General features: G+C 48.5%; 1 protein-coding gene and 1 non-coding gene across 4 annotated transcripts; one reads left to right on the top strand and one right to left on the bottom strand.

Moving 5' to 3' along the window:
• Positions 1–56,860: 56,860 nt before the first annotated feature.
• On the bottom strand, positions 56,861–244,670 carry PTH1R (parathyroid hormone 1 receptor). Of its 3 annotated transcripts, none has more exons than XM_073334849.2 (14): positions 243,954–244,670; positions 242,510–242,908; positions 146,080–146,176; positions 120,496–120,606; positions 118,199–118,317; positions 102,086–102,180; positions 98,869–99,055; positions 91,459–91,612; positions 82,076–82,136; positions 77,879–77,945; positions 73,546–73,640; positions 71,335–71,476; positions 69,776–69,817; positions 56,861–66,807 (listed from the first exon to the last, which is right to left on the bottom strand). In XM_073334849.2, the coding sequence occupies exons 2-14, from the start codon at positions 242,582–242,584 to the stop codon at positions 66,445–66,447; spliced, it is 1,608 nt and encodes a 535-aa protein (XP_073190950.1). In that variant the 5' UTR covers positions 242,585–242,908; positions 243,954–244,670; the 3' UTR covers positions 56,861–66,444. The 3 variants fall into 3 exon arrangements, with proteins under 3 accessions (XP_073190950.1, XP_073190951.1, XP_073190952.1); XM_073334850.2 differs by having other exon boundaries at positions 242,510–242,805; XM_073334851.2 differs by lacking the exon at positions 242,510–242,908.
• On the top strand, positions 100,945–101,048 carry LOC140907984 (U6 spliceosomal RNA). The gene has a single exon (XR_012157695.1). It is a non-coding gene; the product is annotated as a U6 spliceosomal RNA (small nuclear RNA).
• Positions 244,671–288,358: the final 43,688 nt, after the last annotated feature.

The following is a 288,358-nucleotide window of genomic DNA, read 5'->3' as shown; positions in this document are numbered from 1 at the left end:
GGCCACGTCTACATTGCTATATGTAGCAGGGTTAGCTAGATTAAAGCGAGCGGAGGCATGCAGTCGCACCTCGCATTGCAGCGTACACATCCCCAGAAACGGGTGCAGCTTACTCCGGCTTCTAGCTACACAGGAGTTCCGCAGCTCCCCCATCACAAACTTCCCAAGGGGAGAAAGGATGAAGAGACTGGATGAGGTTACGCTTTTAAATAGTATTATCCTCCTATCCGAATATGGATTTTCCCCATTGGCCTTCCTTGCAGCTTTTCAGCACTGGAAGATCATAGCGAATATCTGTATTCTGGGTTACCTGAGCTTGCAGATCAGTCCTCAGGCTGTACTGGTCTGGCCTGTCTGTCAGCCAGGCCTCTCCGCGCGCTCTGAAAGCCGCTCGGGCGTCCGTGGCTTGTTGCTGTCTCTGGAAAACCAAAGGCAGTGACTTCAATACTTATAAAAGATCTGAAATGATATCCCGAGTGAGCGGCCTGGTTTACAATTAGAATGACTGGGGAGACTGAGTGGGGATGGTTCATTCATTATTTATCCCCACGAGGCCATTAATTGTATGCGCGCTGCCTGGGCCTTCGCAACGGGGGCTCTTTGCTGCTCTGAGGGAATGCTAAACTGCCGTCCCTGGGAGCCACTGAACTCCTTGGCCTTCTTTGATCGGGGTCTGATCCAGTTCTCACTGAAGACACTGAAAGGCTCCCAGGGGAGGCCTGTTGGATCAGGCGCATATGATGAACATAGGTTCACCCTCGGGTCTGGTGCTTACCCCTCCCCATTCAATTTCTCCTGTTCCAACCTGCAGCGGTTGCTCCAAACCTCTGTCGCGCATGCCCTAGGATTCGGTGCTGCCTTACCAGCTGAGCGGCAGGGTTAATAGTGCAAACAGGCCCTGCAGAGTAGGAGCGTGTAATAGATGTAGGCTTTGGTGCTCCACTACTTGGGCCTTGTGGTTTGCTCCACTTCCTTTCATGCTCCCTCTGTTTGGAAGGGTCTCCCTGACCCCATGTGCTATGCAAGCTATTTCTCCTCCTCCAAATCCCTCCTCAAAACCCACTTTGCTCTCATATTTTCTCCACAAATGATCCACACCAGCTGTATTCCATTCATCCTCATTTACACTAGAAAAGAAACCGGGACTAGCATGCTGCAAATGTCATGTGGATAAGCCATCTGAGAAGTTTTGTGGAAGCCTCCTTCTCTTTCCGCTGCCCTTATTACCACCTCCCCTTGCATCATGTATTATCCTAATTAATGAAAAGCAAAGAATTGGGAGCGTGGCAAGGTTCTGCCATCCACTCGGTCAGCCTGAGGCACTTGAAAATGTGGGGTACACCTGATAATGAAATTCTAGGCTTTAGAACAAGCCCTGCTCCATTGTGGGGGAGAAGGGCATGATCCAAAGTCCATTGAAGTCAATGAAAAGACTTTCACTGCTTTTCCCTCTCACCCTAAGAGTGTTCCCAGCTGACGGAGAAGTAGCAGCTACACACCAGAGCTCACCACAGAATTCAGCACTGGTGCTTCGTATCACAGCTTTCCAGCTATCTCTCATGTAGCACATCCTGTTCTGAAAGGTCCATATTTCAAGATGACTTTTAATCATGTGTTTGTTTTTACCCAAGTTCTTCACAGTCATGAGGCCCTCTTTAAATTAATCCAAAAGCTTATTCACAGTTACAGTGTTCCAGACCATGTAACTCCTGGTCAGACATTCATTTCAGTGTGGCTGGGGACATTTTCTTCAAATGTTAAGCCAATATTAGAGAAAGACTGACGTTTCTCATAGCAGCTCTTTTGACACTAGGCTCCCACCACAGGCAATGTTTCTTCACTAGCTGGATGGTTGATGCCAGAAGAAAGCTTAGAAATAATAAGAGCCTGATCATTTAACCACCATTTCCTTCTGAAAGGTCCTAAAAGCTCTTTGCAAAGCGGGGCATGCTGCAACCACTCCCGGGGTGAACTGTGGCATTCTTCTATACGACAATGGAGGAAAGGAACTGAAGATGCATCAAGCAGCCAATTGAAATGAAGGGAATATTTTAAGCAGGCCAGCCATAATGACCCACACTGGAATTTAGGCAGGGTGAGCACTCTTGCAATAGTGCCAGGAGAACTTTAATAGACATAGCTGGTCAGGACCTTTGTTTTGCATCTCAGCCCAAAGGAAGATCCATCCTGTGGCATATTCTCCTGACTCAGTGACCATCAGGGGTAACCCAGAAGGGGGAAGTATCACCTACTGACTTACCAGCAGCATCATCTTGCACCACCTAAAGCGGGGGCTCCATCAAACTGCACATGACGGGCCACCTGGCTGAGTTTGTAAGAGCTGGATCATGGCACAAGGTGGCATAGAATATCAGGGTTGGAAGGGTCCTCAGGAGGTCATCTAGTGCAACCTCCTCCCATCCCCAATTTTTGCCCCAGATTCCTAAATGGCCCCCTCAAGGATTGAACTCATAACCTTGGGTTTAGCAGGCCAATGCTCAAACCACTGAGCTATCCCTCCCCCTAAGCAGCTAATCTTTTAGGGAACTGAGCAGACTGTAAGACCTCTTGAGTAATGAAAACCTTTTGCCTGCCAGAGATTTATGCTGGCGTACAGGACGCAAGGCATGTTACAAGTGTATAGAATGGATACAGAAGAACCGATGGTTTCAAGTAGAAAAGGAGTATATTTGGCTGTATATTCAGTGCTAATCTTGTTCTCTGCAGGAAAGCTGGCAGGCTGGTGTATGTCCTTGTCATAATAATTACTCAGCAGCATGCATGAGGCACTGCCTTTTTGTCTTCATTTTTGAATGCTTCCTTGAGCACGAAAGAACAATTAACCTTTTGACTCCTGGTTTTGCATTTAACAACCTGCAGATCATGTCACTCTGAGTCTATTCCTGCAAATCTTTTCTGGAAGACATGTTGCAAATGGCTCTACTGCTTCAACAGATGCCGACAATGTGTCAGGTAGCAAGAACCGTCTGTTAAAGCAGAAAATCATCCACGGCCTTAGTGCATTACACATCAGCTTGAGCAGAGAGTCTGATTATAGTTGACGTTGTGATTAATTGAGGGAATGGGCCTCTGGCCCGTGTGTGGTTTGTTGCTGAAGGAGGAGCCTGGTGGGGAACAATTGGGTTAGGAGGGGAAATCTGGGATTTTCAAAGAACCAGGGACAGGAGTGCCCGAACAGGGTGGGCCAGGGAGCCTAGGAAGGAAAGAGCTGCGCAAGGGTGGGGTTTTGGGGAGACGGGGTGGCGTGGGACTGGGTCCTTGGGGGAAGAGGTGGGGTGGAGGTGGGGTCTTAGGGGAAGGGGCAGTGCAAGGGCGGGGCCTCAGAGGGAATGGGCGGTGTGAGGGTGGGGCCACAGGGGAATGGGTGGCACAAGTGCTTATATACAAATGCACAAAGCCTTGGAAACAAGCAGGGAGAACTGGAGGTCCTGGTGATGTCAAGGAACTATGACGTGATCGGAATAACAGAGACTTGGTGGGATAACTCATATGACTGGAGTACTGTCATGGATGGTTATAAACTGTTCAGGAAGGACAGGCAGGGCAGAAAAGGTGGGGGAGTAGCACTGTATGTAAGGGAGCAGTATGACTGCTCAGAGCTCCGGTACGAAACTGCAGAAAAACCTGAGTGTCTCTGGATTAAGTTTAGAAGTGTGTGCAACAAGAGTGATGTAGTGGTGGGAGTCTGCTATAGACCACCGGACCAGGGGGATGAGGTGGATGAGGCTTTCTTCCGGCAGCTCACGGAAGCTACTAGATCGCATGCCCTGATTCTCATGGGTGACTTTAATTTTCCTGATATCTGCTGGGAGAGCAATACAGCGGTGCATAGACAATCCAGGAAGTTTTTGGAAAGCGTAGGGGACAATTTCCTGGCGCAAGTGCTAGAGGAGCCAACTAGGGGGGGTGCTTTTCTTGACCTGCTGCTCACAAACCGGGTAGAATTAGTGGGGGAAGCAAAAGTGGATGGGAATCTGGGAGGCAGTGACCATGAGTTGGTTGAGTTCAGGATCCTGACGCAGGGAACAAAGGTAAGCAGCAGGATACGGACCCTGGACTTCAGGAAAGCAGACTTCGACTCCCTCAGGGAACGGATGGCCAGGATCCCCTGGGGGACTAACTTGAAGGGGAAAGGAGTCCAGGAGAGCTGGCTGTATTTCAAGGAATCCCTGTTGAGGTTACAGGGACAAACCATCCCGATGAGTCGAAAGAATAGTAAATATGGCAGGCGACCAACTTGACTTAATGGTGAAATCCTAGCGGATCTTAAACATAAAAAAGAAGCTTACAAGAAGTGGAAGGTTGGACATATGACCAGGGAAGAGTATAAAAATATTGCTCGGGCATGTAGGAATGTTATCAGGAGGGCCAAATCGCACCTGGAGCTGCAGCTAGCCAGAGATGTCAAGAGTAACAAGAAGGGTTTCTTCAGGTATGTTGGCAACAAGAAGAAAGCCAAGGAATGTGTGGGCCCCTTACTGAATGAGGGAGGCAACCTAGTGACAGAGGATGTGGAAAAAGCTAATGTACTCAATGCTTTTTTTGCCTCTGTTTTCACTAACAAGGTCAGCTCCCAGACTGCTGCGCTGGGCATCACAAAATGCGGAAGAGATGGCCAGCCCTCTGTGGAGATAGAGGCGGTTAGGGACTATTTAGAAAAGCTGGACGTGCACAAGTCCATGGGGCCGGACGAGTTGCATCCGAGAGTGCTGAAGGAATTGGCGGCTGTGATTGCAGAGCCACTGGCCATTATCTTTGAAAACTCGTGGCGAACCGGGGAAGTCCCGGATGACTGGAAAAAGGCTAATGTAGTGCCAATCTTTAAAAAAGGGAAGAAGGAAGATCCTGGGAACTACAGGCCAGTCAGCCTCACCTCAGTCCCTGGAAAAATCATGGAGCAGGTCCTCAAAGAATCAATCCTGAAGCACTTGCATGAGAGGAAAGTGATCAGGAACAGCCAGCATGGATTCACCAAGGGAAGGTCATGCCTGACTAATCTAATCGCCTTTTATGATGAGATTACTGGTTCTGTGGATGAAGGGAAAGCAGTGGATGTATTGTTTCTTGACTTTAGCAAAGCTTTTGACACGGTCTTCCATAGTATTCTTGTCAGCAAGTTAAGGAAGTATGGGCTGGATGAATGCACTATAAGGTGGGTAGAAAGCTGGCTAAATTGTCGGGCTCAACGGGTAGTGATCAATGGCTCCATGTCTAGTTGGCAGCCGGTATCAAGTGGAGTGCCCCAAGGGTCGGTCCTGGGGCCGGTTTTATTCAATATCTTCATAAATGATCTGGAGGATGGTGTGGATTGCACTCTCAGCAAATTTGCGGATGATACTAAACTGGGAGGAGTGGTAGATACGCTGGAGGGGAGGGATAGGATACAGAAGGACCTAGACCAATTGGAAGATTGGGCCAAAAGGAATCTGATGAGGTTCAATAAGGATAAGTGCAGGGTCCTGCACTTAGGACGGAAGAACCCAATGCACAGCTACAGACTAGGGACCAAATGGCTAGGCAGCAGTTCTGCAGAAAAGGACCTAGGGGTGACAGTGGACGAGAAGCTGGATATGAGTCAGCAGTGTGCCCTTGTTGCCAAGAAGGCCAATGGCATTTTGGGATGTATAAGTAGGGGCATAGCGAGCAGATCGAGGGACGTGATCGTTCCCCTCTATTCGACATTGGTGAGGCCTCATCTGGAGTACTGTGTCCAGTTTTGGGCCCCACACTTCAAGAAGGATGTGGATAAATTGGAGAGAGTCCAGCGAAGGGCAACAAAAATGATTAGGGGACTGGAACACATGAGTTATGAGGAGAGGCTGAGGGAGCTGGGATTGTTTAGCCTGCAGAAGAGAAGAATGAGGGGGGATTTGATAGCTGCTTTCAACTACCTGAAAGGGGGTTCCAAAGAGGATGGCTCTAGACTGTTCTCAATGGTAGCAGATGACAGAACGAGGAGTAATGGTCTCAAGTTGCAGTGGGGGAGGTTTAGATTGGATATTAGGAAAAACTTTTTCACTAAGAGGGTGGTGAAACACTGGAATGCGTTACCTAGGGAGGTGGTAGAATCTCCTTCCTTAGAGGTTTTTAAGGTCAGGCTTGACAAAGCCCTGGCTGGGATGATTTAACTGGGAATTGGTCCTGCTTTGAGCAGGGGGTTGGACTAGATGACCTTCTGGGGTCCCTTCCAACCCTGATATTCTATGATTCTATGATTCTAAGGGCATGGAATCAGGGGGCAGGGGTGACATGAGTTGTGGGAGTCAGCCCTTGCCCTGGAGAGCTTCCAGTGTATAGAGATGAGAAAGAACAAGGGTGTATTGTCATCTGTGTCACAGATGAAGTAAAGCCTTAATCACAAGGCCACCTCTTCCTCTGTTAGGCTGTGAGATAGACATCCAAGGAAGCAAGTGTAAGCCCTGTCCCTTTAAACAGGATGGAGCCCTGGAGAATGTACTGTAGGAAACTATCCTTTACTAGCAGGTGGATGGAAAAGACGGGACCTAGCCAGTGTTTTCCACCTCTTGTGCTAGATTCACCATCCCTTTATACCAGTTTTACACCACTAAAATCAGTGGAGTTACACTGGCAAAGACGTGTAACAGAACAGAGAATGGGAGCCCTAATCTATAGGGCTACGTCTACACTGGCAACTGGACCCAGGTACAGAGCCGTGTGTATGCCCCATACCCACACTGCACGCCCACATATGTTGTGCTGGAAGTGGGTAAACGCACTGTCACCGGGTATACCCATGTCCACGCTGCCTTTTTCTTTTTCTGGTATGTGAGGTTAACACTAGCGTTTCGGGGGCAGTATCCCGGAGTTCTGTGTGTGACAGGAGACAGCCTAGGATCCGTCTTGCTGTGTCTCGGGGGTACTGCATTTACTGAACCTAGAACACACAGTGTAACGTGGACCATTGTTAAAAAAGGAACTGTGAGTGAAAACAGAGCTGATCAGACACCCCAGAGACAGTTAAAACTTCACTGCCCAGGGCCCTGTCTTTTTCGCCTTGATTTCCCCTTCCCCTGCACAAGGGGGAACAGCTGCGGAAAACATTCCGGGGGACAAACAGGGGCTTTTCCTGCATGAGGCTTGGGGTCCATGCACATGCTGGCCTGCAGGCACAATCTCAGGCTCATTCCCCTCCTGCACAGTCACAGGGCTCCCCCTGGGAGGGGGTTTCAGGTGCCAATGCAGGGTGCAGTGCCCCAAATCTTGCAGCCTACCCCTACCATGGGGGGGGCCGGGGCTGGGTTCTCCACCTCAGCATTGTGGTGAGCTGCAGATCCAGGAAGAGGAGGAGCCAGAGGAGGAGATGATACTGGCAATGGCTACTGCAGCAGGCGGGACCCCAGTCTGTTCCACCACTCACATCCGGGACTGCAACAGGGTCCCTTTGGGCAAGCTCCCTGGTTTTCACACTTGCTATCTGGTCACGCTAGCTCAGGGATTCTTAAACTTCATTGCACTGCAACCCCCTTCTGATAACAAAAATTACTACATGACCTCAGGAGGGGGGCCCAAAGCCTGAGCCCGCCTGAGCCCCACTGCCCTGGTTGTGGGGGCCAAAGCCCGAGCCCCACTGCCCGAGGTGGGGGGCCAAAGCCGAAGCCCAAGGGCTACAGCCCGAGGTGGGAGGTGGGGGGCTGTAACCTGAGCCCTCTGTCTCTGGCTTTGGCCCCGGCTGGTGAGGCTCAGGCTTGGCTCCGAGCCCCAGCAATTCTAAGCCAGCCCTGGTGACCCCATTAAAATGGGGTCCTGACCCACTTTGGGATCCCGACCCACAGTTTGAGAATCACTGCCCTAGTTGCTCTGGGCAGAGGTGCAGGATAATGTGCTTCTCCAGCAGAGCCTTCTCCTCTGGATCTGCCATAGCCTCCTCTTCAGTGGTCCCCAGTGCCTCCATGCCCTGGCCTTTTCCGCCGGAGGATAAGGCAGGTGGGGATGAGGCTGGTGGGGATGCATCACCTCAGGCTCTGTCCTGGCGCCTGTGGAGAGCATCTGGTGCAGCTGCTTGAAGAACGGGCATGTTGGAGGACCATCCTGGAGTGACTGCTGCAGTCTTTTGTCCTTTGTTACCAGAGCCTCAGGTGCTTTGTCCGTTCCCAGCCCTGGGCCAGAGAGCGGTTATTGCCTGCCTGCGCCAGCCTCTCCAAAACTTCCCGGTCCAGAGGTAAGTTCCTGGTGCTGCAGGAGAAGTCATGGAGGACGATGAACTCCGACCACACTTTTGTCAGGACTGGGGTGGGCTCGGCTGATCGGGTGGCTGCTCTCAGAGCATGTTCCATGTTCACGTCTGCTGGTGAGAAGGGTGCAGCGGCAAACTGTGGTGACGTGGTGAGCGCCGCTCACTCCTGTGAATGAAAACGGGCGGACAGGGACCTTTAAAGATTTGGATAAGGGTCAGGCAGGAAAGGGTTTGGAGCATTGTGGAATGGGGGCTGGAGGGCTATTGAACTCGGAGCATGGTACATGTGTCTTAACCGTGTCCTCACATGGGGACCGTGCCAGCCCGAGGCAAGTTCATACCCACACCCTTCAGGCATGCTAGCATTCTCGTCCCATACAGACCTTGAAACCCATGTTCCTGGGGTTTAGATGTGGACGGTAGGGGAGTTCTGGCACAACCATGCATTTGGGCCTGTATCCAGTTGCCAGTGCAGATGTGGCCTGAAGTGTGGAATCTGCCCCGGGGCAGAGGGGCCAGCCCAAGGTCCAGGCATGACCTAAGTCCCACTGTTTTGAGGGCATAAGGTGTGGATTCCACCCAAGAAAGAAGCCGAGAAACAGAATGGGAGACTGGCAGGATTCCACATCCCAAAGCCTCTCACGCAGTCCTCCGCCAGCTAGAAGTCATTGGCCAGTCAAGGTGAAGGCATGGGCACCAGCTTTTCATAATCCCCCAGATGAATAATGCAAAATGCATGAAGATGAGATGAAGGGAGAGTTAATTTTGTTGCAGGAATGAAAAGTAGGCACAGCCATTCCTTGTAATAACATCCCTCAGGTGCTTGCTGTATGACACGGGAGAATTAATGATTCATCAGATTCTTTAAATGAAGTCTTCCCACAGTCATTTATCTGAGCACCTCAAACTGTGGTGTGGAATTCTATAATTTGACTCTTTTTTTTTTTTTTGGCAAAGGCACATTTTATAATTAAATAGAATAAAAAATGACCCCCTTGGAAAAATCATATCCCACCCCCTGTTTGGTGATTACAAATTAAACTGATCTCCCCTTATGAGTTATTAATACTAACACCTAGCTCTTCTAATGTTCTTGTCATCAGCAGATCTCAAAGTGCTTTAGAAAGTGTATTTTACAGATGGGGAAACTGAGGCACAGAGAGGGGAAGTGACTTGTCCAAGGTCACCCAGCAGGCCAGTGGCAGAGCTGGGAATAAAACCAAGTCTCCCAAGGCCATGCGTTGCTTTATCCACTAGATCGCATTGACCATTCGAAGTGGCTGGTTGTGCAGTTAACCACTGGGATGGTAATTTCCTCCACATTTGTAATAAAGGTCTTGTATTTGACAGGTGACTCCGAGGTCACAATAATGTAGGCATTTAATTGATCCATTATTCCTCAGCCAGGTACAGCTTCACTTGTTTGTATTAATTCTGTAAAATCCCATTCACCCGCTCACTCGAAGCAAGTAACTCAATTTTGGATGGCTGAGTGAGATATCGTTACTTTTTTCCCACTGTAGTTGTTACCATGGTAAGAGATTTATTTATTCATTTTTTTAACATCTGGCTCGGTAAATTGTCCATGCTTCATAGGATTTATTTATTCATATGATGGAGGTGTCCAATGTGTACTCAACATGGTACAAGCGCACGGGGTGGTGCCATGGGGCAGCAACTCAGCTTGTGTAAACGGTTGTTGCTCAGTTGACTTCAATGGCCATTACATTATCTGGCTCATGGTATGAGGTTTAGAAAGGGCAGTGATCTTGGCCAACGCACTGGGGCGTTGAACCAGGGACCTCCAGCACTAAAAGGCTTAAGCTAAAAGGCACTATACACGGGGGACTTGTAACACCCACTCCCCAGTGGGTGACACATGTATTATAAAGAATAGCGGGATTGATTCTCCTTTCACTGACACCGGTTTTACATTTAGAATCATAGAATCACAGAATATCAGGGTTGGAAGGGACCTCAGGAGGTCGTCTAGTCCAACCCCCTGCTCAAAGCAGGACCAATCCCCAACTAATGATAACATATGCATGATTCCAGGGATATGCATATATATATATATATATATATATATATATATATATATATATATGCATGATATGCATGATTCCAGGGATTTTCAAAGGAGTTACTCCAGATCTACCTGAGTGTAAACCAGTGGAGAACCCACCTTACCAAGTGTATTGTCATGAGTAATAGCACTGGTAATAGTTATCAGTGGTTCACCATCAAGCTAGAAGGGCCAGGGCTTAGGGGAGGGCGACAGGAGTGATTGCCCAGGGCGCTGTGGATGGGGGTGGGGGGGGCACAGTGTTTAATTTGTAATGAAAGCGGTGGAATTAAGCAGGGGCAGGGTGGCCGGAGACTGGCGGCTGCTGGCTGGGTGCCCAGCTCTAAAGGCCAGCAGCAGTGCAGAAGGAAGCATGGAATGACTGGTGTGGTACTAACCCCTTCCTTCTGCGCTGCTGCTGGTGGCCGCTGGGTGGCTGGAGAGCGGTGGCTGCTGGCCAGGAACCCAGAGGTGCTGGGGCTTCACAAATTAAGTACTGGGGCACCGTGGTCAAGAGGCGAGGAGTGGGGGCAGGCCTGGAGTGCAAAGCTGCAGAAGGGAGCTCAGGGCAATGGCAGGGGGAGGTAGCGGGGACTAGGGGGGATGGGTCGGGAGGCAGCAGGGACTGGGAGGAGTGGGTGGGGAGCCTTGGGAGGCAGTGAGGATCAGGAGTGATGGGTGGGGAGGCAGCAGGGGTCAGGGGAGCCAAAATACCAGTTCTCCCAGGGCACCCTTTTCCCTAAGGCTGGCCCTCGAAGGGCATATTAAGTGAGGTCTCACAAGGATCATCCTGCATCTGGTTCTCTTCAATACCTTCATCAATTATTTAGCTAATGGCACAGAGAATACACTTATAACATTTGAGGATGATACCAAGCTGAGAGGAGTTTCAAATGCTTTAGAGGTTAGGGTTAAATTTCAAAATGGTCTGGACAAACTGGAGGAAATAGGATGAAATTCAATAAGGACAAATGCAAAGTACTCCACTTCGGAAGGAACAACCAGTTGCACACATACAAATTGGGAAATGACTGCCTAGGAAGGAGTACTGCCGAAAGGAATCTGGGGGGTCATAGTGGATCACAAGCTAAATATGAGTCAACAGTGTAACACTGTTGCAAAAGAAGCGAACATCCTTCTGGGCTGTATTAGCAGGAGTGCTGTAAGCAAGACACGAGAAGTAATTCTTCCACTCTGCTCTGAGCCGATAAGACCTCAACTGGAGTATTGTGTCCAGTTCCGGGCGCCACATTTCAGGCAAGATGTGGACAAATTGGAGAGAGTCCAGAGGAGAGCAACAAAAATGATGAAAGGTCTAGAAAACATGACCTATGAGGGAAGATTGAAAAAATTGGGTTTGTTTAGTCTGGAGAAGAGAGGACCGAGCGGGGACATGATAGCACTCTTCAAGTACATAAAAGATTGTTACAAGGAGGAGAGTGAAAAATTGTTCTCCTTAACCTCTGAGGAGAGGACAAGAAGCAATGGGCTTAAATTGCAACAAGGGCGGTTTCGGTTGGACATTAGGAAAAACTTCCTAACTGTCAGGGTGGTTAAGCATTGGAACAAATTGCCAAGTGGGGGTTGTGGGATCTCTATCATTGGAGGTTTTTAAGAACAGGTTAGACAGTGGTCCAGTTATTACTTAGTCCTGCCTTGAGTGCAGGGGACTGGACTCGATGACCTTCCAGTCCTACACATCTGTGATTCTGTGATTGTAGGTCAGATCCTCACCTGGTGTCAGTCAAGGAAGCTCCACTGAACTCACTGGGTAAGTAAGGCCTGAGGATATATCCACACAGAAGAATCTGTGCTTGGCTAGCTGCTTGGGCTAGCTTGACCCCACCTAGCCCGAGGAACAGTGTAAGTCTGGCCTGGGCCCTGGACACACACTCCACTTGTCAGCCAGTGCAGAGTTGGCTTAACTACTATTGTTACCCGCACTCGCTGGATTCACACTAACCTGTGCGCAGCTTCGGCTATATAGACATACCCGGAGTCTCTTCGCACTTACGCTGATGTAAATCGGGAGGTACCTGTGTGGATTGGGCCCGTTGTGTTTTATAGCAGTAAAACAAGGGGCAATTCAGCCCCTTTGCAAAGGGCTCAGCACAAGGGTCTGAAGAGGTGCAGGGGAGGGGACGCTGGCTGTGGTTCGGGTGTTCGGCTGGGACTTGGGAGAGCTGAGTTCAATTCTCGGCTATGCCCTCTGCCCCTTCGGGCATGTTGCTTGGGCCTGAATGCCCAAAAGGAGGTGGGTGTTGTGATGCTTTCAGGCATCTGGGAGCATCCCTGTGATGCTCGAAGCCTGAGGCACGTGTCTAGGCTCCTCTACGCTGCATGGGGAGAGAGAGAGCAGGGCCTTAGGCTGCAGGCCACAAAAGCCAGCGTGCTAGGAGAGAGCCGCACGCGCCAGCCAAGGGGAGGTGCTCACCAGAGGGGGATGCGCTAAGCGCTATATGCCTGTATCTGCTTGGGAATCACAGCCAGGAGCCTTCTCTGGAATGAGGTGCCCAGTGGCGCTGTAATGAGCAGGCGAGAGACTCTGTAGTTGGGTGCTTAGAGCACTCACCCAGGATCCACTCCCCCCGGCTCCAGGGACTCTTTAGTTATCGAGCCACAGCATACCCGCTTCCATGGGAGAGACAGAGGGATTCCCCGCATCAAAGTATTCCCTAGCCCAAAGGTGCGAGCACTCAGCTGAGAGGTGGCACATCCCAGTTCAAATCCCTTCTTGCCCTCAGGTGGAGGCAGGGACTTGAACCAAGGGTCTCCGACATCCCCGGTGAGCACCCTAACCACAGGGCTAAAAGTTATGAGCGAGATCTACCCTCCCCCTTCTTGTGAGATCTTGCAGGAAGGGCCCAATTACATGGGCGGTCTCTGAGCACACCTACCGGATCCGGAGGTGGCCAAACACCCATCCTCCGCCGGTTTGTGATTCGCTCTGCGGCTCGGGCAGGAGACAGGCGGCCGGACACACACCCTGCGGCTGCTCAGAGGGGGGGGGGTGTGGGGAACTTTTACTGCGAAAACGTAGGCTGCATCCCTGCTCCTCCGCCTACCTCCCAGCGCTTCCCCCCGGCCGCTGCAAAACAGCTGTTTGGCGGCATGCTGGGAGGGAGGGGAAGGACCGGGAATGTGGTGTGCTCGGGGGGGGGAGGGAGGCGAGGAGAAGAAGGGGCAGGGAGTGAGGGGAGCTTGGCTACCAGTGGGTGCAGAGCACCCACTAATTTTTCCCCATGGGTGCTCCAGCCCCGGAGCACCCATGGAGTCGGCGCCTATGGCCAGCGTTATCTGACAGACGAGGCCCAGCGGGGAAGAGACAGAGCCAGGGTGGGGATTTGGGGAAGGGGTTGGAATAGGGGTGGGGCAGGGACGGGAAGAGGCAGGGCAGGGGCGGGGCTGCATGGATGGGGTGGGGTGGGGGTGGGGCCGGGGGCAGAGTGAGGGTTGAGCACCCAGGGGAAAGCGGGGAAGTCGGCGCCCATGGCGCAGGGCTTTGAGGAAGGATGTCCCAGTGGTTAGTGCACAAGCTGGGGACTTCCTGTGGTCCATTCCATGCCCAACTAACTTGGGCAAGTCTTTAGGGTTCATCTACACTGCAGTCGGGAGGTGTGAATGCAGTGTCAGGCGGTAGCCCTGAGCTAGCTGGCTAAAAATAGCAATGAAGCTGCAGTGGCCAGGGGCTGCAAGCCCACCGAAGACCCTCAGTACATACTTGTGTGGCTAGTCCTCGCTGCCACAGCTTCCCTGCTGTTTGGAGCTAGCTAGGTCAAAGCTAGCTGGGGTGTGCCTACCTGTGCAATCACACCTCCTGGTTGCAGTTCTCCAGAACATAATATGGGGATAGGAGCTTATCTTGGGAGTGGGGGAGAACACTGGGTGGGAATAAAGGTTTATTTCAGAGAGAACGCAGCACATCAAGGCTCCTGGGTCTGGCATCCACTAATTTTACTGGGCTATGGAGCAGTTCCCAACAGGGGTCTGTAGAATCACCTAAATCCTCAGTGCAGAAAATATTCCCTTACTTGCAATTGCCCCTGGAGATAAAGAGCTTCCGTTTTATTTTACAGTCAAGGCTGCAGGGTAAATATCCTGCCTCGGCCATCTGCGTATGCTGAGTCATCTTAAATTATAGGCCAAACGGGAACTCGGGGGCACCCAAAACGTAAAGTTACCATCGGTCCTTGTGGAATGTGACTGCTCTGCTGAGTCAGCAGATTCCTCTGGCTTCTGCGAGAGGTGAGGTCCGCAGAATTCGTTACTTTCCAAGCTGAAGTTGCTACATCCAGTGCGCTAAAAAAACTGTTGAATGAATCTGGAGCTCTGACAGCTCTGGCACCTATCGTCCTCTATCCAGGCCTGATCCCAAGCTTGTTGCAATCAACAGGAGACTTTCCACTTATACCACTGACAGACCCTGGTTGTTGGGGGGCAGGATTGAACTTGGGACCTCTGGAGCTTGGTGCATGAGCCTCTGCCGCATGAGCTAAAAACCAACTGGCTGTTAGCTAAGGCTGTAGAGCAAACTCATTTTATCTCTCTCTCGAAGTGGTCTTGGTGCCACTAGATGGGACAGAACCCCACACCCAGAAGGTGTGGGGGCTACACACTGACATCAGTGGGCTGTGGATCAGGCCCTTTATCCACACCCCTACCCTGCTCTGCCAACGTTCATCAGCTTGAATCCAGAGGGAGCCCATGAGCTCCCTGCCAGGAGAGCTGCCAACGCTGGTGCCAGTGTGTGAAATGGATGCCTGCCCGCTCAGCCACGGTCTTACTGTACATGACCCACCAAAAGACGTGCACGCTGGGGCTTTGCCGATCATGGCCAAATTCAAGCCAGCGTCCTGGAGAGGAATAATATTTGTATCCTTTCGGGCCATCAGGACTCTCACAGTGCACTGAGAGTGCCCGACCTAGATTAGGGCCCCGTGGCACCAGAGGGTGTACAAGTGCATGGTGGGAGACAGTCCCTGTCCTGAACAATCCCAGCATCCCATCTTCCACCAGGCCTAAATGGAAAAGTGGGGGGATGGGGAAAGATTTTTTTTTTTTTTTAAATCTTTCCCTGGTGCCTATTCAGGGCTCAGAGTAGGTGAGGAGCACAAGAATCCACCCATCTCCAGGCTGAATGGAGGAGGTGACAACTCTCCCATGGTGCCCCATCCTTCCCTCCTGTCTCTCGTCCTCAGGTGTGTGTGTGTGTACAGATACTGTCCATGCACACGCCACTTCCCCATCAGCCTGGGAACGTATGTGTGTGGGGGTGAAGTTCCCAGTGTCCCATCCACAGTCAGGCCTGGAACGGGGGGCTACATACATGTGCCAGTAACATAAGGAAGCAAGATAAGCCAATTATTTGCCCTTTGCAGGCTCTCTTGACTGCCCTGTTTCTCTTACAAGCCTCTCTTCAGTCAGCCTGCAGTGCAGAAACTCCAAAGGCACCAAAGGGAGTCAGGTGCCCAACTCCAAAGTCACTCTTTGTGGGAATTAGATTCCCTAACTGCCCTTTGTACCTTTGAATGGGATTGATTTGTGCATGGCAGGAAAACTGAAAGAAAAGAGGCATTAAGTGAAAGTATTTGCAAAATAGGGTGAGGAAATATCTATACATTTCTGCAAAGGGTGCTGTTTATAAATCTCTTTGGCCATGTAAGGTGTTAGATAAATCCTAAGAATTATTCTGACGCTGCTGCACTTTGCTCCGAGGGAACCAATCTCTTGGGATCTCGTTGAACAGATGGATAAATGACAGTCCCTTTGCTCTCAGCCAAGCTAATAAGGGAGATGAGGGATTGCGGGGGTTGTAACATGCATACATTAGTGTATACTGTTTACCAGGAAGGAGGAAATGAATAATTCCCGAGAATATAACTTAATCAGGTATGTTTGTAAAAGGAAGATGTCCATTTAATTGTGTTTGATTCAAAGGGTAATGCAATCAAATGCTAATGTGGACTGGTAGTTTGTCACCTGCTGTAAACTGGTTACCTGAACAGGGGTCAAAAAAGCCTTTCACACGAAATGGCGACTTTTCTATCAAACAAAGCACCTTTCCCTGGGAGTGTGTCTCCTGATGGGATGAGACCGGATTTGTTTAAGACAAGTTAATTTTTCACTTCTCAGGAAGGCTAGAATTTAGAGCTAGTCTAAAGAGACTAGGTCTGATTCTGATCTGAGTCACACTGGTGTCAATGAGGGGTAACCCTACTGAAGACTATGGGAACAGCACCAGCCTTAAATGGGTGGCAGATCAGAATGGGGTTTGCTGATCATCATCTTCCTTAGTTTTACAGTCCTTCTTTGAGGCTGCCTGTTGCCATGCCCTTGCCAGATGGAGATACTCTTTTCTCTCTTGCCTGTGATTTGCCAGAGAATGCCCCCCTTTGTTTGAAACTGATTGAGTTATTGGTGTTGCGGAGGCTACTACCTGTCAGTGCTTTCACAGGGTATGGGTCTGACCATTAAGGTGACTGATTGTCGAGTCAGCAGCCCGGAGCAGGCCAGGTCTCCTGCTGGAATGGTGCACCAACAATTCTAAGATCCCATCATGGGCACAAATGAGGGGTCAGATGTCCCAAGTGGGTACAAGCTGCCATTAGAAGTGACAGGAATATAAATTCTTGCTGCTGGAGGATGTTTATAGGACAATAGCACTGATTCCCCATTTTATGAAGCAGTAAACTTGTTCTTAAATAGATTAACAGTGAAACCAGTGTGACCCTAAGAACCCCTCAATGCCAACTGGCAAGGGGGGTTACAGGCATGTTCAGATCCTGGTGTGAACATTCTGGTTCATCAGAGAATACCTTACCGGGTCGTGAATGAAAGCCAGAGTCAGGCTGATCATTAGTATTGTTGGGAAATTTACGTACAGATCGGATGTACGGAATTATATGTGTATACTGAAAAAAAGGTTCCTAAAGTCTGTATCAAGGCAGAGTTGACAAACAGTTTTCCTGCCAGATAAAAGAGGTTTATCCATCCATCTTTCTCAGCCCATGTGCAAATGAAGCATTGGAAGCCAACATAATGGAAGCCATATTTACATATGAAGTCAACGGGAGGAGCGGGGTGGGGGGACGGTTGGGAGTCAGCAGGTAGGCACATACTGGAGAATAAGCTACATTGATCCTCTTGGCTCTAGGGACAAACAATGAATTTTAGGGGTATAAGGAGAAGGCAAGGAAAATACCCTTTTATCCTGCATCTAGGAAGTAAATGGACAGCGTGTTTATGTTAATGACAACAGGATCTCAGTGGATAAGGGGCTGGACACTACAGGGGAACGGACTGGGGTGCACCTGTTGTTAACCTGCAAGGCAAAGACAGGGCTGGCATTGCCCAGAGGCGTGCTCACAGGCTGAAGGCATCAGGGAACAGACATATAGTTAAGCACAAGCATCTCTCTCTTTTGCTGGAGGCAGGGGGACTCACAATCCCGAGTACCCCAAGAAATGTCAAAACCAGAGGACCAAATTATTGCTCAGAAAACAGGACACCTCTCTGTCTGTCTGTCTGTCTGTCTGTCTGTCTTCAGCAAGCTGAGGCTTCACACTGGGTGAAATGGTCCTCTTCATAGAAAGCAGCCCTTCTGTTTATCAGAGAAACATCAACCCAAACAATATTCCAGGGACATACAGGGTCATTTTGCAAAGTTTAATTAGAGCTCAATTTGAAAGAGCAAAAGCAAAATTACACCCCGTGTTCACTCTTCCCGAAAACAGGTCAGCATCCTTTTGATAAAGTTTGCATAAGGAGGGAATGAGTCATCTTAACAACTTGGTGCACTTCCCGGTGCAGGGCCAATGGACTAGAAGTTGTTTATTTTGGTTAGCAATTAGCATGAGAACAAGAGACTTCATACTGTAGGCGTAGCTCCTTAAGCATTTGATCCAGCTACCTTGTGCTATTTAAACCACCCAGACTTATTAGTATGTGGCAGAGAAGGATTTCAACTGACGATAGCTCAGGAAATAAAAGCCAAGATTTTCCAAAGTGACGATTGAGTTTGGTTGCCCAGCTCCAGACACCTTAAAGAGGCCTGTTTTTCAGGAAGTGCTTAGCACCCACCTGCCCTTTGAGAATCAGACCCCGCTGAGGTATCTCAGTCTAAGCAGCCAGAATCGAGGCACCCAAAATCACTGGTCGCTTTGGGAAAGCTCGGTCTTTCACAAATCACACTGGTGTCCTCATTGACTCTGGATGTATCCAATCATGTCACTCCCTTTCCCCAAAGGCCACTCCCCTATCTAGTCACGCCTGAGCTCTGCCCTTGAGCCCTGCTCCCAAGGTCATGTCAAGGGAAGATCCAAGCATGCACAGCATGGAATTTTCATCACCTTGAGGAGCAAGGGGTAATTTCCCTGGTTGTTGGTGGTTGCGGGGGTTTTTTGTGCTACAATTTGAGCTTTATAATCTTCTTTCAGAGTAGGAGAAATGTTCTTGGCATTTGGAGTCGTAAAATCACTTTTGCAACAATCCCCTACAAAACCTGTGCATTGCTTCTTTCATTCCTTTGCCGTCCATGTGATCCTTTTCTGAAGGAAAGTGCCATTCTGTACCCGGAGCCCACAGGAAATAAAACCAGAATTCAGCCCTCGTACTGGTATCCCAGCTCCGTGTTCTAGTCGCAGCTTGTCGTGAGGTGGTGTGGCCTCCCTCTGAGCCAGAGTGGGAGGAACCACGTTCAGCGCCTTAGTGGGTGGAGCCAGGCTGGGCTAGCCCCTCCCCCAGAAGTTGAGGGGCGGGACAGGAAGTACAAAAGGCAGAGTCTCCAGCTCAGTTGGAGCCGAGCTGGGGAAGGAGACAGACGTACCTTGCTCACTGCAGGCCTCTGACTTTGCTGCCGAACCTGGCAGCGCCCGAGTCCATGGAGGAGCTGCTGGGACTGCCACTGGCTGTATCCCCCGGCGGGAACAGAGGACACCTACGGAGCCGAGATACCGAACGAAGGGGTAGTAGGAAGTAGCCCAGGGACACTAGACGATAGTCTGGCTGTGTCGTTGCCTGAATCCAGGTCAGCGTGTTTCGGCCGGATCCCCGCTGACCCCATGGCAGAACACTCCACCACTATTAGGGCTGCAGAAGCTCACCGAACAGCCCAATCCTGAGAAGTGCTGAGTGCAACTGTGTGAAAATCAGATTTTGTTTTAGTTTGCTGGCAATTCAGAAAAATCAGGGGTGAGAAAATATTTTGGCTGGAACCAAAAATGAAACTTTTCGGTGAATTGAAAGTAAAAAAAAAACCCCTCAATTTGAACTGGGTCAAAGGAAATGGTTCCTTTGACCTGAAACAAAATGTTTAGTTTTCGTTTCAAGCATTTTTTTTGTTTTCTAATTGTTTATTCATAAAAAAAGAAGGAAAGTTCTAAAAAAAAAAAAAATCGTTGCCAGGCAAGAAACCAAAAAGTTTTGGTTTTGAAACTGTCAAAAGGAAACATTTTGATTTTTTCAGATTTTCTTTTTTTTAAAATTTTTTGGCTGAAACAATTCAGCGAAATGGCATACATTTGTGAAATGCTTTGCTGTCACGGCATCTGCAGTTTTTGCCCCAAAAGAGTTTCAGCCAGAAAATTTCCCCCAGGTTTAGTGTTGAGCACCTGCTTTGAGGTGGTGAGTGGCCTTGGCTGGCAAGATCGGGCCCTTACGGAGCACATGGGCATGTGAATTACAATGCCTGAGGTGAAGTTGGTCTTGTTAAACGAACAAGATAAAATCCATGTATCAGATCCACAGCTCAAATCCAGAGCTGCAGTGATTTACACCTGCTAAGGTTTTGGCCCAATACCTTAAAATAAATCCTTGCTTCTGTTATTTAGAATATGACATGAGATCACGACATCTGAACCAGTGTTAAAAAAATCAAATTTTCTTTTCACCACTGGTACTGCTTGCATATCACTCAGTGGGGATGATGGGAAAAAAGAGATCGCATTTCAGACACAATGAAGTCCTTTTTGCACAGAACTGTAAGCGTGCAATTGCTTGCACATTTTTCTTTCTTGCAAGAACTCCTCCATGGAACTGACCAGGTTTCTGGAACAGCCAAGACTTCAGAGTTTACATGAGACATATTTAATGGTACAACAGGAGGGCTGGAGTTTCGGTTGACTCTCGCCCTCAGGCACAACTGGATAAAGTCAATAAAGCTGTTAGTTCTCATTGAAAGCTCTGAGCAACCTGGACACACGGCAACCAATGGCATTTTCAGTGGGTCAGTGGTATATAGGGTGACCAGACAGCAAGTGTGAAAAATCGGGACAGGGGGTGGGGAGTAACAGGAGCCTATATAAGAAAAAACCCCAAATATCGGGACTGTCCCTATAAAATCAGGACATCTGGTCACCCTAGTGGTATAATAAAATGCACTCTTGGGCTGCAGCTCCACACATCTGAGTGACTTCCACATCCTTAACTCATTCATCGACAGGCTACGGATACACCTTCCTAATGACCAACACGTGCAGTTGCCTTAGCTGACCTTCCTGTGGCTGTCGGTTTGAATACCACCAGGACCAGCTCGTCCTTCAAGGAAAGGTTTTTTTTCTGTTTGGAGATCTTTTGGATGGGACGTTAACAATGGAGGGCTGCTGTGCTCTATACAGGCCACGTGTCACTGTCTATAAGCCATGGGGCTTGCCGACGTACCTTTGGGTAAAAAAGATTTTTCTCTTATTACAGCTGCACTCGAGGTCTCAGCCAGGACCAGAGCCCCATTGTGGTAGGTGCTGTACCAAAGTGTTGACTTTCTTCATCTGTCTCATTCACGTAGATTGTATCATTTATGCTCTTTGTACAACCGGAGAACTGAGGCACAGAGAAATTAAGTGACCTGCTCAAAGTTACACAGGAAATTTGTGGCAGAACCAAGAAGTGAATCCAGATCGTTGAAGGTCAGCTCATCATCTTAATCTCAAGATCATCTCCCAGTCTTGCACAGTGTATGATGCATCCGCTGACACAGTCTACCACAGAGGGGGCTGCGTTTCAGTGTTGGGGGTGAATTCAGTTTGTGGAGCACTTTAAAGTTATCCAGCTGAGTTTACCCCAGCAGCACTTCTCTCGATGAAAGTATCCTACCGATGACCGTATTCTGCAAAATCCCATATCCCCGGGGCTTGACTGACTCACCCTAAACATGCCATACATCCCAAATCTCAGTTGCGCCCCTGAAATGCAATAAAGCGGCTTTTCCTGTTCCGAAGCTCACTGTTTTTTTATAAAGGCCACAAAACAACAGCAGCAATAACAATACCGAATAAACACCCTCCAGTGTTACAATCTGACTCAGTTGACGTAGTTACTTATCCTAGCTGACAGAAAACCTTTCCAGAGGTTGGAAGTGCATGACAGATGCCCATAAGGTCTCCTAATGTATAAGCAAACCAGGCAGCCTCAGCCAGAAGTTGAGATGCCCGATAAAATGGGATTTTACTTGTCACTGGCCCATTGACCCTGAAGAGGAAAGATGGTCTCGTGGTTAAAGGCGTTAGCCTAGGAATTAGGATAACCAGGTTCAATCTCTGCTTCTCCACAGACTTCATGTCTGATCTGGGCATGTTCAAGGATATGTCTACACTGCAGATCTCAAGCTCACTCAACCCCACAGGCTTGAGAGCCCAAGCCGCAACCACCACTCTCCCAGCTGCAGTTTAGACATACCGTTAACTCTTTGTGCCTCAGTTCCATCTGTATAATGGGTATGGTGAGGATAAACACAGTCAAGCTTGTGAGGTGCTCATACGTGATGGCGGCCATATAAAAGTGGATAAATTGTGGATAAATTGGAGAGAGTCCAGCGAAGGGCAACAAAAATGATTAGGGGTCTAGAACACATGACTTATGAGGAGAGGCTGAGGGAGCTGGGATTGTTTAGCCTGCAGAAGAGAAGAATGAGGGGGGATTTGATAACTGCTTTCAACTACCTGAAAGGGGGTTCCAAAGAGGATGGCTCTAGACTGTTCTCAATGGTAGCAGATGACAGAACGAGGAGTAATGGTCTCAAGTTGCCGTGGGGGAGGTTTAGATTGGATATTAGGAAAAACTTTTTCACTAAGAGGGTGGTGAAACACTGGAATGCGTTACCTAGGGAGGTGGTAGAATCTCCTTCCTTAGAGGTTTTTAAGGTCAGGCTTGACAAAGCCCTGGCTGGGATGATTTAACTGGGAATTGGTCCTGCTTCAAGCAGGGGGTTGGACTAGATGACCTTCTGGGGTCCCTTCCAACCCTGATATTCTATGATTCTATGATTCTATGAAAAGTACCTCACATACATATAGAAAATACATTGATTTTCCTCTGTCTGTAGTCTACATTCTTTTAGCCAGATCCTCAGCTGGTGTAAACTGACATAGCTCAGTTGAAATCAGCCTGGTAGAACTGATTCAAACCAGCTCAGGATCCGTGGCCAACCCTATTTTTCTGTTGCTGCGAAGTTTAATTTTTCGTGTGTGCCTGATCCTGAGAATTGCTGCCTGGCAGCCCTCCCATTAGCTGGTCCTCCCGCTGCATTACATTTACAGTTGGGGCTTTTCTCTGGCTTGCTTTTATTTCTGTTGTCCCCCTGCAGGCTGGAGCAGAGAGGCAGGTGCCACGAAGACCAAACGCGAAGCGTAGTGCTCTGTAAGCAGCAGAAGCCACATCTGCATGACCCATCCCACCTGGCTTGCAACAATGCAGGGTCACAAAAGAGTAGGGCTGTGGTGGGGAATGGGCACATCTGAGCAGGCATGTTCTTGAGTAGCATGTTCCTGAGGTCCCTTTAGGCATGCACTCCGGCCTTATCTGTCCAGGAGGCCAGATCCTCAGAGTTATTGAGGGGCCTTGCTCCTATTGAAATCAATGGGTGATAGGCATTTAAATATCTTTGAGGGTGTGGGCCAAATAACTTTGTGGCTGCTCGGTAGCTCTGTCATTAATGCAGGTCCATACTGCACTTATAGTCCGCAAACCCGCACTCATGTATCTTGTCACCTTCTAACACCCACTTCTCTAGAAGATAACTGCCTAGTAACGCTGCCTGCTAATGGATTTACCCTGTTAGCTCTGGTGGTAGGGATCTGTGCTGCATTGCTGAAAGACTTGGATTCAAGCCGTGAATTAATTTTATTTTGTAATCTGCAAAAATGTTTGCAAACGTGTGTGTTTGAGTGTGTGTCTGTGTGAGTGAGAGTATGTGAGTGCATGAGTGTGCGAGTGAGTGTGCATGTGAGAGAGTGAGCGTGCACGTGAGTGTATGCCTGTGTGTGAGAGTGAATGTGTGTGAGAATGAGTGTATGCGTGTGTAAGTGTGAATGTATGAGCGTGTATAAGTGTGGATGTATGAGTGTGAAAGAGAGCATGTATGAGTGTGTGTGTGAGAGTGAATGTGTGTGTGTGAGTGTATATGTGAGAGTGAGTGCGTGAGTCAAATTTTTCTCTTCCTTCAGTATTTCCCAACCAGCTTTATTCTCTTCATCACACCCTGCCCTAAACAGTTTCTTTATGATTCCAAGAATTCCCACTGCCAGATCCTCACCTGGTTCAGATCAGTGCAGCTCCACTGACTTAGATGGAAATAAATCAGTTCATGCCAGCTGGGGCTCTAGTCCCCAATTCCTAAAGTTAAAACCACAGTTTCCAGCGGTGCAAGAGTTCAACTATCAATTAAATGATTTGAAACAAACGGGTTTTCCTTCTGGCTTTCCTGCCTGTGGGAAATGCAATGTGGCTAAGTGCTGATAAGTTTCAGCTCTGTGAGGAGGAGGAAGGCCAGTTGATGAGTTGCTGGCTGATCAACAAGCCCTTTTGCATGGCAGTTACTCTACAACTAGGAGCTGATGCGCCAGAGGCTCAGCTGGTGTAAACTGGGGACAGTGCAGCTGCTCCGTCCTGCACCAGCTGAGGATCAAACCCCAAATGAGACGTTGCTGGCGTACCATGACCGTATCTTGTTTTAAGGAGAGAACTGTCTACACCTCCTGTTTGTTTGGACATCACGCAGTGCAGTCTGAGCACCGGGTGAATGTCTCCCTTTTGCAGTCATCAGGCCTGAGCTGCCCTTCAGTCCAGCTAAGTGGGTCTTTAATCATGCATTATTCTTGTCCTGGCCCTCTACATGGGATGAACCCCACCTGGGGAAGTTTGAACCCAAGATGCAGCATGTGAACCCTGTAGCCAGCCTGAAAAGGAAATTGTCAGGAGTAAAAAGCCATGGTGAGGGGACGATTATGCTTCATTCCTTGACTGCCAGCTTAGACTAGGCTAGGGGCCGGATCCTGTGAAGAGGTGTAGCCCCACTGACTGTACTTGAGAAAGATTGACTTACAACAGCTGAGGACCTGGGCCTAAGTCTTAGGCAGACCCTGGGCCTGGTTCTCCTCTCACGTCACACCGGTGTGAATCAGGAGTAGCTCCCCTGCGGTCTGAGGAATTACCCCGGGGTAAAGCTGGCAGGGGTGAGAGACCATATTACGAAGCACAGATCTGGTTACATCCTGCCCCCAGCAATGCCCCTTAGTGCTTCTGGGGGCATGTGTGCACAGGAACCATAAAGCTCCTCTCAGTAGGCAGCTAAAGATTCTCCTGGCTTGGGGGAATCTCTGGGCGTTGCCACATAAGGAGCACCTCAGGAGCGATTAGGGCAGGGGTGGGCAACTTTTTGGCCCGAGGGCCACATCAGGGTTCCAAAACTGTATGGAGGGCCCGGTAGGGAAGGCTGTGTCTCCCCAAACAGCCTGGCCCCTGCCCCCTATCTGCCCCCTCCCACTTCCCGCCCCCTGACTGACCCCATAAAGAAACCCTCGACCCTGCTCCTTGTCCCCTGACTGCCCCCCCAGAACCCCACCCCCTATCCAACACCCCCTGCTCCCTGTCCCCTGACTGCCCCCCCGACCCAGAACCTTCGCGCCATCCAACCGCCTCCTGCTCCCTGTCCCCTGACTGCCCCCCCGGGACTCCCTGCCCCTTATCCAACCCCCCCGCTCCACACCCCCTTACCATGCCACTCAGAGAAGCGGGACTGGCAGCTGCGCCACCTGGCTGGAGCCAGCCACACCACTGCACTGCCCGGCAGGAGCTTGCAGCCCCGCTGCCCAGAGCGCTGGTGGCACGGTGAGCTGAGGCTGCGGGGGGCGACGGGGGATGGGGGGGGGGACGGGGGGGCAGCAGGGGAGGGGCTGGGGGTGAACCTCCTCGGCCGGGAGCTCAGGGGCTGGGCAGGACAGGTCCCGCAGGCCGGATGTGGCCCGCAGGCCGTAGTTTGCCCACCTCTGGATTAGGGTGTATGTGGGAGGAACATGACTGGACCACTACTGCAATCCTGCCATCCTCAAGCTCCTTTGGGAGTCATTACTGTCTGGAAGAAATTAGAACATCTCTCATGGCTTGGGCTCACTCAAACGGCCCTCTGCAGCCCTGGGAGAATGCGCACAGGGAGATCACTGGAGATCTTAGAGCCCTACCGGTCAATAAAGAATCTCCTCCACAGCCACTACAAACTCGTATAAGGTGCATAATAAACCAGCCACTGGGCAGGGGGAGTAGGCAGATCGTTCAACAAGGAAACGGGTGGCGGTTGCAGGATTCCATTGTGCGTCGTTGGCAACTGTGGGTCTGCGGAGCTATTCCCAAATCAGATGCGTGTCGCCAGAACAGGAAGACTGTTACTGCTCTAAGACTCTGGAGTACGTCTGGTTTACGCTACAGCATGTGGCGACGAGGTGGAGCTGAACTTGCCAGAACGGGAAAGAGAAAAGAAAGAAGGAAGGCTGGGAAATCATCGGTGCGTAAGGCCTACAAACCTGTACAAATACAGGGGGGAATGGCTGCAACACTTGGGACTATTTCACCATTTACTGTGTAACACCAAATTTGGGAAGAATACTGCAAAATATTATCTTATTTTCTCACTGCTAATGGTATTGCAGATGCCGGTCAGCAGAAAGCTATCATGCTCAGCAGTGTGGCGGGCAAGATTTACACTTTACTGAGAAGCCTGGTAACCCCTGAAAAGCCTGGAGATTAAACTTTTGATAAGCCAGTCAATCTTTTAAAAACCCATTTCAACCCACCACCCAGTGAAACAGCAGAATGATTTAAGTTTAACTCTAGGTCAAGGAAATCCAGGAAGACTATAGGGGAATTTGGGCATAATTGACTCAGCTCTCTCAAGATTGTAATTACCATGGGACTCTGACACAAATGCTTAGAGACAGATTAGTTTGTGGCATTAATGATGACAAAATGCGAAGGCGATTGCTGTCTGAACCACAATTAACATTTGCAACAGCTCTGAAATTGGCCCAGGCTGGGGAATCTGCAAATAGAAATGTACAGGAGTTACAAACACAACCAACAGGAGCCTGGATGTACGAGATGGAAGTAACACGCAGGAAACACAAGGTACTGTGCAAGGCAGCCTGGGAAACATTAGCTCACAGAGAATGTTGTCAAACACATGGTCGGCAGATTTTAGAATGAAAAATGTCCCATTTGCAGATTGACTGGGCACATTCAAAGAGTGTTTCGAACCAGAACCAGGAAAGCGGACACCCCCCCATCATTAAAAACAGCCTCATAGCCATGCTACCTTTCATGTACTCGAGGAGGAAAGTAGTGAAAAAGAGGAGGGGGAAGTAGCTTATAGCATAACAGAAACAAATATTCCTCAAGTAGGTCCCATTCATATTGGGCTGACTGTACATGGAAAAAATGTACGATTTGAGCTCGACACGGGATGGAGCGTGAGTGTTATGAGCCAAGAAGTGTACGACACCATGTGGAATGGTAGTGAACCACCTCCATTGCAGAAACGTAGGATAAAATTAAAACTATGCACTGGAGAAGTAGTAAAGATACTGAAAGCCACCAGTATGAAGGTTTGCCACTGGAGCCAAGCTGCAGGCACTGGCCCTAAACTGCTTAGTAGAGGGTGGTTGGCTTTCCCTGGATTGGAAAGGTCACCTGAAATCAGAAGATGATCTAGTTCTGGAAACTCTTTTAAGTACACAGAAGATGACCTGGGCCCTTTAAAAGATGCTACTACTAAAATTTATGCAAACCCAAATGTCACACCTTGTTATTTCAGACCCAGATCTGTATGCTGGGCCACGAAACAAATAGAGGGAATTGAGTTAAAAAAACCTACAGATAACTGGAATTATTGCACCTGTAAAGTTTTCTGAATGGGATGCACCAGTGTTGAAGTTGGATTGCTCCATGCACATACATGGGGACTATAAATGGACTGTAAATAGGGTTTCACAATTAGAACAGTGCCCAGTTCCAAAAACCTGAGGATCTGTCTGCAGTTTTAGCAGGGGGCCAATTGTTCACAAAGTTAGACACGAGCTCTGCCAACCAACAGACCATCCAGGAAGAAGATTCCATGCAGTATGTCACCATAAACAAAGGACTGTTAAAATATAATCGGTTGCCTTATGGTGTGTCCTCAGCACCTGCTGGTTTCCAAAGAACCATGGAGGGGGATTGAGTCCGTGAATTCTTCGTGTGGGATTATATCTGGATGCTGTAGTAATCACAGGTACAACAGATAGAGAACATCTACAACGTTTAGCAGAAGTGTGAAGTAGGGCAAAGGAAGCAGGTCTGGGCCTAAAATGGGATAAGTATTCCTTCCTGGCTCATAAAGTGATGTACGTGGGATATAAGCGGATTCCCAGGGATGACAATCAACGAGAGATAAAGTGAAAGCCATTCAGGATGCCCCGGCACCTAGGAACGTTTCAGAGCTGAGGACTTACTTCGGCTTGCTGAATCCTACCGTATGTTTGTACCAAATTTATCCACACTTCTACTGCCTCTGGGTATGTTACTTAACAAGGGGATTAAATGGTATTGGAGATCAGCTCAGGAACAAGCATTTCAGGAGTCTAAACTATTGCTGCAGTCCGCAGAAGTCCTCGTTCACTATCAAGCTGACAAAGAACTGACCTTGACTTGTGATGCATTCATTGCCTTATAGACCTGGAGCTGTTTTAACTCACCGGATGGAGGATGGGTCAGAGAAAACAACTGGATTTGTATCCCAGTCTGATGGGCAGTGACATTAAGACCCTATGACTATACCATTGTACACAAAGCGGGTAAGAATTTGGGATATGCAGATGCTAGATGCTTTAAGTCGTTTGCCTTTACTGGAGACATACGAAAGAGACAAAAGCGAAGAGACCGTATTACTAATGGACTATTTTGATAAACCTCCAGTGACAGCCTTACAGGTAAAATCACAAACGGGTAACTTGCAAAAGTTAGAGACTTAGTGCTAAGGAGATGCTGATCAGGAGCTCGCACCTTATTATATGCAACACCGTGAACTTAGTGTACAAGATGTGTATGTATTATGGGGAGTAGGGCTCATCTTTCCAAAGCAAGGACAGCAAGTAATCATGGATGACCACCTGGAGTTACATGTGCTGGCCAAAGATGGATACTGATATGGAAAGTAAGGTACAATCCTGTCCTATCTGCCAAGAGAGTCACAAATCTTCTACAATGGCTCCACTTCATACCTGGGAGTGGCCGGAGAAGCTCTGGAGGAGAGCAGGTACTGATTATGCTGGACCATTCCTGAAAAAATGTTTTTAGTGCTAATGGACGCACATTCCAAATGGGTAGACGTCGACCCCAGGAATACGTCCACTAGCGAAGCCACCATAAAAAAATTAAGGACCAATTTTAGTAGCCATGGCTTACCTAAAATGCTTGTGTCAGATAGTGGAAGTTCTTCTATTAGTGTGGAATTCCAAAGATTTATGAAGCAAAACAGCAACACGTTACATCCACACCTTACCATCAATCATCAAATGGGTGAGCTGAATGGGCAATTCAGTCATTTAAAGAGGGTACTAAAGAATATCTGGAGGTACCATAGATACTTTCATACCTTGTTACCTGCTTAATTGTTGGATAACACCACTGTCTGCCACAAGCTTGTCCCCTTCATTAATAGGAAGGAAACTAAGGACAAGGTTAGACCTTAAGCATCCATACTGAATGGGAGAAATGCAGCAAAACCAGCAGAAGCAATAGCAGGAACATGACCGACACGCAAAGGAACATAGTTTTACTTTTGGAGAAGCTGTTTATACGAAACCCTTTTTGGTCCAAATTGGATGCCAGCTACCTTTCAAGATATTACAGGAGCAGTCTCCTGCGTGGAAATTCTGGGAGATGACAGGGTAGTGCACCGACATGTGGATCAGCAGAGAAAAACGATTGGTGTTAACTCTGGAGATGTTAGTACAGCAATGGTGGAATTATCACCTGAGAATGCCAATTAGGGTCAGCACACCAGTTTCTGGAAGTCTGGAGGGGCAGCCACTGGATACAACATTAACTGTTACCAATGGACCTCACAGACAGACTGTTCAGATTACCACATGGTAGAATGACAGGTTTGAACCAATGGTCGGAATTACCTTCTGCAGCAGTTGAATTCAGGCTTTCTATACGGCAGAAATGTCCATCTACATATTTAAAAGCTTATACAGTGTAACAGGGACTGAATGCCTATTTATTCATTATTTTTATGTGCAATTTGCAATGCATTACTAATCATTATTGTTTGGTTTGTAGGTTGTGTAGTAAATCCTTAAAAAGTGGGAACCATTATAATGTCTATAATAAACCAGCCACTAGGGGGAGTAGGAGGGTAGTTAAATAAGGAAACGTGTGGCCGTTGTGCGTTGTTGGCAACTGTGGAAGATGTGGGTCTGTGGCACTATGACAAGTCATTTGCGTGTTGCCTGCATAAAAAGACTGTTAATACTCTAAGAAGTTGGAGTTCGTCTGGTTCACCCTACAACACAAAGGCATCCTGTGTTTTCTTTAACACAAGCAAATTTTCAGGGGCTTGGGCGTCTCCTCTCCGCCATGCCTGCATGTATAGTTTGACAGTTGCGCCTAATTATCCCACTATTACCACTGTAATGAGCTCTCTCCTGCCATCTAGTGATGAACTGGAGAAAAAGAACTCATGAGCAGACCTTATTTGCATAGACACCCCTACTTTGCCAAGTAGTGAATTTTGGCCATTTGGGGTTAAAATTCACCTAGGTCTAGGATTCAGGGTAACAAGATGTTGTTATCTTTATTGTGTGACTAAAGGGCATCAGAACTGTACTTCATCTTCATCATCATCATCATCATCATGTTCTGAGGCGGGTTGTATGGAATGAAGGCAGTTTGGACATGTCAGACTGTCTCATTCGCCAGCATTCTGCACTACAAAGTAGTGTTGAAAGTACACAGCTCTGATAAATCTTGAGTTTGGTTTTAGTGTTGTGTTTTGATGATTTCCAGACTGTATTTAAGCTCCTGAAGGTGTTCCTGGCTTTATTGATTTTGTTCCGGATGTCCTGGCTTGTTCCACCATCCTAGTTGATGGTTCTGCCCAAGTATGTGAATGTTTCTACACTGGTGAGAACATATTCCTCTATCTGTACTGGTGATGGTGAGGCAATATTAAAAGTCATGATCTCTGTCTTATTGCAGTGGATTTTCAGTCCAGTTTGCTGACTGAATGCATTGAGTCGAGTTATCCTAATGGAAGGGTCACCATAACTTAACTTACTTAGAAGGGGGCCAGGTACCATTCCAAAAATGTGCCTTCTTACTTGGGATTGAACCAGGATCTTCTGTGCTCAAAGCATGAGCTGCTGCAGTTTGAGCTAACTCACCTCAGCTGAGACGTGACACATTCAGATCTGCTGTGGATCAGGGACCTGTAATGCATACTGACCAGTGAGATACATAAACACCACTATGCTGTCTGTTATTCATTTAAATGTAACATTGCGTGCGGGGGGCCTCTCCCTGGATGTACTGGGGTGGAGACACTGCTCTACTCCGGAGCTGATGCTTGCAGTCTCAGAGCCTTGAACGGTCATTGTCAGGAAGGGAGAGGCATGTGCGTCTTTATTGAAGAAACTTGAAGGAATTCACTCACAAGCAGAAGTTTCAGGACAGTGGGATTAGTGGTTTCTCTGGAGGATTTTTAAATCTGCTTCTCAAGAAGGATGTTGATAAACTGGAGAGGGTGCAGAGCACAGCCATGGGAATGATTAAAGGAGTAGAAAGCCTGCCTTATAGTGATAGATTCAGAGAGCTCAACTTATTAAGTTTAACAAAGAGGAGGTTAAGGGGTGACGATCACAATCTATTGTCTCCACTTGGGGAACAAATACCTACTAATGGGCTCTTCAGTCTAGCCGAGAAAGGTCTAAAACCATCCATTGGTTGGAAGTTGAAGATAGAGAAATTCAGACTGGAAATAAGGTGTAAATTTTTAATGGTGAAAGTAATTAACCATTGGAATAATTTACCAATGGTTGTGGGGATTCTGCATGAATGACAATTTTTAACTCTAGATTGGATGTTTTTTCCTAAAAGCTCTGCTCTAGGAATTATTTTGGGGCAGTTCTCTGGCCTGCGTTATGCAGGAGACCGGACTCAATTATCACAATGGTCCCTTCTCTCCTTGGAATGGATGAACTCCTGTGTGCAGTAGGTGTTGTCAGATGGGGAAACTGAGGCACAGAGCACTGCTGTAACTTACCTCGAGCCACGCGGTGAGTGGGGGTCAGAGCAGGGACCAGAACCTGAGTGCCTTTGAGCTGTTCAGCTAACAGCTGAGGTATGGAGCGTTGCCAGAACTGCAGCCTTTCGGAACAAGCGCAGGTGGATTTCTGGGACATTCCGGCTCCTCCTGGGCTAGGAGGATTCTGGGAGGGGACAGAGCAGCGGTTAATTAACTGCAGTGTGAGCTGAGCTACAGGGCTGGGGGCTGCTTCCTGAACAGTTTGGGGGCAGCTAGTCTATCAGATTTCAAGTGCCGGAGATGTTTTATGCAGGACATGCTGGGACAGACACTTTCCTTGGGGTTAGTCTGTCAGCCCAGGGGGCTAGCAGAGAGGTGTGGGGGGAATTCCAGATCGGGAGAGGTGTAATAACAGAATAACTGGCTTTCACAATCTCTGAGCCTCATGACCCTGCCAATCAGGCCCTAACACTAGAGAAGGCTCACAAAATATTTAAAGGGAAACTACCCCAATTTCTGTTCACTACTCAGAGTTGTGCCTATCAGTCGAGGGGCCTGATTCTGGGACTAACTCCCCTGAAGCCAGTGTTCGACTGGTGTAAGTGCGAGCAAAATGGACCCCTTCACGCTCTACACGCCCATTGGGTGCAGAGAACTGCCTGCGACCTGTAGCTCACTATAACCTCTCTGCCCTCTGGGATGGCAATTTTTTCATGCTTGCTATCATTACCGGAGGTGGGAGCTGGCAATGGGAGGTGCTAGAAGGTGGGAATCATCCCGCTGCCTTTCGGAAGTGTGACAATGTGGGAATTTTCAGTAATATTTTTCTACGCCTAGGCCTGCCGCAGTTTTCCTTTGTACATTGCACTGCTATCCAGTGGGTGCAAAAGGGCTAACATGGCCCCTGGAAGAGTACAGGAGGCATGTGTGTGTCACCTTGCTGTCTGGGGGGAATGAACGCAGTCATTAAAGAACTCAAACTAACCCAAATCAACAGAGCGTCCAGCAGGACAAAGAGATGCTCCTAAGACTGAGCAATGAACACCGAACAGCAGGAAACCCTGGCGAGTGGAACTGGGAATGGAGCTGGAGAACAAGGTGTTGGGTGACTGGAGAAAGGGGATGTTTTTGGAGGAACTCAGGAGCCACAACTGAGGGAAACAAGAGAGGGAGCTGCAGATGGAATCATTCACACGTTGGTTGGTCATCATGGCACTAGTTTGACCAAGATGGACTATGGCTGCAGCCTCACTGTGCTAACCTAAGGACTTCTAGATTGCGTAGCCCGCTGCTTAATAGGTAGTTCCTTTGTTTGGAGAGGCTGCCTGGCGTTGCTATAAATACTTCCCGAGAGCGCCGAGCCCTGAAGGTGGACAGTACAAGCCCCCTGCAGGACTCTGGCTGGGCTGGATTCATGGCAGGGAGCCCTGGAGAGAGACAGGGATAGCTGGTGCGGGACGCCCAGTCTAGGAGTTGAGTCATGGAGGCCACGGGCCTGCCCCTGTGGAACTGTGTGGGTCCTTGGGGCCTGGCCCACTAAAGGGGTCCAGGGACTGGTGACAGGCTGGGGCCTAGACTGGGCCCTGGGAGTCCATGACAGGATTTACAAGGGCACTTTGCTCATTGTGGAATGATTGCGCTTGTCATACAGATATAAGCTAATGAAAGGTCCCAAATCCCGGGCAATGGGCAAACTCCTCATTGTTACAAGAAGGGTAAGATCAGGGCCACCTCACTGAGTGGGGATTTTCAAAGGCATAAACGCCAGTTAGGTGCCAATGGGAGTTGGGCACCAGATCCTCAAAGGTATTTAAACACCTAATTCCTAAGCATCCTAAATACCTTTGTGGACCTGGGCCTTAACTCCTAAATGCAGGGGCTCAGGGCCTGGCTATCTGCAATGTTTGCTCTAGAGGAGGTGAAAGGATGGTCTTATGGCTCACACACAAGATGGAGTGACTTTGGTGGACCTGCAGCTGTCTGCTAGGGAGCTGAACGTGGGCCACGTGACACAAAGGGGTGGAAAGCACCATGGGCCAGGGCCGATTTGGTTTGTTTTCATATTTTGTAACCCTACAATAATACTGCTATGTGCCTTCCATCTGAAGAGCTCAAATCACTGGCTAATTAAGCCCAACTAAGACTTCGATGGCATGCAGTAACGCAGGAACTGCTATTGTCTGTGTGTCTGTCGAGTGCTTAGCATGATTTAATTGACCGCTAGGTGCCCCTGCAATATAGATTTAAAATAACAGTAATCAGTGACTCGCTTCTTTACGGGAATCCCCGTCATCAGATGTTTTCCAGAACAGGAAAATGTCTGGCAGGGATGGTCTAGTTTATTTAACTGTGCCTAAGCACAGCGGGATGAACTACTTGAACTCTGGAGGTCCCTTCCAGCCCTACATAGGATGAGCAGAGGTGGGGCAGGCATCTGAATGTACATTGAGGGACATTTCAGTATGGGCTCTAGAATTTGGCTCGGTGGCTAGTCCCATGGAAGGAGATGGGCCCGTTTGCAGCGATGATGCCTCTGAGGTACTCAGCCTGGCACTCCACCTGCCAGTTTTCAGAGAGCAGGCTTTGGTCCACCTAGTGCCGAGACTGCAAACCTTCTGACTCTGGTCCTTCCCCATCCCATAGCTCCCTTTATCTGATGCATCTTGCTTTCTGAGCCAATGGCCTTACCTGTGCTGTGGCAGGCGGGAAATGAACATAGGATTTCACTGGAGTATCTTGTTTGATCAGTAACTAGCCATCGTTCTGGGCATCCTGGCAAACTCTCAGAGGGCAAACCAATTTATTTGCTAAATGCAGTGCCTTGCATAATGACAGGCGCAAAAAGAAAAGGAGTACTTGTGGCACCTTAGACTAACCAATTTATTTGCTAAATGCAGCGCCTTGCATAATGAGGGCACAGATTCATGGCTACATTTATAGGGGAAGACTCCAGCTTGCATAAAGCCACATAGCTCCATGGCAGTCAATGAAGCTATGCCAAATGGCACCAGCTGAGGACTGGGCCCGTGCCATGCCTTCCACCCAGGAGGACCACACCTGCTTTTCAAACTAGCCATGCTGTAAGCTGGCCCAGGCCATTTCTTTCCGGGAGCCCGGTGAACAGCAGGAGACTCTGTTAAATACCTGGGAGCTTACTAATTGTACCATGAGGTTGAAAGGAAGCACTCCAGGCCCTCAGACGTTAGACATATCCCCATGGCAAGTGCCCAGGAAACACTCCCAGCTCTATTGAACTGAAAAGAGCTCTTTGCAGGGGCTGGCAGGGAAACGAAAGTTTGCAAGTGTAACATGATGTCCCTGGTTGCGTTGTCAGCAGAGGGAACCAAAGCTGGTATCTCTGGCTCTAAAGGCATGACTATCTCTTATGCCTGAGCTAAATGCTATAGACCAAGATGTCGGTGGCCTGGCCTACTGAGCAGAGCAGGAGTCAGGGCTAGTAGGTGGAGCAGGCATTCAGGTTGGGGAATGAAGTCCAGGGTCAGCGCCAGAGTCAACTGCCAATTAATTACCAGAGCCAGGGGGTGAGCCAGAGTCAGAACGAGGAATCAAAGCTGAGGGTCAGAGCCGAGGTCATATCCCAAATGTCGGAGTCAGGGTCAGAAGTCGGAGGCTGGAGTGGGAGCCGGGACTGGTAACTGGTGATTGGTTAGGCTACCTTTTAATCACAGGTATTTTTAGTAAAAGTCCTGGACAGGTCACAGGCAGTAAACAAAAATTCATGGCCCATGACCTGTCCATGACTTGTACTGTATAGCCCTGACTAAATCTTGGGGGAGTCAGGGGCAGCTGCGGGGTGCCGTGAGTGCTCATGGCAGGGCGGCCCAGGGATGCTGCAGGTGCTAGGGGGGGCAGTCTGGGGGGCGTCACAGGTACTGGGGGGAGCAGCCTGGGTTTGCAGATGACACTAAGCTGGGGCGAGAGGTAGATACGCTGGAGGGTAGGGATAGGGTCCAGAGTGACCTAGACAAATTGGAGGATTGGGCCAAAAGAAATCTGAAGAGTCCAACAAGGACAAGTGCAGAGTCCTGCACTTAGGATAGAAGAATCCCATGCACCTCTACAGGCTGGGGACCGAATGGCTAAGCAGCAGTTCTGCAGAAAAGGACCTAGGGGTTACAGTGGACGAGAAGCTGGATATGAGTCAACAGTGTGCCCTTGTTGCCAAGAACGGCAACGGCATATTGGGCTGCATTAGTAGGAGCATTGCCAGCAGATGGAGGGACGTGATTATTCCCCTCTATTAGACACTGGTGAGGCCACACCTGGAGTATTGCGTCCAGTTTTGGGACCCCCACTACACAAATGATGTGGACAAATTGGAGAGAGTTCAGCGGAGGGTAACAAACATGATTGGGGGCTGGGGCACATGACTTATGAGGAGAGGTTGAGGGAACTGGGCTTATTTAGTCTGCAGAAGAGAAGAATGAGGGGGGATTTGGTAGCAGCCTTCAACTACCTGAAGGGGGGTTCCAAAGAGGATGGAGCTCGGCTGTTCTCAGGGGTGGCAGATGACAGAACAAGGAGCCATGGTCTCAAGTTGCAGTGTGGGAGGTCTAGGTTGGATATTAGGAAACACTATTTCACTAGGAGGGTGATGAAGCACTGGAATGGGTTACCTAGGAAGGTGGTGGAATCTCCATCCTTAAAGGTTTTTAAGGCCCGGCTTGACAAAGCCCTGGCTGCGATGATTTAGTTGGTGTTGGTCCTGCTTTGAACAGGGGGTTGGACTAGATGACCTCCTGAGGTCTCTTCCAACCCTAATCTTCTATGATTCTATGGGTTCATTATTTGTCTTACCTTAGTGCCTAAATGGATTTAGGCCTCACTGTGCAAGATGCTATACATACACACAACAACAGACTGTTTCTAACCCAAAGAACTTGCAATCTAAACAGTCAGGACAAACAAAGTATAGGAGGGGAAACCGAGGTACAGAGAAAGGATGTGACTAATGTTCTGATGACTTATCTAAGATTGTACAGCTGGTTATAGGAATAGAACCTAGCTGTCTTGAGTCCCAGTTCAGTACCTTATCCACTAGGTCGGGGGTGGCCAAACTTACTGACCCTCAGAACCACATATGATCATCTTCAGAAGTTCTAGAGCTGCAAAACACTCACAACCTGCCCTGTGGGGCGGCGCATGCCAGGGCTTGCGGGAAGCCTTCCGGAGGGGTGCACCTGGCTGAAGCCCCGAGCCCTGGCACCTCCCCGCCCCCTGTGGGGCTAAAGCCCCAAGAGCCCCTTCCTGCAGGGCAGAAGCCCCTAGCTTCACCACCTTGTTGGAGGGCAGAAGCCCCGAACTCCCTCACCCAGTCTGGTAGATGGAGAATGGGGGCAGAGTTCAGGGGGTTCCCCGAGCTTCACTTTAACCGTAAAAGAGCCATATGCAGCTTGTGAACCGCAGTTTGGCCATGCCTGCACTGGATCCTGCTGCCGAGAAAGAAGGGGCTACGAAAGTGGATAGCCAGGAGTAAAAACCCCAAACCATTTGGCTGCTGCCTGACATCCCTATAAAGTTACCGGTTTATTATCCCACTGGTGGAGTCCCTCTAATCTTATCACCAGCGTGTAAATCACGTTTCTAGCTGCATTGGCTTCATCTAGAGTGCCCAAGTGCAAAGGGCAGCCTGCTTGGCATTTGTGCCTCCCGTAACAGTCGGGCCTAGAGTTACAGAGGCACGTTCAGCTCTCAGGCAAGGGATTCCCAAAGTAAAGAGCAAGGGCTAAAAATAAGCTGAGCGGTAACATGATTGCAACATGCTGCCCACGACCAGGCTGGGGCCTTGCGCTACTGCTAATCCAGCAGCTTGGGAGAACTGGATGATCATTTTGTTATGCTTTTGACGTATAATATCGATGTTTATCGTTAAGCATATTTTTCTATTGAAACGTTCACAGTTTTGGAAAATTATGGGGGGGGGGTCATCAGACAATGGGGGTGGGTCAGACAATAATGATTTCAGGTAAGTAAATGTTGATTTTAAAAAGCGAAAGCTTTCTCACCATTAAACACACATGGGCAGCCTCGCCTGTCAAACCAGACAAAGTAAACCTCCTTCAGTCCAACGCTAATCAATTCTCGAGCCGCATTTTCTTTTCTTTGCCTATCTGCAAATTTCAGTTATCGTTGAGAGAAATGCTTTTTGGGCAGTCTGTGTGCGAATGGTGAAACTGACGTTCACTGACATTTACCAACAAAAAGCTAATCCCGCCAACCCTACTAATAAATTACTCACTGGGCTTGGATTGTTTGGCCCCTGTAGCTGGATTTAGTTTTCTGGCGGGAAGTTCATGCTTCTTATACTCTCCTCACTTTTTTCCAGTGCTTCCTGCAGTGGCCATTAACCACAACAGGGCAATTCATTAGTCTTCTGCTCAGATACCATGGTGATGGGGAACCCTCTCAATATCAAGCTCGCTGGCTAGATAGGCTCCTCCGACTCCACCTTTGTATTCATCTGGCATTTATTGACCCAAGGGAGTGACCCCTTTACACCACCATCGACCCCTTTTGGGGGAGCTGCCCTATAGTCCTGGTGCCCCCTCCTGATCCTCATCTGTGGGGTCTCAGGGATGGAACAGTCTGCCATGCCCCCATCCTTCTTTCAGCAGCAGCAATGTGTGTGTGTGTTCGTGACTTCATTCTCTGCTCCCACCTTCCTTGTACACAGCCATGATCAAGGGCCCGGATGTGCCACTGAGCTGCACCTTGCTCGATCGCTTACACCTGGGCACAGGGCCGGCCTTAGGGAAAATGGCAATCTGGGCAAATGGGGGGAGCTCCCTGTACAGAGGCCCCTTCCCCACAGCCTGGGAGCAATGGGGACAGGACATGGGGTGGGGGCGGAGTTTTCTGCAGCTGGGGGAGCTTCCCAGAGAAGGTCTCACTGGGCCCCAGGAGCGGCCCCTGCAGGGGAAGAGGAAGCCCCATCCCTCCCCAGCCCGGCTGGGACTAGCAGATGGAGCCTGGCTAGAATCCCTCAGGCTCAGCGCTCAGGAGTTAAAGGGGCCTTGGGCTGGCTGTATGTGTGTGTGGGTGGGGGGGAGTTGACCACGGTGCCCCGGGCAGTCGCCCACTCTTAAGGCAAGCACTGCCTGGGCAAGGCGAGTGCCAAGTGGCTGTAAAACACTCCCCTCAGTGCGACCGGACCGCTCTGATCTGGTAGCATTTTGCGCTCCTTTTGCAGTGGTGTGAATGACAGCACAAGGTGCCAGGTAGCCGGGGGTGGGGGGGAGGGGGAAGGGGTTAGGGGCGGGGGAATCAGGCCTGCTTTGTTCATGGGCTTTGCTGGCCGAACTCCCTTGACATCGATGGCCTGCACGTGCCAGGACCAGCGGCGCAACCGAGGCTCCCAGCCCCAACGTTTCCAAAAGCGGCTCCCGATTTGGCGTGCCTGACCCGAGACACCTTCGGCCACAGAGCTCCTGACCGGCCATCTCCCTCTAGTGCCGCCTTTCCCCCCCGTTCGGTGAGCACACAGCGGGTTTAAAGGCTTCCCCATCACATGGTACGGTTTTTTGCACCCGCTTTGCGCCAGGGAAAATCCACGACGCAAGGTGCGGCACGAGGAAGAATCAGTCCCTGCATGTGTACACCACTGTGTCTGACTGAGTGGCATGCGTGGGTGCCTGTGGGTCCAGCTCTGCCCGTGGGGATCCGTGCGCAGCACAGCGGAGGCATCGGTGAAGGCATATCGAGGCCTGCACTTGTGCAGCCGTGTGGCCCCGTGTTTCACGCTGCGTGCACAGGTCGGCATGCGCCTGGGATCGGGGGATGCTAGCAGGGCGTGTGAGTGGCACGGAGTGCCTGAGTACCTGCACGTAGCTGTACTGACCGAGCCCAGCGTTTCTTCGGCTCGGCTGGGACGTCCCTGAGCCACCGGGGAGGATTCAGTCCGGGAAACCACAGCTTGTAAAATAAACGTCTGCATTTTACAACACGGCCAGAGTCAACCGAGAAACCAAGTTGGGGGACCAGGGCGAGCAGAGCTTGTCCTCTGGGTTATTTTATTTCCTTGGGTTCCTGCAGGGAGGTGGGTTCTCCAGCCTCCGCTGCCTGTTTACAACACATAATTTGAATTCATCTGCTCTTCCCAAAGCCTCAAGCCTATCCTCAGCTTCAACCCTAACCAGCTGAAGGCCTCGCAGAGAAAGGAACTATTGAGAACGGAGACCTGCAAGTGGCATATGAGATCAATTTGGGTTTGTTTGGCCAAGCTGCAAACACATCACTGGCTCTCAATGGCACTATGGCCTGCTGCTGCATAGACACCCCCCGCCCCGATATCTAAGATAATGAGTGAGAGCTGCAGAAAACCCCCAGCACTGGCCCCTTATCCCCAGCAATCTGGGAGGAGGAGGGAGAAAGGGGCAGCTGGGCTCAGGGAAGATGGGGATGCACACTGTGAACCTCGGTGGGCTGGCTTTGTTTCAATTGTCACGACTGGCAATAAGATGCTGGCTGGGTCTTATTGTATTTGACGGCACTTTAAGGCGGGTTGTGGAGTGGGAGGAGTTAAAGCGGAGGCAGGTTTGCTTGCCCCATCTTCATGTCCAGATGCTGGGTGGTACCATTGAGAGAGAAGGGGCGGGAAGGGGAAGCGTGGGCAGGACCTAGCAGGGTTAGGAGCACTGCTTGGAGGGGACGTAGAATTCATCCTGTTTGGATCAGTCCGTCGAATCTGGCACCATGCTTCCATCAAGAGTGCCAGCACGCACGTGGCAATTCTCTACGGGACGCGGGCGGGTTCCCTCTAACCCTCAAGGCCATCAAGCTGACGTGACGGGCCACCGTCTTGGCCAGCACCAGAAACTGAGGTCCGTCTATTTCCTTTGCCCAAGGTCTGATTGTACCGACTTTGGGGCTCATTAAAGAACGAACCAGGGAGTGAGAAAAAAGCAAAGCTTTTCTAAAACAAACCGGAGAGCATCTCTGGTGACCTGCTGCCACGCAGCCATGCGGCCTGCCCAACCCCTGCCGCCAGGCCACATCTCCAAATTCCCACGCTCACCACACAGTCCCTGAGGAGGGAGTGTCTCCAAATCGCAATCTTTCATAAACAGGCCTTGACAATGATTAAGAGGTGATTTGATCACACTCAGCAAGGACTAGGGTGACCAGATGTCCTGATTTTATAAGGACAGTCCCGATATTTGGGGTTTTGTCTTATATAGGCGCCTATTACCCCCCACCCCCGTCCCGATTTTTCACACTTGCTGTCTGGTCACCCTAGCAAGGACCGACACGGGGAAGAGATTTCTGAGAGCCGGTGGCCCTATAGTCTAGCAGGGAAAGGCATGCCGAGATCCAAAGATTGGAAGCTGAAGCTAGACACATTCCTACGGAACTAATGTGTAGATTTTTAACAGGTAAAGTAACTAACCATGGGGGAAACCATACAGTATGAGGAATGCAGTGGAGTGTCCATTGCTTGCAGATTTTAAAGCAAGACAGGGTCTCTTTCGGACAGATATGCTCTAGCTCAGCAGCTCTCAGCCTTCACAGACGACTGTCCCCCTTTCAGGAATCTGATTTGTTTTGCGGACCCCCAAGATTCATCTCACTTAAAAACGACTTGCTTACAAAATCAGACACAAAAATACAACTGCCACAGCACACGATTATTGAAAAATTGCTGACTTATTTTTACCATATAACTATAAAATAAATCAGTTGGAATATAAACATTGTATTTACAGTTCAGTGATATCGGCTAACCCTTGATTTACATTTCAGTGTATAGTATATAGAGCAATATAAACAAGTCGTTGTCTGTATGAAATTTTAGTTTGTATTGACTTCACTAGTGCTTTTTATGTAGCCTGTTGTAAACTCGGCAACTATCTAGATGAGTTGATGTACCCCCTGGAAGACCTCTGCGTACCCCCAGGGGTACGTGTACCCCTGGCTGAGAACCACTGCACTAGCTCAGACAAAAGTTATGGGCTTGATGCAAGAATTACTGGGTGAGGTTCTATGGCCTGTGTGATGTAAGAGGCTGGAGAGGATGGTCATAAGGGTCCCTTCCGGCCTTAAAATCGATGCACTAAGGACCTCCAGAGTGAAGAACGTGAGTCTTTACAGCTAGGCCCTACAGCTGGGTGCTGTAACAGATCAGGCACACAGAGGGATGCATAACAAACTCTGACAAGTGGGTAACACTGAAAGTGTGAGGTTGGATCACCCTCATTTTATCTTGATTAGCAACGAAGGTGAATATTACTGGCTTACAGAGTAAAACAACGAGGAGTCCAGTGGCACCTTAAAGACTAACATTTATTTGTGCATAAGCTTTTGTAGGTAGAAACCCCACTTCTTCAAATGCATCTAAGAGTACTAAGTGATCAAGTGGGGAAGTCCAAAGGTGGCCCGGCCAAGCAACAAGGAATTAGGTGCTCAGGAAACTTTGTATCCATCTACTCTAGGAAAGGGACCCCTTGCTGACAGACATTGTGGTCTCCTTTGCTCGCCCTTGGCGGGTGTTGGAAAGGGTGTAGCTGCGAGCATGGATACCACAAAACTATTTTCAGCCCCACTGAAGCATGGTAGAGCCCTGATCTGTAATGGTGTAACAAAGCCATGTGATGGTGGCAAGAGCCACAGCTGATATGCAATCCTCTCATACACCACCCTGCTCCGATGACCCAGGGCCCTTGCCCCTAACGCTGTCACATGCTCCACTTGGTTTCCTTCCCCTGCTCAAATCAACAATTCCCCCCCATACCACTAATTCCCTCTCCCCACTCCTGGACTCTTTTCAAATAGCACCACCAAGGTAGCTAGAGAGGTGCCCTCTAGAGTCCAGAAGCCATCAGCTGTACAGTGAGGTAGACAGCATGTTGCTTTCATGCAGAGGATAACCAGAACTTGTCTTTGACAATTAATCTCTCTTTGCTCAAATATCACATGACCCAGTGTCCGGCGCCTGCTGCAGTCTGTATGTCCCTGATCTGCCTCTGCAGTCTAGAGCCCCAGCTACCTAAATAGAGGATGATGTGGGGCCCTGGAGACATACACAGGTAGTACCCTAGAAGCACAGGTTGATGAAACCTTGGAAGCCCGAAGAGACAAGAGAGCTCGTTTGGTGTTGACAGCCCCAAGTGTTCAAAAATCACAAGTCAGCCCCCACCTCCTAAAATCCTGAGGTTCAAATAATAATAATAATTAATAATAAATAAATACGTACATACATTTGGGGATCTTTATGTTTCCCATCAGTTTTGATGTGGACACCACATGCTGGGAGGAGCAAGCCACCAACTGACCCCAATGGCGCCACATCCTCCATCAGGCACTGGTCCACTTTGAGGAGAAGCGCCTTGCCCTCAAAGTGAAAAGAGAGAGAGAAGGAAGGGAAAAGAAAGAACTTTCTCTCAGCAGGCAGCTGACCCATCAGGAAATGTCTGTACCTACAGCGGGTGGATCTGTGGTTCCCGGATCGGACTTCTGAGACATCTCCAGACTCATATGTAAATCTGTGGGAGAGATCATCCTCGAATTGAGGGTCGCCGATGATGATGATGTAGGTCACTTTTTCCAGCTTTTCTCCGCAGCCATGAGGGTTAGAAATATACTATTGATTTTCAGCGACAGCTGGGATTTGCTCACGATCAAAACATTGCAGGAATTGAGGCCTTGGGGAAAAACGCCAAATATCATGAGGCTTGCACTAAATGTGTGAGAGGTGGGAACCCTGCATGTTTAAGGACAGCAAAGAGATACTCCAGGGAGCGCCCTCCGGTGAGAGAGATCTGAAGCCCAAGAACATCACCCCAGAACTAGTCCTGAGAGATGCAGCGAATCTAATGTCAATTTAGTTACTTTTTATTTATTTTGGTTTTTTTTGGTAAACTTCTATCTCGTGGCAGGAAGCCAGGCAACCCTAATCTGCATAGTTGGGAAAACATGGTTTCATTGCATTCTAAGTCTTTTCCCTTGACAAAAGAGTCCAGGATCTTCGGAAAAGAGGGCTCAGGTTTCTGCAAAAACTCCTCTAAACATCTGGAATGTTTCAAACGGATTTATGAACACAAAGTCTTCCCTGGGTCCCCCGCTCCCCTGGAACAATGGTTGGAGGTTTCACCTTCCTTTGGATTTGGTTCAGATGCGCCTGCATGCTCCTTTCCCCTCCTCCTGAGTCTCGCTCTGAGATTTTGGGTTCACATGAACCTCCACGGGTAGCAGAAGCCACCAAATTTCACCTGGACAGCCATGAATCATGCCGGGATCCCTTCAAGCTGGGCCCAAGTTTGCTCACACGTTGCTAGTGAGCAAGACTGACAACTGAGCAGTGGAGCACTGAGGTTTTGTGCCTCTGGAATCCTCCCACCTATCGTCAGCGATATCCCGTCATGCTTGATTTTACATTCTCTGGATTAGTGTCAAATAGCCCTGCCTGGGTAGCACTGACTCTCAGGGTCCTGTCCCAGGATGCACTGGGCTCAGTGTAAAACCAGTGCTTGGATTCTTCCATCATTCTGAAGTCCTGGAGCCTGATTCTCTGTAGCTCGAGTCATGATTCACTCCCCAACATGGGTCATCGGCAGGGTTTGAACATGGGACCTTCAACAGTGCCGCGCAAAGAAAGTAGGCTAAAAGAATAACTCCACTACCCCACAGCAGTAGTAGGTTGTTATCCCTCTGGTGCCAGACACACAAGCTGGGGTGGCAAGTTACCCTTGCACATTGCACTGTCATGTACCCCTGTGCAAGTGGGTGTAAAGGGCGACCAGCTCAGAATGGCACCAACTACTTCGCAGGAATGTAGTGACAACACAGGGCACAAGGCTGTGGAGGAGCAGGCCCTCAGGTAGGAATCTGGAGGCAAGTTTCCAGGACATCATAGTCTTGTTCCTTGGGAAGCACAGGGGCTTTCCCGTGAGGATGCTGCCCACTACAGCAGAACAGGAGGAAGATGCCAGACTGAGGGGGCCTCTAAGCTATCAGCATAGATGGATACAAAGTTAGCTGATCTGGCCCCTGTCATCCCGGTGTCTGAACACCTCCCATCCTTATCCTCACCGAGGCTGAGCAGTGCTATTGTCCCCATGGTACAGGTGGGGATCTGAGACATCGAGAGGCTAAGGGACTGGCCCAGGGTTACACAGGATGTTGGTGGCAGAGCAGGAATGGAAGCTGGGTCTCCCATAGCGCAGGCTAGTGCTCTAACCACTGGACCATCCTTCCTCTCAGCTGCAAGCCAGGAGATGGGTGGGCAGTGAACAGGATCTTCCCCGCTCTTTCACTTTATAACATTAAGGGCTATTGCCAGATGCCAGCAAAGCTTTAAACGCTGTCATGGACAGCTACGATGTTCTTTCTCTGCCTTCTCCCTCCCCGCATGATTGCTAATATCTATGGCACACCCCTATGAACCAGATCCTCAGGTAGTGTGAATGGGAGCAATTCCATTGAATCAGTGGAGCAGCACCCCTTTTATGCCAGCCAAAGATGTGTCCTTGCTCCTTAATAAATCAACCGTGTCCCCAGGCTTGATACACTTCGCTCTTTGGACCCAGCGCCCCAGCTGGTATAAATCAGCTGCATCGATTGCACTGGTGCGACGCTGATTTACGCTGCTGAGGATCTGGCCCACTGGCGTTTGATTTAAACCGTTGGTTGGCCGGTTGAGCCTTATGTTAACAGATGACGCTTGGCATTTCAGAGGGGCCCTCCTGTCTCGTGCTCCTGATGCCACATTTCGTAGGCTAATTTATTCCATCTTGTGCCCCGCCGGGGTGTTCTCTTCCTTCTCTGATCTCAGCTCCATTGTGGAAACATTTCCAGGCCTCCAGGAGATGTCCCGTGCGATGTAACGCCTGCTCTGCCTTATCCCCGTCCCCAGCTGTGCTTCCCACTGACCATTATTCCCTGAGCTCTTGCTGTGTTTATTGCCAGGTGGCTGCCAAAATGTCAGGAAGGGCTGGGCGGCGGGTTGGACCATATGCCCATACGAGCCTCCCCATACACATCGAAACTGGCTAAGCCTACCTTGTGGTGGGACTATTTGACCTCCAACGCGGAGGGAGAGCCTATGAAGGAGCCTGCCCATTGATCCGTGATTGGTCACTCCCTCAGGAGAGAGGCGGGGCCAGCTAAACAGAGAGGGCGAGGGGTGGGGTTAGGTTGTTGGGGGCCGGGTGCACAGGAATAAGTGAAGTGACTCAACCGCGTCCTTCCAGTACGGGTGGGCAGGGCATGGGCGGGACCTCGGCTTCACCTCCGCTCATTGGACAAAGTGTCTGAGCCTGTCCAGTGGGGTTATGTCATTTGTTGCTGATATCGTCTATTGGGAAATGACCCCCCACCCTGTGGGAGCCAGGAGGAAGCCGGAGAAGAATTGTGTGTCATGGGGTTAATGAGGCTCATGGCAGCTACCATGCCAATGCTTGCTCAGGGCCATGTCCAACGGCACAGTGTAGCCCTCAGTCAACATGTTTAATAGACCCTCTTGCACGACTAGTTTCCATCTTTTCCTTACCTTAGGTAAAGCCAGCGGTCTACTTAGAAGGCCATCTTTCCAGAAAAGCAGCTCATAACCTTATCCTCACAACGCCTAGCCAGGCAGTGAGTAAGGTTATGTCCATTTTCTAGATGGGGAAACTGAGGCACGGTGTGGGGAAGTGACAATCTCACCACTAGTAAGTCAAAAGCTTTGTCTTCTGTAGCTCTGGCTAGCTGAAAACTAGCCTTCCAGTATCCTGCTGGCTTCCTGCCTCTTTCCATAGCACAAAGAAGCCTCTCTCTCTCGCCGAGTGTAACTGTCCTTCTGCTGTTTACTTTTGTGAGTTTGTTTCTAAACTCTTCAGAGCTTTTTGTTCTGTGATTTGCATGAAAGAGACAGGTTGGACAAACACCTGTCAGGGATGGTCTAGGTTTAATTGGTCCTGCCTCAGTGCAGGATGACTTCTCAGCCTGACATTCACTGTACCAAGAAAATAAGTGTTTGTGTAACTTTTTTGTAATTATATGTTTACTTGCAGCACATTATTAAGCCACTAGGTGTCTCTGTGTAGTGCATGGAGTTCTGAGCGGGGCATGGTCCATGGTAAACAAGACAGATATAGTTGGCACACAAGCTGTGTGGAAACCTGTTTGTGGCTGCAGTTGCCTCCTATGTAAAGCGGTCACTGATTCTATGTTATGTGTCTAGATATTGCAGGTACTTATATGGCTCCCATGCCCATATTACCTGAACACCTCAGAAGATTTATTGTGTTTAGCCTCATAATCCCTCTGTGAGATGGGAAAGTACTATTATACCCATTTTGCAGAAGCACACAGAGGCCAAGCCAGGTCTACACGAGGAACACTTTGCTGGTTTACTATTCTGGCAAAGCACTCGCTGGGCTGTGTCAGTAAAGCTTTAGTCTAGCACCCCGGAGTGAAATAGGCACTAGTGGTATAACCGTGCCTACACCAGGACCTTTTGCCGTAATCAAACCCCAGACTGATGTAGCTTTATAGTGCAGACCTCGGCCATGCAGGCCGTCTGCGTCCAAACAGGAAATTGACGCATGTCCTAGCTGGCACCCTACCCTGGGATCCACTCTTCTCCCATCTATAATAAATGCTTTCTTTCTGCCGTTGGGTTGCATTTCATTGATGTGGTTATCCTGGAGTAATGACTGGTTCTTTTCCCGTGGCTCTGGACAGCTCTCTCCAGACAAGCTGTGAAATCCTGGCCGTCATTAAACTAGCCGGCCATACTCTGCCTCGCAAGCCAATATGTATTCATTTTTGGCATGTAGCAAAGGGTTTATGAACCAGTCCTTTCCTTGCTTTCTGCCTACGGCTACGTACGCCAGTTTAGTTGAAGAAGTTGGTTGCAGTTGCAGTGGGGAAGTCATTCGTCATGCTTTCTAAAATGATCCCTTAAAAGGAAGGATGGTTCAATGTTTGGGGCACTAGCATAGAACTTGTGAGAACTGGGTTTGACTCTGCTCTGCTACAGGTTTCTTGTGTGACCCAGGGCAAGTCACTTAAGGTATGTCTACACTTCAATTAAAGAAAGCTCCTATGATGCCGAGTCTCAGAGCCCACCTCAGTTGACTGGGGCTTGGGCTGTGGGGCTAAAAATTGCAGTGCAGACATTTGCGCTGGGGCAGGAGTCTGGGCTCTGAGGACTCCCCGCCCCCCCCCCGCCACAATTGCGAGGCCAATTGTAAACATCTCCACTTTAAGTTTTAGTCCTGCTGCCCGAGTCAGCTGACCCAGGCCAGCCATGGCCATGCTGTGGATCTTTTATATACCCACAGAGGTCCAGATCCTCAAAGGTATACTCCTATGGGAGTTAGGCACCTAAATATCTTTGGGGATCTATGCCTCAATTTCTCTGTGCCTCCGTTCCCCATATATAAACTGGGGAATGACAGCGCTTCCCTACCTCATATATACATTCATGAGTGTAAGATGCTCAGAGACAATGGTGATGGGGACATATAAATGCCTAAAATAGATGTGTTGAATAGCGTTATTGGTGGAGAATTACTGTAATGTTCCACTCCATAGGTAGCTGCATTTTAGAAGCTGATGAGTGATCCATTACATGCCATTCGTAAAATAATTTGGGATACACCTGCTGCTTCAGATAAATAACCCATCATGGCTCCATCCAGGGCTTCTCCTACAAAGAATTTATATGGTAGTAGATATAAAAGACAGCTGTTTGCACTTGGCAAGCATAAACCCATCTACTTTTCCAAGGGATAGCATTTCCAAACAGACATAGTTTGGGGTTTATTTTTTTGTATTTCACAAAGGTTGGCTGGCTACAGCAGAGCTCAATTTTCCACGACAGATGACGGTGCTTTGGGAGCTAATATTCCGTGTTAATCTCTTTGGTGTCCAGGCAAATGGAACGCACAGAAATGGAAAAACTCGCCACAGAGCATTTCTACGGAGAGTGAAAACACAAATGTTTTGGAACCTTCAGTCGCGAGGCAGGTGGTGAGCTGAGATTACCGTTTATTGTGCAAAAAAGAAAGGCTTGTTTTTACTGCTCCCCAATAACTTTCTTGTATGTCCATTTTGTACACCTATTGTGGTTTGACACAACCCAAGATTGTGAGCTCTATGGACCAGGAGTGTCTTGTTAATCACTGTTCTGTATAGCATCTAGCACAATGGGGCCCGGCACTGGATTTGGGCCACTATACACTATCCAAAAAAAAATAAGTCATCAGCAGGATGAAATGGGAATCATCACTTCAAAGGAATGTAAGGAATTGGCAAGTGTTTACATGTGCACTGCCCTCTATTGGATAGAATCAGAACTGTTCAATTGTGGGTCATAGGTCCTATACTGTGAATGGCTAAAGAAGAACAGAACGAGGAGTAATGGTCTCAAGTTGCAGTGGGGGAGGTTTAGATTGGATATTAGGAAAAACTTTTTCACTAAGAGGGTGGTGAAACACTGGAATGCGTTACCTAGGGAGGTGGTAGAATCTCCTTCCTTAGAGGTTTTTAAGGTCAGGCTTGACAAAGCCCTGGCTGGGATGATTTAACTGGGAATTGGTCCTGCTTTGAGCAGGGGGTTGGACTAGATGACCTTCTGGGGTCCCTTCCAACCCTGATATTCTATGATTCTATGATTCTATGAAGAGTCCCCTTGAACCCAAGAAGTAGAGGAGTGCTATACAAAAGTGATGTGTATATAGTATGTACACACACACACACACACACACACACACACAGAGTTAATATGATGCATGCCACCTATTGTCACATGATTACGTAGCATTGTTCACAAGTGAGCAGGCTCAGTAGAGTTATTGTGATACACAGCAACCGGCTTGCTGAGTCCAGCTCTTCTGCGAGGCCGGTGCATTTGGTGCAGGAGACCCTGGGTTCTAGCACTGCCTGTGTTTAAGGGGGAGGAGGTGGCTGCAGACCCAGTAAAAGGAATAAAATTAGCATAGAACCAGGTTGCTGAGGGGCACACTTTAAGCAAATAGATTTCTAGATTCCAAGGCCAGATGGGACCATTGTGAGCATCTAGTCTGACCTTCTGTACAACACAGGCCAGAGACCTGCCCCACAATAATTCCTAGGGCAGAACTTTCAGAAAAAACATCCAAGCATGGTTTAAAAATGGTCGGTGATGGAGAATCCACCGCCACCCTCAGTAACTTGTTCCAATAGTTAATTGCTCTCACTGTTAAAAATATGTGCATTATTTCCAGTCTGAAGGTATGTAGTTTAAACTTCCAGCCCTTGAACTGTTCCAGCTCCGTGTTATCAAAGCTGCTTCCCCCCACCCCCCTGCTCTTTTCAAACCACTTTGAGACCTACTGTGGTCATCGTGAAGGTCCAAGTGGCTGCAGTGAAGACAGAGGAGGCCACAGGCTTGCTGGAGCTGACCCTGGACATGACAGAATAGGTTGCAAGTCTGCTGCTATTTGGTGTTTTTCTTAAAGTCCCAGCTCCTGGAGTCATGCTGTTACGGAAGTACGAGTTCTCATTTAAAACAATAGTAAGCTGTCACAGTTGCACAGATACAGCCCTCCAAGGAGAGAAGTTGGGGGGGGGCGGGCAAAAAAACCTAACCTGTTTTAAGACTGAGCTTGATACGTTTATGAGGAGACACCCTACAATGCCCTGCAAATATTAGCCACTATCTCCAACAGCCAAAGACGGGGCGCTAGAAGGGGAGGGCTCTGAATAACTTCAGAGAATTCTTTCCCAAGTGTCTGGCTGATGGGTTTCACCCACAAGGTCAGGGTCTAATTGATCACCATATTTGGGGTCAGGAAGGAATTGTCCCCCACATCAGATTGGCAGAGATCTTGGGGGAGGGGGCAGCTTTCTCCTTCCTCTGCAGTATGGGGCACAGGGGCACTTTCTGGTTTGAACTAGAGGAACCGGTGGAGTCTCTGTAACTTGAAGACTTTAAACAATGACTCAGCCAGAGATTATGGGCCTGCTACAGGGTGGGTGAGGTTCTGTGGACATAAGATCATGAGGACCCCCTTCTGCCCTTAAATGTAGGCGTCTCTCAGAAAAGCTTGAAAATGTGACCCCTATAGGCTCAAAACCCAGATGCCGAAAAGCACCCAACGTTTCTTATTTTTAAAATCTGGTGATGGTTGAGGGCCTGCCTCCTGGCCTTTGAGCAAGCGGGGCTGGCAATACTAAATGACGTGACACCGTGGCGAGCTAGGCGGCCTGGTCGAACCAGCCCATTTTCATTAAGCCACCTCTTGTTTCTAAAAGAGACATTATCTGCGGTAGCCTTTGACTGGGCATGGAGTGGCACCTGGGTGCCTGTTTAAACCCCTTGCACTCATCCTATCTGACTAAGCAGAGAGCCAGGTTCAGGTAGGCTCAGTCTCCATCCCTCATTTGCTCAGGGGGTAGTACCACTTCCCACCCCTGTCCCAGAGTCCTCCCTGCTAGTTCCAAAGCACACCAGCTCCCCAGCGCCAGGGAGGGTGCGGGTTGCCTTCCTTGATGCTGTCGTGCCTCAGTTTCCTTCTGAGTGGGCTGGGGTTTCTTCAGCCTGTGAGGCCAGGTCGGGAGCTTTGGCCCTCTGGCAAAGGCAGAGTCTAACTAAAAGGGTCTCCCAGCCATCTATATTCCTCAGTCCTGTGACCCTTCCCAGGCTGCTTCCATCATGAAACCTGGGCACAGGGGACGCCTTGGCCCATGCTGCTCTTAAAGGCCCAGCTCATTTTGTAACACCCCCGCCCAGACACCAGCAGAGGGCTAATACACCCTCTTCACGCCTGCTGCCCGGGGCTCCTCACTCAGGTCCTATAGGCTCTGTGCCCTTCCCAGTGTCCATCGCCTGTTCCCAGCTTGAGGTATAGGGAATGGCCAGCTCCAGGGTTGCCACTGCCCAAACTCAAGGAAAAACCTGCCACTGCCCACCCCCAGCCTTACTCTCTTCTTTCAAGCATCCCCTCACCAGCCTGACCCCCACCCCGACCCATAAGCCCCTACACCCATTCCCTCCCAGGAGCTTCAGCCCTGGAGAGAGCCCCTACTGTCCCTGCCTCCCCCACTCCCCGTCTCTGCTCCCTACATGTCCCTGTTGGAGAGCCTCGGTCTGTCTGTCCTGCTTCCCCGACCTAGGTGCTGAGAGGAGCAGGAACCTCAGCCACTGTTGAGGGCCTGGCACGTGGTGCGGGATGACTTACGAGGAGAGGCTGAGGGCACTGAGCTTGTTTAGTCTGCAGAAAAGAAGAATGAGGGGGGATGTGATAGCAGCCTTCAACTACCTGAAGGGGGGTTCCAAAGAGGATGGAGCTCGGCTGTTCTCAGTGGTGGCAGATGACAGAACAAGGAGTTATGGTCTCAAGTTGCAGTCCGGGAGGTCTAGGTTGGATATTAGGAAACACTATTTCACTAGGAGGGTGATGAAGCACTGGAATGGGTTCCCTAGGGAGGTGGTGGAATCTCCACCCTTAGAGGTTTTTAAGGCCCGGCTTGACAAAGCCCTGGCTGGGATGATTTAGTTGGGGTTGGTCCTGCTTTGAGCAGGGGGTTGGCCTAGATGACCTCCTGAGTCTCTTCCAACTCTAATCTTCTATGATTCTATGATGCTTCCAGCAGCCATGTGACTTGCATGCCGCTTGCAAGTTTCTTGTAAGTTACACGTGGGGAGAAAAACCCCAACTGGGCACATGGCAACCAGCAACTGACAAGCCAGTAGAAAAACTGGCCAGCTGGCAAATGTAGCCAGATGTTAACAAGTTCAACAATTTAGAATTGGCTAGTAGCCTACGGATTAAAAAAAACACATATCTGTGGGGCTGACTAGCAGGCCACCCTCCTTTGCCAGCCCTGGTGTGGTCGTGGAGGCTGAATTTCTCCTCTATGCTGGGCATGGATTGAGCATCTCCCCTTCCTGCACTCCATGTTGAGGGATTAGAGGGTTCTCCTGTGGGCACAGAATCATAGAATCATAGAAGATTAGGGTTGGAAGAGAGCTCAGGAGGTATCTAGTCCAACCCCCTGCTCAAAGCAGGACCCATCCCCAACTAAACCATCCCAGCCACGGCTTTGTCAAGCCGGGCCTTAAAAACCTCTAAGGGTGGAGATTCCACCACCTCCCTAGGGAACCCATTCCAGTGCTTCCCCACCCTCCTAGTGAAATAGTGATTCGGAATATCCAACCTAGACCTCCCCCACTGCAACTTGAGACCACGGCTCCTTGTTCTGTCCACATGACGGGAACGGCAGGGATTGGACGGGGAACCCCTCGAGGCGAATGCATGCACGAGTACAGTTTGGGCTAATGCCCTGGGGGCGTACAGCATCATAACAGACGCTCAGTCTCTGTGGAGCAGACACACAGAGTCCCTGTAATACACACTGGGCAGTGGGTTTCAGTAGTTCCCGTCTGGGCTGGCACCTCCTAGTGTCCTGACTGTTTAAAGCCTGCTCAGCATGGCGTTTTGGCTGTTGTGTTTTTGTGTCAGCAGCAACGCCCTGTGGCCCTCAACACAGCTGCCTCTCCGGCCTCCTAGCCAATAGGCCACAGCAAAGCAGCTGAGTTAAGTGGCCAGAGCAATGCATCAGGCTGCTTTGAGCAGGGGGTTGGCCTAGATGATCTCCTGAGGTCCCTTCCAACCCTGATATTCTATGATTGTGGTGCAGGGTCAGGAATGGAGGTGAAAAAGACAAGAGGGAAAACACTCCACCTGTGCGATTTGCTGTTGCCTCGCTGTTCCCCGGTGCGCTTCCCACTCACAGATGTGGAAGGATCTGGAAGGTCTGCCCTATGCTTGTGCACAATCACTAGAGCACCAGAGCCTCACCGAACTCTCCTGGACACCAATGGGAGTAAGAAGACACTGACATCCCTTTGGGGCTCAGGGCCTAGGTGTCTCGCTGTGCTGGGTGAGTGAGCGTCAGGGAATATGCTTAGGGCCCAGCTATACAAGGGCTGTGTTTGTGGCTGGGCTCAGCTTGGGGGGTGCGCAAGGTGGCACGAGCTTCTCCCTTGCCTCTGTCCCCGGCACAATCCCACAGCAGGCCCTGAGCGGAATGAAGTCAGTTCCCATGGAACCAGCTGCAGGTTAGCAAGCCTTGTGCGGAATGGGCACAATCAGTCTGCTTAATTAGGACACCTGCGTGTGATTGACACGGCACTCAAAGAATGGTACCCAGTGTGAGCGTTAGAGGCAGATCTTGGTTCATCTCCGTGTGCCCCATACTGGCTCAGCATAACAAATTTGCGTTAGCAACCCTTTCAGACCCCTTTGGAATCTAGGGCTGTCAACTTGTAGTATTTAAAAACCGGACACTCCAACAGGAGTGCTGGAACCATCCCTTCCCCGCCCCTTCCTCTGAGACCCCGCCCTTGCCCCGCCCCTTCCCTGCAGGCCTCACCTGTGCCCCGCCTCTTCCCCCCCCCGAGACCCTGTCCTTGCCCCACCTCTTCCCCCGAGACCCTACCCTGGCCCCGCCCCTTCCCGGCAGGCCTCACCCCTGCCCCGCCTCTTCCCTCAAGGCCCTACTCCTGCCCTGCCCCTCCCCCTGAGGCCCTCCCCCCATTCATGCCTCTTTCCCCTGCCCCCATCCGTTGCTGCTCTTGCCCTCTCTCCCCGACCTCTGCCCAGGTTGGGAGGGATTCGCCTGCTGAGCCGGGGCAGGGAGCTGCAGCCACCCGACGCAGGTAGGAGGTGGCCCCGGCTAAGTAGGGGCTGGCGCGGTTGATGACTCGGCGCCTCTCCGCTTCCCCTGCCTGCAGTAACCGGACTTCAGGTGTCCAGTCAGTAGATACGATCGGACACTGTCAGATCCCCTTTTCGACCGGACTTTCCAGTCAAAAACCAGGCACCTGGCCACCCTGTGCCATTTGGAGGCGTGCCTCCGCTGGCTGATGCTGCAGGAGCACAAGCCGGCGCAGAATGCCATTGCCACTGGATTCCTCTGGTGCGATGTCATCTCAACGCAGTTCAGGGGGTGGGGGTGGTGGAAAGCCTCTTTATTTAGATTGTCAGGTCTCTGGGGTAGAGAGACTTTTACTGGGTTTGTACAGCACCTTGCACAACGGGAGCCTGATTACAGTTGGGGTCTCTGGGAATGTCCATAATATAAATATAAACATTTGAGGCCAGACTTGCATAACAGTGAACTCTAGATGGGCAGGAAGGAAGGCGCAACATTTTGAGTCCCTAACGGATGCCTCTTGTCGATCAGGAATTCCAGCGAACTGGGACAAAGGCCTGCGAAGCAGGGCACCCCCACCCATCAGTTGGATGCTACAGTGTTTGCGTGTGTTACTCACATAGACTAGCATTCGCTCATCTCGAGTTAGGTCTTTTACACTAAGCGTTTGGAGCGTTCCAGAGACGCCACTCTGCATTGTTCGCTCCCGGCTTACTGAAGGCATGGCATAATTCTGAATGGAAAGAGACGCCTACAGGATATTGAGAACGTGAGAATATCAGCTGGTATGAGTGCATCTTTCAAAATAGCCACTGCAGCCACACGAGGAGAATAATAGAAGCAAGAGGCACTGCTACATAGAAGGGCTCGCCGTGGGAAGGGAAGACAAGGCGGGATCTCCTTGTTTCAGCCTATTACTGCACCTGCACTTCTTCACCTTGGTTTTGTCCATTTCCACCAACCGTTGCCTTCGCCGGGGGAATTCAGGGCCTGGATCGTGAGAGATGCTGGGCATCCCCCAGCTCCAATTAAGTCAACAGAAATTGCTTGGGTGCAAATCCCCAAAGGCACTTAGGCTCCTAACTTCCATTCTGGACCCTGCTGCTCTAAGGGTAAGCATGGAGCAGGTTGCGAGGGTGTGTCGTGGATTGTTCTTCTGCTCAACATGCTGATTTGGGCAGTGTTGTGGATTCTTCCATTGAGCACTGTCAGGGTGGTTTTCTGGTGGAAATACAGACAAGCTAGGTCTTCCAGTGGGACTCCAAAGGTCCTTGCAAGCATGGAAGCCTACTGTCCAAAGGCAGCTCTCCTCTGTGGACCTCTGTAGTATGTTATCTCATTCTTATATTGAAGTTGCTATATTGAATCAGACGATTGGTCTATTTAGTATCCAGCCTCCATTTGGCAAGGACCAGAACCCAGCACTTCAGAAAATTCATTCCTCATGCACCTAACCAATTATGTGGGGTTCTGTCTCTGCTTGGTGTGGACACTGAAAAGTCTGGGGAGCTTTGCACAGAAGCAAGGATTTGTCCAAGTGTCCTTGGTCAAAACTGTCCCCATTTCTCACCGTTAGGAGCTGCAGGAACTCAGAAATTTTGAAAATCAAGCAAACGACTCCATGTATATCCACCTATATAAGTTGCCTGGTTTTCAGAAAAGCCAAGGGCCCAGAGCTCCCACTGAAGCCAACAGCAATTTAGCCTGACTAAAGACTTCCGGAGTTTTCTTGATACATTATCATACCAACTGTCATCCTGAAAGCATCACTGAAATACAGCCACTTCTGGGGTGGAGTGTCACAGCCAACCAGCGCACACAGCACACTGTTAAACAGAGGCGGAAGGGAACAGTTTTGCCCAACACTTGTTCCTACAAAACTCAATGGTGCATCATATGGAATGTCCTGGCACATGCAAGGACAGATTCTTAGCTGGTATAAACGGCATTGCCGTGTTGAAGTCAATAGAACAACACTGATTTGCACCAGCAGGAGAATCTGGACTGTAGTTTCTTGTTTTGCATGCACATTTAGGCAGATGGAATATGTAGCACTGGTCCACCCAACAGGGTTCAAAAAAGATCTAGATAAGTTCATGGAGGATAGGGCCATCAATGGCTATTAGCCAGGGTGGGCAGGGAGGATGTCCCTAGTTTCTGTTTTCCAGAAGCTGGGAATGGGTGACAGGGGATGGATCACTTGATGATGACCTGTTCTGTTCATTCCCTCTGGGGCACCTGGCATTGGCCACTGTCGGAAGACAGTATACTGGGCTAGGTGGACCTTTGCTCTGACCCAGTCTGGTCGCTCTTATGTTCGTATGGACTGGCAGGCTCGAATACACAAGTGTCTTCAGGGTTGAGGGAGAGAGAGGCACACAAACAAAGATCCTTAAATGTTCATAAAATCAATAAAGATTTCTTTTTATTTTAATTCCCTTTTTTTTTTACATACACCTGTGGTTTTTTTCATTTTCCTGTCATTATTTTGGTCCATACAGAAAAGTAAAGGTGGAGGAATGTAAACCATATGCATTATTGAAGACATCACAATGCAGTGTCTCAATAGTACATAGAAATAAATCACAGTTTTGTCCTTTATATTTCCCCTGCCCCTTTTATGTGAAATGTGATCTAAAAAACAACACACAATGCAAGAGCTCCTTGGTCAACGTCCGCCCCTTTCCCTCCTGCTCCAATCAGAAAAAGGAGCCAGCGTTTGGAGAGGAGGACATTGCAGGCTTATGGGAGTCAGGATCCTCTCTAGTGCCCATATCAGGTCGCCGATGGCCACCCTCCACTGTTGGCTTAGCATGGAGTTGCTGAGAAGTAGCAATGGGTTTTAGCAGCAGGTAAATAACCTCCTGTCCGTTTCGCTTAGCTCACCAGAAAGACAAGCAAATGGCCTGGTGCTTCTGTAGACTGGGGCCAGGGCAATCTGCCCTGGCATCTGCACTCCTGCTGTAGCTTCTTGTGTGTGCACATGTATATGGACCCAAATCCTCAACTGGCATAAACCGGCAAGCCCCAAGTCAGTGGGGCCAGGCTGATTTATCTCAGTTGCAGATTTGGCCTATGGTGCTATTCTTTCCCTTTATTAGGACCCTCACTGGGGGAACTAAGCCACCGAATGACTTGTATCTTACCACACACCCCTAGCTCCCCATTCCACACGCCCCGTGACCTGAAACATTGCTCGTTTGGTATGGATGGTCACTGTCTTGGTTTCAGCGGAGCTGGGTCCACTTCTACAGGAAACCAATGGACAGGAACAAAACCATGTATTCAACCCACTTTCTTCCCAAACACTCTCCCATCCAGATGGCCCCCTTTATCCAGAATCACCTGTCTACTAATTGCCCCTGATTGCCGCAACTAGAGATCCGACCTCTCCGAAGTTCTGTCTCTGAAACCCCATTTCAGACAAACGAGGCTGTACTATAGTTAACACTTCCCCTCCCGCTCTGCTTTCTGGGCTACTTCAAAGCTTGTGTTAATTATTTTTCCAAAGCAGGGGAGGTTAGGGGAGATTGTTCATTGGAATAATGATACTGAGCCTTTTACCTCTTCAAAAACAAAAGCGTGACATCACGCCTCACTGAAGTCAATGGGAGCCTCGCCATTGAATTCAGTGGGGCCAGGAGTTCATTTGAAATGGACTTCAATGGATCTATGCTGAGAGCTACAAGTTGAGAATCTGGCCTTATTGACCGTCACGCAGTCCCAGAGAGGTGGAGGGGTAAGCAGTCACCAGAGCTCAGAGGGGGGTTAAATAGGAGAACAAGAACTCCTAATTCCTGGATTTCTCTCTTTGTGCTCAGACCGCTGCAGGGGACATCTTTCTTATCTGTGCTGGAGGACAGAAAGGAAGGTTGAAAAAAGTGATCTCTGCCTTTGCGGGGGAAGGGAGAGAGAAAGAAGAACAGATATTGCCAAAGAAGCCATTTGATCTCGGAGTGAGGCCTCTGCTCAGAACAGAAGTCACTCATGTGCTCACGTCCATCTCTATTCAGAACAGCATTTAAACATGTGCGTAGAGTTAGGCACTTGCAGAAGTGTCGTGAAGGTATGTTCTCCAGAACTGGTGCCAGAATTATATTCCTCTCTGGTCCCTGATGCTATTCATTGAAGTGGACTCTTGTTTAAACTTTATTCACTGCAGCATTTTCACTTGCTCATGTTTCCTCAAGCTAGAGCCAGATTCGGAGCTGATGTCTAACCTCATGCGACCGCATTAAATGGGATTGCATGGTTAATCGGGGCTAAATTTGTTCCGCTATGTTCTTAGGAGCACAGGCTTTGGCTCCAATACAAATGCAAGAGCTTAACCTCCAGAGGCTAGCACTGTTTCTTCTTCTTAAAAAAAAACAACCCACCCCAAACATCAGCTGGTCCAGTTATCACAGAGCAAGGGGTCCCACCTGTAGCTGTAGTAAGTAGAAATCTTAAAGTGGCTAGGCCAATCCCTAATTATTTGCAGAGAATGTTCATAGGTAGGAATAAAGGCATTGGATTAGCAGCATGAAACAGAATTCTCTATGAGCCTCCAACAGAAGGCTTGACTCTGATCTCTTTTACATGGTGTAATTCAATGACTTCAGTGGAGTTACTCCTGGCGTACAGCAGTGGCTGAAAGATCAGAGACGCCCTTTCTCTAACTGGCCCTGGCGACCAATTATGAATGGCCAGTTGTCTCAATGTATTACTTCTATGCCATCCACTGTTGAGAACTCCCTTCTGCTCAAGAAAGATCGGACAGCCAGGCATCATGCAGAAATTAGTATAATAATGACACTGAAAGTAACCCGGTGAAATAAATACATAATTACTTATCAGCCTGGCTCAGTGAAAATAAATGTTTAATTACTATCTGTTCCTGAGAACAGTATTTGCCTAATAAATCCACCCTTCCAAAAGCAAGAGACCAGTTTGGCACTGCGGTACTTCAGTTTTTCACTGATGTAATGCCACAGAAATCATTGGGAAACTGGAATACTGCCATGCTGAATTAAGCCCATTATGGCTCCTTTCAGATACTCTGAATTGGCTTTGTATTAAAGCTGTAGAATGGGCTTCTAGCCAAAGCATGAATCTGAGTCCAGCTAAAAAGTATTATTGCATGAAAAACTAACCTCTAAAACTCTCTGCCAGATGAACCTTCATCCATCCATCCATCCATCCATCCATCCAGAGAAGGGATTTAGTTAGTTAGTGAAGGTATTTAGCAGTATTTTCTAAACAAGGCCACCTGATCGGGACACCCCTTTGATATCATTGGCTTTTAATAGATAGTTGTAAAGATAATTCATTTGGGGGTGAGGGTTCAATTGCAACCCATTACCAATGTCTGTGACTCAGACTTTTGTCTCGAGGTTGTTGTTTCTAATCAAATTGAGACAGAAATTCTTATGAGTTGCTTTGAGCCCAGAAGCCGTTCCTGTGAAATGGAGTTGGGTGGATCTTAGTCAAATTTTAATGGACAGGTGTCTCCATCCAAACTGGCCTTTTTGGCATTTCCAATGGAGACACCAAGGATCAAATGGGCCATAAAGACCAGACTTGCCTCTCAGAACTTTTAGGCAAACGTCCATTAAGGGAAAAGATAAGAAGGCAACCCTAAGCTACTTCTCTCTTGTCAAAGAAGCCCACGTCAAAGCCAGGCTTGTGTGTCTTTCACCAGGATTTTATGAATTGGTGCAGATGAGCTACGTTTTAGTCTCTCTTGTTCTGTCACATGGGTTTATAGCAACTCAGCCATGATTTCCTTTTCTGCTGCAGCCTTAACTAACAGCTCCGTCCACTAGCCAAAGCTCTAGTTTTGATGTTGAGGGAGGTCAGAAAATGGGTTTCACGGCATGGTGATAGGCCAGTGAACTTTTATAAAGATGGCAGGATTTGCTGTTTTGGAAACAGGGTGTTCTTTCAGGCCAACCATATTTGCTGTCCAATAGGGCCAACCTTTTAATTTCACAACAGTATAAAAGCTGCCACACAATCCAGATCACTGAATAGGGATAGACGTGTTCTTTCCTTTTATTCATGCAGTTTACGAATCGTCATGTTTTCCAGGCAAACCAAAAGGCCATGGCCATTCCTACAGGACATTATTTAGAGGGTCTTTTGCAGACTCAGCTCCTTGGCAATTTGCTACATTTCTCATTTCAAGACACCCTAGAAGAATAGGCTACAAACCGCACTCGGTGTGGAGAGATGTAGTAAAAGCTTTACAAACTCAGTAGCTTGATGCGGATTTTGTGTGGGTCCTTCACTCACTCGCTACAACATGGCAACCCCTCAGAAATAACAGCAAAATTAAAAAGTCAAATGGCAATACGGTTCCAGCACAGGTCTCATCTAGGAATATCTAATCTCCAAGACACACCACTGGGCGCAATACAATCTCTCACCCAGAGGGTGTAGTTAGATAGAGCTGGCATGGTGAAGACCTAAGCCAACATCCTACGAAATGTTTTACCCACCTGCCAGGCAATTACAAGTTGCAGATGGCAGCATGTTACCCCCACTTACAGAGGATTAGAAATCCAAGAGATGGACACTGAAGCTTTCTGGCTCCCCGCAGAGTGGTTTAAATTGGAAGAGACTGCTCCGATTGTCATTTGCTTCCATCAGAGCTCAGACAGGCCAAGACTCAGAAGAGGAGATGGGGAAGAGATGGATTTGGCTCTGTGTTTGCTTAGAGAATCGGCAGTTCAGTGAAGATTATAATTAATAATTTTAATTTTGCTTAACCCCTTTTGGCTTTATTCCCTTGCCTGAGGAGGACATCCCCCTCAGTTGTCAGAGTTATGTACTTCTGACGCCTTATTCTCATTTACCCTAACTGAGCACTGCCATCAAAGACGACACAAAGTACAGGACAATGGAGAATCAGGCTCCAAATAATTTATATCCTCTCCTTCCTAATGCTTCCTGGCATCTACTTTCAGTTCATCGGGCACCATCAGCCCACCCTGAAAGAGATGCCAGGTGAATGGAAACATGGTCTTCACATAATGCACTAGAGACAGCAACTTGATGGAGGGAGAAACCTTGATTTATCCAGATGGACAAAAAGAGGCAGCCCAGAGCTAAGCGCACTGAACTGTGCGAGAACCTCCAGACTCCATGACTGCAACACACATGAAACACCTAGGCCACGAGCTAAACTGTAGCACTGGGCATTCACCTCACACGCTTTCGTTCCAAAGCATGGGCTTCGGCTCAACGAGCTACAGGCGCAGCCAGATGTGAAACTCATGACCAGTCCAGCCAGTAGAGGGCAGAGCTGGGCACAGGGCAGCTTCACGTATTACTCCAACATACCCTCTAGGGGCTGACTCATACGGTGCTGCTTCTTTTTTCACACATTGCTTTCTCAGGAGAAACTTCCATTGTTCGGAACAGGAGTTTTGGCTGAGGAAGGGCCAGAACGACCCATTTACTCTCGTTGAGTAGTACTGGTTGAAGCCACGGACTCATTCTTGGTGTCACTGAGTAAAGGTATCAGAAGTTACAGCCGGTTAAAAGAACCCACAAAGACATTTTTTCCCCTTAATTTTTGAAATTTCCACATTTTAAATTATTTCCGTCATCTCTCGGCAAAAAACCAAGAGAATGCATTTTTACAAACATCTCATCACTTTTTTTCCCCCGATACTTTTTTAAATCGAAAACTGTTGCCAAAAATTTTGAAATTCTGATTTCCATCAACGCTATCAAAAACTGCCCCAAGAATGGACTGTGTAAGGACTACAAGATCTGGCTCTAAAAAAGTAAGAACTCCAGGAAGATGAGATGAGACAAAGTGGAGGAATAGGGAAAAAAGACACCATCTCTCAGGAACAAAGATGAAACAAGTTTATAGGGGGTCTACAAACACACGCATGCAGAGCAGAGATGATAGGAGACTACCCACATAGAACACACCTTCTGCCTTTCAAGAATCACAAGGAAGGGGAAGAGCAACATCTCTGTGTATTTCAGAGAGGAGGTAGATTAAACCGTGAAGAGCTCAGATTGCATGGCTGTTGATGGGAGGGAAGGGAGTAGGGAGCCAAGTGGAAACAAGAGCAAAGCTTTGAAGAGAACCCTGAAGGGGCTCAATGCTGCAGATCATTTTTCAACACGGTTAAGCCGACAAATAAGACATCACAGAACAGACATCAGGGAGGAGTGCAAGCTGGCTCAGATAAAAAGGAGGACAACTGTCCCCCCCTTGGAACCGTCCTAGAATTGAACTCTAGAAAAAGCTTATTTTTCTTTTCGTGGTTCTGAAGCCCTTAGGTATTTTCCCCCTTGCATCCACTATTTGACCCGAGCTAGAGATGGTGACGGCACAAGGAAGAATATTGTTGCAGAGCCTTTTCACCAGATTATCAACCCAGTTTGTATGGACTCAAATTCAGACCCTCACTGCAGATTAATTTGGCCAATAATCCAACCACGATATCTCCAAAGTGGATCACAATGCTTAATTTTGGAGGCTCCCTCCCCTCTTCCCCTTTGCAAGATGCTATAGGCTCCATCCAAAGCACACCTCCCACTGACTTCATTCATCATTGTATCAGGCCCTAAAGACTCCACCCTCAGTTCTCTGCAACTCTTGCTTTCAGCACAGGTAGGATTTGAATAGGATTCAACAACAATACAGTATGATTTGCTTTAAAACCAGAGAAATTCCATTTTTTATGTTCTTAATTCTTACATGCAATTCTGTTCATGCATATGAACACTCAAAGGAAAAAAATTACCTATCATTACATACAATTTGTGTTGGAAATGATTAAGAATAGATTTCCCTCCCCATCTCCATGTAATTTTTGGTCATGTTTAGCAACTGACAGCAGGTTCTGGTCATTAAATCCAGTGACAATTTTACGTTTATTTATTATACACGTTGTCTTTACAAATAAATTAATTTCATAGCTCTCGTTAATTACTTGAACTTTGCGAAATGATTTCCAAACACGTTATTAATCTCGAGCTATCTTCAGCAAACACGAGTAAATCATGAATCACCAGTAAGGAAACGTTGCTAAGTAATTTCTTTCTTTGAGTGATACAGTCACAAGGGTCAAGCGTCCACTTGGTAGGTTTTAAGCACAACACATGTCCATTGGGGATTGGAGGGGGGCAGATTGAAAGGGTCCATGCAAGGGTTGGCAAGCCAGAGCCAGCATACTTAATGCATCTCTCTCTTGAATTGGGATTACACGTTGGCAGCTCGACTCAATGGGATGCTAAATAACTCAAGTGTACACATGTTGACAGCTGACTGGCAATAACTTCCGCTTCCTCCAGAGGATATGCCAGCATATATGGCTAAGATGCAAGCAGTGAGTGCTTCAGACTGACCCAGATTTATGCAATGCTGGCTTGCTCTCAGTGCCAGACTTTCACTCAGTCCATCCGTTTTTCCTCGCAAGATTACTTAATTTCTGCATAGTATTATAAAAAAAACAAACCCCACAACCAAACCGATTCACCCTTTGGAGACCTGACATTTCAATAGCTGCCATTTGGTGGTAAATTGCTAAGAATATTTGGACTTATTCTAACCACACAAAACAAAAACAAACATCAAAAATAAATATTGTCACCTTCCAACATTTATACCTGAAATGGGGAGTACAGTTCCTTCAGAGCCCTACGGGGGGGCGCCCTCTTAATCACCACAGTCCACATCCCAGGTTCCGATCTGAAGCCCAGCAAAGGCAATGGGAGTCTTTCCATGGGCTTGGTTGGGCTTTGGATCATGTCTTAACCTGAGAGGTGGTACAAAGGCAGGTGCAGGACACTTGAGGTCGAGTCAAGGTACCAGCTGCTCTTCTCAGGGCCCCCAACAGACTCCATCAAGACAGGAGCTTTGGGAATGAAGGTCTTAAGCCCTGAGAGGAGCAGCGGATTCATTAGTCCACCTCCGGTGGCATGGATACGTCTCTGAGCCACCAGTCAGCAGGCTTCACCAGCTCAGCTCTGAAAGAGCGGGACAGAGAGTTGATTATCCGATAGGTGCACCCTTGGGTCCCCACAGGATCATTGCACCCAGCCATGACACCTCTTTCTGACTATGTTTAGACTGCAGCCAGATGATTCCTATATGGGGCCAACAGGATTCACGTACTGGAAGTACTTCCAAAATGTACTATTATGGGTTGGATCAAGGCTTGAGAAACCACAGCTCACCTGGGGGCACTGGGAGCCCAAGAAGGAATTTAGCCTGCCTCAGCCATATTTCCCCCTGAGAGACTCTGAGGATGCACACACTGGAATGGCAGCTGTCATTATCACCTCATGGCTCTAAATCATGGCATCTACAGAGACACAAGGCAATAAGCTCAGCTGGTGTGAAATGGCTTGAAGGAAGCTATGCCAATTTTCAGCAGCCAAAGGTCTAGCCCCTGGATTTTACCACTTGACTTCTGCTTGGCAGGTAAGTCAGATAAAAGTACCATGTGCGGTGGAACATGACCACCACCTACTTCCATGGTGACAGCAGGACATCAACAGAATCCACCAGCAAGGGAAACGGTAGATTGTGAAAATATTTCCCTGATCCCTTTTTCTGCCATTCATGCAGACTCTGTTTTACAGTTTTCCCTTTTTGGCCAATCACTGTGATGTCCGGACCCTCGGTCTCAATAGGTAGTTTCAATGACCTCAGTGGAGCTACAACTGTACAACCATTTCCACCAGCTGAGGATCTGGCCCACCGTATGTGTGTGTGTTCTAGATGGTCAAACCACAAAAACTCTGGCAAGTTCGGCAATGCATCCAGAAGTCTGGAATTCCAAAGTATCCAAATGCCTTAGCTCTGCAAAACTGGCCTGAGCATCTCATGAGAACAGGCGGACTTGTCCAACTCCAGCTCCTTCCTGCTCCTGGCTGAGATGGGAATACTGCTACAACAGACCCTCTCAGGATAGGTTGGCCTGTCCCGACCCAACAGGAAGTAGGAAATGCAGAGGTGAGAACAAAAAATAATTTAAAGATTTTTTTTAAAAAGTCAATTTTCCTGAAATTCCAAAAAGAAAAGAAAGAAAGAAAAGGTTTGAGTTGGCTTTACGCATGCACGCACACACACCAAGGCAGCCACAAACTTTCCTTTCCATCTCTACCCACTTAGAAGCCAACAGAATGGGCTTTTTTCTAAGATTGGACAAGCTAATACATTACATTCTGATACTTGCATTTTAATCCTAGGATTGTACTGGCTTCTCTCTTGTTACTTGGGCTCTGGGTAGGAGAACGGGAAGCCCGTTATGCACTCGCATCCAGTAGCTGTGAGTCATTTACCACAAAAGCATGCTGCATCATCAAGGAATCAGAAATAAGACCGCTCCAGGAGGGAACTTGCACACAATGACCCCAGGGGGGTTGGATTTTATAACGAAGGGACAAAACCATCGAACACCAGAGCTGTCCATGCTGTGTTCTTGAACTGTCAGACATGGCCAGTGGGACACGGCCAGTCTGGTGTGGGTGATTGGAGGGTGGCTAGATTTCTTTAAAATGAATGAGAAAACCAAACCCAACCAAGCAGTGATGGCAACACCCCGGGGCAGCTTGAACCACTGAAAGAAAATGGCATGTCACATTCCTCACCAGACCGTCTCATTTCACTTGGTTGAATTCCCTGGATCTTTGTGCTGTGGACACTCTCCGAGAGGCGAAACTACAGAGTACCATTTGTACATCCCCTTGTAAACTCTGAATATCCCCGTTGTTCAACAGGTCACAAGGACCACGGGTCTGGAGAAGACTGCCTTCATTCACACCTTGGAGACTAGACCACTACGTAAATGTGTGTGATCAACAGCTGGCCACATCTGTGGTCCACTTTTCCCATATAACTTGACCTCTTGTTCCACAGAACAGAGAAACTGTATGAAAACCCTTGGCATCTGATTTGTGGCCTGGCATTCTTTTGCCCTCTAAATGCTCTCTGGGAGATTTCTTCTTCTTCTTCTTCTTTCTTTACATCACTGTCTCTCTTTCTTCTTCAACAACTACCGTGGGTCTGTCTCCATCATAAAGTCCAGAGCCATTCAGGTACTCCTCTTCTTTGTTGTACTGCTCTGGCCCAGAAGAAGGCATGGAGTTTTCGGAAATTGAGCCATTTTTGACATAGCCTGGCAAATTTCGGTGTCCGTTGAGGGCACCCGGAACAAGTCTCGTATTGAGATGTAGGGCAAGTGCCCCTCTGGTGGTTACATTAGTTATGCTGGTATGGGAGACCATGGGTCCATAACTATATGTCGTGCTCCCACTTCGTGCTTTCCTTTTAAAGTCAAGGGCTAAAGTCCACCTGCTCCATGACTTCTTTATTTCGGCTTGAACCTGAAGAGGTGGAGAGAAAAGAGAGGGAAGATCATGAGTGAGGAATAAAGGGATGACGCTGGTGACTGGGCTGCAGAAGGAGGTAGTGTAGATAGAGATGATGGCTGGGGGATTACTAGTAGTAATGGGATGCAAATGGGGACAAAGGGATAGTTATGCTGGATATCATGAACCACCCCTTAGTGGCAGGATAAATGAGACTGTGGAATTGTCTGCTGAGGGAAATGGTGGAAGTCCCGCTGGTTGCACCATTTACCACTCGACTGGGCCAAGTGGCAGCCTGGGATGGACTGGAGGGCCTGTTAGGTCTTTCCCATCTCTTAGGTGGCACAGCTCCCCTGACTTCAATGGACTTTGGATTGACTTTGGTGGACATACACTCATTTACACCACCTAAGGATCTGGCCCCATTATGTGTCCCTAACTGATTGGTGCTCTCTCTCCTTCACTTTATCTCTTACTGCTGTGGAAGACGCGTGACCTTCCCCTCCAGATTTCCCTTCCCAGCTGTCTATCTGGAGTCCTCTCTGAGCTGTAAGCAACCAAACCACTGCCTGCTAGCTAAAATGCCGAAAGGCTCGGTCCCAAAAGAAGCTACCTTTCCTTACTGCAAACTCTTTTCAAATAGTATAGTAAACTTCTGATATATTAGGATCATTCAAATCGTTTGTTCTCCATATCCAAGCCTATCCCCCCCAAAAAACCTAGCCAATCAACCAACCAGCCAACAACACCCAGCCCTTAATTTAGAGCCAGCATCGGTAACACACAGTGCAGTAATCAGTGGTCCCATCTGACCTTGGAATCTCTTAATCTTGAGTGAATGTTTTTACCATGCCACATGGCAGTTGCTATCAGGCCATGATGAATGTTTCTCCATTAGGCTTTCTTAGCTAGGCCACTAGTTTTGTTCTTTGCCTCGGGTCCCATTGCAGCATTAGTATTTAAATCAAGCACTTGGTCTAGACTAATATGGAGATTTAGGATGGCAGAAAGTCATTATCCAGATTGGAACATGGCCAGGATGCCTGGGTTAACACCTCTACTCTCCAGAAACAAACGCCCTTGGATTTTGAATGGCTACAAGTTCGCAAGGCCTGGGGTTTGTACCCTCTCCAAAGAATGGCAATATCAACAGCAAAACTGGAGAGATGATCTACAAGAAGAACGAGCGATCTGCAAAATATGCCTTATCATGAGAGATTGCGGGAGCTCAGTCTATAGGTAGTTTATCAAAGAGAATGTGAAGAAGCAAGCTGATCATGGTCTGTTAAGTACGGACACAGGGAGAAGGTACTGGGTAGCAGAAGGCTCTTTAATCTAGCAAAACAAGATCTAATGCCTGGAAGGTGAAGTCAGCAACGTTCCAACTGGAAACAATATGGCCATTTTTGACACAGACAGTAATGAACCGTTGGAATAGCTCACTGAGGGATGGAGTGGATTCTTGTCATTTGGAGTTTTTCCATTGAAACTGGATGTCTTTCTAAATGATTACGCTCTATTTCCAACACAAGCTACTGGGCTTGATGTAAGAATCACCGGGTAAGGTTCACTGGCCTGTGTTATGCTGCAGATGATGACAGTGGTCCATTCTGGCCTTAATCCCTTTGCATTTTACCACAGGGTAAAATGGCAGCCTGGTGATTCAACTCCACCTGAGCGCTTCCTGCTGCTCCAAGAAGAACTACAAACAACAATCCCCCAGAGTGGGCATTGCTGACGATGCAGGACAAGAGTGTGAGTGACCAGAAGGATTAGAGGCTGGTGAAGTAACTCAACATTAACAAGTAGTGGGCTACATTTCAAGGTCAAGATCATAGTGGCACTTATATAGGCCTGTGTAGAGGGCAGCACAGCTTCTCCCAGAAGCCATGGGAAGACTGGGCCAAGGCAGACACAATCTCACCTTGTCCATGAAGGACAAGAAGCAATGGGCTTAAACTGCAGCAAGGGCGGTTTCGGTTGGACGTTAGGAAAAACTACCTGACTGTCAGGGTGGTTAAGCACTAGAACAAATTGCCTAGGGAGGTTGTGGGATGTTCGTCACTGCAGGGTTTTTAAGAGCAGGTTAGACAGACACCCGTCAGGGATGGTCTAGTTATTATGTAGCCCTGTCTTGAATGCAGTAAACTGGACTAGAAGACCTCTCACAAGGTCCCTTTCAGTCCTACACTTCTATGATTCTGAGGGTACGTCTTCACTACCTAGTGATCGATCCCCAATCGCTCTGCCATCGACTCCTGTACTCCACCATGGCGAGAGGTGGAAGTGGAGTCGACGGGGGAGCGGCAGCAGTCGACCCCGTGCTGTGAGGACGCGAGGTAAGTCAACCTAAGATACGTCTTAGATATTCTCGTAGCTGAAGTTGCGTATCTTAAGTTGATCCCCCCAACTAGTGTAGACCAGGCCTTAGAGTGCCTACTTTGCTCCAGTCATTTGGATGGACCCGACAGCTCACCCTAATGTACCGCCCCCCCTGTGCTGAAAGAGTGGGGCCCTGGCCTCCCTGCCTCCAAAAATCTGCAAGCGGGGAGGAAGCGAGCAGATCTGGAGTTCCCCATAGCACAGGGATTGCTGCTGTGGGAGGCTCTTCCATCTGGGCTGCCAATAATCTTCCCCTAAATGGCTCAGATAGTATAGGCCTGATTCTCCACCATCTTGTCCCTGGTGCTCTCATTTACCCTGGTGCAGAGGGGGTGCAAAACGTTACTGGATCAGAACAGTCATGATTTACACCCAGTTTGAATGAATTCTCGTTTGGCAGCATTTTAGATCCGCTTTGCCCAGGGGGAAATGACTATGAAAGGCACAAAGCAGTGGAGACGTTTCTATACCAAGGGTCTAAGTCTCTGCTTGCCTAACTCCATTGACCTCAGTAGAGTTAACCCCAGGAGGACTAGCTGAGTGTAGATATTTGGACTCTATTTCTAATGAAATAGGATCATTGAGAACCAAAGACACTCACCTCTCCATTGCAAAAACAGTATATGATGGCAACCAAGAATCCCTGGAAAGAAGATGAAACAACATATTAACATTTATCCTGCTGCATCTCAATGTCTATTCACTGACACCGTGGCCCAGATCCACATAGTTTCACTGATGGCAATGGAGCAACACCAGCTTACCCCAGCTAAAAACCAGTGCAAACCAGGAAAACTCCTATTGTCTAGCAGCCTACAAGAAACAGGTGACCATTAATGACTGTCCTCCAGGCTATCAGCTAACCCGCATTTAACGCATCCTATGTGCACTGGCTGGCTGGCACATCTGTTCTGGGCTGTGGCAGAAAATGAACATTTGTTTCCTGTTGCAGATGTCCTGTAAAGGCTTTGGAAGAGCAGTTGCTCACCACTGTCCCAGGTCATTTTCCTGCCCTGGGAAAATTTTTCAAGCTTTCAGAAATGTTCCTGTTTCGCATCAGGATGAACCCAAAACCTTTAGAAATTTTTTGCAGAAAAACCTAGAGCTCTAAGAAGATCCCCTAGCTCAAGTGATTAGGGCCCTTTGCGGGGAGGTAGAAGTCCCACGTTCAAATCCTTACTCTGAACCAGGCAGAGCAGGGACTTGCACCTCAGTCTGCTAGGTCCCAAGCGAGTGCGTCCTAATCTCAGTCTGCTAGGTCCTAATCGCTGCATCTATGCACTACTCTGGGGTGGAGCTTTCTCACACATGCTTGTTGGAGCTGTTCCACTTTGTATAAATAAATATTTGAGGGGAGGTGGGGAGAGACTGACTGCATAGCCCAGTGTTCGGACAGTCAGTTGGGATGTGGGAAATCCAGGATCAGATGAGATGAGAACCCAGTTTTGGGACCCAGTCATGCATTCCCTTTGCACTCAAATGGGAGTTCTGGGTGTGCAAAGAATGAAAGGCCAGGTCCTCCCATTTCAGGTCCCGTCTGAATCTGCACTTCCCTGCCCTTTGATCCAGAGTTTGTCTGAGCCCAGCTCTACCTTCCCAGCTTCATGTCAGCCATGCTAGTCAGTCACTTAAGATTTTAAACCATGGATCAGTAGGTTGTCCTTAAGGGAGGGCTGTGCAGTGGGCATGTAACATAATTTTCATCATATGGCTGCACTCATTTTGGCTAAAAGATCCCAATCCTGCACTCAGATCTGCATTATGCCCCTGCTTATCCTCGACTTCAGTGGGCTGCTGCAGTTCATGTTAGCGGATCTGTTTGTAGGACTACGATAAGCTACTTTGAGGCCAACGGGTTTAAATCCATGCAGCTCTCTTGACCTATCCCAGCTGAGGATCCAACCTGGATCTCAAGGGCTTTTGGTGGACAAATGATAAAATTATTTGCCTGACACGTTGTCCCAAAGTACCCTAACACGGTTTGCAAATACATACTACACCCAGCACCAAAGTAGAGCCATTAAGTCTTGGGAGTGTAACTTGGCACCTACTAAAAATCCTTTCCCCCAAAACAGAACACATCTGATGTCCATCTTCCGTCCCACCGAACACCACTACTTTGCTCTTAAAATGCCCAGAAAGTTTAACAGGGTACATTACCTGGAAAGAGTTGAACAGCATTTCATAGTGCATTTGAACTTGCCAAAGAATCCCTGACACCTCTGTATATGGCAAAGCCATGAAAACTATATAGTGAACTCCAAACAGAGGCATAAGGACAAGGGTAGATTTCAGCAGCTTCCTGTAGGAACAGGAGGAGAGAAACACATGGAGAAAGTCAAGAGTCTGAATTATCCTCTGGGCCTCCTTAGGGTCTGGATTGAGGTGAAGTGGTGAAATGGTGCTGGGGGGAGGGGGAAGCTTGCACAGCTGCTGCCCATGATGTGCCTGATTGTGAATATCCAGTCTCCAGGCCAGTCAAGCCGGTACCTTCCACCAGCAGTAAAAATCCCTGGAAAGGAAGGATGGTGCTGCTCCATATCTAGGGCCAGACTGCCTATGCTCAGATGGGACAAGAAGGGAGACTTCCAAGACTGTGCCATGCTTGCATCCCCTGGGGCACTAGCATCCTTGGTGGGGGATGGAATGGAGGAGATCAGCAGAGCTGTATGGATGCTGACCTCCCTGGTAGGGGCACAGGAGAGAGAATGCTATGCCATCCTATGGAATGGGGCAGCTTGTCTGCTATCACCATGTGTTTCCCTGGGGTGGAATGTGCGCTGGAGGTCCCCTAGCCTAGATGGAGGTGCAACTCCACCTCAGCAGGAGCCTGTGCACCTTAGTTACAACCCAGACCCTAACATTTGGCTGGGTTCATCCCTCGAATCCCACTGACTGGAAATGATGCCAATCCAGGGATTGAAACAACTGCCAATGGTTACGGCAATTGCCAAATGGAGGCAATTAGCGAGGGGGCAGCGTTGCCAGGAGGCCTGGTGCTTTCGCTGTCCAATGACTGACAATCTCTGTGAGGATTAAAAAATCAAAAGAGCTGAGCCTGTCCAAGCTATAATAAATAGCAAGCCTCTCCAAGTGAGAAATAAACAAACAGATAAGTCTCGGCTGTGACATGGCAACAGAACAAACCTTTGCATTTTGATGCCAAATTCCAGCCCCACTTTCCAATGAAACAGAATCGTAGGTCTGGAGGGACCTCGAGAGCTCATCAAGTCCAGTCCCCTGCACTCACGTTAGGACTAAGTATTATCTCACTTTTGGATACTCTTCTGGGAGCAAGCCGGTAGGGGCGACCTTGGAACCCTGCTTTTCAGTGATATCGCCCTGAATTATTTTGCTCTCTCTCCTCTGGATATTGTGTGCTGAATCATTTGAACTTGAGCCTACAAACACCCTGGGAGTTCTCTAGCTGTGGAGGTCTCTCAGCTATTTACTTTCACAGTCAAACTTTGACTACATTGCAAATATGCTTCATTGTCAAGGGGAAAGGAACAGAAAAAACCCAACCCCAAACAAACAAGAAAACCCAAGACGAAACTCCAAACTTCCTGTGAATAGTTGGGAATCTTTCTTCACTTGAGCAATCGCCAGTCAAGGTTTCGAAAACAAGGGAGGGAAAAAGTATAAAAAGGAAGGATGGGATTTTATGGTACAGTCTTTTGCTTTATGCCATTGGTTCAAAGTCAACCCAGGGCGGTAGTGATTGAAAATCATTATTATTAATTATTTGGGTCACAGTAAAGGACAGAGGCACTATGGTGGTGAGATAGGGACCCTATTGTGCTCGGCTCTGTGCAAACATAACATAAGAGACAGTCCCTGAACTCTAAATAGACAAGGCAGACAAAGAATGGAACTTCCCCAGCATCACACAGGAGAGCCAGGACTAGAACTGAGGTTTCCTGAGTAGTAGCCCAGAACCTTAGCCACTGGGCCAGCCACTTTTCCTACCCAGCGGTTGTTGGTGGTCTCCTCAATAGATGGTGCAGGTGTCCATATCACAAATACCACTGTCATCGTTAGCCCTTGATGGCCATGCCAGCAGAGAGGCCATGAGCCAAACTGACCTTGGAGGCTGAACTCCCCTCAGCCTATTAGCTGGTCCCTCCAGGCTAGGATCTACCCTCTTTAAGGGAGCACTGAGAGGAGGCTTGCAATGCCCCTGGTACGCCACGCGCTGCTGCTCCATGGGCACTCTGGCTGGCTCGTGGAAAGCAGAAGGAGAAGGGCAGTGACTGAGGCTGCATGTGCGCTGTCCCTGCTCTGCAGGTGATTATGAGACTTTGATCTCCCAGGCTATCAAGCCCATCCCTGTTTCTCGCTGTCTCATGCCGGAAGGGAAAGGAGACTCACCTGTACTGTTGTCTCGTATCACACCTCCCTGCGTTTGTCTCCCGTAGCTTGGTTGCTAGGACTCGGATAATATTGATAAAAAGAATAAAATTTACCTGGAAAAGAGAAAGATTTTTTTTTAATCACAAAACCAAAACCTGCAGCGCTACCAGATTGAGGTGGACACCCCAATCACAGGAGTGGAATCATAGAATCATAGAATCATAGAATCATAGAATCTCAGGGTTGGAAGGGACCCCAGAAGGTCGTCTAGTCCAACCCCCTGCTCGAAGCAGGACCCATTCCCAGTTAAATCATCCCAGCCAGGGCTTTGTCAAGCCTGACCTTAAAAACCTCTAAGGAAGGAGATTCTACCACCTCCCTAGGTAACGCATTCCAGTGTTTCACCACCCTCCTAGTGACAACATTTTTCCTAATATCCAACCTAAACCTCCCCCACGGCAACTTGAGAACTCGAGGGCCCTGTCTGCCCAGATGTTTCCAGAGAGCATCCTCAGCTCCTACTGGAGGAGGTGAAGGTACACAGCTCCTTCGCGAGCAGCTCAGCAATTTAGCAAGCTCAGGCCAACTGTGTCTGAGCTGAGTGCTCTCTGCTTGATCTTGTGCCATGGAGATAAGGAAGGGTCACCCCTTTTTTCTGGTCCCTAGCAGACCTCATCACGTCCAGCCTTGTTATTGTCTCATGGTGGTAACAGGCACGTGTGACAATATCTAGGCAGTTAAGGTGAAATTCACTCCTGAGCAAGGAGCCCACACAACGGCCACGGCGCTATTTAAAAACCATGTGACTAGAGGGAATTTTTCAACAGAAAATGCTGATTTGTCCAAACCAAAACTTTTCCTGGAAATGTATGGGTTTCAATGAAGCTTTCCCAGCTGCAGGATGGAACTTTTGATCAAAACTAGGGGCAGAACCAAAACCAGACCCCAGAATAGCCAATAGCTAGCCCCTCACCTGGGAGATGGAAGACCGAGGTTCAAGCTCCAACTCCACATTGGGACGAGCATGGAGGCAAAACCTGGTCTTCCCCATCCCACTCCAATGTCCTGTAGAGGCTATAGAGTCGATTACTTTCTTTGTCCCAATGAACATGTCGTTAGTTACATACAATAGAACAGCTCCAATAGGAGAGACTGAAAGAAAGCCTGACACCAGAGCCCAGTGGGGTAGGGCATTTGCCTGGGGTATGGAAGACCCACATTTAGGAAGTTCTCTTCTTCACCCCAATGCGAAACAACAACAGATTTCAAAACCTGGGAATTGTTCACAAAGTGGAATTTTTGTTTTCCGGCCAGCCCTACTTCAGTGAGATTTGATGGGGCACTGGGGTGAATTTTGTCTTTCCACCATGCTCATCACTAGGGCCCTACCAAATTCACAGTCCCTTTTGGTCAATTTCACGGTCATGGAATTTTAAAAATCGTAAATTTCATGATTTCAGCTATTTAAATCTAAAATTTCAGGGTGTTGTAATTGTAGGGGTCCTGACCCAAAAAGGAGTTGTGTGTGAGTGTGTGTGAGTGTGTGTGGGGGGGTTGTGGCACTGCTATCCTTACTTCTGCGCTGCTGCTGGCAGGGTGCTGCCTTCAGAGATGGGTGCCCAGCCAACATCTGCCGCCCTCCAGCCACCCAGCTCTGAAGGCAGCACAGAACTAAGAGTGGCAATACTGTGACACCCCTAAAATAACCTTGTGACCCCCCTGCAACTCCCTTTTGGGGCAGGACCCCCAATTTGAGAAATGCTGGTCTCCCCTGTGAAATCTGTATAGTACAGGGTAAAAACTCACAAAAGACCAGATTTCGTGGTGGGAGACCAGATTTCACGGTCCATGACGTGTTTTTCATGACTGGGAATTTCGTAGGGCCCTGCTCATCACTGAGCATGTGAGTGCCTCAAAATGGCTGAGAGAACAGAGCCTTCCAAACAGGTGACTGAAATTCATCCTGAAGTCTGAATGACTCTTTCCCTCCCCACACACCAGTCAGATGCCTCTATATCAGGACTGAGGCCTGCTGGCAGGACACAGTGGAATGGAAGCAGCTTGCACAGCCTCTGCCCTTGCTGGACCTACTCTGTGCATAGGGGTTTTAGTCTCTGTGGCTGTCAAGCCAGCATCTTTCAACAGCCTTTAAAGCAAGTTCAAAGATAGATCACGAGATATGTGGTGCGAAGGAAAAGCAATAGGGAAAGGGATAAAGTATCTCCATGGGCTAGGGCTCTGTGTGAAACTGGTCTACATTTTTCTGCAGAGTTTATTACTTGGGCATAGGGGCCCCAGCAGAGATCAGGGCCCCCTTGTGCTAGGGGCTGTGCAAAGGCACAGAATAAGAGGCAGTCTCTGCCCTGAAGAATGTGCAATCTAAATAGACAGGACAGACTACACAGGGAGGAACGGGAGTCTCATTACTGCCATTTTACAGATGGATACACAAGGCACAGAGAGGTAACTGGCAAATCTTGGCCCCATATAAATCAATGAGAGTTTTGCCATTGACTTCAACGGAGCCAGGATTTCACTCTTAAGTGACGGACCCAAGGTCACACAGAAAGTCTGGGCAGAGGCAGGAATTTCACTCAGAAATCTTGACTCCTAACTCAGCGGCTATGCCACAAGGCCATCCTTTCTCTCGAGCTAACAATGGCCAAACCATTAGACCATCTATGACTTGTGTTTGTTTCTTTGCAGTCCTTCACCAAACCTTGTATTTCCTGATTGCTACTGTATCGCCATAGAACCCGTGATCCCAATATGAAGGAAACAAGCAAGGTAATTCCTCTTGTTTTTCCTAAAACACCAGCAAAGCTTTGAAGGAAATGCAAACAACTGAATGACTTCTGAGTTACCAGTGCAGTGGAGCCCCTTAGAACCAGAACTGTCTGAGAGCTCATCCAGAAAATGCAAAACTTTGTCCAGAAACAGATGAAAAGCCAGTGTGGGGGCTGAAAAAGCAGACAAGTGTGCAATAGGAACTCACACAGACTAAATGGAAACAACCCACAGAATATGTTTGCACAATAAATAGTTGCATTTGTAAATAGCCCTGTAGAACCTCATGAAGAAGCATTCTCTTTACAAGGAGAAACATCTATTCAGCCCTTTGTCATCTACTAACTGGGCTTTAAATTAAATGAAATGGGGTTGCTGGCAATCAACCATTTGAACGATCTGAAGTGTGTCTTCCATCCTACAGTTTTATTTCAAATGATCATTGTGTGGTCTTGGCACTTTGCTCCTTCCAATGCACAGAAGGAACCACCAGAGCCAGTTGGAGAATTTCCGTCAATACAAAATTTTAATAAGGGAAGAAAATAAAAAATAATTTTCTCTATCAGCTCTGCTAATTACATTTACTTCAGAAGGTTCCATATGCAGAAGGCCTGAGTCTCCTCTCACCCACACTCCTCTGTCACGTGATCTGTAATTCAGAAGAATCAAGGCCATTCGGACTGATTCAAAGCTCTCTGAAGTCAGTGGAAAGACTCTTTAATGCAATATGCACAGAGAATTGTATGCATGCACAGAGGAGAACTAAAATGTGCGGGTAGAGAAAATCTCTCTCTTTATCATCTATCTGTCAGAAGACAGGGTGGAGGGGAAAAGTTGGGAAAGAAAGAGGAGATCATTTATACAATACAAATTGAGACAGATTTCCCAGGATAACTAAGGCCCTAATCTTGCAAACATGAAAGAACCAACATTACTTCCTTCAGGTGAGTAATCCCATCTGTATAATGCTGACCATACCTCATAAGAGGTCTGGGTCATTCCTAGACCTTGATGTTTTCCATTCTATAACTCTGTCTGCTGCCCTCTGTGTGGGAGGCTGAGCTGCTCTCCTACTGATGCTTGGTTAATGACACTTGGAACTGATCAGCAGTGATTGTTCCGAGACTTGCTATTCCCCTCCTTTAACAAGCTGGGTCAGGGAGTAAATCCAGCATAAGCACTAATGGCAGTCAAAATGCAAAGGTTCAGTTTGCACGAGGACCCTACATTGGAAGGTTTAACTGGATCTTCTTTGGTGCAGACGCTTGGCAAGATCATCTTCTTCCTCTCCTGGGCTTTCCGGTACCATGTGGGCTGGAAACACCTTGATTCTTAGAGGACAGGAGCTCAGCACTGTCTGAAAATCAGGCCCCTTTATGACTTGTCAAGTAAACCCCCACAGAGTTGAGCCCTTACCCCAAAATCACTAGTCACTTTTGCAAATCCTGACCTATGTGTTTATCTTATTAAAAAGTTTGGGATCACAGGCTGAGTTTCTTTCTTCCAGCTGCCTAGTTTGGGCTCCCATCCCCCTCGCCACCCCAAATAAAAATCCAGTACTCACCACAATAGCTACCAGGAGGGGCACCTGAAAAATCCATTGTAAATTGCTGGCACTCAAGTCCCAACACCTAGGAAGAGATTGGCACCACATCAGTAAATCCTCATCTGCCCAGGCAAATAGCCTCATTTTCCTGTTTGCAACTCAGTGCTGAAAACAGGAACCCTGCAATGTCCTATGCGTGTGTGGAACCAACCCAAGCCCAACCGAAGCCCAACCCAAGCCATCCCTTCCCCCTCCCATCAGCAATGATTGGCATCAAAACCAGCCTCCTTTTATCCCTACCGTCTGCTTTTAAAAGCCAATTTTAAATGTATTTAAAATCTTAGGCCCAGATCCTCAAAGGTATTTAATGCTTAAGATGCATTGAGATCTGTGGCAGTTGGGCATTACTCTCGGCAGATTTCAGGGACTTGCTCTTTTTGCATCGTCAAGGCTGGTGTCCGATCCTCTTTGAACTGGAATTCTCCACCCCAGTCTGTAATGGCCAGGGTTCAGCAAGCTACATTGAGATTCATTTCCTTAGGCCTGGGCCTACACACAGAAGCTGCACAGATCTAACTAAAGGTGGGATTTTAAACAAGTACAAAGCCCTGTGTGGACAGACTTAAACTGGTTTAAAACTGGTTCCATCTTGAGCTTGCAAATTTACCCACACTAGTTGTTAATTACACAGGTCTAAATTAAAGTTAAGAGTGTCCACAGAGGGCTTTAACTCAATTGGCTTTAAAAATCAGACCTACAGTTAACGCTTTGTGTGTAGACAAGGCCCACGTACATGCTGCGGTGGTAGAAGTTTCTGCCCTCGCTGCCCTGCAGGATGAAGCCCTCTGTTGAGAACAGCGGCATGTATCCCCTCCTTCTGCTCTGCCAACGAGCCTCAACCCTACCCTGCAGGAGGTTCATTCTCCTTGCCTAGCCAATCCTTGACCTCTCTACTTCGGCTGCCAATAGCGGGAGGGAGCACTGATTGAGGTGGTGGGTTTTCTGATGTGGTCACCTCCCCTCTGCTGGGAACTGGACGGAGGCCTCCAAAGATATTTGATATAGGCCACTGAGTGAGACTGTCCGATGGTAATCATGGCTTCACACGCTGCTGTGGACTGGATGTGCTCCAGCAATCAAGAAATGAAAGGGTCTGTAGCCCTCTGTTGGCACCACACCACAGCAGTGGTTTTCACGTCCGGGGCCAGCGTCTGCTCCGTGCGGATGTTTGAGGAGAGCAAATAAAAGGGGTGGCGAAAGCCCCGACAAGAACGGAAGGTTTTTACACGGCGTGTGTTCGCAAATGCCCCGCGTCAAGGTGACGAGGGATATGTTGTCCTCTAATGAGCTGAGTGGTGATCTAAGTCACAGGCACTCGGGAGTGCGGTTAGGTTACGCTGTGCTTGTCGGATAGGAACGTACTGGTAGCAGGGTTTCAGATATGGATGTATATCATGCATGTAAACTATGCTGCACAGCTACTGTATCTGGGGCTACCGCCATCCCCCACCCGGTGCCCAGAGAGCCACTGACTGAAAAGGTGGCAAATTTCAGAAGTCAGCACTAAGTATGTTCAGCTTGTGCTGAAATCGGCAGTGGGTTTGGGGGTGAGGGGGCTGAGTGTAGAGTAGCTGCCTTGTTCAACTGGCTAGTGTGTTAGACCAACACTGCGGTTCACCGTTCCGGCCAATGGGAGCTGCAGTCTACAGGTTGCCCACCACTGCTGTGGAGGAAGGAGAAAAAGTACTAAATACGATGAAGAATGGTAAAGCAACTGGTGAAGACGAAATAAGTGCTGATATGTTCAATGCAGCTGGAGATACCAGAATCAAGTGACTTCACAAGTTGCTACGTGTTTGCTGAGATCAACCTAGGATATCCGATGAGTGGAGAACAAGATTGACTGTGCCTCTTTGGAGGGGTAAGGGTGATAAAAATGATCCAAACACCTATCAGGGGCATCACCCTGTTAAGACAGCCTCTTAAAGTCCTTGAGAGAGTTTTGGGAGGCCAGGTGGAGGTGCAAGGTTGAGGAAAACATAGGAGAGGCGCAACATGGCTTTGGGAAGGGAAGGAGTACCATAGACATAGTATTTGCATTGAGACGTAAGTTTGACAGCATGGTAAATGGAGGGCATAACTGCTATGTAGCATTTATTGAGCTTGAGAAAGCATCCAGCAAACAAGAGGAAGTACTTTTTCACATGCTGCACAACTAATCTGTGGAACTCATTGCCATGGGATGTTGTGAGGGCCAAAAGTATATAACTGGGTTCAAAAAAGAACTGGATAAGTTCATGGAGGATAGGTCCATCAATGGCTATTAATCAAGATGGTCAGGGAAACAATCCCATGCTTGGAGTGATCCTAAACCTCTGATTACCAGAAGCTTGGAGGTGAAGATAGGGTGGATCACTCTATAATTGCTCTGTTCTGTACACTCCCCCTGAAGCTCTGATATGGGCCACTGTTGGAGACAGGATATTGGGCAAGGTGGACCATGGTGTGACCCGATATGGCAGCTCTTATGACTCGGTTCTTCAGGGGTTGGTGTTCGGAGTATTGAGATGGGTGGGAGGGGAACTTTGAGAAGTGGAGATGATAGAGGAACTGTATTGAGGGTTAGGAGCTAAGGGGGTAACAAACATGGAATTTCAGAGATTTTTGAGGTGACAGGGGGATTGAGACAAGGTAGTGTGCGGAATCCGCTTCTCTTCATCTTAATTATGGAGTTAATTAGTCAGAGAATGAAACCTGTGGAGACACAGAGAAAACTAATGTGTGCTGATGACCTCGCCCTTTTGGCTGACAGCAAAGAGGAAGTGGTAAATATGGTATCAGAGTGAGTTGAAGCCCCACTCACCCAAATCTGTGGTTGAAGACCATGGTTTGAAGGTAAACACATAGAGAACAGAAGTTATGCAAGTAGGGAAAATGGGAGTAGAGCTGTCGATTAAAGTTTCTGGAGAGAAGCTGAATCAGAAGAAAGAAGCTGTGTGCTTGGGAAATACACATACTGCTGCTGGGGAACTGAACAGAAGAACTCAGTGTGCATGGGTGGCACTGAAAAAGACGGCAGGAGTATTGTGGGACGGGCAATTAAGTAACAAATTGAAAGGAGAAGCGGGTGCTGCCTATGTTTGTCCCTGCCTGCTCTACGGTTTGGAAACTCTGGATCTTATGAAGCTGGAAGAAAGGATGATACAGGTAGTAGAAAGTAATATGCTGAAGAGAACAGCAAGCAAGCGGAGGGTAGCGAGTATTCATGGAAGAAATTAGGGAGAAAGTACTTGGGACTCTCAATGATAGATAGGCTGGAGAGCACACATTTGATGAGGGTTGGACAACTGATAAGAATGGGAGGCAAACAACTAGCATAGAAAGCATGGGAGGAATGAGACAGTCAGAAAGGACATGGAAGATCAAGGATACGATGGAAAGACTGTCAAGAGAAGTTTGAAGATGAAAAGATTGTAACTCCAAGACCTACGAACCCACACCATGGACCGGAATGAGTGGTGAAGAACCATGGGTGCCTCCGACCCCATGTAAATGGGAAAAGGAGTTGAGAAGTGAGTGAAGTGCAGTACTGACCTCTGGTGGATGGGATTGGAACTACTCAGATGTGTGTCATAAGCCGTGTAATGTACAAGCAAATGGATGATTCTCTTTTAGCTCAAGTGTTAGAGGTCTATGCTTGTGGAGTGCAATACCGATAGACCCCGGTCGTCATTGGAGGATCGAACCTGGGACCTCTGGAGCTAAACGCATGAGCGTCAAGCCACATGGCAATTAGCTAAGGTTGTAGCAAACATATTAATTTCTAAGTGGCCTTTATGCCACTAGAAGGGACAGATCACCACATCCAGGAGGTGTGTGGGTTACACAAGAATCACAGTTCTATCCCTAAGCTTGATGCAGACTTTCAAGCGGTCCCAATGTGCCAGCTGTGAAGTTGTAGGTGACCACAAATTGGTTAAATTATTTAAAACTAAAGACAAGCCAGGAGAGTTACAACAGAACTACAGAATTTCACCCCCTGCTTGGTGCATTGCCTGCCTTCATTTTAAGATTGCTTCAGATCTGCAGCCTTATCTAGTCCCCACCCTCCCCCGGGGTCCATAATTCATCCACAAACCTCTCGGTTCCAAAAATGCGGCAAAGACATAACACAAGAACAGGAGAAAAACAACACAGAATCCAACCAAGACTTACTCTGTGTCCGCTAGATTGGCCCTCACACTGGCCCACACTGTGACAATTACAGCAGGGAGTCCTGAAAACAAGAAAGTACTCATCAGTACATACAATGTATAGCAAACTCAGTCTATTGTAAGTCAACTGCAGAGAGCTAGAGCTGGCGTGAGGGACTTTATTTAGAGGATTCCCCCATGGTTCAGGTATAGTTTGGAGCCTAAGGGCTCAATGCTGGTTTCACCTCCAACCTCAGGGAACCACAGATCTGGAAACAGACATAGACCCATATTCCAAGGCTTGGTCCTATCCAGAACACCAAATACAAATACCTCGTAGTTCTGGGGAAGTTTGGATCCAGAGACACAAATGACTCAGGACGATTATTATTTATATTACAGTAGCAATGATCTTACTAGAGGCCTTAACTGAGATTGTGATTCCATTGTGTTGGGCGCTGTACATACCTATAAGAAGAGACAACCCCTGCCCCAGAGAACTCACTGTCTAACTTGGCAAGAAGGAAAAATGGCAGGAGACGAGTGACTTGCCAAGGGTCACGCAGCAGGACAGTGACGGGACCAGAACTCCTGATTTTCAACCCAATGTACCACACTACCTCTCGGGATAGAAAGCATCCTAACCTTTACATATCCATCGCACACCTACCCAAGATGGCTGCTGGCAATACTCTCAGACAGTGACAACCTCTCTACCTTCCACTGCTTCTAAGGCTCTGAGACCTTCTCAAAAGTTTGGGAAGTAGGGCAGATCAGTTTGGATATTCATTTGTGTTTACAGCCCTGTGGCACCCAGAGTCAGATAGGATTGCAGCCTGGAGTTGGGGAAAGTACGTGTGCTGCCATTTTGGGTTACAGGTCATCTGGAGGCACTAGGCTCTGTGTGGCTATATAGTGCACATAGCCCTCTCACTGCTTCCAGCTGAAACTGGATTCAGCAGAAATCCTATGGGAGAGAGCATCTTTGTGATAGTTCCAGGCTGATCTCCAAACCCAGGAGATAAATAGAGCTAGCTGAAAACTTTCCAGTAGAACCGTTTCAAGTTGGAACATGCTGATTCGACAAAAAATGAAACGCATTGCAGGAACATATTGAAGTGATCAAAACTTCTTTCCGCATTAGAGTTTTGACTTTTATGTTCATATAATACATAATCAAAATGATAAAGTCAAAACAAAATATTTTTGGAATATATAATTTTGCAAAAGTGCTGAGGTTTTGACTTTTTGTCCCGATTCAGGACAAAAATCTCAGCATTTCCTATGGGACATAAATTCCCAACTTTGACCAGTTCTGGAGATAAGTATTAACTACGGAAATTAGGGGGCTGGGAGATTTTGCTGGGCAAGTCATTCAGATCACCAGGGTTCCTTCCTCTAATTTGATGCATCTTGACATTTTACCCATCATGATTTGATCACTGGTTTGATCAAAGAAAGAGCTTTTTCTCAACTGGGATGGAGAAGAAGCTTCTTCCATCTGCCTCATGAATTAACGAAAGCTAAAACAACCCTGGGAAAATATGTTTAAAGCGTAACGGCCAAATTCATCTCTGGTGTAACCACACTTATTTCAGTGGGTTTACACCTGGCATTACACCCTGTAAGAGCTAAGACAATATTGAATAGAATATATTCTTTTTTTGAGTCCAATTCTAATTTTTTTTTGCACCCAAATCCCCCATGGACTTCCCTGAAAATGCAGGATTGGGCCTACAAGAGCTTCCACAAATGGTAGTAAAATAGCCCCTTTCAGAAAACAAAGAGGATGGTTATTAATAATATAAACTCTGTGTAGATTCTATGCTCTGTGGGGCCCAATTCAGGAAAGTCCTTCTGTCTGTGTTTAACTGTAAGTCCATTGCAGCTCCATTGAAGTCCATGGGACGTTAAACATGTGCTTAATTTGGTGCTAAGGACTTTCCTGAATGGGGCGTGGGGCAGAGACTAAGGGCTTGGCTACACTTGTGAGTTACAGCGCATTAAGGGAGCCCCGGGCGCACTAGCTCACTCCCCGTCCACACTGGCAAGGCACGCAGAGCACTCTGACTCCGTGGCTGGTCCGCTCCTGGTACTCCACCTCGGCGAGTGGAATAACGTTTTGTGCGCCCCCGCTGGAGCACTGTGGCTGCCAGTGTGGACGCCCTGGTCTGTTAGTGTGCTCTGATCGGCCTACGACCTTGTCTACATTTGCCTGTGCTTGCGGCAGCATGCAGGGCCCATGTAGCTACACGCCACAGGGAAAGGCAGGCTGTGTCCACACGCACTGGGGCATGTCGCTACAGGCACTGGGGAAAGGCTCTGGAAACGGGGAGGCGGCGGGGAAAGGCTCCGGCAGTGGGGAGGCAGCAGGACACTCCACGGCTAGTCCTAGCAATGCAGACAGGGGAGGCAGCGTTTGGGTTTGCAGAGAGCTGGTTGACATTTTTCAAACACAATATTTTTAAACAAAAAAGATGATCTTTTCTCAATATCAGCAATTTTCATCTATCTAATCTATCTATCTACCCCCATACACCCCTTCTATCTACCTATCTACCTACCCCCATACACTCCCTCTCTCTCTCTCTATCCCACACAATCTATCTATCTACCTACCCCCATACACCCCCTCTATCTATCTGTCTATCCCCATACACTCCCTCCCTCTATCTATCTACCCCCATACACTCCCCCCCCACCCCATACAATCTATATCTATCTATCTATCCCCATACACCCGCTCTATCTATCTATCTACCGACCCCCATACACTCCCTCTCTCTCTCTCTCTACCCCCATACACTCTATCTATCTATCTATCCCCATACACCCCCTCTATCTATCTATCTATCTACCCCCATACACTCCCTCTCTCTCTCTCTCTATCCCACACAATCTATCTATCTATCTATCCCCATACACCCCCTCTATCTATCTATCTACCTACTCCCATACACTCCCTCTCTCTCTCTCTCTACCCCCATACACTCTATCTACCTATCTATCTATCTATTTATCTATCTATCCCCATACACCCCCTCTATCTATCTACCCCCATACACTTCCTCTCTCTCTCTCTACCCATACAATCTATCTACCTACCCCCATACACCCCCTCTATCTATCTACCTACCCCCATACACTCCCTCCCTCTCTCTCTCTCTCTCTACCCCATACAATCTATCTATCTATCCCCATACACCCCCTCTATCCACCTATCTACCTACCCCCATACACTCCCTCTCTCTCTGTCTACCCCATACAATCTATATCTATCTATCTATCCCCATACACCCCCTCTATCTATCTATCTACCCCCATACACTCCCTCTCTCTCTCTCTCTACCCCCATACACCCCCTCTATCTATCTATCTATCTATCTATCTATCTATCTATCTATCTATCTATCTATCTTTAAATTTTCAATTTTTCAGAAAAAAAAAACCCTGGAAAACAAAAAAACTAGGGTTTTTAATTACTTTTCATTTTCTCCCCTTCTTCCCCATTCTTTCTGAATGGCAAAATGGAAAAAGGAAAAGGGGAGGGAGAGGAAAAGGGGGGAAAAAAGAGAAAATTGTGGGATTGGGGGAAAGAGAAAGTGAAAAATTTAAAAAGCAAATAAGTTTGAAAACAAACATTCAAAACAGAAAAATGTTGATTCAAAATCAGACACATTTTGAAATTAGTTCCCTTTTCAAATGTGTAAAATGAAAATTACTTTGACAACATTTTGTATAATCCCCCCCCCTTTTTTTTTGACCATCTCTATTTTACATTGGTGTAACGGGAACAGAATTTGGCCTTGCAGGTTCTTTCCAAAGGCCGCAGCTATTTGTTCAAATTATTTAAAAGAAAAAAAGAAATCTATGCTATAAAGAACTTGCTGGAGGATTCTCTGCTCCTTGAAGTCTTTAAACCACGATCTGAGGACTTCAATAGCACAGACATAGGTGAGAGGTTTTTTGCAGGAGTGGTGGGTGAAATTCTGTGGCCTGCATTGTACAGGAGGTCAGACTAGATGATCATAATGGTCCCTTCTGACCTAAATATCTATGAATCTATGAACCTATAAGAACCTCGACCCTTGGGTTCCCTACAGTATCTCTTTAACTCCACTTTCCTCTGGGTCTCTACTGGCCTCTCCAACCAGTAGCTATTATGGTCATCATGTGGATGGCCAATTTGAGATCCCTTGGGACTGATTTTAAGTGGAGCCAAGCTCCCACAGCTCCCAGGAACATCAATGGGAGCGGTGGGTGCTCAGCCTACTCTAAAAACCAGGCACAATGTCAGGACCCAGAATTAGAAGACACTCTCAAAAACTTGGCCGTATGTGTCAGCCTGCAGGTGGCGCTGGCAGTGAAAGTCACAACGGATGAACTGTTCTTGCATTTGGCAAACCAGCCAAGAAAGGGCAAGCCTCACAAAAGCAATTTGGTCTCCCTCATGCACTCGTGCACCCATCCACCCACACCCCAGCCCTGCATGTGAAGCCACAGGTTGAGTCCCCCAGGGTGGCGATGCTGTAATTGACTTCTACAGTATCCACATTGTATGCGCTGTGCATGTCCAATCAATACACACAGTGTGTACAATGCAGGTTCTATAAAGTCAGGTCTCTCCCCTTGAGCTGGAAAAAGTGCAAACATCTCAGGCTAGGCAAAAATCCTTCCCCTCAGCCCTATTCCAACACACACACACACACACACACACTCTCTCTCTCTCTCTTCTTCTAAAGCCCCTGAGTCCTGCATGACGAAGAGCTAAGAATCCTGACTCCACCTGCAGTTCAGAAAGGGAGACTTCATTGGAGGGCCGGGATGAACTGTATCTATTCATAGGCCTACAGGGGCATCTCTATTCCATGCTATTGTGCTATTTTCTGAGTGATCTGTAACACCAAACCATGCGTGGTCAGCAAAGGGCAGATTATGCGCCCCTCACTGAAGTCTGGCTTGTGTAATGCCAACAGATCCCAGCTGTTGGCAGGCAAGATCAAACCTGGGACCTCTGGAGCTAAATGCATGAGCCGCTACTGCATGAGCTAAAAGCCACCTGCCTTTTCGCTCAGGCTGTAGAGCAAACTCAGTCTCGCTCTCTAAGTGGTCTCGCTGCCACTACATGGGCCAGAACACCACACCCGGGAAGTGTGTGGGTTACACTTGCTCATGCAAGGAACCCATTAGGAGGAAGTGCCACTCAGTGTGAGTAAGGGTTGCCCTAAAGTTCTTGTGTCTCTACTAGTTGGAGTGTAAACTGTAGTGTTCTGGGCTATAATACAATAATTGCATTCAACCTGTGGAAAAGAGCCCCTCTTCCCTGTCCTCTGCTCCAGTGGCTGGAGTAGTTATTCTTCACTTCCCTGCCTACAAGCAGTTGAGTAACATCACTTGCACAGAAGAGATGCTCAAGGCTGCTCTAAGTTGTGGCAGACCTTTCTGCATTTAGCTTGCAATCACTTTGGGAGCAGGGATAGTCTCTCACTAGGTGTATGTACAGCACCTAGCACAATGGGATTCTGATGCCAGTTGGTGCCTCTCTGTACTCCCCTGACAGCAATAACTCTCTGTCTATTTTAGGTTTCCCTATCACACTCACCCCCATAGTGTCTAATTGCCATGAGGTCCAGCTACCAGGGACAATTAAAATGTGAATAAAATACAATTGAGATAGTCTGATTTTCTACAGTTATTGGTCATACTCCTCAGACTTCCTTCATATAGCAGCTGCAGAGAACCTGAAGCTTGTTGGTGAATTTATTGACACTAGTAAAATCTTTTCCAGCCCTAGATGTCTGCAAAAAACAAATTCCTTCTCTCACCTTTGTATCCTCTTCACTACAAGAAGGGCCAGATCCGTCTACTGACCAGAGGTGAGTGAAATTTTTTAGCAGAAACTTTTTTTCAGTGAAAAATGGGGATTTGGGTTAACAAAACTTTTTGCAAATTCATGTTGAATTCAGATGCAAATTGTTTCAGATGAAAAAACCCCAGACAAATTCCTCCACAAATCTATCCATTGTAATATTTTTTAACTTGACACGACTTTCCGTTTTGAAATTTCCTTCAGTTGAATTTTAAAACAGTACAAAATAAATTTTAAAAAGGAAGCTTAAAACCAAAAGAAAACATTTGGTTTCAGGCTGAATGAAACATTCTGTGCGACCCAAAAGGAATTTTTTTTTCATCTTTTTGATTTGCTGAAAATTTTCCAAAAAAATCTCATTTTCAGGTCAACCCCAAACAATTTTTTTTACTCTAGTTTTTGGAACTGCTAGTGAACTGAAAAACCAACTATTCCAGGTCCACTGTTGACAACAACTTACGCCAGCTGAGGCTCTGGACTGTAAAGTCTCCTCCAGATAAATCCTTGGATCTAACATCAGAGAGCAAATTGGTGTTTTGGTTCCTTCAGCATAAATTGATTTATGGTGAAAGGTTTGGGTTTTCCTAGAAATCTCCAGGGCATTACAAATCCTTAGATGTTTGTTGTTATATAAGCAAAGGATCTCAGCTCTTGGGGCAAACTTCTCCCTTCTGTACCTATGGGAACATGGTAGTTATTTATCACTGGTTCTACGTTGGTCTTCACTGTGGTATGGGCATGATCCAATGCCCGCTGTATTGAATTGGAGTCTATCCATTGACTTCAGAGGGCACTGGACTAGGGCCGCCTTCTGAATGCCCAAAAGTTATCAAAGCCATGTGTATATATATATTTTTTTTTTATCATGCTAATCCAAATAAAGCAAAACCAAATGCAACTGGAGGAAATCATCCGTTCTCATTTCAGAGGAATTTAATTAAACAGCCACAAATGTTTGGAGTCAAATGGATAATTGGTGTTGTGACAGGTGTGCCTTTAGCATTGTGAACTGCTCAATAAGCTGATTATACTTTGGCAGCGATCGGAAGCGTTAATGAAAGGATCCGATACCTGTTTGACTGGGGATTTTTTGGCTACTTGGGCATTATTAGCAATGTTGCTTTGTGCTAAACGTGTGGCATTATTTCTGCTGTATTGCCCCTATTTCTAGGATTTGCACTAGGAAATCATTTCTCAGGCCTGTTCTGTACCAAGCATTTCATTGTAATACTAAGCGGCAGCGCACACTCGATGCAATTCTCGCCGAAGTAAAACAGACACAAGACTCAACTGGTAAGGTCCCTCTGTTCGTCCCCCTCTATTCGACACTGGTGAGGCCTCATCTGGAGTACTGTGTCCAGTTTTGGGCCCCACACTACAAGAAGGATGTGGAAAAATTGGAGAGAGTCCAGCGAAGGGCAACAAAAATGATTAGGGGTCTAGAACACATGACTTATGAGGAGAGGCTGAGGGAGCTGGGATTGTTTAGCCTGCAGAAGAGAAGAATGAGGGGGGATTTGATAGCTGCTTTCAACTACCTGAAAGGGGGTTCCAAAGAGGATGGCTCTAGACTGTTCTCAATGGTAGCAGATGACAGAACGAGGAGTAATGGTCTCAAGTTGCAGTGGGGGAGGTTTAGATTGGATATTAGGAAAAACTTTTTCACTAAGAGGGTGGTGAAACACTGGAATGCATTGCCTAGGGAGGTGGTAGAATCTCCTTCCTTAGAGGTTTTTAAGGTCAGGCTTGACAAAGCCCTGGCTGGGATGATTTAACTGGGAATTGGTCCTGCTTCGAGAAGGGGGTTGGGCTAGATGACCTTCTGGGGTCCCTTCCAACCCTGATATTCTATGATTCTATGATTCTATGTTACTCCTGTACTCTGAAGAGTTTTTAAATATGTGAGTCCAAAAAATTCTGAGTCTAACTGCAGCTGGAAGAGGAACTGTCCTACAGCGGATGTTTGGAAATTCCACTAGTCAATGCATCATTTCTTCAGCTTTCACTAAGGAAAGCCAGGCTTTCATAGCCTCTGCAACGCTGCCACCTCTGGGACCCCTGGATCTTCAGACACAAACCGCTACCAGCCGAGCTCAAAGATCAAAGCTCAGCAGCAAAGCTGTAGCAGGCTCAACAACTGCTATGTGGCTTAGCCACCACTAGCGCGGGACAGAGTGCCACACCGCGTGGCTGTGACATACCCATTACACCTTAAATGTTGACTAGCTAGCTAGTTGGGAGATCCACTAGTATAGAAACCGTAGGTGGAAATGACCAATTACATACAGTGCCAAGGCAAGATTGAGGCCTGCAGTATATTCTCCAGGGCTTTGTCCAGTACATTTTTTTAAAACAAGGTCTCTGCTGTTTCGCTTGAGAAACTCGAATAGATACCACCTTCGAGAAGCTTTCCCTGCTGTGTGTTTCTTTGCTCATATACCGCACCCCATTAGGTCTCATTATACCTGTGAGCACCGTCTTAAACATCCCCTCTTCTCCCTCGGTGTTTCCACCGATCAGATGCTTGCAGGCAGTTATCATGCTGCCCTCAAACGATCTGCACCTCATTAATCCCTGCCTTGTCTCACCGAGCCAGTGCCAGAGGGGAACAAAAGCACATTCTCTTCTTAAACACTTGTGTGTAAACAGCCTTCCACTAATGGCTTGCCCCCACCTCTTCCCTCCCTCCCTGCTCCAAGAAAAGATCCAGGCATAAAAAAAAAATCGCTTCCCCACAAATTGCAGGTTTCCATTTGTGCGCTCAGACACTTGAGAAATCCGGTGGCAGGAGAGTCTGAGGCCAGAGGAAGGAAATCAGAGTGTAGGACTCCCCCATGAACCAACACCCTGAGCCCTGGCTGCACGTCTCGTTTATACAACCATTTCTCCAGATGCTGACAGTCTCAAGGGAACCTGGCCCAGCCGGTGTCACACTCATGCCGACTTACACTGGCTGAGGATCTGGTCCCTGTATCTCTAAGGGCAGAGAATTATTAAAAAGAGTGAAATCAGCTGCAGTGCTCCATTCCAGGAACACCCCTGGACTGGTCTGCACGGGATCAATCTAAATATTATCTTCAGGGACTCGGTCCTGCCACAGGGAAAGAAGGCACTGCCTGGGACAGGATCTGGGGACCCCATGTAGGAGGAGTGGAACCTTGTATGCTGCAGATTGCACTTTAGGGTGGTTCCCTGTGCATTGCTACACGGCGGGGATTAAGGGGATGGGGCGAGTCAGAGGAGGGATTGGTGGATCAGCTACTCTATGGATCCAGAGGCCCTCATGGAGGGAGGCAGACTGGAGGACTGTCCACGGAGCATCCCCACTGCAGCTTCATGTCCTGATGAGGACTCCTGTGCATGCTGGGGAGATAGTTTGTGGACAAGGGCAGATAATAAGGCCTTCAGGGGTGATGTTTCCAGCAACACCTCCCAGCCCTGTAACTCTGTCTCCATCTGCTCTTTGACCTGCACAGACACATAGACACACAAACACAGAGTCAGCTTAGAAAGCCCCGAGAGCAGCGGCGACTCACCCCAGCCAAACAGCGTGAAGCCCCAAAGATACTTCTTCTCAGAGAAAAAGGCCATGAAGATGAGGCTGTGGAGATAGAGCCCTTCCACCAGGATCCAGTAGTAATTGGTCGCCAGGAAGTAGAGGAAGAAGGTGACGACTACCTTACAGCCCATCTGGAGTGAGGGCAGAGGGAGAAAGGGAGGTTAAAAACGCGGTGTGAACCTGAAGCAGTGGTCGTTATGAGCTAGCGAGAGCTTGAAAACAAGCTGGAGAAGAAAAAGGCTACCGTGCAAATTGGAGAGGGCTCTCCAGGGGGCGTTTTACAGGCGGCAGCTTGCTTCTGTGGCTAAGGCCCTGGACTGGGACTGAGGGTTCTAGTCCCACCTCTACCGCTCATTTTGCCTCACTTTTAGACTGTAAGCTCTTCAGGGCAGACACCATTGCTACATGCTTGTACAGCACCTAGCTCAAGTGACTGCAGTTGAGACCTCTAGGCACTATTCTAATAAAAATAATGATAAGGAGGAACATCTTATAGGGCTTGATCCTCAGATGGTGTAACGGCATTAACCCGAGGGGAGCTATGCTGATTTACACCAGCTGAGGATCCGGCCCATAAGGTTTACTGTAGGAAGGAAGTCAGTTCATGAAATCTGGTATAAGATGAACTCTCTATGGAAGAGCCAAGGGGTATCTGACATGGTTGGGTAGTTAGTCCCATTGGGGTGCCCTGAGCAGGGTCTCATTTTGAGCTCATGGGTTGGATCTGGTGTCATTGGAGCTACTATGGATTTATCCCGGTGTAAGGGCAGGTATGACCTAGTGTTTAGCTCCTGACTGTTCAGGAGAATGTGGGCAAGAAGAGAAACATGTGCCCCCACTTCGGGCTGCAATACACTTGCTAGAGGAGAGAGGTCCTGAGATCTGCCCCATGGCATTTACCATTCGCCTTTGCGCCTCACCAAGAGCACTCAAAGCCCCGGGTTAGGGCTGCTCATTACTTTCGAGTGCCAACTCATTGCTCTTACGGACAATTCTTTCTTCTGTGCCAGTGACCCATCAAAATGGGATTCTAGACCCCAGCATCTGCTGCTGTTTGCACGTGCTGGTTCTGGGTGTCGGCATTCTGGGAGATCATTGACTCAGCCAGCGACTCAGGAACCCATTGATATATTCCTATGACAGGGGCACCTTGCACACACAGGGTGTGCGGGGCGGGGAGCATTGGGCAGACGTTAAACAAGCAGCAGGTGGGCACCAGCACCTCCGGCAAGTGAGCTGCAGGTCTGCAGCTGCTCTAGATGGTGCACAGAAGCAGCAGGTGTGCAGCAGAGAACAGCCAGTAGGTGCACTGCTGTCGGCACAGACTGCACGGGCAGCACGTGACACATTCGTTCACTGCACACGCGGTGAGCGTCCGCTCATTGCACACAGAGGGAGCAGACACACAGCCGGAGACTGCATATTTGCAGGAGCCAGCGGGAATCATAGAATCAGAGAATCTCAGGGTTGGAAGGGACCCCAGGAGGTCATCTAGTCCAACCCCCTGCTCGAAGCAGGACCCATTCCCAGTTAAATCATCCCAGCCAGGGCTTCATCAAGCCTGACCTTAAAAACCTCTAAGGAAGGAGATTCTACCACCTCCCTAGGTAATGCATTCCAGTGTTTCACCACCCTCTTAGTGAAAAAGTTTTTCCTAATATCCAACCTAAACCTCCCCCACTGCAACTTGAGACCATTACTCCTCGTTCTGTCATCTGCTACCATTGAGAACAGTCCAGAGCCATCCTCTTTGGAACCCCCTTTCAGGTAGTTGAAAGCAGCTCTCAAATCCCCCCTCATTCTTCTCTTCTGCAGGCTAAACAATCCCAGCTCCCTCAGCCTTTCCTCATAACTCATGTGTTCCAGTCCCCTAATAATTTTTGTTGCCCTTCGCTGGACTCTCTCCAATTTATCCACATCCTTCTTGAAGTGTGGGGCCCAAAACTGGACACAGTACTCCAGATGAGGCCTCACCAATGTCGAATAGAGGGGAACGATCACGTCCCTCGATCTGCTCGCTATGCCCCTACTTATACATCCCAAAATGCCATTGGCCTTCTTGGCAACAAGGGCACACTGCTGACTCATATCCAGCTTCTCGTCCACTGTCACCCCTAGGTCCTTTTCCGCAGAACTGCTGCCTAGCCATTCGGTCCCTAGTCTGTAGCTGTGCATTGGGTTCTTCCGTCCTAAGTGCAGGACCCTGCACTTATCCTTATTGAACCTCATCAGATTTCTTTTGGCCCAAAGAAATCTGATGGAGCCAGGAGCCAGTCCTGGTGCGAGCAGACGCAGCTCCACTGAAGTCAAAGGGAGCTGCGCCCACGTCCATCAAGGTTGCATTTAGCACAGGGTGAGCGGCAACGGACAGCCAGAGATCACACCTCCAGAACCGGCCGGTGCACAGCCACAGATTACACAGATAGACACAGGAGGGCTCGGCACCCCGGTGCAGGGCCAGATTCTCAAAAGAACTCCGGTTTTCCAAAGCGCTCAGCCACTCTCCTTAGAACAAGGGGAGCAGAGTGCTTTCGAAAACCCAGCCCCAGTTGTGGAAGCTGGGAACTTTGGAAAGTCTGAGACCCCCCGATTCAGTGCTTATTCCATCACTGTTCTGCAAAATGTTGAAGGCCATGAAGACAGTGGGACTTAGGCAGCTGCACTCTCAGACTTGCAGGCCAGAAGGGGCTATTGGGATGCTCAAATCTGACCTCCTGAATAACACAGGGAGAATTCCACCCAGAACTTGAGTGCTTTGCTGAATCAGTACTGACTGCTGCATCCACGCCTGGGAAAACCTAGCCCTAAACAGGCAAGTCAGCTGAGTCAGATTTAACCCTGGGATTACTATAATTAAATATATAACATTAACAAGAATCAGTGCTGTCCCAGCCTTACTCGTCGTCGCTATGGAGTGATGATTCCTCATCCCAAGCACAGGGGGACGACCACAGCAATTAGGGTTGCCAGGTGTCCGGTTTTCGACCGGAAAGTTCAGATGAAAAGGGAACCTGGCTGTGTCCGGTCAGCATTGCTGACTGGACACTAAACGTCCGGTTACCCGCAGTAACCGGCCTCCGCCACCGCAGGGCAGGAAGCGTAGCAGCTGGAGCCTGGAGGAGCTGCTTTCTGCTTAGCTGTGGCTGGCTGGCTGGCTCTTGGCTGGCTCCAGTCTTTCTGGCAAATAAGTTGGTGTGTGTGTGTGTGTGTGGGGTGAATCCTGTCGGCCCTCACCTGCCCTTCTGTGCCCCCAATTTCCCCACCCTGGCCCTCTGCTCCAGGGACCCCTCCCCACCCCTCCACGCACCGATTGGGCAGGTTCTGCGTCAACTCCTCCCAGCCCAGCTCTGCAGGCGGCAGGTGAGTCCTGGGGGTGAGCGAGCAGAGGGGTGGAGCCTGGGAAAGAGGCAGGACTGGGGGCGGAGTCTCGGGGAAGGGGCAGGGTGTCTAGTTTTCAGCAGTTAGAAAGTTGGCAATCCTAACAGGAATATAGATACCACATTGCAGTAACTGGTGCATGCAATGCTGACCCCTGTCCATTGCCCTGTCGTCCCCTCCCTGCTGATGCAGGATTGTTCCTGACAGTGGATTTTCTAGGGCTTCCTGCAGTCCCTTTTTAAATGGCTCCTGCAACTCACCTAGTGACTAGGGCTGGTCAAAAACTTACCGTCAAAACATTTTTCTATCAAAAAATGCTATTTCGGTTACATTGATTTTTTTTTAATGCAAAATTGAATCCATTACAATCAGATTTCACATTGAAAAAGTTTGGAAAAAAATCATCGTGAAAATGACAGAACACCTCGTTCAGACATTTTCAGCCCAGAAAGTTTCCGTTTCTCTTTTCAAAGTGACTTTTAGTTCAAAATTTACTCTATTTTATGGTTTTTAAAATTAAAAATGTTGGAAATTGAAACAAAACATTTTGACTGACCTACAATGAACCTTTCTGGGGACTTCTGTTTTGTGAAAATGTCCAAATTTTGGCTTTTTGTTCCAATTTGGGACGCTTCCCCCCTCCCCCAAAATCTCGAAATTTTTTGCAGGATGGACAATCCATTTTCTGACCTGCTCTACTTATATCCTGTCCTCCTGGGGCAGTGGATATAGGCACTGCCTCTTGCTCAGAGAATATTATAAAGTGAACAAAGTAGCCCCAGCATGGCTGGCACAGAATTGCATAGCTCATGCCCTCTTCTGTGGCTAAAAAGAGGAATTTTCAGTGTGCAGAGCTGTCAATCTGGCAAATTTCACCAGCCAGAAAAATAATTTTCTGTTAAAGAGAACAAGTGAAAAAAATATATAAAGAAGATAACTTAAAAAAAAAAATCCCATTCAAATGATACTGTCTATATTCTTCGAAAATTATCAGCGACCCACACTTTAACAGCCCAAGGCAATAATTATGGAGCTCCCACTTTGTTTGGAAAGAAAGTAATATATTAATAATTGCTAAACCCTTTAGGTACTTGTTTGCTTTTGCAGTTCACTAAGTAGAAAACATCTCTGACATAAAATTTCTTGACGAATGCAGCAAAGTGCATGTATTCTTTGCAGACTCGGAGGGTTTTGCTTTTAGTTGATGTGGGCTAGTGCAGAGCTAATGGGACAGTCGGCATCTTGAGTAATACAAGGAATCAAATTGAAGATTTTCTGAATTAAAACATGTATCACTAAAGCTTGAGGTAAAGAGGCATGGTCTGTAATAGACCCACATCCTCTGCAGATGGGGACACGTAACAAAAGCTACGAAAATAATGGATTTGTCAGTTCAGGGGCTGAACCGAAAAATCTGGAAAATAATCCAGTTTGATTTAAACCAAAACCTTTTTTTTTTTTTTTTTGGTCAAAACATTGAATGTTTCGGATGATTCAAAGCAATTTTTTGGGGTGAAAGGGTTTTGTTTTTTTTTTTTTTGATTCAGCCATTAGGTGCTTTAAACATCAGTGTTTTAACTGGCCAAATTTGAAACTGAAATGCGGTTTGGAATCAGAAAGTCAAGCTGAAATGTTTGGAATCTTCTAAAAAATTTTCTACAACCAAAATCATTTGTCAGATTCAACCAGATTTTAGCAAATAGTTTGCGGGCCGGAAAAAAAAGCATTTTTTTGGTGCAAAAGAAAATCAAAAAAATTTTTGGCCCAGCTCCTCGCATGGTGTTCACCAGGCTATGCTAACGTGTGAAGTGGCGTTACTGGTTCTGAAATAGCCCTCGGCCGTTTCAACACAACTGGGGGGCGGGGGAAGTGCTCTTCAAACTGGCAGATATGCGGCCACAGGAATAACCCAGTTTGCCATTTCAGGGCCAGTTCCTACATATAAATTGGCACAACTCCACCAACTTCCACTGGGCGAGGATCTAGCTCATAGAGTACAAAACCTTCAGGCCCAGGAACATCCCTTAGCACATTGTGGTTTCTACCAGAAACGTATCAATAAATAATAGGAATAAACTACAATGGGAACAGCCAATTACAGGAACGTCAACCTGTAGAGGTGACAATGAAATCATAGAATCATAGAATCATAGAATCATAGAATATCAGGGTTGGAAGGGACCTCAGGAGGTCATCTAGTCCAACCCCCTGCTCAAAGCAGGACCCATCCCCAAATAAATCATCCAAGCCAGGGCTTTGTCAAGCCTGACCTTAAAAACCTCTAAGGAAGGAGATTCTACCACCTCCCTAGGTAACACATTCCAGTGCTTCACCACCCTCCTAGTGAAAAAGTTTTTCCTAATATCCAACCTAAACCTCCCCCACTGCAACTTGAGACCATTACTCCTTGTCCTGTCCTCTTCTACCACTGAGAATAGTCTAGAACCATCCTCTCTGGAACTACCTCTCAGGTAGTTGAAAGCAGCTATCAAATCCCCCCTCATTCTTCTCTTCTGCAGACTAAACAATCCCAGTTCCCTCAGCCTCTCCTCATAACTCATGTGTTCCAGACCCCTAATCATTTTTGTTGCCCTTCGCTGGACTCTCTCCAATTTATCCACATCCTTCTTGTAGTGTGGGGCCCAAAACAGGACACAGTACTCCAGATGAAGCCTCACCAATGTCGAATAGAGGGGGATGATCACGTCCCTCAATCTGCTCGCTATGCCCCTACTTATATATCCCAAAATGCCATTGGCCTTCCTGGCAACAAGGGCACACTGCTGACTCATATCCAGCTTCTCATCCACTGTCACCCCTAGGTCCTTTTCCGCAGAACTGCTGCCTAGCCATTCGGTCCCTAGTCTGTAGCTTCCATCCTAAGTGCAGGACCCTGCACTTATCCTTATTGAACCTCATCAGATTTCTTTTGGCCCAATCCTCCAATTTGTCTAGGTCCCTCTTTATCCTATCCCTGCCCTCCAGCGTATCTACCACTCCTCCCAGTTTAGTATCATCCGCAAATTTGCTGAGAGTGCAATCCACACCATCCTCCAGATCATTTATGAAGATATTGAACAAAACCGGCCCCAGGACCGACCCCTGGGGCACTCCACTTGACACTGGCTGCCAACTAGACATGTTGGAATCCATCTCCAAGTCTCTGCCACAGGAGTGTCAGATGGCCTAGAAACGGCTGCTGAGTGATGTCTGCATGGTTTGTACCGAGAAGAGCTGCCGAGCGGGAAATCATTGAATGATGTACTCTGGGGGGAGTTGTACATGTTGGGAAACTGATGTACTGACATATCTGGTGGAACAGAGGCACGGAAATTGTTCAAAAAGGGAGTATCTCCACAGCCACTCGGGGTATATTTACACACCCAGTGGCAGCCCACGGCAGCAAGCCTCTAAGCCTAGGTTGACAGACCTGGGCACGTGGTTCAGGGCTAAAAGAGCTATGTAGACAGCACTTGGAAGTTGCAGCTCGGACTGGAGCTCAGCCTCTGAAACCCCGAGCACCAGCCAGAGCTGCCACATCTCTAGGGCTCAGTAAGGTGAGCCCCACAAGCCCAAGTCTGTCAATGTGGACTCGCAGGCTCGCTTCCGTGGGCTGTGCAAATGTTCCCTTTATACAACAGGGTCCTGACGTTGTTCTTTAAAGAGGAGGTGCCCATCTTTCCACATAACGGTGCTGGGAATGGCCCTAAACCCTAGCTCTGATGTTACCTGGGACGACTGCAGGTGAAGAACTTGCATTGGTCGGGCAGACCAGAAGGTTCTCTTGGGTCATTGCTTATAGACCGTGGGCTGGATTCAAGCCAGGTACTAGGGAAGAGGGGATGCGGAAGACGTTGTGGTTTACTAGGTGGGGAAGAGGAGTCAGATGTCTCAGTCTCCCATTGGGGAAGAGGCAGGAAGTGGATAAGGCCCCAGATCACCTGCGTTCCCAGGGTGAGCCACAAAAGAGGGAGAGGTAAGATGTAACCGGCCATACAGCAGTACTCACAAACTGCGACTTATCCGCTGGGGGGGCCTCGGTGATGGACATGAGATCTTCTTCAGACAGATGCTCCATCTCCTCCAGAGCTGACCTGGAGTACAGGACCGCGTCCTTCACAAAGATGCTGACTGCTCTCAGCATGAAGGAGACAAACAGGTGCATGTGGATGTAGTTCCTTGTGCAGTGTAAACGCCTGGAAGGGGAAAGGGGGAGACACAGGATTGGAACGGTTTAGATGTCCAACGGGGCCTAGTCAAGCTCAGCTGTGCTTCCTAATGGCACAGTGGGGTCGAACGATTCGGCACAGTGCTGATACCCCAGCACACCTCCTCTCAGGAATGCTGTGCCCCTGCAGTGACCCAAGGCTACAGCCACAGCCCCACTCCAGTGCAAATTCACCCCTGGCGTAACCCAGGGGATTGGCTGGAGGTTGAACAAAAGCCACAGAGGCAGCTGACCTAGCAGTTGGGTGGGATAGGGTGCCCCAGCAAGAATAAAATATGGGGGATGGGTTTAAAGGTCCCTGAGATGTCACACTCAATTATACACCCTGCAAGTAAGATGTAAAATTAAGGCCCAAGATCTTGCGGTCATTTGTGGCACGGGGCTGTTAGTCCCTGTGTTAATATTTATATCCTATCTGGTTAGATTCCCTCTTCAGCTTCAATTAGATATAATATTCTACTTCACTTCCTGTTGTGTAGTGTTTCTGGGCACTGTTAAACAGCTGCTGAGCTCCACACCAGAGGTGGCGGCATTGCAGTGACAGGTGAAGTGATACCTGAATACAGATTGTAAAGAACTTTGAGATCCATTATACTGTAGCAGTGTAAGATGTGATATTGTTTGTTTAGCTAGCACTCAGAGAGCCTCTGAGTTTGCATCCTTTGAAATCCCCAGGTCTAATGATATGAAGAAGACAAAGAATCTAGGTCTGTTGTTAAGATTATGGATTTTAATGGGGGCAAGGGTGTCTTAAGACAATCTCAATTACAGTTCCTTGGTATTTTCCTCTATTTAAAGCCTTTAGGCTCCCTATGATACAAAGAGTGCTCAATGGATTTGTACAGGTCTGAGTAAGAGCAGGATTTGTTCCTGTAACTGAAATTTAATTAATGAGTCTCTTGCTGACATGTGAGCCAGAATAGAATCCAGCTCACTCCTGTGTAGTTGTGTTGGCTCTCCAGGGCAAAGAGAGCTGGCTGGGAAATGGATTTGCCGTCCTGTGAAAAAAATTGAGATTTTGAAAACAAAAAGATCATCCCAAATCATCCCCAATTCGGACAAAATGCCAAAATTTCAACAACTAAAATTGCTAAATCACACTATAAAAAAAATTGTTCTGGGGCAAATCAACAATTTTATGTTCATCCTTTTGAAATGGTTGAAGAATACCAAGTTTAATACCAAACAGAGTAAATTTCAAACCCCCAAGTGGTGCTTTTTTCAACTGTTTGTTCTGAACATGTCGAAGGGGGAGATCTGATGTTTTCAAATGGTTCCCCCCCCCCCCAATCTTTTTTCCCAAAATGAAATGTCGAAGTAGATACAATTTTGCGAGAAAATTTGGCTTCATCAAAACAGCATTTTCCAGCAGAAACCTTGTTTCAGCCAAAACATTTTGACCAGCTCTAATAAATAAAGTGTATTTTTGCTCCCTATAGCAAGTCAATCTATCTCTGGGCGACTAGAGAGAACATTTCTCCTAAGCAAGAGGAAGCTGTTTTTATACAGTCACTTCTCTGAGCACAGCCGCTCTCTATCAATGATCAACAGAAGGAAGCATGAGACAGCGCAAGACCTGAGCTTAATCAGAATTTCCATTCAATGGGCCAGAGGTACAGCATTAAATGTTTTAACAAGCTATCCAGGTCTCCGAAAAGAAACAAAGCATCTATCCTGGAAAAGACCCAAAGGAATGGGAGATTCATGGCCATGTAGGGGCTGCACTATGGGTCTCAGAATAGCTCATGTAAATGTCATCACGGTCCCAAAGCAGTCTGAGCTTGTCGTGTTGCACTGGCCTGTGTGAGTGTCTGATCTATGCGTATGGGGCTCCCTTTGTTGTCTAGGTTAATAAAACTGCCTTCCTTCAGCACATATACTAAAATTGGAACGATACGGAGAAGATTGCATGGCCCCTGAGCAAGGATGACATGCAAATTCGTAAAGCGTTTCATTTCCCAGAGAGCGGCCTGTGTGTTTTTAGAGTCAAAGGTCCCATGTGCAATTCCCAGTACTGCACATCCATGGTTTAGCCCAGGCTAGTTCTGTGCTGTCTGGGAGACTGTCTGCAGCTGTACCATTGCTGTTAGCAGTGTGGAGAGGTTACTCCCACCGCTGCTGGCTGACACTGCCTGTCATGATCACAGCCCACTAAGTCGTCAGTGACAACCCAAGGGGTGGCCCAGAATCAGAACTCGGGATTTCTGGGTTCCCTGCCCAGAGCCAGCTCTGGGTGCAGGTTACAGCAGTCTGTTGGCTGCTCTAAATTACACCCGTTGGCTGTGGTCCTCAAAGGATGGGGATGGTACAGGTTCCTCACCCAGATGAGGTTGCAGGAAGATGGACCAATTTCAGGGGCAGGTAAAGGTAGCGGCCACTTCTAAGGAGCGCCAGACTGCTGTGTCACTCAGCTTGATTTCATTATTTGTTTTTGCTCTGCTGTGATTGGCCAGTTTTGCTCCAATAATTAGCCAGCCACTTTGTTTCGCTCCGCTCCATGAGCGCGGGAGTACCAAAAACATTTTTCATCCTGGCCAGCAAAACGGCCCAGGCCTCTCCTGGCAGGGACAAGGTGTAGGATCCAGCTCTGTTGGCTCTATGCCCCCCACGCTGGGAGAATTCCTACCTCGGTGCTTATAGTCTATTTCTGCTTCCTGTGCACCACAAGGGGACCAGAGAATCAGCGCCATTGCATGTGCTCCGTTCAGCTTGTAACCCTTTCTCCAAACAGAGGCATTAGGTTCTGAGCTCTGTCTGCCTGCTGTGATTACGTCAGCATTTGGAGGGGTTCTACCTAACCCCAAGAGGTGTGTTTGAGTGGCATCACACACAACCCAACCAGCAAATAGTAAAACAACCCCTGTGTCTGATAGATGAAACACACACAAAAAAGGAGGAGCTTTGTTATTGACAAAAACCTAAGTCTCCTCCAGTCTCCTCCAGGTGACCTGTGTGATTAAACTGATACCCCCACAAAAGGAAAAACAGAGCCGCCTACCTGAAGTATCCCAGGATAAGGACAGCAACTGTCAGGGATCCCAGAGAGATGGAGTATCCAACAGTATAAATCAAATAGAGGCGATAAAAGACCTCCTGCAGCACAAATAATGGGGGGGGGGGGAAACAGTGCCAAATTAGAATGAATTCTGCTTTATTGTAACCCAACAATGCTAGCAGCATAAAGAGTCAGGCTCTTGTATCTGCGGAGAACAGAAACCCAAAGGGCAAAGAAGCAGTGGCTGCTTATGGGAACGGGATATCATGTGGTCTTCTGAGTACATGGACAGCATGCGAAGTGCTACACCTATTTCCTAGTGAACGAAGGTTACCGTGAATTTTGCAGGAGAGTCATGATTTGTGTCAAATTGAACTTATGCAGCATCTTTCATCCCCAAAGATCCCAAAGCGCGTTGCAAACTGTTGGCCAAATCCTGACGTCCTTTGTTGGCTCTTGCTCAGGCAAAACTCCCATTGATTTCATTATGATATTTGCCTGACTAAGGATGTGTAGGATTTAGCCCACAGGATATGCAGCACCACTGATGTGCAGCTGTAATACCTACAGACCTGGTCGTCGGTGGGCGGGATTGAACCGGAGACCTCCGGAGCTTGGTGCGTGAGCCTCTAGCACATGAGCTAAAAGCCAACTCGCTGCTAGCTAAGGCTGTACAGCAGACTCATTTTCTCTCTCTCTCTAAGTGGACTTGGTGACACTAGATGGGACACAACACCCAGGAGGTGTGTGGGTTACGTACTTCCCCCAGCTGAGAGAGCGCATCCCGAGCTTCAGAGTCTTCTCAGCTGAAATCGCAGACAAGCCCCTACTTATAATGCCAACAGACCCTGGTCATCGGCAGGCAGGATTGAACTGGGGATATGGGGAGCTTAGTGCATGAGCCTCTGCAGCATGAGCTAAAAGCTGGCTGTTAGCTAAGGCTGTAGAACAGACTCATTTTATCTCTCTAAGTGGTCTCGGTACCACTAGATGGGACACACCACCACACCCAGAAGGTGTGTGGGTTACATAACCAGCTCTGGGGTGGAGGACATCAGCACATAACACATAGATGCGAGGAGGAGAAATTTGGCCCAGGGATGCAAAGAGAAATCACCTGTTCTTCCAGAAGTGCCTAAGGATCTTTATTGTTCATGCAAGACTTTGTTTTGAAAAGTCTCCTCAGAAAGGCCTCCTCACTTTAGACTGCATGGATCTCTAGAGATCAATCTTGCATTAAGGGTACAGACTAGACACGTAAGAGGTCTTTTTCACCTCCAATTTCTAAGTCACAGCTTCAAGGAACCTTCTATTGCAGGGAGTCTTCCCTTAAAAGCTGGGGGCTTATCTCCATTCTCCCAAGGAAGGAACATATCTGTTGCAGGTTTGAATCTCAGCTTTAGCAGGATTAAAACATCTACCAACATGGCAGATCATCATTTCGTCTTCTGAATGGAGAAATAAACTCAGGAAGAAATCAACCAATTCACCATCTTTCTTCCTCCTCCCTTCCCACCCCAGAGTTTCAGTAACATTAGTAACGCTGGGCTCAGAATGACAGTTCTGATTTTGATCTGGGGCTAGAAATGCCACACTAGAATGCTAACCTCAAGCCCTATTACATCAGAATACCCAGCTCTGGGAACATTTCCTTGTGGTTTCCTCTGGTGGAGTGCTGGGCTTGCCAATGTTCTTTTTTTGTTTTTCAAGCAGTGGTTGCAGCAGGCAAGCCGTACAAGCAGACTGCACAATTCGAAAGAGCAGGCTCCGTACGAGCCCTAACTTGCTTCTCCCCAATGAAGCTGGGTATCCTAGCTGTGCTGAAACATGTGCTTGCATCCACCGCAATGGCTTGTGCTCCAAGACGGGATCATGGTGGCGAAGAATTACTACGCCAAGCAAGCGGACCAAAATCCTTTCTCCTTCCCCATTCAGAATTTTAACCGGAAACACCCACATCCCTATCAAACAATGGCTACATTGTAGCAGCTCTGAGTGTGCTACCGAAAGGGATCTTCTGAGTGGCCAGTAGATGTTCTAAAGCGCATGGTTAATTTTTCTCTTTAACAACATGGGGGCCTCCTTTGAAATGATGGTGACCCAGAGGAGCCGAACACACACACATGCATTCGTGCGCACACACACACACACACCCCCCGCATGCTTGCACACACACACACACCCACCCCCACATGCTTGCACACACACATAAACATGTACACACACTTGCAAGCCTAGGAAACAAAATAAAGTTCAGGTAACACAGCGGCATCATGGGAAAACAGATTGCTAGGCTCACAGACATGTAGGAAGAGACCTGTTGGATCACGGGAGCCATTCCCTTGCTAGGCAAAATACAGTCCCCTGACTGAGTGCTGAACCGTGTGGGTGGGCAGGGATTTGTGTGTTGGTGAGGGGCGGGGATACACTGTCCCAGAGGCAGCTCCCAGAAGCACTCTCACTGATTTAAGACAGATGCTCCCAGGATGCTGCTCGGCATGGCCTATGAAAGAGTACAGTGCACTGTTCCCCTCCAGCTCTCCCGGCTGGGGGAGAGGATGGTATGTCCCCATCCTTTGCTCCTCCCCATCCGATCACTGGCTTGCAGCAGTCCTTGTGCTCGGGGAGTGCAAGGATTGGCATTCCTGTGTGGAAAAAAGGGGATAGGGAGAGATTTTGAGGCCCCCCCTCCTATTCACAGCGTAGCCCAAATCCCACTTCAGTTTGCTACCCACTAGGCCATCCTTCCCCTCTGTACAATACACCAGGCTCTTTCCCTGGTGCTCACTCTGTCCAACTGTGAACACACTGTTAATAGATCAGCTCAGCGTTGCTAACCCCAGCCGCCTGACACTCACGAGTCATGTTCCCCCAAATCACGAGACTGATTTAAAAAAAATCACAAGGGTTTTAAAAATAATAAACATGAGGTTCTGTTTAGTTGCCTCCTGGTTTGAGCCTTCGTGTTTTCAAGCTCTTCTCCACAACCATCACGGCTACAAACTTAGCCTTTTTCCAAAATAAAAGCCAAGATTCTCACCTAATCACCTGACTCCAGGAGCTGGAGCTTTCAGAAAAGCCCCAGATATTGTGATCAAACTGCAATGGTCTGGGAAAGGCCAGCTCTCGAGGACGGTAGATCACAGCCCAGAGCTCAAGCAGTGGCTTGCATTGTGGCATTTGTTCTGGCATTTATTTGGCCATGAAAGTGGTTTCACATCCATGGTTATGTTCCTGCACCCGGGCCATGCCATGTTTGTCTTCGCTTAGGCCACAAAACAGATGTTATTCTCCTCCCTCGCCTAACAGCTAGGTGATGATGGGAGGATGGAGATCGGGTGGGTGAGGGAACCATCATGTCCCTGCGGGCCACACTGGTGCGATTGTTTCAAATTAAACTCTGCCTTGGCCATGCCTAATTAGCATGCTGCTGTGGGCATTGCCAAAGCAAGCCTGCTTCGGCCAGTGCCCGCATGGAGAAAGGGTTGGGTACCTTGTCATCACCCAGACAACTGTCTTGCAAGGTGGCATAGCAAAGGCCGGAGGGCACTGGGTGTGTATTCAAACGGGGCGGACGGATCCCAGGCTGCTGGGTTTGATGGGCTCCTGTCCACTTCCCCCAGCAGCAATGCATCCTGCTGTGTGTTATCCCGGGAGGGGGAGATGTGGAATTGCGGCACGCCGTGGCCCCATCTCTACCTGCCCCCCTGCCACTGCCTCCACCGGCTCCTGCCAATGCCTGATCTTCTTTCCAGCAAACGAGCCCTAATGTAGCCCTGTACCTCGGCTCTGTCCTCTGGCAAGAGAGGAAGAGCATGGCTCTACCCATGAGATCTTCCCTCCACTGAGCTGTGCCAGGCAATGCTGTACCTTGGGGCCATCCCCCCAGGAGAAAGTCAGGGCTCTTTCCCTGGTGCCAGCTGACACTGCTCCTCCTTGAGCCAGCTGAACTGCTTGCAGTCGAGCCATGCAAAGTGCTTCCAGTCTGGGCCCTGCCTCTCCTGCCCGGTCTGGGAGCCATTCCTTCCGCAGCAGTCTCCTACCACCTAGTGCCAAGCCATGCCGGTGCAGCCCATGCCAAAGCCACAGTCATGTCTCTTCTCTTCCGGGAGGTAACCTACACAAGCTTGACTCCTGGGCAGTGCATGGGGAGAGGTGGGATCAAGGCTCTGCCCACTCGGAGTAACTGCTTTGCCGAGGCTGCTTTCCCCACCGCCCCGCAACCCGCCACGTGGGAGTCTGAGGATGTCTCACATTGCTTTATGCTCCTGGACCATGCATAACACTGGGCACAACGAAGAGACACCAAGCCACTAAAATCACCACCCACTGTGCCCTGTCTTCCAATGGAACACCAGGAGCAGGCATCTGGAGCATCTGGTGTGGGACAGACAGGGAAGGACATTTGCAGACCGGACTAGTGATCCAGGAGGCCTTATTTTTCGGATGCCCAACGGCAGTTGCCGTGAAGAGGCCTGATGCTCAAAGGGCAGGTGCTCAGTGCTTTCTGAAGCAGGCCCCTTCGAGGCGCCTCAGTCTAGGGCCCTACAATGACAAGTCGCTGGTGTGAATTTAGGCCAGGATCATCCTATATCCGCATGTGAGATATTCAGCTACAGGCTGAGACTGAGGAACGATTCCACCTGGCCACGCCCTTAGACAGCTCTCCAAGGGATCGGTCAAGAAGAGGAAATGGCTCCAACCGTCTTTAATGAGTTGTGTAAGATGGGATGGTTATTATAAAGGGCAAGCTCAAAAAGGGTTTACTGGCCCATATATCTGCAGACTCAGTTAAAGCTGTTGATTCAGACATTGTTAATTACATGCTTAAAACTAGTGAGGACTGCATTTGACTGCCACAAATGCCAACCCATGCCAGTGAAATGCTGTCACCATTCCTAGCCTTTGTTTTAACATTAAAAAAAAAGACACTTAATTGGCCCATGGGGCCCATTTTCAAAGAGCAGCTAATTGCCCAACTCCCACAGACAGTCCATGGGAGTCGGGAACTGCCTCTCTCCCCCCAGTCTTGAGACCCCTCAAGCTCCATGGATTTGGATAGGAGTTGTGCATACTTGGCACCTCCCAAATCAGACCATCTGCTACATAGGGATTTAGGAACCAGTCCATCAGTTTGGTATAAACTAGCATAACTCCACTGCTTTCCATGAAGCTACAGTGACTGACATTAGCTGGGGATCTGGCCCCCAAAGTGTCTGTTTTAGGAGCCCAAGTTTGAACATTTTGGCCCCTTGCGTGTCAGTCCCCTGATCCGTCAAATGGGGAGACAGTCCCTCTTCACAGGGGTAAGGCATAATTTGCTAGCACTCGTTAAGTACTTTGAGATGCTCAGAAGAAACTTTAGTATACAAATAACAGTGATTCAATTGTTCACATGGGCTATTGAGGTTCCATTTATACATGCTTAATAAATAATAACAGTACATAAGAACAGCCATACTGGGTTAGACCAATGGTCCACCTAGCCCAGTATCCTGTCTTCTGAAGGTGGCCAGTGTCAGATGCTTCAGAGGCAATTTATCAAGTGATCCCCTGTGGTCCAGTCCCAGCATCTGGCAGTCAGAGATTTAGGGACACCCAAAGCATGGGGCTCTGTCCCTGACCATCTTGGCTAATAGCCATAGATGGACCTATCCTCCGTGAACTTATCTAATTCTTTTTTGAACTCAGTTATACTTTTGGCCTTCACAACATCCCCTGGCAATGAGTTCCGCACACATCTCTTACACAGCACTTTCCCTCCATAAATCTCAAAGCACTTTGCAAACCTGGTCAGTATCATTATCCCCATTTTACAGATGAGCAAACTGAGGCCTGGAGCAGGGAAGTGACTTGCTCAGGGTCACCCAGCAGGCCAGTGACAGAACTGGGAATAGAACTCAGGTTTCCTGAGTCCAACTCTCTATCCACTGGGCCACACTGCCTCTCCCATGATCAACAGATGTTCCAGACACAAGCAGCTTGTGTTATAGACCATCAGCACATCAGTAGAAGGTGTTATAGTGGCCAAATGACATGTATAGAGCTGTTGGACTGAATTGATTAACCATTTATGAAAACATCTGTTCATCAGGTATTAACCGTGTACAACCAGCACTGGAATATAAAGTGTGGCCGTTAAATCTGTAACACCTATGTAGCTCCTTATTAGTCTGTATTCGCAAAAAGAAAAGGAGGACTTGTGGCACCTTAGAGACTAACCAATTTATTTGAGCATAAGCTTTCGTGAGCTACAGCCTCTACTTCAGCCACTTCATAGGCCATACAAATCACGCCATTGTTGAGATGATACCAAGGAGCTGGAAAGCTCTGGGCTGGAAAACAACTTTGCTTTAAACAATGAGGTTTAGATAAAGCAACCCTTGTATGCTCTCTGCTTTTCCCATCGGGCCTGGCATGGGACTCCGATTTCCTTGGGAGCAGAGAAGCCACCACGTTATAAACAAGCGGCAGTGGATGAAGACAAGATTGGCTGGGTTATGGTTATGCCCTCTGATGGGCCACGTGGCTGGGATGGTGTTTCCAGGCAGAACTGAACCCATGTTCCCAGCCCACACTGTTTCCCTTTCAATGGGTCTAAGTCACACTTCTCTCCAATCTCATCCCTGAAAACGGGAGGGTTTGTCCTTCCTAAACAAGCCATGCCTAGGATTAACAGCATTAGCGGAGAAGGGAATCTGGCAGGACACAAGGCCCGTTTGCTTTTGGTTACTGGGTGGAAGATCCCTGCATTGCTGTCAACGGGTCCCCATGTGAAAGTGACCATGTGCCAGGTGCCATTGCTCTCCACCCAGGCGAAACTGAAAGTGATCATGTGCTACCTACTGCTGCCATCCCCCTGAGCGATCCTGTCTCCAAGGTGATACTGACGTGCCCCAGGGCGAACACGCAAGTGCTGGAGTTGCTACCAATGCACGCTGGCGTGAAAGGGAAAGTGCCCACATCCAAGGCGCTACGGATGGGCACCAGCGTGAAAGTGAGAGTGCCCCAGGTAAGACCAGCACCCGGGGCCAAGAGAAAGGGGGGTTGGACTAGATGACCTTCTGGGGTCCCTTCCAACCCTGATATTCTATGATTCTATGAAAGCATCTGACGTGCTAGCCATGCACAGCCTGACATGAGGCCGCGGGACCTCAGAGATGGGTCTGTCTTGCCGTTAACAAAGAAACAAACAAATTGCACCAGAGCGAGCCCAGGTTCTCTGACCACACTGGGTGCCTTGAGGGACTAGTGCCCGCTGAGCTATGACCCTGACTCCCCAAGTTCCTTGAAACGCCAGATGGAAAGTAAACAAAATGGAGCCGGATGGCCAGGGTGCTCGGGCTGGAAGCCAGAGATCTCTCAGACCGTTGGGCTGGAGGCTGGCTGTCTTTCTGAGCAGGCTGCCTGTGACGAGAGACACACACATCCTGGTTTAGCTCCTCTGCGGCTCCTTTATGGCCACCAGCTGGACAAAGGGCAGGGTTATCTCAGCTCTTAAAGACAGAGCATTAGCATAAAGAGACACAAGCTCACTGAGCCTGGGAAGCTTTCAGCACAGCCACGGAGGGCACCCTGAAATCTCTTCGGACCTCCATGATCATGCCACTAGGACACCTCTTTAAGAAGCTCCCTCCTCTCACTTGCCAAACTCCTGGGACCCCTTCTTCCTATGGGCCTGTCAAAGAGTTCCTGTAGGTTTTTCTACCAGATGGCGGGAGTCCCTGGCCATGCCCAGTTATCTACATGGGGTGGCTTATAGTCAATTTCTAACTCCTTGCAAATGGGACCCCACCCTTTGCAGGCCCTCTTACATCTCTTCCGATGGAGGATTGAAAGGAAAATAAATGTTCCAATGCATCCGAAAACAACGTCTTCGCGGAGCCAACTCAAAGGGGGAAAGACAGCAATACCTTCTTACTTTGGGGCAGTCTGCCGTTTTCTAGGCGTCCTTCCAGCAGGGTAGCTGACTTGGGCTCACCGTGGAAGTTGGTTGCACTTCCCACAGGGTTGGAGATCTCCTGGATGGAGATCAGCGGCTACAGGAGTCGTTCCAGCCGTTTCCTGCTTGGGGTGATCGCTCTCCCCACAGCTCACTGCAGTTTCCTCCTTTTTAAATGCTTCCTCCCTACCATACAGGATTGACAGGGCCGGAGAGGTGGGGCAAGCCCAGCACATGGGGCCTCTCTGGCCCCTTCCTCAGCAGCATGGAGTCTACATGCTCCTTCACAGATCTGCCCTCTCCCAGGAGATCTGTCCTCATCCCAAATTGGCTGTTCCTGGCACATTAGTGAGACATGCGGGGAAACTTTATCTGCAGCCGGTGGCAGCCCACTCCCGATCTGCAGCTAAACAGAGGACATCAGTCTCAGGGCTGGTTTCAGAGTAACAGCCGTGTTAGTCTGTATTCGCAAAAAGAAAAGGAGTACTTGTGGCACCTTAGAGACTAACCAATTTAGTTGAGCATGAGCTTTCGTGAGCTACAGCTCACTTCATCGGATGCATACTGTGGAAACTGCAGAAGACATTATATACACAGAGACCGTGAAACAATACCTCCTCCCACCCCACTCTCCTGCTGGTAATAGCTTATCTAAAGTGATCACTCTCCTTACAATGTGTATGATAATCAAGTTGGGCCATTTCCAGCACAAATCCAGGTTTTCTCACCCTCCGCCCCCACACACACAAACTCACTCTCCTGCTGGTAATAGCCCATCCAAAGTGACCACTCTCTTTACAATGTGTATGATAATCAAGGTGGGCCATTTCCAACACAAATCCAGGTTTTCTCACCCCCCCTCCCCTTTTTCCAAAAACCACACACACAAACTCACTCTCCTGCTGGTAATAGCTTATCCAAAGTGACCACTCTCCTTACAGGGCTGTCAATCCAGCACCTTTCACCAGCACCAGCACTTCGATTCCCCTTGGAAACAGTGCTGAAGCAATTGCTTCGCTGGGTAGTTAGGAGCTGTTAATCCTCCCGGCATCGATTGCTTTAGCACACTTTGCTAATTAAAAAAAAAAAATCAGATCCTTCACAGCTCTAAGTGAGATAATCCTATTTGTATCATCCCGGGCAAGGGAAAGAGACACAAACGTTCTCCACCCCCCTCTGGATGCTGCTTTGGCCAGCCATATCATTACCCTGCGGTAGCTAAAATGAGAACACAGAGAACCTAAACAAATACCTATCTATAGAGAGAGAGAGACAGGGAGGTTTTTCCAACACTTTCTAGTGTTCGGTTTCCATTGGCTATGTTTGTCCATCTATCTCTCTCTAAATCTCCCAACAACCTCAGCGGACGATTGCTGGTTAAGTGCAGCTGTTACCGACGACACAAAAATGCTGTTCTCCCAGTGGGAAAAAAAATAATAATAGAAAACATGACTCTCTTTGTAGAAAGAAAAGGAGTACTTGTGGCACCTTAGAGACTAACCAATTTATTTGAGCATGAGCTTTCGTGAGCTACAGCTCACTTCATCGGATGCATACCGTGGAAACTGCAGCAGACTTTATATACACACAGAGAATATGAAACAATACCTCCTCCCACCCCACTGTCCTGCTGGTTTGTGTGTATATAAAGTCTGCTGCAGTTTCCACGGTATGCATCCGATGAAGTGAGCTGTAGCTCACGAAAGCTCATGCTCAAATAAATTGGTTAGTCTCTAAGGTGCCACAAGTACTCCTTTTCTTTTTGCGAATACAGACTAACACGGCTGTTACTCTGAAACCTCTCTTTGTAGAGGGGACGAATCTGTCTTGGCAGAATCCATCTGCCTGACCTCTATACTTACAGAACCAGTCGAAGCAGGCTTTACTGTTACCAGTTCTGCAGACTCAATGGAGGGCATGAAAGATGGGAGGGCTATATTGCCATTGTGACATTCTGTACCGTGGGGGAGCACCCTGTAACCCTCATGTTCCTCATTTATATACAATTGTGATCTTGCATATAAAGGAGGCTGTGTGAGGTATCAGGGGGAAGGTTATGATCTGCTGAAAGTCATTTTTTGACCCATATATGCATATCATTAATGCACATGAAGTTATGAGAATCGTGTTGTATGGTTGTCACTAAAACATGCTGTGAATTGGGGAATCAGACAGATATTAGCTCCCCAGAGGCAACAGCAAGGAAAGTAACCAACGCCCGGGTGAGGTGTCAGACAATGCATCAACAGCTATTGTCCAGCAAGGGAGCTACAATTCAATGACTCACCTGCATGAGGCCACACCAGAGGAATTGCTCAACCTTGCCTGGAGACTCAGCAATGCCCCCCAGATATGCCTGGATCTGTATTCCCCAAGCACATGGGACAGGGTATAAAACAGAACACAGGTCCCCATGCTTGGCTCTTCACCTGCCCCAACCATGCTGCAAGCAACAAGGATACTGAGAAGACTTAAGCAGAGGAGACTGGCCCAGATTTCAAGGGTGAAATCTGTGTACTATGAACTGCAATATCCAGTGGGGTGAGAAAAACTGCTTAGTCTAGTAGTTGCCCAGTCTAATTGGGTTGAGAGTTTAGATTGCATGCTTATATTTTCTTTTCTTTTGACAGGTTTCAGAGTAGCAGCCGTGTTAGTCTGTATTCGCAAAAAGAAAAGGAGTACTTGTGGCACCTTAGAGACTAACCTATTTATCTGAGCATAAGCTTGAAGTGAGCTGTAGCCTATGAAAGCTTATGCTCAAATAAATTGGTTAGTCTCTAAGGTGCCACAAGTACTCCTTTTCTCTTTTCTTTTGGTAACTAACTCTGACTTTTTGCCTATCACTTATAATTACTTAAAATCTATCTTTTGTAGTCAATACATTTAACTGTTTATCTTTACCAGTGAATTTGCCTGAAGTGTTTGGTAATCTGCTCAGGTCTGCAAAGGCTGGTGTATATCCACTTTCCATTGATGACGTGGTGAACCAATTAATACATTTGCATTGCCCATCTTGAACAGTTCAAGACTGTATATTCCTGAGGCACAGTGCTGGGAGATGGGGGGATTTGGCTGGTGCTTTTCCTTGTGCAATTCATGAGTCGCTCTGGGAGCATTTATGCAGTCTAGCTGGGCGTGCGGCTTCACATGCGGTTGTGCTGAGTGATAATAGCACCTGGAGGGGTTTGCTGCTGGTCACTATCAAGGCATTGTGAGAGACAGGCTAAAGAGAGTTCAGGGGGCACAGGGGTCCCACAGTCCCAGGCTGCACCCTGGGAATCCTGTCACAGCAGTCTTATAATCCCCACTCTCCGCCAGCAGAGAAAAAGAATAATAATAAATTTTGTTTGCAGTGTTATTGTAGGCATGCTGGTCCCAGGATATGAGAAAGACCATGTGGATGAGGTAATAGCTTCTATTGGACCAACTTCTATCAGTGAAAGAGACAAGCTTTCAAGCTTACCCAGAGAAGTGATCTGAAGAAGAGCTCTGTGTAAGCTTGAGAGACTGTCTTTACCACCCCACACTGGAACCCATACAGGGTATCATTAAACAGTTACAACCCATACTCAACGGGGACCACATCCTGAAAGAAATCTTTCCCAATCCCCCTCTTCTGGCCTTCAAACAGACTCCCAAACCTCATCATCAGAAGCAAGCTCCCCACAGACCAGAACCCACCAACTCAAAGCAGCGCCAGATCCTGCCAGAACAACGGACGCAAAATCTGCAGCCATACTTCCACTGCTACTATGATCAATATCCCCTAAACAGACCTTTCAAGATCCCTGGGTGCTACACATACCTATCACAACATGTGCTGTGCCTCAGCCAGTGGGCTGAATGCCCCAATAACAACTGTGCAGGTGAAAACAGACCATCATTATGCTCTCGAAGGAACTCACACAGGGAAAACGCTCCAAGACAAAAACTCCGCCTCAGCCGTGGGCAAACACTTTTCACAAAACAAGCCCTCCCCATTGAAACACTCTCAGGCCTCATCCTCAAAGGAAACCCTCACGGCACCTTCGGAAGATAAGCCTGGGAGCATCAATTCATGCCTTTGCTAGATGCAAAAAATCATGGTCTTGAAAAAGACACAGGATTTATGGCTTATTAGAACAGCCTGTAAACTGCTAGCCCTCCTTTTTTTGGTCCTCTGACTGCAGAGGGGTCTGAGCATGTTACCTACTTATGCTAAACAATCTGTTCCACCTTGTGTGGAACATACCTGCATACCTTTCCCAGCCCTGAAGATGAGCTCTGTGTAGCTCACAGGCTGGTCTCTTTCCACCAACAGAAGCTGGGCCAATAAAAGTTATTACCTCACCCACCTTGTTTCTCTGCAAGAGGCAGACTTTGAAATAATAGACCCAGCTAGCCAGGCAATCCTGACCGGTCCCTTTCTTCTGATCCGTGCAGAGTGACCTGTTTAACTCCTCATTAGGCAGAGCCACACTCCACCCTGGTCAATTCCACCTCCATAGGCCCAGGATGTGAAATCAATAGGAAAAAAAAAATGGGTTGTATGCATAAACTGGGCCATTTGGGTGCTAAAGTTTGCCTGAGGCCTTTCCCACAGTTCGCTGGTACTTTGGAATTAAACACTGCCAATGCAGTAACAGACAATTTACAAAATACACAGCTGGGCTTCACCCCAGGGAATTGCCACATGGCAGAGGCCGCTGCCTGGAAGCTGTAGCAACTTCACGCATATAGATGGTAAACGGTGTGATGACCCACTTCCCCATATCCACTCTCAGTGTGGCAGTTCTCAGCTGTGTACTCAAAGCTCTGACTCTGTGGGGAGGAAAGGGAAGTGGCTGTACTATTGCGAGGAATGAGGGCATGGCATCTACACCCTGGGCCTCTTCCCAAGAGAATGTTAATGGGGGACGGGGGGAAGGCTGGCCGAGTGGTTAGCACAGTCACCGAGGCGTTCACAGATGCAGGTTCAATTCCCTGCCCTGCTACTGTCTCGCGGTGTGATTTTGGACTGACTTCTTTGTGCCTCAGTTTCCCCTCTCTAAAACAGGGAGGACAGCACCTGCCTACCTCATAGGAGTAGCATTAAAGACTATGAGGTGTTCAGATACTATGGTAACCGGGGGTGGGCCCACAATACATACCTTAATTAGATTCTCCAGTTCTCTCTTTATTCTGGTGAGGTCATGCAGTCTATTTCCGTGCCAGCGCAGGATTGTTCCCTAAAATATAGTACATCCTCCTGCCTAGTTTTGAATGCATAGGTGAGGGGAGAAGCCACTCCTAATACCGGTGATAGCAAGCACCTCAGAGAGAAAAGGGAGGAGGCTACCTACATCTTGCAGATTTCTTCTGCATAACATCTCTAACATTTCGCTTGCACAAAGCCATCACTCCATATCTGACCTGTCAGTCCCCGTCCTCAAAGGAAACCTGCACAACACTTTCCAAAGACCCAGCTTAGGAGCTTAAATTCATTACTTTGCTAGACATTAAAAATCCTGAACTGAACAGAAACACTGGATTTATGGCTTATGACAAGCATCTGTAATCCACTACCCACCGCTTTTTGTCCTATGATAGAGGTGTAAATGGGCCACTCTACCTCGAATGGTCCCTTACAACACATGGTAACTACTAATGCCACCTTCCATTTTGCTGTGACTCTGGGAGCTCCTTTCCCAGACCTGCAGAGTGCTGTGGCTCAAAAGCTCAGAAGCTGACATCCTTCTCCTTGCAACATCCTTCTCCTTGATCATGACAAACACCCTGTTCAGATCCAGTCCGAATGCTGCTACAAAGATCATTCTCTTAGCCTGTCTCTTTGACCATGTCAGCCCTCTCTCTGCATCCCTCCCCGCCTTCCCCTTCTCGATCAATCAACTGCCTCTCTTCAGGCCTCTTGAACCCAGTCTGAACCAAGCTATGCAATTCCCCCCAGGGTGGAGTACTTCTCTGGAGTTGTTTACCTGTCCCGGGACCTGCAGTAACTACCCCGCATTGATTTTAATTTCTGGGAAAAGCTGGTAACCCTCCTCCCTCACAGAGCTAGGATACAGTCCCTAACTCACAAGGAGATGTATAACATGGAAGCACAGAATCACAGAAATGTAGAGCAGGAAGGGACCTCGAGAGGTCATCATGTCCACCCCCCGCGCTGAGGCAGGACCAAGTAAACCTAGACCATCCCTGACAGGTTTGTCCAACCTGTTTTAAAAAACCTCCAGTGACGGGGATTCCACAACCTCCCTTGAAAGCCTGTTCCAGAGTTTAACCACCGTTAGAGTTAGAAAGTTTTTCCTAATATCGAACCTAAATCTTCCTTCCTGCAGATTAAGCCATCACTTCTTGTCCTACCTTCAGTGAATATGAAAAATAACTGATCACCAGCCTCTCTATAACAGCCCTTAATATAATTTAAATCTGTTATCAGACCCTGTTTCAGTCTTCTTTTCTCACTAAACATGCCACGCTTTTTTAACCTTTCCTCAGAGGTCAGGTTTTCTAAACCGTTGATCATTTTTGTTGCTCTCCTCTGGACTTTCTCCTGTTTGTTCACATCTTTCCTAAAGTGTGGTGCCTGGAATTGGACACAGTTCTGCAGCTGAGGCTGCACCAGGCCTGAGCAGAGCGGGACAATCACCTCCCGTGTTTTACATACGACACTCCTGTTAATACAGCCCAGAATGATATCAGCCTTTTTCACAACTGCATCACATTGTTGGCTCATATTCCGTTTATGATCCACTATAAACCCCAGATTCTTTCCAGCTGTACCTCCGTCTACCCAGTTACTCCCCACTTTGTGTGATCCATTTGACTTTTCCTTCCTAAGGGTGATACTTTGCACTTGTCTTTATTGAATTTCATCTTGTTGATTTCAGCGCAATTCGCCAATTTGTCCAGGTCATTTTGACTTCTAATGTCCTCCCAAGTGCCTGCAACATGTCCCAGCCTAGTGTCACCTGCAAATTTTATAAGCGTACTCTCCACTCCATTATCCAAGTCATTAATGAAAACATTGAATAGTATCCAGGACTGACCCCTGAGGGGGCGTGGGGGGGGCAGATCCCTGCCCACAGGTGGTGATGGTCTCCACTAGAATGGAACGAGCCCCCCCAGAAGCGTTTCAGAGTATCAGCCGTGTTAGTCTGTATTCGCAAAAAGAAAAGGAGGACTTGTGGGGCCTTAGAGACTAACAAATTTATTTGAGCACAAGCTTTCGTGAGCTACAGCTCACTTCATTGGATGCATTCAGTGGAAAATACAGTGGGGAGATTTATATACACTGAGAACATGAAACAATGGGTGTTACCATACACACTGTAAGGAGAGTGATCTCTTAAGGTGAGATATTACCAGCGGAGAACGGCGGGGGGTGGGGGAGGGGGAAGAAACCTTTTGTAGTGATAATCAAGGTGGGCCATTTCCAGCAGTTGACAAGAACGTCTGAGGAACGGTGGGGGGTGGGAGGGAATAAATATGGGGAAATAGTTTTACTTTGTGTAATGACCCATCCACTCCCAGTCTCTATTCAAGCCTAAGTTAATGGTATCCAGTTTGCAAATTAATTCCAATTCAGCAGTCTCTCGTTGGAGTCTGTTTTTGAAGTTTTTTTGTTGAAGAATTGCAACTTTTAGGTCTGTAATCGAATGACCAGAGAGATTGAAGTGTTCTCCAACTGGTTTTTGAATGTTATAATTCTTGACATCTGATTTGTGTCCATTTATTCTTTTACGTAGAGACTGTCCAGTTTGACCAATGTACATGGCAGAGGGGCATTGCTGGCACATGATGGCGTATATCACATTGGTGGATGTGCAGGTGAACGAGCCTCTGATAGCGTGGCTGATGTGATCAGGTGTGGTTATCGGCTCTTAGCTTCTTAAGAAATTTCACATAGTGCCCTCCAGCTTCCTCCCGACCCCCGCAGACCCCAGTGAAAATGGATCAGGCCACTTTGAGGGGTGCATGACAAACATCTGACTGTCTTGAAGAACAGCCCACCCCCGCCCCCTTGATGTGAAGCAATTTCACACTGAAACAAATGGGAAAGGTTTAATTGGGACCTACAAACATTGAGAATCTTTCCAGAATCAGGGTATTGCCTGTTTAAGAACAGAAGGCTCTGTTGGCTAGTTCTGATCAGATCCCACCCTGTTCACAGTTTCCAGACAAGCATGGCATACCGTCTCCCTGGTTTCATTGGTGAGGAACTTGGCGCATTCACTGTAATTCGCCCAGGTGCGGTTGTTGCCTGGCACCAGCTCCCAGCTCCCATTCAGGTCACACCGCCGATAGGCGTGGCCTAACAAAAGGAACGAGAAAACAGACAACATGACGCTTAGCGGATTGCAGTCCTGCAGAACAGAAGAAGTATCTTTCCCAATGCTTCAACCACAGAATTTACCCACCTGTCCTTACAACTCAGCTACCCATAATCAGCCTGTCCTTATCTGCTCTCTCTGAGGCTTGTCATGGAGCCGCGGGGGAGCAGGGAGTTGTTTCAGATCAGCTTAGCCCAGAGGATCTCCCACCGTAGCTGACCTTTGAAACCCAGCCATTTGTTCTACACAGAAATGCTCAGATTTAAAGGGGCACCCATCAAACAGTGTAGGTCAAAATATGGGGTGTAAAAAAAGAAAGACAGAAAAATGGTTTTCAAAATCCAATAGCATGGAAACATGTGCATGGTTGTTAAAAAAAAAGTAATTGAAAAGCAATGGGCTTGTTCAAGTGGATCTTTCTATGTCTCTAGCCCTTATCACTTCTTATGTATGATCTTAGTGCCTTCCAATCAGAAACAGATTTTTTTTCCCTTTGTCACACCCCTGTTACCAAGAGGGAACTCAGATACAGCACAGAATAAGGTCAGCCAGAGTGCCTGTGGCAAATCCATGAATAAAACCCAGTGCTCCTTTGCCCCACTCCAGTGCTCCATCCACTTAGACCATCGTTCTTTCCCTTCTGTGTATCATAAAGGGGCCTTTAAGTGGTTCTGCAGAAAATCCTGCCTGACAGCTGCAGTTCTGGCATAAGGTTTCTACACTGGTCCAGCTCCCAGTCTCAGCCACAGTGGGCCTGTGGGAGGGTTGTGGATGTAGTCTACTACACGATGGCTAGTCTCTGCTTCCTGGGAGCTCTGGGAAGCATGCATAAGTTAGAGCAGCCTTGAGGCTGCTTTTATTTGCACCAGGGTCCAAGCAGACTCCTGCATAGCTCAGAATGGGGGGAGCATAAAAATGGTTTTACCCACCAACTCCAGTCCTGCGCGCAGCTCAGGTACAGAGCAACTGAGAAACAGGCACAAGGATTTTTTGTTTATTAAAAAAATTAGACACAGTATAGCCACATTGTGGTCTCGGCTCCACCTTTGTAATGTGGAATGAGAGCAGAGCAGCCAGACCAATGTCACAGGGTCACTGCTCTCAGGAGTCGGAGTGGAGCCGCCATTGGTGACAACAGTGGGAATTTTCTGTAATACTTTCATGCTCTGTCTGTAGGATCCCGCACCCATCCGCTTTGCATCACTACCTTTGGGGGTGGGGTGAGAATTAATTGTCCTTGCACCATCGACGATCAGGGCAAAGAGTTTGAGCTACTAAGGCTGACTGGGCTGGAATCGACACATTTGAGTGGCAGGCCCTACCATGTCAATGGGAACCTCAGTGACTGAAGATGAACTCCGAGAGCCAGTTGCTTTTCTCCCCTTCCCTGCATGGAAGCAGAACAAAAAGCCCCGAGCTGGAGAACCAGGGTTTGAAGGCGTCAGGTGCCTGTGATGAGAACAGGTTCTCTCAACACAGGGGCTCTCACTCGGGAGTCAGATACAAAGGGACACAGAGCCAAGACGCATTCTGCAGCAGTCTGGCTTGGTGGAGCTCTGGCTTCAGCCAATATGAACTCCACCTTCACCTCTGCTTCTCAATGCGAACCTAAGTGCTTCCAGATGCTGTAGTCCAGTGGGCTGTGAAAATCTGCAAATACTGACGTGCATTGATCCCTGAAAGGGGAAGAAAGTCCCTGACCGGGAGTCTGCCCTGATGCTCACACCAGGATTGCTAGACCCCAAAGACCCAGTCTAGGAGGTGTTGAGACCATCGGGGGAGGGACGGCTCAGTGGTTTGAGCATTGGCCTGCTAAACCCAGGGTTGTGAGCTCAATCCTTGAGGGGGCCATTTTGGGATCTGGGGCAAAAAAAATTGGGGATTGGTCCTGCTTTGAGCAGGGGGTTGGACTAGATGACCTCCTGAGGTCCCTTCCAACCCTGATATTCTATGATTCACCCTTATGGCAACATGAGAGCACCGGAGGCACTAACGGGTGACTCCCGGGATACTGTTTAAGGGCCAGGGTATAAACCTGGGACACCAGTCAAGAAGGGAAAGTCTCCCTAGGCCAACGACCGGCTGTCTAGTCCTCAGCTGCATCCCTCCCTGCTGCAGGCTGGAAGGTTCCCGTGGCATTTGGGAAGGAGCTTTATTACCTTTGTGATTGAAGTCATAGATGTACTCAGGACATGGCATGGCCACCACTTTGCCCGGCACGCCTTCGGGCCAGCAGCCAATGCCGTCCCACTCGGGCAGACAGAAACCATCTGCGGGAGAAAAGCGAAAACACGAGAAGTCACTGAGCCTGCACCGACATAGTCCCCTGGCACCCTCAGAACTGTAGTGTGCCGGCTGCCTCGCAGATGTACACGGCATGGAAAGGGCCTTCTCCCAGCTAGAATTAAGTTCAGGGCACTAATCAATGCTTTTGGCCCAACCAGCCATTCGGGGAGCCTGCTGTATGTGGGGTAGTTAATAGAAAGAGCGCCCTCTACTGGCAGATAAGAATAAGTGGCCTGGTCAAGAACAGCAGTTCTCAACCCACAGCCCAGCTGTGTGCTAAATAAATTCAAAATTTGCTGCTCTGGTCTGGCAGGGGACAGGGTTGGCTGAGGGGGAGACAGCATCTTGCAGCCTGCATGAGCAGCTCCTGCCGGCAGTGGGCTGGTGAGTGACACAGGGTGGTAGGGGGTGGGAGAGTGGGTCTGTGGGTAGGTTGGGGGGGGCTCTGGGCAGTGAGGGAGTGGGGGGCTCTGTGAACTGGAGTTTTGCCGGGGTGCTGCAGCACCCCCAGGTTTTAGGTAGGGCTCTGGAATTTTGTTAGTCTCTAAGGTGCCACAAGTACTCCTTTTCAGTTTACCCAGGCTTTCTAGAAACGGGTGGCTGGATATTAGGGTTCCTTTAGGCCAGCCCCATTCCCAGTTAAGTCAGCGGGAGTTTGGTCATCGCTTCCAATGAGGAAAGATCGGGTCCAGTTTTTGGAAAAAACTAAATTTTATACACCTCACACTCCATAATCTACAGTTAAAGTCTATCATCCTACAGCCATCGTAAAGGATTCAGAAGACATCTATATGGATGGAGGAGGGGTAGTTAAAAAAAAAGGGAGGGGGGGCACATCAAGACATTTCCCTCCCCCCCCCTTTTTTTTTGGAATTTATTTTGAAAACTCAATTCTGACCCTTCATCTCAATGTTCATCCTGTTTTATTTGTTTTGAAATTTATCAAACCTTGAAACAATCTGACCAGCTCTAATGGTGAGACTATCCAGAGCTACAGTAGCAAGGGTTGGAAAAGAACAAAACAACACAACTCCCTCCACAGTTCTGGAAGGGCTCTGGGCCCAGACCTTCAAAGGTATTTCAGTGCCTCAATCTGGATTTGGACCACAAATCCTCATGCTTCAGGCCAGAAGCCAAGCTATAGGCTAATGGGGGCCGGGAAAAAACTTTGCTTGGAGGTAGGTGATCACAGAACTGCTTACGGCTGGGTTCTTACACCTTCCTCCGAAGCAGCTGGAACTGACCACTGCCAGAGACAGGACACATGACGAGGAGGACAACTGGTCTGCTCTGGGTTCTTTTATTTCTTATCACCGGTTGGTACAAACAACACCTGATGAAGCCAAGTGCTGTCCATGCTCAGAACTGCTGAGCCTCTCCTCTGAGGAGCGTGACTGCCGTGGTAACTGACTACAGCACCTGCACTGATGCATGCTGTCGTGTAGCTACTGCAGATGCCCTAAGCGGATGGGAGAGAGCGAGCTCGTTGGCTTAATTATTCCAGCCCCCGTGAGTGGCGGTAACTATGTCGGCGGGAGAAGCTCTCCCGCTGACCTTGCACTGTCCACACCAGCGCTTAGGTCGGTGTAATTTACGTCACTCAGGGGGCTGACTTATTCTCACCCCTAAGGGACATAACTTGTGCTGCCTTAAGATGGAGTGTATACCTGGCCCTAGTTTTCAGCATTCCCTTGAAAGTAGGGAAGAAACCCCTTCAGACTCGCCTAGTCTATCCAAAACTGGCTTGCAGCAATATATGGTATGTAAGGACTCAAGCCCGCAAAGTGCTGAGCTCTCTGCGCCAGTCCAAGAAAGTGCTTAAACACATGCTTAATTTTAAGTACCTGAGTAGTCCCATTAACTTCCGTGGGATTATGTTCATGCTTATAATTAAGCACTTGCTTAAATACTTTGCTGGAAAGGACCAGCTGGGCCAGACCGCTCAGAACCTTTCAGGATCATGTCCCAAGAACCCATTTGAAAGGAAAACAAATGCAGACAGACACACAGACGGGCCCCACTCTGTTTTAATTTCAGAGTTGCAGCAGGCAGCTTTCCCTCTTTAGCAATTACCGCACTGAAGACTGATACTCCCAGCAGAGCTAGATTCTCAGCGCTACATACAGTGTCTGGTCTAAAGGCACTCTACAGGAATGAAAACAGAATGAAATAAAGCACCTTCTCCTCATCTGTGATAGCATTCCATTATGAAAGACACAACAAATGTTCCAAGATCACAGAGATGACGTTCTTCCATTAACATCAAAGCTAGGCCATCAACCGTCTTTCAGTCATTCAAGCAATTTATTCTTTGGAATGCATATGCTTTCATATGATTAAAGAAGAACTCAGGATTCCTTTAAAAAAATAGCTTCAATAATTTTCTCCCCTTTGGGTTTAGGGATGACAGAGCCTGATTCAATATGCCGGAAATTTAGGGCATACAATGACATACAATTTAACTATTGATTTCTTATATTTAATTTAGTGCTGATGAAAGATGGCAGAGTGGCAGCAATAGGAAACTGAAGTCGCAGTATAGAGTGAGCCGGTGTCATGGCATGACATGCAGAAAGCAGAGATCTACATCCCATTGGGCCAAGTTAAAGACAGAATAGGTATATATACCCAATTTCCATGAGCTGTACCTAGGCTTGGCAGAATTAGCTTTTTCATAGAATATCAGGCTTGGAAGGGACCACAGGAGGTCATCTAGTCCAACCCCCTGCTCAAAGAAGAACCAATCCCCAATTTTTTCCCCAGATCCCTAAATGGCCCCCTCAAGGATTGAACTCAAAACTCTGGGTTTAGCAGGCCGATGCTCAAACCACTGAGCTATCCCTCCCCCCCATCAGTAAATGTTGATTTCGCCATACACACAAAAAACAACTAAAAAAATGTTTCCATCATCAATAATCAAAATGTACAGATAGGCAGAATTTACAGAAAAACACTGCTCATTGATGTTTGGTTGAAGCATATTTACTTTGCATATTGTGACATGTGGTATTGACAATTTGTGCTGTACCGGTTATAAAGCTTTCACGGTTTTGGCTCTCAGTGTCTGCTGCCATTAAATAATGATTGTGTCTGCCCCCTTTAATGTCCCGGAACTGTGAAAACTGAAATTGATGGCAAGAGGAAAAAACAGCTGAACACCCCGACTGTGAAAACTGAAATTAAAAAAAGATTGAAAATGCTTTACAATAAACACAGAAATTATTCACTGAAATGATAAAAAATTAAAAATCAAATTCTGCCAAGCCTGGTTGTGCTACACTTTCTCTTCTAACATTTGTCTTCAGTGGTAGCCCCCCTCACTTTGTGCATGGAAAGGAAACTGGTGCTTCTGAACTAGCAAAGTGGGCAATTATTTCCCAGCAAGCGTGTTCAACAGAAATGCTGGAGACTGATGAGGCTAACGCACAGTAATCAGACTATTGAACTGGGAGTCAGGACTCCTGGGTTCTGTAGCCTCTGACTTGCTGCAATTTTGAATCAAGTAACTGAGACACCAAGGCCCAGATGCAACAAAAGGTATTTAGGCTCCTAAGGCCCATTGGTTTCAGTGGACATTAGGGATCTAAATACCTGTGTGGATCTGGGCCCAAACCAGCTGCCGTTGAAATCAGTGGAAAGATTCCTGCTGACTTTCATGGAAGCTGGATCACACCTTAACTATCTCTATGCCTCCGTTTGTCCATCTGTGACATGGATACAATAATACTTTGGTCCCGCACTGAGGTTTAGCGTTTAGGAAGCTGTGTTTATGAAGGGATTTGAGACTTTTGAACGAACAGTACTAAATAGTGCAAAGAATTGTCATCGTCTTTAAAATCATCTGTCAAAATTAATGGAAAGTTGAATTCAACGTATTGACTCAACTCTACACTTATCGACAACAGGAAGTGCATGAATACACTCAGGAAATATTGTTAAAACAGAAATATCAAACATGCCTGACCTGAGTAACTGGATGATGTTATTATTGGCACCTTTGCCTTACCTGTCCCCATTAGACCTTTTGTTCGTTGAATACCTAAGTCTGTCTCAGGTGACATTTAAGAGCAGTTTCTGACCCTCACTAAAGAACATAAGAATGGCCCTACTGGGTCAGACCAAAGCTCCATCTAGCCCAGGATCCTGTCTTCCAACAGTGGCCAGTGCCAGGTGCCCCAGAAGAAATGAACAGAACAGGTCATCATCAAGTAATCCATCTTCTGTCGCTCATTCCCAGCTTCTGGCAAACAGAGGCTAGGGAAACTTTTCCTTTATTGTGGCTTTGTGGTGCAGACGAAACATGCTATATAAGAGCTAGGTATTATTAATTATTATTGTTGTTGTTTTGTAAAGCAATTAACACAAGAGCTGGTTAAAAAAAATGGACGAAAAAAATTCACAAAATGTTTCAAAAGTTGTTTTCATTTTCCAGGGTTCAAAAGGAACCATTTTTGGGTCTGTTTTTGTTTTTTTCTACCACTTTCCGCCCCCTCCCCCGGCGTTTGTTTATCATTATAATAATTTCTTTGTTTTCCCTCCCCCTTCACCCGTCATTTAAAAATGATTTTCAAAAAAGATGGAAAAGGGAATAAACTGAAAAATGATAAACCACAGACACTGAAAAACATTAAAAAATCGTAAGCCGACAATTTTTCATGACAGGTTTTTTTTTTGTTTTGTTTTTTGTTTTTTTAAAGAGAGACCATTTCTCAGCCAGAGAATTTTTCATTAGAAAATTTCAACCGGCTGCTTTCGGGCATTGCAAAAAATACATGCTCGTTTCTCCTAAGACATCTCATTTTCCTGAGCCACTGTATAATACTGAATACAGATAACTGGAGGGGATCAGCTTTATTGTAACTGACCAGATAAAAGCTTATGAGGATTTTTCTTTTCAACAAAGAGAATGTAGGTTTAGGACTGCAACAAGCTGCTTGCATCACTCGGAATGGCAGTGTAGAGAGGGAGTAAGAATATATCTGAGTACCTACACGTGCATGCATGTTATGTTAGTTTCAGAGGGCCTAAAAGGAGCTTTTCCCGGAATAAACAGTAGGACACAATTAAAATGTAACTCACAACAAACTGTATAACCTCCAGAGACGACAGGAATAACTATACGGGGTATATATGTTAGACATATAAACCACACACCTCCTGGGTGTGGTGCTCTGTCCTATCTAGTGGCACCAAGACCACTTAGAGATTAATGAGTCTGCTACAGCCACGGCTAAGAGGCAGATGGTTTTTAGCTCATGTAGTAGAGACTCATGCACTGAGCTTCAGAAGTCCCCGGTTCGATCCTGCCTGCCCACAACCGGAGTCTGTTGATGTTACATATACATATATATATGGGCAGGTACCTAGACCCAGACACATATGTATATATGCGCACATATATACATACACTGAATGTGGGCCATGTCAGCTAGTGAAAAATCAGTGCAACTCCATTAACTCCAACAGATCTATGCCAATTTGCACCTGCTGCGGATTGTTTGAATGAGGGAGGCAGGGAATTTGGTTAAAGATTCATGTGGTAACATGGTGTCACAGAACATTTCTCTGCTGAAAAAAAAAAAAACCTTTCCCCCAGCCACCTGGAAGTAAGGCAGGAAGACAACTCCAGGGTACGTGCAGGAACTGCTGGCTTGGAGCTTTACACACCCTGTAAAAACGATAAACAAACAGCCTGAGTAAACACTGAGCCCCGATGCCTGCTTTTCCACAGGGTGTGTGTGGGCGGAGGGGTTCTGACAGCTTTGCCGACGCTTCCCATTCTGGGTGCTAGACCGGGGGTGGGAAGATGCGGATGCGTGAGGATGCTGTGCTATCTTTGGGGACCTTGGCTCCTTCTCATACCTGACCCTGGTTTCTGGCTCTTTCCCTGCCTCAGCTGAGCAAGGGCTAATAGCCTTATCTACTTACCTTATCTAGGGTATATGTGGATCAGCGATCTCTACTGGATCACATGGCAAACATGTTAGCACTAGGGGCTGCTCCAGCTAATTAGCTCGAAGGACAGGGACCCGAGGTTCAGGAGTAAGAAATCCCAGGCTCTGTCCTGCCTCAACTCTTGGGAGCTCATCAGTAACCTCTGTGGCCGATCCAGGTGTGTAGCTGATCCAGCCAGAACTCCCAGTGTGTCTTCCCTCCAAAGGAGGATACCAAATACATAGAATCAGGCCAGTGGTCCATAAGTGGCCAGGACCGAGGCTTCAAAGAAGGTGCAAAAGAACCCAACCATGAGCAGATGTGGGACAATCTGCCCCCCACGGCAGGTCCCATCCTTGTTTCTAACAGCCAGAGAGTGGCTGAAGGTCACTTAGGGAGACAAGAATTGAACCCGTCCAGTTCCTTAACCAAAGCCCTCACCACTACTCCTAGAATGAGGCTTTGTCAATGCGCAGGCCTCCTTCCAGCCGTGCCAGGGAAACAACAGCCCATTGGACAGGCTCACGAGCTGCCCTGCCAACGCACAGTGACCTGACAGAAGGGGACAAGGCAGCGATGGCCTCCGACAACTCAGACTGTTTTCCCCGAGGGAGTCGTGCAGCTTCTAAGATGCTGCCTTTTGCCTACAGAAAGGTTTCCGTGTCTCTCCCATTTCCCTCCTGTCCTATGAGCCCAGCTTTACGTTGTTTTCAGTCCTCTCTCTGCTCCAGAAGGCTCGTCCCAGCACTGCCAGGGTCAACGCCGCCCTCCTTCAGCTCTCCTGGCTTCCCAAATCACTCCTCCAGCCCACAGCAGCACCTTGTCCATTGCCCCTGCCGCAATAACAAGTCAAAGCAGGCACTCAATAAAGAGACACCCAGCAGGGAGAGGTAGATGTGGGGCTCCAGAGACTCTGCTTTTCGTCTGCCTGATCTGCGTTTGGGTGCGTTTTGGAGGTGCGTCAGCCCGGAACGTTTCCCTCAGAGTCACCTTAGAGCTTATTAATGGGAAGCCCTAAGAGAAGAGGCTGGGGACAGGCCTTGCATGAATTTTTATACCTCCCTGTTTGCCCCCGTGCGCTTAATTCTTGCCTGAGCAACTCTGCTTGAGCCCAGTTCCAGACCTCACCTTGCTGTGCCAGGGCACCTCAACCCCAGCCCACAGCCACCCTTGAGCCTTGCTCAACATGGGCAGTGCCCCTCAGTCCTAACCTGAAATACTCTCTGCTCTACCTGCCTTTGCAAGCCTTGGCCAGTGCACCCACAAACAGCCTTCCCTGAACCCTTCAGCAGAGCCGCTCCCCTCCCACTGGCCTGCCACAGTTTCCCTTCTGCTTCTCAGCAGTCTCCCTCTGGCTAAGATACTCTAACCCTCTGGCTAAGAAGTAAGCAGAAATCAACCAGACCCAAACTAGCCCTTCACTTCTTGGGTGCAGAGATCCATATACAGTCCTTGCCCTTCCCAAGCCACAGATCCTTCTCTAGGCCCAGGCAACCTTCACCCCTTGGTCACATGAATTCACAACAGTCCCTTCACCCCAGGGACATCAGCTCAACACCTCAAGGTAGCTCAGCAGAGGCACCAAGAAGCTCAGGCCCTCTCTCTACCACAAGCTCTAGTCCTGAACCCCTAAATAGTGAAGTAGCCACCTCCTCCAGCCTAACGTATTCCACTTGATATTCCCTGCTCTCCTTGGGCTGCTTCCTTCCATGGCTGCCCTGCCTTTCAGCCCTCCTTCCCCAGCCCTTCCTGGTTCTTTGTCCCTAGAAGCCCCCTTCCCATCAGATGCTATCCAGATCCCCTCCTCCCAAGAGCCCCTCCATCCCCAGCACCTACTCTCCCCAAACCTGCCTCTGCAGTGAGAAAAGCAGCTTCCTTTTATATCCCTCCCTCTCCCAGCAGGCCTTGCTCTCTGGCCTACAACACTGGACTACAAGTCCCAGAATTCCCTTGATCGGGGAAAAGGGAATGAGGTGCAGCTAGGATTTGAACTGCCTCTGAAAGGGCCAGCTCACCCTGTGGCCAATGCACAATGCATCTCTCCTCCCCGTCCCGGGCTCTGCCAACGGACGTCAGCGCTGCCCTGCCACTCGCCCTTCTCCTCCGCCGCCGGGGCTCCCGGTAGCAAGGCACCTCCGTCCAGGCGAGCCACATACTGCTCCAATCCCAATCCCTCCAAATCAACCCTGACCGCTGGGTACGAGGAAGGCCGGCACAGCACTCACCTGCCCTCTGCCTGGCTCTATCAGTCTCAATAAACAATGCGTTCCCACAGAGTCCGCTGTCCATTAGCGGTGCTCTTTTGCCTCTGAATTAGCCACAGCGCTTTCCTTCAATACTATCTCTGAGTCTGTGGCCATAAAAGGGTGCTTGATTCCACCTGGCAGCCAAAGGCTGGGAAAAAACTTGCCACTCCTTTACCGGACAAAGGCCCCGGCCTGGCCAAACTCACAGCATTCAGCTGAGCAGACTGCTGCCTTCTCTGCCCCTCGAGTCCCATGCTTGTCACGTCTGCCTCATAACATCGCATTGCTCTGTCCTGGGCGGGAGGAAGTGACATTGTGACAACGCGACGTCATCATGCCCTGAAGTGTGGATGTGGTGCTACGAAGACACAAAAGGGGCCTCCTCGGAGTCTAACGCACTCGTCATGCTTGATTGGCACTACGTGATCCTGAGATTTTATTTGTGCCAGACAGGAACTAGCTGGTGAGAGACTGCATGGTTCTGGGAATCGGGCAGGGGCTACAGAGCCTTTTACCAATTTTTGGCTGGTTCCCATCCTGCCCAAGTCAGTTGTTGCCCATATTGGTTACCATCCGCCTGTTTGGTGGCAATGAATTTGGTAGCTCTGAGAGATCAGCATACAGCATCTTGAACTTGCCACAAACCTCAGGAGAGAAAGGCAGAGAGCCTAAGGACAGAAAGGCAGAGGCCAGGAATTTTAATTTGGATGCTGAGAGTCAGGCACCCAAGAAGTGGTGTGATTTGCTGACCTGGATCTGAGCATCCCTCAGCTAAGGTCAATAGGAATTCTAGGTGCTCACCACTTCCGTAAACAAGGTCAGTTATTGAGGTCCCCTTCCAGGCACGTATGTCTGAAGATTTTTGAATTCCCCTTTCACCTGGCCCTCTAGCTCAGAGTCTCGGTAGATGGGGTGCAGTGGTGACACACAAGAGGTTCAGCTGTCCTAGGCCAGTGCCCTTAGACCACACCACACTCTCACCAGAGAGCACAGCCAATACTAAATACACACACGCACAATTTTGAAAAGAGAAGGCGCTCGGAGATTTGTAAATTCACAACCTAACTGCGAGAGGTTAGCAGGCCCTGACTAAATCATGCTGCATGAACAGTTGCGAGGCAGTGGAGGTGGTAACAAAGCAGAAGTCAGGACCTGCAGGTTCTATTCGAGCCTCTGCTATGTGACCTTGGTCAAGTCACTTCACCCTACTCACCCTTTGTCCGTTTTGGCTACTTAGACTGTTGGCTCTTTGGGGCAGGGCCTGTCTCTTACTATTTGTATGTATAGCACCTAGCACAATGGGGCCTCTAAGGATGACACTGGAATTGTGATTTATTACAACAATCTGTAACCACTGACTCCTCTTTTTGCACTATGACTGCAGAGGTGTTAATAGGCCATTCTACCTTGAATGGTCCCTTAAAAAATGGACTAACTACTTATTTTCAACAATAGGGTTGTCAACTTTCTAAATGCTGGTATCCAGACCCACCTCCCCCCCCCCCGAAGCCCCCCCCCCATGCTCCACTTCTTCCCCCCAAGGTCCCGCCCCGTTTCGCCTCTTCCCTTGAGGCCCCACCCCTTCTCTTCTTTTCCCTCCAGGCTCCGCCCCCTTCTCTGCCTCTTCCCCCAAGGCCTTGCCCCTGCTCCATCTCTTCCCTCAAGGCCCCGCCCCATCTCTCTCTCCTCTCCTCTTCTCTACCCCCCTGTTGGTCACTGGATCGTCTCCATCTCCCTCCCCACCCCCAGCTGGGCTCCCTCTGTGCCAGGGCTGGGACGGGACCTGCTGCCGCCTGACAAGGAGCTGGCCAGCAGGTAGGAGGCAGCTCCGGCAGAGCAGGGGCTGGCAAGGGTTAATGACCTGGTGCCTCTCTCTGTCCTGCTGTGACCTGGCTTTTGCATTTTGCTGTGATGCCCCGAGTACCTCTCCCAGCCCTGAAGAAGAGCTCTGTGTAGCTTGGAAGCTTGTCTCTCTCACCAACAGAAGGTGGTCCACTGTGGGACAGGGAGGCACCGCTGAAACCAGAACAGCCAGGGAGGAAGGGGGTCTTTGTGGAGAAGCCCTCAGGAAGCTGACCGCAGAGAGACAATTGCACACTGAAGTCTTCACGTTTCCACTGCTCATCCCGTATCATAAGGGGGCATCCACCGAGGAATGTGCTCACTTGCCTTCTAGATTTCCTACCCCACCCCCCTCCGTTCTTTGTGCAAGCATTGCATACATGTGGAGAACACATTAAAACCATCTGCGCGGCCGCTTGGCAGTGGGAAATATGCAAACAAGGGCTCGAGGTGTTTATCTGGGGTATGGAATATAAATCAGCCCAAGTTATTCTGGCACCGTGCTAGGCACCAGGGAGACCGCATCTGGAATACGGTGTCCAATTGTGGTCACTCTATTACGGGAAGGACATTCAGCGGATTGGAAACAGGCAGGGAGGAGCAACCCAAAAAAATGACCCAGGCCTTAGGGAGGGGGTCCGGGTGGGCTGTGCGTCTGTACGGGGGTGTTTGTCTGGGCCTGCAGCTGCACTGCCAGCTGTGTGTGTCTGGGAATAGGTGTCTGTTTGAAGGGGGGGATGAGTGTACTTGGGCACATGTCTGGGCTGGCTCTGTGTTTGCACTGAGTGCTAAGGGAGAGGGCGGTCTGCTTTGGTGAGCGTGTGTGACGGTATATCCGGGCGAGCGTACGTGTGAGCACGCTCACACCTGTGTCTCTGGACATGTGCCAGTCTTTGCCTGTATCGGCGTCTTTCTGCGCGCTGCACGCTGGGGAAAAAGCCTCACCCGTGTGGTTCAGTCTGGCAACTTTATGCTTTCTAGTGAATCACGTACATCACAGGGGAGCGCAGATCACATAAAACCTCCTAAACACGATGTCCCTTCCCGGCTCACCCTTCTCTTGGGAGCTCATCCGTGCTCAGGCAGGCAGGCTGGGTCCTCCCCCCATTGCCTACCTGCCCCTGCAGCAGCGTCCCTCATCTTAATCTGGTGCAAGATGGCTCATTTTTCCCAGTTCCCCAGGGGAGTCCTTTTCTAGACTCCTGCTGTGGTCATCTGCTTCCTTTGTTCTCCGCCTGGTAACCTTCCATTACTTCCAAGCCCTGCTCCCTTCAGACAAAAGGAGGAAGTGTCTTCTTTCAACTAGGGCAAATCCATTGTCCCAAGGTGTCTTACACTGAATAGGCGATGGCTGAATGCTGATCACCCACCCTTGCCACTGGGCTGGCAGACACCCGACATATCCCTCAGGGTGGAGCCACATACATGTCGGCTTCCCATGATAGAGTGATTTCATGAAACCATTTCATAAAATCATCCCCAGTTCGGAAGTGGGTCAGACAGAACCCCCAACTCGTCACAGCGCATCCCTCCATCGAGCTGTAATGGCGTTTGTGTCTCTCGGTCCATGCCGGTGTGCGGGAATACACGTCTGTGTCAGCGGGTATATCTGTGAGCACAGCTGTATGTGTGCCAGGGTGCCAGTGTGGGCCTGTGCCCACGTCTCCTGGGGCGTAACAGCGTGTGCGTTGCTATCTGGGGCTCTCCGTCAGCCTGGCGCGAGCATGTCGGCCTTTGCATGCATGTGTCCTGGCTGGTTGCCTCCACGGCTGGAGTACAAAGTGCCAGGCAGTGGGTGAATTGTGCTCAACGGGCCACGTATCTCTGCCCAAAAGGACCTGCAGGTCGCGGGCGAAAGTGAGCACAGCCTAACACAGAAGGCCGTGAAGAGAGCAGGTGACCACATGGTGCAAATCAGTTTGAGAGAGAACAGGAGGGTCAGTGGATTATGGGACTAAAAGTAGGATTATGGGCTCTGAGACCTGGCGAAGGGGGTGGGTCTCAGAGCCCGTGAGCAGGAGCATCCATGCTTGCTATTTTAGCCCTGAAGCGCAAGCCCCGCGAGCCCAAGCCTGCAGACCCAGGGTCTGATACTTGCTGCTGTGGGTTATTATTTTTTGGAATGCAGACACACCCTTAATGCCCCAGTTCATGCCGCCCCAGTCCTCTACACCTGGAATCCTGTTCATGCTCTCCCATGACTCTAGCCTCTCCTCCTTCCAGTGTCTCTTTAAAACAAAGTTCACCCAGGAGGCATAAACCTTGGAGAGCTGCTAGCCGATCAGCAAAACGATTGTTGTTAATAATCACAGCACGGGCTATGGTTAAATATCAGGGCTCACCCACGAGCTTTCACTGCGCCCGAACCTCTCGTCTATCTGGTGCCCATTTAGGGCTACTCTGGCGGCTAAGGATTTGCAGAATTGGGCTTCTAAGCCCTGATCCTGCAGCTTGCGGTGGGTGGGCAGACCTCGCCCCCGCCCATTACAGCCTGCATCATCGGGGCCTCAGGTGATAAATGCTTTTGAGAGGGGACCTTGTGGTCACATTTTCATTATGCCGCCATGTACACAGATGCCACTGTGCCGTAAATAAATAATAGTGTAATGTATATTGGTGAACATCACTGCTCATTCATCTGGCCCCAGCACCTCACACCCTTTAGTGCATTCATTCTCACAACATCCCTGTGAGGCAGGGCTGTGCTATGATCCCCATTTTAGAAGAGGGAAACTGAGGCACAGAGCGAGCAAGGGAGTCTGGGTAGGGAACTGACTCCACCGCGTATAAATCTCAGGTTAAAAACCTTACCCCCAGGCTATCCTTCCAGCTGCTCTCAACTCCTATCTACGGACCCCTGGTGTGTTCTGTTACTGGCCATTCCTTTTTCTTATGGCTTATTTTCACCTGAGTTTAATTTCTTTATTATTACTACAGTAGCACATAGGGCGAGTCCTGGATCAGGACCCTCTGGTGCTACGCACTGTACAAACACACAGCAAAGAGATGGCCCCGGCCACAAAGAGTTTGTGATCTGCGTGAATGCAACACCGGGTGAATGCAACAAATGGATCCTTAAATAAGCTGCCCCTACCTAGAATAACCTGGGTATGTCAATGTGCCTTTGTTGTTCTGCTGTGGGGGTTCTGTTGTGACGCTTCCCTTATTACTTATGAATGTCTTGATACAAAGGAGGGTCTTTGCATTGACTTCTAGAGGTCCTTGGATCAAGGCCCTCCCATGCTAAGATCATGGAGGACGCAAAGGCTGGTTGAGATAAACACAACCGAGAGGAGGGATAAATAAAAGCTGGCAGGACTTTTAATCTGTGATTCTGAGGCCTGATAGTGGGCAGTGCTGGGAGCCTACATCTCCCATTGACTTCAAGGGGAGTTGAGGGCTCTCAGCATCTCCTAGGAGATGCCCTGCACCCGGCAGGATGGAGCATGCTTGATAGGAAAGCCACAGCTCTGTGTTGTTTCAATACTAAGAAAGTGTGGGCATGGGGAGGGGGCCCCTAGGGACAATGGAGCCGTAATTCAGGCAGCCAACACACATACCTTGGATAAACAGTCATGGTTTCTTGACTAAAAATAACCTCATCTCCCTAGCAAATAAGAGGCTTATTTATTAAAAAAACAAGCCATTGCAAGGCAAACTGCAACACCTAGCACTCCGGGATCACCAGTGGCCTCGGCTAATTACAGGCTTGTGTAAAAATCTCTCTCCCTCTGCAAAATGTCCCTTCTGGTTTTCCAACGCAGGGCAAGACAGGCTTTTAATTCATGGGGGGGAAAAATGTTTGATGACTCGTAGCTGGGGATTTTGCTTCATCCTCTTCCAGATTTGCCTTTGGGGTGGCATCGGCTTAGCCACCGTTGCAGAAATATAATATTTATGTACATATAAAAGAAATTTTAAGGGTTTCCTGTTCCGACTGAATGGCTTTCATCTGGAGGCTAAATTAAAAAATAAATAAATAAAATTGAGACTGAAAAAGAAAGCAAGCTGCATACTTGTGGGTATGGTTGTACGGGTTTTTTTTCTTTCTGTTTGTTTGTTGGGTCTTCCTCCCGTGATGCCCAAGCCAAGAACTGCACATAAGAAACCTACACGCAGAGAAGAGCCGCATGGAAACACAGTGGGAATAATCCCACACGTCTGCTTAGACCCTGTCCATATTCAGCGTCATCCCAATTCAACGTGAAACTGGTTTATAAACCGATGCACCCATGAGCGGCAGGTGAACCCCACTTCAGGGAGGCTAGCCTGCTGGCCTCACCTCTTCTGCCTGAGGCCCTGTCCACTGCAGCCCTCCTCCCAGCCGCAGCCGGAGCCGTCACAGCTGTGCTAGCCTGAGCCACCCCGGCAGGCCCGACCCCTGCTGGCTGACCCGTGCTGTCGTGGCGGGCTGGATTCCTGGGCCAACTTGAGCCACCCCAGCTGGCCCAATCCCCGCTGGCCAGCCCGAGCCACCCCTGGCTGCCTCAGCCCCTGGCCACTGGCCGAGCCCTGAGCTCCAGGCCGCAGCTGGAACTGAGCCCCCACCGGCTTCAGGGTTGCGGGGCAGAGTGTGGATGTGGCCACAGCTTGGGGGAGGGAAGTCTTAGCCTTCCCTGGCCTATGATACCCATTGCCCCTGGATGCAACCCCCTACCCACAGTGGGGACACTCTGACTTTGATTTAAACCTGGTTTATATCAGTTTAGTTTATGTCACTTTCTTAGACTTGGGTAGAATTTTCAAAAGGTAGCGTCTCCACTCGAGAAAAGGTTTGTTCTTAACTCAAGCTAGCTGACACTGGTAATGAACACAAGGTAAAATCCTAGCGGAGGCAAGGCAGTCTGTAGGTTTCACACGAGTGAGCAGGTCAAGTCGAAGCGGGAGGCTAGGGATTACCTTGATCTGCTGACTTGTGTGAGAACGACAAACCGGCTTGTCTTCACTAGGATTCTGCTTTGCGTCAGTCACCAGGTGTTAACTAACTCGAGTTGAGACCACACTTTTTTTTCCTAGCAAAGACAAGGACGTAGCAATTTAGGAGCCTAAGGGTATGTGTATGCTGTGATGGCACGTGTGATTGCGGCATAGGCTTGCATATCTCCCTGCGCTGCAGCATCTTCACTGTTATATTAGCTAAATTAAAGCTAGTCCGTACGTACGCTGCAATCACATCTCCAACTGCAGGGTAGACCTGCCCTATGTCTCAAAAGTCATTTAGGCCCGGTCTACACCTAAAACTTCGATCAACCTACTTACATTGCTTGGGGTGTGAAAAATATACACCCCCAAGAGACATAGTAAAGTAGACCTAAGCCCTAGTTTACACACTGGTAGGTGGATGGAGAGGTTCTCCTGTCAGCGTAGGTACTCCACCTTCTCGAGAGGGGATAGCTAGGTCAGCAGCAGAATTCTTCCATCAACCTCCTGCTGTCTACACTAGGAGTTAAGTCGGCATAGCTCTGTCTCTCAGGGGTGTGGATTACTGCTGAGAGACGTCGCTATGCCAATGTAAATTCCCAGTGTGCACCAGCCCTTAGGCACTTATGCGAGTAAGGCCTGGTTTACCCTTGAAAATGAGATTGACCTAGCGATGTCACTCAGGGCTGTGAAAAATTTTGCCCGCTGTGACATATATAGGTCAACCTAACCTCCAGTGTAGACATGGCTAGGTCGATGGAATAGTGGGGCCAGATCTACACTAGGAACTTACATTGTAATACCTATGTTGCTCAAGGGTGTGAAAAGTGGACCCCCTGAGTGCTGCATGTAGACAGCCTATGGTGACAGAAGAGGTTTTTAACGCCCGGCTTGACAAAGCCCTGGGTGGGATGATTTAGTTGGGGATTGGTCCTGCTTTGAGCGGGGAGTTGGACTAGATGACCTCCTGAGGTTTCTTCCAACCCTAATCTTCTATGATTCCGTGATTCTAAGAGCTTCTCCTGTCGACATAGCTACTACTGCCTCTCTTGGAGACGGATTAACTACCGTCGGCATAGTAACATCTTCACTAATGAGCCACTGCAGCGCTGTGCATGTAGACAAGCCCCTAGCTACTGCCTCTCGGGGAGATGAATTAACTACATGAATGGAAAAATCGTTTCTGTCGATGTAGGCCGCGTCTACACTAGGTCGTTACACCAGCACAGTGCGGATGTAGCCACTAGAGTGTAGACACGGCCACAGTCTCATTGAAAGCCAATGGGACTTAGGCTCCCAAGTCATGTAGGTGTCTGAAAATGTTTCCCCTGATCTTCACAGAAAGGTGCACTAGTTTAATTGAGGCCTTGTCTACATAGGAAAGTTGCATCACTTTAAATTAAACTGAATTAAATAGATTTTGAACTGAATTAAGCTTGCCCAAAAGGCTGTGCAGATGCTTCTATACCAGTTCAAGAGTGATTGATCTTAAACCTGTTTCCAGCTGACATATGCTAACCTGAAATAAGCCACTTTAAAGCATCTCCACTGAGGCTGGCGCTGGTTTCACTACATCGGTTTAAAACTCCACCTTCAGTTAAATGGGTGCAACTTTTCGGTGTAGACAAGGCCTAAAGATGTCATGTTAAACCAGTTTAGCTAAGACAATGCCACTTTAGGCTTGGCTACATTTGAAGTATAGATAATACAGTATAGATTCCAGTATAGATACTACATACAGCTATGGGGGAGGGGTTCTCCTACTGGCATCAGTAATCCAGCTCTCCGTGAGGCGGTAGCTAGGTCGATGGGGAATTAAGTCAGTTTAACTACATTGCTCAGGGGTGTGGATTTTTCACACCCCTGAGTGACATCGCTGGGTCGACCTAATGTTTTAGGGTAGACCAGACCTTTGTATGTAGACACTCTTAGGCCTGGTCTACACTGAAAAGTTACATCAGCATAGCTATGGTGGGAAAAAACCACACCCCTGACACAGTGAGATGGGGTGTTCACCCCACACTTGCCCTGAAGGGGTTAATATAGGCTAAGTAGGGGGCCAATTAACCAGACAGGCCCCATCTGAGGGGAATAAAGTGGCTAGGTAATCTCCTGACTGAAGGAGGGAGCCCCGCTGAGGAGGAATTGGGTTTATAAAGGCAGGAAGCTGAAGCAGAGAGGGCAGCAGGGCAGTAGGCTGCAGTTACTCCCCGGGAGGAGGGAGTTGTGAGGCTGACAAACCCAGAGATGTGGGGAGAGTCAGAAGGTAAGGAAAGGCTCTGGGAAAAGGCAGCCAGGCTCAGGAGGGTGCAGACCTTGGCTGCTGACTAGAGAGTCCCCGAGCTGGAACCCGGAGTAGGGGATGGACCCGGGTTCCCCTGCCAGCCACTGGGGAGGTGGCACAGGCTGGGCAGGGAATGGGAAGACTGCCTGAGCCCGTTTGTTAGAAGAGACTTTGATACCCCGGAAAGGAGAAACACACAAAGTGACCTGGCTGGAGGGCCAAGTCCTGAAGAAGGAGCAGAAGGCGGCCCCCTGACCTGGAAGGAGCTAATCCCCAGAGCAGCCTGGAGGGGCACCCCTAGCCGTGAGTGGACCCTGTGATACACAGTTACGCCAACCTAACCCCCAGTGTGGATGCAGCGATGTTGACGGAATAATGCTTTCATTGACTCTCACTAGGTTCGTGCGGGGAGGTGGTGTTCCGACACGGAGCGAGACCACCCTTCAGTTGACTCAGGCTGTGTCTACACTAGGGGGCTATGCTGTGCTGGTATAGTCTCTGTAGTGCAGACATAGCCTGATACTTGTTTATACCTGGTTTACCTCTCAGCTGGGCTTCAGGTTTAAGGTTTAAACTGACTTACATCTGTCCACAAGGGCTCAACTAAATCGATTTAAACCAGCGTAAGTTTCTGGGTAGAAAAGGTAGCGCCATCCCACACGAGGAGAGTAAGTGCAGCTGTCCTGCACGCTCCCTCCGGGTCCCTCCGAGGCGCTGTGCCTCAGAGACAGAATGCCTTCAGCGGCAGGCTGTCCTTTTGTACCCACCTCTGGCTGCAGTCATGGCTCATGGAGGACACAAGGCCCTCCGGTAACAAAGCAAACATCACGGAATGTGTCTAATGCACCAAAGCAAACGGAAAGGGCCTGACTGGCTCTTCATAGCAGGGATGCCGAGATCCAGCTGGCAGCGGGTCAGAAGTGGACTCGCACCTTTCTGCCCTCTGCGCTGCTTTTTCCATGGCATTCACCAGCATCGCCTTTGAACCTCTCTTGAGCTTTCCCCTTCTAATCATAGAATCATAGAATATCAGGGTTGGAAGGGACCCCAGAAGGTCATCTAGTCCAACCCCCTGCTCGAAGCAGGACCAATTCCCAGTTAAATCATCCCAGCCAGGGCTTTGTCAAGCCTGACCTTAAAAACCTCTAAGGAAGGAGATTCTACCACCTCCCTAGGTAACGCATTCCAGTGTTTCACCACCCTCTTAGTGAAAAAGTTTTTCCTAATATCCAATCTAAACCTCCCCCACTGCAACTTGAGACCATTACTCCTCGTTCTGTCATCTGCTACCATTGAGAACAGTTTAGAGCCATCCTCTTTGGAACTCCCTTTCAGGTAGTTGAAAGCAGCTATCAAATCCCCCCTCATTCTTCTCTTCTGCAGGCTAAACAATCCCAGCTCCCTCAGCCTCTCCTCATAAGTCATGTGTTCCAGACCCCTAATCATTTTTGTTGCCTTTCGCTGGACTCTCTCTAATTTATCCACATCCTTCTTGAAGTGTGGGGCCCAAAACTGGACACAGTACTCCAGATGAGGCCTCACCAATGTCGAATAGAGGGGAACGATCACGTCCCTCGATCTGCTCGCTATGCCCCTACTTATACATCCCAAAATGCCATTGGCCTTCTTGGCAACAAGGGCACACTGCTGACTCATATCCAGCTTCTCGTCCACTGTCACCCCTAGGTCCTTTTCCGCAGAACTGCTGCCTAGCCATTCGGTCCCTAGTCTGTAGCTGTGCATTGGGTTCTTCCGTACTAAGTGCAGGACCCTGCACTTATCCTTATTGAACCTCATCAGATTCCTTTTGGCCCAATCCTCCAATTTGTCTAGGTCCTTCTGTATCCTATCCCTCCCCTGCAGCGTATCTACCACTCCTCCCAGTTTAGTATCATCCGCAAATTTGCTGAGAGTGCAATCCACACCATCCTCCAGATCATTTATGAAGATATTGAACAAAACCGGTCCCAGGACCGACCCTTGGGGCACTCCACTTGATACCGGCTGCCAACTAGACATGGAGCCATTGATCACTACCCGTTGAGCCCGACAATCTAGCCAGCTTTCTACCCACCTTATAGTGCATTCAACCAGCCCATACTTCCTTAACTTGCTGACAAGAATACTGTGGGAGACCGTGTCAAAAGCTTTGCTAAAGTCAAGAAACAATACATCCACTGCTTTCCCTTCATCCACAGAACCAGTAATCTCATCATAAAAGGTGATTAGATTAGTCAGGCATGACCTTCCCTTGGTGAATCCATGCTGGCTGTTCCTGATCACTTTCCTCTCATGCAAGTGCTTCAGGATTGATTCTTTGAGGACCTGCTCCATGATTTTTCCAGGGACTGAGGTGAGGCTGACTGGCCTGTAGTTCCCAGGATCCTCCTTCTTCCCTTTTTTAAAGATTGGCACTACATTAGCCTTTTTCCAGTCATCCGGGACTTCCCCGGTTCGCCACGAGTTTTCAAAGATAATGGCCAATGGCTCTGCTGGGAATCAGGCTGGGAACCTGCTGGCCTGAAAGTCTATGAGTCGATGTTCTTCCCTGAACCTGATTTAAGGCGATGGTGATGTGTGCCTTTCCCTAGAACACTGAATCCTAGTTTCAGGGGCACTCATTAATTTTCCAGGGCCACCGTTCAGGGCTAAGACCACACAAAGGTCCTCCCTGGCACAGAAAGGAAGCCAGACGTGGTAAAGCATGGAAGGGGTTGAGAGAGAGATATGTAGTCACATACCCTATGTCCTTTTGCTGCCGCTAACATACACACATGCTGCCCACCTGCCTTCGCCCACCACAGAGAAGGGATGAGAAACACAAAGCAAGTTCTTCAAGAGGAGCTGCCCTGGAACCTGTTGCTCTTTGGCTTCGTCCTGTGTTGCAAAGCACACTTGCATATGTGCCTAGTTACGCAGGCTGGAGAGGAGACGCTGATGTGGATTTAATGGAGACAAGTCAATAAAACCAGAAAAGGGAAGGAGAAAATGCCAAATGGAACAGACCAAAGAATGAGCGGCTCCAGCTTTTAGAGGGTCGTGCTTGCAAAGCCTAGGTCTCAATTCAAGATACTTATCTCTCCCGGGGAAGGGCTAATGAAATCCATGCGTAGACAGGATCACACTTTCCAATCAGAGAGCCAGTTCTCTTCTGTGTGTCTCCATGACGTCTCTGGGACTGAGCTGTGCAAGCTAAGAAAAAACCCGTGCACAGTGTTTGCAGAAGTCCTCCACTTCAAACCTTGCTCTCAGTCATTTCTTTCAGGGCAATTTCTAAGCAGCTGTGCAGAATTCACAGCTCCCTCCAGCTTCTTTTTCCCCCTTGATGATTTCAAGTTAGTGACAAAGGGGAAAAAGCATTAACACTAGGCTACGTCTACACTACAGAGCCTATGCCGGCATAGCCCCCTAATGTAGACACAGCATACATTGACAGTTTTCCTGCCCGCATAGGAACACCACCTCTCCAAACAACATCTACACTCTTCTGTTAGCATAGCTGCGTCTACACTGGGGGATTTGCTGCCATAGCTATATTGGTGACGGGGTGTGGTTTTTTCACACCCCCGACTGACATAGCTATACTGGTTTAGGTATTAAGCATAGACCGAGCCCAAGTGTCTGGAAGATAATGGGGCAGATCTCAGAGATGAGACCCAGTCAAAATCTGAGGGCCAAACGACACCCCACCATCACCAAACTACAGGGAACTTGGGCTGCAGATCAGGACTGTGACGCTTGTCTCTGCTTCGGCAATGGCCAGACCAAACCCCATTATCTCAACACCTTCAGACTTCCCAGGGGTTCGTAGCTTCCAGAAGAACTGCGTAGCTCAGGTCCATCTCTCATCAATAGTTACATTTGCCTAAGTGAGCCAAGGAAGGGGCGGGGCAGTGAATTATAGAGCAAGAGCGTGGTGATGTCCGTCGACGTGTTTCCGCCGGGGCAATAGAACTACGCTAATTTACACCAGTGAAGATCTGGCCCATAAAGTAGGCTTGATTAATAGGAGACAGGAGGAATTTTAGACATTTGCAGGACGTTATAATGCAGGGGTCTCAGATCTGTTTGACCAGCTTCAGAATCAGATTGGTTTCTTGAATCTCATGATACTGACAGCCTGAGGTTTCAGTTCACAGGGACGCGTACAAACCTTTTCCTCCACCTGGGCTTGCATCCCTGGAGGTTTACCTTGAATTCCAGGAGAACAGGAAGCATGGTTTTGTGGTTAAGGCACTGGAATGAGACTCAGGTGATGAGAATTCAGTTCTCGGCTCTGCTACCGACTCTTCTGTGTGTCCTGGGGTAGGGCACTGAATCACTCTGTGCCTCAGGTCCCCTTCTGGTAAAGGGGGAGAGCACTGGTGCCCAGACTCGATGTTTTCATCCCAACGTCACAAAACCCGAAATCATTAGGGACTTTCCAAAAAATTAGGCCACTAACTACGTGGGGTGGTGTAAACTCAGAACCCAGAGGAAACAAACAGGCAGCCACATATGGCCAAAGGCAGAATGAAGGTGCCTAGGCCAGATTGTGTTTGATACTCCCTACCCTTAACTCCATCCCATTCCGAGCGATTTAACACTGAAAATCACTGTGGACAATCACTTCCTCCTGGTGCTGTCATGGGCCTCCCTTGATGACAGACAGAGCAAGGAGAGGACAGAGGGAGGCGAAAAGAAAGCAAGAGGAGGAAAGAAGAGCTGCTCAAAAAATGGGATAACATTTTCACAAAACAGCCTCCCTTCTTATTGTCATCAAAATTCAAAGTTTCAGTGAAAAATTCTGTCGATGGTTCAAAACCTGCAAATATTTGACCAGCTCGAGAGGAGAGTTTAGTTATCAGCCCCTTAGGTACGATGGTAACAAACTCTATAGGAAAATCTAGGCAGAGCCAGATAGATAGATAGATAGATAGAGGATGTGTGCGGAGATAGATAGATAGATGGGTGTGTATGGAGATAGATAGATAGATTAGATTAGATAGAGGGGGTGTGTATGGAGATAGATAGATAGATTAGATAGAGGGTGTGTGTATGGAGATAGATAGATAGATTAGATAGAGGGGGTGTGTGGAGATAGATAGATAGATGATAGAATGGGACTTAGGCCAGGTCTACACTAAAAGGCTATGTTGACCCAGCTATGTCACACCGGGGTGTGAAAAGTCCACCCCCCATTGCAACATAGTTAAGCCTATCTAACCCCCAGTGTAGAGAGCGCTAGGGCGATGGAGGAATTCTTCCGCTGACCTAGGTACTGCCTCTTGGAGAGGTGGATTAACTACAGCGAAAGGCGCAGGTAACGTCTACCCTGAAGCGCTCCAAAGGCGCAACGGCTGCTCTGCAGCTGTGATGCTGTACTATTTCACATGCAGACAAGCCCCTAGGCTCATTAGCCATTTAGGTGCTTTTGAGCAAACGTCCCACCGTCCCCAGGTGGGAACCCACCCCAGCGATTCCTTTCTCTCCCTCTGCCTGGGGCCCGGATCCAGCAGCCCCTCGTGAAAGTGCTTTCGCACTGACGGTGCACGGATGCTCTTTAGCTGAGCACAAGCCACAGTAAAAGTGGCAAAACGAACTTTATCACCTGCTAAAGGCAAGCAAAGTGAGTCCATTCGAGGACACATTGGAGTCAGCTGTCAGGCCAGGCTGTTGGGAGGGGCAGCTCTTCTCCTGCAGCCAGACCAGAGAGGGGAATGACTCAGTTTCTCCTTGCCTCTTAAAGGGGGACTATATATCAGCCTCTGCAAAGGAGCATTGTCCTCCCAAAGCTATTTTTTGCAAGCAAGACTCAATAGCATCCTTGTTTGCAGCCCTGCTGGGTCACCTATCCCAGAGGCTGCTGCCCACATGCCACCCTCCGACATCACAGTCATTCTGAGGGCGGCAAAGGGGGGACAAACCAGCTGATGAGGGGATGGTTAATCACAAGATCGGGGAGGCCTGGCACAAAGGGATTCGTAGAGAACAAATGGCAGTGCCCCATGTCCAGCATCTCTGTCTCAGCACGACCCCAGTGCGCACACTCTGCCCTACCAAACCCTGCGCCACCAGGCCAGCAGCAAAGCCCATGTCTCCTGTCTCCCAGTTCAGGATCATGCTGCCTTTCAAACTTATGGGAACCTTTTGACTATCCAAAGACTGGATTATGTCCTTTCTGGATTGACCGGGGTTGTTGCCTTGCACACAAGAGTTTGCCAGAAGCTGGGAATGGGCGACAGGTGATGATGATCACTTATCATATAATCATAGAATCATAGAATATCAGGGTTGGAAGGGACATCAGGAGGTCATCTAGTCCAACCCTCTGCTCAAAGCAGGACCAATCCCCAACTAAATCACCCCAGCCAGGGCTTTGTCAAGCCGGGCCTTAAAAACTTCTAAGGAAGGAGATTCCACCACCTCCCTAGGTAACGCGTTCCAGTGCTTCCCCACCCTAAAATAGTTTTTCCTGATGATGACCTGTTCTGTTCATTCCCTCTGGGGCACTGGCCACTGTCAGAAGACAGGATCCCGGGCTAGATGGACCTTTGATCTGACCCAGTAGGGCTGTTCTTATGTTCTTAAGGGCCGTTGATTGAAAAGACAACAGTGCTAAGCACAAATAAGGCTGCAGGTCGGGCCCCCACCCCCAGTTAACCAACCCCTCTGCTTGGCTGCAAGTTTCAGGAGGCCTTTGACTAATTAGATTCCAGTGCATCGCTCTGACAAAGAGAACTGCGCACCGCTCATGGTTTGAGCCTCTGGTGAGGTAGCAGGTCACAGACTGAGCACCTCCATCTGGCTGACAAGCACCCTCGCTGCAGGATGTGCACCCTGGGCACCGTTGCTGCAAACTGAACACAGACAACGGGAGTCCCTTACAATAAAGAAGAGAAGGAGCCGACAAACCTGCTGAATGCAAAGGCGGCTGCTTCCGCAAGCAGTGCCTTTCCCTCGGGTTAACAGACCGGAGGCTCCAGCCTTTCATTCCACAGTTCCTGACAGAAAGTGCCTCAACCCATCCATCTGATCAGACCCTCCTCGAGCTTGCAAAGGGAGCTCTCGATTGTCACATCTGTTCTAGATGACTGGAGCGCTTTTCTAGACTGGCAGATGTTTCCCAGGAAAGCTTTCTGTACACTGTAAAGCCTGTCCATTGTAAACTCTTTTTCTAGACTTTGGGAGGGAGAGGCTGTCTTGTTTAGTCCCTCTTAATTGTTATGACTATTACTCATATTACCAGCGCACCAAGGAGCCCTAGTCATGAGCTAGGCACTGTACAAACACAACAAAGACAGTCCCTACCCCGGAAAGCTGACAATCTAAGACAAGAGGCAACAGGTGGCTGCAGACAGGTGGGAGACGACAAGGGAACAGTGAGACAGGACGGGTCAGCACGGTAGGTCGTGGGCTCTGCACACCAGCAGTCTGGTGGGGGTTAGACAGCGAGTGTTGGGCAATGGGAGGTCCATGCACAGGGCAGTGGTCTCGTGGTAGGAGGTTAAAAGTCTGCTGCAATAATCTTAAAATAGCAATTCAATGCATTAAGATTCCACCAAATGCAATGGTCTCCTGAGCACCTGGGTAAAGCAGGTGTGCTGTTTAACGAGGTGTTAATTGGGCAGTGCTGGGGGAGGGGACACAGAACAAGGAGGTACAGAGAATGGGGGTTGGGGATTTTGCTGATGGAAAGGTGGAGGCCTGAAATAAAGAGCGAGCTGGATTTTTATGTCTCCGTGCCACGGGGGGATGCCCAGAAGGCAAGATGTCCGGATGCATCTGCTCCTGAACCACTCCTTGCTCTCAGGTGCTGAAGGCTTTTGCCAGCAAGTGATCTCGGGGCGGTAGGTCTGCAGCACTGCAAGGTGTGTGTGTGGGGAGGGGGAGGGGCGTGTCTATTTGTGTGATATGGGAGGGCTAGATCCTCCGAACCCCATGTGTGGTTGGAGCGCGAAGGGGGGCCAGACAGCTTGTGCAGCGCTAGCTGGGTGGGACGCTGCCTTAGCATACAGCCACCGCTCCAATAATTCACAGCTGTGAACTCCAGGCAGGCCATAGATGTAGTCACTCACATGAGAGTGTTTTCTCCCCGCCCCCTCCTGCCATCTGGCAGCAGTTAGCTGCCTGAAATAGAAAGCGAGTGGAAAAGAGACGCTGATCCAAGCCAGGCCCCTTCTCCGGGGACAGCACACGTGCGACTTGCCTGCGCTCAGCTCCCACGCCCAGCCGCCGCTGCGGACACTCACCGTGCACCTTGACTTTCAGGTGGCGCTCGCACTTGGACTTGGCTTTTACCAGCAGGAAGATCTGCTCCTCTTTGGTGATGACATCGTCAGCATCCACCTGCAGGAAGACAGAGGCACACGGTCCGTCAGCGGCCAGAGACGGAGCAGCGAGCTAGAATAGGCTGCCCCGGGGACTGTCGCTCTGCGCATCCCTGGTGCCCCTCACCACAGCCTCCCAAAGGGATCTGCTCTCAGAGGCCCTGTTACACTCCCCTCACTGCTCTGATTGTGAGTCAGGCCGCTGTGGAGAGGGAAGAGGCTTTTCCCCGCTGTGAGCAAGTGTTCGGAGTCCTGCGTCCTTGCCCCCATCTTCTCCAGCTGGCTGGGCACGCAGAGGGAGCAAGCTGCTCCACCAAAAGAGGTGAAGTAATTTACTTCCTCCCCGGAGCAAGACTGCAAGGCCAGAAGGGACCATCAGGATGATGTGGCCTGGCCTCCTGCAATAACGCAGTCCACAGCATTGCACCCCTAACTGTGGTGTGAGCAACAGCGTCTCATTTAGAGAGTCAGCCAGGCCCATCTGCAAGCCATGGCCAGTCCATCACTTCCCACCTCCCCACCCCCCAAGAGGTGAGCTGGGGAGGAGCCAAGCTGCAATCCCTGCTCTGCTCCGCTAGGCATCCGTCTTTAGTCAGAGCAGCTTGGACAGTTAGGGGGTTTTTGTCTGTGTAGACAGACCTGAGGTAGCTTTGATCTAGCTCGCTCTGGTAACAATAGAGTGGACATTCTAGTAGTGAGCAGAGATGGCCAATGCTGTTAACTAATATTGTGCTGTGCGGGTCAATATCTGTGCGAGGAGCTGAGAGGTAAAGAGCAAAGAACCCCTCTTTAGCTTCATTTACGGAGTCCACCAGGGATCTGCACAGATGAAAGACATGGAATCACAGAAACGTAAAGCTGGAAGGGACTTCGAGAGGGCTTCTACTCTATCTCCCTGCACTGAGGCAGGACGAAGTAAACCTAGACCATCCCTGAGCCATCCTGTGTCCAACCTGTTCTTACAAACGTCCGGTGACAGGGATTCCACAACCTCTTAGGTGGCCCATTCCAGCACCAAGCATCTTAGCTTCCGCAGTGGGCCTCTCCTTCCGCCAGCAATCTAGCACATATGCCAAACCCTGCAGCTTTGTGCCCGCCGGACCGTCCCCAGAGGTTAAGCTGACGTGGTGCGGTTCTGTCCATCTCATTTCATCTCAACCGATGTCGACAGGATCAGCTTGACAAACACTTCTCCCTCCCAGCCCATGGGCTTGTCGGCTGCAGGATTACAAGTGCCGGGCTAGATTTCTTTTTCATAGGACATCAGGGTGAATTTGCCTAATTGAGTTTAAATGCTTGCCAGCCAGGGGGAATGGAGTCTTCCTAATACTGGGGCGGGGGGACAAAAGGCCCTGCCCCCTCTGTGGCCCTGCCCCTTCTCTTTCTCCAGAGCCCCCACCAAGCCAGAAGCTGAAGCCAGGCCGGGGAGCTCGGGCCCGCCACCTGCCTGGCGGGGAGGGAGGGCGAGAGCAGTCCCCAGCCCATATCCCCACCCCCCCGGGGCCTCCACCTGCCCGGGGTGGGTGGCCTGGGGGTTAGGGACACGGGCTGGGGACTGCTTTTGCCCCCAGCCCCCTCAGCAGGTGGAGGGTCCGCAGCTCCCCACAGCTGTCTGGGCTCCCTGGGCCACTCATACCCAGGCCGGGCTTCAGCTTCTGGGGGCAGGGCCTTGGGGGGAAGAGGAGGGGCAGGGGGCCGGGCCCATGGCAAAAAATGAGAGAGCCTTGGCCCCCCTGTTCCGACACCCCTGTTACCAGTCCATTCCTTTTCCCTGAGGATCCTGACCTGCAGCAGCCGTGCAGCGTTCAGAGCTTGAGATTTCCCCAGCAGCGGAAAGGAAGAGGAGGTGGAAGTAACGCAAGTGAGCTTACGGAAGGTCTCAGCTGGTGAAGCGGGCGAGGATTCTACGGCCCGAGGATCTGCATTCACCCGCACGTGGCACAGCGTGCAAAGCGGGGAGCTGCTGTTCCATCACATACATCCTATCCAGGGATGGGGAGGGGGTAGTGGGAGGATCAGTGAATTAGAGACAAGTCAGCTAAGGGGGGATTTTCTAGGAGCTGAAGGGGCATCTGTGCGTTTAAGAGGCTGGTCATTGGCTTAGGACTTGAGAGGTCTGGGTTCAAGTCCCTCCCCTGCCACAGACTACCTGCGAGACCTTGGGCAAGTCCCTTAGCCTCTCTGTGCCTCTGTACAATGGGGATAATAACACAGCCCTGCCTCACATGGGAGCTGTGAGTGTAAGTACATTAAAGCTTGTGAGATGCTGAGATCCTGCAGTAACAGGGCCTGTGTAAGTGCCTTGGATAGACTAGGCTGCTTTGAAAATCCCATCTTAAACAGCACGGGGCAGAGGACCCACAGTTGAGCAGTTCTGATCCCATCCAGCAGAGGAACACCAGCCCGTCCACCATGTCTGCTCTACAGTCTATTAGACTCCTATCCCAGCCACCTACGACATCCTGGTTCCTCACCGGTCCCTAGATATAGTTATTCTTACATCATAATTAGAGTCCCCATTGATCCATTCTGAGATGCCATGTGCAACTGTCTCGAGATCTTGCAGAGAGACCACGGAGAGCTACACACACACAGAAAGGGAGGGATTTCTAGGGCAGGACACCAAAGTCTGCAGCACGGAGGGAGGAAGCTAGAGGAAGCTATTAAAAAAAATCCCATTGAGTAATACTTAAATACAGGAACACAGATAAATATAACACCAGGGAACAGCTGAGCTGGGATTCCAGCCTTCCAACCCCTCCCACTCCCCCATGCTTCAAAATACCAATGGAGTTAAAAATATAGAGGGCTCCTGCCCCTTTAAATCCCACAACCTGCCCCCATTCATGCTGTGCTATTCCAACTTCCTCAGGCAGGCCCTGGGCCACATGGCACCTGCCTCAATCAACATCCCATCCAAAATCCAAGAACAAACATTGACAGCCGGCTGCCGGGCTGCCAGCCCCTACCCCCGAAGTCCGGAGGGCTCAGGAAACCGAGCTTGTAAACTTTGCACACGGGAGGCTGGGTTCCTCCTACATGTGCCAGCTGCAAAGCCTGACCCAGCCCAGCCTGCAGCATCCTGGCTACCCGGAGTAGCCCCTTCCCTTTGGGCCCTGTTGCCAGAGTCCCCTTGGGGCAGAGCGGAGCTGTGGTTCGAATCCGGGGAGCAGTCTGCACCCGGCTTCCTACCCCAACGCTCATTTTCATGGGAGCAAAACCAAAGATTTGTCTTCCTGCCATTCAGCCAGGCTCCCTTATCCTCTGCCCGCACGTGCATCCCCCAGAAGCGCTGCCCCCTGCTGGAGACAGCGTGGAAGCCTTCCCGCTTGGGATGAGGGGGGTGAACAAGCCCCATTAGAACTGCAGGGGGCAGGAGAGGTGCGGGACCTGGAGAGGCACAAGCAAGCAGGAGATCAGGATGGGGATGTGTCATGGAATCTTTCAGGGGGGCTGTGTAAATGCAAAGCAAGCCACAGCCCGTGCCCCAAAAGCTTCCAGCCTAAGGCTACGTCTGCACAGCAGCTGGGAAGGGTGATTCCTGGTCCGGACAGACGTACAAGCATTAGCTCAAGCAGAGCTGGCATCTAAAAAGTGCAGGGTCGGGGGGAGCCGCTTGGGCTAGCTGCCTGTATACCTTTGGCCTTGGGTGAGTCCCTTTCCCTGGCTGGGAATTTTTCAGCAAACTGTTTTCCCATGGGATTCATCAAAACCAAAACCGTGCACGGGAAAGGGTCGGTTTGGAGGAATTTCCCAACTTGAAAACGTGAGGGAGGAAGGGGGGGGGGAAGTTCTGCCATTGTCAAAACACCTCATTTTGACGTCTTCTAAACGAAAAGTCCCCGTTTCCCCGTCTGAAATGACTTTTCGTTCAGAAGTCTGAGCTAAAGATAGAAACAAATCTTTAAAAAAAAATAAATAAAAAATGGTTGAAATAGAAATGAATTGTTTCAAAATGACCAAATGAAACATTTCGCCTGATCCGAACTGAAAAAAAAAAAATTCCGTTTGTTGGCTCCTGAACAGTTTTGAGATTTTGACATTTTTGTCCTGATTAGGGATGGGAAAATCCTTCAAAATCTCAAATATTTTCCCAGGATGGCAAAACCTCGTTGTCTATTCAGACAAGCGGGGAGTGCCTCTTGTTACGTGTTTGTACAGCACCGAGCACCGTGGGGCCCAGATCTCAGTTGTGGTATCAGGCCCTACTGCAATCTAAATAGTAAAGCACGCACAGGCTTTTAGACACATCGGTTTGGAAGCTGAGCGTGAGCCACAGTCTGGCCATACATAATGTATGACACAGAATCTTCCCTTTCAATAGAGCATTTCCATCAGATTCAGGATGATGGAGGATGGTAGGAGAGAATAAACATAAATACATAAATAGATGTTTATCCCATATGCAAGGACGGGAGAAAAGCAGAAAGGTCATGAACTGCCAGGGGCCTCAACATGTAGATCAAATGTACCCCGTGTAGTTCTTTAATTCTACAGTGATGGGACAGACAAGGCAAGCGAGACCAGATTAGAGAGGATAACATCCATAATAAAATCCTTCCTCAAAAGTGGCAGAGGCTATCAAAACAGCCTTAACGTGAATGCAAAGTAAAGGCATCTCTTTCCAGGCAGTTGGCTAGTCTGCATCTAAAGCGTCGTTACCTGGGAAACATAATCACCCTGGGTCAGGTACTGCTCTCAGTTACACCTGGGTAAGCCCAAAGTGACTCCAGCGAAACTGGTGGCATTACACCAGAATCTGGCCCTGTATGTTTGAAATTCTCTGTACCCGTTCCTAGTGTCCCTTTAGCTGATGATTTAAATGGGGTGGGAGACACACAAATCTAATTTGCTTCTCGCTGCTTAAGAGGGTTGCTTATTTATTTATTGTCTTCTCTCTGATTAGTATTATTTGTTGTATTTAGTGTCTTAGAGGCCCCATTCGAGATCAGCATCCCGCTGTGCTGGGCACTGCATGTATCATAGCAAGACACAGTCCTTGCCTAGAAGAACTCACAGTCTAAATAGACAAGACATAAACATGAAACTCTATTATCCCCCTTTCGCAGAAGGGGAACTAAGGTACAGAACAGTTAAGTGACTCGCCCACAGTCACACAGGAAGCCTGCAGCAGAGCTGGGAACTGAATGCAGATTTTCTACATCCCAGCCCCAGTCTTGCCAACCCCAAGCTTTCAAAAATCATGCATCAGGCCCCGCAAAATCATGAGATTGCTTCAAAAATTGAGATTTAAAAAAAAGACATTGGGCATTTATTTGATATGCCTTTGGGGGTTGATCCCATAGGGTGTACCAAGGTCACATTTTTCAGCTTTTCTCCACTACCACAAAAGCTAGAAACATACTTTTTTCCCCAGAATGACAGCTGAGATTCTCAGGGAATCACGTGACTCCAGAAGCTGGGGCTTTAAAGCAAACACCAACTATTGTGAAACACCTAGTAAAAATACAAGCGTTGACCACACTGCGGTCCAGTGCCTCACCACAAAACCATCCATGCCTTCCATTTGGATCGTGAAACTAAATTGCTGACTTTCTCCTGCTATTTGGTTGTCACTTTCACTTCCTGGTTCTCTTGTACTTGGACAACATGCTTTCAGCATGACAGCAGAAGATGGAAATAAAGAACCAGACCTGTTTTCATTGCAATCCGATCAAATCTATGGCAACATACGTATGCAGTCACCGTGGGTTTAGTGAGACCTCCTTTATGATGAGCATTCCTAAATTCTGGTCCAAAAATATTTGAGAATGGCCCTGCTAATGAGATTAGTAGCCAGTAGGCCAAAATTTTCAAATCGGAGTGCCCCTAAAGTTAGACACCTACATAAAATTAATAGACTATTTAGGTTCATTGACTATAAAGCCAGAAGGAACCATAGTGATCACCTAGTTGGACTTCCCGTATAGCACAGGACATAAGACTTCCCCAAATTAATTCCTGTTTGAACTGGAGCCGATCTTTTCGATCCAATCTTGATTTTCAGAAGTGCTGCGGTTTGGGCCATAAGGATTCTTACTAAAGTCTGCAAAGGGGCCACTGGTCTGGAGCGGCCTCCGTTCTGGCTGCCCAATTTGAGACCCCTGAGGCCTGATTTTCAGAGGGGCTGAGCAATCCCAGCCTCACCTGAGGTCGATGGGAGCTGCAGGGGATCAGCCCGGGCCCCTCCAAGCAACAGGCCCAAGGAGTGTCACTCTTGGCACCCAAACCTGTTGGGCTTTGGGCCACTTTGGGCGCCCCTCCCAAATCCTGCTGGCATGATCTGTGCCTCAGTTCCCCATCTGTAAAACAGGGGGCAGGGTGGGGGGATTCTGGGATGGTTCTTTTGGCCCAGCAAAGACCTACCGCTAGAGAGAGAAGCAATTGTTACCAAAATGCAAACGGCTCGACCAGCCGCAAGCCAGTGCAGTACAGCAGTGCAGGAGGTGCATGGCCTTCTCCCCATCTCTTGGCCGAGGTACATGGGCATTGAGTTTAACTGACGACTAACAGCCAGTCACACACAGGGCATTTCCTGTGGGTAGCACTGAGCCAAACGCAGAGTCACATTCGATCACGAACATGCTGCTGCAACCACAGCTCCATATTGGCCCATGCCAGGACCGAACTGGGCACCTCTAGGGCTAAAAGCAAAAGGCCTTCCAGGTTGAGCTCAGTTTGTGACAAACTCTCATACTCTATGGAGCGGGCACAGATGGGGAGGCCCAACACACAAAGCCGTCAGATACACTGGGACAGCCATATACACGCAGTAGTACCCAGCTCTTTTCATCAGCAGATTTCAACATGCTTTTACAACCAAGGTCAATACCACGATCTTCTTTTTACAACAGGGAAACTGAGGCACAAAGCAGGTCCAAGGTTACCCAACGGGTCAGAGCTAGGCATAGAACCCAAGCTCAGTGGTTTGAGCATTGGCCTGCTAAACCCAGGGTTGTGAGTTCAATCCTTGAAGGGGCCAATTAGGGTTCTGGGGAAAAAATTGGGGCTTGGTCCTGCTTTGAACTGGGGGTTGGACTAGATGACCTCCTGAGGTCCCTTCCAATCCTGATATTCTATGATTAAATTCTATGATTAAGTTCCTGAGTCACAAGTTAGTGCACTATCAGCTAGGCCACATTGCCTCCTGCTGCAGTGGCTACATTCATCCGATCACAGATGACCCTCCTTTTCATGCACCTGCATCTAGATCAGGGATGGGCAAACTACGGCCCGGGGGCCGCATCCGGCCCTCCAGACGTTTTAATCCGGCCCTCAAGCGCCTTCTGGAGAGCTGGGTCTGGGGCTTGCCCTGCTCCGTGAGGCTCCCGGAAGCAGTGGCATGTCCCCCCTCTGGTTCCTCTGCATAGGGGCAGTCAGGGGGCTCCACACACTGCCTCCGCCCCAAGCACCACTGCCGCAGCTCCCATTGGCAGGGAACCACGGCCAATAGGAGTTGCAGGGGTGGCACCTGCGGATGGGGCAGCACGCAGAGCTGCCTGGCTGAGCCTCCATGTAGGAGACGGAGGGAGGACATGCCGCTGCTTCTGGAAGCTGCTGGAGGTAAGAGCCGCCTGGAGCCTGCACCCCTCACCCTCTCCCATGTCCCCACCCCCTGCCCCAGCCCTGATCCCCCTCCCGCCCTCCGAACCCCTCGGTCCCAGCGCAGAGCACCCTCCTGCACCCCCAACCCCGCATCCCCAGCCCCAGCCCAGAGCCTGCACCCCCAGCTGGAACCCTCACCTCCCCCCCAGTTTTGTGAGCGTTCATGGCCCGCCATACAATTTCCATACCCAGATGTGGCCCTCAGGCCAAAAAGTTTGCCCACCCCCGATCTAGATTCTGCTCTTCAGCACTTGCTATTTTTCACCTACAGTTGTGCCTCAGGGCTTCAAAGGAAAGTCGGGGCCGGGGGAGGGAGGGGACATGGATCAGCGTTCACGTCGCACTCCCCATCAGCACCTGGCCCGGGCCGGGGAAGCTAATGATCCAACCAGTGAACCAGATTTGGGGATGAATCCTGGTCACCTGCCACCTGAGGCACGTTGCGCATATGCTAAGAAGAAGAAAGGAAAGACCCCAACCCCCTCGCCTTGTCTAAACCACAGAATTGCACCAACCACAGCCACTTGGTGACCACTATCTGCTGGCACAGCTGCCCCAGTGCAACCCCGGAAGAGCGATGGGCTAACCCCTGATAAGCCATGATTTGCACCAACATATCTTAACCCAGTTCTCGTCAGCCCAAAGCTTCCGATCGCCGGTGGTGGACACACGCTGACTATCCTTAAGAAGCCATCCAGAGATCCAGCCGGGCGGCGGGTGATCTGCAAGGGCGCTAGGCCTTTAGGGATTCGGCTCCTGACAGGTGTAAGTCGCATGGCTGCAAATAGCAGCGCCACCCGCCTACGCAAGGGATGCGCACCAAGTGCAACTGCACGTGGCCTGGATGCAAGTGGAGGTTTGCAGAACCGGGAGCTTGAGTGGTGCTGAGAGCTTTGCAGGAGTCCAGCTCTAGCCCTGTGGAGCTCAGGAGCTTGGCTGCAGTTAAGGCAACCTTAGGGGACAATATGGGCCTCCAGTTCACCAGGTGAGTTTAGGGACTAATGTTTGCACTTCACTCCCCCCGCAAAAACATCCTTCGCCCCCCACCCAAGCGCAGACCCTCCTGCACTCAGGATGAGAGCAAAGCCAAGGATGACTCGCGGTAGTGCGGGAGGGGATGGGACTGGGCAGCTCTCATGGCTCTGAACAGCTTGCAATCAAGATGACATCTGCTGGTAATTTTTTTCCTCCGTCAATGGTTTTTACCTCTTGGCTTCACGTCACCTCCTTTTGCCAAAAAAACGTTGCTTGCAGGGAAGGCTCGAGGAACCGTTTTGGGGTTAGCAAAATGCAGAATGGCACAGCGGGCAGAGGGCTCGGCGGAGGAGGGCTCGGTAGTGATTCTATCCAGACCCTGGAAAATAAAAAGGTTTTCCTTGCCCCCAGAGGAGGCCACAGGGTAATTATGATAATGTTTTCTGGTATTTCCATTTCATTGGCCGATCTCCCAGCCACTAAAGTAAACCCAAAGTCTCAGCGGAGAGGTCATATTCATCCTTGTTTATGGGACTCATTTTCAGAAATAACACTATCCTTTTTGTGAAGCTGCCCTGGCAGTGGGTCAAAAAAAGAGCCAAGAGCAAGTAGATTCCTGGTTAAGGTTTAAAACGTTGCGACGGCTTACTTTACCGATGCAAGGGGCTGTGGGGGACGTGCTGTCTGGACCATGACTAATTGTTTTCCTGGGGCAGAGGGGGAAATTAAACAATTTGTGCTGATAGTTACCAAAAAAAAACCCCCCAGAGGTGGATCCGATAGGAGTGAGAATGTGGCAGGCTAGCCAATGCGGCGGAGCCCAGGGGTGAATCGTGGGTGCAGAAATGTCACCACAGGTCAGGTTCTAAGTGCCTTATCAAAAGCTCACTGAGGCCAACGGCAGCTTTTCCAGTGACTTCAGATCAGGTGCTATCCCCACGCCGGGTCGAAATGCCGCATTCCTGTGTGTTGAATGCAAATCCGGGCCAGTTTCTGCGGTCCCGGAGACCTGGCTGGCTCCAACGAAGCTAGAGGTCGTGAGCTATCCGGTGTGGAGGAGCCTGCTAAGGTCTGCCGCTCGGATGGCAGGGCGTGGCGGGAGAGCTCATCAGCAAACCAAGCCCGGTGAGGCCCTTTGCTGCTCTGTATTGGAGCAGCTGGGCGGAGGACGCAATGGAGAAGGAGAATTGGAACATCAGCTCAGGGCTGGTGTCTCTTGCTGGAGCAGACGCTGCCCAGAGCATTGCAGCAGCAGAGATCACCGGCAGTGTATCAGGAGCTCCTACATCCCCAAGGGCTACGGTCAGCGGCGCTGGAGGGGTTCACCGTTCCCAAGCTGCTTTGTGTTTGCGTTTAGATCTGGGGCCAGCAGCGTCAGCTGGTGTAAACCAGCATAACTTCCGTGGTGCTAATTGACCAGGGCGGATTGACACCAGCTGAGGATCTAGGCCCTGCTTGGTAAAGAGGGAACTGGGTGAAGCCCGCGGCATGTGGACCAGGGCTGATTATACCGTCCCTGCACGTCTGCGTCTCCCACTGAAGCCGATGGAAGCGCTTTCCTGGAGCCCTGGTGCACTGGACTTGTCGTTCGTTGTCTCACGCCCTGTCCACTTTTGCAGGCATGTGTCTGTCCCGTGCAACCTATTCTCTGCATCCGTCAGGATTAAACACGGCCGTATTCTCCAGTGATACAGAGCACGGCAGCTTATGTACCACGGCGGGGACTGAAGGAGGGTGGCTTTGTGTTAAAGGCAGCGGATGACATCTTGGGGACTGGTTCAAAGCCTAGCTCTGCCACAGACATCGTGCAGCTGATTGGCTGGGCCAACTGCATCAACCAGTTCCATCATTGGCTGCAGGTGAGAGGTACCCGCCCCCAACCCGAGCCCATCCAATCAGTAAAGACATGCAGTGACTCCACGTGTTCTACTCTTAACAAATGATTGTAGAAATGAACTTGTATTCACTCAGCAGCAGAACTAGCCAGGAATTCCCCCCGCCCATGAAACATGTCGGGGGCAGTGCGGGGCAGATGAAGAATTTTGGCTTCAGGGGAAAATGTTTTTCTGTTTTCCAAAAAAACATTTATTAAAAATGGACATTTCCTGCAGAAGTTTCCAGTTTGATGGAAAAGCCATTTTGTCCACCCCCCCACCCTAAAAATTGAGATGGACATTTTTTGATCACCTCTAACTCAGCAGGTCTGCTTCTGGTGGGTGCTCAATCACAACTGCTGACACAAGTCACGAAGAGGGGTTTGTAACTTGTGTGAGCCCTACAGAGCTAAGGGAGAGGGAACCCGCTGAGTAGCACCTAGAATCCCAACCAAGATCGGGGTCCCATTGGCATAGACATGATCCACACTCATAGTGGGAGACAGAGGCTATGTCTGCACCACAGCTTATGTCGGCATCACTTATGCTGCTCAGGGGGTGTGAATAAATCATAGGGGTGTGAATAAATCACTCGCCTGTGCAACCTAAGTCACACCGACATAAGCATCACTGTGGACAGCGCTCTGTCGGAGAAGAGAAGAGAAGAGAACGTCTCCTGCTGACACAGTTACAGCTGTGTGCGGAGGTGGTTTTATTATGATGACAGGAGAGCTCTCTCCCCTCGGCATAGAGCGTCTTCATAGAGTGGCACTGCTGCAGTGCTGTAGGTGTAGACAAGCCCTGATTCCCTGCATAGAAAAGAGAGCGGTGGTGAAATGTCTTGTCCGAGGTCCCCCAGCAGATCAGCAGTAGAGTCAGAACTAGAGCCCACATCTCCTGACTCGTAGCCCAGTGCTCTAGTCACTGGAGCAGGCCCCTTTTCTTGCTGCCGGTCCACTAAGCTCCAAAGCAAGCCCATTGATGTTTGGGAACAATGGGGGAGCACCCAGGACAAATTTACTCTTGGCAACCTTTATTACTAGGGACCCTGCACTTGAAGGAGATGACCCAGCTTGACTCTCAGCTCCCAGGTTGAAGCTGCAGGGTAGGAGGTTCTTAACATAGCCCTCTTTTTGCTTGTAAACTGAACTCACTGGGCATGTAGAAATATATAAACATGGTGCCATTCATAGATTCAGACTCAGAGCCCAGAAGGGACCACTGTGGTAATACAGTCTGAGCTCCGTCACACAGGCCATAGGACCGCCCTGTGTTAATTCCTGCTTCAAGTGCAAGCGTTCTGCTTGACTCAAGCAGATCTGCTAGGAAAACACTCCATCGTGACTTAACAATGTCCAGCGATGGAGAATCCTCTACAATACAACCCTTGATAGGACTTACATAGCAGAGTGCAAATTGCCAGACTGGATCAGACCAGTGGCTCATCCTGTTTTGGAGAGTGACCAGTATCCGATGCTTCATGAGATGCAAATAATAATAAATCTGGGGTCCTTTTTATTTGCCTTGTGGCTTTTGAACCTTTAGAGTTTTTGCCACTTTTTCTTCTGCACAGGTGGGGCTAGAAAGTTACTTTTGGTTTTAAATACAAGCTGAAAATCTCGCTTAATCACCTGACTCCGGAAGCTGGGGCTTCACAAAAAATATATCCCAAGATGTGTGGTAAAATCACAGGAGCTGTCAACACTTGGTGGGAAATTTTAGCTGCTGCGTGGGGTCCACCCCCACCACTCTTTCTTTCTTTCTTTCTTTCTTTCTTTCTTTCTTTCTTTCTTTCTTTCTTTCTTTCTTTCTTTCTTTCTTTCTTTCTTTCTTTCTTTCTTTCTTTCTTTCTTCACCCAAGTCTCAGCAAGGAAAGCCAAGCAAAATAATAAACCTGGTAGCATTTGTTGTGAACACAAACCGATCGGCAGGGGGTGAGGTGGGATCAGCTAGTCCACCTCGCGTGATTGTGTTTTCAGTGCACGGGCAGTAGTTCCATCATAAAGAACATGGTTTGAGATCTATTTCCTGTCATGTTCATGCTGGAAAGAGTTTAAAATAAATAAAGCTGGCGTGCCAGTTGGCCCGGCAGGAGCTGCAGTAGCTAAGTAGCCACCACGCTGCCAGGAGTGAAGGGCAAGGGGGTCTGGGAGCTAAGCGGTGGCCCACGCAGGGAGGAGTGGGGGACAAAGGCGAGAGAGCAACGGGGAAAAATCCTGGCCCCAGATTCTGTCCTTGCCCATAGGAGAGGTCAAGGGGCCGGAGAGGGCCCCTGCGGCAAGGCTGGATTGTCGGCACTGAGTGCATCAGCATGGAAATGATTCCTGACAGTTATTCCCTGCCTTAGCAAGAGTACGGCTGCTTCCGTGGCATGCTTTTGGGGCCATGGGTGCTCTTTCTGATCTGGGTTTGTGCCCACTGGGGTCCTGCGCCGGGATTGGGGCTCCAAGGTGCTGCGGCAATACAAATCAATAACAGGAATGATCTCGCCATGGCCGAGAGGCTGCTCTGCCCCTTCCAGCACTGCGTGGGGGGCGGAAGGGGGGCTAGGGCAGGACATATGACCCATGACTCTCTGTCCTTGCACGTGCTTATTTTTCTCCCCTCTATGCCACTGGTGGGGAGTCATTACAAGAGGAAGGGGAGAATGTCATTTAAAGGCTAGGGATGTAAAGGATGGGATAGGACAGGGAGAAGAAGAAACGGGGGGCGAAGGAGGAGGGGAAAGAATTGGAAAGGAAAGGAAGGGTGAGGCGGTTGGTGGAAAGGAAGAGGGGAATGGTGGGAGGTGTCACTCACCTCCCAGCCCTGCACACCCGGCCGCCCCAGCTGAAAAGCACATGGGAATTTGGTGGTTTCATCCCACTCTCTAGACCACATCCTCAATCCCTCACCTGATCCTGCACAGATGGCTGCCTCTGCTCCAGCAAGAGGACTCAGGGGGCTGCACTCTGGCACATGGGCTGCAGGAGGCAGAACGTACAATGTAACTCCTTGGAGACATCACAGCCAAGGCAGCAAATCCTGCCCTGACTTGGTACCACACCACATTTTGATTAAAAAAACTAGAATGATAGAAACATGGCACATGATAAATGGATTAAAAACTGGCTAACTGATAGGTCTCAAAATGGGGAACCATCATAGAGCAGGTGTGTTTCCAGTGGGGTCCCACAGGGATCCGTTCTTGGCCCTAGGCCATTTAATATTTTTAATCACTGTTCTAGATGAAAACATAAAATCATCACTGACAAAGCTTGCAGGGAGCACAAACATTGGGGGAGTGCTAAATAATGAAGAGCGCAGGTTATTGGGCCTGAGAGATCTGGATTGCTTGGTAAACTTGGCACAAGCAAACAAGAAGCGTGTTAATACGGCTCAATGCAAATGTATATATCTGGGAACTAAGAATGCAGGCCATCTTTACAAGATGGGGGACTCTGCTCTGGGAAGCAGTGTCTCTAAAAATGATGTGGGGGTCATGGGGGATAATCAGCTGAACATGAGCTCCCAGTGTGACTCTGTGGCCAAAGAGCATAATCAGGGGAATCTTGAGTGTGAGTAGAGAGAATATTTTATCTCTGTATTTGGCACTGATGTAACCGCTGCTGGAATCCTGGGTCCAGTTCTGATGCCCGCAATTCAAGAAGGATGTTGATAAATGGCAGAAGGTTCAGAGAAGAGCCACAAGAATGATAAAGGCTTAGAAAACCCGCCTTACAGTGACAAACTCAAATAGCTCCATCTATTTAGCTTAAGAAAAAGAAAGCTAAGGGATGTCATGATTGCGGCCTGGAAGTATCTGCATGGGGAACAAATATTTAACAATGGAGTCGTCAGTCTCGCAGAGAAAGATATACCGCAATCCAGTGGCTTGAAGTTGAAGCTAGACAAATTCAGACTGGAAATAAGGCTTAAATGTTTTACAGTGACGGTAATTAGCCGCTGGTACAATTTACCAAGGGTCATTGACAATTTTGAAGTTGAGACTGGATGTTTTTCTAACAAATCTGTTCTGGGAATTATTTTGGGGCAGGTCTCTGGCCTGTGTTGTACGGGAGGTCAGACGAGATGATCACAATGGTCCCATCTGGCCTTGGAAAATACGAATCTCTGCTCTGCCTGGGGTTTTGTTGTGTTGTAAAAAGGATCTGCTGGGTTTTATTTGCCAGACTCTGCTCCATCTCCCACACAACTGTCCAAGGCATTCCAAACAGCTGACGTGCTGAGATCACCCTCATCCGGGATTCTAATCTGATGCCGTCTCTTCTGAGCCATCTACCACAGGGACAGAGGGGAGCTGGCACTGTTTTTCCCCAAGTATCGCACTGGTGAAAAGTGCGGGATTTACAGTTCTGGAAACTGGAATCAGCCTGGGCAGTTAGAAGTAGAGGCAGCTATGGGGAAGGATGTGTGTATGCGGGGGGGTGACCCTAGTGATAACAGATGGTCTTGTGATAAAGGCATTGGGCTACAGCTCAGGAGATTTGGATGCTGCTCCTGGCTGTGTCACAGACTCTTGGTAAGTCATTTAATCTGTCCATGCCTCAATTTCCCACCCGTAAAAGGAGGATACAAACACTGCCCTTGTCTATAAGGACTGCAAGCTCTTTGGGGCTGTCTCTCACTATACGTACAGTGCTTAGCAAGTATTACAAATCTCAATTTGGGTGTCTCGGTGCTACTTTAATCTGAATAATACGTACAGAAGAAGATGCAAAGGAAGTGGTGGTGAAATAGGGGCACACAAGCCCTGCCTTGACCATGCTGCTAATACGTGGATTTAATATCCATCCAAGTTTTCATCTTGTGCTTATTGTACCCTGATCATTACTGGCCTAGCGAACTGGGTGGGAGGGGAAAGCTGTACATGTGATATATACTCATTTCAGTCAGGCTTTTGACATAATCCCACATGACATTCGCATAAGCAAGCCAGGGAAATGTGGTCTAGAATGAAATTACTATGAGGTAGGTGCAAAACTGGTTGAAAGACCATACGGAAAGAGTAGTTATCAATGGTTCTCTGTCCATTTGGGAGGATGTATCTAGTAAAGTCCTGCAGGGGTCCATCCTGGATCCGGCGCTATTCAATGTTTCCATTAGTGACTTTGATACTGGAGTGGAGAGTATGCTGATAAAATTTGCAGATGACACCCGGCTGAGAGGGGTTCCAAGCACTTTGGAGGGCAGGATTAGAATTCAAAAGGACCTTGACAAATTGGAGAACTGGTCTGAAATCAAGAAAATGAAATTCAATAAAGACAAGTGCAAAGTACTATCCGGAGGAAGGAAAAATCAAATGCACAGCTACAAAATGCGGAATAACGGGTTAAGTGGTAGCACTTCTGAAAAGACTCCAGAGGTTATAGTTGGTCCTAAATTGAATATTAGTTAACAATACGATGCAGTTATGAAAAAGGCTAATATCATTCTGGGGTGTAGTAACAGGAGTGTCCTGTCTAAGACATGGGAGGTGATTGTCCAGCTCTGCTCAGGGCTGGTGCAGCCTCAGCTGGAGAACTGAGTCCAATTCTGAGCACCACATGTTAGGAAAGATGTGGACCAACTGGAGAGAGTCCAGAGGAGTACAACAAAAATGATCAAAGGTTTGGAAAAAACGTGACCTCGGAGGAAATGGTGAAAGAACTGGGCATCTTTAGTCTAGAGAAGAGACAACTGAGGGAGGACAGGCAACAATCTTCAATGACGTAAAAGGCTGTTATAAAGAGGGCAGTGATCAATTGTCCTCCATGTCCACCGAGGGTAGGACAAGATGTAACAGGCTTAATCTTCAGCAAGGGAGAATTAGGTTAGACATTATGAAAATCTTTCTAAGTATAAGGGGAGTTAAGCACTGGCACATGTTACTACGGGAGGTTGTGGGATCCCCGTCACTGGAGGTTTTTAAGAACAGGTTGGACCAACCTGTCAGGGATGCTCTAGGTTTACTTGGTCCTGCCTCAGCATAGAGGGCTGGACTACATGACCTCTGGAGGCCCCTTCCAGCCCTACGTTTCTATGATTCTCTCCGAGGGCCTGATCAATCTGCAGTTTGATGAGGCATGTGTAATCCATGCCAGCTTGGTGTGGTGCTCTGTCCCACTCTAGTGACAACCTTCGCTAAAAGACACCTGTCTCACACACTAGAGTCTCATGCACTGAGGTCCCAGCTTTGATCCTGGCTGCCGCCAATCGGAGTCTGTCAGCGTTACGCTCGCACATTCTTCCAGCCTATGCAGCCAACAGGGCAAAATGGCATTTGCGTCCCGCGATCTGCAATACAGCGGGTGGCCATGTTTTAGGCTGCACGAATGGCTGGCAAACAAGCGAGAGTGACAGACACACAGCCTAAGGCTTATGAATGAAGGACAGCAGCAAAAGCGAGTGGCTGGACGAGTACCCTGCAATTCCGCGTCCCGCCCCTTAGCTGGCAAACTCACCTGTTGAATGACCAAGGGGACTCACCCACCCTGTTGTTGGTGCTAACTAATTAACTACCCACTGCATGGGGATATACAGTTTGATCCCATCGGGCCACACCAGTGGCTGATTACACTCATAGCCCAAGGCCCGAGAAAGGGGTAACTTACCAGCTGCAGCTTTGCCTTTGGGGCAACTAATCCACCAGGAGGCGTCAGCCAGGAGCAATCGCTGTGCTAAGGAAAGCACATGGAATGCAACTGGCCCCTCAGCAGGGTACCAGGGATGAGGTGCAGGGGTTGGGGTGGGGAGCATGAGCCAGGCTCCTCGTACTCTCCAGCTCCTCCCTACAAATTGTGCACCCCTAACAGGCCAGATTGACAGCTGGTATCAATGCAGCTCCATCGAGAGGACTGTTGACATCAGCTCAGGCCTGGTCTCCTTGGAGAGCTGAGGCAGTAAAAAGAGAGCAGTGGCGTGCACACAGGAAGACACTTGGTAAGCTCCTCGCTCTCAGGCACCTGGATACGATCCGCATGGATGCAACCCAGTTGATTGGTCTTCTTGCCACGCTAGTGCCTTCAAATCTTGGTGACGCTGAGCTTTGTGACTGGCAAACAGTGTTTATCAAAGTGCATAAATGTTTTACAGCCTTCATCGCGCATTGCTTGGCCACGGACTCAGGACAAGTTGCATCGGAACATCTGCTCGACCCGCCTAGGAGTGATGCACTCAGAGAGAAATTGCCTGCATTTCTGATTACATCCAAGGAGGTGCTAAGCTATGCAATGAGCAGCTTGCAGCTGACAAAAACTCAACACAGCTTCTCACCGGCCCTGCCAAAGCAGACAGTTTTTCTCTGCGTTTACATGATGGATTTGTTGTATAGAGACCATGCAGTCATGCATCAGCTTTAGTAACATTCAGGACTCATGTATAACCCACTGGCAAGGACATGACGCATCTTCCCATTGTGGCGGACTGGCTAGAGGATAACAGCCTACTACTGCACGTGTGGAGGGAGAAATTTCTTTAGCTCAAGCACTGTAAGTCTGCACCGTGTGTCTGAAAGGTCCAAGCCTGGAGAGTGAACTCCTCAGGTTAAAGTAATTCCGGTCTAGATCACGATGCAGTTAGTAACATCTGTTTGAACAGCCAGGATGTTTCCATAAGCACTTGACTCCTGACATTGACAAGAGTAGGAAACATGACCGAGACCGCTGCATGACCTTTAGTTGTTGAGATTCCTTTTGTTGGTTTCTGAAGTCTGACTGTTTTTCACTGGCTGATCCATCAGGAGCACCATAAAAGGAGGTGAAGGTTGGTCTAACACTGCAGATTTGTATTTGTCTTGGCTGATGCAGCTATTTCTCTCTTATCTTTGAAAGATGATACGAGTGAATACCCCGAAAGGCTCTGTGTTGGGCCCCATTTCCTAGAACACACGCTCCATGCTTAGTTACAATATTCTTTTTCTTTTAAAGCATATGTTCCTCAGCTTTATTGGCCTCGTAAACTCCTGTCTCCGGAGACCGTTTTGCAGCTATCAGGGTTACGAGGGAATGGATTCTATTTATTTTATTTTGACTTTTTATTGCTCTTTTGCGGGAACCAAATGGGAGGTGGAGCTTACTGGGCTCCAGAGAGCAGTCACAAGAGGGAACATGCAGCTCCCTCCCCTTCCAAACACCGGGAAGATGATGTGAACACTTTGAAACTCCAGTACGCAAACTTGGACTTTTCAGGCCTCATTTTGACTTGTCGCTCCCAATAGGTTTGCAATCTCTGAAGAAATGTCTGATTCCACGTACACTTAGGGGCGATGTCATCAAAGAGGAGGATACAAGCACAAGGTTCCCAGTGGCTTTTAATGACTCAATCACCCTCGCTCTGAAAATGAGCCTTCCTCTGATGTCTCTTCCCCAGTGCTGCAATGCTTTAGGCCTTGGCTCACTGCCCCGCTTGCCTCGATCCTCCTCTCAGCGTCAGGCAACCCTTTCAGTTGTAGTTCAGTCTTTATCTCTAAACACCAGGAGCTGCTGTCATGTAAGACAGCTGAGTGTATTCTGCTTTGTAAACTGAGCCATCTAAACAAACATAGCCCGCATTTGCCTGAGCCCCAGGTGTCCTCCTGCCACGGGAGGAGCAAGAGAAAGCAGTGCTATGTTAAATCAGTGGACTAGATCCTTGGAAAGAGAAGCAACATTTCCCATGTCTGTAGTTAAGGGGCTGGGTGGGGGGGTGGATTTAAAGCGCAATATGCTCTGTGGGCGTCCTGTTGGAATGACAAGTTGAACAGCCTTTAGCTGGCTACTGGGACTGGCCAGGAGGCAAACGCGTCTGTTTCACAGCTCACCACTCCTGAGGGCTTGAAACCATGTCAATTTCAAATTAAAGATTCCGGACAGGGTGTCTAAATGAAAGCCATTAAAGAAAGCAGGCATAAGAAATGCTTCTTATTAAAGTCATGATTTCTGAGGAGTAATAACATGAGGCCAGATTCTGATCGCTTTAATCTCGCTAAGGTGACCCAAACACCATAGTGTGTTACTATCCCCATTTTACAGACCGAGAACCGAGGCACAGAGAATCTCAGTGACTCACCCACAGTCCTGCAGAAAGTCTGTGGCATAGGATGGTGTTGAACCCAACCTCTAAGAGCACAGACTTGCATCCTAACCACTTGACCATCCTGCCTCTCTTCCCTGCAGGCACCCCTCTTTCCCGGTGCCTCCTTCTCAAGGTTCACCTGGCCTGCTTATCAAGTCTTTGATCCAGTGTTGGAGTTCATTCTCTGCTTGAGGCAAGGTTACTAGGAGTCCTTGCTCAGAAGCAGCACCCAGAGCCAATGCAAAAGTCTTGTCATACCCCCTATATAAAGATTATCGTCCCCTCATTACCTCTCCCACGGTCCTGTCCCCAAATCTAGCATTTCACCGGCCACTTTGCTCACCATTTTCCTTAGGCATCTCCTCACCTGGCCAGGGGATTGACTTTTGATTGATGTATCTATTGTTCTGGGCTATAGGAGTGAGATTTTATCCTCTGCCTGGCGGAGGCTCTATCTCAGCTGATCACAGAGGTAGTGTGGATTTATCCATTTTCCCTTGCCATGAAATATCCCTTATTGGCAGACCCCAGGCCCTCCATTACAGTGGTCTCATGGGGGCAGGGTAATGCGTTGCACAATCTCTAATACAATGGAGGGGAGGGGCTTGATCTCTGACTCAGATCTTTAGGTGCTATCATAAAAATAACAGACCCCTTTGTCTGCAGCACCAGCAGAGAAGCCAAAGATTGAATAGGTCATGGGGGCTGAACTCCTATCTCATCCTTAGGGGTGCACCTCAGGTCAGGATTGTGCTCTAGCAGGTAGCAGGTAGTCTAGCCTTGTGGCTATAGCCTTGGCTATCTACTCAGGAGACTTGTGTTCAAGTCTGATCTTGGCTGCTGGATGAGCCTGGGCAATCCACTTCCATCTATAATGCCCAGAGAATGGTACTGACCTTGTTTGTAAAGTGCTTTGCGATAGAAAGATGAGACGTGCTAGACATTACTAAGTATCAGCGGGGTAGCTGGGTTAGTCTGTATCCACAAAAACAACGAGGAGTCCGGGGCACCTTAAAGACTAACAGATTTATTTGGGCATAAACTTTTGTGGGTAAAAAACCCACTTCTTCAGATGCATGGAGTGAAAATTACAAATACAGGCATAGATCTATATTGGCACATGAAGAGAAGGGAGTTACCGTACAAGTAGAGAACCATTGTTGACAAGGTCAGTTCAGTCAGGGTGGACGTGGGCCACTCCCAATAATTGATGCGGAGGTATCCATACCAAGAGAGGGAAAATTGCTTTTGTAGTGAGCCGGCCACTCCCAGTCCCATTTACCCACGAAAGCTTACGCCCCAATAAAACCAGACTCCTCGTTGTTTTTAGGTATTACTATTATTAATAGAGCATCGTGGGCATAGCTCGCAGCAATGCAGCATATGTTCTCAGGGTAACAGGTGCACCTCTGTCCCCCAGCCTGTCGCTTGCAATTGGCTGACTTTAAAAAGAAACAAAGCAAAACAACGGCGCACGCATTGGTACACGAAACCTGCCGGAGCACAGAGACGTTTTCAGAGATCCCAAGGTCGTTAGGGCCCACGGTGACCATTTACTCTGAGCTCCTGAGTAATGCAAGCCAGAGAACTTCCCCAAGGAATTCCCGTGGGAACTAGAGCATGTCTTTGCGGGGGAAACACCAATCTTGATTTTAAAATGGCCACTGATGGACAATCCACCACGTCCCTTGGTATATTGGTCTAATGGTCACATAACCTCACTGTTAAAAATGTATGCCTTATTTCCCGTCTGAATTTGTCTAGCCTCAGCTTCCGGCCACTGGACCTTGTTAGATCTTTGTCTGCTCGACTGAAGATCCCAATACCAAATTTCTGTCCCCCATGAAGTTTTCACTTTGCGCCTCCCCCCGCTTATTTCACATTTCAGTTATCTGCACAAGACGGCAATGGGCTTGAGAACAGGGGTGTGCGCAGGAATAAAAACGTGTCTGGCACATTCTGTGCCCCTGCCTCGGCCCTGGGGCAGGAGGAGCTTGCTCCCCTCCCCCCGGCCGTGGCCCCAGGGCCAGAGCAACTGTCAGCTCCCACCACGGCCCCGGGGGCTGGAGGAGTTCTGTGTCCTCACTGATTATTGGGGAGCTGTGCGCCTGCTTGCCCCCCTTGTTTGAGATGGAAGGCCTCTCGCTCCCTTTCCTTATTTCCCCACTGAGACATCGGGGTAGCAAAGTGCTGCCATGCTTCCCGTCGTGCAGTGACTCACCACAAGAAGTGGGCTTTTCTTTTTTTTTTTTCTTTTTTAATTTTTTTCCCTGGGAGGCAGGCGGCCAAGCGGATTGAATTTCAGCAACACCCCGTGTTCTGAAACACTCAACGCAGGCAAACGTGCAAAGTTCTCAGGTGCTGTCACGGCCCCTCTGAGAAGAATGCAAGGCTCTATCCAGCCAAGTGGCTGGCCCAGAGGGGGCTTGGGGAGGGACGTGCGCAAACTCCGGGCAGGAGCTGGACGCACGGCCCCAGCACCGCTAGACGGCACACACCTTATGTGGATGGGAATCTGTGCCAGCATCACCAACAAAAAACACTCAGAGACTTAGCTGCGCTCAGACCACTCAGACATCAGCGGCTGCATCAACTCTGGCCGGGAGCTTGTCACCGCTCCTTTGATGAGCAGGGTTGGGGCCAGATACTTAGCAGGAGTCGCTCCGTTGACCTCAATAGGGCTAGGTTGGTTTACACCCGCTGTAGAGCTGGTCCAAGTTCGTAATGATTACGGAGGGGTGAAATGCAAGTGCTCACACTCTGGGGCAGGGAATTACATGCTGCTTCCTGAAATTTCCCTGTGGCTTCAAATGGAACCGGCCTTGTTCTATATTTCCTGTCGCAAACCGGGGCAGGGGGTTGGACTGTGCCGTTATAACAGCGGCTGTCACCCCAGAGATGACTGCATTTCAGTGTCGTGTGAAGTCCAGCAGCAAGCCATATGTCTGTGGAGCGGGGTCTGTGCGTGGTGCTACGTACGTTCATAGAGGAGTCCTGGGGGAAAATGGTGGCTAGAAAGGACTTCTGCCCTTTTCAGCGGTGACTGCCCCTCTCTGCTCTGCTTTTTGCATCACGTGGGTGACACTCGCCCTTGTTATTTTCTTGATTTCCCCCCTGCTCCGATACCAGCAACGTGCATTGCAGCTATCGGTTGCAACTGCCAGGGGGCAGATTTTCACACAGACCATTAACACCAATGCAGGCCCTGAAGCTGAAGACATGGCCCCTTATTATCTCTGTACACGGGGCTGAAATTAACCAGTTTGCCAGGTGCCTGCTGCCTGTCGGGCTACATCTCTCCCATCGGCAGAACACTGTTTGCTCACTCAAGCAGCTGTCTTCACCCATGCAGGCAAAACAAACATTTCTCACCTCTGTCTCAAATAAATGCCCCATTTACGACGTATAAAATAGATGTGATGGGCCAGATTCATCCCTGGTGTAACTCTACTGAAGCCAATGGAGTTACACCAGGAATAAATTTAGCTCAATATGTATCAAATTGGCTGGGCTAAATGTCACAGACAATTTACTGTACGAACTAAGACTTCATAGTTTTGCTCTTGCTGCATACACCCTGTTGGAAATCGATTCTAGCAGCAGAGCTAGAACTGATCCTAGGCTCCAAAGACACAGAACCCTGCCACCCAAACGACAGAAGAATCCCTCCTAGCAGTATAGGGTGTATGACACACAGTTGAGCAGTTCCAATTCCCTCCAGTAGAAGGCAGTCCTACACAGACACACGCCAGCCTGTCAGCATAGTGTGAAATGCAAGTCTATAGATAAACTACTTTAATACCAGCATGTTGCTTTTGTTTAAGGCCAACTACACCACAAAGTGTAATTACAAGTGCATCCTCCTCGAATAACTACTACCAACAAAAGACAATAAAACATTCCTAGGTAAGGTTGCTACATACATAACAGGCCAGACACAAAACCATAAAAAGCAAGGAACTGAGAACTCAAGCCAGTAAATGGCATATGTCTTCTACTCTTTTGCCCCAATGCACACACTGACCTCGCCATTCACCCCAGCGACCGTAGACCACAGATCATGCTCCACAACCTTAACTCTGCCCCCAGCGATGCCAGCTTTTCCAAACTACCAGCCCTGAACAACCAAGACTGGCCCTTTTGCACGCAACTGACTTTACCACACTACCCTCTGCCAATGTTAATAATTGGTGTGATCATTGGGTGAAGGGTCTTGCAGAAAGTTGCCATCTCTTTTTCTTCAACAGGCCTTTGTTCCTGTGTTAAGTGTCAGCCTACAGGTAGGCATTCATAAGGGGGAACAATTTGATTTAGTTCCCACTGCAGATGAAATAATCCCTGTCTGCGTAAATGTCTGTTTAGAGCTGGTTGGAAAGTTCGGGATGAAACTTGTTTTTGTCAAAAAAATTCCGATCCGTCACAACCGTTCATGAAACAAGCTCCAGTTTCATAGAATCTCCTGCCTGGAACACTTTTGAAGGGGAAAAATAAAAAGAATGCTCAAAATTGCTGAATTGGCCCATTTGGACATTTTCTAAATGAAAAATTTAGAGGGTGTTTTTCGTCAAAATGACTTTTTGTTTAGAAATTTCACTCCATTTATACTGAAAACAAAAGTTTTACGAAAGAAAAAAGATCGCAGTGGAAATGAAGCATTTCAAAATGAGCAAAATGAAACATGTTACTCGATCGACTGAGGGTTTTTAGGTGTCTTGGTTCATGACCATTTCTGAGATTTTGACACTTTGTTTCGTTTTGAGATTTTTTTTTTTTTTTTGAAATCTAGAAGATTCTTGCAGGATGGGAAAACAGCCTGGTGCCCAGCCGTGTATTTACCTACAGCAGACAGGCAAGGCAAGAATGCTGCGGGACTCCTGTACTTGTTAGCATCCTTTCCTAATTCATTGTGAGTAGCCCATTGAAATCAATACTCTTTGTGGAGTAAGGCTGTACTCAAGTACGTGAGGACAAGTGGCAGAATATAACATACGCTGGAGGATAGGGATAGGATAGAGGGACCTAGACAAATTAGAGGATTGGGCCAAAAGAAATCTGATGAGGTTCAACAAGGACAAACGCAGAGTCCTACACTTAGGACGGAAGAATCCCATGCACCGCTACAGACTAGGGACCGAATGGCTCAGCAGCAGTTCTGCAAGAAAAGGACCTAGGGGTTACTGGAGAAGTTGGATATGAGTCAGCAGTGTGCCCTTGTTGCCAGGAAGGCCAATGGTATTTTGGGATGTATAAGTAGGGGCATTGCCAGCAGATTGAGGGACGTGATCATTCCCCTCTATTCGACATTGGTGAGGCCTCATCTGGAGTACTGTGTCCAGTTTTGGGCCCCACACTACAAGAAGGATGTGGAAAAATTGGAAAGAGTCCAGCGGAGGGCAACAAAAATGATTAGGGAACTGGAACACATGAGTTATGAGGAGAGGCTGAGGGAACTGGGATTGTTTAGTCTGCGGGAGAGAAGAATGAGGGGGGATTTGATAGCTGCTTTCAACTACATGAAAGGGGGTTCCAAAGAGGATGGCTCTAGACTGTTCTCAGTGGTAGCAGATGACAGAACGAGGAGTAATGGTCTCAAGTTGCAGTGGGGGAGGTTTAGGTTGGATATTAGGAAAAACTTTTTCACTAGGAGGGTGGGGAAGCACTGGAATGCGTTACCTAGGGAGGTGGTGGAATCTCCTTCCTTATAGGTTTTTACGGTCAGGCTTGACAAAGTCTTGGCTGGGATGATTTAGTTGGGGATTCGTCCTGCTTTGAGCAGGGGGTTGGACTAGATACCTCCTGAGCTCCCTTCCAACCCTGATATTCTATGGTTCTATGATTCTAACCCTAAAACAGGGTTCATTGTTCATTCAGTGGCGAGCACAAAGGGCCAGATTCTGATCCCCTTCCTCACACTGAGTAGTGTCTTACTCCAAGAACTGTTCCGTTGATTTCAGCGGGGTGACTCATGGAGTAAAGGCACTGATCAGCATGAGGAAGCATATCAGATTAAACAGAAGACTCTGAAGGCCTTCTTCTGCCTTAGGCAAAACTTCAGTGTGCTGCTCTACCCCCCCGTCCGCTCCCCAGCCACTCAAATTTGGCCCGGCCTCCCCTCTGTCACAATGGAAGGGCAGCTGGGCCAAATCTGAGTGAGTGGCATTGCGACCTGGTGCATGGGGTTGCAACGCCACTCAAATTTGGCCTGGCCACCACCCCGGCATGACAGAGGGACAGTTGGGCCAGATCTGCCACCCTAGCTGCCTGGTTTGCCTATAGCTAGAGCAACCCCTTGCGATTGACTATCAGCTTTTCGGGGCAGGGACAGTCATTTATGATGTGTTTGTACAGCACCTAGCACAGTGGGGGCCATTTAGGGGCTGCTGCAATATAACCAGTGTTCGCAACAACACACCTTTCTATTGATGGTACTTATCTAACCACCATCACTGTAGTGTCTGAGCACCTCACGGCTTCAATGAGTATCTCCTCCCCACCTCCCAGTAAAGGAGGGGAGTGAGGGGAGTGCTACTATCCCCATTGTACAGGTGGGGGAGCGAAGCCGGAGGGAGTGACTTGTCCCACTTTACATGGGATTGTCTGTGGTGGAGCAAGAACTGACCTTGGGTTTCCCCACAGTCTGGTGCTCTAACCACTGGCCCCTCCTCCCTCTCAGTCTGGTTGTGTGTGCCAAAGACCCACAATGAGAGGGGCACAAAAATTATTTGTACTGGAACCCGTGGGCTTCGTTCCTTTGATGCACGGGACTCTGTCACCTCAGCGCCAGGATTCTAGCTGCCGGTTCAATTCCCTGTCATGGCAGGAGTATCACGTATTGGTGACACCTCGGTCTCTCCAGCTCTCTGCCTGTGGCACACAACAGTTGAGTCTCCTGAGGGCCATAGTGCTTTGGTCTAACTACAATCTTTGGACTTAACCTAGGGATAACTGTGAGAAATTGAATGGCCTGTGTTATACAACAGGTCAGATGAAGATGATCTCTTCTGGCCTTAAATGCCATTCAGCTATTTTCGATGTAAATCATTTTCAACCTTAAAATCAAAGGGATGCCACCTTTGTGTGGAATGCAGGGAATTTTGGGACATCCTTCATCAGACTGTCCTGGAGGGAGATGTAGTTCCAAGACCCCAAACCATGGCAGCTGAATAGCTGCTCACTGACCTGAAAGCTAACACAGGATTGTTGCACATTTTAATCGGTCCTAAAAAGAGTTATGGGAAACAATTGCCAGACCTCAGGGAGAGCTGAAAGTGACAAATGGTTTGGTGGCTGTGATTGCCTCTCAAAAGAGAGGAAATTTGTAGGGACACCTGTTTAATACTGTGAAAAGTGGTAACGAGCGTTAAGCGGAGCATGTCGGCAAGTGGGGATTTTTTTATGCAGAGAAGGCAGACTTTTGGTCAAAAAACTGGAAACCCCCAAACCGAAAATTTTCAGTTTTCCAATGAAACATCATCATACAAATGTCTGGGTACTAGGTTTTCGACAAAACATCAACATTTAATTTTGCTTTGTTTTGTTTTGTTTTTACACAAAGTCAAAATTTTCCTCAAGAAAAAACAAAGTATTTTCTAAAGCTTTTTCAAGGAAAAGCCAAAATTTCCCATGGAAACCACACCTTTTCTGTGAAAACTTTAGGTTAGCCAAAATCCCCATTTTTCCATCCAAAACCAGTTTCAATGGAAAACTTTCAACCCGCCCTAGAGTGCAATATCAGCTGTGTCCGCTGAAGATCATCCAACCCTGGGTTTAGTATGAATCGATTTTAATAAAACAAAATGTATGAGCTTTTGTGTGTCCTGCAAAAAAATACGGGGGAAAGATAAAAGTAGAATGTAGCTTACTGCACGGGTGGAGTCCCGCAGCTTCTGCCTTGGTCTACCGTGAATGCTAATTAATTTGGGCTTTTGTTAAACGAAAAGTCAGTTTTCTGATAAAACTTTTTGACTGTGTTTAATGGGGGTTCTAAGGGCTTATCTACATGAGGAATTATTCTGGAGTAGCTATTCCTGATTAACTTCATGTGTGGACACTCCGGTTCAGGAATAAGAGTGCCTTATTCCAAGTTATCTGAATCCACACGGCTAATTCAGAATAAAGCATTCTTATTCTAGAATAAGAAACCTACATAGGGAGTTAATCGGGGAAAGTTAATCTGCTTTATATTCACACCCTACTTTACTCTGGATTAATTTTCATGTGTAGACAAGGTCTAAATGACTAACAGCTCCTACAGAAGAGTAATATATTTCCTTCATTACTGTCTTGATCTAGAACTGAACTGGTTGAAAGATACCGACAATCCATTACCAGCTGCCTAGACCAACCCTCACCCACCAGTATCCTCTTAACAACAGATGAGTGCCCCCAGGGCAGGCTAAATTGTCTGTTTCCTCTTTGGCATGTCTGATAGTAATCCTCTAGGTATTCTGGCAGTGAGCTCAGATTTAGTGGAAAGAGATTGCTGACAATGCAAAGACCTTTCTGAATTCATGAATCAAACAAAACTCTCAAGGCTGGACACGGGAGACACAGCTGCTGCTGTACCTCCCAGCACAGCCTGCAGGTGGATGTCAGACAAGCACCGGAGTATCAGACTGTCTCAATCTTTTATTATCCCCCAGACACAGAATACAATAATCCTGAACGGTAGCCTCATCGGCTTCTCTCTGACACACCAGTTGAAGGCACCAGCTCTCGGCCTGTCCTTCTCAGGATTGCTGTAACTCTGGACTAACTAACTAAACTCAACTGATTTACATTGAGGTGACTTAGAGCTGAATTTGACTCATGTGATTTGATTCTGACCTCAACCAGGGCTGGATTATTCCACAGGTCTCGGGGTCCCAGTTCCTGGAGCCATATGACAGCATCAGAAAATCTGCCTTTGCTTAAAAACAGAACAATGTTTCCAGCTCTCACAGTTGCAAAGAAAATGCTTGAAAACACACCCCGAGTGCAGCCAATTTGGCAGCGTGTGCCTGAGTCTGCAGAGAGCCTGAAACAGTAACTATGAGAGAGAAGTGAAATGCCCCATTCATTGTTACTGGGTTGTTAACTCTGAAGTCTGCAGCTCTGGGGATCCCCCAGGACACCTTCCCCAGAGGGGATGCCTGTACGTGTGGGAAGCCCATATAGCTCTGCTGGGGTGTGGCTGGGGGCTGTGGGGTCCCGACTCACAAATGGATAAGTGAGGGCTGAATCCTTCCTCCTTTGGAACAGACTCCTGGAAGCCAGGAAAGGGCTTGCGGAGAAGGCTGGGTCTGGTAGAGGGCCCCTCAGCAAAGAGTTCTTGTGCAGGTGGCCCGTGCCACTGTCCCCCGCCCCAAGAAAATGTAGGACCCAAGGCGCAGGAGAAGCCAGGCCATGGTGAAAGGGTGTGGCCATGGCCTGGAGGCAGAGGTGCTGGGTGTGCGCATGGCCCTGGATTGCCTTGATCCAGCTCCAGGCCGTACTCCTGATTGCCTTCAGTGCAAGCAAAATCTGAACCAAGCACCTTGTCCACAAGCAGGACGGGGGGAGGGGTGTGCCAAAGGACTTGGGGAGACAGAAAGGAGCTGGCAGAGGGAGACTGTTCCAAGCACGAAGGGGGTGTGTGAACAGGAGCGCAAAGCCAAGCATGAGGGAAGGGGAGAGGGCATAGAGAAGTGACAGTGAGGGAGGGGCAGCTGGATCGGGTAAGACAAGAGGTGTATCCCAGGGCGAGCGGACAGCGAGGGAAGCTCTAGCTAATGAAACCAGCAACGTTATCTCAGGCAGCACCCCAAAGCCATGGGCTCTCTTTCTCCCCAACTGGTTTCAGATTTTAAGAAGATTTGTAGCTATGGTCCAAAATGGTCAGATATTGGGCGTAATGCTACTTCCGCTCTTCTCTTTCTTTTCTGCCTTGTCTATTTAGATTGCAGGGATTGCCTCTGATTTTGCGTATGTGCGTACAGCGCTGAGCACAATGGGGCCTGGATCTTGGCTGGGGCCTCGATAACAAATAACAAATGAGCCGGGGATGTGCTCCGGTTAGCTTCTCGTTGATTTCAATGGGAGGTTTGCCTGCGAAAGGAGCGAGTGATCAAACAGCTCCTGTGAGTGAGGGCTGCGGCTTTCAGATTGGCAGAAGTTCAGCCTTTCGCTTGAAGGGCTGACGGTTTTTCCAGCACAGCTGCTCCAGGCTACACTATGACCATTGTATTTTTTTTTGCCTTTCCAAGACATACTCCTTTACCATTGCAACAAGCTGTTGAACACTGTCACTGAGTGAGTACTGGATTGCCCAGAGAGCCCCAGGCAGCTACCTGACTTTGCAAGGGAAACAACATTTTGGCTAGTGATCCTTGCCCACATTCTGCTAGCCAGCACTGTAAACCATCAGATCATGTTAACCTGCTTCTGCCCAGAAGCTTGCATACTTCTGCTCTCTACTGCCAGTCTTCCTGATGTATCCACATTTGAAACTGGGCATGTAGCATCAGCCAGCAGCCAGCCATACACTGAAATGGATGCAACCAGTTAGCAGAGACCAGTGGTTGGATTCACTGGACCTGAGTCAGAGATTCCAAGGCCAGAAGGAACCATTGTGATCCTCTTGTCTGACCTCCTGTATAACACAGGTCAGAGAACTGCCCCAAAATATTTCCTAGAGCAGAGCTTTTAGGGAAAACACCCAATCTTGATTTGAAAACTGTCACAGCAGTGCCAAAGACAGAGGTAAAATCACCTCTCTACTCCTACTTGAGCTTCCCCTGTTTATGCTTCCAAGTATCGGATTAGCCCTTTTTGGCCACAGTGTTGCACTGGGAGCTCATGTTCATTATCCACCACAACCCCAAATCGTGATTAGAGGCACTGCTTCCCAGGTTAGAGTTCCCCATCTCAGTAACTCTGTTCATGCAGTAGGGGCAGAGAGGAAGGGGGCATGTGGTTAAGGTAGATTTCAACCATCTTCATGCTCCCTTTATTCTGGGTCCGTGCAGGGGCGTATCAGAGGCTTGGTGTAATTTAGAGGCGCCTCCAGGCTGCTCCAACTCATGCTCTGCTCTCATGGCTCCCTACGAAGCAGAGCCCAGGAGTGCATTCTAGTCATGCCCCCAACATGCCCTCGGTCTGCTCCCTGCACCAGAGATGGGAACAGGGCCAGTGTAGAACCCTAACACCAAATCCACCCTAGCCAGGCCTTGTTCCAGAGTAAGTCGGGTTATATCTAGGAGCCGGTAAAGGTAAGCACTATGCCTCACCCTCTGCACCAAGCAGCTGTGATTCTCACGCTCACTCCTTCGCACAGAGCTATGTGGTGTGATGGAGAAGGGATGTGTCAGTGGAGACTAGGGTAAGGAGGTGGTTAGTTTCATGTTCCCACAGGAGAATAGCCTACTACTGCTGCCCACTAAAGAAGCTATTCCTTTAGCCCGAGCAGTAGAGGCCTGCCCTTTGGCACAGATATGGTCTCAGGTTCAGTCCCAGCTGACGACCTTTTCTTCGGGGCCAATTACATTTCCAGGGCTGAGATTAGCACTGGGGTCTGTGTGGTTCACACAGGTAGGGCACCTCCCCACTGACAGCTGAGCTGCTCTTTCCCCCTTTGGAAGTCACCCTTTGCAGATGGTGCCTTCTCCATCACATGGAGCCTTTAAATCAAGATTTGGATGCCTTTCTAAAAGATATGCTCTAGCTCAACCATAAGATACGGGCTTCGCACAGGAATCACTGGGTTATATTCTATAACCTATGTTGTGCATGCCAGAAAAACCAGCACACCAGGCTGCATGAAATCCAGTTGCTTTGAACTCTAGTGGGGTGAGGCCTGTCAAGGGTTCACTTAAGTCCAGCACCTCTCAGAGCAAGTTCACTTCAGGTTTTACAGAAAACTAGTTAATGCTGAACTCAAAATAGCCATATGGGCTTTACAGTCCATAACAAGAACACTAGTCCTTCGTGTGGACCAAGGCAAATACTGTCTAGGTTAGGATACTGACTAGGCCAGATTTCTTGGGTTAGGCTAGGGACAGCAAGCCTTGCCTGTCATGGCTTCACCCAGAACTGGCTCCTAGTAGAAGTGGTCAGCCTTTTTATCTGGCCTGATGGGCCCTGATTGGCCTCTGTCTGCTCCCAGCCCTTCTAGGTGCCGGAGGACCAACTCTCGCTGGTTCTGTCTGCAGCTGATCATGGGAGGCCTCTGTAGGCAACCTCTGGAGGTCTGAACTCACTGCTCTTCCCTTCCAGCAGGACACTTCTTAGGACTGGGTGTGCCAAGGTGGCAGGGCCTCCGCCAGTGGTCAGCAAATGCTTGGTACATCCCATCACAGGGCCCCACGGCTCTGCTCAGTATAAGAAAACACAAGCCAGTCTTCAGGTGTGGGGAAGGTACTCCACCCAGACCCTTTTAACCTGCAGTGATCTCTTCCAAACCCCAGGCTAGAAATCAGGGCTAGCTCCTTCACCCCGATCTGGGGCAGGCTGGAGATTTGAGGTCTGATGGGAGCTCCAGGTAGATTGTGAGCAGTGGCCTCAAAGCGGGAGCTGGGCAGCACAGTGAATGTATTCTCTGCAATTCTGGAGTGCACAGCATCATTAATAGCAAAAGAGGAGCTGACTCGCTGCCAGCGTCCCTAGCCAGTGCCAGGAAAGCAGCTCTGAGTACACAGCGAGTTGGCTCTTTTCCTGTCATTACATTAAATGCACTTTCCAGCTCGCTCTGACAACGCTCTGGAGCAATAACATCATCGTCCTCATTGTCCAAGCGAGGGCTTTCTGACTGTGCAAGAATCGGGGCCAAGAGCGATACAATATACTCGGTGGGTGATCGGCCACCAGCCACGGGCTTCTACCCCAGCAGAGTCCTCATGCAAAAACCAGGTCTTTCCTTTTCAGCTGCTGCTGGGGGAGCATTTGGGCAATCATAGGCTGGAGGGATCAGAAGGTGACTTCTTTGCATAGGGAAGCAGCATGGCCTAGTGGATGAGGGACTGGATGGGGCTTCAGGAGATTTTGGTTTGGTTCCTGGCTCTGCTTTGTGACCTGGGGCAAATTCCTTCTCATCTCTGCTTCCCCCATATAAAATGTTCCCCCACCTTTGAGATCTGCTAGATAAAAGTTAAGTATTAGTGAAGGTTTTACACAGGCCACTCAGTGCTTAAGGTAACATAAGTTGGGTTCAAGTCAAGGGAGCGCTACTTAAGACCTTAGCTCCCCACAGCGCCCCCGGGGGCAAGGACACAAGACAGGGGACTGAAGGGTGTCGGAATAGCAAAATAGAAAGCATTAGCTGCCGACAACAGTCTGCAGCGTCACCTCCGCATGCCCGTTATACAATTGACACCAGCAAAGGGACAGATAATTTATCTAGGATGCAAAGGAAGTCTAGTTATGTGGCTCTGCTGAAATTCAGGAACCCTAGATTGCCTTCATGCTCGTCGCAGATATGACCGGACCAGCGGCTTCCTCCATGGCAGCCTCTGAGCTAAAATGCCTCTCCTATTTATTTGGTCAAGCTGGTCGGGTGTAGAGGCCACTGATTGTCATTCTGACCAATACTGTCTCCTTGTATTCCCCCGTCTGTTTGTATCCACCTTTTGTCTCTTGTCTAATACTTACAATGTAAAGTGTTTGGGGGCAAAGACCGTCTTTCTGTTCTGGGTTTGTACAGCGCCTAGCGCCATGGGGTCTGGTTCATGACTGGTGCTCCAAAGTGTGACCACAATACAAATCAGTAAATAAATCATCATCATCATCATTTTCTAAAACTTCAGAACTCATGCAGTGCTTGAGCCTTATCATTACCAGACCCTCTTGGCCCCTAAGAGCAGGGGGAGAAAACATCCAGGCCCCGCAGTTCTTTGCTCACCTGGATCCATAGGAATATGGCCAGTGTCACAAATTCGGGGTTCCATTCTCAGCTCTGCCAAGGACTTCTTGGGTGGCCTTGGGCAAGACCCTTAAACTGCTCTCTGCCTCAGTTTCCCTGTCTGAGGGAATAACCACACCTCGCAGGGGTGTAAGGAGGGGGATATTGTGAAGGTGACTGGGATCCATAGATGGAAGGTGCTAGAGAAGGGCAAACACTGGAGCAGAAGGATGGGTAAAGCACTGAATGGGACTTTGGAGACCTGGGTTTAATGCCTGGCCCTGCCACAGACAGCCTGTGGGGTGTTGGTGCTGCACCTGACCCAACGGGGCCCTGACGTGACTGAGACCCTTGGGTGCTATCGTGAGGCAAACACCAACCTTCTGACCTGAGTGCCCGTGTTAGAAAAATTTCTTCCACTTGGGCAGCAGGCGAGAAAGGGTTGGTTCAGGTTCGGGGGAGCGGGGTGGGGAGGAGCTGGGGAAGAGGTCGTTTTCTGTTAGCCAGACTGGTTAGCTCAGGCCTCGCGGTAACGACCCCCTGATGCCACTTTGCGGGTGTTTCTGAAAGAGGCTATTGGGGGCCTTTCCATCCCCAACAGCTAGGCTGGCATTCTGGACGGGTGTGGTCTGGTTAGCCCAGGGCCTCTGAAGCTAGCGTGAGGCCACTGCTTCCGTTAGCTTTTGAATAAATAAACTCGTGCAAGGAGCGGAAGAGGGGGGAGGTAAAACGTGGCTTTGCTGATCTGTGAGTAGAGATTCGGGGCCTGATCCAAAGCACTGGGAGTCAGGGTTTGGCCTTCAGGACTTCTAAGGGGCTACACAATTCCAAACGATAAGGTCTGAATAGGGGGCCGGGAATAGGACTCAATGACACAGGAAGTCCCTTCCAATCCTATGTCCTGTAAATAGGAAACAAGTAGGAACCCCTTAAGAATTTCAGGTATATAAAGGAGCATCTACCGTGGAAGCCACTGATTTACTGACCATATCGACAGCAAGCTGGATACATCTCTCTTCACCATGCTTGAGTCGGCACAAGGGAGACACTGGGATACATCTGCACAACACAATCCCTTCCTCTTGGGTGAGATGAGAAATGACACCTGCTAGCTGCTATTCCTGGAAAGCAGTGCACAGTGCTCGGTCATACGACAGCTGTCTGTGAAAGCCAGGCAGCTCTCGAGTGCATTAACCCAGGTCCTTCCAGACTCTGAACGGCCCAAATGCTTTTGTTTAGGTAGGAAATATTGCCAGGGCTCTGGGAGACGAAGCAGTCCTCGACGTAGCCCAGCACTGTGCCTGGCATAAACAATCGTCACCCCAACCCAATGGAGATGGAGCAATTTCTCCTTTTCTCCCCCCAACTCTGTAGACCTTTGATGGGCAAAGACTCACTAATAGATCACATTGGTGGGATCTGCCTTTCCAGTCAGTTCCGTAGTAGCAGGAACAGCGAAGAATTCTCCCCATAAATTAGAAGCATGGTGGCACCACCAAATGTAGATGATCACGTGTCTACTACCAGTGACTATCAACACCTGCTTCTCAACAGCTAATGAAGTTATTCTTTGAGTTCTGGTGGTTGGAGCTTGTTTTTGGATACAGAAGGTGCTGGATTCTACCCCCTCCAGCATCCCAAGTGTCTTGACCTCAAGCGTATTACACACAGATAGCACCACCTGGAGAAGACAATGGGAAAAGAGTCGTCTAAACAAGCTCCAGCAGCCGCTCACAGCACAGGCGTTGCACTCAGCCTACAGATCCAAACTCAGATTCAAAAGCACGTCCTTTGTGTGCCGCCAGACACATCCATCGGCTAGGAACACAGCAGAGCCACATGCTGACGCTCATCCCATGTGCTACACTGCAGAAATCAATGAATCCTGTCGTAACTAAAGACTCATCCCATAAGAGAAATCAGAAATCAGCTGTTTCATGCAATCTCTGGTGAACCCAGGTTTTGACACTCACCTGGATGTTTCCCTCCCCTGCTCTTAAGGGCCAAGAGGGTCTGATAATGATAAGGCTCAAGCACTGCATGAGTTCTGAAGTTTTAGAAAATGATGACGATGATTTATTTACTGATTTGGATTGCGGTCGCACTTTCGAGCACCAGTCATAGACCAGACCCCATGGCGCTAGGCGCTGTACAAACCCAGAACAGTAAGACAGTCTTTGCCCCCGAACACTTTACATTGCAAGTATTAGACAAGAGACAAAAGGTGGATATAAACAGATGGGGGAGTACAAGGAGACAGTATTGGTCAGAATGACAGGCAGTGGCTTCTGCACCCCGCCAGCTTAACTTTACCAAGCAGTTTGTAGGTATCACAGCACAAGAGAGTTTTAAGGAGGGATCTGCAGGAGGCCAATGAGGTGGCAAACACATTTCAGCCAGCGGGGTCTTTAAATGCTCTTAACTTCTGGTTTTCCTTTGAGTATTTGCTAGTGCGGTGTTTGTCCGGTCACTTAAGTCACATGGCTGGATGCTGTCCCATGATTGGACGACGGAAACATTTTAAGCAAGGGAATGATGATGAATTACAAATCTCTTTTTGTGTTGCTTGCCCAGCTCAAGCTATGAACACTTGGGTTCATAACCCCTCCCACAGGTCATCCGTGGCTAGATTCTATCTCAGATGAACACAGTCAGCCTGCCTACACTTTCTGTAGTTACAGTTGGGTATAGCAGTGGCTTTCAACCTTTTCAGACTTCTGTACCCCTTTCAGGAGTCCGATTTGTCTTGCATACCCCCAAGTTTCACCTCACTTAAAAACTACTTGCTAACACAATCAGACATAAAAACACAAAAGTGTCCCAGCACACTGTTACTGAAAAATAGCTGACTTACTCATTTTTACCACATAATTATCAAATAAATCAATTGGAATATCACTACTGTACTTACATTTCAGTGTATAGTATCTAGAGCAGTATAAACAAGTCATTGTCTGTATGAAATTTAATTTGTACTGACTTTGCTAGTGCTTTTTATGTAGCCAGTAGTAAAAACAGGCAAATATCTAGGACAGTTGATGTACCCCCTGGAAGACCTCTGTGTACACCCAGGGGTACATGTACCCCTGGCTGAGATTCAACTGGGGTATAGTATTCTTTTGCTCTTCCGATGAAGTGAGCTGTAGCTCACGAAAGCTTATGCTCAAATAAATTGGTTAGTCTCTAAGGTGCCACAAGTCCTCCTTTTCTTTTTGCGAATACAGACTAACACGGCTGCTACTCTGAAACCTATAAGCTGGGCTGGCACTGATGTCATATTAAACCCCAGAGGGGGCCGCATTTTACTAGTGGAAGGCATGACTCCATGTATATGTTGTTTATAAATTAGTGTGTCAGATGCTTTGGGAGCTGTAGGAAGGTGAAGTCTACACCCTGCTCCTTTCTCAGCACATACACAAAGGATATTGTTCAAACACACCCTCTCTACTTGCCTTTTCTCTAGCCTGCACTTGCAAACATAAACCTCAACATCCAAGTTCCTTCCTCCTGGTTAGGATCCCTTCCCATGGGATCTCCTGCCCTTCTCGCTAGCTTTCTCTTGCCTTAGGAGGATTGTCAGCATTCTACATTCCTGAGTAGCGCTGGTGGGACACACATGGTCTGGTTAGGAGGGTGAGTCAGGGGAACAGCTCTTCACCTCCACACAGGCTCCTGCAGTTTGACATCAGGTTACGGGAGCCTTGGGGTTAAAAGGTTCCCTAGAAATGCCTCTCTGAGACATTCCTGAAGGTCTTAACACCCTCTCACCTGACTGCCAACAGCCTAGGCTTTCCTGCTTGTGAATCAGGTGGAAGCCATGCAGCTGTGATGGGGAGGAGGGGGGGAAGCGTCGGCGCCAAGCTGCTGTAGGCCCACAGCCGTCCAGCCTATTTTTATTGAACAGAGTCCTAAATCGGGGCCTAAGCAACGCTGTGGGCTCTGTAACTATCTTTATTGGGCTGGAACGTGGTTCTGTTTATTTGGTGGCCATAATTTGTGAATGTCAGGCAGCTGGCTGGCTCGCTGCCCTGAGGGAAGAGAGCCTCTCCTCTCACTGTTATGGGGCCGAAAATCATTTTGGCAACTTGTCAGATGAATGAAAGATGCCTTCCAAGATTGGGTGGCCCAGGGGACTGGGTTAGGTGAGATGGAGCCACCCCTGTCCAGGCCATTGTGCCATATTCTGCTGCAGTTACTAAGAGCCATTACCGCTTCATGGCTGTTCGCTGCCCCATCAGAGACAGAGGAACGTAGGCATTGCTGGAATGGATCAGAGCTGAGATCCACCCATCTCCAGCAGTAGCCAGTACTGGCTGCTCCAGAGGAAGGTGAAAGAAACCCTGTAGTGGGATAATCTGTTTCCAGGACAGGTCTGCTAATCTTTAATAATTAGAGGTTGGTTTAAGCACTGAAGCATGACGGTTTATATCCCCTCAAAAACTCTATTTTTCTTTTAGTATTCATTTCTAACTCTGGATATTCCTGTTGTTGTATAAATGTCCAGTCCCTCTCTGAATCTTGCTACATTCTTGGCTTTAACAACGTCCTGTGGCAGTGAGTTCAACAGTCGAATTACGCACAGGGTAGAAAAAGTATTTTCTTTTATCCCTTTGCCTCCTTTCAGTTTCATGGAGTGTCCCCTTGTTCTTGCGTTCTGAAGCGGGGAGAATGGATGTTCCTGACTGACCTTCTCTAGATGATCCAATACCACCACTCAAGAACAAATATGCTTACGGGTCTCTGAGCATTTCCTAGGGCCTGATCCAAAGTTCGTTAAAGTCCACTGACTGGCTCCCATTGACATCACTTTGAATCAGGTCTCCACTGGCTAAAGGTATCTGTAAAAATTCACCCCAATAATTAGCTATGGTTGGCACCCTTGATCACAGCTTTATGAGAGAGGGTAGAATGGACCATGGAATGACCGTCTGACTCCTAGAGGAGCCCCCTTAGGTCAGGGTTGAGGCACGCTGGTAGAGCATTTGGCACTGAATCATAGAAGATCAGGGTTGGAAGGGACCTCAGGAGGTCATCTAGGCCAACCCCCTGCTCAAAGCAGGACCAATCCCCAACTAATCCATAAGCAGGGCCCTACCAAATTCACGGCCATCTCGTCTCCCCTGTGAAATCTGGTCTTTTGCGTGCTTTTAACCTGTACTATACAGATTTCACGGGGGAGACCAGCGTTTCTCAAATTGGGGGAGTTGCAGGGGGGTCACAAGGTTATTTCAGGGGGGTCAGGGTATTGCCACCCGGACTTCTGCGCTGCCTTCAAAGTTGGGCGGCCAGAGGGCAGCGGCTGTCGGCGCGGTGCCCAGCTCTGAAGGCGGCGCCCCGCCAGCAGCCGTGCAGGAGTAAGGGTAGCAGCACCACAACCCCCCCCCTACAATAACTGTGTGCCCCTCCCCCAACTCCATTCTGGGTCAGGACCCCGACAAGTACAACACTGTGAAATTCCAGATTTAAATAGCTCAAATCATGACATTTATGATTTTTGAAATCCTATGACTGTGAAATTGACCAAAATGGACCGTGAATTTGGTAGCGCCCTAGCCATAAGGCAACGCCAGTTTACACGGGCCCGTCAGCTTCAGTGGAGTTATTCCCGATTTAAACCTTTGTACAAGTGGGAAGAAAACCAGGCCCAAGAAGGTGGCCTTGAAAGACACAACGAATGGAGTAGGATGGATTGTTAGAGAGAAGGCACACAGAATCAGTTTCCCCAAAGAGAATGGGACAATGGTCACTGGCTCTCTCTGATCCAAATTCACGGGTGATGTAAACAGTGGTGTAAGTTACACAGTAGGCATAAGATGGTCAGAAAACAAGTGGAAGAGGCTGAGTAATGCAATTTGCTCCCATTTGGTGTTCAGCTGGTGTGCAAAATAAGTGTAAGGCTTTGGGTAACATTTTCAAAAGTGCCTAAGTGAGTTAGGAGCCTACCTTAGAGGACTGGATTAAATTGGGTTTCTAAGACACACGGGCGTGTTTCAAAATGTTACCCCTTGTCTCCAGTATCTTGCACAAATGTAGCTACGCTGATGTACCTTCAAACAATGCAAACTCCTAGCACAGGCATGCCACAGTCCTGTAAACCGTGATCCACAATTCACAGATGTGCAGTAATAACGGATGGACATGGGGGATCAACCCCCCCAACACAGTGCATGACCCCACTTGGGGTGGGAGGGGTCATATCTTCTCCTGATACCCAAGGGGCCTGAATTTGTCTTACCCTTTGGCATAATTTGTTATCCCAGTGGTATCATTGAACTGAACTGAAAGGTATGTGCAGCCAGTAACGGCCAAACCAGGTTCTCTCTCCACTGCAGAAGCCAGAGGGACGTCACGGGTTAAACATGGCCATGGCCAGATCTCCGGAGACATCACCCTGGTCTCGGGCTGTTGCTTTCGCCTTCACAATGAGCCCCCAAATGGCACTGCGGCTCTCCGCTCTTCCTTCTCAGTCTTACCAGAGCAAAGAACAGAACCATCCGCTAAGGATGACAGGCCTGGGGGTGGGTGGCTCCTTCACAAGAACTAGAGTGAAAATCTGCTTAACTCCCTTTCCAGTCTGGATTGGAAATTGGATTATTCAGATCTTGTAGCCGAGTTGGGCGGGAGGGGGCAGTACGATCTCATGGACTGGGCATGGGCGTGGAGTCAGAATAGCTGGGTGCTAGGCCCGTCTCAGACACTGCGGGTATGTCCTCACTGCAGAGCTTAGAGAGACGTAGGGCTGGAAGGAAGCTCTAGGTCATCTAGCTCCTGGCCCACAGGCTGAGGCAGGATTATGAATACCTAGACCACCCCTGACAGGTGTGGGACAATTAACCTGGGCTCTGACCCCGGTGTTAGCTCAACTCCCCTCCCCTCCGCACACAAAAAAATCTCGAACGCAGCTTTGGAGGGACTTTACACCCAGGCTAGTTGGCCTCGCTGGGGATGTAAGTTAGAGCCTGGGCTGGGCTAACCAAGGGGCTCAGACCTGGTTGCCAATCCCTCGGGCGATCTTTACAGCGCAGACTCACCCTGCGTGACTCTGAGCACCCTTTTCTAGCCTCAGATTTGATTATATCCAGAAATGGAGACAACGAGTTGATATCGGGGGCGGAGGGTCTTGCTAATGGCCCCTAGATCTGAATGGCCGGAGGCAGCCGAAATCGATCCCCACCAGAAAGCTCAGTCCAGAGCGGAGGGTGCTGCTGTGTACCTGCTCCATAGCAGAAACAGGCATCTGGAGCAAGCCATTCACTCGTGGTGACCTCATTCCTAAAGCGAAACAGCCGGAGGCAGTCAGGTCTAGGGCTAAACACACAGGGCTAGGAGCCAGCCCGCCTGGGCTCTCCACCCAGTGCTGACACTGTCTTTCTGTGAGACCTTAGGTTCACAGATTTTAAAGCCAGAAGCACCCCTGCGATCTCATCTGAATCCCTCCGCCGCCAACCCGATATTTTCTGGGTTTTCACTGCAACCCTTTCCCCCCCACCTCCAACTTTCTAAAAGAACAAACTTTTTTTGTCATGCACATTTCTGTTGCATCAAAAAGTCACCGCCTATTGGCAAATAAAAAGTTACCCAGAAATTTTCTGAACAGATCTGACATCTTATCTCCCTCCCGCCAAAGGGTGCTGCAAAGATTAAAAATGGGTTTGTATAGCAAGGTACAATGAGAGTCACAGATGAAAAATGCTGATGATTATTTTTCACACCCAGCTGCCTCTTAGATCCTAGTTTTCCTTCTGCCACCTTGGCATCCCACTGCTCAGTCTCCCGAGATCAGCAAACCAGCTAATCCCTGACTGAAGAGGGGTTTTTTGGTCATAGTTCCAATGCATTAGGAAAACCAGTTCCATGTGTGAAGTTGGGATCAACTGGATAATTAGCAGATCGTTCTTCATGTACAAATGCTGTACATGAAAACATCAGAAATGATTGGGGATGGGGCAAAGAAATGTCATATCAGAAGGCAGGGGCGGCATAGGGGATTCGGGGGAGCACTTTCATTCTTTTAACAAACATCTGCACAAATACCGCAAATAATTCCCAGAATCCTTTGTGGCCTTAAAGAAACACAGTCACATAAAGAAGTGTATTTTTGCATCGTGACTGGTTAAGGGTCCAACCTTGCAAGGTGATAGGTGCACTTAACTTCCATCGGAGTCAAGATCAGGCCCTAAATTATTGTGCTTTAAACTAGATTAACGCACATGCCCAGGCTCATCCCAGAGCAGCGTGGGAATGAGTCTGTAGCACGGAAGGAACTTTCCCCCACCCTTTCCATCCAACTGAACCCTCTAATCAATAGGGCCCACAGTCACCACTGAGTGGCACTTAGCCCATGCACTCCTTGCCCTCTTTCGTCACCAAGCCAGCTGCTCTGACAACACCCGTTATTGTGGTTCCGAGGCGGCCAGCCCAGCATTGAGGTCAGACAACCAAGGATCTCAGAGGCACTCAGAGAGAAGCTGGAGCTGCTTCCCCTAGCACAGCGTACATGTCGCTGAGACATCAGGAGGTTTCTAAGCTCTCGTCTGGGGGGATGTCCAGCTCTTGGAAGAAGAAAGTCACTTGGGCTTTGCCAGCATTCATATAGACCATGCAAGGGCTGAAATAGAATTGCCCTAATTGAATCAGACTGTTTCCCATTTCCCTACAGCTCGGGGCCATTCGCCTTTTACCTGCACGAGCGCTCTTGTCTCCTAACTGATTTGCCATTTTGCTTTTTTAGTGATGATTTACCTCTGGTTTTCCTCTCTGGAGTCCTAGATCCAAACTCCACTGCCGCGTGGGCGCAGAGCAACCCACCCAAGTGTATGTGAAACACCCGGGGGAAAAAATCATGCTTTCCACAAAGCAGCTGCTTTATACAGTGGCAGAATGGCAAGAGAAAGAAACAAGTATCAGCATTTGCTTGGCCTTGAAGGAGGCACCCGGCAGAATAAGCCAAGTGGCAAGAATCATAGAATCTCAGGGTTGGAAGGGACCTCAGGAGGTCATCTAGTCCAACCCGCTGCTCAAAGCAGGACCCCAGCCCCAATTTTTTCCCCCGATCCCTAAATGGCCCCCTCAAGGATTGAACTCACAAGCCTGGGGTTAGCAAGCTAAAGCTCAAACCACTGAGCTATCCCTCCCCACACAAGAGCTGTGTAGCTTTTTGGTGTATGGCCCACAGTTGGTTTTAGTATCTGTCCTGTTCGAGACTTTCACCAGAGACGGATTAATATTTTCTCCCAGGTGAGCCGAACCAAGGTTTGCACTACAGTAATTGACCCTAGAAATGCAGCCTCTGGCCTGTCATATCAGTCGAGGGGCCACATTCATCGCTGGGGTAACTCCCTTGACACTGCAAGGGTAGCTCTGTTTTTACGCTCATTTGATCCTTGGCTTCCCTGCTGCCACTGCTAATGGTTTCTTGTTCGGAGGAGGGATTTTATTCCTCGGGGCTTCTCCACTGAGAAGCGGATCGAGATCATGGACTCACTGAAATTCACCCACCAAACGGCAGGTATGTGGGAACACATGGGCCAGGCTCAGAACAGTAACACCAGGGAAAAAACAGGCCACATCCTCAGCTGGTGTAAATGAACAGATTCTAAAGCCAGCAGGAACCATTGTGATCCTCTAGTCTGCCCCCTGCATAACACAGGCCAGAGAACTGCCCCAAAATAAATTCTTAGAGCAGAGCTTTTAGAAAAACATCCCATCTAATTGAAAAATGGTTAGTGATGGAGAATCCACCACGACCCTTAGTAAATTGTTCCAATGGTTAATTACCCTCACAATTACGATTTACACCTTCTTTCCAGGTGTAAATTAGCAACACTCCTTTGACTTCAGTGGAGCTCTGCTGATTTAAACAAGCTGAGGATCTGGCCTAGGGGTTCATCAACCCCTACACCTCTCATTCCAGGGTAGAGCACTGGAGTAAGACTTGGGAGACATGGGTTCTATTCCTGACTCTGCTACTGGCCTGCTGGCTGGCCTTGGGCAAGTCACTTTGCCATTCTGTGTCTCCGTTTCACTGATGTAAAAGGGGGCTAAGGACAGTGACTTCCTTTGTAAAGTATCTTGAGATCTACTGATGAAAAGTGCTGTATAAGAGCTAGGTAGAACTCATGGGAGAGGGGAATGCAATGGGCCCCTCTCTCTACCACCTTGCACTGTGTGTAGACATTTACATAGCAGCATCTTGCCTCCACTTTGCCCAGGTGTGAGGAACTAATCCAATGCCCAGTGAAATGAGCCAAATATCTCTGACTGGCTTCCAAGGCACTCAGGCCCTATTGGATCAGGACTTAAAGGATGACGCAAGGTGCAAGCGGGAGGAGAATCAGACCCAGTGCCTGGACACCCTCTCCACCTGCTGGTCTCTTTGCAGCGGAGCCAAAGTCATTTCAGGGCTGTCAGCATAGGCCAGCCACACAGGGAAAATGGGGGTTGCTGCTGGAAAGAAGTGCTCATTAAAATGAATGGGGCAAAGGTGGGTTTTCATGGATTCCATGATGGAATCAGACCTTGGGCAAGTCACTTCGTCTCTGTGCCTCAGTTCCCCATCTACCTGGGGATAATGATGCTTCTCCACCTCACAGAGGTGCTGTGAAGGTACAGCCATAGATACCTGGGAGGTGATCAAAGACTAGGGTGGGCCTGGGGGAAGGAGGATGGTCCTGTGGTAAGAGTACTGGACTGGGATCATGGAGATCTGGGGCATGGCTACAGATTCCCTATGTGACCGATAGCAAATCACTTCACGTCTCTGTGTATTAGTTCCTCACCTGCAAAAGAGATAATAATGCTTTCTAGGTACGTCTATTCTGCGATCACAGGGCGTGACTGCAGCTTGTGTAGCCACGTGGAAGCTAGCTTTGATCTCGGTACTGAAGCAGTCAAACCGCACACGTATTTACCCAGGGTTCTGGAGGGGCTTGGACAGCCCGTGCAGAAATGTGCACTTCCCTAGCCGCATTACGGCACTACTCAAGCTAGTGATTAGTTCTTCGCCCCGATCCCCAGGTCAGATGACCGATGTGCATGTCAGGACCGCTATGGACCTCACCAGAGTTTCCTTTGGCTTCCATTAATCAGTTGCCCTCTGTGTGACAGGGACAACTGACCGAGGGTAAGAGTAGATTCTCCAGCACCGGCCATTATTAAATCAAGAGTGAATGTTTTTCTAAAAGCTCTGCCCTAACAATTATTTTGGGACAGTTCTCTGGCCAGCATTGTACAGGAGGTCAGACTAGATGATCACAATGGACCCTTTTGGCCTTGGAATCCATGAATCTACTCTGGTTAAACTGTAAGTACTTCTGGGGATTGTCTTTAATAATGCATTTTTTTTGCAGCGTCTAGCAGCGTAGGGCCGTGATCTTTGCCAGGGCCTCTAGCAATATCAAACGATAAGACAGAGAGCGATCTCACTGAAATCACAGGGGACATAGACAGGAGATGGAACGCAACGAGCCAGTTGACTCTAGGGTGAAAACCTTGGCACAAAAGTGCAGTGGGATGTTTCTAGACAACTGCTTATGACCTGGGTTTATGATGGTGTTACAGGTATTCTGAAGACAAGAGAAAAGGGAAAATTGGCCATTAAAAACTTAGACATTTAGGTCTCGGTGGCTCTGTAAAAAATCCCATCTCTTCTGTCTAGAACATTATTAATGTTTTTTTTTAACCTCTGTCAGGAGCCCTTGGATTCATTATTAATCCAGGGAGGACATTGCTTTTCTTAATGGAAATGTAATAAATGTAACTTGTCACCACCATCCCTAATGGCTTTTTTTCCCCTGCCCTTGCCACGATGAATAAATACCTGCATTCAACTGGTTGAAACTGTTCTTAGTCTGGGGAGCATTGGGCAGACCATTTCCCACGCATTTTGTGTTCGGGATAACATAGTATTACATTGTATGTCAGACGCATTCCTTGGAACAACTGTGCCTGATAAGGAGATACATCCGAGGGCCTCTGCTACCCCCCAAGAGCTCCCACCACACGACAACTGGATGTACAGAGGGATTTTTTTGCAGCGTCTAGCAGCGTAGGGCCGTGATCTTTGCCAGGGCCTCTAGCAATATCAAATGATAAGACAGAGAGCGATCTCACTGAAATCACAGGGGACATAGACAGGAGATGGAACGCAACGAGCCAGTTGACTCTAGGGTGAAAACTTTGGCACAAAAATGCAGTGGGATGTTTCTAGACAACTGCTTATGACCTGGGTTTATGATGGTGTTACAGGTATTCTGAAGACAAGAGAAAAGAGTCTGGGGTCTTGAGCCAGACTCTATAACAATGGGGTGTCCTTAATCAGGATGCAAGCTGCGTACGTTAGTGCCCTGGTCTCAGTTCTCAGTTTTCTTGGCACCCCGGATACAAGTTAAAAATCTGTGCTGGGTGAATTTGAGAAGCTCTGGAAGTTCAATTCAGAGAGGCAGGTCTCCCCTAAGCTGCAGCTGTCCGTCAGCAAAACCTCAATAGAAGTTGCACACAATCTTAAAAGGACTAGCAGATGAAGCCCTGGCTGACTCAGGAGTTTGCTGAAGGCAGCTGGCTACAGCTGGCTGCATAGGAACAGCCTAGATACACCCCTGCACTGGGTGGGCGATGGCATAGAGCCAGCTCTGTGTACCCGACACCACCCGGGGACTCAAGCGCCATTGTGGGAATTCTTTACGGGCTGCATTAGGGCTCTGGTGGAGTCGAATGGGGAACCCACAAGAACTGCAGCCCAAGGTTTTAGTTCTCAGCTGAAGTCCTCTTGCGCACGGAGGCTTTAGTTCACACATCTTGGCACTGGCCAGGCCCAGCGTACAAGATCTCTGCTGAAGCACCAGCCTCTGTTCTACAAACATGCAGCTCTCATGCAGCCCCAGTTAGAAAAAAGCTACATCACCACCTCAGTGTAACAGCTTCTCCAGGGGGCATCACCAGGGCTTGAACCTGAGACCTTCAGTACAGACTTCTGCCATTTGAGCTAAAGAAGTAGCTGTCCTTGCCTGCAGCTCTATTAGGCTCTTAGCCGCCATCTAGCCCAGCCTCGACAGGGGGAAAAGCGCAACGTGGGCTAGTGTGTTACACTTCCAGACCCCATTGCTGAGCTAACCGAACATTGGCATGTCTTGGCCCACGCTGCAGCTTTTGCATAAGCCTTTTCTCCTTCACCAGGACAGTGCTTACGCGGGGAGAGTCAGCAGCGTAAATACCCCAGGCATCCTTTGCAGTCTACTGCAACATCCCCAGCACAATGGCACAAGTTGGCCCGCTGTTGTCAGTCTCTGTTGACAGGCCGAGAGACGTCATGAGGATACAGGAGCAGATCCTCAGCTGGAGTAAATCCACTTAGCCCCGTTGAAGTCAGTGGAGTTACATGAGCGTGCACCAGCTGAGGGTCTGCCATTGCGTGATTCATTCGATATACCTGTGCTGGCATAATTACAAGGTGCTACTGCATCCATTTACTACGATTCAGAGAGGGATTGGACATTCATACGGACGACAAGAAGACCCAGCATCAGGGGCTTGTTGGTGGACGGATCTGAACATGGCTGGTTGTGTGTTCCTGCAGCTGATGTGATGGATTCTCTGTCAGCGGAAGTGTTTAAATCAAGACTGGATGGCTCAACCCTAAAATGTGGGCTTCTTGCAGAAATGACTGAGTGCAATTCCCTGGCTGGTGTGATGCGGGTCAGCCCAGATTATCACGAGGAACCTTTCTGCCTATCTATGAATAGTTAATGCTAACCAAAAAGATCATTTGGAAGGGATATAAAACCTCGTGCTTAAGGGTTTAAACCAACCTCTAATTATTAGGGATTAGAAAGAGACCTTCATGGGAGAGAAGGGGGAAGGATTAACCCACACCTACCTATGGTGAGGTTTCTTGAACCTTCCTCCAAAGCAGCTGGCGTTAGCCATTATTGGAGACAGGATGCGAGACCAGATACATAGAATCATAGAATCATAGAATATCAGGGTTGGAAGGAACCCCTGAAGGTCATCTAGTCCAACCCCCTGCTCGAAGCAGGACCAATTCCCAGTTAAATCATCCCAGCCAGGGCTTTGTCAAGCCTGACCTTAAAAACCTCTAAGGAAGGAGATTCTACCACCTCCCTAGGCAACGCATTCCAGTGTTTCACCACCCTCTTAGTGAAAAAGTTTTTCCTAATATCCAATCTAAACCTCCCCCACTGCAACTTGAGACCATTACTCCTCGTTCTGTCATCTGCTACCATTGAGAACAGTCTAGAGCCATCCTCTTTGGAACCCCCTTTCAGGTAGTTGAAAGCAGCTATCAAATCCCCTCTCATTCTTCTCTTCTGCAGGCTAAACAATCCCAGCTCCCTCAGCCTCTCCTCATAAGTCATGTGTTCTAGACCCCTAATCATTTTTGTTGCCCTTCGCTGGACTCTCTCCAATTTATCCACATCCTTCTTGTAGTGTGGGGCCCAAAACTGGACACAGTACTCCAGATGAGGCCTCACCAATGTCGAACATCACAGTTGCCACCTATGTTCTTATTCCAATAATTGTATCATGTGAGACATGTCCTCTTATGAGTCCTGCAATGAGGCATTCAGTGCTGTTATCATGGTCTCATGACTCGCAGTCAGCTCCTCAATGGATACCAATGCCTAATTACCTAGTAACAAGAGGGGGAATGGCCACTGGAAGGACAGTCCAGACATGCAGCCTCTCTGCATAGAAGATGCCATCTGTAAAGACAGTCACTGTCTCTAAAGAGGCCACATAACAGGACAAGGCCGGCATCTTAAGACAGAAACCAAATGTCTTTAGCAAATAAGCAAGGTCAACCCTAGAAGGACAGGCACATGGAGGAGGCAAGGGGAATAAAAACGCTGAACGGCTTCCAGGTTTCCTTAACAATGACATTTCATTAGGTTTTATATGAGGCAAACGCGGTTTGCCTAACGTTTACCCAGGGTCTGGCAAGTTGTGTTTAATACCTAAATGGAGATACTGCCATGCTTTCTGTTTTGCCCATGTAGTTAGAGAACAGCTTGTCCTTCCCAGTGGGAAGGGAGAGTGGAAACTGATCACCAACGCACCTTGCTTCGTTCAGCCCAAGCAGATGTCCAAGGGCACTTAGCTTTCCAAGACAAAATGCTCTGGTGATTTGATCCACATTGGAAAATTTGGGCTTCTCTCAAAGACTGAAGGGAAGATTGTGTTCTCAGCAGATTGTTCCAGCTGATGTCCCTGGTACATCCAGCTGGTATGCACCATGTTAGCCAGTAGTGAAGACAAGGGTAAACACGGGTAAAGGGAGTTTACCCAAGTGACTGGAAGACCTTCTGCTGTACTGGATGCATTTCAATGAAGTTGCTAATTACCGTGTTTTAAAAACTTAGGGTCAAACTCTGCTCTGAGCACATGCCCACAGCTCCTGTATACATCAAGTGAAACCAGGATACAAGAGTGGCCCCCTTAATCAAAACAAGATGGGGACTGATTTTGCTAAGGCTTTTCACACAGTCTCACATGACACTCTCATAATCAAACTAGGGAAATGTGGTCCACATTTCTGTAAGGTGGGGGCAAAAGCGGTTGAAAGACTGTACTCAAAGAGTAGTAATTAATGTTTGCTGTCAAACTGGGAGGTTGTATCTAGTGGGGTTCCACAGGGGTCAGTCTGTACATTTCAACACTTTCATTAATGGCTTGGACAATCGAGTGGAGAGGATGCTTATAAAATTTGCAGCAGACACCAAGCTGGGAGGGGTTCCAAGCACTTTGGAGGACAGGATTAAAATTCAGAATGACCATGACAAATTGAAGAACGGGTCTGAAATCAACAAAATGAAATTCAATACAGATAAGTGCAAAGTATTATGATGAGGAAGGAAAAATCAAATGCACAGCCACATAATGGGGAATAATCAGTAAAGTCCTAGCATTGCTGAAGAGAACCTGGGGGTCAGAGTGGATCACAGATTGAATGAGGCTCAACAATGTGATGCAGCTGTGAAAAAGGCGAATCTCATTCTGGGGTGTATTAACAGGACGGTCGTATGTAAGACACAGGAGGTCATTGTCCTGCTCTACTCAGAACTGGTGAAGCCTCAGCTGGAGAACTGTGTCCAGTTCTGGGTGCCGCACTTTAAGAAAGATGTGGATAAATTGGTGGGAGTCCAGAGGAGAGCTACAAAAATGATCAAAGGTTTAGAAAACCTGACCTCTGAGGAAAGGTTCAAAAATCTGGGCGTTTAGTCTTGAGAAAGGAAGACTGAGCTGGGGGGACCTGATAGTCTTCAAATATGTTAAGGGCTGTTATAAAGAGGATGGGGATCAATTGTTACCCATGTCCCCTGAAGGTAGGACAAGAAACAATCGGCTTAATCTGCAGCAAGGGAGATTTAGGTTAGACATTAGGAAAAACTTTCTAACGGCAAGAATAGTTAAGCACTGGGAGAGGTTATCAAGGGAGACTGTGGGATCTCTTTCACTGGAAATGTTAAGAACAGGTTAGACAAACACCTGTCAGGGCTGATCTAGGTTTACTTGGTCCTGTCTCAGGGTGTGGGTTGGTCGAGGTGACCTCGTGAGGTCCCTTCCACCCTACATTTCTATGATTCTATAAGACCATGCAGCCATGGCTTCTGGCTGAGACAGCGAGGGGGTGGAGTCTATTTTGGGAAGGGAAGACAGCATTTCCAACTGTCTGAGTCCTAACCAGGCCAAGAATAACCCACGGAAGTGTCCAAAAATAAAAAGTGGAGGGGCGGGGCAGGGCAACAGGGGAAAGAGGAGGAGGAGAAAAGAGAAGAGGGTCTGGGGATGGGGACAGAAAAGAGATGGGAGAAATGAGGAGAAAGTAAGGGGAGGGGGCAGTGTGGTCTAGTGGATAAAGCATTAGGATTAGAACTCAGGGTTTTAATGACCATTAAGCAAGTCCCTTCCCCCTCTCCAGGCCTGTTTCTCCACCCTTTGTCTGCCTTGCCTTTTCACGTACGTCTACACTGGAGCTGGAGGCGTGATTTCCGGAGGGAGACCTGACCGAGCTGGCACGCTAAAAATAGCCGTGTGGCCACAGCGGCTCAGGCTAGCTGCCCCGAGTGCAACCCCATCTGAGAGCCTACGTACGTCCCCAGGGCAGCTAGCCCGAGCGGCCACCAGGGCCTCGCTTCTACTTCAGAACAGCAGCTCAATCAGAGCTACTGTGGGTGCGGCCGCCGGAGGTGAGAATAGCACTTCCAGCTCCAGGGTACTTCGATTGTAAGCGCTCCGGAGGAGAGACGGGCCGGACAGCACCCGGAGCAATGGAAGCCTGATCTGTAATAATAATAAGATGAGGAGGAGGAGAGGGAGAGGGAAGAGACAAGAGGGGATGGTTGTACACAGTGTTGCTGGAGCTGTGTCGACCCCAGGATGTTAGAGAGACAAGGTGGGTGAGGTAACAGCTTTTAGTGGACCAGCATCTGTTGGAGAGAGAGACCAGCTTTCAGGCTTACGCAGAGCTGGTCGGGTCTCTCACCGACAGCAGTCAGTCCAATAACAGGTATTATTACCCCACCTCATCTCTCAAGCGGGGATATGGGCAGAGAAAGTATTTTTGCCAACATGCCCAGAGAGTGGAGTGCTCCAGCGTCCTTCGAAACTGAAGAGGGAGCCTGGATTTGTCACAGCTCTGCCCTTTCTGGTTTCATTTAGCCATGAAATGCTTGCGGGTGTGTGTGTGTGTGTGTGTGTGTGTGTGTGTAAGGAGGGGTGGGGCTGCCGATCATCCTTAATCCTCTATTTTTCTCAATTGAAAGCAAATGGCAGCTCTCCGCTTTCCATTCACTGGTTTTATGGCAGTTTGAAATTAGACCAGGGATGCGCTTGCTCACCAACACCATCTATCTTGGGCTAATTACACAGGCAACGCTAATTGCAGGAGCTGACATACAGACGGACCACAGCATTCCTTTACCGTGTTTCAAGGGAAACGTATAGGGACACGCTCTCTCGCTGAGACATTATCCTCCCAAAATGATAATTAGAGGCTTGCAAAGGAACGGGAGCTGGCAAGGAGGCCGCGTTCCAGCCTCTGGAGCGGATCTGGGTCTGTAGCGTGGCTGGAAAAGTACAACACCAAAGCCAGGCTCGAGTCGAGAGGGAGACAAAAATAAGCCAGCGAATTCGGAGTGAGGTGAGGGCGGAGGGCAGGGCTGCGAAGTGACAGGTTTTTGAGCCTCCCACTCCTTGGCAGGGAAGTTATCATGAAGGAATCTGCCTGTTGACCTCTCTCGTGTAGCTCACGGCTAATGAAAACAATTGGCAAAGGAATGACACCATTGCAATGCTGCAATCCAGCACACTGGACCACTCCTGGCTCTGCCCTGACCTACTGCACGACCCTGGGCAAGTCACTCCACCTCCTAAGCCATGTTTCCACTACATAATAATGTTGACCACACCGTCAACCGCAGTTACTAAATCACTTGACCAAACCCGTCAAAACCTGGTGTCGCTGGTGTGCATCCTCACTAGGAGCACTTGTGTCGACATGAGAAGTAATTCTTCCATTCTAGGTCACACTGGTTAGGCCGCAGCTGGAGAATTGAGTCCAGTTCTAGGGGCCACGTTTCAGGAAAGTTGTGGACAAATTGGAGAAAGTCCACAGAAGAGCAACAAAAATGATTAAAGGTCTATGAGGGAAGATTTAAAAAATTGGGTTTGTTTGGTCTGGAGAAGAGAAGACTGAGGGGGGACATGGTAACAGTTTTCAAATACATAAAAGGTTGTTACAAGGAGGAGGGGGAAAATGTTCTCGTTAACATCTGAGGATAGGACAAGAAGCAATGGGCTTAAACTGCAGCAAGGGTGGTTTAGGTTGGACATTAGAAAAAATGGAATAAATTGTCTAGGGGGGTTGTGGAATCTCCATCATTGGAGATTTTTAAGAGCAGGTTAGACAAACACCTGTCAAGAATGGTCTAGATAATACATAGTCCTGCCATGAGTGCAGGGGACTGGACTAGATGACCTCTCAAGGTCCTTTCCAGTTCTATGAGTGTATGATTCTATGACTCTATGATTGTACTGTCAATGTGGGACATTTTGGGAAAGCTTCTGAAAGCCAGTAACAGTTGACGTAAGCAATGTGGTGTCTACACTGATACCCATGTTGACCTAACTATATCGATGGTGTCTCAGTGCTGCTTGGGGAGGTGGAGAGAGACACATACGCGACGGGAGTCAAATTGAAGTGATGACACTTCCGCAGCTGGGTTGAAGCAAAGCCCGTGATGTCAGCCTCCATCACCCGCATGTTGCATTTTCAAAGAAGCCCCTTTGGGCTTCCTCCCCATGCTGCCCCGAATGCTGGAAGGCGCTCCACGGGAACATCTGAAAAACTAACTGTCATAAATATAAAGGGAAGGGTGTACACCTTTAAAATCTCTCCTGGCCAGAGGAAAAACCCTTTCACCTGTAAAGGGTTAAGAAGCTAGGATAACCTTGCTGGCACCTGACCAAAATGACCAATGAGGAGACAAGATACTTTCAAAAGCTGGAGGGGGGAGAAACAAAGGTTGTCTCTGACTGTGTGATGCTTTTGCCGGGAACAGAAAAGGAGAACTTAGTAAGTAATTTAGCTAGATATGCGTTAGACTCTATTTTGTTTAAATGGCTGATAAAATAAGCTGTGCTGAATGGAATGTATATTCCTGTTTTTGTGTCTTTTTGTAACTTAAGGTTTTGCCTAGAGGGATTCTCTATGTTCTGAATCTAATTACCCTGTAAGGTATTTACCATCCTGATTTTACAGAGGTGATTCTTTTACTTTTTCTTCAGTTAAAATTCTTCTTTTAAGAATCTGATTGCTTTTTCATTGTTCTTAAGATCCAAGGGTTTGGGTCTGTGTTCACCGATGCAAATTGGTGAGGATTTTTATCAAGCCTTCCCCAGGAAAGGGGGTGTAGGGTTTGGGAGGATTTTGGGGGGAAAAGACGTTTCCAAGCAGGATCTTTCCCTGTTATATATTTGTTAGACGCTTGGTGGTGGCAGCAATAAAGTCCAAGGGCAAAAGGTAAAATAGTTTGTACCTTGGGGAAGTTTTAACCTAAGCTGGTAAAAATAAGCTTAGGGGTTTTTTCATGCAGGTCCCCACATCTGTACCCTAGAGTTCAGAGTGGGGAAGGAACCTTGACACTAACTCATTGTCCTCTTTCCAATCCCTCCCCATCATTCTCCATTGGCGCGACCTCTGCAAAACATTTGACACCAGCCAGGCTGCTGGTGTGCAGAGAACACTGTGCTCTCCCATCTGTCTGTATCCAGCTGTTGTCTCTTGTCCTATACTCAGATTGGAAGCTCTTTGTGTTTGTACCTAGCACAATGGTGTTTTGACGGGTTCGGTCACAGAGACCCCCTTGGGACTGTCACCTGATGTGCTGACCTCTGAGTCTGTTTTACCTGCCAGCTTGGGACTTCAGAACCCTGCCTTGTTGAGCCAGACACACTAGCCTGCTGCAACACAGACTCAGGGTCTGGGCCATATCTCCAAAGCTGCAGGCTTTAAGTGAAAACTGCTCAGCAGGTTACCTATCTCCAGCACCCAGACACCCAGTTCCCAATGAGATCCAAACCCCAAATAAATCCATTTTACTCTGTATAAATCTTATACAGGGTAAATTCATGAATTGTCTGCCCTCTGTAACACTGATAGAGAGATTTGCACAGCTGTTTGCTCCCCCAGGTTTATTAATAGACAAAAATGATTTTATTAAGTATAAAAAGTAGGATTTAAGTGGTTTCAAGTAATAATAGACAGAACAAAGTAAGTCACCAAGCAAAATAAAACAAAACATGCAAGTCTAAGCCTAATACATTAAGAAACTGATTACAGGTAATATCTCACCCTCAGAGATGTTCCAATAAGCTTCTTTCACAGACTAGATGCCTTCCTAGTCTGGGCCCAATTCTTTCCCCTGGTACAGTCCTTGTTAGTTCCGGCAGACATCTTAGGTGACAAGCAGGGGCTTTCTCATGGCTGGGACCACTTTGTCCTGCTCCATCCCCTTTTATAGCTTTGGCACAAGGCAGGAATCCTTTGTCTCTCTGGGTGCCCACCCCTCCTTCTAAATGGAAAAGTACCAGATTTGAGGTGGATTCCAGTGTCAGATGACATGGTAACATGTCCCTGTGAGACCTCATTCTTCATTACCCGGGGCTGACCCACACATACACAGGCAGGCTTGCAGGTAAACAAACTCATTCATGGGCCATTGATTCTGAAGCACCCGTAATGGCTTCCACTTAATATGGTTACATCAGTAACACAAGTTTATGTCTTATTTTTCTAATTCCAGACCTAGAAATAATACATGCAAACCAATAGGATGAACACATGCAGTAGATTACAAGCTTTCTAATTATACCTTACGAGGGGTATGTAGTGTAAAGCATATTCCAGTTATGTCATATTCATAAGCATATTTCCATAAAACATATGGAGTCACAGGGTCTGGGTCCATGACTCGAGCTCGTAGGTGCTACGATACCACAAACAATAAATAATAATAATCTAGGACCTGCAGCTATCACAGTGGGATACTAACACCGAACCCAGCCCAGAATGCCATTTAGGATGGAAAGTGCTAGGGTTTATCCTCCTCTACCCTATATGAGGACTCAACAGGGCCATCTAAACTTTGCCCAAGCAAGGGCTGCCTGCCAGAAGCTACAGTTCACCGTATCTGTGTTTAACAGAGGGCTGCCCTCCCTAAAACCCCTGAAGAATAACTCTTCCCTGGACCTGACAGATTGAGTCCAACTCTGTTTCCTGTGGTCATACCAAAAGTGCAGGACTCAAGGAGACCACAGCTCCCAACATGCCCTGCTGCTCGGTTCACAATAGAGGATTCTGGGCCACGAGCAGCACCACTGTATCATCGATAGGAACATAGGATGTAGGACTTGGGGGGAGGGATAGCTCGGTGGTTTGAGCATTGGCCTGCTAAACCCAGGGTTGTGAGTTCAATCCTTGAGGGGGCCATTTAGGGATCTGGGACAAAAATTGGGGATTGGTCCTGCTTTAAGTAGGGGGTTGGACTAGATGACCTCCTGAGGTCCCTTCCAACCCTGATATTCTATGATTCTATGACTTTAATTGTAAACAGGGAATCGTCATCAAGCAGGTGTGTTTCCAGTGGGGTCTTGTGGGGATCCGTCCTTGGCCCTAGGCCAAGCCTCTGTTTGCCAGAAGCTGGGAATGGGTGACAGGGCATGGATCACTTGATGATTACTTGTTCTATTCATTCCCTCTGGGGCACCTGGCATTGGCCACTGTTGGAAGACAGGATACTGGGCTAGATGGACCTTTGGTCTGACTCAGTATGGCTGTTCTTATGTTAGGCTATTTAACATTTTTATCACTGACCTGAGAAGACAAATATCCTACCAATCAAGTTTACCAATGACACACAAATTGGGGGTGTGGTAAATAACGAAGAGGACAGGTCACTGATGCCACTTGATCTAGATCACTTGGTAAACCGGGTGCAAGCAAACAATATGAATTTTAATATGGCTAAATGTAAATGTCACATCTGGGAACAAAGAATGCAGGCCATCTTTATGGGACAGGGGACTCTATCCTGGGAAGCAGGGACTCTAAAAACAATTTGGGGGTCGGGGGTGGATTACCCGCTGAACATGAGCTCCCAGTGTGACACTGTGGTCAGAAGAGCTAACGAGATCCAGGGATGCATAAACTGGGGACTCTCAAGTAGGAGCAGAGAGGTTATTTACCTCCTTGTTTGGCACTGGTGCGATCACTGCTGGAATCCTGTGTTCCGTTCTGGTGTGCACAATCCAAGAAGGAGGTTGATAAATTGGCCAGAGTTCAGAGATGAACCAAGAGAATGATTACAGGGTTATAAAACCTGCCTTATAGTGATACACTCAAGCAGCTCCATCTATTTAGCTTAAGAAGGAGAAGGTTAAAGGGTGACTTGATTACTGTCTAAAAGTATGTACACGGGGAACAAATATTTAATAATGGGCTCTTCAGTCTAGCAGAGAAAGGTTTCACATGATCTAACGACTGGAGATTGAAGCTAGACACAATCAGCCTAGAAATGAGGTGTAAATTTTTAACAGTGAGGGTAATTAACCATTGGAGCAATTTCCCAAGGGTCCGGGTGGATTCTCCATCACTGACAATTTTTCAATCAAGATTGGATGTTTCTCTAAAAGATCTGCTATAGGGATTATTCTGGGGCAGTTCCCTGGCCTGTGTTATACAGGAGGTCAAACTAGAGGATCACCATGGTCCTTTCTGGCCTTGGGAATCTATGACTCTACGAAGGGATCTCTTGGATCATCTAGTCCAGTCCCCTGCTGTCTCGGGCATATAATCCCATTCATCGCTTTACCAAGCTCCATTTTCAGCCTTGTTAGTTTGTTCGCCCCCCTCTGCTCCTACTGGAAGGCTACTCCAGAGCACAGCAAAGCGCCTCTGCCCAGCAATCGGATCAAAGAGGAGTTCCCCCTTCCGCACCTCTGTTCACACCACCACTCCTGTGTCTGACAGGCCCACAGTGCCGCAGCTCTAGCTGTTTGCTGCCACCTATGGCCAAGACGTCATAATTCAGGGAGCAGCTAGAAGCACGGGACAGGGCCTGATTCAGATCTCTCTGCAGAGGGAGGCCGGCGAGGGGAGAATCAGTCCCAGGGGAGCCGAATCTGAATGGAGCCCAAAGGACCTTCTCCATAAACCAGCCAAAGGAGGAAGCCGATTCTGCCTCCATGGCTCGGCTGCTGGATGGAGTTAAACACATGCAGCTTTGCTCAGGGGCTTGTTTCAGAGGGACGGAGATTCTGCAATCCGGCTAGCTCTGTGGGAGGGGGGCACCGTTAATCGCTCCCAAATGCTAAGAGCAGGAGTAATGCGTGGTGACAGGCTGGCTGTGGATATGCAAGAGAAACACCCCTCTCAATAGAAGAGCCCCTCAGACAAAATCTCTCCCAGCCGTTTTGCTCTCTCTCTCTCTCTCTCTCTCTCTCTCTCTCTCTTGCTTGCTCGCTCGCTGTTCAGAGCCAACGAGGTCCTGGGAGTTTGGAACAAACTGCTGCTTTGCATCGACCTTTTTGTGAGCACTGTGTTGAGTTTCCACCCCGGCAATAAGAAGGCGCTTCTATCCAGCTGCCTTTCATCGCAGGATCTCAAAGTGCTTTACAAAGGAGGCTCAGTCTCACAATATCCATTTTGCAGCCTGAGAAACTGAGGCACGGGGAGGGGAAGCAATGTACAGAAGGGAGGTGGCCAAGCTAGGGAGCATCTGGAGAGTTCATTGCTGAAAGGCTGGCCTGGGAGCCTCAATGTGCCTAGTCCACATCAGGGGACTAAGGGGAAAGGGTCTGTTTGCAGCACAGGGAGACTCGCAGGGGTATGAAGTGGCCACTGATCTCTATGGGCAGGTCTCTGCTGAGACAATCTGTCTCTACTGCAAAAGAAGGCTGTGTCTGAACTCGGGGTAGCGAACCCACCTTAGCTAACTCAGGTGCAAATTGCGGGGAAGGCACAGCACCTTGGGTTAGCCGCTCACGTTCAATCCTGGATCCATGAGAGGCTTTCGCTCAGGCTGGCTTGTCTTTGCTGCTGTTTGAGCCTGAGTTAGCTACCCCAAGTGGAGAACGGATCTTTTTTGAACCTGTGGACATACCCCATGTGACTTGTCCAGGGTCAGGCAGGACACCACACCACTGGCCCACCCGTCGTCTGTAAGTGATCACATAAAGTACAAGCAAAGGCAGTGACTCCGTGGGTGTTCTGGAAGTTTCCCAGAAGTTCGTGTGTGTCGGGCGGGGGGAGGGGGGGCCCCACTGGCGCCCGGACCGTGGTGCCGTCCCCTGTGCTGCCCCGCAGCCCCGCCCGCCACTCGGCCTCCTCCGCCCAAGGCCCTGCCCACGCGCCAACCCCACTCCGCGCTGAGGCCCTACTCCCACTCCCCCTCTTCCCGCCCCCGTTCTGCCTCTTCCCACGAGGCACCCTCCCCGCCCACTCCTCTCCACCCCCTTCCCCAAGGCCCCCCGCCCTCTGTTTGCTGCTCTCCTCTCCTCCCCCCAGCCCCCCCACCCTCTGCTTGCTGCCTTCGGGTCCCCCCCCCCCGCTCACTAAGATACCCATGACAGAGACATGTTCAATAGTCGGCAGCCGGTATCAAGTGGAGTGCCCCAAGGGTCGGTCCTGGGGCCAGTTTTGTTCAATATCTTCATATATGATCTGGAGGATGGTGTGGATTGCACTCTCAGCAAATTTGCGGATGATACTAAACTGGGAGGAGTGGTAGATACGCTGGAGGGGAGGGATAGGATACAGAAGGACCTAGACAAATTGGAGGATTGGGCCAAAAGAAATCTGATGAGGTTCAATAAGGATAAGTGCAGGGTCCTGCACTTAGGACGGAAGAACCCAATGCACCGCTACAGACTAGGGACCGAATGGCTAGGCAGCAGTTCTGCGGAAAAGGACCTAGGGGTGACAGTGGACGAGAAGCTGGATATGAGTCAGCAGTGTGCCCTTGTTGCCAAGAAGGCCAATGGCATTTTGGGATGTATAAGTAGGGGCATAGCGAGCAGATCGAGGGACGTGATCGTTCCCCTCTATTCGACATTGGTGAGGCCTCATCTGGAGTACTGTGTCCAGTTTTGGGCCCCACACTACAAGAAGGATGTGGATAAATTGGAGAGAGTCCAGCGAAGGGCAACAAAAATTATTAGGGGTCTGGAACACATGAGTTATGAGGAGAGGCTGAGGGAGCTGGGATTGTTTAGTCTGCAGAAGAGAAGAATGAGGGGGGATTTGATAACTGCTTTCAACTACCTGAAAGGGGGTTCCAAAGAGGATGGCTCTAGACTGTTCTCAATGGTAGCAGATGACAGAACGAGGAGTAATGGTCTCAAGTTGCAGTGGGGGAGGTTTAGATTGGATATTAGGAAAAACTTTTTCACTAAGAGGGTGGTGAAGCACTGGAATGCGTTACCTAGGGAGGTGGTGGAATCTCCTTCCTTAGAGGTTTTTAAGGTCAGGCTTGACAAAGCCCTGGCTGGGATGATTTAACTGGGAATTGGTCCTGCTTCGAGCAGGGGGTTGGACTAGATGACCTTCTGGGGTCCCTTCCAACCCTGATATTCTATGATTCTATGAATAACTAGAATATGAAAGACCTGGATAAATATGCTGAAAATAGCCTCCCCTGTAAGGACAAGGTACTGGAGAATCACGTTGCCTGTGCATCCCCTCCCGTCAACCCACTTTGGAGAGGGTAGAGACACTCTGTAGCATACGTCACCCAGCGCAGACCATGCCATATGAAAGAGCAGAAAGCATCACGCCTAGGGCCGACCAGAAAATAAAAATGCCATTTTGTGGCAAATCTCAAGGTTTCGATATTTCGATATTCTGCCTCAGAACAAACCTTTGAAAAACGAGCTGTAACCACAAATGTCATGTCAGACCTGGTGACCTGAAACCACATGGCTATTTCCTGTAGGTGAAGAAGAACTGCAACAGTGTGTGATCTTTAAGCGACACAGATGGTAAATTGGAAAAAAAAATCCTTCCTGTTTAATACAAAACTGAGAAAGGACTAAAGTCTCTCCACTTCATTCTGGCAGCGTAAAAGACAGGGCCTGGAAAGGGGGCATGGGCGCACACCCACTTCAAAGTCCCTTTGCCCTGCCAGCATGGTATAATGGGGCTTGAGCGTCAATGACAATCAAGCCCTAAATATTTATTTTGAGCTGCAGACAGTGCAAGATGCTGGGCAGGGAGGCAAGTGACTGCATGTCCCAACCCACAAGGCTCCTGGGGGCCTGTTCAGCCCCTGCTGTAAGTTAGAGCAGCCTCAGGGCTGTTCAAACTTATGCTGACTGGTACTGATGCAGAAGAGGCCATTACATAAGCAAGGGGCCACTGGAAAGCAACAGTGATTTGACCATGCCCCCTTCAAATCCCCTACACTGGGAGAGAGGGTGGTATAGAGGGAGAATCTCCTACACCTTGGGAATCCTTGACTGCCCTGTTACAGCAGCGTCACGGCTCTGACTAGTCCAACTTTCCAGCTACGGCCTCAGGGCAGGAATTTCAAAGAGCAAATGAACTGGGAAGTCATTCCCCCGAAGCCCAGATCGATGCAGATTTGGGTAGCCTTCCCGCAGTAAACAATACGATCAGGGCTGGCCCTAGACCAAATGACACCCCAGACAAAGAGCGTCTTTGGCACCCCTCCCTCCATTTGTTACATTTTTGAATACGTTACTTTTTTATTGCATTTGTAGCCCATTTCACGACTTTGATACAAGATTTGCATGCATGATTTATCCCTGTCATATAAGATGATACGTTTGCACACTAGGATCTGTATTTATTCATGCTGTCTATAAGCAAATTTTAATAAATTGTTTCCTCTAAGCTTATAGAAACTTTTTAATTTTAAGGGTTTTTCATTTTAGGAGATCAGTGAAAAATGAATCCACATACGGAATACCTGAAAACTGTTACTTCAAACATTCGATTTTCCCTTTTGTCGCGAACAACAAAAACAGCACCCCAAGCCTGGCGCCCCCCAACCCAACCCCCAGGTGGTCGCCTGCCCCTAAACTCGGGCCTGAATCTGACCGAAGGCCAAGGGAAGTGCTCATACAGGGAGATGAACAGTGAGCGATGCTTTACATTTCCGTGGCACTTTTCATCTGAGGAAATGAAAGAGGTTTATTGGCTACGTAATTAATTAAAACATCACACAACAAGCTTGCGAGAGAAGAGCACGTGCCTTGTATTTGCTCTTCTGCTGCCCCGACATACAGGCTGTAGCTAAGCACAAGATTACCGATAAAGCCTATACCCCTGAAGGGAGCAGACGTCACTATTAGTACCAATCCTGCTGCTGGGCTGATAAATAGGAAAGTAACTTAAGGTCTGTGTTTGTACAGCGCCTAGCACGATGGGGTCCTGCTCCGTCACACAAATAATTAATGAAATGAAAACATTTCCCTTAACAGCAAAGGGGGCAGGGCGTCTGGTGTGTGTGCACGCAGTGTGGCTGTGTATTGTATGCACACATGCGATGTGTACACGCGTGTGTGGGCATAGCATGGAGCACATGCATGAGTTTGTGGTGGGCGTATTTTGCAATGGGTGTGGATTGTGTGTGTGTATTTTATAGCATGTGCGCTTTGTGCAGGCATGTACAATGTGTGGTTAGTGTCTGTGCGTGTGTAGTGTGTAGAGAGCGAAGCGTGGGCACTGAGTGTGTGCGTTTAGGGTGGGCATATGGGCACGGTATATTTGCCTGAAACCAGAATTTTGCAATATCAAAAATACAACAAACAGGTCACGTGCTGTGAGAAAACAAGGTTGCGTAACCTTATGTTGTGTAGCCCTGGTGCCCTTTTGCTCTCTGGCCTCTTCCTCTGACATCGTATCTTCTCGCAGGCCACATCTAACGTGCCCCACCATTCTGCCACTGGCCTATCTCAGCACCGGGGCCAGGATCCTATTGCTGGATCAGCTCTTTGGGGTCAAGCCTGTCTTTAATCTTTCTCTCCAGCTCTGGGGCTGCCTGGTTGTACAGCACCTATGGCTGTCTGTCTGTACAGCGCTTAGCACAATGCGGGGGAGGGGTGCTACGATCATACAAATAATAAGTAACAACAACAACATGTGAAAGGAACGAAAGCCAGCTAGAGAGAAAAGGCAAGCAAAGAGTTAAATGTAAGGAGCCTTTAATGAGTTCATGCAGGGATTACTATTTTTAAAGGATTAAAACCATTTGACGGCCTTTTCCCTTTAAAATTTCAATTCCATGTTGGAACCCCTTCCCGAATCTCCCCTACCTTCCCCCGCCGTGCAAGCACAACGGTACGGCACTCAGACGCAGGGGTGAACCATTTGGCTGAGCCAGCTTCCCTCCGGTGCATGGCTGAGCACTCTCCCTCCCCGCCTCAACCCAGCCATCACATGAAGCCAATAAAATGGCCTAACGCAGCAGGAATGCTTTTGTGCTTCCAGGGCTGTTTATAGATACAGCTTGCTGCAACTCCCAGATAAACTTTTTGCGCTTACCCGTGATCCGAAGCTATAAACAAACCGCCGTCACCCTCCGATGTGGTGAGGGCTGCTTGCATCTCGTCCGGAGATGCCAACAGGCCACAGTTGGCCAAGATCAGCCTGGAGCTTGGAAATCCATCCTAGGTCATTTAGGAGCCCCTCTCCTTGCTGTTCAGGCATCTGTGCCTTGCAGTCCCCACCTTTCCTGTACCTGCTGCCTCTGAGGTCTTAACTGTGCTGGAGATGCAGCCCCAATTCCTGCCATCAGTGTAGCTGCGACCGGGTCTGGATTAATACATAGGCCTGTGCGCAGGGCTCCCTTGTCTCCTGGGGCCACGTCAGCATCTCCGATTTCATTTTCAAACAAACTTACATTTCTAGCTCCAGTGGTTAGGAGGTAAAACATGACCCAAGTGGAAAAATCATGTAAAGTGACATCTGCCTGAGCCTGCAGAGAGCCTGAAACGTTAGGAATGAGTGGCGATTCAGCTGAGTCATCTCAGTGGGGTGTTAACTCCAAGACCTGCTGCTCTGGGGAATCCTGCTAACCCCACCCCAACAGAGGGCTCTGTCCATGTTGAAGGATTAGGGGGAAATGGGCGAAGCCCAGCTATTCGCCCACCCAAGCAGATACACCCCATCTGCTGGGGTAAGTCCTAGGGCTCTCCCCATATTTGGCAAAGTCCAGGCCACTGTCTATCATGGTGGATTTTGCAAAGGTTTTTCAAAACAGTCCCCAAAGCTAACAATGTGGGTAGTTCCTCACACAGAAGCATGGACAGCCCAGTGCTTACCAGCAACTCTACAATAACAAAGCAGCGTAGACAGCTCAGTGATTACCAGCAACCCTACAATAACAAAGCAGTGTAGACAGCCCAGTGCTTACCAGCAACCCTACAATAACAAAGCAGTGTAGACAGCCCAGTGCTTACCAGCAACCCTACAATAACAAAGCAGTGTAGACAGCCCAGTGCTTACCAGCAACCCTACAATAATAAAGCAGCATGGACAGCTCAGCATTCCCAAGCAGTCCTACAATAACAAAGCAGTGTGTGATTGTTTTTCCCTGGGGATGGGGAAGGGAAAGAGAATGCTACTTAAGGAAAAAGATTCAGGGCTTCCCAGGTGCTGTTGCACAATGAATGTAAAATAAATATTTTCACCGTGTCCCTTAAACGAAGCTGAGGGACTTGGCCTTATTAAGCATTAGTTACATCACAGGCTGCAGCACTGGCAGGGACTAGAGATATGAAATGGGAAACACACCGATTGATTTGCCTGCCCCACACCTCTGCCTGTCCCAGCCCTGTTATCACCCCCCACCAGAGGTGCCACTGAACATCATATGCTCATGAGCACAGTGGGGGCAACGAGGTGGAGCGATCGAGCCGGGTATTAATAACCGGCCTGAGGTAGAAGACAAACCAGTGGGTCTGTGCCCTGGGATAATTGCAATGGGGCACGGCGCACCGTGGTCTGGCACATGGCATATGTAGTGAATGGATGGACGGATGGACCCTTTTTTACTAGGTGTGATGACTCAGAGACACGTCAGTCACACAGGGAGAGGCTCAGGCTGGACGCTCCGAGAGGAAGGGTAGCCCAGTGGATAGGGTGCAAGGAGGAGGCTTGAGTGCAGTTCCCTGCTCTGACACAGACTTCCCGTGGGACCTTGGGCAAGTCACTTAGGGCCAGACTTTTAAAGGTATTTTGGTGCCTAACTCCCATCTGGGCCTTAGTTTCTCGGTGCCTCAGTTTCCCATCTGTACATTGGGGATAATAGCACTGCCCTGCCTGTTGTGAGAATTACCAGGCGGTCAGAGACTAAGGTGACAGGGCCCATATAAAGACCTGGGGTAGGTCGACAGAAAGCCATGCCACTGCGTTCATGAGCACCTATCTGGAAGTGGAGTTGGTGAGTCAGTAGGGGGCGCTCTTCTCTATGACGCCATGCTGAGCTTCCTGCCCTGGCAGGGTGTCAGGGGGGTCCTGAGCTTGCAGAGGTGCTGTCTTTCAGAGGAGTTGTGTGCAACCCATAAAACTCCCTGCGGCTGGATTCTCGTTTACACTCAGGCTCAGATCATCTCTGTGTCCCTGGTGGAGGGCACGTCGCACGCGCCCAGAAATGCACGTGCCATGTCCACATCTATGCATGTAGGAGTGCGGGCATGCTACTGAGCCCGTCCACCTCTCTGTGGAATATGTGTTCCTGTTTCTGCCCATCTGTGCCAGGGCATGTACCCATCTGCATGTGTGCCTCTCCACGTGAGGGTGGGCACAGCTATATGAGTGCACGCCCACCTGGGTGCGTCCTTCTGTGTCCGGGAGTGCACACCTCTGTCTGTGCAAACATGCCTGGGAATGTATGTCTGAGGGCACCCCCCCGTCTGTGTGAGCATGTCTGTGCAAGTCGTGCGAGTCCACACACTTGTCTGTGCAAACATCTGTGCAAGTCATATGAGTGCACACCTCTGTCTGTGCAAACATGCCTGGGAATGTATGTCTGAGGACACCCCCGTCTGTGTGAGCATGTCTGTGCAAGTCGTGCGAGTCCACACACCTGTCTGTGCAAACATGCCTGGGAATGTATGTCTCAGGGCACCCCCCGTCTGTGTGAGCATGTCTGTGCAAGTCGTGCGAGTCCACACACCTGTCTGTGCAAACATCTGTGCAAGTCGTGTGAGTGCACACCTCTGTCTGTGCAAACATGCCTGGGAATGTATGTCTGAGGGCACCCCCGTCTGTGTGAGCATGTCTGTGCAAGTCGTGCGAGTCCACACACCTGTCTGTGCAAACATGCCTGGGAATGTATGTCTCAGGGCACCCCCCCGTCTGTGTGAGCATGTCTGTGCAAGTCGTGCGAGTCCACACACCTGTCTGTGCAAACATCTGTGCAAGTCATGTGAGTGCACACCTCTGTCTGTGCAAACATGCCTGGGAATATATGTCTGAGGACACCCCCGTCTGTGTGAGCATGTCTGTGCAAGTCGTGCGAGTCCACACACCTGTCTGTGCAAACATGCCTGGGGATGTATGTCTCAGGGCACCCCCCGTCTGTGTGAGCATGTCTGTGCAAGTCGTGCGAGTCCACACACCTGTCTGTGCAAACATCTGTGCAAGTCATGTGAGTGCACACCTCTGTCTGTGCAAACATGCCTGGGAATGTATGTCTGAGGGCACCCCCGTCTGTGTGAGCATGTCTGTGCAAGTCGTGCAAGTCCACACACCTATCTGTGCAAACATGCCTGGGAATGTATGTCTCAGGGCACCCCCCGTCTGTGTGAGCATGTCTGTGCAAGTCATGCGAGTGCACACACCTGTCTGTGCAAACATCTGTGCAAGTCGTGCGAGTGCACACACCTGTCTGTGCAAACATCTGTGCAAGTCGTGCGAGTGCACACACCTGTCTGTGCAAACATGCCTGGGAATGTATGTCTGAGGGCACCCCCGTCTGTGTGAGCATGTCTGTGCAAGTCGTGCGAGTCCACACACCTGTCTGTGCAAACATCTGTGCAAGTCGTGTGAGTGCACACCTCTGTCTGTGCAAACATGCCTGGGAATGTATGTCTGAGGGCACCCCCGTCTGTGTGAGCATGTCTGTGCAAGTCGTGCGAGTGCACACACCCGTCGGTGCAAACATCTGTGCAAGTCGTGCGAGTGCACCCCCCTGTCTGTGGGAGCACATGTTAATATGCATGCCTGTCTGTGCAGGCGCGTGGCCCCCGACGCCTGTTCCAGTGTTCTCCTGCCATTTGGCCTGCAAGCGTGCGACGGGTGAGCGAGCGTGTGTGCTTTTCTCTCTCTCGATCTTTCTCCCCCGCCTCTCCCCTCCACAGTCCATAGAAAGCTTTTCCAGCGTAGACGGCCGCCACAAATGGCCCAGGAATTCTCAAGGCAGCTGTTTGATCTGGCACCGTTGCAGCCAGGTCTTGAAGTTTTTAAGTCAGTTGAACCACATAAACTTTCCTTCCGGGGTCAGATTTCAGAGGTATGCGACTGGGGATGCCCCCACTGAATGTTTCCAGAGCCCGCCCCCGCCCCTCTCCAAAGATTGCCATCATTCCTGAGCGAGGGAGAGGGGAAACCTAAGACGCCATCGCAGGAGGGAAAGCGCAGTGGCCGTAAAAGTGATTTACGACGCTGCGAGATCCCATTACGCGGCTGTCTGTAACAATGCTCCCATTGTCACACCAGTGACGGTCACAGCACCGAACCACTGGGCCAGGCCCTGAGGGCTTTACTCACAGCAAGGTCTCCTAGACCTAGGAGATAGGCTGATTTCTGCCTGCCACAAGGAATAACAAACCGCCAGGATGCCGAATGGCCGGTGGCTGCGTTTACTGATGCCCGGTGCGCTGTTTCCCATCTGTAAAATGAGGAAGAGGATCAAGCCCTTTGAGATCTGTGGATGAAACGTGCCAGATGAGAGCTAGGGATTCTTATTGCTCGCACCCGCAACGCAGAGCAAATGGGATCCAGCGTGTTGTTATTAACCACGGTAGTGCCTAGAGGCCCCGTGCGAGATGGAGGCCCCGCCGCACCAGGCGTTGTATGGACACATGGTGCAAAACAAGCTGTAATCAGGACAAAACTCCCTGCTTTCCAGGGTGCAGGATTTGGCTTTAACAATCCCGCCTCCACCAAGCCGCTCCAAGCTTTCTCCCTCGACTTCATTCTTTACGCATATAATTCAAACCAGCAGATACCATCTGTTTAATATTAGCATTTATGTTTCTATCGCAGCAGCGCCTAACGGGCTCTAGCAGGAGCAGGGCCCTGTTGTGCTGGGCGCTGCACAGACCCACAGCGAGAGACTGCCCCTGCCCCCCAAAAGATTTACAACCCCCCACTGGGGAAAGAACCCCTGTTCGGGACAGCAGCTGGGCACATATTCAAAGGCAGGTCTGTGCGTAAGTGCAGGGATGGACCTAGGCACATGTCTAAGTGTTTTCCAGAATCGGGACCTCAGCAGACAAAGGGAGTATTAACATCCCCATTTTACAGGAGGGAAACTGAGGCACGGGGTGATCAGGTGACTTGCCTGAAGTTGTAGGAAGAGCAGGGACTTGAATTCCAATCTCCTGAGCCTCAGACACCAAGGAGACAAAAATGCCCACGTTATTTCACATTGTCAGAGAGACAAAGAGCAGAGACAAGCCTGGAGTATCTCTGAAGGCTCTGCCGGGCTGCGCCCCAACAGTGGGCAGTTCTGAAATGCATGCTTATTTCATGACATGCTGGGTCCACAGTGAATCCAGCCTCTGGACTGGGAGCTTCTGCTTGAACTGCTAGGTCTGCTCAGGGCCAGCAACCCACGGGTGCTGACTTTCCTGTCTGCAAGAAGGCATTGTCATGGGGATACTGAAGTTGTGTTCAGTTCAGAAATCATAATGGGCCCTCCAATCAACGAGCTCCCTTTTAAAACCTCCTCTCCCCTAATGCTGCCTTTCCATTACGGGCCTCCGAGGCTGTGAGAGACCAGATCAATCCGGCAACATGAATGTTTTCCCGAGTCCCCAAAGAGACTCTTGTGAATGGATCAGACTTCTGTCGCCGGATAACAAGGCCCTGCCGTCAGAGATGCCCAGACAAAGCCCTCGAGACGCTGGGAAAGCAGCAGGGGACTGGATGTCTATTTATTGTATGGAGCCATGGAGAGGAGGAAGCTGGAGTGGCTCTGCAGGCCTGCAGAGGGACAATGGCTCACTAGGGACCGGATCCAACTCCCAGACTTTAAGGCCGGAAGGAGCTGTTGTGAGCTAGTCTGACTTCCTGCGGAATACAAGTCAGGGAACCTCACCCAGCAATCCCTGCATCTAGTCCATAATTTCCACTGAATCGAGTGACGTTTTGGATCATGTCCTATCTGTTACCCTCACCAGCTTCTTCCATTGTGACGGGCTGAGAAAACCAGCGTGCTGCCATTATTCAGGGTGCAATCCCTCCCTCCACCAAGCGTGTCCCATAGAGCCCATCACCGTGGGATCTAAAGCTGAGAGTCACCCTTGCGCAGAGGCCTATGCATTGTTTCAGCCTCGCTTAAGCCTGGCATTTAAGTGGCGGGAGATTTTGAGAAACCCAATCGGCAGTTGATGGAAAGAGTTGCACAAGCAGAAAGTGTTTGCGGTGCACAATTACAGGAAGTTTTATTGGACCTCCCAAAGCCAGGAATTCTGCTATGTATTCTTGAGCCCGCTCTACTGGGACTTTATCTATTAACTGCATGTGCCCCTTGTCACAGACCCTGACACACCGCTGACTGGGAATTTTCTGACACCAAAACTTTTCACGAGTACATACCGGTTTCAATTAAATGTTTTTCGGGAAAGGTTTCTCTGGTCCAGGTTGGAATTTCAGGTCAAAACTGGAGAGAGAGAGCCCCCCATCTCTGAATAGCCAATAGTTCCCTCAAGTAACCAACATGTAAGGTCCCACTAGAGAGGGATTCACTGGGGAGCCCAGTAGAGAAGGAACTGGAACCTGGACCTTCCACGTCCCATGTGAGTGCCCTTATTGGCTCGTCTGGAGTGGGGGAGGGCCATGTCTCTCTCTCTTCTCTCTTTCTTCCTCCCGCCACCCCATAAAAAACTTCGAAACGTCCCAGTGTCATCCTGATGCAGAACAGGAAGAAAACCATTCCCCACCCAGCTGTCCTTTTGCTGTTCCTCCACTCAGGAGTGATTTTCAGATTCCCAGCCCAGAAGGGACCATTGCGATCATCTGGTTTGACCTCCTGGATAACGCCAGCTGGAGAACTGCCCCAAAATAATTCCTAGGGCAGATATTTTACAAAAAACCTCCACTCTTGATTGAAAAATTGCCACTGATGGAGAATCCACCCTGACTCTTGGCAAATTGTGCCAATGGATAATTACGCTCACCCTTAAAAATGGATGCCTTATTTTCAGTCTGAATTTGTCTAGCACAACCTGTACCTAGTGAATAGCAAACTAAACACTTAACATGGCTTGTAACAAATTCCGCTTGAGTAAGGTCACTTCTCATCAGATGGAGAATTCCCAGCTTTGGACTGTTTTTTTCTCTCCGAGCAGTCAATGGGAGGGCCGGTTGTTGCAAAGCTGTCGACAGTCTGAATTTTACAAGGACCCGGATTATGGAAAGCCCTTGTCCCTGGGATGTTTCAAACAGTCCTGAGACCTAGAAGTTGCGCGTCTCCTGCAGGGTGATTTCCATTGAGCAACACTGTAACAAAACCATGCACTTCCTTCCTGCAAGCCAGGTGGAATTATAAGGCATCAGGGTCATGTGTATTTATTCCGTCAGCTGTTAAGGATGCCATCAGCATCGCTAGTCTGTCCTATTCAAATACTTTGTTTCTTTCAGGAGGTTTAAACTATACAATTAAATATAAAAAGAAGGAAGGGTTTGATCCGTCCTGCCACTTGGGAACACGTCCTCCTAAGCTGGGCAAAATGATCCCAATGTAAAGCAACCACGTTTTGTTAGTGGATAATAACAGGAGTAACAAACAAGTAATACTACACCTTTAAAATGAGGTTTTAGAATGGAAGTGTTCGATGAGGGGGGGGCGTTAGCAGTAGTATAAAAATACATGCACAGCCTATCTGTACATTTTGGTTCCAGATAGATAGACAGACAGACAGACAAACAGTCAAAAGTATAATAGCCTCATTTTTCAAAAATGACTAATGACTTGGGGGCTAAACCAAAATCACCTTGAAAGGGCCTGATTCTCAAAGCATGTGTGCTCGGCACTTTCGAAAATCGGGGTCCTTTACGTGCCTCGAGCTGAACCCCCAAATCATTAGTCACTTTAAAAGATTTAAGCCAGTATGGTTCAACTGCCTGAGCTAGCCCAATTTCCCTGGGCCAGGTCTCTAAAATAATTTTAAATGCAGCTCTGAAAAGTAGAATGCCCAGTATAGATCTAAAGCACACTGTGAAACAGTACAAATGCAAGCAAACCCAACGAAGATCATAGGGACAGATTCACTGGTGAGTTCTAGTTGCTTTGCCCTGCTCCCGTGATGCAAAGCAGCTGTCAATTTGATTTAATCCGTTTAACAACTGTCTTGCATCATCCAACTGGCGCAAACCAGCCGGAGCATACTGGGGGGGATCGGCCCCACAGATTGCACCCGAGACACTGAAGGAACGTCTCCAAGATATAGACACGCTATACAACAGCATGGCGGCTACAAGCTGTGAATAAAAAATGCACGGAACTGAGGCCAGCTGCGGAGAATGTAATTACACAGTTAAACGCGGAGGCCACTGACAGTTTCATAACAAATGGAAAGCGATCTTGCTGGAGGCTAATTACTTTTGTTCTGCTTGAGAAAGGAAGGTTCCTTGACAGCTCAGATGTCTTCTTTTAAAGAGAAGCACTCAGGAGACAGGAGAATCAACTGGGTAAATAATAACAACTTACTGTCTGTTTATACAGCTCTTTCTGTCCTAAAAGGATTCTCACATTATACAGGAATGTAAAAATTGCCAGACTGGATCAGACCACTAGGCCAGCTGGTCCAATATTCTGCTCTGACAGGGGCCAATAGCCTCTGCTTCAGAGGAATGTGCAAGAAACCCTGCAATATGCAGTTATGGAATACTCTTCCATGAAGGAAAATTTCTTCCTGACCCCTATTAATCAGAGGTTGGCTTAGGCCCTGAAGCATGAAGGTATTTTTCCCTTTCAAAACTATTTTTAAAAAATCATTACTACTATAAAGCTGGATAATCTCATTATCTATATCAGCATCCAAATCGTTTCTGAATTGTAAGCTCTTGGTGTCAATGAAACCTTGTGGCAATGAATTCCACAGGCTAAGCATGTGGTGCATGGAGTCACTTCACTGAAATGCACCCACCTCTTGGGTGTGGTGCAGCAGTCACGTTCACTGCCAAACAGCACATGAAGGAGATATTTTGGACAAAGAATAACCTAGAAAATACTTACTGATGTAAAAGTTTCATGAACTTTTTAACAGAAACTCAGAGCAGGCAGGAAAGGACCAACACAGTAACATTGCATGAACTCCACAGAGCTCCCTGGAAAAGCTGGGGCCCGAGTCAATGCTAACAGGACTCAAGATCTAGGTGTTTCATACCCGACGCTTCAACCACCAAACCACATCTCCAGTTTGCAGTGCTCCCTGTCTAGGGATCTCCCAGTCCAACAAGAACCATTCTGTTCACACCTGATTTGCAGCACAGGGAGAGCGGATGGGGAAAGTTTCTCCTGGGATCCATTCCCCATGGAGGTGAGTGGATGTCAGATACACTGGGCTAGATTCTCATTTACACAAAGGCACTTTTACCCTGCTCTGTCAGTGTAAAGGAGCCTTAAAGGGGCTGTAAATGTAGCCTGTCAATGAGAATCAGGTGCATTTGTATTTACTGGATATTTACCACCCACCTTGTTTCCTTCATAAATAGAAATGAAGCGCCTCCCGTGAAATGTCTCCAGCAGAAACGTGTTCACATCTAGGTTTTGGGAAAGGTGGGGGTTCTAATCTGGGTCCCTATCTGGCACCAGGATCCTTTCACACACTGTGGATCCCACTGAAGTCAATGGAGCTCCACACAGATCCTATTGCAGGATCAGGGCCTTCAACGTAATCGATTATTTGTATTACACTGAGAGGCAATCTGGATGCTACCGTGCTAGACGCTGTACAAACACATGGGGAGACACGGACCCTGCCTCAAGATCTTCCTGCCTGAGGGTACCTCCACACAGCATATGAAAGTGTGATCGTATCATGGGGAGGGCTGCCCATGTTAGCTTTGACCTAGCTAGCTAGGGAAACAGTAACAATGGCGATGCCGGGGACAGGCTGAGCTGCCCAATCAAAATAAGCAGTGTGAGAACGGAACGCCATCTCCGAACGTGTGGACAGGGCACTGGGCTGGGAGCCAGGAGAGGTGGGTGCGTGTCCCAGCTTGGTCACTGACCTGCTGAGTGATCTTGGGGTAAGGTGCTTCCTCCTCGCTGAACCAGGACAGCCCCTGAACATTTAAAGTGATAGCTCACAATTTTAGCACATTTTCCAGTACAGGCAGACTGGACCATGAACCCCTTGCCCATGCTGGGGAAACTGAGGCACGGGGCCAACCAGTGACTTGCCTGCAGTCACCCAGCAGAAGCACTTTCTGGTCTGGATTTGCCTCCTTTATGGGCGAGGGTAGCCAGCCACTCAACAGCCCTGCCAGTTCTCCTTAAAGCCCCAGCTCCTGTGATTAGCTGTGAGAATCTCAGCTTCCATTAAAATAAAACAGGCAATGTCTAGTCTCCATGGCTGTGGAGAAAAGCTTGAAACTGGGACCCCGACAGCCTTAGCAACCAGCAAGCAAAAAAAAAAAAGAACCTTCCATTCATTCCTTTTTAAAACCTCATGAGTTTGAAGCCCAGCTTGGGATTTTTGACTCATGATTTACCAATGCATGTAGCTGGCGAGACTGACTCAGTCTGGTTTGCTGGGTGACCCCAGGCAAGTCACTGGCTGACCTTGTGCCTCAGTTTCCCCACCTGTAAAATGTGGCTAATGATCCCAATCTCCTTCAACGCAGGTCTTTGCTACACGACTGGCAGGAGACGAAAGGGTCAGGGTGGGAAATACACGTAACACTGCGGCGTCCACAATTTGTGTGACTTCTCAGGAATTAAAAGCCCACCCATCGAGTCCAGGCCTCTCGCCGTGGGCTGTACTGCTGCCTATGGCATTTTGCCCAGTGTTCCAGCCATTCCCCTGGGCCATCTCTTCCCAGTGTAACAGGTCAGATCAGCCCAATTTTTCTTTTGCCATTTCCCTTCCATCCCACATATCTCTACCCCCTCGGCTCCATCCTGTAACCTTTTTCCATCCCCCAAGAGCAACTTGATCATTACAGCCTGAGTCACTTTCCCTTTAGATCAGGCCAACCCAACGAACAGGTAAGAAGGGATGAAAGCAAAAGCTCTGGGAGAGAGCGCAGGGGATGCATCTCTCCTGAGCTGGCCTGCCCTGGACTCCCTGCAGAAACCACTGCCTCTCTGCAGACAGCAGAGTCCTTATGGGGCAGTGCATGGGGGCGGTGGGGGGAGACCCTCCAAAAGGCCTAACAGTTGCACAGACGAATACATCACGGGCGACGTCTTGCACAGACAAGCCCGAATCTCCCCCAAGAGCCAAAGGAAAAAATGAAAAGGGCCGGGGTGTTAAAGAGGAAATTAGGTGCCCAACACCTACTAAAAGCCAGTGGGATTTGGGTACCTCACTCCCGTGCGTGTCTTTGAAAAACAGAGGCAGATGTTTGCAGGGATCTCCAGAAACACAGTAGATGGAGCCTCACGAATCACAGGGACGCAGAACAAGACGGAAGGGCCCGCCTCATTCTCTTTCCCAGTGCGATAGGATTTCAAGTGTTTCTCCTCCCCAGCCCCGTGCCTTTCCCGCCCCAACCTCTCCTCCCCCTTTAATATCATTCACTTCACATCCAGTGCTCCTTTGCCAGCTATTTTGGGCAGTGAGCAGTCCTGGGCAGCTCCCTACAGCTGAGGCGCGAGAAAGGAGAGTGGAAAAGCAGCAAAGTGGGGTTAGGCTCCCCGCTCGCATCCCACACAGGCAGCTGGGAAATATCTTGAGATTTTTTTTTTTTACTGCTGCTAGAGCCGGCATCTAACCCCTTTACCTGTCCCTCCTCCTCTCACCCGTGGCCCCCCTGCAAAGAGGCAGATGGGAGCTTTAATGAGCAGTGTGCGGTACTGTGACTCTGGAGGTATTTAACTCTGCCGGCGTGCAGCAAACCACAGGTATCTGACCCTGTCCCGAGCCCCGGAACGTTGATTGATGTCCTGATTCACAGGCCGCGTTCTGTAAACATGGCGGATCGGGCCAGCAGAATTTGGGCCACAGCCTCCGATGCGGCCAACGCTGCCCCCCACCCGGCTCTCCCTTCCTCCCCTCCCCCCTTCTTCTCTTTAAGAGGATCTGTTCCAAAAAATCTGGGCTGAGCCCAGCATGGGGAGGAGAGCGCCGGGCTCTGCTTGCCGAGCTGCAGCTGCAACAAGGCCACCACTGTGCGGATGGCACATTAAACCCTCCGTGTGCTGCGGACAGCCGGGAGATGACGTCTTCCCAGCGCGGCCAGGCAGCCCCGTCATCCGCGCTGCTCCAGTGAGGGGACTCAGGGTAAACCCGAGGCTGGGAGATGCCGGACAGACGGATAGGTTAAGGGCCGGCAGAGCTCAGAGCCAGATGGGCAGGAGAAGGTACATCGGAGAAGGATTGAACCGGGCCAGGCCTGGGGAAAGGACGCAGCACACCCGTCCTGTGCATCAGACAGGGCTTGGAGCGTGGGCTAGCGGCTGAGGAGCCAGGAGTCGTCAGTTTTGGTCTGATTTGCCACAGATTTGCGGCTGGACCATGTGCAAGTCGCTGCACCTCTGTCTGTAAAATGGGGGTGGGGTGGGGGTGGGAAGTTGAAATAAAGATGGAGTATGGGGGGGGGGCACAACTTCCCCTTTCTATTAAAGGCAGCAGCTCCTTCTCATCTCCCCGGTGTGACTGAGCAGCTCCCCCTCCTGGGTGAGCAATGCTGCCCCACAACTCCCCCTCCTCAGCTGAGTCAATAATTCCCCCCTCCTCTTTCAGTCTGTTAGGAATAACACCATTCCCTGTCCCAAAGCTGTCTCCTCTCCCAGTGCAGACCCGTTTCAGAATCGAGTACTGAGCGCACACTGGGAATGAAAACCACACTGGTCTGAGGTCCTGCATCAGTAGCCCTAGTAGCCGATGGCAGTGGGAGATCAAAAACCTGGTATCTTATGGAGTGTCTTTGCTAGCACGCGCCTTACACCCTGGAAAGTCAAGGAAGTCACCTTTCCTGTGGTTTCTGCATTTGTTTTTTAGTCCTGGTGATTTAGGCAAAGGATGGGACCTTAAAGTCACACCATGCCAATTGCTACCTTGCTTTGCTTTGCCTCTCTCCTTTAAAGGCAGACACGACTATAGTGGCTGAGAACCACTGGAAACCGATACAGTCGCTCAGAGGTGTCAAACTAGTCCCCATCCACGGGCTAGATCTGTCCCATCTGACGTGCCCCACACGACATGCACAGATTGTGCAGCATCTCACTTTCGTTCAGAAGACACAGTATGATTCTCGCTCACGCGGTGTTGGGATTTCTCTCAAGACTGTAACCTCCCAGCTCCCAAGAACTCAGCCCAACTCTGGATTCCTCACTCAAGTTTCTTTACCGGCATGCACTAAGACTACACACAGCTGATCAGACTCACATCCGGGGGTGAGTCCAGGGCGTATCACAGATCCAATATGAAGTCCTTTAGATACTAGTTTACCCCTGCACGGATGCATGTGTCTTCCAGTCCGTGTTACATCATGCACTTTCTGATTGGCCAGCTTATTTTCAGGACCAATCCCTGTACCTATCATGCTTTGTTCCCGTGCCACACATGCACAGCATATTTCAATTTGGTTAATTTCATTTGTTAATATTTGAGTATGTTAATTTTCTCCCTGTATTTTGTTAGTTTCCTCCCTGTCTGCTTATCTTCCTTCCACACATTCTTAGCCACTGCTGCTGCCAATATTATTTCTTGCACCTGGTTTTACACCACTTCTCTCTTTGGCTACTGGGTCCACTACCAAAAAGTTACATTGACAATTTATCTTTTCCCTGGTCCTGGATTACTGGGGCTCATTCATACCATACACAGGGCTATGAAGGAAACCTTGCAAAATGAGAACCAGAGTGCAGGCTGATGAAGCACATTGTGCCTGAATCTTCAGGCAGCCTGAGACAATAGCTCGGAGAGGTGTGAACTCCTTCACTCTGCCACTTATTCATCTCGAAGTTGTGTTAACTCTGAACTCTAACAATGCCACTGAAGTGTCTGTGCTGACTCCTAGTTCATTATGGATAGAATGGGGAAGGTGGTGGAAGGGAAGCCCAAAGGGAGCTGGAATTGGGAGCTGCTGCAGAGGAATGAACAGAGGAGGCCTACAAAGACTGGGAAATAGAGGAAGAAGGAAGAGAAGCAAAGGGGGCAAACAGCAGTGATCCTACAAGGGAGTGGATTTCCTCAGTGCAGGATGCTGAATGGCACTGAACAAACACTAAATAATGAAGTCTGGGGAGTTCAAAGGCTCCTAAGGGTGTTAGGTGCCATGATGCCATGGGAGATGGTCACTTAACTCCGTTAGACCCTTTGGACAATCCCACCGTGATGTGGCTTCTGCCCCACACTGGAAGAAAAGGGGTTAAAAGCAGCCCTAGGGAGGCTGCACAGGAGGCAGCCAATCAGCGAAGGGCTGAGGGGAGCAACCAATCAGGGCAAAGCAGGCCCACATAAAAAGGGAGCTGCAGAGCAGAGGAGGGCAGTTCTCTGTTGGGAGCCCAGGAAGGAAGGACTAGATCCCTGAAGGGCTGAGAGAACTGCCAGCACCGTGGACAGAGCAGCGCTGCCAACAGGGGCCAAGGGAGCAAGAGACTGCTCCTGGCTGGCTGTTGGGGGTTGCAGACTGAGGCCCTGACGTAAGGGCAAGGAGGGTGCTGGAGCCACGTGGGAAGTGGTTCGACCGTGGACTGCAGTCTGCCACTGAAGGGGGCGACCGGACAGCAGACTGCAGATTCCCCCAGAAGGGTGGAGAACAGTGTGGCACAACTGGAGGGCAGCGTCATGAAGAGCATGCTGCAGTCCCAGGAGCGGGCGAGATGCCACCAGCAGAGGGCACAGTGCTAATTCCCTGCACAGCCAGCAGGAGGGGCTGCAGTGGTGAGTCGCGGCCCATGACACCCGCCCTAAAGGTTCAATATAAAGGCCATCGCCCACCCTTTGCAAACCTCCCCGCGACGTCGGTGGATTGAAGGAGAGTACCGAATCCTAAATGTACGTTGCTGCCCAGGGGTGGGGATTTAAACTGGAGTTTGTCCCTGTGCACAGAATGAGTTTGTCACCGCTGCGGCAGGTGGATACTCTAATGCAGGTGGCTGGTCAGATACCGCCTCCCAATGCCGTGCAGGAAGTGACGTGTGCCGGCACACGTGTGTGTGTGTATGTGAAACAAAATCCTTAATCAGAAGGATTATCCAATATCTCACCCAGTGTCACGGCTGGAAGCACCATGTGCCAGGCTCCCCGGGACCCTCTGCCTGCTTTGCCTCACACCTGCAACACAAAGCAGCCAGGAGCTCAGTTTCGGTGATAGTGTGTTAAGGGTTGCATTGCTGGAGCTTGCCATCGAATCTGCCCTGTGACAGGATCGATCCATTTGTTTGAAGGAGGAGTGAGTGCGTCTACATGTGGGCCCTGCACCAGGCATAGCGAGGGAAAAGTCTGACCCCGATGTCTGCACCAGGCATAGCGAGGAAAAAGTTTGACCCCGATGTCTGTACAGACAGCTTCACTTCTTGCCACAAACCCATGCACGGGCTGGCTGCTCGTGGTTTGGCCCGTATTCACTCAGCCGTGTGTTAGGCAACTATTTGTGCGACGAATGGAGTGAGTAAGAAGGAGGGGCGTGTGTTCATTCACAGGCCATGGAGCAGGACCCCACTGTGCTAGGCACTGTATAAACACAGACCAAAAAGGCAGAACCCCCCCCAAAGAGTTGGCAATCTAAGTATAAGGCATGCAAAGTCCTATTGGACTCGGTGGGCCTATTCGTGCAGAAAGGCACCACGGAGCATGAGGGGATCACAATCTGGCCTTCTGTCGTTAAACACCCTGACACAGAGAAGATCCAGTAGGCTGTGAAGTGATCTCCCAAGGAAACGCTGGCCTGTCCCTTGTGACTATTAGCCCTCGGTTGGCCAGGCCACTTGGGAGCGTGTGGCAAGGGAGTGAGATGTGTCGGCCAGCAGATGGACTGGAGGATTTGACAGGTCTCCTCCTGCTCTGTCCTACGCAATCCAGTTGCAACATGACCACGGTAATGCTGCCCTGGCCCCGGAGAAGAAGCGGAAGTGTTTCGACATCCTGCAGGGCCCTTGCTTGCAGGTCCTGTCCGATGCAGAATAGACGGTAGCACCCCTGTTGTGGTGCATTCTCATTCTGCATGCACCCACCCTGCAGAGCCTCCCGTAGCCACAGCACTTCAGAAGAACAACAGGCGGAAGGGCAGATCTACTGGGGACGCTGGGCCTAAAGAACTCGTGCAGTCCAGTTACCCACTACTGTGCACGATGGATGTGCAAATCTCCTGAGTCACATTCTCTAACCCCAGGGCCAGTGTTGCACTGGGAGAACAGGGCCCTAGAATACGTGGGGCTAGGAATGAGAGGGATGGGGGTAGTGAGGGAAGGGGCCAGCCCAACAAAGCCCAAGTAGGCTAGGGAGCACCATAGCAAGGAGAGCCAGCCACACCCAGATGAGCTGACATAGTTAGGCTGTCCCGACACAAGTCTGGTTATGTCACATGGCTAGCTGGAAGCCAAATGTTTGTTTGTTCCTTTGTTTGGCCAGAGATCTGCTTATTCAACTGTTCTTAGGACCCTTATCTTCCTTACCCTGGAGACATGCTGACTCAGTTCCACCAGCCAAGCCAGAGAACTTGCCCGCATTGACCCCATGTGGAACCCTGCTGTGCACGCAGACCTGTTAATAAACAGGCTGATCGGGGGCTAGATCCTCAGCTGCTGTAAACTGACGGGGCTCCATCAGCTTCATTTACACCAGCTGAGGAGCTGGGCCCAAAAGCCTGATTCATGCCAACCGTGGGGTAAATCAGGAGCAACCCCTGCGAAGTCCATGGGCCCGATTGCTTATGGTTTTCACAGATGCTTGTGCAAAATGGGTGTGAAATGCTATCCATTGAGAATGGCAGCATTTCACACACGCTCTGCAGAGGGGACACAAGATGCAAGGCCCTGTGGAGAATCAGAGCGTAAAATCGCCAGGGGAAAATCGGTGTAGGCAAGCTGAGAGTCAGGCCGTACATTTCAGACCCTGGTGCCGTGTTCAGTGATCACCCAGCGCTTAAGGTGCGGCAAGAGGTCTGGTTTACCCTGTGTCCGGTTCCAGCTGGCCGTGCATAACGCCAGCAAGAGCTTCACTGCTCTCAGCATCTCTTAGGATAAGTTGCCGTCCATAAAGGGGGGCCCGACTTCTAAGCAGGGCTTGGAGACGGGAGTAATTAAGAGCTGACTTGAATCTGCAACTGAGCCCCCACCATTTCTGAAGTCTGAAACCTTCTTTACGTCTGCTGGCTCCGTTCTCAACATCCAATCGGACGGAGGCGTAGCCAAAATGCCACAAAGAAGGCAGCTCTCACCTGAGTGCATGCAGGAAGAAGCGTGACTTTCATAAGTAGGGCAACCCAAAGAAAAGCCAGCCAGCCGCAAGAAAGCTAACCCAAGCACAGCAGAGTGCAGTTCAGATAAGCATCTCAATGTTTAGGATGTTTATCTGACCTGGATCTTCAACCCTTCCCACAGTCATCATCCCTCGGTGCAAGGCAGACCAGGAGCTCAGGAACAAATCTGCAAAATGGAGTGATGCTGATTTACTCTCGCTGGGGATCTGGCCTCACTGACAGCTGAGGATCTGGCCCTGGGAGCTTTGTGGTTTCTATCATGAGGTTACAGCAAGTCATGGAGAGAGAATATGATCTCGGGAATGAAAAAAAAAAACACACAATTATGGTGTGTGGCAAAAGGCAGATGGAGAAACAGTCATGACTGGAAATGAAGCGACAATGAAGCGGATGCCCGGCCATGGAACCGTACAATGAGATGCTTCTAGCTTAGTTGAGCAATGCTAAAGCGTGACTCAGGGTAGTAGGAATACAGAAGTCGTGCTGGGTCTAATCCTGAAATCTTTATCCAGCTGAGTAAAAATGAGGAAAGATATCCCCCCCAAGCCCTACACCCCCTTTCCTGGGGAAGGCTTGATAAGAATCCTCACCAATTTGCACAGGTGAATACAGACCCAAACCCTTGGATCTTAAGAACAATGAAAAAGCAATCAGGTTCTCAAAAGAAGAATTTTAATTAAAGAAAAAGTAAAAGAATCACCTCTGTAAAATCAGAATGGTAAATACCTTACAGGGTAATCAGATTCAAAACATAGAGAATCCCTCCAGAATCCCTCCCTCCCTTAAATTACAAAAAGACACAAAAACAGGAATATACATTCCCTCCAGCACAGCTTATTTTACCAGCCATTAAACAAAAGGAAATGGAACGCATTTCTAGCTAGATTACTTACTAACTTAACAGGAGTTGTAAGGCTGAATTCCTGATCTGTTCTCGGCAAAAGCATCACACAGACAGACAGACCCTTTGTTCCCCCTGCCCTCCAGATTTGAAAGTATCTTGTCTCCTCATTGGTCATTTGGTCATTTTGGCCAGCAAGGTTATCTTAGTTTCTTAACCCTTTACAGGTGAAAGGGTTCTGCCTCTGGCCAAGAGGGATTTTATAGCATTGTATACAGACTGGTGGTTACCCTTCCCTTTATTTTTATGACAACACTGGTGGGAGAATCTGGCCCTTCTCTTCTCCAAAGCAGCCCATGAGGCAGGGACACTTTGCTTTGAACCAGGGATACCAGAACATGGAGACCAGGGGGCCATGGCCCCATCACTTTTTACCAGCCATAAGGGAAAGCGACAAGGGGAGGAGGCAGAGAGGAGCAAGTGGAGGGCAGGGTCTTGCGAGAAGAGGCAGTGTGGGGGCGGAGCCTTGGGGGAAGGAGCACCCTGAGGGTGGGGCCTCAGAGGAAGGGGTGATGCAGGGGACTAGGCCACAGTTCAGGTACCGGTGGCCGCTCACACACACTTTTAGGGCGCTTCATTGCTCCTGCTTTGAACAAAGGACTGGAAAACTCTCCTGGGTCTTTGAGTCCATCCCCTGCTGTCACAGGCACCCCCGTCCTATAATCTCCTTCGTAAATACATCAAGCTCCATCTTCCAGCTATTTAGGTTGTTTTGCCCCCCACTATTCCCAGGGGGAGGCTATTCCCGAAACCTCCCACCTCTGACCAGGAGAAACCTTGTGCTCATTTCCAGTCTCAATTTATTCTTGGCCTGGTTATCCCCATTTGTTCTTGTGCCAACACTGGCCTTTAGCTTCAGTACCTCTTCTCCCAACTTCTTGATTACAAGAGCTGATGTATTTAGATGCTTTGAAACATTGTGGGCTTGTCTACATGGAGAACTACTGCCCAGTAAGCCGGAGCGTAAATCAACAGCGCACCAGTTTGCTGCACGCGAAGGACTGATCACCGCACTACACAGTCAGGTTGACATAAGGCAATTTAGGTCGACCTAATTATGTCAGTGTACACAGTGCAGCCGTGTCCTGCCACTGTAAGCACCCTCCGACACCGACAAAATAACTCCGTCTTCACAAGAGCCCTGCTGGAGCTGTGAAATTGACAAGAAATCTGGACCGCTAGAGCCTGGCTGCCCCCAGCTCCCTGCTCCCAGCCGGGGGACTGCCCAGAGGTTCCCCATTCGGGGAGGTGAGAAGTCCAGGCAGCTGTCCCCCCGTTCGCAGCTGGGAGAGAGAAGCTGAGCTGAGAGCCCTGGCTTTCAGCCCCCCACACTGCCTCTCTTCAGTGAGGACGCGCACCACCGACAGAAAGAGGATAGGGTGGACATCAGCCACTGCAGTAATTACTGCAGTGGCTGTAAGTTGACCAAACACTGAGCGACTTAGGGCTGTAGTGTAGACATCCCCTAACTCACCATAAGGACACTGCTACAGTGTCGCGAAAGCCCACAGCTAGCACAGTAACTCTCCACGTCGACAAGTCCTAGGACAAGAGATTGGATTGTCCCAAGATCAGACGACTCAACACCTGCCATGGGAAAGCAAGCAGAGGCATTCTTGAGGCGGGCCAAGATAACCTGCAAAGGTTCCCAGAGCGCCCCAGGGAGTATAATAATAACTCTGCCCTTTTGAAGCCCTTTTCAATTGAGGATCTCCAAGCACTTTGTGAACATTAATTGACTTAAGCCTCACACATCCCGTGTGCTAACTATTAATAGGGCCCTACCAAATTCGTGGCCATGAAAAACATGTCACAGACCACGAAATCTGGTCTCCCCCGAGAAATCTGGTCTTTTGTGCAGTTTTACCCTATACCAGTGGTTCTCAACCAGGGGTACGCGGAGGTCTTCCAAGGGGCACATTAATTCATTTCCACTAAAATTTCATGCAGACAGTGACTTGTTTATACCGCTCTATGCACTGAAACATAATATTTATATGCCAATTAGAATTATAAAATAAATCATGTTAAGAGTGAGAAAATCAGCAATTTTTCAGTAACAGCGTGCAGTGACACTTTACTGTTTTTATGTCTGATTGTGTTAGCAAGTAGTTTTTAAGTGAGGCGAGAGCGGCGGCTGCTGGCCGAGGGCCCAGCTCTGAAGGCATCAGCACAGACGTACGGTTGCAATCCCATCCCAGGCCACCCTTCCTTCCGCGCTGCAGCAGCTCTGCCTTCAGAGCTGGGCTCCCGGCCAGCAGCCACTGCTCTCCAGCTGCTCAGCTCTGAAGGCAGCGCCGCTCCCAGCAGCAGCGCAGAAGGAAGGGTGGCAATTCCACAACCCTCCCGACAATAACCTCGCAAACCTCCCGACACCCCGACTCCCTTTTGGGTCAGGGCTGCTACTGTTACGACACCATGAAATTTCAGATTGAAATGTCTGAAATCATGAAATTTACGATTTTAAAAATTTTATTGACCAAAAAGAACCACGAATTGGGTAGCCCCCTATCTATTAATAAGCCCGTGCAACATATGTGAATACAGTGAGGTGCTTTGTTTCCCTCTAGGGGTTAGATCACAGATACCGGTTTATGAGTCAGGACTTGGTGATTTACCTCAAGCTAAAGCAGAGGCTCTGACCCTGGACCCAGAGGCCCTGGCTTCATTTCCCACAAATGATCCATCCACAGGCATCCTTGCACCCACTTTACACTCAGAGAGGTTTAAGTGACTTGTCCAAAGACACCCCCCACCCCGCCCCAGGAAAGCAGCCTTCGGAGCTAACCATCCTGCCGCAGAGCAGCCATTTTAGAACCAGCGAGCCAAACGCACACAACCCGGGGAACGACGGCAGAACGTGCAGCTCGAAGGAAGCCTGGGAGAAATCAGTTCTCCAGAGGTGAACAGTCTTGGTAATCTGAGAGCTCTTGATAAGCAGGCAACATCGATTGCCCTGATTGTGTCCTCTGAGCGTCTCTTAGAACGCCCAGCTTTTATCATCCCCCTCTTCTGTGCTGTCTTGTTATTGCACTGAGCGGCCTCTCCGATTGCTAACCATGGCATAGATCTGCTGGGCAATGTGGTTCTATCGATCCCGCTCTTAAAGCGATGCTAGGACAAACAAGGCATTCATTTTCATTGTAGAGTGTGAGGGGTCTGGCCACAGACACCAGCATCCTCATTTCCTCAGGGATGCTTGACCCCTGCTCCGCCCCAGGCCCTGCCCCCACACCACCCCTTCCCCCAAGGCCCCACCCTCATCCGACCCCTGCCCCGAAGGGTTGCCAACCATCCAGGACTGTCCTGGAGTCTCCAGAATTAAAGATCAATCTTTAATTAAAGCTTATGTCATATGACGAAACCTCTAGGAATGAGTCCAACCAAAACTGGCAACCCTAATGCCCCACCTCTTCTCAACCCCTCCCCCTAGTGCACCCTCTCCTCCCCAGCACCTCCTGCACGATACTGAACAGCTGATCTGCGGCAGGCGGGAGGCACTTGGGAGGCAGGGAAGGAGCTGAGCTGCGGGGCTGCTGGTGGATGCTGAGCACTCATTTTTTCCCCGTGGGTGCTCCAGCCCAGGAGCACCCACAGAGTCAGCACCTATGGGGCTGGCTGTCCAGAGCCAGGATCCAAAGCCACTTTGAGTCTAGCAATCACCTTCCTACAAAACAAAGGGGATTTTGTCCCTCATATCAAAGGAAGGAGCTGGGTAACGATGGAGGAAGCAGGGGATTGTGGGCAAGAGGAGGCAGGATATTGGGAACAAATCGGAAGCCCACTGAAGTTGTTCCATTGACTTCCCTGGGCTTTGGATCTGGCCCATTGTGGATCTTCTGGGTTTTTTTTCCTCCTTTCACTATCGGGAGGGTCATTAATGTCTGGCCCAGAGGGTGAGGCAGGGTAGGAAGTCACTGATGGATTCCGATGGCTTTGGGGTAGGAATCAGCCCTGTGGTGTGCTCACGAATGGCGAAGGCAGGTAATTACATGAAGGACAGCACTGTGATATGCGGAGTGGATATGCATGCGCCAGGAGATCCCAAAAAGCTTTGCGTTGGCTCAGAAGGCTGGTATGGCTGATGGTTTTGCAAAGTACTTTGAAACCAGCAGTCCTGGGTTTCCTTAGGAGAGATGGGCCAAGCTGGAATCTGGGTTCAGTTTCCGAACCCCAAAACTTGCCACGGTGAATGCTGGGGTTTGGGTTAGGCCTATCTCTAATCGAGCTATCTATCTAACCATTTATACCATAAGCATCACTGTCATAGCTCCATGACTTAATGTGCAGAGGTGGGAATTCATGTGCCAGAGCATCCTGATTGCTGTAACTCAAGGCGTTTTCCATTCTCTTCCTTCTAACCCCCGTAACTGATGCTTTGGAATCATCATGCTTTGCACATTCAGGGTGCCATTCATTGGAGGATCCCATGGCCCTTTTGGAAAGTTTATTAATTAAGCCTCAGTGTGAGGAGCTGTCAGAACACGATTGTCATGCCCATTTCACAGATGGAGATGTTGAGGCAGAGAGATAGAGGTTAAGTGACTCGCCTGAGGTCACAAAGCAAGTCAGTGGCAGAGTTGGAAATAGATTACCTGCTTCCCAGTTCCCCGCTCTCACCCATCAGCCTTGGCTAGCTAAACTGAAGTATCGTCCATTTGTGCCTCACTGTTCTCCCAAGATACTGAGTTCTCACACCTACTGCCTGGGGCCGGTCCTTACAAATACCCGCCTTGCCTGGGCTGGATTGTGTGTGCACCTAACCAATCTATGCCGACATACAGATATTTAGGCTCTGATCCAGAGGCCAGTGAAGGCGACAGAAGCTTTTCTGTGGACTCCAATGAACTTTGGAACAGGCCCTTAAATGGATGATGTTTAGCTTGTTTTCATTCCTCAAACCTACAGTTAAAAACATAGATAGATAAAGTGTATGGAGAGAGAGAATTTAAATACATGATTAGTAGGGTGTGTGTGAAAAGGGGTTAAGATAACATCAAGGAACCCGGATAAGTTACAATACCAGGACATCCATGGGAAAAGCCTTCTGGCAAGTTAAAGATACTGCTTAGCGCTGACTTAGCAATTCACATCTTTAACCTGTTTCACAAACACTGACTCATCTATGGGTGATTTTCAGATACAAATCGGGTATTAAAGAGCTGGCCTTACCTGGTATGCTACTGACACCAGAGATCATTACAATGGAAAGCATTTAAACAATCAAATGCAGCTTGGGCATTATCCGCTGTTTGATTCTGCATTTCAATCAGCTTAGAAGGTGAAACTAGAGAGGTCAGTTTATGGTCAATTTCTCCTTTGCTCTCGTGTGTGTGTGTGTGTGTGTGTGTGTTAGTGCCCAGACATGGAACAAACACACTGCACAGGCCCCTCAGTCAGTGGGGATTTTCAGGACCAGAAGCCAGTGGATCAGGTACTGGACCGGGAGCCTTGAAAAAGAACTTCTGTTCCCAGCTGTGATCTTCTGCAAGTCACTTCGCCACCCTGTGAGTCTGGGTACATCCCAACAGTAGCCAGGGGCGTATTTCCCAACTCGGGCAGACATACATGCGCTAGCTCTGCTCAAACTAGCACCTAAAAATAGCATCAAAAAGAAAAGGAGGACTTGTGGCACCTTAGAGACTAACCAATTTATTTGAGCATGAGCTTTCGTGAGCTACAGCTCACTTCATCGGATGCATCCGCTGTAGCTCACAAAAGCTTATGCTCAAATAAATTGGTTCGTCTCTAAGGTGCCACAAGACCTCCTGTTCTTTTTGTGGATACAGGCTAACACGGCTGCTACTCTGAAACCTAAAAATAGCATTGTCAGAGTGGCTCAGGCTAACCCAGGGGAGTGGTGGGATTGTACTCAGCCGGCTAGCCCGAGCTGCCATTCGCACTGCCACGCCCACACTGCTTTGGCTGATAAGTGCTTTGAGATCTCCCGAGGCAAGCTGCCCATTGTTCTCTGCTGGCTCCCTGCATGGGAATGAGGGAGCTGGTGAGGTCTGGAAGAGGTCAGGGTCCCCAAGAAGATGAAGACATCCCACTATGACAAACTGGCCAATTTCCCCTCTCAGAGCTGTTGTTTCAGGCTCTCTGCAGACTCAGGTTGCGTCTACACGGCAGTCAGAGGTGTGGCTGCAGCATGTGTCGGCACCCCCCAAGCTAGCTTTGCTCCAGCGAGCTCCCCTAGCCATCGCGGTGTAGCTGCAGCAGCCTGCTCTAGCTGCTCGAGCATGCACCAAGTCTGGGGTGGATTGGTACAGCCCGTGCCGTGCCTCGTTGCTGCTGCGGCTTCACTGCTCTTGTTATCAGAGTGAGCTAGATCAAAGCCAGCTGAGGTATGCCCAGACGTGCGGCAATCTCACCGCTGACTGTGGCCCAGACACACCCTCCGGCAGACGTCACCGGGTCCGTTGCACTCAGGTCACGTTTTCAAGTTTGCGGTGGGACCGTGAGGGCTAGAAAGGTATGAACGCTGAGATTCTGACCTCGTCACGGGACTCCAGAAGCCAGGAACTTATGCACCCACCCCATAGTGCCTACGCTTCAATGTGGAATGCCTTTCCTCTCAGTTCTGTCCTTTCCCTACACACTCTAGGCACGGACCTCTAGTTCCCGAGCCTCAATCTGACCCTGGTGCAGAACGCCCCTTCTCATCTCTATCCGTGCCCATCACCGTGTTATTTACACCCACGTGTGACCTAATCGTTCTGTGTCCATATCTGTGCATTTGTGTTCACCATAGTTATTCCCCTTCCCCATCATGATCAAGACATCCCGGGACACCTAACTTGGACTTCAGAGGCTAGTTATCCACAAGAAGGGCTGTTAAGAGACATGGGAAGTTAAAGAGATGTTGGTGAATAGCCTCCCTCTAATCCTTTCCACTGTCTACGCTAGATTCCCTGTCCCATGTTGGCGGTGACATGTGCGAGTGTCTCGGTGTTGTTCCTGAGCACACGGTGGGCAGCGTCTGTACTAGGTTTGGATGTGAAAACGTGTGTGAGCATGACAGTGTGTGTGTGTGTGTGTGTGTGTGAAATATAAGTGTGCCCCTGGGACCTGGCTTTGAAAACTGGCACCTGAATGTATGTGAGCATGCAAAAGCGAGAGCCCTCAGATACACGTGAAGCTGGCACCAGTTTAAAATCAAATTGATTTTTAAATCAATGTAGTTAAACTAGTGCAAATCCCTACATGGACAACCTCAAATCTCTTTAGACCCCGTTTATGTCTAGTTAGCATAAGTCGGTGAGGTCCGTGTGCAGGTGAGAATGTCCGTATCTGTGTGAGAGGGTAGAAGTGTGAAGGCCAATGAGTGAGTGTGTGCGTGTGTATGTCGGGCCAGATCCTCAGCTGGTGTAAATCAGCACCCTGCCATCAAACTCCAACAGAGCTTTGCTGATTTACATGTGCTGAGGATCTCACCCAGTGGGTGTGTACGAGAGGGAAGCAAAGTGTTTGAAGGAGGAGCAACCCAGATGCATTATGGGGGGCATCAATACAAAGAAATCTGTGGAGAAATAAATTCTGTGATGCTGCTGTCGGGAAATCTAAAAAGGAATGAACTGTTGTCAGTTTCCAGCAGTGAAATCTCACAAGGGCTTTCTCCTTATATTTTCTGATAGAGGAATAAAGGCGGGCTGGCTCCAGGACCATTACTAGCATGCAGTACCCCTGCCGTGCAGGAAACATAGGGTGGAATCTCTGACCTACCACCTGGCTGTCCCAGGAGCGTAGAAGGACACTGCTTAGAATGTATAAGTTAGCTGTAAAACAGCATGCTTCAGCCTTAAGCTAGATGTAGTTAGTATTTATTATTCGTATTGTGGTCGCACCAATCACAAACCAGGGTCCCATTGTGCTGGGTGCTGTGTAAATACAGAACAAAGACAGCCTCTGCCCTGACGAGTTTAGCTTAATTTATTCTCTTACCAACAGCCCACTGATTCTGAAGATCTTTAGCAATGTTTAAGGCCTGAATTTTCAAAAGGGGCTAGTGATTTTGGGAGCCCGGTCGGAGAAACTTTGAGAGGATCCTGACCTTCAGAAAACTCACCTCCTGGAAATCAGGCCCTTTAAGAGGCCTCGAATAGGTACCCGGAAATTAAAGCACCCCCAAACCAAAATATGCTAAGGCCTACCCCCTTAGTATATATAAGGCCTGATGCAAAGTCCATTGAAGTTAAGTGGAGCCTTTGCAATGACTTGAAAAGAAAGGGCTCGGATTACGTGTATGCAGGATAAATACGAATTCCTATTCCCTAGCAGAGCAATTGAGAGGCTGAGTTAAATTCTGCCTTTAGTTACACCTGCGTGTCCTCAAGGATAGCTGTGGTGATGACCAAGTGGGTCTGAGAGCAGAACGTGGGGCATTGCTGTCATCCGTCACCGGCCCCATATAGTATTCTGCCCAAATTGTATTCCGTGAATTCCATTCTGCTAGCTAAACCCTGCCTGCAGGCTCAACTGGATAAAAGATTCATCTTCGCTTGCTGCCTTTTAGTAGGTGTTACTGTGCATTGCTCAAGAACTGCCACGTTCCGCCCCAGAGGTGGCTGCACATCAGCCGAGGATTCATTCATTTGCTGCTTGGTGTCTTTGATGGAAGTTGCAACATAAAAGTAAGTCTTTATTATAATAGCTCTCAAGAGCCGGCTCATGGTCTTGAATATTCCAGCCTGAAGCATCCAAATTGCTGAGGATGAGTTGTGTTCCAGTAAACAAGATGATATTAAGTGTTTCAGGAAGGAATTCCTTCTTCCCTGCTCTGAACATTTTTAAATAGGGTTTTGATTGATCCTGGTGAATTGTTTCCTTAATACTTCACTTGCCCTAATGAACCTATCTAGGTTTTGTGATTATTATTCCTCCTATTTATTATTTGCATTGCAGTCGCACAAAGGGACCCAGTTTCGCCCCTGTCACGATTTGAGTGGATACAGAAACCTTTCTGCCTATGCAGAGAAGCAGCCTACCCAAAATGGAGATCTCTGGGTTTTTCTCTTTTTGATCGTGTCCATTTCAGAGGGTAAATGCAGGGCAGAGGGATCAGTGTGCAAAAGGCTTCCCGGTACTAGTGGGGATGAGGTAACTACATAGTCGACGGAGTAGATAAATACTCTGCGGGAGGGGTTCGCCCATCACTGTAGTTAATCCACCTCCCTGAGAGGTGGTAGCTAAACTGACAGAAGAATTCCTCCCTCCACCTACCACTGTCTACACAGGGATTTAGGTTGGCTTAACTATGTAGCTCAGGGGGTGTGGATTTTTCACACACACCCCTCCGAGCGATGTAGATGGGTCAATCTAATTCTCTAATGTAGACCAGCCCTACGTGAGAGGAGAGTCAGGCCTGATCTACACTTAAATTTTATACCAACATAGCTAAATTGGTCAGGATTGTGAAAAAAATCCCACCCGTTAGTGACAGAGCTATGCCACACTATGCCCCGCAGTGTGGACGTAACTGTGCTGAGTGTGTCTACACTAGGGTGCCATGCGGCTATAGCTTTGCTGGTACCGTCTCTGTAGTGTAGACGTGGCCTCTTAATAAGGACACATGCTTACAAGGGGCAGCTTTAAATTTGCCTCTGTTGGAGACGTAAAATCGGAGAATCATAGGACTGGAAGGGACCTTGAGAAGTCATCTAGTCCAGTCCCCTGCACCCAAGGCAGGACTAAGTATTCTCTAAAATCAGACTGTACAATTCATTAATAATAGTCCCAAGCTCCTGTGTTAATTCATAGGGTCAAATCCTGATTCCACTGAAGACAGAAGTTGCTTTGCCACTGACTTCAATGGGACTAGGATTTTGTGATAAGATTTGGAAGCCAGACGGTACCATTAGGATCATCTTCTGACCTCTGCATAACCCAGGCCACAGTGGAGTGCAATAGTGTTGTACTTTTAATCAGCGTTGCCAACATGGAGGGTCCAAAAATCACAAGTCAGGTCCCCCACCATGGGAGATCAGCTTAAAAATCGCGAGATTTTTGAAGAATAAGACATCTGGGGTTCTTTTATGTGCTGATGGGGGTTGCTAATTCCAGCTTTTCTCCTCAACCACCAGGGTCAGAAACTTTTTTTTTAAATGAAAGCGGAGAGTCAGTACTCCAGGAGCCAGACATTTAAAAAAAACATCAAATATCACAAGGCTTGTGACAAAGTTTGGAGAATTGGCATCTCTGGGCAGTGGCTGGCTTTGTTTTGGTTGTGTGTGCAGCTCTGAGCACACTGGGGGTCCTAAGCTTTGACCAGGGCTTCTTGAAACCACCACAGCATAAACAACAATGTTGATCTCTCAAAGCACATTGCCACCGGATGTTATTGCTGTGGCGAGTCAAAAACCAACAACAAAGCCCTGATCTGTCGGTTGGGGAAGGGTGGGTGTGAAATGTGCAGATCTCTGTGTAACAGCTCACGCCCAGCACTCGTTTGTAGCTCGACATCCTCATCACACAGTTATTTATCCCTTGCACTCTTCTCGCTTTAAGGGCAGCAACACATAGGCCAAATGTAGCTTGTTCAGGTTGGATTTGCCATGGGAACTCGGAACGTCTTGGCTTGTAAGTCACACCCTGCACAATAGTCTAGCGCCGAGGCTTATTTGCTTTGTATTTTGTGGTTCAGTATTTATAGTTCAGGGATATCTGTTAATCCCAAAGTACAATAACAAAATTTTTATCTTTCATAAATATACTATGGTTGGGTCAGCGGTCTCCCAAGTGTGAAAAAAAAGAGAACATTTCAGACATTGTTTTACGCACTTCAGGGCTGCCTTTTTAATGAAGTTGGACAGCTGAGCATTACAGCTTCTCTAGATGTGATTTTTTGGACAGTGTATGGGGACGGAATATGATGATCCGTTCCTTCTAGCTGTAAATTACTTAAGGAAGAAGGCAATCAGTCAACTCTGTGATTACTATTGGCATTACCATAATGCCTAGGTTCCACAGTCTTAGACCAGGAATCCATTACGCTAGGCCCTGTACAAACCCAGAACAAAAAGAGAGTCCTTGCCCAGAGATCTTGTAATTTAAGTAATTTAGCCTTTCCCGTTGCCAAATTCTACAAAGACATGGCTCGAATCAGAAAAGCAAAGAGGTAAAAACAACACCTCCTTAAATCAGTCTGCCCTAGATACACTGAGTCCTAGCTGATTTGTGCACAAATGGACAGATTCCCCGCTGGTGTCTATCGTCTGGGAATCTGGTCCAGAAACTCCTGCAAATCATGAAGCACCCTAAAATAAAAAAAGCTATGGCAGGACAAGAGTCTGTCCTGCCTGGCACCTCAGCTAAATTGGCAACTTTTACTTCTGATTTTTTAGCGATGCTGACAACACGAGCGGCCCAAAGAGCATGACGAGATTTTCCAATCTCAGGGACCCTGGTGCTGACAGTTACAAAAATGATTGAGCTGCTCTGCCATGCAGCCAGGCGAGAGATTATAAATGTGGAATGCAGCAACAGTGGTTTTTGACAGAGCATCTCTTCTGATGATAAATGCACTTAAAGCACCCAGGTTAAAAGAGAGAGAAGGGGAAACAGTTGGAAAAAATCCCTGGGCTTTTTTTATTGTGGTGGGTTTTGGGGAAGTCTTCTCGTGGGTTGTTTAAAACTCCCCTTTAGGATTAAAATGTAGTGTTTGAGGTCTCCGCCTGTCCTGTGCTGTAGTCAGTGACATCCCTCACACAGTGGTTCTGGTGCATGCAATGTTTCTATTACAAACCCCTTATTTTCAGGACTTTGCAGCTCAGACCAAACCGTCTCCCTCCATATGGAGACGTATGACCGTCCCGCAAAGTTCATAAACTTTATCTCCACCACGCAGGCACAAACGCACCAGCCTGTATGAACCCAGCACAAGGGCCAACTCCTGGTCTTATTTGCACGGGCGTAAATCAGGAATAACTCCACTGACAACAGTGCAGTTTCTCTGGGTTTCTGCCAGTGGGACCAAGAGCAGAATTCCACCCGAAAAGCCTTAGTTTGCACAGACAGTAAAAGATTAGAATCCAGACCTCTGATGGTCCCGCCACCTCATTAAAGTCACCAGGCCTGATTCTGATGTCACCTGCATCCGTTTTACACTGCTGCAACTCCATTGCAGGGTTACTCCTGATAGACACCCATGTCAATAAGTGGAGAATCAGGCGCAGTGGAGTTGCAGCAGGATAAGGAGAGAGGAGTATTTAACCCTGAGAGCCCTGTCTCTTACCTTACACCGCACGCTAGGTTTCATGCCATTGCCTTGCAATTGAGGCTGAAAGATCCTATCCGTATACAACGTTAAAGCTAATTGAAAAGCAGTTCAGGCAGCCAAGACGTTGCCCGTCACATGTAGGTGCTGAAGAACATACTGTATAGCCCTTTACAGCCCTAATTTCAATCTCCCCTGCATTCACTCTTTAATGGTCTAACTCAGGGGCTCTCAAACTTCATTGCACTGGGACCCCTTTTTGAGAACAAAAATTACTACACGACCCCAGGAGGGGGGACTGAAGCCTGATCCCACCCAAGCTCCGCTGCCCCAGGCAGGGAACACACCAAAGCCAAAGCCCAAGGGCTTCAGTGGGGCTCCAGCTTCGGCTTCTGTCCTAGGTCCCGGCAAGTCTAACACCAGCCCTGATGACCCCATTAAAATGGTGTCGCAATCCACTTTGGGGTCCCGACCCACAGTTTGAGAATGACTGGTCTAACTCAAAGTTTCAGGGGATGGGTTAGCGATCTAAGCATCTGGTTTAAAATACCTGGGGCCATGCACTGATCTCAGCTTCCATGGGATAAATCCCAGTGAAGTCAAAGTGATCAGAACCTAGTCCCTGGATTCTCCAGAGCCACAGCTTCAAATCCTGGGCGTTCAGTGTAGCCCCTTGTCCTTTGGAAACTGATAAACCGAGTTCGCTGGCTGGGAGTCTGTTAACCAAGGTCCCATCTGCTGGGCATGGACATTAAAGGTCACATGCCACTTTTAGCAAAGATCTGTCCCAGAGTCTGTGGCCAAAATATCTCTTGCCCCGAATCCGTTGCTGTTATGCCGTGTGATCACCGCCAGACACCCCAGAGGTGGCTGCGTTTCAGTGATTCCTGCCTGAGAATAGTCTATTAAACGTATTGGAATCCTTTAGCTTCTATCTAGCTACATATATGGCCCCTATCACTGCCGTGTTGGAGCAATGAAAGACACTCTGTCAACGCAAGCTGCTAATACCACACAGCACTGTTCATGTTCGTTTTCAGAGTAGGTTAAAAATCGGGCCCCCGACAGAGATAAAGTTCGGCTCTGTGTTGCAGGTTGCAGTTCAGCAACACGACATGCTTTTAACACTCAGGATCATAACCCCTGTGTTCCTCCTAAGTAGGAGGTGAGAGGAATAAAGAATTTCTTCCCAGTCAATGGATTATAAGGCAATTTTGAAGTCCCTCAGGCAACTTTCTTAGCTGTCTTTGCTGAAGTGTTTTAAGAGCAGCTGAGGTGTTTTGAACCTGCAGCTCCGCATGCGCCTGATTGAAATGAATGGAATTACACCAGAGTGACACTGGAGTAACACAGCAGTGAATCTGGCCCTCTGCATGCAACTAGAGTGAACGGTGACAATGCTAAGAGCCAGCGAGAGTGCAGATCCCCCTGAAAGGACAGCGGATCTGATGTCTCTTGCACTTACGCAAGTGTCTCCGTTTACTTCAGTGGACTTATTCTTGATATATACCAGCACGTGAGCAGAATCAAACTTTTGAGTACCAGCACAATCAACAACAGTCCCATGCCAGAATCTCCGTCTCTGGGCAATGCTGCAGAGTTAATCCCAGAGTATATGAACTGAAGTTGTCTGTTTGCTGGGGTTTCTCTCTAGCTCCGGTCTCTGTCAATGAATAATTCACTGGTAAAATAGCCATTAAAAAGCCACAAGAACTCAGACAGCCTGTTTGCTCGTTAACCCTGTGATCACAAGGCTTTTGCAGCGCATGGGTAGTGGAATCAGTGTGTGTCAGTGTGGTGGGGAGCAGGGGAGGCTTGAAATGGCCAGCACAGCGTGTCTTCCTGCCCACGCTCGCTCCCAGCGTTTGTGGCAACACAGATGTAGCAGATTCAAGTCACCATACTCCATCGGCGCCCGCCGGGGGCCCCTATTGAAGTCAATGGGAGTTTTGCTGTTGACTTCTATTGGAGCAGGTCTGAGAAATGTGATGTTAGCAGGTCGCACATATTTAACTATAATCATATAACCCCAAGTGGGCTGGAAGTCACAGACAATGCTGGCTTTTGCTCTGTTCAACATCAGACCCAGGCAGGGGTGCTGGAACAATTTTTATAGTGGGGGTGCCACTGTAAACCCTGTATATGATGGAAACCACTTCAAGTCAGGGGGTGCAGTGCACCCCTAGTTCCAGCATCTATGGACCCGGGGAGAAGAAACATGATCAGGCATCAGCCGTTTCAATCCCACGCATTCTACAGCCACTGGCCCACGGCTGGCACATCTCGGCAATGGTGCACTGATTTTCTTTCAAATACGGCTAAGTTCCTATCCCTCAAGAGGCAGAGATGGGCGAGTCTAGGGATAGTCTGAATGTCTGTGGTGCTGGTTGGTTTTTCTTGTTTCACTCACAGCCATTGCATGGGCAACACACCAACAACACAACACACCAACAAAATGTAAAGCTACGTTATGCAGAACCTTCTGCCGCACCCCTGAGCAATGGGTCCAAGTCCTTAACACAGGCAAAACTCCCCAGTGAATTTCAACAGGCATTTTTTTTTGAGTGAGGGCCAGGGGACTAAATCCCATTCTAAGCAATGTTCATTGTCTGCATCTAAAGCGGACATGACCGTAGGCAGTCACCCCAGACCTCCTTACCCATTTGCCCAGCATCAAACATGATCAGCAATAACAACGCCAGGGCGAGGAAGACGTATGTAACAGCCTTGTATCTAGTGGCTGACGGAGCACACAGTGTGGTTTTTGATGTACAAAACCTGATGCCTTGTGACATTTAGCTTCATCCATAAGGATGAGCAGAGCAAGTCGCCTTTGGCTGTACCACCCTGAGACATAAACCTTTTTGTTCCACTCAGGAAGATAGTTGTCTTTATAGAGATTAGCTCCTCATGTAAGAGCCGTCTCACCATACAAAATCACTCTATATTGTATGTGTACACACTCACAGATGAAACACACTCTTAGATGATATAGGGTTAATACTACTTTCATTCCCCTGAGTATAAACCATGTGCCATCCATGCGCTGACGTTTTGGACTGCAAAGCGGATCCAGTATTCTACTGTACAGTCACTCCCAGAGCAGAAAGCAACTGTTTGCTGAAATTAAGCTTGAACATGATTAAATTAAGACTAACATTGTAATCCGGAACAGTGGACAAACGTTTTGTCCCCTTAATAGGATGCTTTTCGGTAGTGGGTGGAGTGGGGCTGATCCTAGAAATTATTTCCAGTAGCTGGCTCAAATCAGTGTCAAAGTAATTTGGAAATGGGTAATGAAAATTCTTCCGAAAGTACAGTCATTTTAATTTCATCTGGCGTAGCCGCTTTCGGACTAACAGCAGCAAGGACTCAGTGCAAAAGATCTGCCAGCAAAATCAACCATTCGTCTAAAAAGCCAGCGCTTTGCTGTTTCTAAATCCTGATACAGTAAATTACTCATCAAGGAAACAGCCTCAGCTAAAGGAAACAATTGCTCGAGAATGTGCCGGAGAAAGATTTAGCAACTTACCAGAGCATAGACAGAACTCAACACCGAGCAGCAGAGGATCAAACCCAGGCTGTGATAAACCAAATATGATCCCATATCCAAGAGACTTATTGCAGCATCCACGATCTCTAAGGGAAGTAGAAGGACGAAGGATCTTCCAGTGATCCAGTCGTAGATGATTTTTTTTCTTTTCTTTTTCTTGACTTCCCAGGTTTTTTTTTTTAATTATTTGCTTGTTTGTTTCCACAGTTTTAGCCAGAGAGGCACATGACAAGAAACCCCAGTCCTTTGCTTCGCTTTCTCATGGCTGGAAATCTCTGCAGTTTCAGAAATGTAGGGAAAAAGTCCATGTGAAGGGAGCACCAACACCCAGTTCAGTCAGAGCAGCAGTTCCTGGTGCTGTTTGTTTTGTGTGTGCATCTGTCTCAGAGCAGAAAAATCACATCCATATGTCAAAACTGCTATTCTGCTTCCTTTTTATGAGGCAGAGGGAAGTTCAAATAATTTCTTTGTCAAAGGCAAACACACAGCAAGAGAGAGAGAAGTGGGAAGGGGTGGGGGGAGCTGTTAACCACTGCTTTATTTTTAGATCTAGTAATTTTATCTTTTAGGTTGGGGGGGGGTTGAAAAAAAAGAGCTTTTTTTAAGCAAGCAAACAAATCAGAAAGTCACAATTTTTTTTAAAAAAGTTGGAAATATTTTCACTTAGCAATTACGTTTAGGCAAACAGGAGTGCTGCTGGGTATTTTTGCTTGTATATTTCAGGGCAGCTCAGCTCCACAAGAGGTTTATTCTGTCAACCTTCCCTGGATGCAATGTGTTTTCGTTACAAATTCGGGTTGGTTTTTTTTTTTTTTTGCCTCTCTCTCTCTCTCTCACTGTCTGTCTCAAAGGATCTGCAGTTTCAAAAAGCCAATTGGGTATGGGCTGAAGAGCTGCTCTTCCCCCCCCCCCCCTTAAATAGTTTATTTTAGATGTTGCAGTAAAAACTCTTTTCACTTACTCCATGACATTTTCCAAAATCTGCGCTTTTCCATTTGCACACACACACACACGCTTCTTGCCCTGTCCTCAACCAAGAATCAAATCACCCCAGCCCAGTAAAGTCAAAGTTGCTGCTTTTCTCTCTCCCGCTTGCTGCCGCTGCTGTTGCTCTAGACTCACTTAGGAAATGAACATGCGGACGGTCTGTTTACTTCCACCCAGACAAGAGGGGATTTAAAGAAAGGACAAGGAGAAGGGCCGTACACTTTTCACCGGGGAGAATCGACCAGCTTCCCAGGGTAGACTAAGTTTGTACAGTTGCCTTCAAAACACACCGACCCTGCCGCTTCAACCAACACACACTCACACACAAGACAAGACAATCGGGAGATTAGAACTTCCTTTTTTTCCACCCGCCTCCCCCCCCCCCCGCCCTGTACTAAAATCCTCCCCCCAACCAACCCGCACCGATGAAATTTACCAGCTTGTTAGTTTCACTGCAGGAACTTGACTCCGAGCTGTCTGTCAGTTTCATTCATAAAGCTGCAAGAAAAGGCACCGTCTTCCCCTGAGCAAAGGCTCGAGGTTTGGTTAGGAGTCTAGGACAGAGAGCGGAGCAGCTCTTCTTTTATACTGGGGGTGGGTTTTTCTTTGGGGGGGGGGGTGAGTTAAATAATAACGAAATAATGCCCCCCGATTTAATTTTGTTGCTGGGGATAGATAGATAGATATATTTGTAACTTGGAGAATCAAATCCTTTGATGGGTTTTATTTTATTTTTGCAGAAGCAGCAGGCTTCTGCCAGGGGTGGTGATTTTTGTTTTTGTTCTTTTTGAAAGGGGGTGATAGTTGCAAGAAAATAGCGATCTAGATCTTTGGAGAGCAGGAGGGGAAAGCCTCAGATTTTCGCAGAGTGGAGCTGTGTGCGTTTCTCTTTTATTTTTTGGAAAGGGAAATATCTCTCGGGTTGCTCTGCCCGTCTAGGTATATATAGGTCCCCGTGGCTGTGAATGGGTGCCTTCAGCTCGTTTATGAAAAGGGTCTCTTTCCCTGCAAAGGTAGAGCAGGGCTTCCTGTGCATGTGAGAGAGAGAGAGAGACATAATCCTGCTCTTGATGCAAACTCTTCCTCTCTCTGCTCCCCCCTCTGTGCAAGCCTGAGTAGATCTCAGGGAATGTGTGTGGTTTTGGAGCAAAGAGGCAGGTATAAGAACCAGCGTGGGCAGGATCCCATTGGCTAGTGGCAGCCACCATGTGACCCTCAGACCGTGAACCACAGGGCTAGCTGTCCACACCTCCCCCCACCCCACGCCCCCAGTCCTCCCCGCTGGTCTCCGCTCGTGCCTGATAGGGGGGTTTCTTTCAGAGGGGCTGCACGGGAACCACATGGCCCCGCGTATACAATGCAATGCGGGCCGGGGGCTTGGCATGGCTGGAAACAGAAACAGGTCTTCTAGGGTAATATCCCCGCCCCTGGAAGATCAGGGAGATTTTGCAAAATTTGGAGGCGAGCAAAGGGGGTGGGCTCGGAGGAGGGGGTGGCTGCCTTTGAAAACCGGCTCCTGGGAAAGGGGGAGCAGGATATTTTTGAGTGGGTTGGGGTTTTATTATTTTATTATTATTATTATCCCCTCCCCCCCCCCAGTTCTGAAGTTTGCGCCTGGGGAGGGAAGGGGGCTCTTGACGGGGCCGAGGATCGGCCTGTGGAAGCGGGGGGGGGGGCTGTTTAAAGGGGGGGGGCTGAGAAAGAGCGGGATCTGAGCCCGGGTGCTTGGCAAGCGGCGCTTTGACTGTCAAAAGCCCACCGGGCCAGCCCGCTTTCTGTCCCCTCTGGAAGGGGGAGAGCGGGAGCTCTTTGCCCCGAGCTTTCCGGCAGCTCCCGGCCTGGGTCGGTCCGCTCGCTGCGCCTTTGCTGGCTCAGGCTGCGCAGGGAACCGACAGACCCAGGGCACCAGGCTGCGGTCTGTTGACCCTGGCGCCGCGCTTCCCCCGGGAGGGGGATTTAAACTCTTCCGTGGCCCGCAGGCTACATTGCTCCTCGGGCCCGCTAGGAAGCGCTTCAGGGCTGTGAAGCGAGGGAGCTGCGCGGGGCCCATCGAGGCGAATGGGTGACTTACACTTTTTTTCCAGGCTCTGCACATTTGCCCAAGTCCCGCTACTGCCGGCGGATCATTTCCCCTCTCCCCGCCCAGCGCTGCATACTCAGGGTCCGCTTTGCTGCTGCTTACAGCCTGGCTCTGGGTGTGGAGCGCAGCATCACAGAAGATCAGGGCTGGAAGGGACCTCAGGGGGTCATCGAGTCCAACCCCCTGCTCAAAGCGGGACCCGTCCCCAGATTTTGCCCCAGATCCCTAAATGGCCCCCTCAAGGATTGAACTCACAACCCTGGGTTTAGCAGGCCAATGCTCAAACCACTGAGCTATCCCTCCCCCCCGAAGCAGGGCCAACACCCACTGTCTTTGCTGGGTCATCACCATGCCGCTGGGAGGCACTGCAGGCCTATTAGCCCCACATCACAGATGAGAAACAGTTCCACAAAAAGAAAAGGAGTACTTGTGGCACCTTAGAGACTAACCAATTTATTTGAGCATGAGCTTTCGTGAGCTACAGCTCACTTCATCAGATGTTTACCGTGGAAACTGCAGCAGACTTTATATACACACAGAAATCATGAAACAATACCTCCTCCCACCCCACTGTCCTGCTGGTAATAGCTTATCTAAAGTGATCAACAGGTGGGCCATTTCCAGCACAAATCCAGGTTTTCTCACCCTCCACCCCCCCACACAAATTCACTCTCCTGCTGGTGCTAGCCCATCCAAAGTGACAACTCTTTACATAATCAAGTCGGGCTATTTCAAGAATTATAACATTCATAAACCAGTCGGAGAACACTTCAATCTCTCTGGTCACGCAATCACAGACATGAAGGTCGCTATCTTAAAACAAAAAAACTTCAAATCCAGACTCCAGTGAGAAACTGCTGAATTGGAATTCATTTGCAAATTGGATACTATTAATTTAGGCTTAAATAGAGACTGGGAGTGGCTAAGTCATTATGCAAGGTAGCCTGTTTCCTCTTGTTTTTTCCTACCCCCCCCCCCCAGATGTTCTGGTTTAACTTGGATTTAAACCTGGAGAATGGTCAGTTTAGATGAGCTATTACCAGCAGGAGAGTGAGTTTGTGTGTGTATGGGGGTGGGGGGGATGTGAGAAAACCTTGATCTATGCAGGAAATAGCCCGACTTGATTATGTAAAGAGTTGTCACTTTGGGTGGGCTAGCACCAGCAGGAGAGTGAATTTGTGTGGGGGGGTGGAGGGTGAGAAAACCTGGATTTGTGCTGGAAATGGCCCACCTGTTGATCACTTTAGATAAGCTATTACCAGCAGGACAGTGGGGTGGGAGGAGGTATTGTTTCATGATTTCTGTGTGTATATAAAGTCTGCTGCAGTTTCCACGGTAAACATCTGATGAAGTGAGCTGTAGCTCACGAAAGCTCATGCTCAAATAAATTGGTTAGTCTCTAAGGTGCCACAAGTACTCCTTTTCTTTTTGCGAATACAGACTAACACGGCTGTTCCTCTGAAACCAGTTCCACAAAAGTATTTAGGCTCCTAAATCCCTTTGAAATCCATGGGAGCCTAAGTACCTTTGAAAATCTGGGCTTAAGTGACTTCCCCCAGGTTACACAGGAAGCTTCAGGCAGAGCAGAAAGTTGAACCTGGCTCTCTGTAGTCTCCAGCTAACACTGGGACCAACCTTCCTGTCCTGTGCATTTGTGATCTGGGTCCAACTTGACAGTCTATGCTGGGGTGACTGTGTCTGTCAGCATGTGCGGTTCTGATTCGCTCCACTGAGGGGATTTACCCCTCTGGTGTAAATGAGGAAACAATGAGGCTCTGAGTGCGTTTGTACATGTATGCACACCACCAAGAAAAGTGCTGCAAGACGAAAAGCAATCCTTTCCATTTTATTGTTCTGAACAGACCTCTGGGATTTGTACTAAGTGCAGAATTTCTTTGGCATTTAAGCATAAAAACCCACCCAACCGAACAACAGGAATAAAGGGGAAGATCCTCAGCTGGTGTAAATTACTAAGGATCTGCCCCAAATATGTCTCACATCAATAGGCCTCCTGACCCGCTTTCCTATTCTTGAGCCGACATTCACACAAGCTTTGGAAAATAAAACAATCGCTCGTCCTCCAGTTTCTTCCTTGCCCTTGGATGGTGGTTTCTTTTTTCACAGAAATGAAGGTTCCATCTTAGAAAAAGTATTTTCTGCTGCTCCTCTGCTGATTTCACTGTGATGGCGTGTGGATTGTACCCACATCTTCCCTGCATACTGCTTAATGCAGCCCCAGGCTTTATTGATCTGTGGGGGAAATCACTAGTAGCCACTGGCCTGACATAAACAAGCTTGTCAATTGCATTGTAAACCAGAAGTGTTGCAAGACTTATTCCCAGAAACGGAGTCAAATAACAAAACCTCAATGAGCTAAGTGGGAGAGTTGGACTATTTTGCTTTGTTTTCACTTGGCTATTGGTAGTTGTGGCTTATGTGTAAAGCCAGGGCCAAAATACACAGGGTGGGCCTTGGCTTTGCCAAAATTTACCACCGCGAACAAACAGGAAAGTAGCTGAGCCTTGTAACTGTATTCTTAGGTCTTGCATATAAATTCAGGTAGTCCTGAGGAGTTGGTGTTTTCGTATAGAAAATGAGTGTTCATAATTGCAGAGAGTGGGGAAGAACCCTTATATTTAGGGTCCGATCCTGTTCACAAATGTCCCATTGACTTCAATGGCCGCTGGACCGAGCCCTGGTTGAGGATATTGTGTAGACCTGTTTCTTTACCGCGTGTTGCACATAAAACCTACAACAGAGGGGAATTTGCACATGCCCAGTAACTAAAATTTGCACATGCCCAGAGTCAGTAGAAAGAAAAGGAGTATTTGTGGCACCTTAGAGACTAACCAGTTTATTTGAGCATGACCTTTCATGAGCTACAGCTCGCTTCATCGGATGCTCATGCTCATGCTCAAATAAATTGGTTAGTCTCTAAGGTGCCACAAGTCCTCCTTTTCTTTTTGCGAATACAGACTAACACGGCTGTTACTCTGAAAAGAGTCAGTAGAAACATTTCCCAGGTGTGAATGACAACGGAAGGTGAAAAAAAAAGGGGGGGGGGGAGGAGAATGAAACAGCTGGTGTAAATCTGAAGGGACTTCACTGATTTCATGACTGTTACTCCAGATTTACACTGGTGTAACTAAAGGGAGAATTTGACTCTGAGGGCCTGAGATATTTATATGGCCCCCATCCCCACACAACAAGGAGCATCTCACGCTTTTCAATGTGTTCGTTTTGTAACACCCCTGTGAAGTGCAATGATCCACATTGTACAGATGGGAAAACAGAAGCATTGACAGACTAAGGCCCAGATCCTCAAGGTATCTGAAACCAGTGGGAGCATCAGAGCCTAAGTGGCTTGCCTAGGGCATACAGGAAGCCTGTGGCAGGATCAGTGATTGAACCTGGGTTCCCAAGCTAGCACCCTAACCAGCCTTCACCTCTCTCTACTCTGCTACATCGGTGTAATGTCATTAAAGCCAATAGAGTGAGGCTGGTTTAGACCACATGGAGCTCTGGGTCTTCAACATCAGAAGACAGAACAAGGAGCAAGGGTCTCAAGTTGCAGTGTGGGAGGTCTAGGTTGGATATTCGGAATCACTATTTCACTAGGAGGGTGGGGAAGCACTGGAATGGGTTACCTAGGGAAGTGGTGGAATCTCCATCCTTAGAGGTTTTTAAGGCCCGGGTTGACAAAGCCCTGGCTGGGATGATTTAGTTGGTGTTGGTCCTGCTTTGAGCAGGGCGTTGGACTAGATGACCTCCTGAGGTCCCTTCCAGCCCTGATATTCTATGATTCTATGATCAGTGGAGTTACACCGGTGTGATGGAGCAGAGAATAAGTACTCTTCTCTGTAGCGTCTTAGATATATAACCTCCAAATCCGGTGAAGGCTGTGACTAATAACACAATGGCGCTGCAGCAGAGGAGCTGATCTAGATGGTCTGGGAGAGACCCAGCCACACACCGTCTTCTTATGCAGATGAATCTTCTTAACTGAGGCCCACGCTGGTGGGAAGGGAAACAGAGCACTGAAGTGGTCAGCTGGAATATCAGAGGCTTAGCCGAGCACATCGTGCTGGGAGCTGCTCACTTTTATGGCCCAAGCTGCTTGAAAAATAGCCACCAATAAAAAGCCATAAAGCTTTGAAACACTGATGAAATTGTGTTCAAGAGCGGCTTTTCTCAGCCAAAGGGCACTGACAAAGAGGGGTGGCATATTTTATTCTCTCTCAGCAGCTTCCAGATCAAATTGACTCCATTCGCAAATCTAAAAAGGGTATTTTCCTAATTGCTGTGCTTTCATCTGCCTCTCTTGTGAACACCAGCCAGAAACATTCTGCGGGAGGACCTGAGAGGTGAGTTTTTTCAGGGATCCCCCGGAAGAAAAAAATCCATCTGGATCTCTTCGATATTCCTATCAAGACCTGAAGGGATCATTAGATCATCCAGTCTGACCTACTATTGTACTGTAATACAGGACACAGAATTTCAGCCAGTCAGTGCTGCACTGAGCCTAGTAACTTGTGTTTGGCTAAAGCTCAAGTTCTAGAAAAGCACCCAGTTTGATTTGAAAACATCAAGAGACAGAGAATCCATCAGTTCCCGGGAGTGTTTGTTCCATAAGAATGGCCCTGCGGGGTCAGACCAAATTGTCCATCTACCCCAGTATCCTGTCTTTTGAAAGTGCCAGATGCTTCACAGGGAATGAACAAAACAGGACAATGTATCAAGTGATCCATCTGTTGTCCAGTCACAGCTTCTGATAGTCAGATTTCAATGGTTGATCACCCGCACTGTTAAAAAATTGTGTCTTATTTCTAATTTGAGTTTGTTTGGCTTTAATTTCCAGCCACTGGGTCTTGTTAGACCTTTCTCTGCTAGATTAGGTACCATTTAGTATCTGGTATTTTCTCCCTGTGAAGGTTGTTAGACACTATAATCAAATCATCTCTCAGCCATCTCTCTGACAGGCAAGACAGGCTGAACTTTTTAAATCTCTCACTGTAAAAGTATTTATTTTCCGCAGCACTCAAATTAGTTTTGTGGCTTTTCTCTGTGCCGTCTCCAATTTTTCAATATCCTTTTAAAATTCTGAGCACCGGAACTGGATATAATGCTCCAGTGTTGGTCTTTCTGTGGTTGTGAGTGATGGGAAGAAGGGGGATACAACTGGATCTGCTGGTTGAAAAACACAAATGATTTTTTCCTGAGAAATTGGGGGGGCGGGGGGGGGGGGAAGGAGTCATTTGCCAGAAGCATTTCCTGAAAAAACGTTCCAGTTTTCAAAATGCTGATTTTTGTGGTGGTTTCTGATTCTTCAAAACAACAGGAAGTTTCAAGCATCGTGAACATTTTTCGTCATTTTTCATTGGAAATATGTTTTGCCAAAAAAAAAAAAGAGGATCAACCAGCTGTTCTCTGCCGTGATTGCTTTATCTCCAGCCAGGTGCCCCTGACCTGGGGTAGGGCTGTGTTCACCGCATCAGGAACACCCTTAAAGGGGAGCTTGACTCATTCAGTAGCCACCTCTGAGCATGAAGCAGGACCAAAAGCTGCAGGGCCAGGAATGGAGGGAAGCAAACACCTGTGAGTACTGTGGGTTAACACCTAGTTAACTACTGGCCTGGGGCCCTACAGTCCCACCTGCCCTGCTGTGGAGAATACACAACTGGACAACACTAAGCCCACTGGACAACACTGAGCCCCTGTGGCGAGATACCCACTCCGTGCAGGAGAGGGGGAATTGTAAGGCTCCTGCAGGATAATTCAGCACCTAGGGGCCAGATCCTCCACTGGTGTAAATTGGTGTTGCTCTGCAGAAGTCAATGGAGTAAGGCCAGTTTACACCAGCTGAGGATCTGACCCTAGGTGGGCCATTTCTCCCTTTGCAGAAAGCCCTGGTATGTACTGAATGGCAGAGGTGACCTATTGCCGCAGAGGAGGGCAGGTACCACTGCTGGAAAGCACCTTTGTTCCTCCTCTTTCAGCAGAAGCTGCGGAAGCCCCCTGTGCCACCCCGTCCTGCTGAGACTTCCGCTCCGGCCACCTCAAACCTTCATCCAGCCCTAAATTGACAGCTGGGGAGAGAAAAAGCAGAGGTGCCTCTTGTGTGGATCCCGTTGTTTGCTCCCACAAAGCGAGGGACTAAACACACGGTGCCCTTATCTTGATCTCCCCCTTCGTTATGTACCTTCTATAGAATCAGTGCCAGGAGATCAACATGCAAAGCGGGACCTGGGAGAAGGTAGGGTGGCCTTCCGGACTCCAGGAATGTGCCATGCAAACCGAGATCCTCATCAGAGAGCGGCTCTTCTAGAACGAAGCACCCTGAAAGACACGGAAGCAAAATCCCTGGGTGAAATCCACACCCCGCTTAAACAGCTGTTGGCAAACAACAGTCAGGCTAGCCATCCCATCAGCCGCAAACCTGCAGCTCGAGTGCTAGCAACAGCAGCCCTGGTGACCAAGGCAGCAGCTGCAGCCAGCAGCTTCCCATCCACAGGGAGTGGAGGGCACTGGGGCATTGCCTACAGGTGAACAAAATCCTCATGTTGCTATTTTTCTTTGTGAACCATATTTAGCTTGTCCTTTACCTTCATTAACACTGGCAGTGTATGTGGCCAAGGGTCATTGGGGCACAGGTGTGTGTTCCACTCTCCTGAACTGATGGACTTTGTCTCCATCTGGTTGTATTTTCATAACCTTTAGAGTCCAGGGGCATCGATGTAGGTGTTTCCCAATCCTTCATTTCATTGGCAACCTGGAAAATGCCAGCGTTTGACTAAACAACATCTCAGCACAGTGCCTCAGCAGATACGCTTTGCTAAACACCCGGGTCTGAACCCTGAGCTCAGCTATGCTGGTGATAATCCAGAGTGACTCTGCGGAGCCATTGGAGTCACTCTGGATTTACAGCCATGTAACTGAGATCAGAATCCAGCCCCAGAGTATCAATTAGTCAATCACCAGACTAATCAGCCCTCCTGTCCAAAGGAAACCACAGGTTCCCCTCTCCCTGATACGAGATGGCAGGACGCACAAACCATTAAAATCCTCAGGAGCTTTAAGTCATCTCACCACTCCCCTGGTCCCCAGGGGAGCCAATCTGGCCCCTCAGGTAACAGAGCAGACTGAAGGTTGCTCTAAGTTACACCGGCATGCGATGATAGTCTAAGGGCCGTGACGCTGGCCAGAGGTCACCAGAATGTGGCATGCTCAGGCCACACCTCCTGGGCAGGGGAGACCAAAAAGGGGCATCAGAGGGCAGGCAAAGCTATATCTATGCCATGACCTGAGGGTTTTCCCATGCCAGGGAGCCCTCTAGAATGGCCCAGGATCTGTCCCACAATTGTTTTCTAGTCACACAGAGGCAGGGCTGAAGGGTACTTTGAGTTTAGCTTGTTCGTGTTTCCTCCCACCTCCAAGGGTCATTCTTGATTTATGAACTCCAGTCTTTAAAGCTAGATTCCAAGTAAAGAGAAGTTTCCCTCATCCCCTCTCCCCCACCCCCACCCCGCTGTTAATCATAGGTCAGCTGTGTTTAATGATTCACATGCCTACAGTGCATTACCAAATAGCCAGGGAGCCCTCACAGGGTCCCTCTAAGAGGCAAAGAGATGCAGACAGAGGTACATCACAAAAGAAGTGGGAGCAGGAAGAGGTGGAGTGAGGGAGGGGCACGCTTGGGGAAGGGGTGGGAAGAGGCGGGGGGGGGGGAGAAAGAGGCAGGGCAGGGTGGGGCTTTGGGGAAAGGGTTGGAGTGGGTCCGGGCCTGGGGCAGAGCAGGGAGTTGAGCACCCCCAGGGAAATCAGAAAGTCGGCACCTGTGCCCCTCACCCCCGGGTGAATCGAGAGCTTCCCAACCAGAGGGCCCTGGCTAACTTTGCCTGAGCATTGCGGCACTTAGATGCTTCTCTGACCCCATCCCAACTGAAAACGACATCACAATAAACAACTCAGCTGTTGCAACTTCCCCACTGTACAAGACTGGCTTCACACATTGCAGCAGTTCTTGATTACAAATGCGTTCTTGTGTGACGGGACTCAGAACTCGCAAACTCCACAACTCGTGTTCTCAGATTTGATCCAACCGTGTGCAGTCGCCTGTCTTTTTAATTTTAATCCAGGCAAGAAGGATGAGTAGGTGGCAATAGGAAATAGATGATCTTATCGCTGCCTCCAGGAAGAACCCTTGCTGAGTCATTCGGGGAGCAATGAGGGCTATTTTTACAACTGCTGAGCATGTAACTCAGTCCCTGCTATCATAAACAGTCATATAGTGTCTGTCCTTGCAAAGCACTATCTGTCTCCGATGAACTTGTTATATCAGGTGCATGGAGAGGGGAGTACATGAGTCTGCCATGCAGTCTCGGAACGGTATCATCTGGCCCTGGGCGAGGCTCCTAGGCAGTTCACAGTTCAGTTCCGATCAGTGCTCAAAGGTGACAGTTTGAATCTGCAGAATGTCGCTGGCAATCTTAAAAGGCATAGATTGCGTGAGATTGTTCCAGCAATCTACCTGGGCTGGAAATAATGCAAAAGCAGCCCCTCCCAGGGTGGAGTATCTCACACAATCCCACTGCTATACAGGGGCATTGGCCTTTACATTGAAAGCAGCGGAAGCAGTTTTGGCTGTACTTGTTCCCGCATGTAGTGGGCTATTTGCTGGTAAATGGCGAATTCAATGGGATGGCAGGGGGTGGAAATCAGGGCTCAATTTGGCCTTGACCTATGAACTCCTAGTTTATCTCTTTTAATATTTTCATGCTTTGAGCATCTAGTCTGAACCCAGCTCTAAACATTGGCAGATTCTGGATTCTGACCTGGCCCCTCACTCCATAGGCCCAAGCAAAGCCCTCTTTTCAAGCACCCCTGAACTCTAGGAAAACTCTGAACCTTTGGCTACAATGGGAGCTCATCTCCGCCCTCTGGGAATTTGACCATGAACTTCAACGGTCTCAAGCCCTTGCAAATCAGGCCCATCTGCAATCTCTAGGCTACTGCATTGAATCCAGCTTTGGTTTGGCATCACAGAGAGAGTGAGGAAGGGGTAAAGATTTGAGACCTGTCTGCTGGCCTGTGCATATAAAAAAGTCAGTTTTTATAATGAGTACTCTAAACTCAATACCCTTTACATTTGCCAAATATCCTCACAAACTGATGGCTTTTTAAAGTCACCCTTTCCTTGGTGTGACTAGAATCCATGGTGCCAAAGTCTTTTTGTTGTCAGTCGTCGACAAATTCTGTGGACTATTTGATTATTTCAGGTAACGTGTGATTACGGGCCATTTTCTCATTGTCCTCCTACATACACCATGGAGATAAAGGATTCTGTAGCAGACTGGCATAAAGAAATAAAAAAGCACGTGCATTCAGAGACTAGAACAGAGACTCTCAAATCCCAGCTGATTCAACAGTATCAGGGGTAAACTTCCTTCCTTCCTTCTGATCTATCAGTCTTATCCACATATTTCCTTTAAATGTAATTTATTAAGTTTCATAGAGTTTAAGGCCAGAAAGAATCATTAGATCATCTAGTCTGATGTCCTGTATCTCACAGGCTGTTACATTTTACCCGAATGCCATAATATACCTTTGATTTCAGAAAAGCTTTTGATACAGTCCCACATGATGTTCTCAAAAGAAAACTAGGGGAATGTGGTCTAATTATTCTAAAGTAGGTGCACAACTGTACTCCAAGAGTGGTTATCAGCGGTTCACTGTCGAACTGGGAGGATCCATCTAATGGAGTCCCACTGGGGTCAGTCCTGGGTCTGGTAGCATTCAGCATTAATGACTTGGATAATGCAGTAGAGAGTATGCTTTTAAAATTTGCCGATGACACTAAGCTGGGAGGGGCTGCAAGCACTTTGCAGGACTATAACAGGGTTCACAAAAGAACTAGATAAATTCATGGAGGAGAGGTCCATCAATGGATATTAGCCAGGATGGTCCAGGGATGATATCCCTAGCCTCTTTTGCCAGAAGCTGGGAATGGGTGATAGGGGGTGGATCACTTGATGATGACCTGTTCTGTTCATTCTCTTGGGGGCCCTTGGCATTGGCCACTGTCGGAAGACAGGATACTGGGCTAGATGGATCTTTGGTCTGACCCCGTATGGCCATTCTTATGTTCTTATGATCAGAATTCAAAATAACCTTGCTAAATGGGAGAAGTGGTCTGAAGGCAACAAGATGAAATTCAATAAAGACAAGTGCAAAGTGTTCCGTGTAGGAAGGAAAAATCAAATGCAAAAGTACAAAATGGGGAGTAATTGGTTGGGGGTAGCACTGCTGAAAAGGATCTCTGGGTTGCAGTGGATCCTTAATTGAATATGAGCCAGCAACATGATGCAGCTGTGAAAGGGGCTTATTCCGGGGTGTATTAACAGAAGTGATGTATGTAAGACGCAGGCGGTAACTGTCCTGCTCTACTCAGCACTGGTGAGACCTCACCAGTGTCCAGTTTTGAGTGCCGCACTTTCAGATGTGGACAAATTGGAGAGACCAGAGGAGAGCAACAGAAACACTACAAGATTTTAACACCCGACCTATGAGGAAAGGTTAAAAACCAGGGTATGTTTGGTCTTGAGAAATGAAGACTGAGGGGGGAACCTGATAAAAGTCTTCAAATACGTTAAGGGCCATTATAAAGAGATCTGTGATGAATAGTTCTTCATGGCCACTGAAGGTAGAACAAGTAGTATTTGGCTTAATCAGCAGCAAGGGAAATTTAGATTAGATATTAGGAAAATCTTTCTAACTATAGGGATAATTAAGCACTGGAACAAGTTATCAAGGGAGGTTGTGAAATCCCCATCATTGGAGGTTTCAGAACAGGTTGGACAAACACCTGTCACATTTAGGTGTACTTGGGCCTGCCTCAGCACAGCGGGATGAACGAGGTGACCTCTCAAGGTCCCTTCCGGCCTTGCACGTCTATGATTCTATATTAAGCCCAGAGATTTTTAGACTAAACCATTTCAGTCCTCAGGAGAGCAAAAGGTGTGTCAGAGGGAGACACCGAGGTGCATAGGTGGCTTGTGAAAATATTCTTGTGGGGGCTGAGTGAAATGGTCAGCCCCCAACCCCTCCCTGGCATGTGTAGGTGGCGGGGGGGGGGGGGGGGGCAGGGGAATCGATGTCTCTCTCTTGGCCTGGTGTGGAGGGGAGACTCCCTGTGGAGGTGGGAGCAAGCCTGCCCCACTCTCATCCCACCATGGGGCTGGGCCCAGGTCCCCACTCTGGCCCATTGTGTTGCCACATACAGGTTTGGTGGGCTCCTCTGAAGGGGGGGCCCTACCCATCTGACTCTTCCCCCCCCCCCCCCCAAGAAGTCATGGAGAGGTGGGGAGAAAGCCCTGGCATCAGCATCCCATCTTCACTTTGGAGTGTTATGTGGGACCGGTGACCTAACGGGGTAAGGGGCCCAGTGGGCGAGTCATAGGGGACTGGAGCAATTGAAGGGACACGGGGATTGGTGCAGCCAGGAGTTGGGGGTGTTTGGGCTAATCTGTAGGGTAGATGGATATGGCTGTTGGGGGCAGCAGAAGGGCCCGGGGGGCGGTAAGGGGTGGTGGAGTGGCAGGGGGCAGAGGGTGGTGGGGAGAACATAGTTTGGGGCTGGGAAGGTTTTGAGAGGGGAGCTCTGCTTGCATCGGGGAGGGAGGGACTGGCCACCGCTGCCCCTGGGACCGTGACAGGGCTGGCTGGGTGCTGGTCACACTCAGGATGGACTTTGCCTGCAGCACCATACTTGAGCCCCCAAGCCTCGCCTTGCTGCCTTGCTCCAGGACTCTCTCTGCTCATCCTCCTGCTGGGCAGCCGGCGCTGTTGCTGCCAAAGGTGCATGGGTGGTGGTTGGGGGGGGGGGGGGGGATGAACCCCTGTATAGCCCTAGCTACCTGCCACCAATGGTGAGTGTCCTGGTGCCTGAGGTCCCTGCAATGACAGGGAACAGATGAGGTGAAATCTACCCAGGTGAGCTCCGCCCCATGCTGCAGGGGAAGGCAAAAAACCTCCAGCGTCCCTGCCAACCTGCCCTGGGGCAAAATTCCAACCTGACCCCCATCAGTTTGACCCTGAACATGGGAGCAAGACATACCAGGCAGGCACCTAGATAGAATCATAGAATCATAGAATATCAGGGTTGGAAGGGACCCCAGAAGGTCATCTAGTCCAACCCCCTGCTCGAAGCAGGACCAATTCCCAGTTAAATCATCCCAGCCAGGGCTTTGTCAAGCCTGACCTTAAAAACCTCTAAGGAAGGAGATTCTACCACCTCCCTAGGTAACGCACTCCAGTGTTTCACCACCCTCTTAGTGAAAAAGTTTTTCCTAATATCCAACCTAAACCTCCCCCAGTGCAACTGGATGGGTTCTCTGCATCACCTCAGAGCACTGGTATACCGTCCAGTGTCCCACCTCCAGATACAGCCAATCTCTTCTTCCAAGGAAAGCAACCCCCACCCCCCGAACACAGCGAGCCACTGGTGTATGGGGGGAGGGATCCCTTCCTGACTCCTACAGGTGAAACCCTGAAGCATGAGATTGAAGTATAGTCATGATCTTGCTGCACATGTTAGGAGTCACGTACATTATGGAAGGAAATGCAGCCAGCTATGGGAGCTAAATTTTGAAACCCAGTTTGCATCAGAAGCTTGGTGCAACCATTACTGACCACATCCTGATGCTTGCTCCATTCTGCTGCAACAGGGGGAGTGAAATATATGGTCTCATCTCCCCAGTTAGAGGAGGGGCTGGTTATGAGGGCTCCTTGCCAGCCCCAGAACTGGGGGGCGGGGGGTGGGGGAGAAACGGCAGAGCTCCCTGTGCTCTGGCTATCCGCAGCTGGCAGACAGCTCCATGGGGAGCCATTAGCAACTGGTGGGTGCTGCTGTAAATGCTGCTGAGGCCAGAGTAAAACCAATCTGCAGCCCTGCCCCCAGTGCCCAGAAAAGTTTGATACAGTTTCATGGATTCACACAGTGCAAGAAGCAATTGGGCCAAACTACCTTATTGAAAATAACTCCACGAGCCTGTTTGAAAGACACCCCAGGCCCGGCGGCTTGTGCCCTCAAAGACCCAGCTTCAGCTCTTAGCCCTGATTACCATCCTAAGCTGGGGAAGGGGGAGGTGGACTGTTTGGCAGCCCCCCCTCCCCCTTTTCTGGCTGTTGAGGGGCTCTGGAGAGATCACCCATAAAGACACCTGCTGAGGGTCAGTTTTAAAAGCGGGCAGGGTGGGAATCCTTGGGAGAAAATGGCGGGATGAAACATAACAAGCGAAAGATCAGTTTCCAACGTGAATGATCCTGGCTCGCAGGCCACTGGCTGGCTCTGGAGAATGGTGGTGGGCTTAGAGTCCCACGTAGTTGGTTCAAAGCTGGCCTCGGCTTGTAGTGCCTGTCTGCCAGCCTCTGTGAAATAAGCAGGTGGATTTGAGCCGGGTCTCTCCGAGCAGCTGACTGCCTCACAAGGAAAACCAGCAGCCCTGTTGTTGCGCCCTTAACAAAGATGGGACAACATTGGGGTGGTCGTGTGCTGCTGAAGCAGCACCGCCCTGGTGTTAGCCACAAACCAGCAGCAAAGAGAAGAGTTTGTTCTCCCGTGTTGTTATTCCAGGCCCTTTCCTCAGCCTTAAATGCACCTAAAACAAGAAATCCCCAGTGGCACTGTTGCCACAGGACCACGTCGCTGCCGGTCAGCATCGGCTCTGTTATCTTGGGTGTGTTCAGGCTTCAGTGGCTTTCTTATCAGACAGTCTTTATTTTCCCTGGGATCTCATCCCGGGATAACCCTTTAGTATTTGCTGGGCTTGGGAGGCGGGGTGGGGGGCAGTTCTGAAATCTTCATATCAGACGCAGCATGCGACTGGCCTGGAGAAGTCCATTCCCACCTCCTCCGCAGTCGGCAGCAGATTGTCCTCCTCCTCTGCTCCTACTCACACTTATTAACTCACAATTGTTTTCCATTTGGAAATCCAGTTTATTCACAAGTCAGAGCCTGGAGCAGCCCTGGAAGCAATGCCTTAAAAACCACTGTTTATTTCCGTTGAGCGGCTGCCTCTGTTGCTAGGAGTTGGTGCATGTGGATCACTAAATCAACTGGGATAGGTTTATATCTATGCATTTAAGGCCAGCGTTTGCATTTCACTGTGTCATTCAGCTCCATTCAATGGTAGGAGATGGGGCTCGATTTACGACAGGGAGGGAGCGTTGACTGGAATAGCAGGGGAAAGAGACTTGATGAGCCTGGAAGTTCTTTCCAATCTTGTGTTCCTATAGAACTTGTGATGGGATGTTATAATTTTGAGTGGCTTTTCTGTGTAAGATTCCCCTGTTTTTATTTTACCAGCCAGCAAACAGAAATCAGAGAAGGCTGACTTTAGGGAGCTGCTGGATGGTTCAAGTTTAGAACTGATAAAAAAAAAGAAAAGAAAAAAAAACTTTGCTAAAACTTTTGAAGTTGTTTCCCTTGTGCAGGGCTCAAAACCGAACAACCCCCGTTCCCCAGTATTTCTTTGAAACCCTGCTTCTCCGCGCCCCTGCAAACCCTTCCTGCCACTAACAGCAATAAAATGATGACCATGTGTGTGTAGGTGTGTGCATGTTTTTTAATTTTTTTCCTTTCAGACACTGAGGAACCTTGCCACAGTTGAGGAGGTTTCGAAAAGCAGAAGTGGAAAAAGGTGACCGTGAAAGACTTCCGACTCCTTTGCCATTATTCATGGCATTGCAGCCACTGGGGAAATGGGGCTGGGGGTAGGAGAAAGGAAGAAAGGGGTAAGAAAACCCAACCCCCCAACATTCCAAAGCTCAACATTGAAAATTCTTGGTTTTGACAATGAAACCAAAAGCGGCCTCCCCCATTTAAGTTGTTGGTTTAGAAAGGATGCCATTTCCCCCTCCAGTTTGAGTGAAAAACTATCACCCCACTCTGGAGACGGACATGACGCCTGGCACAGTGAGGGTGCTAGCTTCCATTCAGCTTGAGGGGGAGTAGCAGGTGAAAGGGTGGGTTTCCTGAGAGAGAGCATGGCCTTGTTTTTAAGGCAGTGAGACTCGTGAGATCTGGGTTCAAGCCCTGGCTCTGCCACAGTCTTCCTGTCCGACCTTGGGCAAGTCATTTAGGCCCAGATCCTCACTGGGATGTAAACACAGGCACAATACTTTGTTTAAATTGTAATCTCTTTCGACAGGGGCTATGTATCTGAACAGTGAGGAACCAAACAGGCCTGCAATCTTGCTTAGGGCGTCTAGGTGCTACTCTAATATCAATAAGAACCCATTGGCTGTTCAGTGTCTGTCTCGTCTCAATCCAGTGCCTAGTACTATATTCCAAGTTTATTAATATAGTGGCTTAGGCTATGGGCCTCAGTGGGAGTTAGGCACCTAGATCTCTCTGGACCTGGACCTTAGCCTTAGGCCATAGTGTTCAACACAATAAAGGGTATGTCTGTGATGCAAAAAAAAAAGATACACCCCACAGCAGCAAGTCTCAGAGCCTGGGTCTATGGACTCAGGCTTGCCAGGCTTCTGCTACAGCACTACAGATAGACATGTAACCCCTCTGCCAGGTGGAGCCAGCAGCAACCAGGGCCAGGTTCAATATCTAGGGGTTCCTTCCCATTGACACAACACAGCACTGGCTCAAGCCCCCACCCAGTGACCTGGGAAAATTTACACACCACCCCTGGGCACCTCTGAGAGGCAATATTGCCCCACTCGCAAGCACAGAGTCTGAGTGTAGAAAAGAAACTTTTAATAAAAGGAGGTAAGTAACTCGGTGTTAATTTGGGAAAACACCGCAAACAGGGTTCATAAACACAAATCATGAGCAAAAGACCCACTCCCAAGTAGGTTGGGCGGCGCCCTTTTCCCTTTTGGTTCTTAAGTCCAGCAACCCAAAAGTCCCTTTCACATGCCTGACTCTTGTCTGCACCCCACTCACAGTTGCTGCCCTTGGTCAGTGCAGGCCCAGAGTCTAGAGGTGATCTGCAGAGTTCACTCCCACCCTGGGGGGCGAATGGGGGGTTAAAGAGGCACCTTACTTGCTCCGCTGGCCACTTACAGGCCACCTGCTCACTACTCCCACCATGCCCCTCCTCCAGCCACCCAGCTGGCTGCTTATCACACCTCTCTGTTCTGCCCTTCTGGCCACTCATTTGCCAGCTGACTGTCAGTCACCATCTGCCATGACCTCTGCACATCCGTCTCTCAGTGATTTTAGCTCTTAGCAGGCAGGGCAGAAACACAGTCCTACCCCAACTGGTTTCAGCTCTCATTAAGCAATTAAAATAACAAAGAGATTCCTAATGAAGCCTATTTAGCTTTATTATTTGAACAGTTGGGAAGAACAAGTTAAGCCAGTCTAGAGAGGATCCCTGGAAAGGGGGTTATGCAACCTCCTGACCAGGACCCCTGTCCCCACCCCTCTTACTTTCACAGGGCCATGTCCTCTCTGCTAAGGGTGACCCTCCCATTTGGAACAGGTTAAGCACAGTCCTGCTTCCCTGTATTCCCACAATAATTACAACATTGGTAACCATATTTCAGTACCCCTGCATTTAGTACTAATTTGATTTGTGACCCAACACTAGCCAAGATGATTACAATGAGCAAAACACCGCTCCATCTGCTGAATATCTAAGCAAATCTAAGCAAAACAGGAGCAAACTGTATTTACATAACCACACCCAGAGTCTCTCCCCTTCCCAGCTAGCTGCCGGGGAAGCATTCACTCAGACCCTGCTTACAGACATGTCGATATTTCTGCTCAGGCTCTGAAACCCGGGGGTGGGGGGGATGGGTTTCAGAGCCCAGACTCTCAGAGCCCAGACTCCAGCGCGAACGGGAACGTCTAGCGTGGCTTTTTCAGCGCCATAGCATGAGCCCGAGACTGCGGGCCTGGGCTCTGAGATGTGCTACCACTTTTTTATTTATTTATTTTTATTTTTTTTTGCAGTGTAGATGTACCCACTTGTCAGAACAGTCGCTGTGTTAAAATCAGCACAGCTCAGTACAGTGAAAATACAAAAGTTACACATGAAAAAAGCAGCCCTCCCTCCGGGATCAACATTAAAGTCACAAGCCCTGCAGCAACACGCAGAAATTAAAACAGAAGTTAGAAATACATCACCCAGCAGATAAGACTTGGATCAAGCACGGCCGAGATGCCAGCATCTATTGATAAGATTTATGCAATGTACCTGAATTGCTTAACATGTTCCCTGGGAAAAATCTGGTAGTAGCAGACACTCTGTCCTGGAGCCCAGCATTGCACTCAATTACTTGTGAACGCAAAGATGACAACGGTGCACAGGGATGCTGTGAAGGCACGCAGACCAGTGGCAGGAAAGAGACTGCATCAGCTGGAAAAAGCAACCTCGACAGACGTGCAAGTTCAAGAAGTTTCAATTTATATCAGGGCTGGCTGGCCTGAGTAGCTAAGGGATGCTCAGGCAGTGACAAGAGACTACTTTGTGGTCTGTGGACAATGAAGCAAGTCAAATGGACTCCTGATTAAAGGCGATTGCATCAGAATTCCAAAACCAAATGGGAAGAGAAATCCTAAACCTCATTCATGAAGGACATCAAGGATTCACTAAATGCCATGAAGGGGCCATCCGCTCAGTTTGGTGGCCAGCCATCAGTAAGAGCATAAATCTGCATGTGGTCATTGCAGAACTAACAGTCCAGACCAGCACAACACCCCTACCAGACAGACCTTGGAAAAGAATAGCTGCAGGTGTATGTGAATTCAGAGGACATCATTACCTGGATGTAGTGGAGTATTTTTCCAGGTCTATAAACATAATGTACTTGAAAGACATAACATGTTGCAGTGTTATCAAGAAACCGAAGTGTACTTTTGCTCACTTCACTATTCCAGAACAACCAGTGATGGAAAATGGACCATAATTTACTGCAGCAGAATTTAAGTTGTTCCAAGCGAAATATTATTTGGATCATATTCCCAGCAGCCCACATTCCCCAAAAGTGAATGGAGAGGCTAAGAGAGCTGGAGAGACAGCCAAGAAAGTCTTACAGCAGGAAGATCCATTCCTTGTTCTTCTGAGTTACAGATCAACACCAGTAGCCGCTACTGGATGTAGTCCAGTACAACTCCTGATGGGAAGACTACTCAGAACTACTGTTCCAGCTTTGGAAAAGAACCTATTGCCAAAGTGGCTAGAAAGGAAGAGAGTCAACAAATCGGATAAAAAGGCAAAAAGAGCCTACAGACACTTTGACAATAGACGTCACTTAGAGAACTGCTGGATCTAGAACCTTATGACTGTGTTTATATCAAATTGGATGAAGAAAAAGGGTGGACAACTCCAGCTCTTTCTCCAGAAACAGAATTCAAAGATCTAGACTGACAGTGGAGAGTTCAACAGAAACCATCAACATCTGAAATTTGTTCCTCAGAAAGAACTAACAGAGCAAATTCTACCAGTGGTGACTGCAGAACAAGGTGGCGGTGACTCAGAGATTCCAAACCAACCATAGCCAGTCATTGCAACTTATGGACAGCCAGATGACCATGTCGTTGTGCGTTCAGGTGGTGTAATTAGAAAAGCAGTATGATTCAGAGACACTTAGACAGATATGTACAGAACTTCAAAGGTCGTGTGATAGTGTATATTTGTAAATGAAATGGTATGAATGTAGAACTTGGGGGAGGGATAGCTAAGTGGTTTGAGCATTGGCCCAGGGTTGTGAGTTCAATCCTTGAGGGGGCCATTTAGGGATCTGGGGCAAAAACTGGGGATTGGTCCTGCTTTGAGCAGGGGGTTGGACTAGATGACCTCCTGAGGTCCCTTCCAACCCTGATATTCTATGAATAAACTTAAAAGGGAGGATGTAATGGAATATTAAACTCTATTATGCCGTTCAGCCACTAGGTGGTACTGTGTGAGAAATACTTTATTTAGAACAACCTTAGCCATACCTGGCAGGATGCTATGAGGAACACATCTGGTGTGTATCTTGTTCAGAAATAAGTTCTGTAGCCAGTCTATATTTGACACAGAAGCCTGACCTGCTAGAATCTACCATGTACAAGAAGTACACGACACATTATTTCATTTAGGTCATAAGCAGCCTCTCTTTGACATACTTTGGTCTTGTTTTTGCAGCTGTATGGTCAACACGTGTTTGCTTTATAGCAAGTATTCAACTTTGTGCAGCTCCTAATAGAGGGTTTTCCTCATGAGAAGAACAAAACACCACGACAGTTAGTACATGTAGGTGGTGCCAGGGAGAGTCCTGAAGGAAGACTGAAATGTGCTACGACAGAGATCAAGCAGAAGAGACTTCCCAAGGTTCTGTTCCTTGTGACAGTTCTCCACCTTCTGCCTATCCAAAAACTCCATTCCAGGGCAAACAGCAGGTCCAAGTCCACTGTTCTCAGGCACTGCAATGGGCAGCCAGCCATCACTCCCCTAATAATACTTAGCACTTCTGCAACACCTTCTGCCTCGCCACCCCAAAGCAATTTGCAGACTTTGATGAGTTGAACCTCACAACTCATCTATCATTATTCCCACATTACAGAAAGAGAAACCGAGGCACAGTGAGATGAATTAACCCAGCGTCTCCCAATGTGGAACCCAGGACTCCCAACTCCCAGGTCTCTCCCCTGCTCTGACCATTAGTCCATCTTGAGAGGTGGTGGGGCTGAGTATCAATTTTAAAAGCAAAACTTAGCTAGCCACAGATGCCACTGTTGCCCAAAAGAAGTGCACAGGTATATGTATTTCCCTGGCTGGAAAAGGAGGGGACCATAATGATTGTGGCTCAGCCCTGGTCACCTGGGCTTGTGTGTGTGTGTGACTTCATGACTATAAACCATTGGGGGATATTGACATTCCACCCAACATTCTGAAAGAGATCAGGCCTGTGCATGACATCCCAAAGGCCCCACACCTGCACCCCTGCTCCTTTCCAATAATTCTGTTCCCCCCCTGGGTACTCAGGAAGAATTGGTGTCTCATTCTGGCTGAGCATTTGGAGCCTAAAGGCAGTGGCCTGCCATCCTACGGCAAGATTGCACCTTGCTCAGTCATCTGTGGGGAAATCAGATCAGAAGCTGAAGTATTTCCTCATGCGATCACTACTTCTACAGTATATTGAATAGAGTCTTTCAGGCATATTGGGGTGAAAAAAAAAAAAGAAAGCAGCAGTATTTGGTCAGAGAGAAAGAAAATTGCAGAATATGTTCCCGAAAATTCAGGAGCTCTTCTGATCTTGAAGACTAGCACAGCTCTCCAGTCCAGCTGTGAAATCTGGAGCTGGTTCTCGATCCAAGCGATCAAAGTTCAAGAATGTTCAGACGCGACAAGGCTGATCCTTGGCGGGTGTAAACTGGTGTCGCTCCACTGACTTTGGCTGAGCTGCACTGATGGACACCTGCTGAAGATCTGGTCTTTATGGTTTGTTTCAGGCGGTTTCCAGTTGTAACGTTACTTCTGCCACCAACGTCCTCTGAACTGTCAGATCAGATCAAACCAAATAAAATAAGCCAACCACTCCCTCTACTAGGATAAATAGGGGTTTGCGGGGGGGGGGGGGGGGGGAGCTTCATTGGTTTCAATGGATCTCCACCAATATGCAGCCGCAGAGGAATCAGGCCTTTAAAATATAAATACCCGGCGACAACCTGCTCACAAGACCCACTCTGTTCTACCACATGTAGAAACTATGTCACAAGACTTTCCTACAAATGAAAGCCTCCATGAATTGAGTACTGGATTGGCAGTTGGGGAGATTGGGGAACCATACACATAGACTCTGGAAAACCTCCCATCCATGTCCACTGGCTTGGAGTCTTTCCTCGTCCTTTCCTCTGGGCTGGGGAAAGAACATTCTGAGAAGTCTGGCTTACATTCTGTTCTGACAAGGTTGACCTTGAATAGCATTCGCTTAGAGAGGGGCTTATCCATCAGCTTTGGGCAGCTGAGGAGAAACTGAAAAGATTGGGACTGTTTCTCTTAAGGAGGGGTTGATGAAGAGAGTACATGCTAGAGGGAATCTCAAGGAGCAGTGGAGAGGTTATTTTACCCCTGTATTTGCAATGATTGCAGCCGCAGCTAGAATACTGTGTCCAGTTCTGGTGTCCACAGTTCAGGAGGATGTTGACAAACAGGAGATAATTCAGAGAAGAGACACAAGAATGGTTCAAAGGATTGGAAAACAAGTTTTATAGTGATAAACACAAGGAGCTCAACGTATTTAGCTTAAAAAAAGAGAAGGTTAAGGGGTGACTTGATCACAGTTTATGGGGGAACAAATATTTGATAATGGATCTTCAGTCTAGCAGACAAAGGCCTAACACGATCCAATGGCTAGAAGTTGTAGCTAGACAAATTCACACTAGAAATAAAGCGTAAATTTGTTAATGCTGAGGGTAATTAACCGAACTGGGACAATTTACCAAAGTTTGTGATGGATTCTCCATCTCTGGCAACTTTTCAATCAAGATTGGAGGTTTTTCTAAGAGATCTGCTCTAAGAATTACTTTGGGGAAGTTCTCTGGCCTGCGTTATACAGGAGATCAGATGAGATGATCACAGTGACCCCTTCTGACCTTTGAATCTACACTGGTTAATTGTTTCCCAGGAGGTAAATTGTGCTCTTCTACATAGCCTCTAACAGGAGACAGCCAATGAAATTGAATGGCAACAAATTAAAGACTGGTATAAGATATAAAACCTTCCAGGATTACCCTTTGGCACAAGATACCATAAAGATATCAGATCAAGATTAAACATTCTCATGGATCCACAGTCCTGTTAGATGGGATACATGATATACAGTCTCATGCTTCAGGGCATAAGCCAAGCAATAAATGACAGGGAGCAGAAACTTGCCCATATTCAGGTTATATGTGATTGTTCACTATGGGGGTTCTTGTACCTTTCTCTGAAGCACCTTGTTATAGCCACTTTCAGAGATGGGATACTGGACTGGATGGACCTTGGGTCTTAACTCATGTGGCAATTCCTTGTGAACCTAGATATCCTGTTTTTGGCACTGATAACACAGACAACTTCTCCCCTGGTTATTGGTAGGAGGGTACGGCTTGGGAAGTGGATTATTCCCCAGGTTAAAAGCCATCTGCCTCTCCTTTGGGGGATGAGACACTTTAATCCCCACCTCTGGAACCCAATTTGTGCCAGTTCCCTTCTTACTTTTTATCTGCCCCTAGCCAGGAACTGCCATGTTACCCTGCTTGTCTAGCAGACTCTATCATTCAGGGCTCCGGTCATGATCAAATGACCACTGGAGTCAGTGAGCATCTTTCTGCTGGAGATCAGATTTGGCCTCTGATCCACAAAGGGTCACAGAGGGACCAAGTTCCACCAATGTCACCCCCAAATGATATAACAGCCTCCTCTGGAATTATTTGTATCCCAGTGTCACCTAGGGTTATGTCTACACTGCAATACCACACCCACGGCTGGGCTGTATCCACTGACTTGGGCTCATTCTGAGAGACTATACAACTGTAGTGTAGACACTCGGGTTCAGCTGGAACCTGGGCTCTGGGACCCCACAATGGGGGAGGTCCCAGAGCCCAGGTTCTGGCCCGAACCTGAACATCTACACTGCAATTTTATAGCCCTGCAACCTGAGCCAGCTGACATGGGCCAGCTGTGGGTGCTGTATTACACCAGAAGTCCCCACTAAGATCAGAGCCCCATTGGGGTAGGTGCTGTACAAACATGTAGTAAAAGAGTCCCTGCCCTGAAAACAGACATGACAGATGAAGGGTAGGAGAAGAAAACCATTGTACCCACTCCCCCCTCCCTGTAACAGATGGGGACAAAGATCAAGTGGGAAAGAAAGGGATGGAACCCCAATTTCCTGAGCCTCATGCCCATGCCTTCACCCCAGATCCATCCTCTCTCTTTCCATTGCAGCCAGTCAAGATTATACTTGCCGCTTTGGACAAACAGTTCTGGTTCCCGGTTTTATCCTTCCAATAAGCATCTCTGACTCCAAGCTGTCTTCTCTTCGTTCTAGTCTACCAGCCATTCCTTTGCATGTTAATTGTCCTAGCTGGAGGTGTCAATTGGAATTCCACTTTGTTTTCTGCCTGCAAAGAGACAAAGTTCATAATTCCCTCTCATGAGGGTTTAGAAAAATATGAGTTTTGGAGAAAGGCGGAGGGTCTCCTGCTGTAATGCACCGACCGCTTGTGATCACTCATGCAGCCAATCACATTTATGTTAGGAGTACTTTGTAGCCAAACACCTCACACCCTTTAAACCACAAAACGCCCCTGTGAAGTAGGGTCAAACTGGTCAAACTGGACAGTCTCTACGTAAAAGAATAAATGGACACAAATCAGATGTCAAGAATTATAACATTCATAAACCAGTCGGAGAACACTTCAATCTCTCTGGTCACGCAATCACAGACATGAAGGTCGCTATCTTAAAACAAAAAAACTTCAAATCCAGACTCCAGCGAGAAACTGCTGAATTGGAATTCATTTGCAAATTGGATACTATTAATTTAGGCTTAAATAGAGACTGGGAGTGGCTAAGTCATTATGCAAGGTAGCCTGTGTCCTCTTGTTTTTTCCTACCCCTCCCCCCCAGATGTTCTGGTTTAACTTGGATTTAAACCTGGAGAATGGTCAGTTTAGATGAGCTATTACCAGCAGGAGAGTGAGTTTGTGTGTGTATGGGGGTGGGGGGGATGTGAGAAAACCTTGATCTATGCAGGAAATAGCCCGACTTGATTATGTAAAGAGTTGTCACTTTGGATGGGCTATCACCAGCAGGAGAGTGAATTTGTGGGGGGGGGGTGGAGGGTGAGAAAACCTGGATTTGTGCTGGAAATGGCCCACCTGTTGATCACTTTAGATAAGCTATTACCAGCAGGACAGTGGGGTGGGAGGAGGTATTGTTTCATGATTTCTGTGTGTATATAAAGTCTGCTGCAGTTTCCACGGTAAACATCTGATGAAGTGAGCTGTAGCTCACGAAAGCTCATGCTCAAATAAATTGGTTAGTCTCTAAGGTGCCACAAGTACTCCTTTTCTTCCTGTGAAGTAGGGAAGCCCTATCCTCATTTTATACATGGGTAGCTGAGACACGGACATTTTATGTGACTTCTCCAAGAAGTGTGTGGCAAAGCAAGGATTTACACCCAGGCCTCCTAGGGCGGTGAAAAGCAACTGCCCAAACCACTGTACCATCCTTCCTTTGCTATTATGTTGTGGAGTAGAAATGAAAGCTGAGCAGAATGTCTGCATTGAAACTAGGCATAACCAGTTTTATTACATGCTTTAGTGGGATTGTGGATGTGCTCATCCAGGAGACCAATATTTCTATGTTGTGATGGTGAGTTCCTCAGGTTAGCCATGGAAAATTCTGGGTTTCTCTCCCCCAAGTTTTAAGTAAGCTATCATTCAATTTCATTGGATGGACAGCCTCTTGTTAAGGGCTAAGTAACCTGGCTCACATTTCGAAGCAATCCCTGGTCTGATTTACTGGCTTTGGTGGTGAAACTCAGAATGTTGAATTCAAAAGGCAGGCGGGTTAAACTCCTGCAGATCAAAGGCTGAGAGCACTCCAGGGAACGGAAACCATATACCAGGAGTTTGAAAAGTGACTAGTGATTTTTGGCTTCCTCAGTTGTTAGATGCCCAACTTGAGGTACTCAGAATCACTGGCTGAAGTTGCTTTTGGACTTCTTAGCCATTGGCCCCAGTAATGTCTCAGAACAGAACTAATTTTACTTCAGGATTTGTTAGCTGTTTCCAAAGAAGCCACTCCACAATTCTTCCAAGCAGCATTCCAGGTACTCCTCCCATTTTGCATCTCTAAGATACACATTCTCAGTGGAGTTCAGATTTATGTTCCTCTTACAATGGCTTTGCAGGAATGACACAGCTTCCCCCGCAGTTCTACCACTCCACTTAACAGACCATCAGGATGTCTCTGCCCACCAGAGAGGCTGTTTCTAAGGAAACCCTATTTTCAAGCATGCTAAAGAGACCAGCACTCACACTCTTTTAGCTCTGGGTGCACCTTTGTCTCTTTCATAGAATCATAGAATATCAGGGTTGGAAGGGACCTCAGGAGGTCATCTAGTCCAACCCCCTGCTCAAAGCAGGACCAATCCCCAAGTTTTGCCCCAGGTCTCTAAATGCCCCCCTCAAGGATTGAACTCACAACCCTGGGTTTAGCAGGCCAACGCTCAAACCACTGAGCTATCTCTTCCCCCTCTTTCAGCAGCAAGGATGGTTGAGGTGCTAACTTGGGATTTTAGGCTGCTGGGTTCAAGTCTCTTTTCTGCCAGAGGCTTTCAGTGTGACCTCGGGCAAGTCATTTAACTTCGGTGCCTCTGTTCTCCGTGTGTAGAATAAGGATAAGAAACCTTCCGTACCTCCCACTGGCATTGTGAGGATGATTATGTGGAAGACTGCCTGGTGCTTAGGTACTAGAGTAATGGGGGGTATCTAAGTACCCAAGACAGATAGAGGGGATCACTTCCAGCACTCAGTCTCTGATTGACATCGGCTCCCTGTGATGAAAGTCACGGTGAGAAAGTCTCTGTCTCAGATGCCCCATTAGGGGAACAAAAGAGGCGCAATCAGAAGAGAGCACTTTGGATGAGATCCGGGTCTATGGACTGAACAGGGACAGCACGGACATTGGTAGCGTGGACACCATCAGCCCAACACACACACACACACCCGGTGCCTTGGCGGTGTGATCCAGCCTATCCCAGTGGAATCCAGTGGTGTCCAGCCCTATTATTTCCAAAGGGGGTGGGGACCCAGGCGGGGACCCACCCCAGATACTTTAATTATTCCCCTTATAGAAACCTATGCCAAAAACCAGGTTTTCCTGCCGCCTTCATGTGACTTCAAGAGAGGTGTGTCGCTCATCACTATTAGTTGCCTCTGAGATGCTGCCTCACATTCCAGGTTGTCTGAATCTCCCTGCATGAGGCGTCCCTTACTAGTCTCCTCCCCATCCCCCATGGTGATCGGGTTTGTGACGGGGTGCTTTACTCAACGCAGGTGGTGCCCCCTCCTGGCCGTTCTGGGGATTAGCTCTGTGTGGCCGACACCCCTTCCTGCGGTTGCACTCTGTCTCGTTCTCCCTGCGGGAACTGCAGCCTCTGCTTCGTACCTCAGCCGTCCGGCCAGGTCACTGTGTGGTTTCCCCTTCCGGGGATGTGTATCAAAGTCCCTGCTCACCAGCCGCCTCAGGCAGTCCTCCCATTCACTGCCTCAGGGGCTGCTCCCTCAGTGGCTGGTTGGGGGACCTGCGCCCGCCCTCTACTCCGGGTTCTGGCTCAGGGACTTTCCAAACAGGAGCCAAGGTGTGGTTCCCTCCTGTATCTCACCGCCTTTCCCCAAGCTTCTTCCTTTCCTCCTGGCCCTCCTCACTCCTCTGGGTTTGCCAGCCTCTCAACTCCCTCCTTAGAAACAGAAATAGAAGATCAGGGCTGGAAAAGACCTCAGGGGGTCATCTAGTCCAACCCCCTGCTCAAAGCAGGGCCCATCCCCAATTTTTGCCCCAGGTCCCTAAATGGCCCCCTCCAGGATTGAACTCACAGCCCTGGGTTTAGCAGGCCAACGCTCAAACCACTGAGCTCTCCCTCCCCCCACCTTCCAGGCCTAGTTCTCCCAGACTGCAGCCTAATGGGCTGATTGGGCCCATTTGGCCCAATGCAGCTCTTGCAGGGCTAGCGTGGGGAGTACACCCCATCGCAGGGTTGATAGTTAAAAAAACCACAGGCAATAGCTCAGGGAGCTCCAGCTGGGAATCAATCCCCCTCCCCGCCCCCCCCAGAACAAAAGCTACAATAACACTGAGCACATACCAGGCATTTAGGAGCCAATAATATTTACACCACCCCATGTGATGTAATTATCTCATAGGAATGAGAAATTTAGAGATTTTGAGGCTTCAATCTGAAATCAAAACAAACACATTCGAGTATGGCAGCACGCAGGGGTGGCACCCGAACCGGCTTGGCTCTGCTCAGTAGCAATCCAGGCAATAATTCTAGGTTTATCATCAAGGCATTTTAGTGCCTGTCGTTCCAGATTAGATAAAGCTGGCTTCTAAAAGGGCACGACGTTTGTTTTCCTTTTGCCTCTCATGGTGTTGCCAGAGCTGAGGGACGTTTTTAACCGCCAAGGCATAGAAAACGGAGTGATTTGCCTCAGGCTTCCATAGAAAAGCTAAAAGAAAAGGAGGACTTGTGGCACCTTAGAGACTAACCAATTTATTTGAGCATGAGCTTTCGTGAGCTAGAGCTCACTTCATTGGATGCATACTGTGGAAACTGCAGAAGACATTATATACACAGAGACCATGAAACAATACCTCCTCCCACCCCACTCTCCGGCTGGTAATAGCTTATCTAAAGTGACCACTTTCTTTACAATGTGCATGATAATCAAGGTGGGCCATTTCCAGCACAAATCCAGGTTTTCTCACCCCCCCCCCACCACCTTTTTCCAAAAACCACACACACAAACTCACTCTCCTGCTGGTAATAGTTCATCCAAAGTGACCACTCTCCCTACAATGTGCATGATAATCAAGGTGGGCCATTTCCAGCACAAATCCAAGTTTAACCAGAACGTCGGGGGGGGGGGGGGAGGTAGGAAAAAACAAGGGGAAATAGGCTACCTTGCATAATGACTTAGCCACTCCCAGTCTCTATTTAAGCCTAAATTAATAGTATCCAATTTGCAAATGAATTCCAATTCAGCAGTTTCTCGCTGGAGTCTGGATTTGAAGTTTTTTTGTTTTAAGATAGCGACCTTCATGTCTGTAATTGCGTGACCAGAGAGATTGAAGTGTTCTCCGACTGGTTTTTGAGTGTTATAATTCTTGACGTCTGATTTGTGTCCATTTATTCTTTTACGTAGACACTGTCCAGTTTGACCAATGTACATGGCAGAGGGGCATTGCTGGCACATGATGGCATATATCACATTGGTGGATGTGCAGGTGAACGAGCCTCTGATAGTGTGGCTGATGTGATTAGGCCCTGTGATGGTGTCCCCTGAATAGATATGTGGGCACAGTTGGCAACGGGCTTTGTTGCAAGGATAGGTTCCTGGGTTAGTGGTTCTGTTGTGTGGTATGTGGTTGTTGGTGAGTATTTGCTTCAGGTTGGGGGGTAAAGTTGGGGGGCAAGGTAGCCTATTTCCCCTTGTTTTTTCCTTACCCCCCCCCCCCAGACATTCTGGTTAAACTTGGATTTGTGCTGGAAATGGCCCACCTTGATTATCATGCACATTGTAGGGAGAGTGGTCACTTTGGATGAACTATTACCAGCAGGAGAGTGAGTTTGTGTGTGTGGTTTTTGGAAAAAGGGAGGGGGGGAATGAGAAAACCTGGATTTGTGCTGGAAATGGCCCACCTTGATTTTCATACACATTGTAAGGAGAGTGGTCACTTTGGATAAGCTATTACCAGCAGGAGAGTGAGTTTGTGTGTGTGGTTTTTGGAAAAAAAAAAAAAAAAGGGGTGTGTGTGAGAAAACCTGGATTTGTGCTGGAAATGGCCCACCTTGATTATCATACACATTGTAAAGAGAGTGGTCACTTTGGATGGGCTATTACCAGCAGGAGAGTGAGTTTGTGTGTGTGTGGGGGGGGGGGGGGGCGGAGGGTGAGAAAACCTGGATTTGTGCTGGAAATGGCCCAACTTGATTATCATACACATTGTAAGGAGAGTGATCACTTTAGATAAGCTATTACCAGCAGGAGAGTGGGGTGGGAGGAGGTATTGTTTCATGGTCTCTGTGTATATAATGTCTTCTGCAGTTTCCACAGTATGCATCCGATAAAGTGAGCTGTAGCTCACGAAAGCTTATGCTCAAATAAATTGGTTAGTCTCTAAGGTGCCACAAGTCCTCCTTTTCTTTTTGCGAATACAGACTAACACAGCTGTTACTCTGAAACCTGTCATAGAAAAGCTAGAAACTGAACCCAGCTGGCCTGAGACCCAGGTCATTGTTGAACCCACAAGATCATCTTCTCTCTCTCCCCTTTACAACTCAACTGTCTTCAGTTTATGCCCTCGTGACACCATACAACCGTCAAATGATTTGTATGGGTGTGTATTTGATTAGGATTTAGTAGACAATTCTGATTGTATATCAGGGGATAGATCTAGCTCATTCCCTCCTCGCTGCATTGGCCTAACTGGGCCAATAGGAGCAAAAATGTCTTACTTCTTTTGCAGCTAACACCCTCAGTGATGAGTCTGAATACACACCAGAAGTGGGTCTGTTGAGGAAGGTGCCAGCTTTGCAGTCACTTTCCGGGTAGAACTATTCTTCAGTATAACCCACTATCTTATTTACATGTTGTTGACCTCTGCAATACACCGAGCGGATGTTTGCATTGAGGTGTCAAGAGCTGCGAGCAGGTCTCTGTTTGTATTGGCTGCAGAACAGGTAGAGCCCAGCAGCCCGGGGGTGAGTAGTTCAGATTGTACCATCTAATTGGTTTGAGGAAGGATGGTCTTTTAAAGGTGCTGGACCCAGGAGATTTATCATCAATTCCCAGCTCCACCACAGACTTCCTCTGGACATTCGCAACTCAGTTGACCTCTGTGCCTCAGGTCCCCTCTGTGAAACAGGGATAATGCTACAATCGCAATGAACAAGACAGACAAAAGGAAGCCCTTCAGAGTAGAGAAACTCTTCCTATATACACACAGAATGGAACCTTGAGCTTGGTTAAGGCCTCTGTGTGCTGCGATAACGTGTTTTCCAGCTTTGGTTGATCTTTCTGAAGTTCCTCGCCATCCTCTCTAGATTCAATGAACAAATAATTGTGAGTCCTCAGCAAACTCCGCCACATCATGAACTTTCTTTCCCTACTTCCAAACTCCAGTCAATTATAATTTACTGTAGTGTAAAAAGTACCTCAGTGGATTCTGAGAAACAACAGGAAATTAGTGTGAATAGGGACTCCCCTCCCCGCAGCTTATTTGAAACATTGGTCTGGGAATCTTGTGCCATTCAATTTTTCCCAAGAGATTTCTAATACTTGGCCAGAAGTACTCATGACAACTTCTTGGTACTTTGGGTCTTGGCTGAAATCACATTGTAGAGGCAGGTCATTAAAAGTGAACTATAGGGTGGAGAGAGACTGGAAGTTTCAGGTGGGTTATTTTTAGGGTGACCAGATGTCCCGATTTTATAGGGTCAGTCCCGATATTTGGGGCTTTTTCTTATATAGGCTCCTGTCATAAATATGAAGGGAAGGGTAAACCCCTTTGAAATCCCTCCTGGCCAGGGGAAAGCTCCTCTCACCTGTAAAGGGTTAAGAAGCTAAAGGTTACCTCGCTGGCACCTGACCAAAATGACCAATGAGGAGACAAGATACTTTCAAAAGCTGGGAGGAGGGAGAGAAACAAAGGGCCTGTGTGTCTGTCTATATTCTGTCTTTGCCGGGGATAGACCAGGAATGGAGTCTTAGAACTTTTAGTAAGTAATCTAGCTAGGTACGTGTTAGATTATGATTTCTTTAAATGGCTGAGAAAAGAACTGTGCTGAATAGAATAACTATTTCTGTCTGTGTATCTTTTTTGTAACTTAAGGTTTTGCCTAGAGGGGTTCTCTATGTTTTTGAATCTAATGACCCTGTAAGATATCTACCATCCTGATTTTACAGGGGGGATTTCTTTATTTCTATTTACTTCTATTTTTATTAAAAGTCTTCTTGTAGGAAAACTGAATGCTTTTTCATTGTTCTCAGATCCAAGGGTTTGGGTCTGTGGTCACCTATGCAAATTGGTGAGGCTTTTTATCCAACATTTCCCAGGAAAAGGGGGGGGTGCAAGTGTTGGGAGGATTGTTCATTGTTCTTAAGATCCAAGGGTCTGGGTCTGTAGTCACCTAGGCAAATTGGTGAGGCTTTTTACCAAACCTGGTCCAGGAAGTGGGGTGCAAGGTTTTGGGAAGTATTTTGGGGGGGAAAGACGCATCCAAACAGCTCTTCCCCAGTAACCAGTATTAGTTTGGTGGTGGTAGCAGCCAATCCAAGGACAAAGGGTAGAATATTTTGTACCTTGGGGAAGTTTTGACCTAAGCTGGTAAAGAGAAGCTTAGGAGGTTTTTCATGCAGGTCCCCACATCTGTACCCTAGAGTTCAGAGTGGGGGAGGAACCTTGACAGCTCCTATTACCCCCTACCCTCTGTCCCGATTTTTCACACTTGCTGTCTGGTCACCCTAGTTATTTTATCCCTGTTGATTAGCTCATCTCTAGTTTTCTTTTTATCGCATACTGCTAAACTAGGGTTTGTCCACACACATTCTCAGTGAGCCGTGCTGCAGTAGCTGACTACAGCTTCCTCTGCTTTCAAAATAAACCAGTTTTATTGAACTTTTGGACAGATGTTTAAAAAAAAAGAGATCTGTTGCAAAAAGAGCAAGGGTAAATGAGAGCTGGAATGAAACTGACGAATGCAATTCAGCAAGGCAGTTGCACCAAACCAGATCCATTTATAGGGGGAAATAAATAACAGAACACGATGTATATATTTCACTGTCTGCATTTGACTCTCTTTTCTAGGTGTCTATATGATGCCCCCCACCATTACTACTGTAGAATTCGGAGCACCTTTCAAGTACTTATAGATTACATTCCTATGAGGTAGTGATATATTGTACCCATTTTGTAGATGGGGAACTGCGACAGAAGCTAAGTGACTTGGCCAAGTTGTTGGTGGCAAGCCTGGAACTGAACTCAATTTTCCCAGGAGAGATGACTTTGTGGTTAAAGCACTGACCTGAGACTCAGGGAATCAGGGATAACACTGTCGCATTTATTAAAGTGCATTCAGTGCCAGTGAAGAGCGCTAGAGGCAGATATCTTTTGCTTATCCAAAGAACAGGTTCTGCCATGCAGTTGTCCTCCTGCAGAATCTTGCCAGTCTATTTCAGCCCTAAACTTGCAGTGAACACTGGGATTTGAGAGGAGACACAGAGCAACATTCAAACACCACGTTCATCTGCAGGGTCTGAACCTTGGGCCCCTAGCACCAAAAGCCAAAGCACTGGCTTGAGTTAAAAGAATGATTTCATGAGCTGCCAGTAGACAGCTGACTCTTTTCCAGGCTGGGATCCACCACTAGTGGGAGACATGATCCCATGCACATGTGAAAACGGGTGTTCTGGTGAGGATGCCAATAAGACTGCTAAGTGATGGTGGGTTTTATGAGATGGTCCAGACCTACTTGAGAGGATGTGTCCAAGTCCCAACTCCTTTCAGAGAAGCCTTTGGACCGTTTTCAGATGGCAATGAGTTGCCATCATCACCTGAAGACCAAAAGCTTCCACTTCAGATACCAAGTCCCAGAGCCATTCTATCGCTTCGAGACAATGGGCCACATATCCTGGTCAGCTGAAGTCATTAGGGCCTCTGTCATTGCCCTCAATGGGACCAGGACCCAGCCCATCTTCCGTTCCATCTTCTGGAATGCTGTTTTTGTTCCAGGAGTAGGATCTAGTCAAGCTTATTTTGCAATGCAGAGATGCTCTGTTACCTCACCAGCACCACGCTGAATGCTCCTCTGCTAAAATATAAGTTCCGATCCTCAAAGGGTGTAAGTCAGTGCGTCTCCACTTATTTCAGCAGAGCTATGCTTACTTACACCAGCTGAGCCCTGGCCCATAAATGTAGTAACAGGGTGTCTTCATACAGTTCCCAGAGAGGCCCTTTATTTGAGTATCCAAAATGGAAACCTCCAGGTGCTTGCTACTCTGTGAGTAATAATACTAAGCTTATACATAACACTTGTCATCAGTAGATCTGAGTGGTCAATTATGTGCCCCTTAGAGACCTGCTTCAGATGAGCGTTATAGAAGTGCAAAGTATTATGAATACAGAGAAAGAGATCTTGGAGTTATTGTGGATAGCTCTATGAAAACATCCACTCAATGTGCAGCAGCAGTCAAAAAAGCGAACAGCATGGTGGGAATCATTAGGAAAGGGATTGATAATAAGACAGAAAATATCATCTTGCCTCTATATAAATCCATGGTACGCCCACATCTTGACTACTGTGTGCAGATGTGGTTGCCCCATCTCAATAAAGATACATTGGAATTGAAAAGGTTCAGAAAAGGGCAACAAAATGATTAGGGGCATGAAGCAGCTTCCATATGAGGCGAGATTAATAAGACTGGGACTTTTTAGCTTGGAAAAGAGATGAAAAGGGGAGGATATGATAGAGGTCTATAAAATCATGACTGGTGTTGAGAAAGTAAATAAGGAAGTGTTATTTACTCCTTCTCCTAACACAAATGAAATTAATAGGCAGCAGGTTTAAAACAAATGAAAGGAAGTTCTTCTTCACACAACACACAGTCAACCTGTGGAACTCTTTGCCAGAGGATGTTGTGAAGGCCAAGACTATAACAGGGTTCAAAAAAGAACTAGATACATTCATGGAGGATAGGTCCATCAATGGCTATTAGCCAGGATGGGCAGGGATGGTGTCCCTAGCCTCCGTTTGCCAGAAGCTGGGAATGGGCAACAGGGGATGGATCCCTTGATGATGACCTGTTCTGTTCATTCCTGCTGGGGCACCTGGCCTTGGCCACTGTCAGAGGACAGGATACTGGGCTAGATGGACCTTTGGTCTACCCAGTATAGCCGTTCTTATGTTCTTATGTTCAGAGACATTTTCCATTACATCTCTTCATTTAGAAGTCCTTCAATAGTCATTAAAAAAAATAGCAGGACACTTGCTGTTGTGGAATTCATCTACTTCTTCTGCTTGATCCAGACCTGAAGACACTGTATGCTTTTAACTCCCCAGGAACACTTACTGAAGTCCCAAAGGGAGGATTCTGACTTCAGATGGGGAGAAGCAGCCAGTTCCTGGCTCCCTGCAAATGACCTGGTGATGGCAGTGATAAGGAAACGTAGTGTACTACCTAGACAGACTGTTCTTGAATCAGAAAGCTTGTCCAGAGTGTTCCATAAGATGTCAGCAGTTCCTTAACTGAGCTTGGCCTGCAGATATCCAAGTGAGTGGAACGAATCCATTTCCATTGGGGTAAATCAGTCGGGGAATTGCTGAGCTGCTGACCCGTGCGTTAGCTCGGCTGCCGGAGGCATGTGCTTCATTGCCATACAGAGGGTAGAGTCCATGCTCAGGAGTGCGGCTGGGAAAGGAAGCACAAGGTCTCGCTTGAGTGGCAGAGCACAGGAAACGGAGTTGCCAAGCTGAAGGCTTGGAAAAAAACAGTCAATCAAATGGATCAGGTAGTGGACTGAGACAAAAGAGACCTAGGTTTTGTCCTGGCTTTGACCCTGACTTTCTGAATGACCTGGGACAAGTCATGTCACCTTTCTGTGCCTCCATTTTCCCATCTGTAAAAGGGCCATAATGTTACCTTCCTTTGAAAGGAAGGATAGTTTAGGGCTTAGGGCACTAGCCTGGGGCATGAAAAACAAGGGTCAATTGCCCACTCCTCCACAGACTTCCTGTGAGACTTTGGGCAAGTCACTTAATTTCCTTGCCTCACTTCCCCACTGGGGTTGTGAGGATGACTCCATTATAGATTGTGAGGTACCCCAGAATTACGGTGATGGGAGCTGTTGAAATACCACCAGTGCAATACTGGTGTGACTGGGAGGAGAATCAGTATGGCTATTTAGCACAGGAAGTGACCCATACCTGATTTAACCAAAAGTGCAGGAAATTCAATTGCAAGAAGACAGAAAACATCAGGATTAAACTTGGACACCGGCTTGCTCCCTTCTCTGCCTCACTACTCTTGCAAGAAGTGACGTTCAACTTCTTAGTGACCATTCATGGTCACGGCCTGGGTTTGGACATCGAACGTGGACTCTGACTGATGGAAGAGCACCATCAACTGGACCACTGACTCCCACTTCTTGCGGCACCTAAGCTAAATCTCCCATCCAAGTCCTGAACCAGCCTTGACACTGCTTAGCCTATGACAATTACTGTCTGCTTAAACCTACACCACCAAAACCTTTGACAGTGACTTCAGTGGACCTGGATCAGGACCGCAGAGTCCAGCCCCAGTGTCACAACTTAACTGCAGGCAGCATCCACTTTACCAAGTTGGATGCAAAGCCCTAAATAAATTCTGACATTCCGGTTCTTGCACAAGGCGTCATGGGGGTTTGTTTGATATTGTTGCCAGAGTGTCCTCACGGGCCAGCCCTGGAAGCTCTCGAGAGGATTAAACCCTTTAAAAAAGTTACACTCAAGAACTGCATTGCTTAATTGGAAAACTGGCACTTAGCTTCATTAGTGGCCTGAGAGGAGATTCCTACATTCATAGATTCCAAGGCCAGAAGGGACCATTGCAATCATCTAGTTTGACCTCCTGCATAACACAGGCCGTAGATGAATTTCTAATTTCCCCATTTAAATCTGCAAGAGCTAAAAAGAATGGATGAGATCATTATGGAAATGATGCTCTTTGACCTGCAGATGAAGGGGACTCTCCCAAACGAAAGTACATTGGCTGCCCTTGCAGCCAACAGCCAAAGAAGCCAATGAATAAGCAACTTGACCTCTAGGCCTCAGGCCAGATCCTTTGCTGGGGTAAATCAGCATTGCTCCATCGAAGTCAGAGGAGGATTGCTTTACACCAGTTCAGATCTGACCCCTCTCCTTGATTGCACGGAGCACGTTGGAGAAAACAGAAAGACCATCTCTTATGCCTGACCAATAACATTCAGGATCTGATCCTCCCACTGCAACATCTGACTCACAAGTCCTTTCACAATTCTAGTATAATGAGAGAAGACAGCTGGGCTGATCCTCCCAGACCACACTGTGGGAATCGAGGGCGCTCACCTCCTTACCACACAGGACCTCACAGTGCATGACTTCAAAGCAGAGGAAAGACCAGAAGTGTGATTTGGAAACTTGTATTATCAAAGGGAAATTTCATTAGCCATGCAGTGCTGCTTAACTGGCTCTATTTATAGCCCAGAGCGAGTCAAATATGAGAAGCTGGAAAATATTCTTAAACTGGAAATAACTAAAATTGTGCCCCCCCCCCCCCAAAAAAAAAAGTGTTCTAAAGACTGTTTCCCTCCTGTTTTGCTCCTTTATTCTTATGCTTGGCTAAGTAACATTGTTGAAATGTCCTGAAGCCAACTTCCGCTCTCTCCTCATTCTACAAACAGCCTTTATGGGGTGCAATATGCCGTTGTGGGGTGCAGTTCACTGCCTTTATGGACACAATGCCTGGCAGCAGAACAGGAAATGTTCTGCCTCCCACTAGTGGCCAAGGTAAGCAAGGATAAGAACATGTGGCTTACTCACAACTAGAGCTGGCAGAAAAACAGGAAATGCTCTGAGGAAGATTTCAAACTTGTTTCCATTTCACAGTGTTCGAAACGGACCTATTTTCCATTTCTCGTGGAAGTTGGTTATGTTCATGGCACACAAACAGAAATATCAGAGGATTTGTTTTTAGATGTCTGGTAGGTTGCAACATAGTGCGACTTTATTACTTAAAATCCAGAACTCTAACACATAAGAGCCCAAACCAGAGAGACAAAGCAGGCTGCTCCATAAGGTAGAGAGGCATAACTCACTCCCTTGCTGTAGGCTGTCTCCTTGCTGGAGCAAAGTCCCAGATGACATGCTTCTCCACAGAGCCGCCTCGCCTGCCAACAGGACCAGAAAAAGCCCCTAACAATTTAAAATGAGAGCTTACAATTTTAACACAGTTTTCAACACACCAGTTTTCATGGCATTTTTATCTTTTTTTAAAATCACGATCCATTGTCTACAGCCTAGCTCTACGATACAACCGCATTTGCTCCAACCCCTCAGACAGAGACAAACACCTACAAGATCTCTATCAAGCATTCTTACAACTACAATACCCACCTGCTGAAGTGAAGAAACAGATGGACAGAGCCAGAAGAGTACCCAGAAGTCACTTACTACAGGACAGGCCCAACAAAGAAAGTAACAGAACACCACTAGCCATCACCTTCAGCCCCCAACTAAAACCTCTCCAACGCATCATCAAGGATCTACAGCCTATCCTGAAGGACGACCCATCACTCTCACAGATCTTGGGAGACAGGTCAGTCCTTGCTTACAGACAGCCCCCCAGCCTGAAGCAAACACTCACCAGCAACCACACACCACACAACAGAACCACTAACCCAGGAACCTATCCTTGCAACAAAGCCCGTTGCCAACAGTGTCCACATATCTATTCAGGGGACACCATCATAGGGCCTAATCACATCAGCCACACTATCAGAGGCTCGTTCACCTGCACATCCACCAATGTGGTATATGCCACCATGTGCCAGCAATGCCTCTCTGCCATGTACATTGGCCACACCGGACAGTCTCTACATAAAAGAATAAATGGACACAAATCAGACGTCAAGAATTATAACATTCAAAAACCAGTCGGAGAACACTTCAATCTCTCTGCTCACTCGATTAAGGACCTAAAAGTCACAATATTACAACAAAAAAACTTCAAAAAGAGACTCCAACAAGAGACTGCTGAATTGGAATTAATTTGCAAACTGGACACCATTACATTAGGCTTGAATAAAGACTGGGAGTGGATGCGTCATTACACAAAGTAAAACTATTTCTCCATGTTTATTCCCCCCTCACCCCCACTGTTCCTCACACGTTCTTGTCAATTGCTGGAAGTGGCCCATCTTGATTATCACTACAAAAGGTTTTTTTTCTCTCCTGCTGGTAATAGTTCACCTTAACAGATCACTCTCATTATAGTATGTATGATAACACCCGTTGTTTCATGTTCTCTGTGTATATAAAATCATCCTACTGTATTTTCTACTGCATGCATCCGATGAAGTGAGCTGTAGCCCACGAAAGCTTATGCTCAAATAAATTTGTTAGTCTCTAAGGTGCCACAAGTCCACCTTTTCTTTTTGCAGATACAGACTAACACGGCTGCTACTCAGAAACTTGATCAAAGATGTTTTCAGTAAACAAAAATGTCAATAGCTATTTTGAACACTATTTTGATTTCAAAAATATTCATGATGTTGTGGCAGTCTCTGCAAAAATGGCAAGGTTTCAAAGATGTCAATATCTTTTCATGAAAATGTCCTTTTTCTAAAAGGACATTTTTGCTGGAACAAACATTTTGTACGGACAATTTCTACCAGCTCTCCTCACAACTACGAAGTTACTTCATTAAGTGAAATGGGAGAGTCACTGGCTTCTGTGCTGGTGGTTCTGGGTTCTACAGAGGCTGATAGCTTTGATGACGTATGTATTTGCTGAGAGACTTTTTATTGTGGCACAGGCTGTCTATTCCCAGGGACTTAGATTGGCAAACTTGTTGCAGATCTGTAGGCAGGTCTCCAGTTCAGCCAATCGGATGTACCATATTGCTTTTTTCTTTTCCGGAATCTAAACTTTCATTTGGAAACAAGAAGTCAGTTTCTCATTGTTACACTTGGTTCAATGTTTTTGAAGTTAATGATTACAGAGACATCGGCCTGCTTTTCCAAAATCTGAATTGGTAACTCTGAGAGGTATGTATTCTGCTCCGTCCATCTCAGTGAGTACTAACTTACACAGCCAAAGCTGACAAAAGTATTAACTATCTCGTTGCTCAAAGCATGAGAAAGAATTATATTAGAATGATCTGAACAATTTACTATGAATGACAGCTCATTTTGGCACAGCTAGTGAGTGGGCTTGGGACAGTAAGGCAACTTTTGCCCACCCCACAATCATGGACCCAAACCTAAAGGGCCTAGTGGAGCCCAGTAGGGTCTCTCAGGCCCCCAAAGAGAAGCAAAGCTCAACACATCCAGTGGGGAAGCCAAACATGAGCTGATGGATGGATTTGGAGCCCAAAGAACATGCATGATCATATTTTTTTGACTTTAGTTGTGATTAGTGTCTTGTGTGGGTGGAGTTTATTTTGCGGGTGGAGCTAGGAAGAGTGCCATAATTTCCTCTATCCCCACCCTCCGCCAACCTGGTTGTAAGATCCATTATTTTAGAGATAGAGTGTCTTGGGGACCAAATTTAGTGAGGTCTCGAGTACCCTCAACTGCCGGTGAAGTCCATACTAGTTGAGAATACTCAGCTCCTTCCAGATATGGACCTTTACTGCATGCATCTATTATGTCTGGAGTTCAGATTCAAGAAGTATTAAGGCCAGGCATTATCAGCTTGGCAACTTGTCATATGCCACCTGCCGCATTTAATACACAACCACTATACAATATGGTGTAACTGGCAATACTTGCATAGGCCAAGGACTGGAATAACAGGGTTTGATGCAGGGACTGAGATGCATTGGTGGAGTTGGGCGGGAGCAGGACTGGAATAATCATAGAAATATAGAATCATAGGACTGGAAGGGACCTCAAGAGGTCATCTAGGCAAGTCCCCTGCACTCAAGGCAGGACTGCATAATAGCTAGACCATTCCTGACAGATGTTTGTCCAACCTGTTCTTAAAAACCTCCAGTGATGGAGACTCCACAACCTCCTAGGCAATTTATTCCAGTGCTTAACCACCCTGACAGTTAGGAAGTTTTTTCTAATGTCCAACCTAAACCTCCCTTGCTGCAATTTAAGTCCATTGCTTCTTGTCCTATCCTCAGAGCTTAACAAGAACAATTTTTTCCTTCCTCCTCGTAACAACCTTTTATGTTCTTGAAGAGTGCTATCATGTCCTCTCTCAGTCTTCTCTTCTCCAGACTAAACAAACCCATTTTTTTAAAAAAGAAAAGGAGTACTTGTGGCACCTTAGAGACTTACCAATTTATTTGAGTATAAGCTTTCGTGAGCTACAGCTCACTTCATCTTATGCTCAAATAAATTGGTTAGTCTCTAAGGTGCCACAAGTACTCCTTTTCTTTTTGCGAATACAGACTAACACGGCTGTTACTCTGAAACCATTTTTTTCAATCTTCCATCATAGGTCATCATCTTCTAGACCTTTCATCATTTTTGTTGTTCTTCTCTGGACTTTCTCCAATTTGTCCACATTGTTCCTGAAATGTGAGAGCAGAGGGAGCTAAGAACAGAAGGAGGTGGTGTCATAGATCAGGATTAAGGTGCACAGGCATAGCCATATGGGGAGCTTGACCAGCCCAGGACTGGCTCAAGCCACTCATTCATTCATGTAGACTTTTTGGGGGGTGAAGATCTTGTGCCCAGCTCTGCCCTTACTCACGTGGGTATAACTCCCATTCAGTTACACCCCTGCAAGCGAGGCAGAATTGGGCCCCTAGTATCTACAATTGGTTGCTGCTAAGAGAAGAAGCAGGATCCTGTGGTTAAGGCATGGGCCTGGAGCTGAGTTCAATTCACAAGTCTGCCACGGTCTCTCTGTGTGACCCTGGGTAGGTCACAATCTTTGTGCCTTAATCCCTCACTTGTAAGAAGGGCATAATGATTCATCGCCAGGTCCATTGGGGTTGAGAGCTGTTTGGGTGAGGAACTGCCACTTGCTATTTGGATGGACAGCACCTAGCCCAATGGGGCCCTGATCTCAGTGATGCCCTCTTGCTGTGACTGCAATAGAAATCTACATGCTTGTCTTTAGGCCAGATTCTGTCCCCAGGAAGTTGTAGCAACTCCCAGCTGAAGTCAGTGGGATCACAATGGTGAAAAGGAGACTAAAATTTGGCTCTTAAATTTGGCAACAAAAGAGATAAGAAAAATTGTCCTGCCTCGATCTCCTCATTCAGGTAAAGCAAAGCAATGGAGGAAAACTTCAGGTTTCTACTCGAAACTAAGTGAAACACAAACAACATTGAAATAGCCTATTCATTCTCTAAATACTATTGTAATTTCCTTCCCTACTTTCCATTCGTTAAGCAAATATCAATGTTCCCCTTACATCCTGCTTCATCTTCCGGCATTGTTATATAGGCCTTGAAATTGGAACTCCACAGAGCAGCCTATTGCTGGGAACAAGTGCAAATGGTAAAGTTATAAAGGCAACATGAGAATTTGCTCTTTTAAAACTCTTATTAAATTTGAAATGAAAGGATAGGAACAACTAACAATACACAACAAACAAATGGACTGAAAGGATACTGTATGCTGACTCATGCTAGACAAAGGTCTAAATTAGAGCTAGTCAGAAATTCTCCAGTGGAATGGTTTTCCCTTGAAGACCAGAGTGTTTTTTGGCAGTGGTTTGATTTTAATGAAGATGTAATGGAAGTCAGGCAGGAAGCCAGTAAAAACCTGCCTGTTTTCCTGCCAGCCCACCTGGTAAACAATTTCAAAGTGAAATGCCAAATGAGATGTTCATATTTGTTCTAAATACATTTTTTGATTCTGTTTGGCAGAATATGTCTAAATGGTAGGTGTTTGTTCCAAATCAGAATAAAGCCATATTTCGAAATTCCAATATCCTCCACGCAATGAAACCACTGTCCTCTGCACAATTCTAGTCTTAGTCACGTTGGAGTAGTTGAAAGAACATAAGCTTTTTTGGGTGACACCTGCTGTCCTCTGTAACCAATGATTTTAGTTTATTGTTCATGTATTGTATGAAGTTATGATTAACCAACATGTTATGTCAAATATAATCATTGTATGCTAAATAGAGTTAAACTGTAGGGTTATAGAAGTCTAAGATTGATCAGTATGTAGAGGCAGGGTGACCATATGTCCCATTTTTAAAGGGACAGTCCCGCCTTTTGGAACTTTTTCTTATATAGACACCTATTACCCTCCACCCCTGTCCCTTTTTTCCCACAGTTGCTATCTGGTCACCCTATGTAGAGGGAATAATCATGTATTAGGTATCTAAGTAAGTAGGGTTGAAATGCAAGGCCTACCGGCTAAGGCCTGCAAGATTTTAGCTTAGCCATACTAGGCCATAGAGTTAAGAACTGCTGATATAAGTGAAAAGAAATGAGGAGTACTTGTGGCACCTTAGAGACTAACAAGGACTCCTCGTTCTTTTTGCTGATACAGACGAAAACGGCTACCGCTCTGAAACCTGATATAAGTGAGTGACCAAAGAATAACCCGATGCCCTAAGATTACGGGAAAAGATGTGCCAGTGGGTGATATTGTGAAAAATTAGCAGTCTAAGTAATTTTTTTGCTTACAAGATACCCGTTAATCATATTTTTCTGACACATGCCCTAACCGCAGAGCTCACTATGTGCAGAAATGCCAATGACGTATAGTCAGAATCACATTATAAAAGGGGGTGTCTAGATTAGAAAAACTGAGCTCCCTCTGGGAGACTCCAGCAGAAACCATCCCTCTACTGATGATCAATCCATGAGAGACCCATCAGACCCTAACACTGTTGTTAAGGGTGTGAGTATATATTTGTAACTTATGCCTAGGTCTGTATAGAATTTCTCTATGCTTGGGTAATCATAACTTTAATTGTAACTTTAATAAAACTTGTAAAACAGACTGGAACTTGTGAATGGCTATGTGGTCTTCATGTGTTCCTTGGGACTCTAAATCTGAAGCAAATAGCAGAGGTGACTTTCATTCTGTTAAGCTTGAAACTGTAGTGGCCAGAGCTGAACCCACAATGGTGTAATACCGCATTACAGAATTCACTTTAAATAAAATAAAAGGCTACATCTCTCTTTTTCCCAACCGGGTACCTGGATGTCAAATATTCAGCTCAGTGGAGATTTGGATGAGAAGGAGAGAAATGATCTAAAATGCATGCCAAGCTAAGAGGCAGTTTTGGCGATTTGAGGATTGGATAAGTGTTGTGGGACAGGTAGC

The sequence above is a fragment of the Lepidochelys kempii genome, chromosome 2 (genome assembly GCF_965140285.1).
Source record: "Lepidochelys kempii isolate rLepKem1 chromosome 2, rLepKem1.hap1, whole genome shotgun sequence".
Lineage (NCBI taxonomy): Eukaryota > Metazoa > Chordata > Testudines > Cheloniidae > Lepidochelys > Lepidochelys kempii.
The sequence above is the reverse complement of the archived record's forward strand: the minus strand, read 5'-3'. Positions and strand labels throughout refer to the sequence as shown.

What these genes read in the sequence shown, in the direction of transcription:
- PTH1R (XM_073334849.2), bottom strand. Translation starts at nt 242,584, where the DNA reads ATGGGATCATATTTGGTTTATCACAGCCTGGGTTTGATCCTCTGCTGC. An exon ending in CCCTCCTGGTAGCTATTGTG is followed by an intron (nt 73,641 to 77,878) that starts GTGAGTACTGGA and finishes TCTCTTTTCCAG; the next exon opens with GTAAATTTTATTCTTTTTAT. An exon ending in GATACGAGACAACAGTACAG is followed by an intron (nt 71,477 to 73,545) that starts GTGAGTCTCCTT and finishes CTGTTCCTACAG; the next exon opens with GAAGCTGCTGAAATCTACCC.